The sequence below is a fragment of the Anabrus simplex genome, chromosome 2, assembly GCF_040414725.1.
Source record: "Anabrus simplex isolate iqAnaSimp1 chromosome 2, ASM4041472v1, whole genome shotgun sequence".
Taxonomy (NCBI): Eukaryota; Metazoa; Arthropoda; class Insecta; order Orthoptera; family Tettigoniidae; genus Anabrus; species Anabrus simplex.
In genome coordinates this window covers 820,667,982-820,952,430 of record NC_090266.1, presented here as the reverse complement: position 1 = coordinate 820,952,430, position 284,449 = coordinate 820,667,982, and the positions used below count along the sequence as shown (strand labels likewise).

Here is a 284,449-nt window from a genome sequence, read left to right as displayed (position 1 = left end):
TTTCTTCAGTCAATGTACACTAGAACGCTTTTTCTCGGCTTCTAAGTTAATTTTGAGTGATAAACGACATTTTCAGTGGATAACCTAGAAATAAGGACTGTAAGACGAACTGCGGGAACAGTGATGAATAGTGTGGCGTATTTGTCAATGTGGGGTGCTAATAAATATTATGTTCATACAAATGGCTAAAAGGACGAAAATCTTAGTATAGATAATGATAGGATGGTCGACCCACAACATCAAAAATCGTCAAACGGTAATCATTAGAACACCATAACGTTGGAAGCAAGCAAATGTTATTTCACTGGTGGTGACTTGTCGGACCACGGAAAGGCATGCGCTTGATGCCTCGTTGGGTCAAACCTAGTATATCAGACTTATTATTCATCAATCAGCAGAGTCAGTGGACGCCACGGCGGGCTAACCGAGAGGGCTGTCCGTGGTAAGTACAATGTTCAAAAAAAAAAAGGGGGAGGAAAAGGTAAAGAGTGAGAGAGAACGTACAACGAACCAACTGTAAGAAAGGTGAATTGATTTAAAACAAATTGTATTTAAACTTCAAATGACTAGAATAGGCAGTGTATAACAAACAAAGAATGGGAATTACAAACATTTAGCAAGGGCTCAGCCCGTTTGACAACCAAAATACAATCAATATGAATAATAATTAAGAATTCTTGGGAATAACGATTATGATTTTCAAGAAAAGCCCAAGACCAGAGTTCGACAGAAAAAACCAGAATTAGCACCTATTTAAATTTACTACAACTTTTTTTTTTAACACATTGGTTAAGAATCACATTAGTATATTTGATAATAATGATTTAAGGCCACCCTTACAATCTTCATTTGAAACCCAAAAGAGGGCAAGAGAGTTAAAGCACGTCGGGAGGCAAAATTTTTACAACTCAATACCGGAAAAGAAAAAAGGGAAAGAAAAAGAAACAGAGTGAGAAGGGAAGAAAAGAGGAAAAGGAGGGGGGGGGGGAATCCTTCCAGGCTGCTTAAACGCTATCACGTTGGCAATGTAAGCGACCACTCGGGCCTGTAGAAAAAGTCCAGGATGTGGCAACACTTCTATCACTTGTCCAAGCACAGTTTATTTTGGTGTATGAGATTGATAAAGGGATCAGTCTGAAGGACTCAGTTAGAATGGAGACCATGAAGCCACCAAATAATTTAACATTCAAAGTTCAAATCTTGATATAAACTACGAAAGATATAAAAAGTTGTAACATTTTGCTCACCCAGTCTGTTGATAAACAATGCAGCTATTCACAAATTAAAAGTAGGTAAAACGTCGCAACTGGCCAGCCGCTAGCGAACAGTTCCGCTCTCTCCACTCGTATTGTTTTCCAACTCAATGTCTGACCGGGGAAACTAAGGAATAGCTTGCTTATATACGTGGTGAAGAGATTCGAGAAGTTACTCGATGAAAAATACGTAGGTGTGACGTCACAACGAGGGAGCAGCAACAGTGCCGGAGAACAGGCCAGTCAGTGAACAGCTGGGCGAGCAAGCAGATGGACGGTAGAATGCGACAGAAGGCAGAAGGTAAGATGTAGTAGAGCGGTCGTAACAATAAGGTGCGGATTTTTATGTTTAAAAAGGGAAAAATATTTATTTTTATGTGCTATAGGCCTAATCCTAAAAGTATTTGATAAAAAATTATAATGTTGATACTTGTTGTTTAAAGGGGCCTAACATCTAGGTTATCGGTCCGTAATGGTACGAAATGAGACGAAATGGAATGACAATTTAAAATTCCAAAATTCCTTCACTGACCAGAATTCAAAACTTGATGATGAAGAATGAATGGATGAATATGAATGTAAAATAATCAGCGGATCCAACTCACAATATTCAAAGATAAAATTAAATCTAAAATCAATCCACTGGCTACAATTCAAAAAGACGACGATGAGCAATGATTATGAACTTAACACAATCAGTGGATCCGACCCTGCAATGCCCCACCTTCCCAGAAACTAACTTAAAACAATGGTATATACTGTCCAAGGGACTGCTTTCGAAAGCACGATCCTAAATCAGTTATGCTTGTCCAAAATCCAGGTCAGTGGACCCTCATAATGGTACTTATCACTAGTAAAGTGGAACCATGGTGTTTCCCATGTAGCGGTACTAATCACAAATAACGTAGACCGACAGTGTTCCTCAAATTGATGTACTACTCACAGGTAATGTACTACGTACTGGTAACGCAGACCTATGGTGTTTCTTACATAATGGTGGCGCCACTCATAGGCAGCGCAAACCCATGGTGTTCCTCACATAGTGTTAGAAATCAAAGGGCCCCGTACTGTCCCGTGGTGTTCCTCACATAGTGGGTACGATTCACAGGCAACGCAGACGCCCGGCGTCGCTCATAAAGTGGTACTAATCATAGGCAACGCCCAGACCCGCGGTGTTCCTCGAACCGCAGATCCATGATGTCCACAACCAGATAATGGAACACCCCAGCGAGTGAAGCCTCTTTTTTCTCCTTGGGGTGTTTGAACCGAACCTGGACAGAGGGCAGATATTATACATGGGTACGGTAAACCCATAGAGATCCACCCACAGACCCAGGGTATTCCTCGCATAGTGGTACTAATCACAAGAAAAGTCGACTCATGGTGTTTGGCACGTAAAGGTACTAATCACAAGTAGTATCATGGTTATAAATCATCAACCCTTGGTCGCCCCTTACAGTCGCCTCTTACGACAAGCAGGGGATGCCGTGGGTATATTCTTTGTCTGCGTCCCCCACCCACAGGGGGGTTTGATAGAAACTTAAAAATATCCTGCTTTAAATATCGCATAACCACCCACGTTCAAGAGTTATATAAGTATACAGTTTTGTATTAAAATAGGGTGCTACCAAACTTGCTCCTCAAGGCAAATGGATATCTGTGTATGGGAAAGTAAAGTATGGTATATTAATTTTGTATGTGCCCGAGTAGATATTACGGAATTTACAAAAACGATCATGTTTTGTTTAAATATAGCAAAAACAACCTCTCATCTTTGAAAAATATTGTACCAATTCGTACTCACCAATTACACGCTGGAATATTAGTTGCTAGAAGCAGTCTCAGGATTGCAGTGGACAACAAGGGTCATCTCCAAATTGTCCATCACGAACGCATGCCGATTATCTCTAAAGAACGCCTGGGTATGATGCGCAAAGGTATCACCGAGATATCACTATAAAATTTGTCACAAATGGAACATAACAATTGCTTTTACACATATCAAGTGAAAAATTCCTGGCACATTAAGAAATACCGTCGTTATTTGAGAAATATGAAAACATACTTAAGGCTTGTAGACAAGACTGGTTTATGTCGTATTCCGCTGCTGATGCCGTCTTTTGTTCTTTTCTTGAGGTCCAGGGCTAGCACCGAGGAATGCGAGTGCTATGTCTGTGGATTCTCATTATCTTTGTCCATTATGAGTAGAGCGGCTAGTTCAAAAAGCAAAATGGAGGTGAACAGTATTCATTTTTCGATGAGGCAAATGAACAGGTTATTGTTAAATTACAAGACCTTAAGCTATTGCCGAAGTAGCATGATCCCTGGACCAATAAATAACTTAATGAATCAGTTAGGGCACAAGTCCACAACTCGTCGTGATCAAAGAACTTCAGCGAACAAAGACATTACACACGAAATTGTTCAACGTGTGAGACAAAAGACATACGTGTGTCACTGTGAGCGTAACACCAAATATACTTGTAAAGTGGTAAAGTACGCATACATAATATACTCCAAAAATGAAATATTTCTTAATGTGCCAGGAATTTTTCACTTGATATGTGTAAAAGCAATTGCTATGTTCCATTTGTGACAAATTTTATAGTGATATCTCGGTGATACCTTTGCGCATCGTACCCGAACGCCTTATAGGCCTACTGAGAAAACGATCGCATCACATCACAGGACGTCAGACGTGCACAGTTAAAGAGAGGAATGTCACCAACACTAACGCTTTCAATTTTACCAACATGAGCATCCTCCAATACTTTAGTACCTTCGCGCCTTTTTTTAAAACCCTCTGCTTTTACAGAATAAATTTTGATATTTGACCTTTAACAGCCCTGTACCTGCCAAGTCAAGAGTGAATCTAATTTATTTTCAACAGCGCGCACTTCCTTCACTGTTTCGGACAACAGGTTAGTGGAATTTTCAAGTATGTTTATGGATTTACACAATAAGCTTAGATTGGCATAAGCGCAAAATCATTTTTAAAAGAGCTGTCTTTCAGTAATTCTTGAAGAATCTCAACTGACAATGCGTCGTTTTTATCTAGTGCATTCACAACGGATGCGAAAGTTTCGAATTTATATTTGTAGTATACCACTGCGCTAGCCAGGTACCCCAACGCGTGACAATAGGCAGAGGAGGAAGTGCAAGACCTGGGTTTTTCTCTTTAAGAGATCGATGCTTGAGGGTGCTTTTACAGAGACTTTTTTCGCCATTAGACACTAATTTATCCGCGTTAGGATACTGAGCCCTTACAGTTTGACATAACCTGTGTAGAGCATGAACTACTCAAGTCATGTGTATCATTTTCGGAAAGCTTACAGAAAGGACTTCGGCTGCTTATTTCATGTAAGCTGCACTATCGGTATGTAGAAGCAATACACTGTCGTATTTTACACCTTTGGCCAAAGTAACTGCATGTCTTCATTAAAAAACATAGCTGCAGTCACATGGTTTGCAGCAGGCATTTCTTTACATACTAGCAAATAAGAATGTTCATAAGCAGTTTTTTCATTCTTTAACACACCAACTACAACATTTCCTACTTTTCTGCCACTTGAATAAGTGGTTTCGTCAATGCGTTCTTTTGCTGTCACATACTGCCCGATTTTTTTGCAACGTTTATAAAAATGTTATTGTTTTAACGTCCCACTAAGTACATTTTGACGGTTTTCAGAGACGCCGAGGTGCCGGAATTTGGCCCGCAGGAGTGCCCAGAAACCAACCGATACGAGTCTGAGGTATCTGAGCACCTTCAAATACCACCGGCTTGAGAGAGGATCGAACCTGCCAAGTTGGGATCAGAAAGCCAGCGCCTCAATCGTCTGAGCCACTCAGCCCGGCTCTTGGGAGATAGGTTTTCCTTAATATGTATTTGTCGGGAGGCTCAAAATTAATGTATTTTGTTAGGAAATTTTTCAGACCCGAATGACTTATTTTGCCAGGAGGAATGTCGGCGCAAACAAATGCTCTATATCAGTGACGTATACTGAGGGCTACCAAGGCTATCAGTGAAGCCCTAACCTCAAATGAGAACAATGGAAATCTAAAGCACATTATAATGTAAGCATCTGGCACATTGTTCCATTTACAAAACTTTAATGCAATGAGGTCCGCCTCTATGGTGTAGTGGTTAGTGTGATTAGCTGCCACCCCCGGAGGCCCGGGTTCGATTCCCGGCTCTGCCACGAAATTTGAAAAGTGGTACGAGGGCTGGAACGGGGTTCACTCAGCCTCGGGAGGTCAACTGAGTAGAAATGGGTTCGATTCCCTCCTCAGCCATCCTGGAAGTGGTTTTCCATGGTTTCCCACTTCTCCTCCAGGCAAATGCCGGGATGGTACCTAACTTAAGCCATGGCCGCTTCCTTCCCTCTTCTTTGTCTATCCCTTCCAGTCTTCCCATCCCCACCAGGGTCCCTGTTCAGCATAGCAGGTGAGGCCGCCTGGGCGAGGAACTGGTCATCCTCCCCAGTTGTATCCCCCGACAAAATGTCTCACACTCCAGGACACTGTCCTTGAGGCGGTATAGGTGGGATCCCTCGCTGAGTCCGGGGGAAAAGCCAACCCTGGAGGGTAAGCAGATTAAGAAAGATTTTTTTTTTTTTTTTTTTTTTTTTTTTTTTGCTAGTTGTTTTACGTCGCACCGACACGGATAGGTCTTATGGCGACGATGGGACAGGGAAGAGCTAGGAGTTGGAAGGAAGCGGCCGTGGCCTTAATTAAGGTACAGCCCCAGCATTTGCTTGGTGTGAAAATGGGAAACCACGGAAAACCATCTTCAGGGCTGCCGACAGTGGGGTTCGAACCTACTGTCTCCCGAATACTGGATACTGGCCGCACTTAAGCGACTGCAGCTATCGAGCTCGGTGATTAAGAAAGAAAGAAAGAGAGAAAGAAAGAAAGAACGCAATGAGATAAAACGTCGCTGGTATTTCTGAATGCAAGGATTCGAAGAAAGATCTTGCAGCCCAGGTACTGCGTACTTCTCCTATCGTCTCGCCCCGCACGGCTTGCTGAGAAATGTCCGATAGCTACGGGGACCGGGGAGAAGGTGTAGCTAGGCTTCGGTCCGTCAGATCGCCACTGCTAATAAAGGAGAGATAGCTCCAAAACATGAAGTTTTCCGGAAGTTTCCGAATTGACACATGCGTTCCTCATCGTATATACTCCCTCGCCTCATACTTCTAACTTAATTTTTTTTGCTAGTGGTTTTACGACGCACCAACTCAGATAGGTCTTATGGCGACGATGCCTGCTGCATCATGAATTAAAATTTCTGGCATAGGTGTTCTCGCCAAACTAATGTTAAGCATCTAGTATTGGTGCTGTGGGAGCGAAGCAAACATGTGGTCGTAAGTCCACCTATCCAGTAGGTGACCACGCCCGATGTTGCTTAACTGTATATAGGGAATACCGTAAATTGGGGACTGGGAAGATATACCCAGTGGGATTGTGTCACTCCAAAGACATTTTCTGAAAGATTTTGTCTGAATTTCTAAGAGGAAATAATTCCTACAGTGTCTGCTGATATTCCGTGGTGTAGGGGTAGCGTGGCTGCCTCTTACCTGGAAGCCCCGGGTTCGATTCCCGGCCAGGTCAGGGATTTTTACCTGGACCTGAGGGCTGGTTCGAGGTCCACTCAGCCTACGTGATTAGAATTGAGGAGCTATCTGAAGGTGCGTTTTCCAAGGTGCGATTGTAACCGCAACGGCGATTGTAGCCGCATGGCGACAGCAATCTCCATCTCCGAGCATGCGCAGTTTGAATTTTGTCTGCGACACGCGGCGATTGCGGCTTGAGCCGCCACACTGGTGCAGTGAGCAGTGCTGGCGGCCGCAGTCGCTGCGACGGAAGTGACTATTGCTCAGCACCTCCTCCGCAAGCATTCTCGTCTGTCAATCAAGGGCCGATAAAAGCCGAACCGTGCACAGATGTAAACAGTCATGATATCTTGTCAAGATTACTGGGTATTATAGGAATGAATATACAGTGTAACATGTACTTTTAAATAATATGTAAATCCCACTCTGCGTTATCATTTTTATGCGTGTTTATTGATTCCTTCATTCCCTAGATTGAGTAGTAGTACGCTAGACAATTTTGCAACTACATAAATTATATCCGCTTCCACGAAATTATACCGATGGAATGGCATGTCTAAGTATGTAAATAATTAATATATTGGTGCAATTAATGTTGTATCACTCAATTAAGTTGCGGGTTTGTTAAACTTGAAGTTTACCGGGCGAGTTGACCGTGCTGTTAGGGGCGCGCAGCTGTGAGCTTGCATCCGCGAGATAGTGGGATCGAATCCCACTATCGGCAGTCCTGAAGATAGTTTCCCGCGGTGTTCCATTTTTACACCAGGCAAATGCTGGGGCTGTACCTTAATGAGGCCACGGCCGCTTCCATCTAACTCCTAGGCCTTTCCTATGCTATCGTCGCCATAAGACCTATCTGTGTGCTGCGACATAAAGCCACTAGCAAGAAAAACTAGAAGTCTATTACGACCACAGATTTACTGATCGTTATGCCTTACTGTAAAAACATGTATTCAGCTGAGCTAAACACTGTTAAAATAAGATTAAAATGTCCGTACCTGAGAGTGAGTGCAAGTTTTTCAGCTGGGCTGATGGGCTTCATGTACCGATTGCACGGGGTTTTCAAAATTTCACTTTTCGAGAAAATAACTACTCTAAAGGGCCCCATAGACGGTCCGTCTTACTGTCCGTCTTGCCTGCGCAGTTCTAAGATGACAGGTAAGACGGAACACGGAAGAGGACACAGACGCTCCGTTTTGCTGTCAGACTTGCGATCAGTTTTCGCTAGTCGTGCACGGATAACATGCTAGAGGAACTTCTAATTTACACCGCTCTAGCATTAGCTTTGAGATAACAAGCTAAAAAGAAAAGGGCTTGATCAAAATGGACAAAAGTTTGGTTACTTAAACGAGATACACTGTCGCATATAAATTTAATGAAAGATTTAACTCTTGAACCAGGTGACTGGTGCAATTATATGAGGACGGACAGTGAAACTTATTTATACCTTCTTCACTTGGTAGCGCCCCATATCAGAAAGAGTGACAGTGCAATGAGACGGGCAACAACACCGCATGAACGACTCAACGTCACACTTCGTTTCCTAGCAACCGGAAGAAGTTACGAAGATCTGAAATTTTCCGCTGCAATTTCAGTCCAGTCTTTGGGAGTAATAATTCCTGAGACTTGCGCTGCAATATATAAGGTGCGCAAGAATCAGTATCTCAAAGTAAGTAAAATTTATTTATAAGTTTCTTGTACAAGGTAAAAGGAAATGTATGTCATGTTAATTTAATATAAAACAAGGTATAATGTATGCTTAGAGTACAATAAGAAAGAATTATATAACGGAGTGTGAAAATTAACAGTCTTCGTCCAACCAACCTAAAAACAAAAAAATATAATTAATTACATTGGGTTAAATTATATTTTAGTTGCATGATTTAATAATAATAACAATAATAATAATTCTATTTTGTTTCAGTTTCCAACAAAAGAAGATGAATGGATATGTATTGGACAGCAGTTTGAAAGAAAATGGAATTTTCCAAATTGTCTGGGTGCGGTTGATGGCAAACATGTAAAAATAACCCTGTACCGTGTACTCTTTACTTTTGATTTTCCACAAGCACGGATTACAACGGTATAGCTGTATGAATTCCATTAGAAACGCTCGAGGCATGATTCTTAAATCCGACATTATGTCCTACGAGCGAACTGCACTGTAGGAGCAATTGGTTAAAACTGACGCTAAGTCTGAAGATCCCACACACGCTCCAACTTGCTCGCCGACTTACCTGTATACGCACAGAAAAATCAGGCGCTGCCAGATTCACTTCGAGCCAAGCCTAAGACGGAACAGGGATGAAAATTCTACCACACACGATCCGTCTTACCTGTCTTACCTAACGGCCGAGAGGATTCGTCGTGCTGACCACACGACACCTCGTAATTTGCAGACCTTCGGGCTGAGCAGCGGTCGCTTGGTAGGCCAAGGCCCTTCAAGGGTTGTAGTGCCATAGGGGGGGGGGGTTCTGCTGATATTCTTTTTGTATTGGAACAGTGAATCACCGTAAATGCATGCGTAACCTGTAAAACAGTACCGACAGTGAAGTCGAGTATGAGATCGCGTCTTCAACAATACGTAGAGGAATTTGAAAACATTTCCACTACCGATGGAAAAGTATTGTTTTGCCAACCATGCGGTAAAACAGTAAGTGGAGATCAACGTTCTCATCATTTGTCTGGAAATAAGCATGTTGCGGCTGCTACGCCTGGCGTTGGCGACACTTAGATGAACTAGTTACTCAAATGTAGGCCCATCCAAATACTCGCAGTGTTATTTACATTCATGTAGAGCAGTGGCGTATGCTGGGAACAAGACGTGGGCTACCACAAGACATAGGTTACCGCTTTTCGATAGTTCGTTTAGTGAATGTCAAGCTCTAAGTGTTCTGAGCTGCAGCCAGTAGCCAACGGAGTAGCCTGCTGTGTTGTTAAGGCTGTTTCACAAGCTACCACCCTGGCCTCTGCTACTGTCAATAATCACCACCTGATCACACCAGGCAAATGCTAGGGCTGTACCTTAATTAAGGCCACGGCCGCTTCCTTCCAACTCCTGGGCCTTTCCTATCCCATCGTCGCCATAAGAGCTATCTGTGTCGGTGCGACGTAAAACAAACAGCAAATAATAATAATAATAATAATAATAATAATAATAATAATAATAATAATAATAATAATACCGGGCAAGTTGGCCGTGCGGTTAGGAGCGCGCAGCTGTGAGCTCGCATCCGGGTGATAGTGGGTTCGAACCCCACTGTCGGCAGCCCTGAAGATGGTTTTCCGTGGTTTCCCATTTTCACACCAGGCAAATGCTGGGGCTGTACCATAATTAAGGCCACGGCTGCTTCCTTCCCATTCCTAGGCCTTTCCTGCCCCATCGTCGCCATAAGATCTATCTGTGTCGGTGCGAAGTAAAGCAAATGGCAAATAATAATAATAATAATAATAATAATAATAATAATAATAATAATAATAATAATAATAATAATAATAATAATGGTGCATGGCATCTATATAGGTTTGGTGGTGATCTAATGAGAATGAAATGAATGACGAAGACGTCATAAACACCCAGTCCCCAAGCGAAGGGAATTAACGGTATGAGGGCGTTGATTCTGATAATTGATCCGGGGCCATCGAACCAAAGGCAAGCATTCTATCCATTTAGCCACAACGCCGGACTTAAATTTGCAAAACCTTAGGTTACCATTTCCACTGGTCAGGTGTTGTGTACTGACAGTAGCAGAGGCCAGGGCAGTAGCTTGTGAAGCAGCGTTGAAAACACCGCCGGCTATTCCGTTGACTATTGGCTGCAGCTCTGAACGCGTAGGGCTTGACATTCACTAAACCAACAATCGAAAAGGGGTAACTAATTCTAGTGGTAGCCCACGTCCTGGACTCAGGATACGCCACTGTATGACATCATTTTGATGAGTCGCAGTTTGAACAGAAGAGAGTAGGTGGACGGAAACACTCAAGTGGAATTCCATCCCAAAAATGATCCTAATCCACCCAAGGTCTTTAAAATGTTCTAGCCGGGCTGAGTGACTCAGACGGTTGAACCGCTGGTCTTCTGACCCCAACTTGGCAGGTTCGATCCTGGCTCAGTTCGGTGGGATTTGAAGGTGCTCAAATACGTCAGCCTCGTGTCAGTAGTTTTACTGACACGTAAAAGAACTCCTGCGGGACTAAATTCCGACACCTCGGCGTCTCCGAAAACCGTAAAAGTAGTTAGTGGAACGAAAAGCCAATAACATTATTATTTAAATGTTCTAGGAAACCTCCCGAACAACGATATTTTTAAAAGAAGCAACAAATGTAATATGGACTGTATAATAATATTATTGGTGTTTCGTTTTTCGAGTTAACTACCCAAGGGAGATCGTTTAGGAACAATTAAAGTAAAGAACCTGGCACAAGCAAGTGGAAGCAATGCCAAGACTCAGCTAAGGGCCCCGCAGTCGCCAACCCGCGCTTCCATGTTGAGAGTCCTTGGGGCCCATTTTAGTCGCCTCGTACGACAGGCAGGGGATTATTCTACCGCCCCCACCCACAGGGGATAAAGATCATGAAAGATAAACAAGTTCACATGTCATTCAAATGATAAATGTAGCCCAATATTCACATAATGCCTAAGTATTCTTCTTATTATTATTATGACGATGATGAGTCCGACTCGTTGGCTGAATGGTCAGCATACTGGCCTTCGGTTCAGAGGGTCCGGGGTTCGATTCCCGGCCGGCTCGGGGATTTTAATCGCTTCTGATTAATTCTTCTGGCTCGGGGACTGGGCATATGTGTCCGTCCTACCACTCTCCTCTTCATATTCAGACAACATACCACACTACCAACCACCACAGAAACACGCAATAGTGATTACACCCCTCCGTATAGGGTTGGCGTCAGGAAGGGCATCCGGCCGTAAAACAGGGCCAAACCCACATGCGCGACGCCGTTCGCTCCCGCGACCCCACAGGTGTGGGAAAAAGCGGTAGGAAAAGAAAGAAAGAAAGAAAGAAAGAAAGAAAGAAAGAAAGATGATGATGACCTTGAATTTTGTTCTTGCCAAAAGCTAACTGATGACTGTAGGCCTACAAATTATGAACACCGAGCTCGATAGCTGCGGTCGCTTAAGTGCGGCTAGTATCCAGTAATCGGGAGATAGTGGGTTCGAGCCCCACTGTCGGCAGACCTGAAGATGGTTTTGCGTGGTTTCTCATTTTCACACCAGGCAAATGCCGGGGCTGTACCTTAATTAAGGCCACGGCCGATTCCTTCCAGTTCCTAGGCCTTTAATCTCCCATAACTAGCAAAAAAAAAATTACAGTGGAGAAATTAACGGACATCATACATGAAATCTGGAACACCGAAAGGCTTCCAAGTGACTGGACATCTGCCCTAATTGATCCATTTCATAAGAAAGGCGACAAGTCGGATGATAACAACTATCGCGGCATCTCCCTCCTCATTATAGCAAAGCAAAGCAAAGTCACCTCCGTACAGGCCATGAAGGCCCTTGGAGGAGTGGAAGGTAAAGGCTTCCACCATTGTTAACCTTGGCATCTGATGGGGTAGAGTGGTTAGCTCTACGCCCGGCCACCTTTGCCCCCAGGAATTAACCTGGTACTCATTTTTGGTGTAGGCTGAGTGAACCTCAGGGCCATATCCACGTTCGGAAGTGGAAATCTCGTTTCTTAAATTTTACGTCTTCTTGACGGGGATTCGAACCCACGTCCTTCCGGGCGAACCGAGCACGGCTTTACCGCCTCGGCCAGGCAGCCCCTCCCTCCTACTTATCATCATCATCATCTGTTTACCCTCCAGGTTCGGTTTTTCCCTCGGACTGAGCGAGGGATCCCACCTCTACCGCCTCAAGGGCAGTGTCCTGGAGCTTCAGACTCTTGGTCGGGGGATACAACTGGGGAGTATGACCAGTACCTCGCCCAGGCGGCCTCACCTGCTATGCTGAACAGGGGCCTTGTGGAGGGATGGGAAGATTGGAAGGGATAGGCAAGGAAGAGGGAAGGAAGCGGCCGTGGCCTTAAGTTAGGTACCATCCCGGCATTCGCCTGGAGGAGAAGTGGGAAACCACGGAAAACCACTTCCAGGATGGCTGAGGTGGGAATCGAACCCACCTCTACTCAGTTGACCTCCCGAGGCTGAGTGGACCCCGTTCCAGCCCTCGTACCACTTTTCAAATTTCGTGGCAGAGCCGGGAATCGAACCCGGACCTCCGGGGGTGGCAGCTAATCACGCTAACCACTACACCACAGAGGCGGACCCTCCTACTTATAACGTACAAAATTCTCTCGAAAACTCTTCAGATCAGGGCAGAAGCTGGGTGACTGCCAAGGAGGTTTCAGGAAAGGACAGTCATGTGTAGAGCAAAGTATGAATCTGAAATCTGTCCTTTCATATCTTAAACTAAGGAACAAGCCTTTCTTAGTAACGTTCATCTACTTTAAGAAGGTCTATGATTCAATTGACAGAACTACGTTAATTCAGAACTTAAAGGAATTTGGCTTGGACGGTAAAGCAAGAGCGATCATCCAACAGACTCTCATCAACAACATCTCAAAAGTGAAGTTCAGAGGAGAGACTTCAGATGCCTTTGATATACGTTACGGACAGAAGTTAGACAGGGAGATGGTCTCTCACCCCTGTAGTTCAACTGCGTTCTTGAGAATGTGATCCATGAATGGCGCAGAGAAATTACTTATGATGGAGTCGAAAGCGGAGTCAGACTAGGCCACAAGAACAAGAACCTTTCAATTGACTGTGTAGCATTTGCAGACGATCTTGCGGTTTTCGCCGATTCCTTGGATGTGGCCTCCAAATCTCCTTTGAGAAAACGAAATTCATTACAAACATCAAGCTGGCGCCAAGTGAGCTAGAAGGGACTCACGGAAAAGTCAAGCGGGTTGAAAATTTAAGTATCTTGGTGAATTGATAGAACCTGACATGTCCGAAAAAGAAGTCTTTGCTTCACGCATGAATAAAATTGAAATGGCTTACCATCTGACTAAAATGTCTATAACAAAATATCTATATCTCTGAATACAAAAATCAAACACTACTGCAATGTCATCCAGCCAGAGGCTCTATATACAGCGGAATGTCTCGCCATGAACAAAAAAGGCATGATGGAGAAATTGGGGGCCAAGGAAAGGAAGATTTTGAGGAAAATCTTAGATCCACTCAAAGACAACGGAGAAAATAACCGACGTGATGCGAAAAAGGACGATTACTTTTTATGGACACATGGCCCGATTAAGTCAACAAGGTTAACCAACCGCGTTTTCACTTTCCTCACAGAGATAATAATAATAATGTTATTTGCTTTACATCCACATCCTACTTTTACTGTTTTCGGAGACGCCGGGATGCCGGAATTTAGTCCCGCAGGAGTTCTTTTTCGTGCCAGTAAATCTACCGACACGAGGCTGACGTATTTGAGCACCTTCAAATACCACCGGACTGAGGCAGGATCGAACCTGCCAAGTTGGGGTCAGAAAGCCAGCGCCTCAACCGTCTGAGCCACTCAGCCCGGCTCTTCCAAGAGAAAAAGTCAAAAGGGCCATGGTTCAGTGAGGTACAAAAATATCTGCAGGAGATTGGGATCTCATTTGAAGATATCCAGGAGCGTGACCCACTTAAGCAAAAACTCCAAGAACATCAGAGTTTCCAACCAAAGCCGAAGCTGAAAACTGGAAAGGCATGGACGAAAGTGCGAAAGGAGCAACACCGTATACGAATGAAGGAATACTGGACCAACATTAAACGTCAAAGGAAAAAATGACGTGGTCCTTAGTTGGCCGAAACGAAACAAGTAGATTGTTTCTTGTCGGCAGCATATGATTTAATTTGGGCACAAATTAACTCATTTGGATTGTAATGGCAGTAGTAATGGGGAAGGCGAACTACTTTATGACCATGTTATTCGGCAATGCTATTTCAAAAACCACAAAACCTAAAAAACCTAAAAAACGCAAATATAAGTTCAACAGGCATCCTAGAAAGAGTTAGACACAAAGTAAACAACTGGAAAGTTACATCAGAGCAACTACAACAAAAACAGCACAGACCAAAGTGGTCGGCAGAACGTAAACAAGCCTTCTCGGAAAGAATGAAAACCTATTGGAAAAAAACAAGAAGAACCCAAAGAAGAAATGATTGAGTTAGCCTATTTGCTTGACGTCTTCCAATATTGGGAGAATTCGCTACTACTACTACTACTACTACTACTAATAATAATAATAATAATAATAATAATAATAATATTGTTATTGGCTTTACGTCCTACTAACTACTTTAACGGTCTTCGGAGAAGCCAAGACGCCGGAATTTAGTCTCGCAGGAGTTCTTTTTGTGCTAGTACTGTAAATCTATAGGCACGAGGCTGACGTATTTCAGCACCTTCAAATACCACCGGACTGAGCCAGGATTGAACCTGCCAAGTTGGGGTCAGAAGGCCAGCGCTTCAACCGTCTGAGCCACTCAGAAAGGAAATCAGTCAACTGAACGCTGTTAGTGAAAGTACACAGTTCGTACGACCATGGTGATGGGTTGATGATATGCATGAAAATAAAATAAAAACAAGAATAGCTCAAGAACTTGCCTGTAGACAGAATCCGTTCGCCTCTCCCATAGAGTATGAGTGTCCTCTCCTGCTCTGCGAAGTAGCTGATGACACGCTGGTGAAGTCAGGGACAGCCAACAGCTGTCTCTCGATGGAACACATAGCAAGTGACGGAATACATTTCCTAGTGAACGTATACTTGTTGTTATAACCCTTCTGTTCTTGTGAAATATTTAAAATCGGTCGAGGCGGCAGCAACTTCTTTAATTCTAGCCGACGTTCAAAACTCTACTATTTACGGCATTCGTATTCCTTGTCTGCTTAAATCAAGACTAGCAACTCCCGTATGCAGATAAACATTAAACCGGGGGCGCAGTCAAATGGGGGTTACTGGGAGGTTAGGAACCCCCCACTTCATCGAGTTTTTACAAAATAAAATAAACATAAAATGACAATAAACAAGTGACAATCGACTCAGTGGGTTGGCTCGTCTGAACATTCACGGAGACAGAATTGTAAAAGCAACATATCTCTTGAATTTATTTTCTAAGAAGGCCCGAAAGTTGGGTTTTAGATTGTAATCTGAACATACCATTCGCTGTAAAACTGTTGACCTTGATCATATTGTTCTTGTTTTGTATTTTTATGTAAGATTTTGTAGTGTACCGGCATTGCAATCTGAAAATCAACATATTTCACTTGTATCAGTGTCACACGCAAAAGCACCTTCATCATATCATCATTTTGTAATTATATCCCTGCCCCCATAGGTCGATCCTGGCTTTGCTACAGCATTAAGCACAATAATGAAGAAATGAACACGAAACTTAACACTGCTATTGAAACTAGTATGGAATTTTATCTACTGATCACTTGCACTACTACAGTAATAAATTATTACAATGGCACACCGGTACAGTATATTTACCACATGAGAACGCAGCCGGGTAGGCGGTTTGGAATGTGTTGTGCAATGTGCAGCGGCATTCGCGCGCTTTGTAGTACGATGTTACTTCCTATGAGCCAGTAACAGGCACTTGTTTGTGCGGTCGCGAGTGGATGTTTCTAATTATATTTGTAAATACAGTATTTTCCGCCTCTGTGGTGTAGTGGTTAGCGTGATTAGCTGCCACCCCCGGAGGTCCGGGTTCGATTCCCGGCTCTGCCACGAAATTTGAAAAGTGGTACGAGGGCTGGAACGGGGTCCACTCAGCCTCGGGAGGTCAACTGTGTAGAGGTGGGTTCGATTCCCACCTCAGCCATCCTGGAAGTGGTTTTCCGTGGTTTCCCACTTCTCCTCCAGGCAAATGCCGGGATGGTACCTAACTTAAGGCCACGACCGCTTCCTTCCCTCTTCCTTGTCTATCCCTTCCAATCTTCCCCATCCCCCGCAAGGCCCCTGTTCAGCATAGCAGGTGAGGCCGCCTGGGCGAGGTACTGGTCATTCTCCCCAGTTGTGTACCCCGACCAAGAGTCTGAAGCTCCAGGAAACTGCCCTTGAGGCAATAGAGGTGGAATCCCTCGCTGAGTCCGAGGGAAAAACCGAACCTGGAGGGTAAACAGATGATGATGATGAAATACAGTATTACGATCAACGAATTTAGGGAATTATTTGCGTGCGTATGCTAAAGAAATATGGTACTATTTAGAGTTTATTAGTTTGTATTTTGCAAGCATGTAGCAACGGGGAGTTGGTGAAGGTGAGAAACGCAATGTTGCCACGTCCCGAAAGTAGACAGCACTTGCGTGTGGTATCGGTCTGCGGACAGTGCAGAGAATAACAGTTTAGTTATAGAAATAAAAATAATGCAGTATACAGAACGGCCGGGAAAGACCCTAAGAGGAAGAAGTCAGTGACAGACCTGCATGATTTCATTAAAAATGTACTGCGTACTAGAATACTTTGATATATATAAAAAAAGGCGAATATCCTACTGTATTGAAACTGGTCCGGAAAATGAAGGAAGCAGTGGGATTTGATGGCAGTAGAGATTGGATATGGTGAATTCCGAAAAAATTGGTTTCTTGCTTTTTAACGCAATGAGGGGGGAACATATTCCTTACGGTTACGGAAAGGGTTGACGTTGTTACAGCTAGAATAACGTTCTTGAGAATAATTTTTTGCTATTTGCTTTACGTCGCACCGACACAGATAGGTCTTACGACGACGATGGGATAGGGAAGGCCCAGGAATGGGAAGGAAGCGGCCGTGGCTTTAATTAAGGTACAGCCCCAGCATTTACCTGGTGCGAAAATGGGACACCACGGAAAACCATCTTCAGGGCTGCCGACAGTGGGGTTCGAACCCACTATCTCCCAATTACTGGATACTGGCCGCACTTAAGCGACTGTGGCTATCGAGCTCAGTTTGAGAATAATTAATGAAATAACAGAAGCAGGAAAATCTCGAATATCCTATCTAGACGTAGGTAATACAGTAATGTCCTTGGTTTCACGTCCCACTAACTACTTTTACGGTTTTCGGTGACACCGAGTTACCTTAATTTAGTCCCTCAGGAGTTCTTTTACGTGTCAGTAAATCTACCGGCACCGGGCTGACGTATTTATGCACCTCCAAATACCACCGGACTGACTCAGAATCGAACCTGCTAAGTTGGGGTCAGAAAGCCAGTGCCTCAACCTCAACCATCTGAGCCACTCAGCCCGGCCTATCTAGACGAGACGTGAGCGAATCAGAATCATACCAGAAGTGCCTGTTGGAAAAATGAGGATTGCGGGTACCAATTATTGATAAGGGGGAACGCCTTATTGTGAGTCATGTCGGTTCATCAGCTACTGGTTTCATGCTGCAGTGCTAATTAATATTCCGCTCCTAATCTAAGACGTCAAATTCAGACTACCATAAAGATATGAACTATCTACTTTTTAAAGTAAAGCGTTTGTTGAAAAACTATTGCCTAACTTACCACCCAATTCTACAATACCCGGAAAGCTTACAGCCTATGTTATCTTGGCTTTCGAGGCATAATATTCCTCACACTTCTTCCCAAACGCCGGACTGAGTGGCTCAGACGGTTAAGGCGCTAGCCTTCTGACCCCAACTTAGCAGGTTCGATCCTGGCTCAGTCCGGTGGTATTTGAAGGTGCTCAAATACGTCAGCCTCGTGTCGGCAGATTTACTGGCACGTAAAAGAACTCCTGCGGGACTAAATTCCGGCACCTCGGCGTCTCCGAAAACCGTAAAAGAGTAGTTAGTGGGACGTAAAGCAAATAACATTAAATTAAATTAATTATTCTTCCCAAATAAGGGAAGAATTATTCACTTTGATAACGTTATTTTAATCAAAGACAGTATCCTATGAAATAGACAACATTGCCGAACAATATGATCATCAAGTAGTTCGCCTTCCCCATTACCACTGCCATTACAATCCAATTAAGTTAATTTGTGTCAACCGGGCGAGTTGGCCGTGCGCGTAGAGGCGCGCGGCTGTGAGCTTGCATCCGGGAGATAGTAGGTTCGAATCCCACTATCGGCAGCCCTGAAGATCGTTTTCCGTGGTTTCCCATTTTCACACCAGGCAAATGCTGGGGCTGTACCTTAATTAAGGCCACGGCCGCTTCCTTCCAACTCTTAGGCCATTCCTATCCCATCGTCGCCATAAGACCTATCTGTGTCGGTGCGACGTAAAGCAACTAGCAAAAAAAAAAAAACTGTCTCAAATTAAATCATATGTTGCCGACAAGAAACAACACTTTTAAAACCGCCTCAAGGGCAGTGTCCTGGAGCGTGAGACATTGGGTCGGGGAATACAACAGGGATAATGACCAGTACCTCGCCCAGGCGGCCTCACCTGCTATGCTGAACAGGGGCCTTGTTGGGGGATGGGAAGATTGGAAACGATAGGCAAGGAAGAGGGAAGGAAGCGGCCGTGGCCGGCATTTGCCTAGAGGAGAAGTGGGAAACCACGTAAAACCACTTCCAGGATGGCTGAGGTGGGAATCGAGCCCATCTCTACTCAGTTGACCTCCCGAGGCTGAGTGGACCCCGTTCCAGCCCTCATACCACTTTTCACATTTCGTGGCAGAGCCAGGAATCGAACCCGGCCTCCGGGGGTGGCAGCTAATTACACTAACCACTACACCACAGAGGCGGACCGGCGATATCTCTGATTCTAATTAATGTCCAGGTAATTTTCTCTTTATTAATTTGTTTTGTTATAGTTTTAATTTTGTTGTTTTATTATTTACTGGTTTCATTCTGTGTCTATTGTTCGCTTTTGGTTATATTATAAAAAAAATCAGGACTTAACAATTTCTCAGTCTCACTGCGGTATACTGTAGACAGAGGTGTGTAGTTCACGCAAGTGTAATTAGTACATTCTTTTCTTAATTGCACATTCCTTAATTTCTACACGGCTTGCGAACTTACACTGCTTTGGTTCTGAGCCCCAAATTTGAACATCCCCAACTCGACCTGCTCGGGATTTTAGGAAATTTTCGATATTTTAGGGATCGTGGGTGTATCATTTCTCCGGTACCAAGTTTTAAGTTTCTAGGGTGTTTGGAAGTGTGTCTATATATCGCTGCACTTCGCCTTCCATTTCTCTTCCTTAACTTCCATTTGTCCTCCTTAATATCTCAAAAACTTCCCTCAACACTTTTTCGGGATTTGATGTTAAAATTAATTTGGACTTTCTGATAACTTTAAAGCCAGTAGCGTAGCCAGGATTGGCCGATGGGGTGGAGGGTGGGGCTACAGTTACAAAATGATAAAAATGAAATGGCGTATGGCTTTTAGCGCCGGGATGTGTCCGAGGACTTCGGCTCGCCAGGTGCAGGTCTTTTGACCTGACTCCCGTAGGCGACCTGCACGTCGTGATGAGGATGACATGGTGAAGAAGACTACACCTACATCCAGTCCCCGTGCCAGGGGAATTAACCAATTATGGTAAAAATTCCCGACCCTGCCGGGAATCGAATCCGAGATCCCAGTGACCAAAGGCCAGCACTATAACCATTTAGCCATGGAACCGGACATTAAAAAATAATGATAGAACACAATGAAGGTTCTTGTGTGTGTGTGTGTGTGTGCGTGTATTTTTGTGTGTGTGTGCGTGTGCATTCAAGACTTGTCATTAGGCTTCGATCACATTGGAGGCACGCTTGTGCAAGTAATTTGGTGGCGCAAGCGTGCGCAAGCGTGCACATATAAACAAAATCTGCTGGGGAGCGATAGAAACAATTGGTGACTTGTCCATCGCCGCTCACACTGCCCGCCACAAGCAAGTGCACGCTTGCGCAAGCTCGATCCGACCCAACTTAGAAACAAAAATATTTGTTTTGTAGTTGCAAGCGTGGGTGATCTCAGTTGATTTCTGACCATCGAAGCAGTGACAGTGTAGTGTTTTGGAGCTCTTCACTTTCGGAAGTTAGATTGCCTCCTTATTCAAGGTGTGATTTTGTCCAGTATATAGTAGAAAGTGTCTGGTATCATTCTGAAGTATTCAAAGAACTTATCAGACTGTCTAAGCAAATCGTTGAATATTCGTGCATACTCTCCATCTTCCTCTCTGTCCAAAAAATACTCGTCCACCCACTCTTCCCTGATTTCCTGCTCATCCAAAAATAAAAACTTTAAAACACCATTTTCCAAAACAATGTCCTTATCGTCTGACATCTCCATTTCGACTGACCTGTTTATAATAATTAACTTACACCTGCCTGCATTTAGTGTGAGCACATTGCTCTTCACGCCAGCTTGCGCACGCGCGCGCCACCAAATTACTTCCACAAGCGTGCTTCCAATGTGATCGAAGCCTTATAAGGACACTGATAAAAGTGAATTATGTTGTTATTCGGACTGCAGTATACTACAAAATCTTACATTAAAATACAGAACAAGAACAATATGATCAAGGTCAACAGTTTTACAGCGAATGGTATGTTCAGATTACAATCTAAAATCCAACTTTCAAGGTTTCGTAGAAAATAGGTTCAACAGATCTGTTTACTCTAAAATTATGTATCTGAATCTTTATTCAGTTTAATGTCAGTTTCTTTTTATATTCTTTTTGTAAAATTTCCAGGAGTGAGGGGGTTCCTAAAGCCCAGTAACACCCTACCCCTCGCTACGCCTCTGTTTTCAGCCCCCGAAAAATATGGGTCATCGGTTTGAAATTGAGGACGAAAGATGGAAAGGTGTCCACTTCTGTGGTGTAGTGGTTAGCGTGATTAGCTGCCACCCCCGGAGGCCCGAGTTCGATTCCCGGCTCTGCCACGAAATTTGAAAAGTGGTACGAGGGCTGGAACGGGGTCCACTCAGCCTCGGGAGGTCAACTGAGTAGAGGTGGGTTCAATTCCCACCTCAGCCATCCTGGAAGTGGTTTTCCGTGGTTTCCCACTTCTTCTCCAGGCAAATGCCGGGATGGTACCTAACTTAAGGCCACCGAGCTCGATAGCTGCAGTCGCTTAAGTGCGGCCAGTATCCAGTATTCGGGAGATAGTAGGTTCGAACCCCACTGTCAGCAGCCTTGAAAATTGTTTTCCGTGGTTTCCCATTTTCACACCAGGCAAGTGCTGGGGCTGTGCCTTAATTAAGGCCACGGCTGCTTCTTTCCTACACCTAGCCCTTTCCTGTCCCATCGTCGCCATAAGACCTATCTGTGTCGGTGCGACGTAAACCAACTAGCAAAAAAAAAAAAAACTTAGGGCCACGGCCGCTTCCTTCCTTATTCCTTGCCTGTCCCATCCAATCTTCCCATCCCTCCACTAGGCCACTGTTCAGCAGGTGAGGCCGCCTGGGCGAGGTACTGGTCATTCTCCCCAGTTGTATCCCCGACCCAAAGTCTGAAGCTCGAAGACACTGCCCTTCAGGCGGTAGAGGTGGGATCCCCTCGCTGAGTCCGAGGGATAAACCGACCCTGGAGGGTAAACAGATTAATAAAAAGAAGAAGCAGAAGAACATGGAAATGGGTGAAAGTGCTGAAATCTGAAAAAGTGTGTTTTTTGTTGTTGTAATAACTGAATATATTAGCCATGCCGCATATGGTGGTAACTTGTCCATGTGCCTGAGGTCATTAGTTCTGTCGGTAGGAAGTTCAACAGTTCAATGTGCCCAGTTGAGTTCGGTGGGGAAAGGTGAATGTGCCAGTGTCTCGCGCTGCAGTTCTTCTGTGCTGTCCATTGTGTCAGTGTGCGATTCGCTCATGTATTTTCTAATTTCTGAGCCACTTCATTAAAAGAATGAAATTTATAGAAGCTAAATACTTTTATGTAATTACTAGCAATTGACCGCTGCTTCGCTCGCGTGGATTTCGTAATTTTATAAAAGTAATTGTTCCTCGGCATTGTACTAAGACATTATCTGAAAATACCTAAGGTATAAAAACTCACCCAAAAACTGGGTTTCATTTACCCCAGAAATTCTTTGTAAACCATGTTTGTGGTATTACCTTTTCGGACTAAGACGACCATGCGACATAGAACCATACATGTGTGAAACAGTTTTCTCTCGAGTCCAAAAAGAAATACATGTTTCTATATTTTTAAAGGAGATTCCAAATACCTATTTTCACGTCTGTAACATTTTCAGTTTTAAAGATATAAGTATCCTCATAAAAAATAATTCAAGCCGGGCTGAGTGGCTCAGACGGTTGAGGCGCTGGCCATCTAACCCCACCTTGGCAGGTTCGATCCTGGCTCAGTCCGATGGTATTTGAAGGTGCTCAAATACGACAGCCTCGTGTCGTTAGATTTACTGGCACGTAAAAGAACTCCTGCGGGACTAAATTCCGGCACCTCGGCTCTCCGAAGACCTTAAAAGTAGTTAGTGGGACGTAAAGCAAATAGCATTTAAAAAAAAATATTAAAAATAATTCAACTATTTTTCACTTCTTTTCATCCCCTGTTAAGTACCTTCTTCGAAAACAAAAAGGTACAGTTGCATGTATTTTTAAAGGGCATTCCAAATACCAAGTTTCTTGTCTCTAACATGTTATTTTTTTTTACATATAATGTAGATATACCGGTACTCATTTTAAAAATTCACCCGCATTTCCAATTCTTTTCAGCCCTTTAACTGGATTTTCCGAAAACAAAAAATACGTGTTTCATTATTTTTAAAGGAGATTCCAAATACCAGCTTTCATGCCTGTACGTCTGTAACACCTTCAGTTTTTGAGATAAATGTATACGGGTAATTCAACCTCTTCTTTTTCACTTATTTCCACCCCTCTTCCGCCTTAAGTGGACTTTCCGAAAACAAAAAGTACGTGTTCCTTTATTTTGAAAGGAAATTCAAAATACCAACTTTCATGTCTGTAACAGCTTCAGTTTTTAATATAAAGTATCCTCATAAACGTATTTCAACTCCTTATATATTTATTTTCAACCCCACGCCGCTTACGTCGATTTTCCGAAAAAACAACAAATGCGTGTTTCTTCATTTTTAAAGGAGATTCCAAATACTAATTTTCACGTCTGTAACATCTTCAGTTTTTGAGATATACGTTTTTTTCTTGCTATTTATTCGCGGCGTCGACCTAGAAAGAACTCTTGCCCCTGCTTGCACCACATGTGAGGAATCTGCGTTTATAATGTAAATGTCGGAAGTATAACGTGTTGAATGTGAGGAAAGGAACATTTAGGACGACAAAAACACCCAGTCCCCAGGCCAGGGATATCAATCATTTGCAATTAAAAACCCCTACCCGGCCGGGAATCGAATCCGGGGCCGCCGGTTGACAGGCGGACGCGTTGCCCCCTATACCGCGCGGCCGGACTCATGAAGGTAATTCAGCTCCTTTTTCACCCCTCCTCCTACCCGTTAAGTTGATTCCCCCCTCTCCAAAAATGCGTGTATATTTTTAAAGAAGATTCCAAATACCAATTTTCACATCTTTAACATTTTTAATTTTTGAGATATAAGTATCCTCACACAAAGAATTCAACTAACTTTTCAATTCATTCACCCTCCTTAAGTGGACTTTCCGAACACAAAAGAATACGTGTATCTTTACTCTGAAAGAAGATTCCAAATATAAATGTTTATGCCTCTAACATCTTCAGTTTTTGAGATATAAGTATCCTCATAAAAATAATTCAACTCCTTTTACACCCCAGCCCGTTAGGTTGATTCCCCCCTCCAAAAATGCGTGTTTCTTTATTTTTTAAGGTGATTCCCAATACAAATTTTCAGGTGGGTAACCTTCAATTTTTGAGATGTGATAGTACATATATCACACCCCCGAATTATATGTAGAAGTTAGAGATATTATTGTCAGTATTCGATTTATTATTATTATTATTATTATTATTATTATTATCATTATTATTATCAGTATTTCATTTGTATATTTTGTCATTTATATTGGTAAGCTGGAAGATATCCACATATGTAGGTATGAGTAATTTGTTTTGCATGAGTGGGAAAACATTGCTTTAATAACTCTGGTAATTTGGTTGAGTCATATGGCTACCCCAGTGTTTGTTGTGATGTACTTGTGTCGGGAAATTCATGAGTCATGTATATATCCCAGCCTGATGAGATGAGCTTGTTGTTGTATTAGGAAGGTTTGATGACTCATGGAATATACCCCAGAGTTTGTTATTGTCTTGGGAGGAAGAAGTAGTTCAGGGCTTGGTCTTGACTAGAGATCACTCATGATTGGTGGGCAAGCACCAATCCAGACGTATCATCTGAGAGGAGGGGGATGTTGATGTCTATAAAGGTGGATCATACGGCGGCAACCGGGGTGATTGTAAAGGTGATTGTAAAGGAACGAGAAGGAAGATAACTACAACCAGTGACACTGTATAAGAGAACTACAACTGACGCACTGTACGGGAAGGAAGTGGTGCTGATACACGGTACTGGAGTGACACGGCTGCAATGTACTGGACTTCAAACGTTCGTGGAGCGTAGTCTTGTTATGTTCGTGGAAAGTGGCTGATTGTGGAGAGTGCTTGCGCATTAAGTATTGTAGCACTTGTGGCGGCCTAGCATTATATGTTGGTGAAAGCTATCTCAGACTTTCCATAATATATGTTGAGGATCAACAGACGTGTGTATATATCTTTACAACAAGTGTTAAAATATGTGAACACAGTAGTACAAGGTACAGTATCTGTGTGATGTGATAACTGCCGATTATGAGAATCGGTAAGTCGAATTGATATAGAGACAGTGAAGGGTATTTATCTTCATACATGTACATTGTTCATCGGACTATCTACAAATGGTAGCTTAGTTCTCGCTTTCGTTTTCCCACGATTTTCATTATTATTGTTGTTGTAAATATGGAGTCTTCCAGCAATATTGTATGTGTGTATCATATGTATAATGTTGTATGTTGATGAGGTGCTCATGCACGGAATTTGTTAAGAATATAGTTAGCTATTTTAGAATCAGTGTTATTGATGAACCTAGGTGCAGATCCTACCTAATTAGTCGTTTTCAGTAGGTTAGGTAAGGCCTGCAGCAGATGTACCAGTACGCAGCATTATGTACACGCCCTGGGATATACAGTTTATCATGCTCTTATCTAAATTCGAGGGATCGATTCTGGTGAACTCTGGCGCCCATACTACGGACATTTCGGTTAATTATGCTTATTAATTTTATTAAGTTTTTGAATAATTTTATTTATATATTTTTATTCATGATTTTATTTATTATTATCATCAAAAAGTTACAGAGATATAAATTTCTCCATAAAAAGAATTACATTTCTCACTTCCTTTCACCCTCCGCTCTTAAATGGTTTTTTCGAAAATCAAAAAACTTGTTTATTTATAAAGGAGCTCTCAAATTCCAATTATCACGACTGTAACATTACAGTTTTGAGATATATGTATCCTCATAAAAAGGAATTAAGCTACTTCTTCACCGCCTCTGCCCCCAAGTTGCCCCCCCCCCAAATGTGTGTTTCTTTATTTTTAAAGGTGATTCCAAATACTAATTTTCACGCCTGTAAGATGTTTAGTTTTTGAGACATAAGTATCCTCATACAAAGAATTCAACTAATTTTTCAATTAATTCACCCCACTTAAGTGGATTTTCCAAAGACAAAAGATTACGTGTTTCTTTACTTTGAAAGAAAATTCCAAATACAAATTTTTATGTCTGTAACATCTTCAGTTTTTGATATATAAGTATCCTCATAAAAGTAATTGAACTCCTTTTTCACCCCCCACCTTCCTACCCGTTAAGTTGATCCCCCCTCCCCAGAAGTGCGTGTCTCTTTATTTTTAAAAGAGAATCCAAATACCAATTTCCACATCTTTAACCTCCAGTTTTGACATATACTGTGACCGTTCATCACCATGCCATACTCATATTAGGAGGTCTAGTCAATCATATATGCCGTTTTGCGCAACATTCTATGACATATAATGTAGTAATTAGCAGTCTACATGCCGAACCGGGGTGTGATTTGCGATACCCCAGCCAGAAGGGAGCAGTTTTCTGCGCTGTAACAAGAAAGGGATAGCGCATTACCGCTGGAACTTGAAATCGCGCTCTCTTTTCTTGTGAGCGAGAAGGAAAGATGACGCTACGCGTAGAAATGCAGGTTGTCGGAGAGTGGGCTTAATTAAGGTGTGTTAACTCTTGAGAAATATATGTCCTTTACTAATTCAACACCGCATTCATTGGTACCACTTCACCATAATTTACAAAAAAGAGGAAGAAGAACACCTTCACTTGAAATAATTTTTGGAAATTTATGAGTCAGGTCTCATTCGAACCGATGTGAAAAAAAATGAAAAACTACAACCTGTTTTCCAGTCATTGACCGGGTCAGGGATGTAATGAATGAATCATATATAGGCTGTTAGTGCGATAGGGTCGCCACTCCCAAAGTGATATATTAATGACTGATAGATGCTATGAAATGAGAATGGAGAGTGTTGCTGGAATGAAAGATGACAGGGAAAACCGGAGTACCCGGAGAAAAACCTGTCCCGCCTCCGCTTTGTCCAGCACAAATCTCACATGGAGTGACCGGGATTTGAACCACGGTATCCAGCGGTGAGAAGCCGACGCGCTGCCGTCTGAGCCACGGAGGCTCCTCGAACCGATGTATTTAATGCTAATTGTTGATGCATATAAATGCAATACTTTAATAGTGGATCGGTAAAGACGACTGTCATACAGTGGTACGCAGATTAAAGATGACTGCTGAAATCTGACAACGTGTGGAAGAAAGTGGGAGGTCTTGCATGATGAACCATGACGCGTGAATTTCTAAAAGGACGCTTTTGAGATTGTGAATGACCCACTGATCGCTTTGGTTTTATATATGATCAGTAGAAAGTAGGGATTGCAAGCTGTAATTTGATTGTTTTCACGTCGCTGAAAGATTCCGATTACCGGACCTTCATTTTGAGCAGGAGCGTGATTTACTCCCCCCCTGACCATTTTGTCCGGATGCTATAAGTAGAACCGGGACCTAGAAACAGGATCCCATTGTCATTTGTGTAGCCGCAGTACTCCCACGTTAGGAGTGAACTTGGATATCAGTGTATGAAGTGTTGTGTCATAGAAGAAAAACACATCAGTGCGATGTAAAATATCGCGAAATAAGTCGTGTGGTACAAGATAATACATAGTATTGATGAATAGAAGTCTTATCTCAACATTTTATATTTTAAATAACAACGACAGTCAGTTGCGGCTCATGATGCAATCATCAGTGAAAGGGCAAACGCATCAGGTTGTTTAGAGGTGGTGAGACAGCTAATTACGTTCAGTAATTAACAGTGACCGATCTAAAGCATTTCACGAGTGAGTGACGTTCAGTAAAATTAAAGAATTATTCCTGATAAAATTAGCGTTTGCATACTCCATGGACACTCGTGGTGATAGACTGTGTGATTAATGGGGAAATGAGCAGTGATTTCTACAAACTTGCCACTATTTGCATTAATCTATTTAAAGTTATTAGTGGATCTTATCATCAGTAGATTCCTTTGAAAGTACATAAACAATGTTTACTAACTGGTTTCCCATTTTGCCTGTATGTTCGTGAGTGGTCGTCGAACCAGGAGATCTGGAGCCTACAAGAATCGCGCGTAAGTGCCTGCAGTCATTTCTACAGGGAACGTCCAGAGACTCAACTAAGAAGACCACAGTTCGAGACATCGATCATGGTAGGATGAAGAGGAACCCAGGACTATCAGAGAGAAGAACACTCATCATGACGGAGTAAAAATTTAAGGAATACCTCGAGATGACGGCAAAGCATACCATACCCAGCATTTGATAAGTACATATTTGAATACATTAAACCACGAGATTTGCATGCCAGTAGCAATTTTTATTTTGTAAATATTATAATGTTAAAATTAATCATATTAAATGTAGGGAACACTATACGCGTATGACTGGGAAAAGATTATTTATTATTTTAATTAGGGTTTTCAAGCGATTTAAGAATAATCATTGATATTTAGCAGGCTTATTTCTATGAATTATTATATAGATCCCATAAATTCTTAGTGTATATGAAGCACATATTTTGAGAATAGCGATTTAGCTAAACTTATAACTTCTTCGTAATGTTACTATCTGGTAAAGATTTCATAGTAGTTTGAATATAACCAAATGTTTGCTTCAAGGTGATTCAGGTATTTATAAATCCCGTATGATAATAGATGATCATTGTAGATGTTCAAACCGAGGTATTATGTGAATTATATAGATATGCCAGAAGAATTAAAGAACCTGTAAGAATGGAGTCTTCTCTGTAAATTAATAGAACGGATTTGAGATGCGGTGGTATGATAAGGAAGGCTGTAGCTTGTGACATGTTTGAGATGTTGGAATGATAAAAGATTATAATAATTATGACTGTTGTGATATATTGAATTAGGCTGAATATATAGCCAGATAATGAATAATATGTAATGGCTCTCAAATGAATGCGTACTTGAAAACGAGCCGGGATGATATAAAGGAAGAAAGAAAGAAAGAAAGAAAGAAAGAAAGAAAGAAAGAAAGAAAGAAAGAAAGAAAGAAAGAAATGAGAAGTACAATGTGTTTGTAACCGCAGAGCTGGACACACAGCTATTGTCACTGTTGACAGATTTACGATGTGAGGACTTGTAGGGTCTCCAAGGCAGATTGTGTCGTTCTCAACAAGCTTAGAGTTTCACTGCGAGATCCCTTTCATTTTGCCGACGCAGTCTCAATTCCATTCTAATGATACGTTATGAATAACGCGGATAGTTTCCTGATTTTGCGACGGATAAACCCCTTCCCATTTTTACGCATTAAATTAGCTCGTGATAGGAGTTTTAAATTTATACCTCGGAAGCTGGAGTACCTGAGTTCGACCATGTTGGAACGAAGAATTAAACCTGATACTATGGCTTGATTAAGCCATATCTTCAAGATGTATTGTATGAAATATGTTTGATATTTTTTATGTAATGTGTTTACGTGTTTTATCATTCCCCAAAGTGTTCTATGGTGATGGGTTCGATTCCAGCGTTGGCTGATTTTTTAAATATAATTTGTTAGGTAAACCCAGGAAACACGTATGTGTTCAGTGTAATATATAATTGTCATGGTCAAATAGACCATGTGTTTGATATGCGGCGATGCAATCTCGTGTGTAAAGTAGATGTACTTGTGATAATTTCCACAACCATGATAATTAAAGACATGATAATTAAATACATGACTAATGATGTTAATTAAATCCGTAATTAATTAATTAACAGGATGGATGCTATTTAATATCCATTTTTCTATCGGCTTATTAAAATAATAGATGCCATCTAGTATCACTGTTATAGATAAATAAATCCACGTATCAGTGTGTATTAATCAAATGATTTGAGGTATGCCAAGGAGCAGCTACAACTGTGACTATACTAAAAGGAAGTTAAGGCATACTATATACATAATTTGCATTAGTGTTGATTGTTTCTTTGTTTATATGTTGTAGTATGGCACCATCTCGTATGATTTTATCAGTATAATAAAATTTTAGCAAATAATATTTCAACGAAGATTCTTCTCATTTAATAATATTAGTGTATTCCTCTCACATTATAGAGAATCCTACTTTCGTTATATTTTATGTAGTGCCTATTTTCTTTTTCGAAATTTCCATTGCCCGTATGCTTTATGAGTTCAGCCGGTGACGCAATGAATGTAGGGAGGACGAGACTTCAAGCCTGGTGAGTGACTTCTGGAGGTTCTCATCCAACAATTCCATCTATGCATCTGTTTGTGAAACCGAATTATGTAACAGTTTCTCTAAATTACCCAGTATGGGTACACTAAGTTTCTCCAGAAAAATAATTCAATTTTTTTACTTCCTTTTACACTCCCCACTCCAGTAAATTTTCCAAAAACAAACAGTACTCCTTTCTTTAAAAGAGCTTGCAAATACCAGTTATCACGACTGCAAGATATTCAGTTTTTGAGATATATACACTGACTGACAGAGCAAATGCAACACCAAGAAGGAGTGGTTCGAAAGGGATGAAAGTTGGGGAAAAAACAGAGACGGCACGGACAAATAATTGATGTTTATTTCAAACCGATATGCAGGTTACACAATGCGCACGGCATCGACTCAGTAGGATGTAGGACCACCGCGAGCGGCGATGCACGCAGAAACACGTCGAGGTACAGAGTCAATAAGAGTGCGGATGGTGTCCTGAGGGATGGTTCTCCATTCTCTGTCAACCATTTGCCACAATTGGTCGTCCGTACGAGGCTGGGGCAGATTTTGCAAACGGCGTCCAATGAGATCCCACACGTGTTCGATTGGTGAGAGATCCGGAGAGTACGCTGGCCACGGAAGCATCTGTACACCTCGTAGAGCCTGTTGGGAGATGCGAGCAGTGTGTGGGCGGGCATTATCCTGCTGAAACAGAGCATTGGGCAGCCCCTGAAGGTACGGGAGTGCCACCGGCCGCAGCACATGCTGCACGTAGCGGTGGGCATTTAACGTGCCTTGAATACGCACTAGAGGTGACGTGGAATCATACGCAATAGCGCCCCAAACCATGATGCCGCGTTGTCTAGCGGTAGGGCGCTCCACAGTTACTGCCGGATTTGACCTTTCTCCACGCCGACGCCACACTCGTCTGCGGTGACTATCACTGACAGAACAGAAGCGTGACTCATCGGAGAACACGACGTTCCGCCATTCCCTCATCCAAGTCGCTCTAGCCCGGCACCATGCCAGGCGTGCACGTCTATGCTGTGGAGTCAATGGTAGTCTTCTGAGCGGACGCCGGGAGTGCAGGCCTCCTTCAACCAATCGACGGGAAATTGTTCTGGTCGATATTGGAACAGCCAGGGTGCTTTGCACATGCTGAAGAATGGCGGTTGACGTGGCGTGCGGGGCTGCCACCGCTTGGCGGCGGATGCGCCGATCCTCGCGTGCTGACGTCACTCGGGCTGCGCCTGGACACCTCGCACGTGCCACATGTCCCTGCGCCAACCATCTTCGCCACAGGCGCTGCACCGTGGACACATCCCTATGGGTATCGGCTGCGATTTGACGAAGCGACCAACCTGCCCTTCTCAGCCAGATCACCATACCCCTCGTAAAGTCGTCTGTCTGCTGGAAATACCTCCGTTGACGGCGGCCTGGCATTCTTAGCTATACACGTGTCCTGTGGCACACGACAACACGTTCTACAATGACTGTCGGCTGAGAAATCACGGTACGAAGTGGGCCATTCGCCAACGCCGTGTCCCATTTATCGTTCGCTACGTGCGCAGCACAGCAGCGCATTTCACATCATGAGCATACCTCAGTGACGTCAGTCTACCCTGCAATTGGCATAAAGTTCTGACCACTCCTTCTTGGTGTTGCATTTGCTCTGTCAGTCAGTGAATATATCCCCGTAAAAGGAATTCATCTCCTTTTTTCCACCCTCCCCCACCTACCAAGTTGATTCCCCCAACAAATGTGTGTTTGTTTATTTTTGAAGGAGATTCCAAACACCAGATTTTACGTTTGTAACATCTTTAGTTTTTTGATATATATATATATACATTCTCATACAAATAATTCAACTAATTTTTCAATTATTTCACCACCCTCCCCCTCGTTAAGGGCATTTCCCGAAAACCAAAGAATACGTGTTTCCTTATTTTTAAAGGAGATTTCAAATACCAATGTTCACGTCTGCAACATGTTAAGTATTTGAGATATACCGTACTATAGATATTCTCATTTTAAAAATTCACCCCCCCCCCTTTCTCAGTTCCTCTTTAAGTGGATTATCCGAAAAAACATATTTACGTTTCTTTACTTTTACAAAAATTCCAAATACAAGTTTTCAAATCTGTAATATGTTACGTGTCTGAGATAATTTGCAGATATAGCCTTTTTTTAAATTCACCCAGTTTGTCACTCCTGTTCACCCCCTATACATCGGATTATCCAAAAACACAAGAATACGTGTTTCTTTATATCCAAAGGAGATTACAAGTTTCAATTTTCATGTCTGTAACATTTTCAGTTTTTGAGATATAATTCTCCTCATAAAAGGTGTTCAAGCAATTTTCCACCTTTTTTCACCCCTCTTAATGGGATTTTCCGAAAACAAAAAATACGTGTTTCCTGATTTTTAAAGGAGATTCCAAATACCAATGTTTACGTCTGTAAACTTTTAGGTTTTTGAGATATAGACATCCTCATTTTAAAAATTCACCCCGCTTTTTACCCCGTTAGCGACGGAATATACAAGAATCCTCCCTTAGCGAGCACCTTCCTGTTAATGTGAACGTATCCCCATAACTTCGTTTCTTTCTCTCCAGTAGTTTTGGCTCGGCGATGATGAGTCAGTCAGTCAGTCAGGACAAGTTATTTTACATATATAGACTAGCAAGATACCCGTGCTTCGCTACGGTATTACACTGAAATTTATAATTGAATGCTTATTGTTTTAGATATATAATCCGCCGAAATTCGCGATCTGACTCGTTTTCTGCGTGAATCCGCCAAAATTCGCTATCTGACTCGTTTTCTAAGTGATTACGGCAAGTTTCCTCCCATTTTTCAATCTTTCTTTCCAGCAATCGATTTCGTACTTCCTGGGCTAGGTCCAGGTATTCCACCCGGTCAGTTGGGTCCCTAAATCTTTGCCATATTTTCCTATAAGCATTTTTTAACATGGATCAAATCCTTGAGGAGATCCGGGTGGGGATGTCGTTTTGGGTGCCTTGGCGGTACTGAACCCGCGGCCGGACTGCATTCTTAGTCATTACCCGTCCAGGACCCGTTTCCAGCGCGGTCCGCACATTTGACGACGGTCCAGAACATTATTATTATTATTATTATTATTATTATTATTATTATTATTATTATTATTATTACTACTACTACTACTACTACTATTATAGATGTTCTGGACTCACAGCAAGATGCAAGACCTCTACTTGGCGGTAAATTACATCTGCTGCCATTGTCATTGTTGACAATGTGACCAGCACCATTGTCGCGCGTAGGCAAGTGTGCGGGATTTCTGGCGGTACGAAAGAAAAACTTCCGTGCATTATTGACCTTATTATAGAGGTGAACAATTTGACGGACAATCTCCTTCCTATCGTTTATTTTAAATGTGTTTAAATTTTTATTTATATGCCAGGAGAATCTACTGTAATCTAAGAACGTTCTCCAAAGGAAAAGATTGCTATTGAAAACGAACCCAGGAAAGATTAAAAATGATCGGTTTATGATCAGAATAACTACATAGAAAATCTACAGCCTGTTTCCAATCATTCGACAGGGTCAGGAATGGAATGAATAAAGCCCCATCTAGCGGCGACAATAGGAATTGTGCCGGCTGCCGAAACCTGTCGCACTCCTCTGGGGCAATGATCGATGAATGACAAATGAAGTGAAATATTGGAGGGTGTTGCTGGAATGAATGATCACAGGGAGAACCGGAGTATCAGGAGAAAAACCTGTCCCGCCTCCGCTTTGTCCAGCACGAATGTCACATGGAGTGACCGGGATTTGAACCACGGAACCCAGCTGTGAGAGGCCGGCGCGCTGCCGCAGAAAGAAACAGAGGGACAAGGAAACAGAGGTACGAGAAACAGTGCGCATAGTACGCACACAACCAAACACAGTGACAGGTGAAAACAGAACTTGTTATCGTTGCGGCCGAAAAGGTCACATACAGGTGAACTGTCGACAAGGTGCACGCACACAAGGTGCACAAACTCAAGGTGCACACACACAAGGTTCACGCACACAAGGTGCACACACTCCGGTGATGCGAACGGATAGCCGTAGGTGCTACTCGTGTGGCCAACAGGGCCACATTCAGAGAAATTGTCGAAAAGCCCAAGGCAAGTCCACGGGCAACAGGGCCATGAAAGGCCAAACTCAGAGTGATCGCATAGGGGGCAAGGCCGTAAGATACCGAGCCCAATGCGAACATTGTGATAGGTGGTCACATCGAACCCAAGACTGTTGGTTCAAAAAGAAGGGCGGCAATACGCAAGCCACGAAAACCTCCGTGGCTCAGGCGGCAAACTAGAACGGGCCCGTAGCAAGGGGACAGTTACGGAGGCCCGCACACCAGAAGGTCCGAAGAATTCTGACGTAGAAGGCACGGTGCTGATTCAGGTCGCAAACCAAGGAAGACCGTTGAGATTCTTGATAGATACTGGGTCCGATGTCAGCCTAGTTAAGAGGCAATCGGTACCCAAGGAATGCATGATTGACGGGAGCAAATCAATTGAATTAGCAGGTGTAAGTAAGGGAATAATTTACACCCAGGGTACTGTACGTTTTGCCATTGGAAACACAAGTCACACATTTCATGTGGTAGGGAGTGATTTCCAATTAACACAGGATGGTATAGTTGGGCGAGACCTCCTGACAGATAGCGTGATTGACTATAGGGAAGGTCATGTCACCATAAGAGGACGACAATACCCTATGGGGGCAGGAGAGACGAAGGTGATCCGTCTCGAACCAAGGACCCAGAAGGTCGTTGTTATAGAAGTAGATCGAAATCTACCTTTAGAAATTATTGAGAAGGAAGAGGTGATACCAGGGGTGTACCTCGCAGGGTGCCTAACCAAATCAGAGCGCCACGAAGCAGTGGTTAGCATGATGAATACCACTGAAAAAGCAGTGACTTTACACAGTCCACGAGTGCACATACAGGAGGTAGATAAGACCTGCCTAGCACAAGTGCGAAAGGTAGAGCAGAACAGTAGAGTGGCAAACGGAGAACCGGCCACCCAGAAGCCCCAATCACAGCGGGTGATAGACTGTTTGCGAGTTGATCACCTCACGCAGGTAGATAAGGAAGGGATATACGCCATCTGTGCTGAGTACAATGATATCTTCCATCTTGAGGGAGACAAACTAACTCACACTGATGTACTACAGCATGAGATCCCTACACCCCAAGATCAACCTCCAATTAATGTACGACCATATAGACTTCCCGAAGCACAGAAGGGGGAGATACAAGCTCAGATAGATAAAATGCTGAATGATGAAATTATCACACCTAGCACATCAGCCTGGAATGCGCCATTACTATTAATTCCAAAGAAATTAGACGCCTCAGGGAAACAAAAATGGAGGGTCGTGATCGACTTTCGAAAATTGAACGAGATAACGATAGGAACCAGTTATCCCTTGCCATTAATTTCAGAACTGTTAGACGCCCTTGGCAAGGCGAGATACTTTTCGACCTTAGATCTCGCGAGTGGCTATCACCAGGTGTTGTTGAAGCCTGAAGACAGGCCAAAGACAGCATTCTCTGCGCTAGGACGCAAGTACGAATTTAGGAAAATGCCCATGGGTTTGATGGCCGCGCCAGCCACGTTTACGAGGCTGATGAACAATGTGCTCACAGGGCTAACGGGTATAAAATGTCTGTGTTACCTGGATGACGTCATTGTGTACGGGAGTTCAATCCAGGAGCACAATGCGAAGCTAAGAGACGTATTTCAAAGGCTGAGAGAGAACACGCTGAAACTCCAGCCAGATAAGTGTGAATTCCTAAGAACGGAAGTAGCGTTCCTAGGGCATGTAATCACTGACGAAGGTGTCTTACCAGACCCACGTAAAGTACAGGCCGTTAAGGACTTTCCGAGGCCGACCACTAGCCGCCAGATCAAGCAGTTCTGCGGACTGAGTGGGTACTATAGGAAGTTCATACCTAACTACAGCAAAATCGCGAAACCGCTGTATCAGTTAGTGAAGAAGGACGTTCCCTTTGTATGGGGAGACGATCAGGAACAAGCGTTCCAGACATTAAAGCAAAAGCTAATTGAAGAACCTATACTGCAGTATCCGGACTTTGAAAAACCATTCGTTGTTACCACTGATGCGAGCAACGAAGCGGTTGGGGCAATATTGTCACAAGGACCTATCGGGAAAGACCTTCCAACAGCCTACGCAAGTAGAACGCTTAACAAAGCAGAAATGAATTACAGCGTAACAGAGAAAGAATTGTTGGCAATAGTGTGGGCAGTAAAGTATTTCAGACCATATTTGTTTGGTAGAAAATTCACTGTTGTGACAGACCATAAGCCGTTGAAGTGGGTCTTCAAGGTGCAAGATCCGTCTTCACGCCTGCTAAAGTTCAGGCTGAAGCTAGCGGAATACGACTTCGACGTCGTGTATAAGCAGGGCAAACAGAATTGCAATGCAGATGCCCTGAGTAGGAATCCCACTGAACCCAAGTGCCAAGCGCGAGTGGTTAACTCGGCTCAGCACAGGTCTCACTCAGAGACAACAGTAGAAACTCAGGCCTCAGACGAGAATAGAGAGGAGGTACTGTCTTCAAAACCCGAGGATGCTACGACAGAGGGAATTGAAGCGGACGGTAGCGAGGTTTCCGAGGACGCTAACGCAGAGGAGATTTCGCCCGAAGGTAGCTTATCTGAGGAAGAGAACGAACTAGGCGAAGCTGAAAAGCTAGCCATTTTGAAAGAATGTCATGATTCTTTGGTGGGAGGCCACCAAGGAATAGCGCGCACGTACGCCAGGGTACGTGAACGAATTCAGTGGAAGGGCATGAAAGGGGACATTGAGCGCTATGTACGCACATGTCCCTCCTGACAAAAGAATAAAGGGACCAGACCAGACGTCAGGGCTTCCATGAGAATTACGGATACCCCGAACACGGTCTTTGAAAAAATATCCCTAGACGTAGTTGGACCTCTTCCGTTGACAGAGGCAGGAAACAGGTACATACTGACATGCCAAGATCAGCTGTCAAAGTACCTAGTAGCGAGTGCCATGCCTAATCAGGAGGTAGAAACCGTGGCACGGACGCTAATCAATAACGTAATAAGTATCTACGGGATACCAGAGCAGATTCTCACTGACCAGGGTAGTAATTTCATGAGTGATGTGTTTAAGACGCTGTGTAAAACGCTGCGCATTCGGAAAACACACACTACGGCTTTCAGGCCACAATCGAACGGTAGCATAGAAAGATCCCATAAGGTGCTCACGGAGTACCTAAGGCATTATGTCTGCTCAGGGGAGCAGAATGACTGGGACAAATATTTGCCTACAGCTAGCTTTGTGTATAATACCACAAAGAGCACAAGTACAGGGTTCACACCCTACGAATTAATTTTTGGAAGGAAGGCAAATATCCCAGGTGTGCTGCAAAAGCCACCTGAAATGAGTTACAACGAACACCAGAACGTGGTGGAGGAACTGACGGCACAGCTTAGGCGAAATCACGAGGCCGCCAGAAAGACCTTAACAGAGCGAAAGGAATTAGAGAAAGAACACTACGACAAAAAGCAAAATGAGGTCACCTTTCAGGTAGGTGATAAAGTTCTCTTGCGCAATGACGCATTGCGAAGAGGAAAATCCAGAAAGCTAAGCCCACCCTTCGAAGGTCCGTACGAAATAGTAGATGTTTCAGGGGTGAACTGCACCCTACAGATGAACAAGAAAGGAAAACGGGTTAAAGTACATAAGAACCGTTTGAAATTGTACTTGTAGAAACGAGAACTGGGAAGCAAATGGTAACACACATCCTGTCTTTACCTTGCAGGTAGACAGCAGATATGGCGCGAATGCTAGGATTGTTGTCCATCGTAGTAGCAGTGATAGTCGTGACGTCACATCGCTACAGAATAGCCGGAGAAATACTGGATGTCAAGGTGACACCATATGAGAGTACTCCAGGGGCATACTTCGACAATCAGGGTGAGATACAGTTATACCATACGGAATGGACATTAGTTACCTATGTAAACCTGAATAAATTAAGTGATGTATTTTCAAATGTCAAGAGACACATACACTGGACTCAATTAATATGTACACAGTTAGAAAGAAGTACTAACCTAACATGTCAACAGGATGTTAAAATGCTAAGTGCACAATTAGATAGAATTAGGGAATCGAAGGAATTAATTACGAGGATTACTAAACCAATAGGGGAAACGGATAACACTAGGCGAAAACGAGGCCTAATTAACGCAGTAGGTTCCATCGCAAAGGCATTATTTGGAACATTAAGTCAAGATGATGCCGATAAATATGGGTCAAAAATTAGTGAGTTAGAGCAGGAACAGCTTTCAATTATGAAAATTGCAAAAGACCAGATGATAGTAGTAAAATCAACATTGCAATCTATGAACAGCACCATTTACGATGTCACAGCCAATGAGCAGAGATTAACTCAAAACATTGCAGAAATTAGATCTTATCTTGCCAATAGCACGCTTCAGATTACAGAAGCACTTAAGCAAGTAGAATTAGAAAACTCAGTGAATAGGCATTTAATTGAGATTGAAGGCCTTCTCATACAACTGTATGAGCATTACAGTGTTGTATTATCAGGTATAATGAATGCTCAGGTAGGAGTCATTCAAGTGCAAATAATTTCACCAGATGATATTATCAAAGGTTATAAGAAAGCTCAGGGAGATTTCCCTAAAGGATTGTCCTTGCCATTTGATTTAAAATCAGCTTACGGCTACTTGATTTACAAGGTAGCCACAGTGGAAGTGTTCGCTAACAAACGTTATCTAGTGTACGTCATCAAGACACCCCTTACAGATAGGGTAACTTATACATTGTATCACATGATTCCATTCCCCACCTATATGAAGAGTAATCCACACCATTTTGTTTATATTCAAGAGACCAAGGACTATATCCTTATGGACAAGGAGAAACAAACTTATGTTCAATTAGACAAAGATCAGGTAAATCAATGTAAGGTAGTAACACCCAGTTGGAGACTATGTCATGTTAAATTCCCTATTAATACAGTGTACACTCAAAAGAGTTGCGCGATCCAGTTAATTATTGGAGTTAGTCAAATCCCAGATAATTGTGATAAAAGAGTGCTTCCCGTTCAACAGCTCATATGGATACCTATCAGAGCTAACAGATATATATATATGTATCCCCAGAAGAAGTTAAGGTAACATGTATGTGTAAGGATACCACCAGTGATATCAGGTTAACAGGCACTGGTATTCTTGTTTTAAGTGCAGGTTGCACAGTATATGGGCCACATAGTAAAATACAAGGTGTAGGTGAAGTGAACACTACACAAAGTAAAGACTTTGTACCAGAAGTCACACTTGATTATGACTGTTGTGAACAAATAGGTAGTGAAATCAAGTTAGAACAGATACCCGAAGTGAATAAGTTGTCATTAAGTAATTTGCTAAATCACATTAACGATTTACAATGGGCTACCCATAAGACACAAGAAGTGGAAGATAAGGTGAGACAAAAAGAAGAAGAACTGCAAAGACAAATGGTCTATCAGCATATTAATGTGTACAGATATATTGTGTGGATAGTTGTTGGTATCACAAGTTTAATTTTAATTTGTTATTGTTGTAATTGTTGCTGTCCGAAACTAGGGTTTCCAGCAAAGAGATGGTTCGATGATGCACGGGCTCATTGCCCTAATATATGTATAAAACAAACGGTAATCACGAAGGGAGATAAGGTTAAGACTTCAGATGAGGATTTAACTATATTCCAACGTCCCAGGCGGATCCGGGGACGCCCGGAGATGTCTGAGGAGATCATGGAATTACACTCCAGGCCTGCTGGGGGACGCCCTAGTACGCCTGTGAGATATATAGAAGCAATAGAAATAGACGCAAGTGATAATCAGAGTAGAGAACAACCTTCCCCTTCACCACAGGGTCGCCGATCCTTACGTACCGGCAACATCAGAGTATAAATAGTGTAGGACAGAAATGGACGCAACGTATGGTTGCATCCATTTCTTCCCTAAGGGGGGAGATGTCGTGTACCGACCTCCCACGGACTCGAACCGGCGGACTGCCAGGTGGAAGGCAGCCGGGATTCGCAGCCGAATCTAGAGCTCAAGGTGTCAGAGGAGATTAATTAGTGTCAGAATAATGATAGTCATCGACATGAGACACCTTGTAGTACTTGAGTAACTGTATAATAAATATAATAATTATAGTTAGATTTAATAATTGGAAAGCAGAAGGAAGCTTTCAGTTAAGTATTGGAGAGCGGTTTGTGAAACGCGCTAGCTTACGAAAGCTGTTGACTACAATAAGATATTTACTGTGTGTCAACAAACAAAGTTGGTAGGCGGGCCAGGCGGACCGCCTAGCGCCCGACAAAGAGACAAAGCTGAGTACACGGCCAGTCAAGGCCATTACAGATGCGCTTTAGGAAAACAAGGAAAGATGAGGACAAAGTAAGACAGAAGACAGTAGTGCCTAGGTAGCAGCACTTACTGTGACAACTATTGAGAATAGCCACTTGAAGGCGCTAGTGACTGGATGAACAGTTTGGTAATGCCGTAAGACCCAACCCCTTAGTAGGAGGTAGGGATAGAACTTTGAGTTCAGGAGCGGAGATATAACCCCTGGCCAAGATGGCGCGGGGCCTTCTTCCAGCTAGTAGTTCGTACTTGTCAGAACGAGATTCTGTTCGAGCATAGCCCAAGTGCCGTAGGGCAAGATTCAGATAGACGCGTAGTAGGACAGTAGGCGCGTGGAACAAGCTCGCTCTCTCTATAGATCATTACATTCAGACTTGTAAATATACTGTACATAGTAGTTTTAGTGTCCTCAGAAATAAAGGACAGGGAAATAACTTCTTTTATTTCGGGAGTTGCGGGACGAGTCATACCTACAAATTACCTCCCTACATTCCGCTCGGCAGGACAGGTAATACTTCAACATCCAAGTGCCTGGTGACCAACCTACGAGATCGTCTCACAGGACAGGTAGGTCACGACACTTTGACTAATAACTTTCATATTAAAGCCGTAGCGAAGCGCAGGTATCTTGCTAGTAGTATATAAAACAACTTGAAACGTGTCCATATATGAATGAGGCAGGCTGCAACTTGCTGTTTCAGTGAAGCAATTGCTGAGTTTAAAATTCGAGCATTGTCTTCCGCACTTGTCACTGAAATGCCTGGTACATTATAGCATGGTGTATCCTGCTCCTTTCATGAATATTTCTTCCTTTTTTGGACTGCATGGTTTCCGAGCTATGGGAATTTCCTTCTTTTCGGAGGCCCTCGGTTTGAGAAAATTGTGGGAAGAGCATTATTTTTAAGAATGGTTTTTCCATCCTCTCATACTTCCTTCCACATACAATCACAGTAAAAAGTATTCGGACACTTAATACTGAAACAAAAATTCTTTACTTAGTGCACTTATTGTCATGTACGTTGTATAACATCAATAGGTTAGCTTTCTGTACACTATGTAAAGATATATGCACCATAAAACATAAAATTGATAGATGTAAGTAAGTAAGTAAGTAAGTAAGTAAGTAAGTAAGTAAGTAAGTAAGTAAGTAAGTAAGTAAGTAAGTAAGTAAGTAAGTAAGTAAGTAAGTAAGTAAGTAAGTAAGTAATATGTTTTATTTATCCTGGCAAAGTTAGGGATGTACTCGCTTTCTTACACTTAACCAGTCTTAACCTAGAACACTTAATAATAACTACTGATGACAATAATATGATAATATGGACAATAGTAACAGTAATACCATTAACAAAAGTAACCACACTTAAAAAAAGATCATATCATCTATATAATATAAATCGTACGTAAAGTGCAGAATATAATTATGAATAATGAGTACTAAGAATATAATTATGAATAATAAGTACTAAGAATATAACTATGAATAATGAGTACTAAGAATATAATTATGAATAATGAGTACTAAGAATATCATTATGAATAATGAGTACTGTAACAACTACTTAAGAAAAAGTTTAGAAAATATATACATTTCTACAGTACACCGAAATATCGCCTTCAGTTGAGAGGTGAGAAGAAGGATTAGTAAGAAGTATAAGAAGTGGAAGAAGAAGAATATCTGTGAAAGGAAGAGAGAAATGATGATGAAGAGGCGGTAGGAGTAGGTGTTTTCAGGTCATAATTTGATGATTCATGCATGTTTACCTAGTATTTCGACACAGGCATGTTTAAAAGCTAAGCTGCTGGACATGCTTCTGACGTCCACTGGTAAGAGATTCCATTGTCGGGCTGCGGTAACGGTGAATGATTTAGTGTAGATTGCTGTTCTGTGTACAGGAAGGGATAAACACATGGTGCTGCAGGATCGGGTATTTTTGTTATGGTCTGTGGAGAGGAGCTTCATTCGATCACGGAGATAGGCTGGTTGAGAACTTTTAAGAATAGTATGCAAGAAGCAAAGAGTATGAAGTGTGCGTCGTTCTTGCAGGCGAAGCCACCTGAGTCTCTGTCATTAATACATAAATGAAAATACCATGATTTCATGTTCATAAAAATTATTCGTACAGTCCGATTTTACTTTTCATTTCCCACTGATTTTAGTGCACATTACTGTAGTCACGTCCTAGATCGTGAACCATGGGCAACGGCTGAGTGGCCTAGTAAGTGGTCCTGAGAATCGGCATACCAGTTGCTATGGATTGGGAGTGGGCATCTCGGACATATTCTGAGTCATGGCCTCCCTTGTTCTCAGGCGGCACAACGCTGTCGCCAACAAATGATTAATTTAAATCACGCATTGATCGAAAGGCGACCGAAATGGGCCAGAGGACATGGCACAGTGATTTTGTTACACGGCAATGCGCCGTCTTACACAGCTAAACCAGTGAAAGACACCTTGAAAAAGCTTGAATGGGACATTCTTCCGCACCCGCCGTACTGCCCCGACCTGGCGCCATCCATGACCTCTTCGCATCAATGGGGCACGCGCTCGCAGAGCAGCACTTTCAGCAATTTCGAGAAAGTTGGAAAATGACTCGACGAATGGTTTGTCGTAAAAGACAGCAGTTTTCTAGCATGCTATTCACAACTTACCTGAAATATGGGTGAAGTGTGTAGAAGCAGATTGAAAAAAAAAAAAAAATCTGTTGAAAATTACGTATTTGTTTTACCACAAAACCGGCAAAAACTTATGCCTTCAGCTGGTATATGATTATCCCAATGAAGATCATTCCTTATGTTAACACGTAGCTAGCTACTTACTGCGAGGAAATGTCGCCTCCATCAAGTCAGTAATTAAAACTGAGAGGGCTTTTCCTATTAGTGAAACTCACAACATGACTTTTAACCCCATTGATCATCATACCATTGCCTGCTGTCGAGGTCTTTTTGCAGTTGCTCACAATCTTGCAAATTTTTTATTACTCCATGATGAAGAACATCATCTGCAAAAAGCCTTATTTCTGATTCCAGGTCTTTGTTCATATAATTAAACATTTAATAACAATTGTGACTAGTAACATTTTTACTTAGTCATAAAGAATAATATCATTAGTTTTGTCCCGTCATATTGTGCTTGGCGATAAGCGAGGCTCCTTCCGGTCTTCTTTTCGAGCAGTTGTCACGTGACGGATGAGGGGAAGGGACCAGAAACCCGTAGCTCCATAATTTGATAACATTAACATGGTTCGAATTCTGCTAGGTTGTGTATGTATTTGAATGTATATTTCGGGTATGGTCAGCATATGAATGCAATAGAAAAGCAATATATGTCATTTTTCTACTTTTGTGTAAATTGAATGACAAAGTTTGAAACCGTGCTGTATTAAGGTTTACTGGCTCATGTATTCTTCTATTTTACAGTAGTAAATGGTACTTAGTCCGCCTCTGTGGTTTAGTGGTTGGTGTGATAAGCTGCCACCCCCGGAGGCCCGGGTTCGATTCCCGGCTCTACCACGAAATTTGAAAAGTGGTACGAGGGCTGGAACAGGGTCTACTCAGCCTCGGGAGGCCAACTGAGCAGAGATGGATTCGATTCCCACCTCAGCCATCCTGGAAGTGGTTTTCCGTGGTTTCCCACTTCTCCTCCAGGCAAATGTCGTGATAATACCTAACTTAAGGCCACGGCCGTTTCCTTCCCTCTTCCTTGTCTATCCCTTCCAATCTTCCCATCCCCCACCAAGGCCCCTGTTCAGCATAGCAGGTGAGGCCGCCTGGGCGACGTACTGACCATCCTCACCAGTTGTATCCCCCGACCCAATGTCTCACGCTTCAGGACGCTGCCCTCGCTGAGTCCGAAAGAAAAGCCAACCCTGGAGAGTAAACAGATAAAAAAAGAAAGAAAGAAGGAAAGAAAGAAAGAAAGAAAGAAAGAAAGAAAGAAAGAAAGAAAGAAAGAAAGAAAGAAATGGTACTTAAATATTACAAGCAGTCAATGTAATAGGTGGGCTATATCTCATTATAGGGTATTATTTAATGTTTTATCCACTGTAACACCGGATCGAAAGGATGAAAAAAAATGAATGTCAACTCCAACACAATAATAAAATGATTCATAATGCTTTGGAAATGAGCATTGGAACTGCATCTTCAGTCATATTGCACTTGTCCACAATGAGGTAATGATTAAAAAAAGCCGGGCCGAGTGGCTCAGACAGTTGAGGCGCTGCCCTTCTGACTCCAACTTGGCAGGTTCAATCCTGGCTCAGTCCGGTGGTTTTGAAGGTACTCAAATAGGCCAGCCTCGTGTTTATAGATTTACTGACACGTAAAAGAACTCCTGCGGGACTAAATTCCGGTATCTCGGCGTCTCCGAAAATCGTAAAATTAGTGAGTGGAACCTAAAGCAAATAGCATTATTATTTATTATTGATTCAGAAAAAGCTTGTCCGACTCGTTGGCTGAATGGTCAGCGTACTGGCCTTCGGTTCAGACGGCCCCAGGTTCGATTCCCGGCCTGATCGGGGATTTTAATCGCTTCTAATTAATTCTTCTGGCTCGGGGACTGGGTGTATGTGTCCGTCCTAACACTCTCCTCATGATATTCGGACAGCATACCACACTACCAACCACCACATAAACACGTAATAGTGATTAAATCCCTTCATATAGGGTTAGCGTCAGGAAGGGCATCCGGCCGTAAACAGGGCCAAATCCACATGTGGTACGCAGTTAGCCCCCGCGACCCCACAGGTGTGGGATAAGCGGTAGTAAAAGAAGAAGAAAGATTGATTTTTTTAAAAAAAGCTTCAGCATCAATGCCACAGAAGTTTTTCAACACCATAAGGTCCTTATACTTGGCATTACTAAAGGGTAAGAGTTCATCATACAGAGGATCTGGCAGCCTGAATTCTAAAGGATGAAGACACAGAGATTTAGGCGTTTCTTTCCTTGAAGCAATTGCTGCAGTCAGACGTGCATCAGTTGGTACTGCACATGGTGTGGACGTTCCTGTTCTCTGAACAAACGTCGTATTGGGAATGGGCAGTTGTGTTGTGTACAATGTTGTCAGAAATTTAGTTCATGACAAAAAAATATGTTTTGGCTTTCACAAGAAAAGCTGTAAATGGTTGCGGTTACGTACATACTTTCAAAAACTTGTCATTTTCAACATGATGCGGTCTCAGTGATAGCCTTCTGGTTTTTCCTGTCACATTCCGTGCTGCCAACTGTTGCATTATTATATAATGAAGAAAGAAAATTTCACTGCAACATGATGGCATTCATGGTTCATCCCCTGCACAATGATGCTTTCATCGTCATTTTTGGGACGACCATCATGGATTTAGCTCTGTTCACCATACCAACATAACATTTCTTTCCTTTATTCATATGTGGCTTACTCAATGTTTTGACATTCTTGTTTTCCTCTGTACCCTTCATATATGTGCCAAGAAAACATTAGGGACCAAGACAATTACATGTGTTGCAATCAATCAATCAATCAATCAATCAATCAATCAATCAATCAATCAATCAATCAATCAATCAATCAATCAATCAATCAATCAATCAATCAATCAATCAATCAATCAATACTGATCTGCATTTAGGGCAGTCGCCCAGGTGGCAGATTCCCCATCTGTTGCTTTCCTAGCCTTTTCCTAAATGATTTCAAAGAAATTGGAAATTTATTGAACATCTCCCTTGGTAAGTTATTCCAATCCCTAACTCCCCTTCCTATAAATGAATATTTGCCCCAGTTTGTCCTCTTGAATTCCAACTTTATCTTCATATTGTGATCTTTCCTACTTTTATAAACGCCATTCAAACTTATTCGTCTACTAATGGCATTCCACGCCATCTCTCCGCTGACATCTCGGAACATACAACTTAGTCGAGCAGCTCTTCTTCTTTCTCTCAATTCTTCCCAACCCAAACATTGCAACATTTTTGTAACGCTACTCTTTTGTCGGAAATCACCCAGAACAAATCGAGCTGCTTTTCTTTGGATTTTTTCCAGTTCTTGAATCAGGTAATCCTGGTGAGGGTCCCATACACTGTAACCATATTCTAGTTGGGGTCTTACCAGAGACTTATATGCCCTCTCCTTTACATCCTTACTACAACCCCTAAACACCCCCATAACCATGTGCAGAGATCTGTACCCTTTATTTACAATCCCATTTATGTGATTACCCCAATGAAGATCTTTCCTTATATTAACACCTAGATACTTACAATGATCCCCAAAAGGAACTTTCACCCCATCAACGCAGTAATTAAAACTGAAGTCATTCATCCTCAAAACCCTCCCTAAACTGCCTTAAACTTAAGGCGGACAGGGTATTCCTAGTAGACAAACATGTTGTAACTAGTTTTAAGCTTATTAGAAACACTGAAGTACCGAAATTTTGTTCTTCAGGAGTTCTTTCACGTGTCAGTAAATGCATTGATGTACAGTATTTCACTGAATCTATGATGTCACTAAATTCCTATATATGATGGAACGTATTTATCTCAGATTGCACTGTGACAAACTAAATATACACGAACAGGTGGCAATAGGTATTACACACTCTACATTAAGTGTAAAAGAAATGGGATCAGCCTTAGGCTGACGAAAGTACATTGTCTATAATTTTTGGAGGCAGCACTGATCCAGTTAAGAAGTGCATATGTTATATGTTTATAATCAATACTTTCTTCCAAACCAGTGCATTTCGAAGTTAACACACAATACTCTCATATTTAATCAAAATATAATTTTATTAAGCATTATCACAGAAAAAACATACAAAATGTAGCAGCGTAGTACAGATCTTGATCTGCAGTCATACTTCTGAGGTGTTGATTTTTCAAATTCATTAAAATATCTAGGTAATTATGTGTACGATTTCTATTTTATTTACAACGAACTGTTTTCTTACGTATTGTAATGTACTTGATACAAAACCTTTAAAAGTAAAAATAAAAATATTTAACATTTCCAGTCTTCTTCATACAAACACTGACACAAAGTCTGAAGTAGGGATTAGAACTAATTTTAAGTTCATCAGGCCGCCTGAGAAACATAGAAGGGTAGGTCGTAAAACGTGGATTGAGAGAATTAAAATATTACGTTATTGTTAAAGCAGCATACTTCTGGAATAATAATAATAATAATAATAATAATAATAATAATAATAATAATAATAATAATAATAATAATAATAATAATAATAATAATAATATGATGTTATAAATAAGGAAGACCGAAGAAAGAAAATATTTACAATATACTGCTGAGGCATAACACTAACGCTTCAACTGTTTATTGCATCAGTTATTGATTTGTCAATACTAGAACTATAGATTATTGCTTCATCTATACAGCTCGAGAGAGCATGATGACTAGGGATGAGAATTTGCCTATTTGCCTACTTTATTCCTGTGCTCAGAAACGTAGGCTTTTGAGATATAAATCCGTTTTAGTGTCTTTTTACCAAAATTTCGTTGGTTTTATTGTGCCTATAAATGCCTATTTCATGGGTTTGTGTTTATTTGGAGTATGATGGCCTGTTTCATGCCTTTTGACTATATTCCAAAGAAGCCGATTTCCTTCCAGTGCATTATATTGTAGCTGGTGTGATTGACAGAATTATCTTCTCATTTCTAAATATCTGTTTACCCTGCAAAAATGAGAATTCTCAGAAGTCACCAGAAATAGTTCTTGGGAAATTTCCATCAGGAGAAACAAGGAACAATTTGATCTCGAAGCCTTCAACCTCTCCATCCTCCTAAGAGATATGCGAGCAGTGGCGGTTCGTGACATTTTACTCTGGCAGGGCTATGCCGTCATTTCGCCCCCCCCCCCCCCCACGCCTTCCAACGGCCCAGTTTTCACTGTCCAGCACCACGATAATTGTAGATGAAATATAATAATAATAATAATAATAATAATAATAATAATAATAATAATAATAATAATACGATGACACTGGCTAAATACTGTATGTATCTTCTTCCGAGGCAGAACGATCACGTAGCGAAAATCAGATTTCTGTACATAAAAACCGTACTTACACATCGTGCCTTGAAGTTCCACCTTCTGGTGGCATTTCTTGGGATGCGCCTTTTTACCACTTCGTCCAAAACAGCAGTTCTAAATTACTAAAAAAAGATCCTGACCTGCTTATTCTGAGTAGCGCATCGCTCAACAATTAAATTTAATTGATGCGCGTAGCAGTGCACAAAATGAGCGTTTTTGTAAACGACCTTGACCCTTGCTTGAACGCCAGTCTGCCTTCCACTCATTACTGAATGGCCGTCGTACGTCTGCGCAATGACTTTCTCCGGAGTTTGGTCCAGCTTAAGTTTTTTCAACGCCTGGAATACTGCAGAATACTTCTGCTGAGTGATTATCAGGCAACACAAAACTTATGAATTTTTCATTTATTTTGCTACCCAGCTCGTACCGTACAACAGAAACAAGTTAAGATAAGGTGGAACAATCGGTGGTTTCATCGACTTGAATTGCCACAAAATTTGTCTGAGAGATTTCTTCCGAAATCATTTGATGGCACACGGCATAGATTGAATTCAGAAGCTCGTTCTGTATGGTATTAGATAACCCAACAAATACTCTGTTATTTGCTCTTTCGATATGTTCTTTCAGTGTGCTGTCTAGCTCTGACATTAAATTGACTAAACCTCCAAAAATGCCTGGTTTATCAGACAGACGTGGTCCCTGAGCGCTAGTTCAAACTTCCCACAGAACTTAATAGCATCAATTAATTTACTAAGAACGTATCGATTCTTCGAAACCTGTTCATTTGATTGTTTAATTTTAAGTCTAATTCGCATCGAATATCTACTCTACCAAGCATAGCAAATTCAATACCAGCGTTTATATGTTTCTCGCTCATTTTATGCTTTTTCACTTTTTTACCTAGGTGTTTTATGTCTGATACCCCGAATGATGTCCATGGAGCGTCAACGACATTCATTGCTAAACAAGAGTAACAGAAGAACGCATTCTTTATCTCACATCCGCACAGCCAGTCAGCCTGCTTATAAAGTGACGGACTGAATTTCCTAGTATATGCATTTTTGTTCTTGTGCAATATTTAAATTCGGCCGAGGAGACCCTAATTTCTTCAATTCTATCCTATGTTCAAAACTTAAATTCCCGTCACTACTTAAAATACTATTTTCAGAATTCATCTTCCTTGTCTTCCTAAATTAAGACTGTAACATTTAGTTTTCAAATGGGCAGGTGAGTACTAAACACACGAATGAAGATATTAAAACGACACTTAAAACTGAAGGTAGAATTTACAATGGTATTTAAACTATTATGGTACCGTAGTTTTATCTACTGGACACTTGCACAGCAACACTACACTACAATGGCATTTAAACACACACACATTAGCCGGCTAACAGCTACTGCAATCACGGCTACTCCTGTTTCACTGATCACAAACGACAATGACATTCACGAGAACAAATAAACAATGCACGCCAGAATTCCTTTCGGCTTCCTCATATCTCAAAGAAATGTGACCAACGTACAAATAGTGCCGTCACCTTATGATTAGATTTTAAATATTTATTTTAGCTTATTTTTAGAACTGAATTGTTTAAATAGTCAGTCTAATGGAATCCATTGTTTTGTAAACAGTTTTGGAATTAACCTCTAACAACAGTTAACGTAAGACGTGTGGGAAAAGGCCTAGGTACATTGTAAAGTGGTTGGCGACATTGCTACGGGCTCTGCCGGACAGCCCATATAACCTTCAAGTATTAAATGCTCTAAGCATACACCCCGCCTGCACTCTTCCTTCCCCTGACAACCCTAAATCGTCTTCCAAGGCTCCTCCCGCACCCCTCACTCTTGTTAAACTCTAGGAGCTTACTGGGGGCTCTCCTGCCAGCACCCGACCGCCTAATGTCTAAAGAGAAAACATTGTGCTGGACCAAAGAGAAAACATCGTGCTTGCTGAACGGATGCCACGGTCAGACAGCCTTTGCCTTGTCTTTGAAAATAAAAAAAAAATGAAACGTTTACAGCCAAAACAATAAAGATAACATTGAATAACTGAATAACACAGTACCATAAGTTAGACTTTGTTACATTGTCCATCTCTTTATATAATCAGCTACGGAGTGAAATTATGTTACGTGTTTTAGTAAAGGCGGCGGGGCGGCGCCCGAAAGCCCTTCATGCACGAACCGCCACTGTATGCGAGAACCAATCAATGTCGAACTATGTTGCACAACCCATACACCGTATACCTCCCTCTCAATGCGAACTGTTGAACGCGTACGCTTTATCTTCAGAACGTGTTGTGATTTATTGTGAAGAATAAGAAGAAGAAGAAGAAGTGAGTATGTGGCAATGTCCAAAGAAAAATCGTCGAAGTCCTACTGGATGAAGCAGTGGATCACAGGAGATCCCAATTTCACTACGAATGGAAGGGTAGTCTTCTGCCAAGCTTGCTGTAAGGAGGTAAGTTCATATGTTCCTTTTATCTTTTTGTGATTGAAAACTACAATCGCATCCATTTATAAGAATATTAATTTATGTATTGTGACAAGTTGTTTGGTTACAATGCTGTTTTCGTCGAGAGCTATCCATAATTTATATTGCTAAAATGTAAATAATCATTTAATTACTGAACGTGGAGTGTGAACGCCAGTGGTCTCTTCTCACAGAGTGGATAAAAATTAAAAATCGTTATTTTGAACTGTGATTCATTTCCTGTGAAAATAGAGACTTACAAGTGAAATGTAATTTTAAAAAAATAATAACTTTCACCAGCGCGATGTGTAGGCTCTAGTGAATTCTATTACGCTTCCGCTAATCCTTCGCGAAACATAGGTTGTAGATCCAATGTGGCGCGGCTAGGACGATGTCACAGAGGCTAGTCGTCCAACATGGCACGGCTCGGACGATGTCGCAGCGTGTTTTACAAGGCTGCCAAGACTATCTTTACAAGACCAGGCCAGTGAAAAGACCGTTGATCTGAATTGGCGAGGTCCGGTTAGTATCCGTTGTATTGGGGGGAGGGGGGCGAGCAAAGAGAGTCTGGGGGGCGTAAGCTCCCAGGTTAGGGTCGCGAAGCGGCCAACAAGCCTCTAGCATCCAATTTAGGATCTTGCTAAATTGTGACAAAAAGTAAGGTTAGGGCGCATGCCATGACAATTTCGGATTACGCGGTTTTCTAATTTTCAAAGAGAGTGGCATTCTTGTGGGCACACATGATGCAGGATCTATTGCAGGCAAGAGAAGATAGTCTTCATGTCAGCTGACCCCGATAACCAAAGCCAGCGAATACCAACAAATAAAATGTTCACAAATCTGAAATTTATACTGCCTCCGTTTTAATTCTTCTATATAAGTAAAAATAATGCTACGGGCAGCTTGGTGGGTCCCTGGCAAGCATAAAAGAAGGATCACTCCTCTACGCTATTCAGGTATCACTTCACGTAAGTTTTGTTATTTTTTCACCCGGTGAACTCGACACGATATTGCTAAATTATAACTAAAAAATCTTTGAGGACATATTTCCATGTAAATTACGAATTCCCTTGTTCTTACTTTAACGTTTTTTACTTCTGGAAACATCATCTCTGATTGTCTTTTTTTATGAAACAAATGCGTGGTATATATTAAGCATTATTGCCAATTAGCCCAACTGTAGAAATTTAAGATATAGGAACATTGTAATTTAAGTCAATTTTATTATTTTCATATCAAATGTGAAAAATACCATATAGATCAACATAAAAATACTGCGATACATCTGACATGCATACAGAAAGCTGTATCAACGCAGCCTTTCTACCAGTCCACTATGAACAGCGACCAACAACAATTTTCTTCAGACCTATGAAGTGCAATGGTGGGAGCAAATCTCCTCCTGCATAAACTGGAGCATATTCAAATTTCAAAACGCTGCCGGAGCAATCACTGAGTTGGAAAAGAGTGGCGTGCATCTGGTGGAGTCATTTAGGATTGTGGAAGAAGTGAGGGGAAGTTTTGACCGAACCGCTGGGAAGATAGCCGCTGTCAGCGACAAGTTCAATAGGATCCTGCAGCGGAATCCAGCAGCGTACTACAAGGCGAGGTAAATGAAACAACTGAACTAAAACCAGATGAAGCGGTTTTATTGAAGTTTTGTCCAATCACTTCATGTGATGTTGAGAGATCTTTCTCTCAGTACAAAAACATTCTGCTTTACAGGAGAACAAGATTGTTATCAGAAAACACTGACAAGTTGCTTGTTGTAAACTCCCCGTATAGTAATTGAGTGCCTATTAAATTCGAAGTAATTTTCATGCCTATTTTGTTGCCTATTTTACACGTTAGTGCCTATTTACATGCCTATTTTGGCTAATTTAAGAGCCTATATGTCTGCCTATTTTAACCGTTTTTAATGCCTATAATTATCATCTCTAGTGATGATTCATATTAGTCAAATAGTGGCAGTGGCGTGCTGTGAACATGCTCGATAGCCAAGCTGCAAAAAATAATTAATCACAGTCCCCACCACATTACCATTTCCAAATTGGTATTTAGGGCACCATCATAACAGAAGCTACAGCAGGTTTTACACAATGTACTTAGTTTCAACCGGTGACGCTTCGTAAACGTACAGTCATGGTTTTCACAGAAATGTACTGGTACTGTACTTACTTTGCTGTTTCCTATCTTGAAATCCTAACCTAAACTGAATGAGCAAAAAAGTTAGCAGGCATTTTACTGTAGTTGAAGTTTTACAGTTTCACCCGCTTACTGAATGTAGTACAGCGACGACAGACGTGAGGAAAGCATTTCCCATTACGAATAAAACTGTTATATTCACGAAGAATGCCACAGAACTCGTAAAAACTTCACCTTTAATGCAAGAATGAAAATTCTCAGTCCCTACCACCATTACAGGCAAACCCACGCATCCACATCCTGGGCAACCCTGAGTGTATTGAAAAACCCCTCTACACGTGCCATCAATTATCCCAAATACTTAATTTATGCCGAAATCCAAAAATAAAGTAAATACTTTTATTACAGTTGATTTAATAAAATAGGTATCTATTTTCGTTAGAAGGATGATATGCAAGTGATTATACTGTTAACATATTGTTCTTCGCCTTGTAGCCTCTACAGTGACTCTATACATCATTTAGTTTTGCACAGGCAACGTTTACGGAGATGTGACATTTCTGAAGTTCCACATACCATTGTAACTACAGACAAACGCATTAAGTATACCACTGTCAGATTCATGCCGGACCTGTTAAAGCAAGTGCTAGGTACATTTATTTATTTAATTTATTTATTTATTTATTTTATTTATTTATTTATTTATTTATTTATTTATTTATTTCGACTTTCCCCAACTGGACATTGCCCCTGAGGGCTAAGTATACAAAAAGACAATATGAATATTAAAAGTAATTGTGAGTTGGTTAGCACATTTGACATGTGTTGTATTAAAAGTTTGGGAGATATGGTTCTTCAGGATTGGGACGGAATATTTCAAGGCAGTCACTGCTTTTCTTTTATTAACGCCTGATTGAGGTTAAATGATTTGCAGGAGAGGACGAAAAAGAGAGAATGGTTCCTCTAGCTCCAACCATTAATCCTATGACTTCGATATCATCCAAAATAGAATGGTTGGTTCATGTGTTGTTTCCTTTTCCTCATGTACTTCATTTGCTTGTATTTGGTATGTCTCGAATCTGATCTTCGGATATTTTATAAAGCCCTTTCGGTGGTCTTTGAAGGCTACCATGTCAATTCGACGGATGCTGCCTGTCCTCGAAGACTGTAAAGCCTGAGTCCCTCAACGCTTGAGCAATGGCAGATCATATTTTCTGGTGCCTAAGTATTTCGTAGGAGGATCCGTCGTGCTGACCACAGGACACCTCGTAATCTGTAGGCCTTCGGGCTGAGCAGCGGTCGCTTGGTAGGTCATGGTCCTTTGGGGCTGTTGCGCCATGGAGTTTGGTTTGGTTTTTTTAGTATTTCGTAGAGTATCTGCATGCGAGCAGTAACCGAGGCGTGAGCGGGAGTTTGTACCTCGTGGCGGGGCCGACAACGGTTAGTGACCATGGTCCTGCCAGCCGCTAAGTTGCCTGTCATTTTCAAGGCATCACGCCATTCGCTACAAGGCGACTAACCCACTGATTGGCAGAAGGATGTTGACGAAAAAGGATAACTCCTTTCCCTTTCTGCGGGAGTTCGCACCACTTACCAAATTCAACTTCTTTCAACCTGGTTCTTATTTTCCGGGGGTCTAAAACAAACCATCCTATTTATTCAATACACTGTCATCTGCTGTTAGGCGAATCCTTTTCAAATAGTTGAGGATTTCTTCTTTTGGTTCCCTGTTAGCAGCCGTCCTCGGGGGTACGGGTTCAATTCCCGGAAGTGCCAGAGATTTAAGAATCGTAGGAGGGCTTGTATGTGGCTAAAATGGTACATGCAGCTCACCTCCATTGGGGGTGTCTCTGGAAAGAGCTGCACCACCTCAGGACGAGGACACGAGTTTACTTCACCTTTTACCGCTATCAGGGCCTAAGAAAGGCATGATTCAACACATTGGGTGGTTGCAGCAAGGCAAATCTATCTACACATTTTATTTTACTTTTGCTATTGGCTTAATGTCGCACTTACGTATCGAAGATTTTCGGCGACACAAGGATGTGAAAGGGCTAAGACAGTGTCTATAGTTTTTGAACGGTTAACCGCTATGTGTAATGTGAAGGGTATGATATTACTCCACGACGATATAAGACGTAATGCATGGGAAGCATGATGCTTATACCAAGAACAATTTTCTGGACGAAGATTACCGGCTTCAGATACGTTTCGAAGGATTCAAAGACGGCTACGTGAAAAGATGCCGTTTGGAGAGGACCTGTTTAGTGTACTCCTGTGACGGCGAAGAAGCTCTGAATAAAGCAATCGAGAACAGCCCGCACACCAGCTCATGAGCAGGTTCAATCTTGGCTCAGTCCGGTAGTATTTGAAGATGCTCAAATACGTCAGCGTAGTGTCGGTAGATTTACTGGCACGTAAAATAACTCCTGCGGGACAAAATTCCGGCACCTCGGTGTCTCCGAAAACCGTCAAAAGTAGTTATAGGACGTAAAAACAATAACATTATTATTGTTAGCTCATGAGCCATAGCACACGATCTGAAATTCAGTCAGCGTCTGTACTGCGCATATTGTATCGCAATAAATTGGATTGTGGTATGTGATCGTCATTACATAATTATTGCAGCTCATGTAGCATCGAAATAAATACATAAAGATATTCTACTAGCATTGGCTTCGAAACTCCCAACACATCATACATCATTTGCCCGTTAACGCCTTCTGCCACGGGGAAGTCTGTTACAGCTATTTTTATACTAGAACATTTCCGTGTCAACGCAGTTTCTGATTAACACGGTCTTTGAATTTGTTCATTATGCCTCTATATTACTGGTATGTCGTCCGACTCGTTGGCTGAACGCTCAACGTACTGGCCTTCGGTTCAGAGGGTCCCGGTTTCGATTCCCGGCCGGGTCGGGGATTTTAACCTTAATTGGTTAATTCCAATGGCACGGGGGCTGGGTGTATGTGTTGTCTTCATCATCATTTCAGCCTCATCATGACGCGCATGTCGCCTACGGGTGTCAAATAGAATGACCTGCACCTGGCGAGCCGAACCCGTTCTGGGATATCCCGGCACTAAAAGCCATACGACATTACATTTCATTTTACTGGTATGTCAGCAACGAATGTACGTATTTCAAGCCATGTACCTACACAAGAACTTATTATCGGAGGAAAGGGGAAAGTTTTCATGTTAGATTATAAACTGTGGGTTGCACTGGGCGGGTGACTCATTGGCTGAATGGTCAGCGTACTGGCCCTCGGTTCAGAGGGTCCCAGGTTCGATTCCCGGCCGGGTCGGGGATTTTAACCTTCATTGGTTAATTCCATTGGCCCGGGGACTGGGTGTTTGTGCTGTCCCCGAACATCCCTGCAACTCGCACACCACACGTAACACTATTCTCCACCACAATAACACGCAGTTACCTACACATGGAAGATGCCGCCCACCCTCATCGGAGGGTCTGCCTTACAAGGGCTGCACTCGGCTAGAAATAGCCACACAAAATTATTCTTATACTGGGTGGGTAATTCACTTGAGGACATTTTCGGTAGCAGTTACATTATAATTTTGATAGTCACGACTATTTAAATACAGACTTCAATAAAATACGGTACGTAAGACCATTTCGATGGCTGAGAACGAAAGAGTTACAACTGAAAATAATGAATTTTTGAGATTTGACCTCTTAAATCTCCAAAAGTGTTTCAATAAAAATCTCATGTATTCATGCCAGGAAGCACTTCTAACTGTTTTCAATGTTCTGGTATTAGTCGCTTTGCTTAATTCGAAAGAGCCATTTTGAGCTGTAAGTCTTTTCCAGATTTTAATGAATTATGTATGAACTGTGTATGCGCCAATTTTCATAAAAATATGTAACAAGTGTAATTTTGAGAGGCAATGATTAAACTGCAAAAACTGTAAATTCTTCTCCTGAAAAATCATGGATTTTGAATTGTAACGCTTTCATTCTCGGCCATCGATTTGTTTTATCTGAAAGGGAATTATCTCTTGAAGGAAATCAATATTTCTTCAAAATATGAAATAATTTAGCTTTATAATTTACTCTGATAATGAAAGGTTCAACGATTGGCTTATTAATGAATTTCACACTAGGCCTACTTCCTTATTACCCACTATCACTGTTTGAATATTCCTTCTTGGAGCTTCATCTTCTGACCCAACGCTTAATTAGAATCACGTTGAATAAATAGATTTCAGTAGATATGAACTGTTAGTAACATTGTTTGTCGTACTGATTTTATTAATAAAATCACTTTGAGATTAACCATTCCACTAAGTCCTTAACTGGACCATTCGCAGAAATGAAGCACAAATTGGCGGACTTCTGTGTCTGAGTTCAGAAAGAATTCATGCCATTGGTCATCGTTGACCGTTTTGAAGACTGAATAATTTGTAATACATTCCACGTTTTGCAATAAGTTCACTGTGTTTTCCCAATTCTGCTATTTTTCCATGATTTACCACACATATCACATCTGCATTCTGAATGGTAGACAGACGATGTGCGATGGTTATGCACGTGCGCCCTTCCTTTGCTTTGTCCAATGCCTCCTGCACTACCTGTAAATGAAATAATACATACAATCATTACATGGAAATATTACATTTGAGAGTATCTGGTTACAGTTATAGTAGATTTAGGGAAACTCGGATGTCAGAAAATGGTCAACGTAGTAATTTTTCAATATTGTACCACCATTGAACAAGAATATATTATAGTTTATGAGAATTTGGATAGCTTTGTGGGAAGTTAACTGATAATGAGTGAATAAATGTCACAAATTTCCTTGTTGTATTCCTGCAAAAGTGATATTTTGCAAAGTAAGGTAGGCCTCCATTTATCTCCTAAATTATTCTTGGTGAAGTAATACAGTGCAATTTACCAAGAAGTAAAGTTTTGTCATTTCCTATTTCCTGTAATCATCATCATCATCATCATCATCAATATCTAAAGGCAAAGCTTTGCTCATGAAACAATTGTTCTCTATCCTCAGCACCTCGTTTCATTTCATAGAAGGAACCATAATAAAGATTCTGTGCCAAGTCCTAAAGGATTTCTTTCCTCGGTTGTCCTCGGCCTTTATCCCCCGTGATTTTCCCTTCCAGCAGATTGGTAGAAAGGTATTATGTCGCAGAATATGGCCAGTGAATTTATCTCTTCTCTGTTTCGTAAGCATCCGTTATATCTTCCCTTGAATTTCTTGCAGAACGCTTTTGTTTGTTCTCTTTTTAATCCATTTAATACGAAGCATTCGTCTCTAGACCCACATCTCAAACACTTCCAATCGTTTCCAATCCTGGTCTCTGATTGTCCAAGATTCACAGCCATATATCAGCACACTCCACACAAAAGAAGTAACAAATATCTTCCTAATTCCAAAAGCTAAATTTTCACTGATCAAAAGAGTTCTCATTACTAAACGCTTGTTTTACCGGGCGAGTTGGCCGTGCGCGTAGAGGCGCGCGGCTGTGAGCTTGCATCCGGGAGATAGTAGGTTCGAATCCCACTATCGGCAGCCCTGAAAATGGTTTTCCGTGGTTTCCCATTTTCACACCGGGCAAATGCTGGGGCTGTACCTTAATTAAGGCCACGGCCGCTTCCTTCCAACTCCTAGGCCTTTCCTATCCAATCGTCGCCATAAGACCTATCTGTGTCGGTGCGACGTAAAGCTCCTAGCAAAAAAAAAAAACAAAAAAAAAACGCTTGTTTGGCACGCGCTATTGGCCTTTTGATCTCTTTGCTGTAGCTGTTGTCATTAGTGTTCAGACTTCCTAGATAAAGCTGTAAGCTTGATGTTGGTGTTAATTCGTTCAGGATGTTTAGTTGTTTGCTCACAACTAACACCTTGGTTTTCTTAACATTAATGTTTAATCGTGAATCTGACAATGCTGATGACAATACATTCAGCATCTTGGATAGCTCCTTCTTGGAATCTGCTACACAACTGGTATGTTTTCTGAAATCGATCTGTTTCCTGTACAAAAGTTTATATATTTATTTATTCAATTATGTTGTAATTATTTAATAAAATTGCAGAATATATAACGTCTTAATTATGTGTTCCTTTATTTAGGGTTCAAAGTAAATAATAGTGGCAGAATTATATTATGAGTATATGATAGCATAAATCTATAAAATATGGTACTGCTTCATAAAATGTTTTCTGAAAAATATTTAGGGCACCTAAAATGCTCTCTTTAAAGTACGTCAACATTTCTGATTACTGTAGATCAATGATACTGTACTTAAAGCAGTATTTGTAAACAAATGTTTTATTGCCAGGTGTATGCATGTCTTTTCCGGTTTCACTAAGAGATGGCGCCAGCGAACGGTACAATGCGTATGAATTTGACGCATACTCAGTCTGATCATCTGACATTAACCTACCAACACACAGAGTGTGAGTCCGCCAAACACTAGCGTCTGTGTTGTATCGTTCAGTGATCTTGTCGACGTTTGTGCCTGAAAAAGAACATTTGCGGCACGCATTGGTTTTCTTATTTAATCACAAGGCTGTGGAAAGTGCTCGTTTGCTGGTAGAAACATATGGTGAGCACGCTCTAGTCCGCCTCTGTGGTGCAGTGGTTAGTGTGATTAGCTGCCACCCCCGGAGGCCCGGGTTCGATTCCTGGCTCTGCCACGAAATTTGAAAAGTAGTACGAGGGGTGGAACGGGGTCCACTCAGCCTCGGGAGGTCAACTGAGTAGAGGTGGGTTCGTTTCCCACTTCTCCTCCATGCAAATGCCGGGATGGTACCTAACTTAAGGCCACGGCCGCTTCCTTCCCTCTTCCTTGTCTATCCTTTCTAATCATCCCACCCCCCCGCAAGGCCCCTGCTCAGCGTAGCAGGTGAGGCTGCCTGGGCGAGGTACTGGTCATTCTCCCCAGTTGGATCCCTCGACCCAATGTCTCACGCTCCAGGACACTGCCCTTGAGACGGTAGAGGTGGGATCCCTCGCTGAGTCCGAGGGAAAAACCGACCCTGGAGGGTAAGCAGATTAAGAAAGAAAGAAGAACACGCTCTATCGATTAGAACATATGAGATATGTTTCGAATTTTTTTTTCTATTTGCTTTACGTCGCACCGACATAGGTAGGTCTTATGGCGACGATGGGATATGAAAGGCTTAGGAATGGGAAGGAAGCGGCCGAGGCCTTAATTACGGTACAGCTCCAGCATTTGCCTGTTTTGAAAATGGGAAACCACGGAAAACCACCTTCAGGGCTGCCGACAGTGGGGTTCGAACTCACTATCTCCCGATTACTAGATACTGGCCGCACTTAAGCGACTGCAGCTATTGAGCTCGGTTTCAACAATTTCAACGTGGTGATTTCCATGTGAAAGACAGTGCGCGCTCTGGACTCAAACTCAACAGCAATTGGCACAAGCATTAAATGTGTCACAAGGAACAATCAGCAGACGTTTACGAACAATGGGGAAGATCAATAAACTCGGTAAATGGGTTCCACACGATTTGAATGAACGGCAAATGGAAAATCGCAAAGTCACGTGTGAAATGCTGCTTCATCGCCACGAAAGGAAACCATTTCTGTACCGAATTGTGACGGGTGACGAAAAATGGACTTATTTTGAAAAACCCGAAGCGGAGAGAATCGTGGCTGTCACCTGGCGAAGCCGGTCCTTCAACACCAAGGCTAAATCGCTTCGGCAAGAAGACCATGCTTTTTGTCTGGTGGGACAAGAGCGGTATTGTGTATTATGGACTCTTGAAAACCGGGGAAACCGTTGATGCAGAACGCTGTCGCCAACAAATGATTAGTTTAAATCACGCATTGATCGAAAGACGACCTAATGGGGCAGAAGACATGGCAAAGTGATTCCGTTACACGACAATGCACCGTCTCGCACAGCTAAACCATTGAAAGACACCTTGAAATAGCTTGGATGGGACATGCTTCGCACCCGCCGTACTGCCCCGACCTGGCGCCATATAACTATCACCTCTTCGCATCAACGAGTCACGCGCTCGCGGAGCAGCACTACAGCAATTTCGAGGAAGTTGGAAAATGGCGCTATGAATGGTTTGCCGCAAAAGACAAGCAGTTTTTCTAGCATGGTTTTCATAACTTACCTGAAAGATGGGCGAAGTGTGTAGAAGCCGATGGCCAATATTTTGAATAAACAAAACATGAATTTCCCTTGAAAATTACGCGTTTTCTTTACCACAAAACCGGCAAAAACTTATGCATACACCTGGTAAGTGTGTCACATTTCGTGGCAATCATGTAAAATGTGTTTGAGAAAATCAGTTTCAAAATTATTCAGTTTTGTGTTATAGATTCTTACGCTCAGTTCCCCTTAACGGAAATGATCAAGTAATCACACAGCAACTAATGATATTTGCAGTCATCCTTGGAAATAGACTACAAGATATAAAATTACTCCAAATAGGTTTTTGGATGTTAGATTGTATTGAGTATGTAATATGTACAGTACTCGTACTAAGTTGCAGTATATGTCAAAGAGATGTTAAGTAAATAGCAGAAATGACCTACTGGATACCCGTGACCAGAGACGAGTTTTCTATACAGTATGTAGCCTACTCCATACGACCTAATGGCTGAAAGCTTATCTGAAGTGTAATGGGGCCGTGAGTGTTAAATACAAGTTCAGTCGAACTTCCACAAAACGAAGATCGATATAACGATAACACCTCCAAACCCAAACCCCATCGCACTACAGCACTTGAAGGGCCTTGGCCTACCAAGCGACCGGAGCTCAGCCCGAAGGCCTGCAGATTACGAGGTGTCATGTGGTCAGCACGACGAATCCCCTCGGCCGTTATTCTTGGCTTTCTAGACCGGGGCCGCTATTTCACTGTCAGATAGCTCCTCAGTTCTAATCACGTAGTCTGAGTGGACCTCGAACCAGCCCTCAGGTCCAGGTAAAAATCCCTAACCTGGCCGGGAATTGAACCCGGGGCCTCCGGGTAAGAGGCAGGCACGCTACCCCTACACCACGAGGCCGGCCGATAACACCTCCACTCAACGATATTTTTGTACAATTCCAGCACATTTCCTGCCGAAATAACGTCAATTACTATTAACTACTGCGATGAAGCTATTTAAGGAACACCCTGTTGTAACGATATTTATCTTGATTTTAAACGGTTCTTGGATATCGATAAGCTGTTCCCAGTTGATGGTAGCAGTTACGGCTAATGGCTCTGGGAAATGATTCTCTTGTGAATCGATGAAAGCGTGGAGTGCAAAACCTTTAAAATATGCCAGTTTACCCAGTTATTTTCTAGTGTGAGGATGCAACGTAAATATGGCCTCTTTTCAATATACACTAAGTCAATAACTTTGGAAACATATTAGCAGAGTTTAACAATTTGGATGAAGGAGCGAAACAGACAGCAGTTGCAAAGGGAATACTGATTTTCACAATCTACGTTCGCAACATTTAGAATTGCTGAGATAAATAGAACAAATTCAGTGTGCTAAAAATTCCCATTAGTGTGTTACAAAGGAACAGTTAATTACTTTTTAATATTTAAGGCCAGTAAGGCCCATTTAGTCCGCCTCTGTGGTGTAGTGGTTAGCGTGATTAGCTGCCACCCCCGGAGGTCCGGGTTCGATTCCCGGCTCTGCCACGAAAATTTGACAAGTGGTACGAGGGCTGGAACGGGGTCCACTCAGCCTCGGGAGTTCAACTGAGTAGAGGTGGGTTCGATTCCCACCCCAGCCATCCTCGAAGTGGTTTTCCGTGGTTTTCCACTTCTCCTCCAGGCGAATGCCGGGATGGTACCTAACATAAGGCCACGGCCGCTTCCTTCCCTCTTCTTTGTCTATCCCTTCCAATCTTCCCATCCCTCCCATCCCTGTTCAGCATAGCAGGTGACGCCACCTGGGCGAGGTACTGGTCATTCTCCCCAGTTGTATCTCCCGGCCAAGAGTCTGAAGCTCCAGGACACAGCCCTTGAGGCGGTAAAGGTGGGATCCCTCGCTGAGTCCGAGGGAAAAACCGAACCTGGAGGGTAAACAGATGATGATGATGATGATGATGATGATGAAGGCGCATTTACATGATCCTTGCCGTCTGCTGTTAATCGCACGGTCCGACGTGCACAAAGCCTCCCTTCAATATTATTCTTTATATATTCGGTACCACAGTGTAGGCTACAGTCACAATGGTTGTAGTTTCTGATAACCATGACTGAGTACTTAAAACCAAGGCCAAGTTTCTTGCTAAAAGTTTATCCTGGGCTGAGAAAGAGTTGCTTTAGAAAACAGATAAGAACTTTTTTCGGGGTGATTGAAAAACATTGTAACTTGAGTATTGCGCTAAAAATACATGTGGTTGTAACATATAAACATTTAATTACCATCAGGCAAGTAGTTTTCCCTGTATATATTCCTAAGTGGGTGCTTCCTAGGGAAGAAGCCAAAAATCTGGACAATATTTACTACAACCGCAAGTAAAAAATATTTTGTGAACTTCACAAACAATGTGTCTTATATTCCCTAATGCAGAATTAAAGAAGGAAAATATCGGTATAACTCACATTGCAATAAAGCTATTGGTTCGTTTGTAAATAAAGCCTAAACTCGAGTGTCCATAATAAAAATTCCGACAGTAGGTTCTGTTCTCGGCCAGGCCAGGGACTTTTTTTAAAACCAGGATCTGAGGGCTGGTTCGAGGTCCATTCAGCCCATGAGATTATTACTGAGGAGCTATCTGACTGTGAGATAGCGGCCTCTGTCTAGAAAGCCAAGGATAACGGCCGAGATGATTCGTTGTGCGGACCATACGTCACATCGTAATCTGGAGGCCTTCGGGCTGAACAGCAATCGCTTGGTAGGCCAAGGCCCTTCGGGGCTGTTGCGCCGTGGGGTTTGGTTTGGTTTCATACTGTGTAAAGAATTACATTTTTATAATGCAATTAAACTAGATAAGCGCTATATATATAGTCCGTTTTCAAGTTACCTTGAATTAACCTGTACAGTAGGACAAGCAGTATTCTGCTCGAGACTTCCTACGAAATATGACAATAACACTGATATAACATTACGATCTTCTTCGGCCAGAATATATTGTTATGCGGAGGTTCTACTGTATTCAATACGAAATGAGTTTACGTAATAGGGCCTAGGCCTAATAATAATAATTAACACCACTTCATGCTTGACTTTATCATTCAAATTATTTTGCAAATAGTTACTTTCTAAATATGATTAAATGATCATTTTTTATATAATTTTACTTTTTTGATAAACTAAGCCTAAGATTCTTGCCATGGAATGTGCCCAGCAAACGTTACACTATATAGTGAAATGTAAAGTCATCAACTGTAGATGTATTAACATTCAGCACCTTCTTTCACATTTACCTTAGTACATTTCTGGTAAAGGTAATTTCTTAAGAGATACAACTATACGTTGGTTAACAAGGAATCGTACCTTTTCACTCTCTGTATCAAGAGCTGAAGTAGCTTCATCTAAGAGTAGAACTCGAGGATTCCGCACCAGTGCTCTTGCAATGGCTACACGTTGCTTTTGGCCTCCAGATAGCTGTGCACCTTTCTCACCCATGCGAGTGTCATATCCCTGCAATGAAATAGTCTTTATTAACAGCATATATTTAAATTTCACGTACATAAACATATTTATAAAGAAATGGATGTCGAGCCATGACTAGGCTATCAAGAATCCTAAGTTGTATCGTGCATAGTTAGGACTACTTCCTCGCAAAAAATTACCCAACAATTGAAGGCAGATGTCAGTACCGAAATGACTGTGGCTACACCCGGTAAAAATGGATATAGTTACTGATTAATATACACTGGCCGTTTTACACACTGGGGGCAAGCATATTTTGAATAAGGTACCACTATCACTACTACTGTAATTGAGAAGCTTATTTCCAAAAGGAACCAAATCCAATAGTAAAATTTTACACGAGAGAGGAAAAACGCTCAGAGTGGAAAATTTCAACTGAAAATTCATTTTATAACTTTAATTATGTTCATAAAGAACAAGTGCATTATTAGTCTATACAAAGCATTTCTGTTAATGGCACATGTCTGTGAACACCTCAGTAAAGTAGTGGACAATCACTATATTTACATTCATAATTTGGACAGAAATACTTATTCTAGGTGGAAGAATTATCATGTGCAATGAACGAACATTTCATGGTTAATTTTTTATGACAGTTTATTCCTTGGAATGTTCTTTTACTCAAAGCTGTCGGAAGGGTAAACTCGGAAACTACTCATGTGACAAACTCTTCCACGTCTGCAAACGTCATTTCCCCGTGCATAATCCAAAACCGTCGATACAATCGATTGCCGATTAAACGAGATCTTTCAGAAATCAAAGCGCTCACAGCTGGTAGTACAAAACCATGTTCTCGGAATACATGTGAGAAAACATTCATGGCGTCAGCGAGTTCTTGTTTGCTTTCTTCGCTCGTATTTTCACCGATACCTTCAACATCTTCAACGTTTCGAACTTCACATTCCGCTGACGAACGTGTCGCCATTTTGATAGTTCACTTACACACACATGTAGACAGTGACATGTAGACAGCAGTCTGATCAAGTTATATTCACTAGCCAAAGAGCTCTCGAAGTGGACTCTCTGAATTCGTGAAAAAAACTGACTGATTAATGGGATAGCAGAGGGTATGGTCTACGAATATATAAGCTGCGGTTTGTCACGTAACCTGAAAAGGAACAAAGGGGAGGACATTTAATTATTGCTTCACATGTTAGTGTTTTCAACCTCATGGAATACAGGTATACGATATTTCTGATATATTAATACCCATGAGACAGGGGTTGTTTAATTTCGATTAAAACTTCGTGAAGGTTTTCAGAAGAGGCATATCGCAAAAATATTGAACATTACATGAAGACTGTTAATCACACCTTACAATGTTTAACTTCAAGAAAAGGGAAAGAAAACTATTACGATTATCAGTATATTACCAGATTCACAAAAAAAGAATGAAAAACAAAATGCCACGTCCAATAATCGAACACGGACCAGCGGTTTGGTAATCTGACACCGACCTCGCTCTGCTACAGCATGAAAACACAAAAACGTTAATAACTCTAATTTATTAGCTTTGGACCTCATATTATATGAATAAAACATGTTTTAGACGATCTTTCGATGTATAGCGATGTATACAATTTCCGCCATCAACTTTGAACTCGATTTCTTTAAAGCTAGGAAATGTCTAACAAAACGCCGACATATGTGTGTCTTTTTTTTTCAATAGAGAATTTCGTGCAAAATGTTATCAAAATCGGTGAGGCACATGCCAGACCTTCCCCTTGTAAGAGACACATAATTCGTGGCAGGTTGCATATGTCCAAGAAAAAAATAGGCGCAGCTGATTCAGCCGCCTTCTTTAGGTATAAGAACAGATCTACTAAAGTTACGGGACAGAACCATAGGACATTCTTGTTAAACTGTGAAATGTGAAAAATGAATTTCTGAAGTAGTCTTGGAAAGAGTCGGGACCTGCCAAATTTCTGAGTTCGTAGTTTTCATATAATATATAAACTGATTTGTCAATACTGCTCATAATAGATCAAAGGGGCACCTGATGTACTTACGGCAGGAAGAGAAGCAATGAAGTTGTGGATATTGGCATTACGTGCTGCTGCCATGATTTCTGACAAAGGTACTTCTCGACTGTTGTCTCCATATGCAATATTCTCGGCTATTGTGCGGTCAAATAAAACAGGTTCCTGGGATACAATGCCCAACTGGGAGCGCAGTGATGCCATGAGTACAGTTGAGACGTCTCGCTCATCCAATGACTGCAAACCACAAGTTTATCAATGAATGCCAAAGGAATGTAATACACAACCCTGTAATATTTCCAGAAAATAGCATGAAATAACAATTCACACAGTTTTTACAAATTTATCAGATTAAAGAGACGTAGAACTTATCTATGTTTTATTAAAATAAGGAATAATAAAAACACAAACAACGTGTGACTAATCGAAACAACAACATCAACTAACACAATGTTTAATAGTAGGTTAGTAGATGATGCACTTCGCTTTGATGTAACTGGGAAGCAGAAACAAGCTCCATAAAGGCTGAAAGGAAACTTGGAATTATTATGCGTAGGGAAAGGAGTTTTAGACATTAATAGTTTACGCCTTTTCGTCCTGTTCACGTAGTTCTGCAAGAGTTGTGGGCTGACGAGTCGCACGTGTCAGTTGTCATCCCATCATATCGCACACCTGCTCGATGAGAGACAGTCCGGAGATCGTGCTGGCCAGGGAAGTTGCTGCACTGCTTGCAGAGCACGTTGAGTCTCACGCGCAGTGTGTGGGCGAGCATTATCCTGTTGGAACAACACATCACCTTCCTATTGCAAGAGTGGCAAAAGAACCGGTCTTACAACATTCTGCACGTACCAAGCGCTGGTCAGCGTTCCCGCAACAAACACCAAAGGTGAACGAGAGTTGTAGCTTATCGCACCCCAGACCATAAGGCCTGGGGTTGGGCCAGTGTGTCCTGGGCTAATGCACCCTACGAGACAGCGCACGCCAGGTCCCATGTCGTACGCGCAAACGACCATCACATGCGTGCAGGCAAAATCTGCTTTCATCGCTGAAGACCACGGTCCGCCATTCCATTTTCCAAGTGATCCATTGACGCCACCAGTCGAGCTGTGCACGTCGATGCTGTGGCGTGAGTGAAAGACGGCCTAGAGGTGTGCGTGCCCGTAGTCCCACTGCTAGTAACCGTTTGGAAACATTTCCTGTTGACACTTCAGGGCTCACAAATCTTATCTGTGGTGTGGTAGGTGAACGATCTACCACTGCTGCCCTTACAATACGACGCTCTTGGTGGGCATCTGTGCTACGTGGACGTCCAGAACCACGTCCACGGGTGTGAAAATGTTCACGATGAACCATATAAATATATGCTTCATTTTGTTTATAAGAACACTGTAGCATAATTTTATTTAGCTACATAGTCGCGGGGAGTGAAGGAAGGAACCCTGGATGGCCGTGCCATAGGCCGTGCGAACTCCGTATTGCTCCGGAAGGAACGAATTCCTCCAGTTGGAATTGAGTCGCAAGCATTGATTTCACTCATGTAAACTCCTACTATACCGCCAAGTCCAAGCGCTACAATCTGGAGGGGGGGGGGGTGAGATTTAAACGAAGTGATGTACAGAGCAACTGTCACAGGTTGATAAACTTCTCTTTCCCAGGGCTGAAATCATCTGAATTTCAATCAATTAATCCGCCACTATGCTAAATTCCACAGATCTGGCACTACACATAATTTAGATCAGAATTATCGAGTGCCAGGAGTCGATAATATTATTTACTTGTGCTGGATTGAGAGAGGTGCGTATTTACAGCAGCGGCCGTTGACATCTGGATGGCTGTTGCAAAGGGAAACGGTTTGTTAGGCGAGGAGTTCCCTCGCGGCTAGTGTCCTTTAGGCTATAAAGGCTGCCGGCAGAAAGGAAGCGCTCTCAGTTGTTTCTCATTCGAAGACTCACTTGTACCTCACATGCATTTCGTTAACTTGATTGCTCATTTGTATCTAAGTCAGTCGCGCACTCAATATGTCATTGTATTATTAACCCGCTGTTTTGAAACGCCAAGTGGGGCGTGGCATAATAGACACCTTTATTTGCAAAACTGATCGCCGTGAGTTAGCTTATAAGAGCTAGTGACGATATAAGATATTACAAGTATTTCTTTAACGCGTACGCGGATTGTGTTAACAACGTGTGCGAGTCGTGTAAGAACCACTATCAAGGACTGATTACAACCGGGCTGGTTCCCGTTGATTAGTACCGCAGAGACGGAACTCATCTTTGCGCGGATGATATAGTCAGTAGTAGCCGAACACTAAGGTTGTAGTCGTATGTACGGTCATGCTAAGCGGTGAAGTAGATGTTCTGACGTAACTCCACAATTCAAGACATGACCAGGATCAAGCAGATGATGTATCCAGGAGTCGAGCTGAGGACCTTCATCTCTGTGCTGTGTGCCGTCATCATGGGCTAGGCACGCATGACATAGCGGTCGTGAGATTCGTTGCTGATAGAGAGAAGGCCACTAAGTTAAGTCCTTTTGTTCTATAAGCATGTGAAGTAATGTTTGATGCACTAGTCTAGGTCAATCTTAAACAAGTAAATTAATTGTTAAATGTAAGCCAGTTCGGCATTTGCTTTGCTCATTTTAAGTATAAATACGTTCAGGACTGTATGCATGTTAAAGCCTTGAGCTAAGTGTTGTATATAAATTACATGGGAACAAGGTACAGAATACGTTAGATATAGGTGTATGCATTAGTTATTAGTAGTCTATTCCTGTATGAGTTGATATTTGATAGAGTTTTTGGGCAGATTCTTCATAATACTTAATGGGCTGTACGCCTTCAGCGTCGCGATATTAAACGGATTAGAGTAGAGACAGCATAATGTTAGGATGTATCTATGCATGGCGCATGAATTTTCAGCTGCGAGGAGAGGTAACGGGAGTGATTTCAACGTCGAAAATAGAATAGGGTCTTCAAATGTGGTGGCAGGCATTTTCATGAGTGTAACGGCTAGAATTGCCATTAGATGTTTACGGGTCTGAAATGATAAGAGAAAGGCTATGAAAGCCGTGGTGCATTCTTAGGAGCCCTGATTTATATGTATAGAAAAGCCAGCCTGTTTGTATGAGAGAGAATGTGTAGGCTGTGAGCTATATTTGTCAGTGAGAATTTTGTGCCATTATGCAGCACCAAGTATGTCGACCAAGTCCCGACGAGATAGCTACTTCCCAAGTAGGAAGAAACCCCCGATGCAGCTGTAGGCTGAGGGCTGATTCCGTGAAATGCCAACCACAAATCCAAATTATTTAAATGGTTTTTGCTAACCAGCTGCTCTCCCCTGTCGTGACGAGTCAGGCTGAAATGTTCTGTCTTTGTGAGATATGCAATCTTCGGAACCCGAATATGAGGGGATCGAACCCCGGCGCCTCTATCAACTTCAGTGCATATTCAGTGTTTTTTATTTTGCAGGTGTGATATATATATATATCTTGTGTTGTTTATTGTTTTGCCCAGTACATTTTTTGTGTGTGGTAAATTTGTCCTTTGTTGATTAACGGGGAGTCTTGGCCCGATGACTAATTTTGGGGAAGTAAGGTTCTGTCCTTATGCTTTGCTCATGGGTACGGACACATGTGATTAGAATCTGTGTTGTTTGGGATGGGTAATTTAGACGCAGTCCTGGACAAGTGTTTTATATATATTTGTGTACGAGTGATCGGAATGTACATATGTAAATTAGGCCAATTACTAGTGTATCGGATATTACTAGCGCACCTCATGAACGGTTTTAGATCGAGCCTTCGGGCAAGGAACTAGGGACTTAACGATGCAGTCAGCATAATGAAATAACGTAACCCACTCATATTCCAGGTAACAAGATATCCTATTTCCTCGGGTTCGTTACCCGTTTCTAATTTGTAAACGTTTGTTAAAAATATCAATTCATGTATATGTGCGTATCACTTTCTTTGACCAATATATGGTCGGTTCTTCGTTTGTTTGATAGATTGTTATTTAATTAGTATAATTTTGATTCATCTCTTTAGTTAAACAAATATATTATACCCGATAATCTGCGTTCTCATTCCCTAGTTTTATATGTACGTACTTCCTGTCCATATATTGTACTTTAGTATATTTTAGTAATTAGAGATCTTATTGCCCACATCCGAACGTACCACGCGCTTCTACACTGAGCTAGGCCGAATTTAAACAGGATGTGGTACAATGTGACCATTGCAACCAGCATCGTTGCACAACTGACGCAGCACGTCCAACTCGTGTGGCATTTCTCCGAAAGGACCATCCCGCCACTCGGAAGACCACAATTTGACCCCTGTCAAACTCAACGCGCTCAGTTGGCTGTAGGAAGCACGAGTTCGTCTCCGTGGCACGGCGCCTGTTTGCTTCACACGTTTAAATCACACTGAGCCTTATGGCTGTAAACATTCCCTATTAAAGGGTACACGCAGATGGCGCTCTGGCAGCTATGTCACTACGTTATCTGTTGGCGGACGACGTTGAAGCCATTATCAGTACATCTACTACCCTCCAGGTGGCATCTGACGTCATCGGATCAAAATCGATGTCGTCTTTTCAGGTGTACGATGTTTTTCTTCCGGCAGTGTATATTGCAAAGATGTGCAGAAATAAAAGACTGTGTAATTACTAGTCCTCTGTTTTTTAACATTGATGTAGGTTCCATATGAGCCTCCACGGCTCAGGCGGCAGTGCGCTGGCCTCTCACCGTTGGGTTCCGTGATTCAAATCCCGGTCATTCCATGTGAGATTTCTGCTAGACAAAGCGGAGGTGGGACAGGTTTTTCTCCGGGTGATCCGGTTTTCTCTGTCATATTTCATTCCAGTAACACTCTCCTATATCATTTCATTTCATCTGTCGGTCATTAATCATTCCTCCAGAGGTGTTCGACAGGCTTCGGCAGCCGGCAAAATTCCTATCCTCGCCGGTTTATGGGGACTTCATTCATTACATTCCTGATCCGGTCGAATGACTGGAATCAGGCTGTAGATTTTCATTTTTCATAGGTTTATATTTTTACCAGGTGGTCCTCCAGTCCCATACTTCCTACTTATAAGTGACCCGCATGCACTACTGATGTATGGGATGCCTAATCACTGGTTTACAAAGGAGCTCTGCAACGTGTTGTATTTCGGATGTGAAACAAATAACAGTCATTTTAATACACACTTTCTGTAACAGGGTTCATTTGTAAACATGCCAACGATGCAGAAAATAAAGATTAATTACTCATTCATTTATACACGTACAGACATCCCACTTTACCAAAATGTTGCTTGTATGCGCCTTGAACGATCCATTGGCTTTTAATTGCAACTCTGTTCGGCGAAATACGTGCAATAGAAGGCAGGCGACTATTTGGAAACTCTTGAGCGAATCATCTGCGAGCTTCGGCTGCATTCCGGTCAGGTTCTCCATATATTAAAGTTATGTTTGTATATTCGTCGTTGCTGAACACCCCAGCAACTGTCGATATGTTGACAGCAACTGTAGTGCTGCTATACCAAATACCAGCCTACTACTGAGCGTTCGAAAATGAAGCTTACTAACGCCAGGGGGCGCATTAGACGGGTAGCGCTGAGGAACATGCAGCGAGCGGTAGTCAGGCTATCCCTTCATATTCTGACGTAACCTGACTGCAGGCAGTATTACCCCTGTGAAAATCATTGATTATGTATTTCATTCATTGTTAGTGCATGCAGGTTAGTTGTAAGTATGCATATATAATACATGACAGAAATAAATACACACTTTGCTAGTAAAATGCTGCCTTTTACTGTCTAATTATTTATTCATCATCTCTGGCTAATAAAAACTTTACTCCATCAAGACCAAAGGTTAACTTTCGTTCTGTTTGCATAAATCTGTTTCCCTGAGATACTTCCGTTGCTGAGCCAGAATAACAGACAAAATACTTGGATTTCCCAACAAAAGTTGACTTACGTTTTGGGAAAAGTTTCCACAGGATTCTTTCATATACATCTGCAGCTCAGGGCATAATTCACCAAATTTATAGACAGCATCATCATATTCTAAAGGCTAAGCCTTGTCGCCGCAGCCATGGGTGTCTATCTTGAGCCAGTCTTTTCAACTCGTCGAAAGTCTTGCAGTTCATTTTAAGAATAAGGTTCTTGAAATAAGCCACTCTGGGTCGTCCTCTTCCTCTTTTCCCAGCAGTTCTTCGTTCAGTGATGTTACCGAGGAACTCCTCATGCCGTAGAATGTGACAAATAAATTGTATTTTCCGTTTTTCAGTTTCAGTTACCAGACAAGGACTTCGGTATTGCTCTTCATTTAAGTCCAACTTATCCTCTGCATTCTCCTCCAGATCCAAATTTCAATTGCCTCTAGTCTTTTCAGTTTCTGCTCTCCTAATGTCCAGCTTTCGCAGCCGTACAGAAGCACGCGCCAAGCAAAGGTTTTAGCAAAGGCCTGCCGAGTTCAAGTATCTGTATGTTTGTTGGCCAGCAGATGCTTTTTTTGTCTGGAAGGATCTCTTATCCATTGCTATCCTTTTCGTGACTTTTGATATGCCCCTATTGCCACTCGTGATTACAGTTCCCAGCTAGCAAAACCGTTTCACTTGTTCAATGTTATCACGGTCAATTTTAATGTGTGTTATGATGTTTTCTTGGATTTACTTACTGTCATAGTGTCTGGCTCCATGACTGAATGGTTAGCGTGTTGGCCTTTGGTCACAGGGGTCCCGGGTTCGATTCCCGACAGGGGAATCGTCTTCGTCCCATTTCATTCTCATCACGACGCGCAGGTCGCCTACGGGTGTCAAATCAAAAGACCTGCACCTGGCGAGCCGAACATGTCCTCGGACACTCCCGGCACTAAAAGCCATACGCCATTTCATTTCACTGTCATAGTTTTATTTTCCTTGCATTAATATTGAGGTTCAGTTTGCCTGATGTTTCTGCTAGTATGTTGATCATTCTCTGCATACTTTCGCCTGTTTCTGCTGATAAGGTAATATCATCAGCAAATCTTATAGAATGTACTTGTTTACAATTAATTTTGATCCCAGCTGTTTTCTCTTTCACGACTGTGATGGCTTCTTCGATGAACATATTGAAGAGGTTAGGAGGGAGTGGACATCCTTGCCTAACTCCTCTTCTTATTGTGGCATTTCTATTTGTCCCATTGATTTCAAAATCATTGTTCTGCATTCTGTATAAATTTAGTAGAACCCCACGGCACTTAACGCCCTTGGAAGGACTTTAGCCTGTCCAGCGACCGCTGCTCAGCCCGAAGGCCTGCAGATTACGAGGGGCCGTTTGGTCAGCACGACGCATCCTCTCGGCCGTTATTCTGGGCTTTCGAGACCGGGGCCGCCATTTCACCGTCAGATAGCTCCTAAATTCTAATCACGTAGGCTGAGTGGACCTCGAACCAGCTCTCAGGTCGAGAGAAAACTCCCTGACCTGGCCGGGAATCGAACCCGGGGCCTCCGGGTGCGAGGCAGGCACGCTACCCCTACACCACGGAGCCGGCCATAAATTTAGTAGACATCTCCCTAATAATGAATCTGTTGCTGTTACTTTAGATGTGGAATTCCAGCGATATGTTTCATGTGATACTACACATTTAATAGTTAACTTAGTGAACCCTTGAACTTGGCTCCTAGATCACTTGAACCCTTGCATACTTAAACTAATTAGAAATCAATGCCCTACACTGATTTTAATGTTGAAACTTGCTGATTATCTCTACCAAGTCGAATTAACCTATTAAGTCAATAAGAGAGAGACAAAAGGATGATTTGGCTGAAGGATGCAAACTTGCAAACTTCATAGCAGAGTACCAGTACAAGAGTCTAGATTCAAGACAGTTAATTTTTTACCCTAGATATTTATAGTTTTGGAGTTAACTGTGCAAACTTACAAATTTAAATATTGTTCTCTGAATGAAAATATTAACATCTTTCGGTAATGTATAAATAAGTTGTTTAATATAGATTGAAGATATTAATAATGCCATTACTTACCACTGATCCCTGTATGGGATCATAAAACCGCTCTAATAGTTGAATACAGGTGGATTTACCACAGCCGCTGGGTCCTACCAATGCTACGGTATGCCCTTGAAGAACTGAAAGATCCAACCCACTGAGAACTTTGATTCCAGACCTAGTAGGATAGCAGAAATGTACTCTGGAATACTGTACTCTCCCATCAGCCACCTAGAAAATATTTGTTTTTTTAATAGAGATCTTGTATTGTACCACACAGCATTACTTTAATAATAATAATAATAATAATAATAATAATAATAATAATAATAATAATAATAATAATAATAATAAGAAGAAGAAGAAGAAGAAGAAGAAGAATCTTTAACACTTGTTCTAACTATAAATGACCTTAACAGATAATTAAGTGACAGATTTTGTCCCACAGGAGTTCTTCAATATTCCAGAAGCCAGCAACACATATTTGTCTCATTCAAGAACCACAAATGCCACCGACCTGAGGTGGGTATCGAGACTTATGTGTTTGGATCAGAAGGCCAATTGACCAACAGTAAACACAGTACCAGATTACAAAAAATGCAGAATGGGCAGAATGGGCCCCACGCATTTTAGAGGTCCCGCAACAACGGAACAAAATAATATTGACTTATTCTTGGTAGAAAACTATATTCAAGCTTTCTCAAATTGTTTCCAAGAATACAGAAGAAATGAAACGACTCGAAGAAATTAAAAATTCACACGAAAATCTCTATACAGAAAATACTCTATTCATGAAATATTCCTGTCAACAATTTTTGAATTAGTTTAACGGTAGACATCCAGTTCATGTTACACTCGTTTCTTAGAAGCTCATGTTCCGTCAGCTGTTAGCTTGGGAAATATTTCGGTGCAGCCTTTAGGCTTGACAAGTTTGAATTTGTTATAAAAAGGACAAAAGTAAATTAAAAGAAATATCCAACACAGTATTAGGGTAGGAGCTCTATACTAGGACAGTTTTCACGTTTGGACATCCTACAACGTATCAGTAGTTTACATTTGAACTAAGCCCTGAAAGTGTTTTCTCGGTATTTTACTAGAAGGCAACATGCTCCAGTTGTAAATTTTGAGTGATGGGTGATAGACTTCAAAGATATCCTGCTAGATTTCAGCGCAATTATTGTTTAGGAAAATTGATGTTTAATGTCTTGTTTGTTTATTAAAATTCATATTTTATATTTTTGTTTAATATTTTTCTGCAATTTTGTTTAATAGGCCTAATGTTCAATACATTTTTTACATAACGTATGATCATTTTTACATTTCAATATTATTTACAATGTTTGTGTTTGTAATGAAATTGATTGATTAAAATTGTTGGTTGGTAAAAGTACAGAAATTAAAGGTGGTAACTTGCAGGGTGGGGGTGGGGTTGGGTGTGGGGGTGGGGTGGGGGGAGATTTCTATTGCCAAGAGGTATCCACACGGCTTTTGTTAAATTTTGTTAAAATGTTGTCGTGTTTGAATATAAGGAGTTTATGGTACCCTTAGTTTGCATATTTATTAGTCCACATAGCATGAGGAATTTCTGGAATAAAATATCTTTGAACAGATTTGAACTAATATCCTGACTGCCGTATAAGGAGAGGAGAGATTGAAGAGTGGACTAGTAATAGGAAAGAACAAATTATCCCGTTTTAAAACTTCAATGCTCTCCAGAGTGTAATGTAACTTGTTGCAGTGAAGATCTTGAGACTGAGAGAAATATGTGAAAATTAAGAGTTTCTTAATATCAGTAACTGAACCTATTTAATTAATGTAGACTGAGAGGCATAGAAATACAGTACATAAAATACGAGCTAAAATGAATGTCTTATTTCACATCTGCTATGGTACTGTATAATAGTAAGTGTCTTTACGTACCCACTTGTCATCAGCATATGATGCTTTGTCATAAATTTTGGGCTGTCGATTTAATAAATGAAATATTTTAGCAGCAGATGTCATGCCTTTCTGGAAGTTCGGAGCAAAGGCCATGGCATTTGCAATAGAAACTGTTCCCATGATCAAGGCTTGAGATACCCTGAAAGAAAGAAAAGATGGTGACATATTTATGACTTCTTACTTTCACGAACTGGATGTATCTGTGGCATTCGGGTAAAGGTGCAAAAGTCCAGTTTACTCATTTTAGGTAAATATGACAAGTAATAGCATTCGTTTTACTCTACCACTTATAGAAACTTCGTAACTTCTGGCACAATTCTTTGGAAGGTATCACCAAGTAGTACAAACCCATCATTTTGACTGAGTAAAACAACACATGCCAATTTATGTTACTTGCCGTGGTCACAATTCACAGTAATTAGTTTGTATACTAGTAAAAACAGCCTGTTGCCATTTCTTGATGGCTGCAGTATTTTTGAATCCGTCTCTTGGCACAGACCATAGCAAAGTGTAGCTTCCACCGAAGTCCCATTCTCATCCATGGCTGTAACAATATGGAGGCTGCTGGGGTATGAGTGGTGCTGAGTAATGAGATTTGGAGCACAAATAGTGTCCGAGTGTTATGAAAGGTGTTGCTCATAGGATCAGTCGTGCTGCAGTAGCACCTTCTGGTCCAGTGAGGAAAGTAATGGCAAGCTACCTCACTCCTTATGTTGCCTAATACGCCTCATTTGGGCTCTGCCATTGGTTTTTGCGGTTTCCCTATAACTGCATAGCCTTTGGTGGTGCTATTTGAGGATCTAATCAGCCTCTGGGCTGATGACCTAACAGACAGACACTAGTAAAAACACTTTACATATGTTGTTTTACTCAGTGTCTGAAACTATCTAGAACATTTTGTTGTCAGCAAACATTTTCAAGTCGATTTCTATTTATTCTCAAACGAAATTATCTATATTATCTTAATTTTTCATTGGGAAAATCTACACAAGTTCACTAATACTGAATGTCTAATTTTTTATTAATCTATTTTACATTGATAATTGTAAAGGTTTGACTTAATTTCCCTGTTGAAATTTAGTTTAGTTTAGTTTTATAGCTGACTAGCGAATGTACCCGTGCTTCGCTACGGTATTCTAAATTGTATTCGAATATCGAAGTAAATAGTGTACATGCAGTAAATAAGATTGTTTTAAAATTGCATGTCTCTTAGCGTTATCCGAGAAAGAGCATGGGGAGGTCCCCGTACGTTGTTTCCAATGTAAAGTGTTTGTTACGGATTTGTGATATAACGGCAGGCTCACTTGCCTACTGCCATTCACAATCGAGTTGGGAAGTTTACATTATAATTGCAGGCCCTATTGCCTACTACGCGCACAGAATCGATTTGGGGAGTTGTCGTTAAAATGGCAGCCCCCCTTTCCTACTTCCGGACAGATTACAGTTGAGGAGTTTCTATTATAATGGTAGGCAATTACCCCACAATCACTCGAAATTGAGTTGTGCAGTTATCATTATAATGCCAGGCCCATTTTCCTACTGCCAGCCAGCTTACTGCCAGTCACACCAAGCTGGCGAGTTTCCATCAAAATAGCAGGCCACTATGCCTAATGCCAGTCACATATTAGATGAGGACATTTCTTTATAATGGCGGCACCCTTGCCTACTGCCAAACACAATCGGGTAGGGGAGTTTTAAACAAATCTGCATGCTCACTTGCCTTCTGCAAGTCAAATCGAGAAGGGAACTATTCATTACAATTGTAGGCCTTCCTTACTAATGGCAGTTACACAGGAGTTGGAGAAGGAACCCTTTCCTACTGCTAGTCAAAGTCGGTGTGGGGAGTACTGATTACAATATCAGACCCACCCTTTCTCGATCGCTAAAAATCGACATCAGTGAATATATATAGATCGACATACGAAAGTATATGCGTGTTTACAATATTGAAGACCTTCATTTACAGATTAACTGCTACTAAACGTACGTCATATCGACAAAGGATTATACCATAAGAGACGCCGGATTTAGTGGCTTAAATGGCTGGTCCTATGATATGTCATCTATTCTTGGGTCAGATTGAGTTAGAAACGTGGAACAGGGTAAATGTTTTGTAAGATTATCTCACATTACATTATTTTCGGATTATTATGTGACAGTTACATACATAGCATTTGGCTCATATATGGCTACTGGGTGGGCCAATTTTCGTGAAGAGTATGATGATTCTGTATTTCATATAAGTAATTGAAAGTATGAATTATGCATGTGAAAATTCCAAATTGACTTAACATCCATTAATAGAGAAAAATCAAACGTAAAAGGGATACAGATACGGCAAAAAGTCATAAGACCAAGGTTGTAGATCATTCCAAATTGAACGGAGATTGTGCAATCCGTTATGTGACAGGAATTTCTGAAAGTCTGCACCATCATTAAAATTGCCTGCATATTTCGATATTCTTCGCGGATAAAAAGTGAAAAATTTAATGATCTAGGATGTTTTCCGTTCGTTACAGGCTAAAACGTATAATTTTGTAAAATTTCAATTATCTTATTTTTCTTCTGGCAGATTATGCCGCAATCTGGATTTTGGGCGAGGCGGGTAAAAATTAGGACTTTCAGGAAACTAAACCAAAAATGATAGAGATGGTCATTATTACCCCTTAAACGGCAAGCTGTACGAAAATTTCGCCAAAATAGTCAGTGTAGAGGCACACAGTCGTTACGATTTGATTTATATAGATAAGGAATCTGCTCCATGTAAAACACATTTTGGGCTATGTCCGCTGGACTTAACCTGCAAAACTGACCATTCATGATATCTGCCTTATTAATCCTCCTGACGAAAAAATGCACATAAAAAAGGTTTAGAGGTGGAATTCCATCACGTTTGGTCGATTTCCAGTCAGGTTGGTCTTGTTCTGTATATATTGTGGAAGAGTAAAATCACCATTTCGGTTCCCTGTAAACCGCCAGTCCATTCCGGAACATGAAATGTTATTTACGTTTAAAACCTACCTTTGGACAGGTGGATGCTAAATATAAATTTTGGTTCGAATGTCTTCAGTAGTTTTCAAGTTGTAAGGAATACGCTTTACACGCACCCGCTCGTGAGTTAAGTCCCATGGGACTTGTACAGAAAAACGGTCCGTTAATGATATCTCCCTTATTAATCCTCGTATCGAAATGATGCACATGAGAAAAAAGGTTTAGAAATTAATTTCTACCAACTTAGGTAGATTTCCATTAAGTTTGGTTGTGAATATTTTGTGGAAGTGCAAAATCACTGTTTCGGTTTCGTATAAACCCCCAGTCAGTTCAGGGATTTAGAAACAATATTTGCCCTAAAACCTATCAAGGACAGGTGTATTCTAAATATGAGTCTTGGTGAAAATACATCCAGTAGTTTGTAGCACTCGCGTACATACGGCGTAATTAAGGAAGAAAATTATACAGTTAAGAAAGTTGAAAGTAATAGAAAATGGATTATAACTGAGGACAGCCGGATGACGACAAATATGTAAATGCCAAGTTAATGTATTGGAAAATCAAATGCCCCTCAATAAATTATGCTAGTGTGAGTTATGGATATAATAAAGCGGTAACAGAGGAGAAATTTAGGTCCAGTGATTCCTAGGTAAACAAATAATAAGAAGATGACTAATGGTGTCATTATTTAATCTATTCGAGGGCGGTTATAATATCCAACGATATTCCGCCAATATCCCGCAGATAGGCCGATTGACGCCTCCCTTGCCTTCTACCCACGGAACAACCACGAATTTAAAAGCATGATGAGGAAAATGGCAATACGTTACTTCCCTGCTGGCATGCAATCAGAGACGTTGCCATGGTAACCTGTAGGTGCGTTGTCGGTCTGTCGGTCACTCAATGCAGAGCATGATACCAGCGGAAAATTGTAAATTTCTCCGTCATGTGAAGAGTAAGGTAAATTATGAACATAACGAAAGTTGTTTATAATGAAGAGACGTTTCACGTACGGTAAACGAAGTTTACAGAAAATCAATAGTATAAGAGAAAATGGAGGAAAACCATTCTGGTTTTCCTATAAACCCCCGTCTGTTCAAGGATTTTAAAATGATATGCATATCCAAACCGTCCCCGGGATGAGTATACTCTAAATATGAAGTTTGGTTGAGATCTATCCAGCCGTTTCGGAATGATGGTGGAAAAACCATTCTGGTTTTTGTATAAACAACCGGTCTATTCAAAGGTTTTAAAATAATATGCATATCGAAACCTTCCCCGGGATGAGTATACTCTAAATATGAAGTTTGGTTGAGATCTATCCAGCCGTTTCGACGTGAGGGTGGAAAAACCATTCCGGTTTTCCTATAAACCCCCCGTCGTTTCAAAGATTTGAAAATGATATGCATGTCGAAAGCTTCCCCGGAATGAGTGTACTCTAAATATGAAGTTTGGTTGAGATCTATTCAGCCGTTTCGACGTGATAGTGGAAAAACCCTTCTGGTTTTCCTATAAACTCCCCGTGTATTCAAAGATTTTAAATTGATTTGCATATCGGAACCTTCCCCGGGATGAGTATACTCTAAATATGAAGTTTGGTTGAGATCTATCCAGCCGTTTCGACGTGATGGAACAGACAAACAGACAGACAAACAGACAAAGAGACACGAAACGTAAAAACCACCGATTCGGTCTTGAGTTGACCTAAAACGGATAAATATCTGAAAAATTGGCAAAACAAAAGAAACTACAGACAGCGGACCCCCTACAATTTTATTTATATAGATAATTTTCTGTCAGTCCTGTGTATCTATATAAATAAAATTGTAGGGGGTCCGCTGTCTGTAATTTCTTTTGTTTTGCCAATTTTTCAGATATTTATCCGTTTTAGGCCAACTCAAGACCGAATCGGTGGTTTTTACGTTTCGTGTCTGTTTGTCTGTTTGTCTGTCTGTCTGTTCCACCATCACGTCGAAACGGCTGGACAGATCTCAACCAAACTTCATATTTACAGTATACTCATCCCGGGGATGGTTTCTATATGCATATCATTTTAAAATCTTTGAATAGACGGGCGGTTTATAGGAAAACCAGAATGGTTTTTCCACCATCACGTCGAAACGGCTGGATAGATCTCAGCCAAACTTCATATTTAGAGTATACTCATCCCGGGGAAGGTTTCGATATGCATATCATTTTAAAATCTTTGAATAGACGGAGGTTTATAGGAAAACCAGAATGGTTTTTCCACCATCACGTCGAAACGGCTGTATAGATCTCAATCAAACTTCATATTTAGAGTATACTCATACCGGGGAAGGTTTCAATATACATATCATTTTAAAATCTTTGAATAGACGGGGGTTTATAGGAAAACCAGAATGGTACCAGAATGGTACCAGAATGGTTTTCCTCCATTTTCTCTTATACTATTGATTTTCTGTAAACTTAGTTTACCGTACGTGAAACGTCTCTTCATTATAAACAACTTTCGTAATGTCCATAATTTACCTTACTCTTCACATGACGGAGAAATTTACAATTTTCCGCTGGTATCATCCTCTGCATTGAGTGACCGACAGACCGACAACGAACCTACAGGTTACCATGGCAACGTCTCTGACTGCATGCCAGCAGGGAAGTAACGTATTGCCATTTTCCTCATCATGCTGTTAAATTCGTGGTTGTTCCTTGGGTAGAAGGCAAGAGAGGCGTCAATCGGCCTATCTGCGGGATATTGGCGGAATATCGTTGGATGTTATAACCGCCCTCGAATAGATTAAGTAATAACACCATTAGTCATCTTCTTATTATTTGTTTACCTATGAATCACTGGACCTAAATTTCTCCTCTGTTACCGCTTTATTATATCCATAACTCACACTAGCATAATTTATTGAGGGGCATTTGATTTTCCAATACATTAACTTGGCATTTACATATTTGTCGTTATCCGGCTGTCCTCAGTTATAATCCGTATTCTATTACTTTCAACTTTCTTAACTGTATAATTTTCTTCCTTAATTACGCCGTATGTACGCGAGTGCTACGAACTACTGGATGTATTTCCACCAAGACTCATATTTAGAATACACCTGTCCTTGATAGGTTTTAGGGCAAATATTGTTTCTAAATCCCTGAACTGACTGGGGGTTTATACGAAACCGAAACAGTGATTTTGCACTTCCACAAAATATACACAACCAGCGTTAATTTAAATCTACCTGCCTTGGTAGAAATTAATTTCTAAACCTTTTTTCTCGTGTGCATAATTTCGATACGAGGATTAATAAGGGAGATATCATTAACGGACCGTTTTTCTGTACAACTCCCATCGATCATAACTCGCGAGCGGGTGCGTGTAAAGCGTATTCCTTACAACTTGAAAACTACTGAAGACATTCGAACCAAAATTTATATTTAGCATCCACCTGTCCAAAGGTAGGTTTTAAACGTAAATAACATTTCATGTTCCGGAATGGACTGGCGGTTTATAGGGAACCGAAATGGTGATTTTACTCTTCCACAATATATACAGAACAAGACCACCCTGACTGGAAATCGAACAAACATGATGGAATTCCACCTCTAAACCTTTTTTCATGTGCATTTTTTCGTCAGGAGGATTAATAAGGCAGATATCATGAATGGTCAGTTTTGCAGGTTAAGTCCAGCGGACATAGCCCAAAATGTGTTTTACATGGAGCAGATTCCTTATCTATATAAATCAAATCGTAACGACTGTGTGCCTCTACACTGACTATTTTGGCGAAATTTTCGTACAGCTTTCCGTTTAAGGGGTAATAATGACCATCTCCATAATTTTTGGTTTAGTTTCCTGAAAGTCCTAACTTTTACCCGCCTCGCCCAAAATCCAGATTGCGGCATAATCTGCCAGAAGAAAAAGAAGGTAATTGAAATTTGACAAAATTATACGTTTTAGCCTGTAACGAATGGAAAACATCCTAGATCATTAAATTTTTCACATTTTATCCCCGAAGAATATCGAAATATGCAGGCAATTTTAATGATGGTGCAGACCTTCGGAAATTCCTATCACATTACAGATTGCACAATCTCCGTTCAATTTGGAATGATCTACAATCTTGGTCTTATGACTTTTTGCCGTATCTTTATCCCTTTTACGTTTGATTTTTCTCTATTAATCGATGTTAAGTCAATTTGGAATTTTCACATGCATAATTCATAATTTCGATTACTTATATGAAATACAGAATCATCAAAATCTTCACGAAAATTGGCCCACCCAGTAGCCATATGTGAGCCAAATGCTATGTTCACTGACTGACAGAGCAAATGCAACACCAAGAAGGAGTTGTCAGAACTTTATGCCAATTGCAGGGTAGACTGACGTCACTGAGGTGTGCTCATGATGTGAAATGCGCCGCTGTGCTGCGCACGTAGCGTACGATAAATGGGACACGGCGTTGGCGAATGGCCCACTTCGTACCGTGATTTCTCAGCCGACAGCCATTGTAGAACGTGTTGTCGTGTGCCAGAGGACACGTATATAGCTAAGAATGCCAGGCCGCCGTCAACGGAGGCATTTCCAGCAGACAGACGAGTTTACGAGGGGTATGGTGATCGGGCTGAGAAGGGCAGGTTGGTCGCTTCGTCAAATCGCAGCCGATACCCATAGGGACGTGTCCACGGTGCAGCGCCTGTGGCGAAGATGGTTGGCGCAGGGACATGTGGCACGTGCGAGGGGTCCAGGCGCAGCCCGAGTGACGTCAGCACGCGAGGATCGGCGCATCCGCCGCCAAGCGGTGGCAGCCCCGCACGCCACGTCAACCGCCATTCTTCAGCATGTGCAAGACACCCTGGCTGTTCCAATATCAACCAGAACAATTTCCCGTCGATTGGTTGAAGGAGGCCTGCACTCCCGGCGTCCGCTCAGAAGACTACCATTGACTCCACAGCATAGACGTGCACACCTGGCATGGTGCCGGGCTAGAGCGACTTGGATGAGGGAATGGCGGAACGTCGTGTTCTCCGATGAGTCACGCTTCTGTTCTGTCAATGATAGTCACCGCAGACGAGTGTGGCGTCGGCGTGGAGAAAGGTCAAATCCGGCAGTAACTGTGGAGCGCCCTACCGCTAGACAACGCGGCATCATGGTTTGGGGCGCTATTGCGTATGATTCCACGTCACCTCTAGTGCGTATTCAAGGCACGTTAAATGCCCACCGCTACGTGCAGCATGTGCTGCGGCCGGTGGCACTCCCGTACCTTCAGGGGCTGCCCAATGCTCTGTTTCAGCAGGATAATGCCCGCCCACACACTGCTCGCATCTCCCAATAGGCTCTACGAGGTGTACAGATGCTTCCGTGGCCAGCGTACTCTCCGGATCTCTCACCAATCGAACACGTGTGAGATCTCATTGGACGCCGTTTGCAAACTCTGCCCCAGCCTCGTACGGACGACCAACTGTGGCAAATGGTTGACAGAGAATGGAGAACCATCCCTCAGGACACCATCCGCACTCTTATTGACTCTGTACCTCGACGTGTTTCTGCGTGCATCGCCGCTCGCGGTGGTCCTACATCCTACTGAGTCGATGCCGTGCGCATTGTGTAACCTGCATATCGGTTTGAAATAAACATCAATTATTCGTCTGTGCTGTCTCTGTTTTTTCCCCAACTTTCATCCCTTTCGAACCACTCCTTCTTGGTGTTGCATTTGCTCTGTCAGTCAGTGTATTTAGCTGTCACATAATTATCCGAAAAGTAATGTAATGTGAGATAATCTTACAAAAACGTTACCCTGTTCCACGTTTCTAACTCAATCTGACCCAAGAATAGATGACATATCATAGGACCAGCCATTTAGGCCACTAAATCCGGCGTGTCTTATGGTATAATCCTTTGTCGATATGACGTACGTTTAGTAGCAGTTAATCTGTAAATGAAGGTCTTCAATATTGTAAACACGCATATACTTTCGTATGTCGATCTATATATATTCACTGATGTCGATTTGTAGCGATCGAGAAAGGGTGGGTCTGCTATTGTAATCAGTACTCCCCACACCGACTCTGACTGGCAGTATGAAAGGGTTCCTTCTCCAACTCCTGTGTAACTGTCATTAGTAAGGAAGGCCTACAATTGTAATGAATAGTTCACTTCTCGATTTGACTTGCAGAAGGCAAGTGAGCATGCAGTTTTGTTTAAAACTCCCCTACCCGATTGTGTTTGGCAGTAGGCAAGGGTGCCCGCCATTATAAAGAAATGTCCTCATCTAAAATGTGACTGGCATTAGGCATAGTGGCCTGCTATTTTGAGGGAAACTCACCAACTTGGTGTGACTGGCAGTAAGCTGGCTGGAAGTAGGAAAATGGGCCTGGGATTATAATGATAACTGCACAACTCAATTTCGAGTGATAGTAGGGTAATTGCCTGCCATTATAATAAAAACTCCTCAACTGTAATCTGTCTGGAAGTAGGAACGGGGGCTGCCATTTTAACGAAAACTCCCTAAATCTATTCTGTCCACGTAGTAGGCAATGGGGCCTGCAATTATAATGTAAACTTCCCAACTCGATTGTGAATGGCAGTAGGCAAGTGAGCCTGCCGTTACATCACAAATCCATAACAAACACTTTACATTGGAAACAACGTACGGGGACCTCCCCATGCTCTTTCTCGGATAACGCTAAGAGACATGCAATTTTAAAACAATCTTATTTACTGCATGTACACTATTTACTTCGATATTCGAGTACAATGTAGAATACCGTAGCGAAGCACGGGTACATTCGCTAGTTAATATTATAGACAGAGTAAAACTAATGTCTCAGGGTGGAGAGACTTATGTGGATGTCCAGGGAGGAAGACAGATTTCCCAGAACATAATGTGACTTAAGATAAGGAAGCACATTCTCACCTCTACTAATGATTATAGTCAAGGTTCTTTAGCGACGAAGTGGCAGGAATAAAATACTTATATGTAATAAAATGAAATATATTTTCTGTTGACTTGGTATAGGAATAAGTAAAAAAAAATGTATTCCTAGTATGACCTTGGTTGAGAATACACACAACCCAGTATTATTACGTGATCCTTTATTGTTAGAGACCGAGCGCTTAGGGGCGCGTAGCTGTGAACTTGTATTTGGGAGGTAGTGGGTTCGAATCACACTTTCGTCAGCCCTGAAGAGGGTTTTCCGTGGTTTCCAATTTTCACACCAAGAAAATGCTAGGTCTGTACCTTAATTAAGGCCACGGTCGGTTCTTTCCTTCCCCATCGTCGCCATAAGACCTATCTGTGTCGGTGCGACGTAGTGCCAATTGTAAAATTGTACTGTTAGAGAAGAGAAATGATTGAGAAAGAATCACCTAAACATACCGATAAATTGTTTTTCCCATGTCATTTATCTAACATTATCGGTATGATATGCATGAGTGTTACAGATCTGGAAGAAACTTACTTGAAAACATCTTCGTATGGAAGATGTTCATCTACTATAAGCTGACCTCCGTAATACATGCAGGTAGCATAAGCAAAGAACATGATGCTACGGGCCAATCCAAATATCACAGCACGGATGTGTGTGTTGCGTAGAGCAAGTTTGTGAGCTGGCAATAGCTCAGCCATGTACTGACTGTGGAAAAGTCGTTCTCTTCCAAGACCTGCTACTGTTCGAATGTTGCTCACAGCTTCCACTGCTTGCTGAAAGGGAAATATAGACAAAATACTTCATGTGAGCATAAAGAACATATTTTCATATTATTTAATCAGGGAACTTAAATAATCAAAACAGTTTCCTTTTGAATTTGTTAAAGATAAGAATGGAATTTTACCTGTTTATACTCTTACATGTTATGTTTAAATTGTATATTGACTAGTTCCTTTTATATAGCAGCTTCTTGGGGAAAAATGTACCTTCATTCAAAAAATAATTAAAATTATTATTGATTAATTCCTTGTTGAATGGAGAACAAGAACTTTATAACTTTACAACGTGGAAAAGAAATAACGTACTTCGCCAGTCACAATTTTATTGGCTTATATGTCTGATGTAAAACTTTTGTCTTTGAAATGTTTGTTGTACGCAAAGACTTTACGTTGTAAGAGTCATTAATGTAATTTTCTAAAGCTCAAAAGGCCAATATAAGTATGCAAAGTTTCCTTCTTTTCTTCTGAGTTTTTCCTTTGTTTCTAATCTTTTACCATCCCGCTCAGACAGTTTTTCAGACTTGACGGGTGAGGTATGGATAGGTGGTCCATGACGACCTCTGAGAAAGACATGTGTGTGTGCCACTGGTGGACCATGACCACTTCTGAGAACAATGTATGTACCACTGGTGATCAATGACGACCTCTGAGAGACATACGTGTACAATTACGAGCTCACAAAAAACGTGTCTGTACCACTGTTGGTTTTGATGACCTTTGAGGAAGACAAATTTACATCGTATGATCACGTAGGTACCCTACTTGTTCTGAACTTCCTGCCCTCAGTTTCAACTTTAGCAGCTGCTGGGGATCAGAAGTAGTGTGCCCAACTCCTTATCCACAGAATTCAGACAAAGCATTTTATTTCTGATGGGTAGAAAGAAAACTTGGCCTCCTGGATCATGCTTGTCAGCATATATAAGACCTCTGGTGCCACACATAGCATTCTGGCAATTGAGATCCACATTTGATATTAGACGGCGGCACAGTCAGAACAGAACATCTCAGTGGCACGATTTCAGGTCTATTTCCCCACAGATAAAGCCATGTTATTATTATTATTATTATTATTATTATTATTATTATTATTATTATTATTATTATTATTATTATTATTATTATTATTGGATTGGTATCCCACTAATTTCTTTGCGGTTTTCGGAGACGCCGAGGTGCCGGAATTTTGTCCCGTGGGATTTGTTTTACGTGCCGGTATATATAACGACACGAGGCTAACGAATTTGAGCCCCTTCAAATACCACCGGACTGAGCCAGGATCAAATCCGCTAACATGAGCTCAGAAGACGAGCGCTCTACCGTCTGAGCTACTCATCCCGGCGATTATTATTATTATTATTATTATCATTATTATTATTATTATTATTATTATTATTATTATTATTATTATTATTATTATTATTGCTTCAATCCTTATATAATATAGCGTCCTATTCCAATTTCAGATCCTATAAGCTCTGATCTGCTGACCACCTGGGACTACTTGACCCACATATTCTTAACTACTTAGTACATACCTCACTAATCCCGAAATCCTTAAGTATGTCTAGACAAGTAATTGTACATAAATTCTTAGAAATCAATCCTAATACCATGAATATAATTACTTATGAGAGCTCTACCACCATCAGAATTGACTATCATGGTTTTGTTGGTGAAAAACTCAACAGTACAAACTACGAAATTAACATCATAACCTGAAAGATAACAGCTAAATCTCAAAATGTCGCTCTTCATCCAAGTTCTGACTAACGGATATCTAATATTTATCTCATGTGGTATAAGAAAATTATAGGTCACTCATACTATACATGCTTAGAGCACTCTACTGAGGAAAATGCCTTGATTACCTGGGTACTTTTCTCCATCGCTGACTGTGTGCTGAGAGTCTCTCCGGCCATAATATTGTGAAACAAATAATTTGCTACCAGAATAACTGGTGTAAAGGAGAGAGTTACCAATCCCAATCGCCACTCATAATACATAGCCAATCCCACACCAAGAACGAGAGTAGCTAGCGATTGAATTACTGTCCCAATACGTTGACCAGTAGCCTGAAAAAGAAATATTTAAAATTAAGCTTTTAAATTAATTTGCCATAATTAACAATAGGCCTATATGAATTTTCCAATAAAGGGTTTTTTATTGGGCACATCTGAAAATTCATCCAATTTTCAACCTTAGCAGTGAATTAAATTGTACACAAATCCTCAAATATCTTCATATTACTTACGCCTTGAACACTTGCAGCCTCCCCTGATAATCGAGAACAGAGAGCACCAGTGTTATTGGTCTTATCATCAAACCAGGCAATCTCTTGTCGAAGCATAGCACTAAATGCCATGCCCCTAAGCCTCATGGTGAGTTGCTCTCCAGCCACTCCAAAGGTATATATCTGCAAGTTGAAAATAAATTTAGCATGTTTGGATTTTGTTATCAGTTCTTACAAATGCTAATTTTCAGTGTTTTATAGCTTGTTGTCTACACTGAGTGGCCAAAAGTCATGGGAAGACACTGAATGTGATGTTAATAACGAGTGGCTCCCCCGCGAGCAACAATACGGCGTGGCAGCGACTCTACAAGGTGTTGGAATCGTTTTGGGAGGATCTGACCCACGCATCTTGCACTGCTACCCACAATTTCGTCTTGTGTAGTTGGTGCGTGGTTCATGCAGCGTACACAAACATCGACAGCATTCCATTAATGCTCGATTGGATTAAGATCGGGGGATTTGGAGGGCCAATCCATGGTCGTAACTTTACTGGAGTGAACCTCCAACCACCTGTGTGCCACCACAGAGCGTTGACATGGGGCACTGTCCTGTTGAATCATGGCATCTCCATCAGGTACTCTAGGACTAGAAAGGGATGCAGATGGTCAGAAAGAATGTCCACATAACGTGCACCTGTCAGTGCTCCCTGCATCCAGACAATTGGGCCTAATTGTGACCTTAGAACGCCGCCCAGACCAGAACTGTGCCACCTCCCATCTGGACACAACCTTGTTGACACGCAGGATCCATAGTTTCATGGGGCATACGCCACACTCTCACGCGCCCATCAGAGCGATACAACTGGAACCGGAATTCATCGGACCACACCACACTCCACTGATCCATGGCCCATTGCCGATTTTCGCGGGCCCATGCACATCGTTGAGCTGTGTGTCTAGTTGTCAGCAAAGGGGTACGAGTTGGTCGTCGGCTGGTGAAGCCTATGCGGTACAGTTGCCTCCTTACTGTGCTGGTAGAAATGGGTTCCTGACTACCAACATTCAGCTGGGCGGTGATCGGACTCACAGTAGCCCGCCAAGCGCCCAGTATGGTTCTGCGGAGGCGACGTGATGTCCGTTCGTTAAACACCTGTGGTCTCCCCGTACGGTGGTTTACGCGGGTGGTGACATTTTCTCTGCGATATTAAAGATCCACCCTCGACACTGTTAACCTCGGAAACCCAAATTCGCGTGTAATCTCCGCAATGCCCTGACCCGTGCGCCGTGCGCCGATGGTCATCCCACATTCAAAGTCGGTTAACTCGCGACGTGTTGCCATCTACACGACACTAGTGTCTGTGACAGACTGCTCAGCTACGACGCAGCTAGCCGCAACGCTTAGGGGTCATACACGGCACATTTCTAATGGGTCACCCCTTCCCGTGACTTTTGGCCACTCAATGTATGAAGTATTCAGGCGTCACGTGTTAATTTACTTAACACGTTCTTTATGATGCAGAAAATTGTATGAAGAAATTATGCATATTTGGGTGGTCTTATGCTAAGCTGAAGCAAGTCACACTCTTTTAAAAGCGGAGTTAAATACACCGAAGGAAAGCTTAAAGCGCTCTCCTTCGTATATCATATAAAATCGTACTGTGCATGTACACTAGCTTTAGTTAAATACATGTTTCGTTGTGTCATAAGTTTGGTAGTACCATGCATTACATTACAAAGTAAAATACCTAACAAAATAAAATGGCTTCTTTTGTTTTTCTGTGCCTACGTTGTATTCAATGAAATGTTGTATGGATCCAGAAAAGGTGAAGGATCTCAAAAGGCTACTAAACTTCATCCCACGAGTTCATCACTCCTACGAGGGACTGATAGTAACATCAGAAGGAAATTAATTAAAACAGAACGTGATGAATGCGCTTATAAATATTAACCTAAGGTTCAGCGACGGAAGAAATTTTAATGTTGTACAATTAATATTACAATATTACGTGAGAAGTTACTAAATTTCAAGATCCCAGCGCTAATTATACAATAAAATTCTTTTCTTATTACTTTATTAGTGAAGTGATCCATAAGTTCAGTTGTATGTAAAAGGTAACTAAACCCTTCTTCTAAAACTATACCCATTCACACTGTATGTACAATGTACAGTATATGAGTTGTCGAATAGTTCAAATGTTTCTCAGTTTTTCTCGAATTCATGTTCGTATCACTTGGTTGTTTTTAACGTAAGACCATCCACTTAGACCGGCTGTACGAGTTTTGGTAAATGTTTCTCTAAATTACATTTACTGCATATATATTACTCGAGTAGTTTTAAATTTCACAATTTTTTCCATAGATTTCGACAGAACGGATTTCTTTCTCATAATAGGCAAAAGCGATTGCTTTATGATTATTTAACAAATCTTCACTATAAACGTTATACGCTTTGCATTATTTCCCTCTCCAGAAGTGATGAACCTGATTGTGACATTTTGCGACAATGGTAACACATTTAAAACCTGTTTTTTGCTTTCGCTTTAAGGTCGCAATAACATACTAAAAGTTTTTGGCGATGCAATGATGGAAAAGAACTAAGACTGGGAAGGAAGCTGCTGTGGCCTTAATTGATTTACAGTCCCAGCACTTGTTTGGTGTGAAAAAGGGAAACCACAGAAAACCAGCTAAAACATTACATTGTTCTTAGGACTATAAATGTTACTTCAGTTTTAAGAGTGTTGCCTAACTACACGACCATGCGTCGTTGATAAACTAGGTGTCGACCTGTGTGGTGCAGTCGGTTAATCAGTGTCCTTTCGTTCCCAAAATACTACGTTTAGGCCTGGAACCGTACACCTATATTTCAGTGACACTAACCGTACACCGGGACACTGAGTAACCCACAAAACAAACACGTCTTTTACACATTTAGACTTACTATTTATTTTAAAATCTCATGAAAACCATGAAATGGATTATTTTCAATCAGTAAACCTATATTTGAAAATTAGAGCAGCACTGCAATCGCAGGTAATGAAATAAAATAAAAAGGTCATATTTTTATTTTTAAAATCTACCTTTGTTTTTTGGTACTACTATAAAGTTCATTTTACAGGATTTTGGCACAACTTAAGCATGTGCTTTGCATGCAAATGTCTTTCGTTCACTGCAATTCGTTCACCGTGATTTTAGACTGTGGACAGTCGTTACATATTTAAGACCTAAGATTGACTGGTGTTGGCTGACCGGATAACCTAAATACCATCCTTGACGCTATATAAATGCGGATACCTCTGACTGGATATCTTAAATACCATTTTTACGCTATATAAAGGCGGATTCCTCTGCTCACTGATGGGATATCCAGCCTCATACCCAGAATCTCATTAATTCTTCTGCCAACGTGAAAATAAGTCCATCTGAAGCACGAAGAGAAAATATATACCATCATATCATCTTCTTCAACAACGTTTATTTCCATCGTTATGACCGAGGGCATCTATTATTGTTCTAAATTGTTTTAATAATGCACTTTTTTAATATCACTGTGTTAACAAAAATAATTACTGGTAGGCTATACGAGTTAATGTCTAGTGCACAATAACTGAAACAAAATTAGTTTTCCACTGATAATAGGCATTAAAACAGAAAGAAACAACATATCGTATACTACGTTGTTATTGTTGTTTTTGTTGTTGTTGTTGTTGTTGTTGTTATTGTTGTTGGTGGTGGTGGTGGTACGATTCTACAGCAAACAAAGGAATTACCTGAAGGGATAGATTTGACAGACAGAAGCAGACTCAGATCTTTCATACTCCTTTCTAGTATACAATACTGCTGCACAGAAGCGGTTGTTGGTTTGCCGATTTTGCCTGGCGTTACACTATTTCATTGAAACCATGGTCGTCATACTCGATCACGCAGGAAATTAGTTTACCCATGTCAGGGAGTGTGGCAATCCTTTCTCAGTAGAAAAACAAGTCACGCCTCCAAACTGCATATTCTCTGTCATGCCCAATCTCCTGTGATCTCCATTCCCTAGGTTTGCAGCTTGCCTGCAAACGTGAAGACTCTTACAGACGTACAAAATAAGACGCCACCTACAGTCGTGAACGTAGACTGAAATAATAGTCAGTAACAGAATTAAGAATTCAGGAATATAACTGGTGTTTGAACAATCATTAAATCCCCTTTAGGAGCACCCCTGTCAGACTACCTCATTATAATCTCCAAAAAATAAAAACACTAGAGGAGCTCGATTGGGAACTGGGATTTCTTCTGCATCCATCCAAAATATTTTACCGATTTTCATCTATTTTGGTCAATCGTCAACAGTTCTCGAAAATTTTCGTTGAGTACCGATGTAGAGCTGAAATCGTGGCTCGATGAATTCTCCGCGCATCAAGATCCTGCTCTTTCTACCTTCTAGTCTTTGACAGGCTAGGGAAACGTTGTCGGGCAGTCATGAATAACGAAGGAATCTATATCAGTGACGATTAACGTGGTTAGATCAACCGGAAGTACTTATTTGACAACTAATTATTATGGCACGACGCAGCCTATTGTATTATTCATTGAGTAATGGCCTAATAAAGTGATATTGATAATAAGAACAAATATGGCAACACTTTTGGTGTAACAGCAAAACGTATCTTCCTCTAGCGAGAAAGAAAGAAACTCTTTCTTTAACAGAGTGTGTATTAAGGAGAAGAAGAAGAAGGAAGTGAAATTTCTTTCCAGTCATTATAATTCACCAATTTTCTTCATTCTCTTATAGAGATGGATAATATAAATTAATTATTTAAGAAATGCACATAGATTTATGTTATAATAAGGAGCTTACTAACTTGAAGAAAAGTTGCTATGCCAACAGCAACTCCAGCAAGAACAAAGTAGAGGCAGTATATATTAGTTTCGCTTCGAACTTCATCAGGATCTGGAAGAGACAGTACCTGAAACATGTCAAGAAAGAAGAACCATGGTGAGGATCTCAAATACACATTTTCTACAATTGTTCGGATTTTAAGGTGGTGTTCTTTTTTTTTTGCTAGGGGCTTTACGTCGCACCGACACAGATAGGCCTTATGGCGACGATGGGTTAGGAAAGGTCTAGGAGTTGGAAGGAAGCGGCCGTGGCCTTAATTAAGGTACAGCCCCAGCATTTGCCTGGTGTGAAAATGGGAAACCACGGAAAACCATTTTCAGGTGTTGTTCTTAGGTACCATACCATTATAATTCCTCAGCCATTTTATACAAGAGTATCCTATATTAACCATAGTAAGGAATGAATTAAAATATACCGGTATTGATCCTGACAGAGGTTGGTAGTTTTTTAGGATATTGGAACGGGGCAAAGCCTTCTCTTTGGCTTCCGGCGCTATAAAGAACGCTTTAGATAAATTCTGATATGTTGACATTTCTTAAAACCTGTAGCAATTGACAAGGCGTTAAATAAATAATATCGTCATTAATTCGGAACCTGTAGTTCACATGTTTCACATATTTATCAATCATTCACTACTGATCTGCATTTAGGGCAGTTGTCCAGGTGGCATATTCCCTATCTGTTGTTTTCCTAGAATTTTCTTAAATGATCGCAAATAAATTGGAAAATTATTGAACATATCCCTTGGTAATTTATTCCAATCCCTAACTCCCCTTTCTATAAGGGAATATTTGTCCCAATTTGTCATCTTGAATTCCAACTTTATCTTCATATTGTGATCTTTTCTACTTTTAAAGACACCACTCAAACTTATTCGTCTACTGATGTCCTCCCACGCCATCTCTCCTCTGACAGCTCGGAACATACCATTTAATCGAGCAGCTCGTCTCCTTTCTCCCAAATCCTCCCAGCCCAAACTTTGCAACATTTTTGTAACGCTACTCCTTTGTCGGAAATCACCCAGAACAAATCGAGCTGCTTTTCTTTGGATTTTTTCCAGTTCATGAATCAAGTTATCCTGGTGAGGGTCCCATACACTGGAACCATACTCTAGTTGGGGTCTTACCAGAGACTTATATTCCCTCTCCTTTACATTCCTACTACAACCCCTAAATACCCTCATAACCATGTGCAGAGATCTGTACCCCTTATTAACAATCATAATTATGTGATTACCGCAATGAAGGTATTTTCTTACATTAACACCTAGGTACTTACAATGATCACCAAAGGAAAATTTCACCCCATCAACGCAGAAATTAAAACTGAGAGGACTTTTCCTATTTGTGAAACTCACAACCTGACTTTTAACCCCGTTTATCATCATACCATTGTACACCGTCCATCTCACAACACTATCGAGGTCACCCTACAGCCGCTCACAATCTTGTAACTTATTTATTACTCTGTACTGAATAACATCATCTGCAAACAGCCTTATCTCTGATTCCACTTCTTTACACATATCAATGATATATATAAGAAAACATAAAGGTCCAATAATACTGCCTTGAGGATTTCCCCTCTTAATTATTACAGGGTCAGATAAAGCTTCGCCTATTCTAATTCTCTGAGTTTTATTTTCTAGAAATATAGTCACCCATTCAGTCACTCCTTTTTCTAGTCCAATTACACTCATTTTTGCCAGTAGTCTTCCATGATCTACCCTATCAAATGCTTTAGATAGGTCAATCGCAATACAGTCCATTTGGCCTCCTGGATCCAGGATATCTGCTATATCTTGCTGAAATCCTACAAGCTGAGCTTCAGTCGAGTAACCTTTCCTAAACCCAAACTGCCTTCTGTCAAACCAGTTATTAATTTCGCAAACATGTCTAATATCATCAGAAATAATGCTTTCCCAAATACAATGCATGTCAAACTGAGTGGCCTGTAATTTTCTGCTTCATGTCTATCACCCTTTCATTTATACACAGGGGCTACTATAGCAACTATCCATTCATTTGGTATAGCTCCTTCAACCAAATAATAATCAAATAAGTATTTCAGATATGGTACTATATCCCAACCCATTGCCTTTAGTATATCCCCAGAAATCTTATCAATTCCAGCTGCTTTTCTAGTTTTCAACTTTTGTATCTTACTGTAAATGTCATTGTTATTATAGGTAAATTATAATACTTCTTTGGTGTTACTCAGATCCCCTATCTGGACATTATCCTTGTAACCAACAATCCTTACATACTGCTGACTGAATACTTCTGCCTTTTGAAGATTCTCGCATACACACTCCCCTTGTTCATTAATGATTCCTGGAATGTCCTTCTTTGAACCTGTTTCTGCTTTAAAGTACCTATACATACTCTTCCATTTTTCACTAAAATTTGTATGACCACCAATTATGCTTGCCATCATGTTATTCTTAGCTGACTTCTTTGCTAGATTCAATTTCCTAGTAAGTTCCTTCAATTTCTCCTTACTTCCATAACCATTTCTAACTCTATTTCTTTCTAGTCTGCACCTCCTTCTTAATCTCTTTACTTCTCTGTTATAATATAGTGGATCCTTACCATTCCTTACCAGCTTTAAAGGAACAAACCTATTTCACATTCCTCAACAATTGCTTTAAATCCATCCCAGAGTCTGTTTACATTTTTATTTACCATTTTCCAGCGATCATAGTTACTTTTTGAAAACTCCCTCATGCCTGTTTTATCAGCCATATGGTACTGCCTAATAGTCCTAATTTTAATACCTTCCTCTCTTTCACATTTATATTTAACTACGACAAAAACAGCTTCGTGATCTCTAATACCATCTATTACTTCGGTTTCTCTATAGAACTCATCTGGTTTTATCAGTACCACATCCAAAATATTCTTCCTTCTAGTTGGTTCCATCACTTTCTGAATCAGTTGCCCTTCCCATATTAACTTATTTGCCATTTGTTGGTCATGCTTCCTGTTGTTCGCATTACCTTCCCAATGGACATTTGGTAAATTGAGATCACCTGCTACTATCACATTCCTTTCCATATCATTTCCAACATAGCTGATTATCTTATCAAATACTTCTGAATCAGCGTCAGCGCTACCCTTTCCCGGTCTGTACACTCCAAAGACATCAAGTTGCCTATTATCTTTAGAGAAGAGACTTACACCCAGAATTTCATGTTTTTCATCCTTAACTTTTTCGTTGCTTACAAATTCTTCTTTCACCAGAATTAATACTCCCCTCCTACCATTCCTATCCTATCTCTACGATACACACTCCAGTTCCGTGAGAATATCTCTGCATCCATTATATCATTTCTCAGCCATGATTCAACTCCTATTACAATATCTGGTAAGCATATGTCTATTAAATTACTTAATTCGATTCCTATTTTTACAATGCTTCTACGGTTTAAGTGAACGCCATCTGGGCGCAGATCCCTGTCTCCTACCAACCCATTAGGATCTAGAAATCTCACTACCAGTTTCCCACATACCCACTCCACAGTCTCATTTAAATCCCCAATCACCTTCCAGTCAGTATCCCTCCTACAGGGTATTCCACTGATAACAATCTCCACTTCCTTAAACTTCATCCGTGTGGCATTTACCAGATCCCACTCATCCCCAACTATGTTGGTACTTATACCTGCTTGCCTTATGTTGTTAGTACAACGTGAAACACTACCACCTTCTCCTTTCCCTCTTCCTTCTCTTCTACTTTCCTCAACATCTGTCTCAACCTAATTCCTGGATAACACTCTACCCTGGTTCCCTTTCATCCACACACTTCCCCACATGTCTAACGATGGAATCCCCCATGACCAGAGCCTCAACCCTACCCACCTCATTTGATCCCCTCCCCTCCTGGTCAGCCCTATCTTCTCTCACTGCTGCAGAAGCTACTTCCTCCTCCATTTTCTCCCTCCCATGGCCCTGTTCCACCTGTCTTTTCCTTTCAACTACACTACATTTCCCTTTCCTACCTTTTCCCTTCCTCCTACTTCCATACATCTCAGCAACAGTTCCCTGTTCCTCATCTTCCCTCGGCTGTTCTACCTGCAGTGACTCGTACCGATTTCTAACAGACACCTGTCCTGAATTCTGATCCTGAACAGAGCCCTTAGCCTGCAATCTCCTTCCCCTTAAAACATTCGACCACCTGTCTTCTACAATTCCCCCATTTCCTTCCCATCCCTCCTTTACAACTACTGTATCCTGTACATTATTTGAGGGAGGCCTACTTTCCTTCCTGTCCTCTGAGAGAATCCTAATTATCTCCCTCAGACTCTCCAACTCCTCCCTCATACTCCTTAATGCCTGGCCACACCCACAGTTCCTACAGTTGCACTGCTTATTCATTATTTACGGAATAATGGGAAGTAAGGGAAAAATTTATTCTGTGCAAATAAAAATGAAAGAAAAGAAATATTGCCTATAAAAATGAATGGAAAGAAATTATATTGCCTATAAAAATGAAAAGAAAAAATATTGTCTAGGATAGTTCACAAAAATCACACAACAACAAGGTAATTAATATAAGCTGCTGCTACTACTACTACTACTACTACTACTACTACTACTACTACTACACTACAATACTACCGGTACTTAGTTGTACGAAGTTTTTTCTACAACACCCTAACAGAATGAAAATTGCTGTTAATTACTGAAAACCGAAAGTAATACACAAGAATTAGGTCTACAAAATTCTAAACTGCAGTTAAGACTGCCCTAATTACTGGATGGTCTTATTCGAATCTGAACAAAGTGATTGTTTACATGGAGTGGATGTTTACAAACTTTCAAGGATAATGGAGGACGGTAAATGGATCATTTGAGGTAAGGAACCGGACTAGGGAAATGTTTCAGTCTACTACTGAGTCTGGAATCTGAAGCAGTTCCGATTACGTTTTACCTAGATTCTTCGGTGAACAAGACTAATGATGAAAATGAAGAGAGAAACAAACGAACACAGCATGCTAAGAGGTGTTATTATGCCCTGATGAAGTATTTCAAAATATAACTCTTTCACAGGTAACCTAAGGTTAAATTATGTAAAACCCGTTTTGATATGAGGCAATCAGCGCACTTGTGGTCTAACTAACGTTTTTGGATGAAGTGGGAGATCTACCTATAATAGCCTTTTATGGTCTAAACTCCGTGTCCAGAGCGACCGAATCTGTCTGCCGCCAACATTCACGATGAGGTAGAACAACATGTTTGTGCACCGGATTCCGGTGGCATAAAAGGCCGATATCACACTTCACCTAAATATGTTGCTTAGGCCACTTTTACACTGATAGACTCATATGTAGATGCGAGACTTGAGTTCTGACACATCTGGCTCATTCAAAAGAAAAATATATGACCCTTCAAAGAAGTAGAAGAATGGAGAATAGGATATAGTGAAAAGTTCTAGCAACAATACAGGTCTCCTGACACTGCGACATCAATTAAAATAACTAGACTACGACTGGTAAGGAGTGTGCAGAGAATGAACTATGAGATACTAATTTTAAAAATATAAAATATAATCGGATGGAAAAAGATGAAGTGGAATATCTAAATTCTGATTGACTGAGGGAGTCCTAGCGGATGTGAAGTGACTTCGCGTGATGATGACGATGATGATGTGATATCCAGTTTAAAAGATCATGTCAGCTAATATACCGTACTACATTTAGCTCAAAGGTTAATTAGTTCGCTTGGTTGTCTAGTAGGTTGTTAATTGATTTCATTCCACTTTTTATTTTTTCTCGGAGCGCTTCTATCTATCTATCTATCTATCTATCTATCTATCTTAATCCGTTTACCCTCCAGGGTTGGCTTTTCCCTCGGACTCGGCGAGGGATCCCCCCTCTACCGCCTCAAGGGTAGTGTCCTGGAGTTTCAGACTTTGGGTCGGGGATACAACTGGGGAGAATGACCAGTACGTCGCCCAGGCTGCCTCACCTGCTATGCTATGCTGAACAGGGGCCTTGTGGAGGGATGGGAAGATTGGAAGGGATAGACAAGGAAGAGGGAAGGAAGCGGCCGTGGCCTGAAGTGAGGTACCATCCCGGCATTTGCCTGGAGGAGAAGTGGGAAACCACGGAAAACCACTTCCAGGATGGCTGAGTTGGGAATCGAACCCACCTCTACTCAGTTGACCTTCCGAGGCTGAGGGGACCCCGTTCCAGCCCTCGTACCACTTTTCAAATTTCGTGGCGGAGCCGGGAATCGAACTCGGACCTCCGGGGATGGCAGCTAATCACGCTAACCACTACACCACAGAGGCGGACGGAGCGCTTCTAACAAACTAATAATTACATTTGGATGGTCTTATTCGAATCTGAACAAAGTGACTGTTTACACGGAGTGGATGTTTACAAACTTCCAACGGCAAATGGATCAATTTGAGGTAAGGAACCGGACTCGGAAAACGTTTGAGTCAAACATTATTGATAACAGACGTCGAGGTGTCGAAATATCTTCTTGTGGAACGCCTTGTGTATGACGCATCTGTCGAGACCGAAGAGGATCTCCTGGCAAGAATTCTCGCTGCCTGTAACGACACCGGGGATGTTCGAACGAATGCGATAGAACTTTGTGTGACAATGCCATGCCTGCATTGGCGCAGGGGGCGCCATTTCGAACATTTGTTGTAAATGGAGCAACTTGTGAAACTTGTGCAGGTAAACGGACTTAAAGGAGTAGAATTTTGCTTAACTTTTGACTCGATCGTTTCCGCAATATCGTTCCTTATCTCAAATTTACCCATTCGCCATCCTCCATCATCCCTGAGAGTTAGTAACATCATGGACACACCCTGTAAATGAGCTAATGACACCGAACTAAGGCTTAAAGCAAGCTCTTTCTTATGCTAGAGACAACCATACGATATTTTTACTCCAGAAGAAGAAAGTGCGCCTCTGCGGTGTAGTGGTTAGCGTGATTAGCTGCCACCCCCGGAGGCCCGGGTTCGATTCCCGGCTCTGCCACGAAATTTGAAAAGTGGTATGAGGGCTGGAACGGGGTCCACTCACCCTCGGGAGGTCAAGTGAGTAGAAGTGGGTTCGGTTCCCACCTCAGCCATCCTGGAAGTGGTTTTCCGTGGTTTCCCACTTCTCCTCCAGGCGAATGCCGGGATGGTACCTAACATAAGGCCACGGCCGCTTCCTTCCCTCTTCCTTACCTATCCCTTCCAATCTTCCCATCCCTCCACAAGGCCCCTGTTCAGCATAGCAGGTGAGGCCGCCTGGGCGAGGTACTGGTCATTCTCCCCAGTTGTATCCCCGACCGAGAGTCTGAAGCTCCAGGACACTGCCCTTGAGACGGTAGAGGTGGGATCCCTCGCTGTGTCCGAGGGAAAAGCCGACCCTGGAGGGTAAACAGATACAGATGATGATGATGATGAAGAAAGTGAATTACAGACAGCAGATGATGACTACGCTAATGCGGATTAACCTAAGCTTCACTGATGGAAGAAAATTTATTTTACAGTGTTTAGTGACATTAGGAACATAATTCAGTAATGCTAAGAATTATTTCGAGGGGCTGCCTGGCCGAGGCGGTAAAGGCGTGCTCGGTTCACCCGGAAGGACGTGGGTTCGAATCCCCGTCAGGAAGTCGTAAAATTTAAGAAATGAGATATTCACTTCCGGAGGTTCACATGGCCCTGAGGTTCACTCAGCCTACACCAAAAATGAGTACCAGGTTAATTCCTGGGGGCAAAGACGGCCGGGCGTAGAGCTAACCACTCTACCCCATCAAGTACCGAGGTTATGGATAGTGGAAGCCTTTACCTTCCACCCCTCCAAGGGCCCTGTACGGAGATGACTTTGCTTTGCTTAACAATTATTTCATTTTTATCAAAAATTAAGTTCCCAGGAAAAAAACCATCATTTGTTTTCATCGACTGAAAATATTGAAAACGTTTAAGCTCTTTAAGTGTTTTCAATCGTGAAATTGCCAGCGTTTCACCCCAGTGTAGCAGCTGGCTTGCAGCGGTGTCTCAATGGCGCACTAGCCGCCAGCGTCTTGGAAAAATGTAGCAAGCCAACTGATGAGCCCACAGTTATTTCATTCCAGCAACACTCTCCAGTATCATTTCATTTGTTAGTCATGAATCATTGCCCCAGAGAAGTACGAAAGGCTTCGGCAGCCGGCACAATTCATATCCTCGCCGCTAGGTCGGGCTTCATTAATTCCATACCTGACCTGGTCAAATGACTGAAAACAGGTGTGTATTTTCATTAGGTTGAAATGATGCAGCATTATATTTAAGCGGCTTAATCCCAGTGAAAATCAGACACAGAAATAAGCATTTCGCACAACATGGAAGTGATACGCTTTCAACCCACTTTCTAGCAAATCATTACGCATATAACTAAATGGAGATATACGACTAATTATGAAATATGGTTAAGGATTCTAGCCTAACGAATTGTTATAACGTGATCGTTTTGCTATCTTGGCCTCGTTAGACTCTGCAACTCGTTTCCAACGAATGCGAACAAAGGGTAAGGATAGGCTGCTAATCTACACAAGGGAATTGCTAGAATCATGTGTGGCACTGGACAGGGCAGAGGTGTTGTAACATTCCATTGTCAACATAAACAATTATTTCTTATATAAACGAGGATTACATGCACTCGACTATACATCCAATAAGCGGAAAACAATTAATGTCGTTCGAAAGAAAATCTAAGCGCTATCACCATAAATTCAAAAGTACTCCCATACAACACCAGGGTGGGTCGCTAGTTCAGTATATTAAACATAAATACATCATAAATTCAGTACAACCAATTCATGTTTTATTTATTGGGGAACACGACCTGTGATAAAGCCATTGATGAACGGATGAAAGCATGGAATCAGTGGAATGGACATCAAACAACTAAGAGATGGGAGACCTTCCTAAAAGTTCAGAAAATCTCCTCAAAAATAATCCGCAGGGAGAAACGAGCCTATGACAAAAATAGACTCATGGAAATCGAACAAGATTTCCTTAGAAACAACTCCAGGAATTTCTACAAGACCTTCCGTGAGAATTTATCTAGCTATCAACCACCATCTTTATGTTTCCGTCGAGCAAATGGAACATTAGAAACGAACACCAAAGAGAACTGCACTATTCTAGCTGACTACTTCCGAGACCTCCTCAATTGTGATCCTCCAAAGGAAAGACTGAACTTTGAAAAGCCCATGCCCAACCCCGATTCACAGCCACCGACAATACAGGAAACAGCAGAGATTATACGATCGCTTAAAAATAATAAAGCTCCTGGAGAGGACGGCATCACTGCGGAGATGTGTAAACTTGGAGATGATCTTGTAAGCAAAATTCATGCAATCCTAGTAGAAATATGGGAAACGGAAATGATTCCACAGGATTGGGAGTGTGCATTAATACACCCATTGCACAAGAAAGGTGACAAGGCAGATCCAAACAACTATAGAGGCATATCTCTACTGCCAATCGCATACAAAATCCTTTCCAAAGCTCTCTTGAACCGGTTAGAAGAACAGACAGATCATCTGATTGGCGAGTACCAAGCGGGTTTCAGGAAAGGTCGATCATGTGCAGAACAAATATGGAACTTGAAGACGATATTAAGGATTCGCCGAAGTGCCAGCACGATCGTCACCTTTGTGGATTTTAAGAAGGCGTATGACTCTGTGGACAGACAGACAGTATTTGATACCCTAGAAGAACTCAGAGTGGACAAGAAGACCAGAGCACTTATCCAGCAGACCCTCACAAGTACGACCTCTAAAGTGAAATTCCTTGGAGAAATCTCTGAGCCTTTTGAAATATGTACGGGCGTTCGTCAAGGTGACAGCATCTCCCCTATTCTGTTTAACTTAGTTCTAGACAAAGTTATTAGAGAGTGGGAAAAGGATATCAAGGGTGTGAACATCGGAAATTTGGGAAGCAAGGTCAATGTGAAATGTTTAGCATTTGCTGATGATCTCGCAATCATTACTAAGACCAAGGATGAAACAAGGTATGCCATACAGAGACTACACAATATAGCATCAAAGGCAGGCCTCCAGATATCCTACGAGAAAACCAAGTACATGGAAAATCTACGTCAAAATAGCAAACGAACTCCGCTAGAGATGGAAAACGGCACAATTTCACAGGTGCCCTCCTTCAAATACCTTGGAGAAATTATACTACCATCAGGATTAGACAGTAGTGCCAATGTAGAAAGAAACACCAAACTACATAAGGCATACAGACTGACGTGGAATTACTACAACAAAAGAGTCATATCGCGTAATGCAAAATTACGACACTACAAGACAGTTGTATTGCCCGAAGCTTTATATGCCTCAGAAACCATATGCTTAGGTGGTCACTCTAAAATTACAGAAATTGAAAAGCAGGAGCGGAAAATTCTCAGGAAAATTTATGGTCCTACGAGAGAAAATGGAATGTGGATTAAGAGGAAAACAGCGGACCTCTACTCCTTCACCGACAGGTTTACTGATGCTGTACGGAAAAGGCGCCTTAATTTCTATGGCCATATCTACAGAATGAACAGCGACAGACTAACTAAAAGATTATTCAAAGTAATCAACTCAAAGAAGGTCAAAATAAAATGGCTAGAAGAAACTAAGGCGGACCTCCAAGAAATAAATATTACAGACGACATCATGGAAAATCGTGGAGCTTTTAGAACCAAAGTAGCTAATCATAAATTTAGGGAGAAACCAAAAAAGACAACTGGTAGGAAGTGGTCGACAGAACGCAAGATGCAACACAGTGCATTCATGAAGAGATTTTGGGAGGATAAGAAGGCACAAACCATCAAACCAACTATTAAGTTCAAACGCGCTCTATGAATGGGCATAACGAAGGAATAATAATAATAATAATAATAATAATAATAATAATAATAATAATAATAATAATAATAATAATGTTATTTGCTTTACGTCCCACTAACTACTTTTACGGTCTTCGGAGACGCCGAGGTGCCGAAATTTAGTCCCTCAGGAGTTCTTTTACGTGCCAGTAAATCTACGGACACGAGGCTGTCGTATTTGAGCACCTTCAAATACCACCGGACTGAGCCAGGATCGAACCTGCCAAGTTGGGGTTAGAAGGCCAGCGCCTTAGCCGTCTGAGCCACTCAGCCCGCTGGAAGGGATTGAGTCTTGTATAGAACTACGTATAGCGAACATTTTTTAATTAGTGATGGATAGGTGAAAACTCACTGTAATTATTAAATGAAATGCTTAACACTTACACCCAAAATTTCGCCAAAAAGGACAGCAAAAATAGGCATTGCACATCCCATAACAACTGACGACAGAGTCCCAATGAGGATGTAGACCCATTCAGGACTATTAGTCTTCAAAATGGAATACATTGATACTGGTGTAGGTTTGTCATCGTAGTCAGCTGTATTGTACTGGGGGATCTCATCTTCATCGTCAGCCACAGTTGATGTCTCGCTGACCACACTCACCATCCTTCTCAGGGCCTGTTTCTCTGAAAATTTAAAATAGGTATTAAGAGAAGTCACAATAGGGATGTACCGAAACACTACCGATAGATGTCTCACGTGTAGTACCCGGTATGCGCTTGTCGATCGTCATTTGTTTGTATGTGTTTTTAATGGATGTTACCTAGTTAAATGTTAAAGTTAAAGATTTAATATATCGTTACGACAACAAAGACGACGAGAAAATTGTGATGCCTGACAATTGCTGTGTCCCAATGTCCCAAAATCAAGGTCGACCGTATTCATGCCATCAATTTCCTAAGCAAGATGCTTTCCGTAAAAAGTGGTTGCATGCGATTCGTAGGCAAGACCTACGAAATAAAAATATGACTCCTAATATCAAAGTCTGCTCGAAACATTTTACAGTTGAAGATTATGTCATTACTGAAACTGGTAAGTAAGCTAATTAGTACTAATTGAGAAATAATTTTATAATAAGGTAGTACATTCTTAAAGGTTAATATGACCTATTTCAATAATTTTAGGCGAAAGACGAAGACTTAAGGGGAACGCTGTACCTTCGATATTTTCATGGTGTGGCACCAGTACCTTGGAAATAACTCCGAGAGCAAGGAGATATAGAAGTAGGAAAACAGCCATAACACCGTGTGCGGTACGGTACACTGAATCACACAGTGATCTATAATTTGACACTGGAGCACCATCAATTTCAGACTTCCTGAACAGAAAATAACTCATTACTTCCAAATTTGAAATTTTTATACCGGCATTTGTCTTATGGTCCGAAACAAGATCCTGAAACTCGTGCGCTACACGGAAATGAAGTTCAGTCGTACTGGATGTAGCCCCAGGCACTGCTGTCACACCAATGTCGTGCCTTATGTACGCCTATAACCGGCAAAGAAAAGAACAAATGCCGTATTAGGAATGTTTTCAAAATGCTATTTGTACTTTAAAAATTCAATCTAAAAAAACGCTAAAAGAAGGAGTTGCTGCATTTATTCCTTACTGGTACCTCTCAATCAACTCTTGCATTTTCCGGATACTTTTTCGCCCCTTTTCTTTAATTCTGCTTCCAAATCCGCATTCGCCATTGCACCTATACCATTTCCCGTCTTGTAGAAAACATTAGCAGAATATGGTAACTCCATTTTAGTGCATTTAAAGCAAAAGTTTCGTTTCGATGATCGCAAATGTAGGAATACTCCATATAAGTCTCATGTAAAACAATCGAGCAGCGGAAAGCGCATACCGGGTATTACCATTACGCTGCCTAGCGGACAAGTTTTGCGTGATACATCCCCATTATCGAATAAGAAACAATTACTCCATAAGGACCCTACTTGTTTTGATGTGAATGTCAAGTGCATCACATTGTCAGTCGTACAGTAGAAGTAATTAAATGGAGTAATGTGAAATACATTGTGATTTTCTCCATGAGAAGTGATATATATATTTCTTCAACATGGAGAACCTATGATTAAGCCCATACCGTCCTTGTTCACAAAGGCTGTCCTGCTCATAGGTAATAAATACATTTCTCTTCTAGCTGTGAATTCTCTGGAACAGTCCTTGTTTGAAAAAAAAAAAAACAACTCTTCACTCAGATTAAAAGTTAATTAACATTATATCTGCACAGACGAAGTACTAAAATGTTTTATGATATTTCTTATTGAAAACAATGACTTCTCCATCTGCCAGTATGAATTTATAGCCATCTGAGGAGCTCACATGACAGTCCATCAAGTTTTAAGTGACGTAGCAAACACAAGATAGCTTTTGACTTAGTCCAATCAGGTGTTACACAGAAATTGTTCGAGGACTGTCTCACCATATAAAACATTAATTGATAAATTAAAGGTTCATAATGAGTTAATTATAGAAGTGCCACAGGATTCCATCTTTCCCCTGTCTTTACTCTGGTCTATTTCATGATTATTATTTTATTATTATTTGGGATCATAAAATATCAGGCAAATTCAGATACCGTAATTGAACATCAATCACTGTTGAGTACAGGAAGGTTTCGGGTTTCAAAATTTACAGGTATAACCAGATAATCCAAAACCAAACCAAACGTCATGTCACTACAGCCCTGCCTTGGCCTACAAAGCGACCGCTGCTCAGCCCGAAGGCCTGCCGATTATGAGGTTACGCATGGTCAGTGCGACGAATCCTCTCGGTCGTCATTCTTGGTTTTATAGACCGAACCAGGTAAGGTAAGACTGTGAAAATTTCACTCCTGTACATCTCTAACAAACAAATACTTTTTACTGTATTTTTCGGACCAAACGACGCTCTTTTTGTTACAAAAAGTACTACCTGAAATAAGGCTGTGTCTTATGGCCCGAAGGTCTATCATACTTAGACATTGAGTATACGTGATTTGCTACACCAATGCTCAAAATATTCTTTCACATCTGGGCGACTGGAGTGGGACATTGATGATGATGATGACTCTCAGCAGTTGACCCCCCTTTTGTTAGTGCAGTTAAGAAACAGGGGCTATGGTAGGCCTATACCTGCATTTGTCTGACAGGAATGTGAGTTGCCAGGGAATTCGTATCAAGACTCGCAACTCCTTACCCGACCGCCTCCTTAAACTCTGCTTGGCGATCCATGACAGCACGGTACCAACACGGTAGGGACACAGTCCTACATGTGAAAATACTCAACTGCTGTTCAATGCAAATGGAATGGTTTATACTGTTTGGCGATTGCGGACGACACAGTACGGTCGAAGCATAGTCGCAGCACAGTCCTACATGTGAAAACAGGCCTTTATCGTACCAGGCAAACCCAAAGAGCTGCGACCTTAACTACTGGTATAGGTAACCTTCAAGGTAAATCTTCCACTTTGTAATCAGCAGCAAGTTCCAGTAGTTACAAGTTCCGGTAGTGATAATTTTACCGTGCACAATGTTTGTACAGAAGAGGTTTCTTTACGACTTGGCATTCAAATTAAAAGTTATGAAATACAAAAAATTACATGGTAATAGGGCAACAGGAAAACAGTACCTACTTGTGATTTGTAAGAGTGGCAGTATTGCACTATCTGCCGGTAATTTGTGTTTGTACACAAATACAGAGAAATTATATTTTTTACTAAAATTTTCATCATAATATCAGTGTGCGTCTTATGGTACGAAAAATACGGTAGTTTATATAATCTTTTCAAGTGTTTTAGAGGAAAAGTATAAATTAGGTAAGCATTTTGCTCATGAACAAATTTCAGTACTTACCTTTCTTTTCTGCTTCATTATCATCAGTAGGCTCAGTAGGGGAAATCTGAGCTGTCACTAGAGCATGGTAGTGTCCACGCAGTTCCATTAATTTCTCATGAGTTCCTTCTTCTACAACTTTTCCCTCTGACAGAACCACAATTTTGTCTGCCCCACGTATGGTAGAGAGTCGATGGGCTACAATTATGGTTGTCCTCCCACGGCTTGCTTGGTCTAGCGCTTTCTGGACCTTTGCTTCACTACCTGTATCAAGAGCTGATGTGGCTTCATCCAACAACAGAATTGTTGGTTTTCGAACTAGTGCACGAGCGATGGCAATCCGTTGCTTCTGTCCACCTGATATCTGAGCGCCTCTCTCACCAACCAGTGTATCGTATCCCTGCAAATCAAACAAAACAATCAACTAGTTTATCATATTTACTATCAGATCGATAGAATGCGTGACTTGCACTGTATAAAATTAATGTATACAACCCTTTCCACACCTGCAGAAATGCCAACTACTACGGATATTCACTAGTTTCTACGAATTCCTCACACATACTATGGCAAAACGGAAGTGCTACTGATTATTGCGGATTTTATGAATTTAAAATATTCTCCATTTCTACAGCGAACACGAAAAAAATAATTTTGTACGTTGGAGACTCGCTGTTAGAAAATTGTTTGTGAAAAACTTATGAGATGGTGACGTTTGTTTACAACCTTTGACGACGACCGTATAACATTTGACGAATGCAAGTTCATAGTAGATGAGCTCGATTGTATATACTGTATTACTTCTGATTTAGTAATGAGTTACCTGTAGTTCCGTTGCCTGCTTTGGTCGCAAAGTGGTATAGTGTGGGGTAGTGCCAGTATCTATATCGGAAGGCCGGCGGTTCCAAGGTAGTCTTCGGAGTACACGTGGCACGGCTGGTCCGTGTTCCGAAAAGCTCTGCACTCCGACCGACCAACCGAGCAGAGGACGGCTCTACCGTGGCTCTACACCTCTCTATACGAGATACAGAGAGGTGCAGGTTCCCACAGCCAGCTGTCCTAAGAATGGTTCTCTATGATTTTCCATTCTCCTGCTCTAAGGCAAATGCCAGGACAGTTCGTAGTATAGGCCGCGGCTGCCAACTCTCACACCTCCTCCGCACATCTCCACCACCACCACCACCACCACAGATCTCCTGGCCGGAGAGACGGCGTCACCATCTAAGTGGCCCGCCTCCCACTTGAGGGGAAGAATGAAAATAATTTAGTAGTATTATACAGGAGAAGTGAAGTACATTAAATTAAATATCACGAAGACTTTATACCCGATACAAGAACAAGGACAGAAAGTTTGTTGGTGTATTCCTGGAGGAAAATAGAAAAATGTCCTCTTTCTCTGGCCTTTGCTATCATAAGCAGTTTACTGAGAATGACCTCCACCGTGAGAGAAAGAAACAACTGAAAATGCTACAAGGGGAGTAGTTACAGTATATATATTCTTATATTTTTTAACTCGAGGGAATTAAAAAATCGTGTCCTACCCCCAGGTGGTGCAGGTCTTTTCAGGTACACCCGGAATGGAGGTGAGCAGCATGTGCCATTCTGATCACACATCAACCTTGCTGCCATTCTTAAATATCTGACAGTACCGGGAATCGAATCTGGGCCATCGAGGATGGCAGCTAATAGCGCTGACCGTTACGCTACAGAGGCAACACCTGTTCTCATATTCTCACTACTGACAGCCACCTTCCAAGATTGACATCGCTGCAGCTGTGCCACACTCGATGACAAATTCTACAGAATACTGAGGTGTGGAATGATGGAAGCTGGCGTGACTTGTGGTACATCTTTACGAACTTGTATCCTTAACGTCTAATTTAATGATAAGAGCATTAATTTGATAGAGCATTTTATTTGTCGGGAGACAACTGTTACATTACTTATCTCTGGAGGCAAAAATAAATGTACTTTGAGTATCTTCAGAAGAAAATCTATGGGCATAGTTGAGAGATATGTGGGTAAGTGACGTAAATATTTTTACCTGAGGAAGTTTGCTAATGAAGTCATGAGCATTGGCTTCCTTAGCAGCAGCGATTATCTCTTCCTTTGTGACAGAATCTCGACCGTAACGTATGTTCTCTGCTATAGTAGTCTGGAAGAGTACAGGTTCTTGGCCAACAACACCTATCTGACTGCGTAACCAGGCCACATTCAAATTTTTCAGATCCATACCATCCAATTCAACCTAATAAAAATCACAATGTTTAAAGTTTAATTAAAAGCAGGTACTAATTATATATTTATAATATAGTATGGGTAATAGTTTCATACTGAGTGTTATGAAGTTCATAAAAGCAAAATCACCTCCGTACAGGCCATGAAGGCCCTTAGAGGAGTGGAAGGTAAAGGCTTCCACCATTGTTAACCTCGGCACGCGATGGGGTAGAGTGGTTAGCTCTCCGTCCGGCCGCCTTTGCCACCAAGAATTAACCTGGTACTCATTTTCGATGCAGGCTGAGTGAACCTCAGGGCCATATGCACCTCCCGAAGTGGAAATCTCGTTTCTTAAATTTTACGACTTCCTGACGGGGATTCCAACACACGTCCTTCCGGGCGAACCGAGCACGCCTTTACCGCCTCGGCCAGGTAGCCCCTGTTATGAAGTTCATAATCGCTAAAAATTCCTGACTGTTAATATTAATTGTAAGATTTTATCTTTGAAATTTTCTCACTAGTATACTTATTTCATTAAAGGAAATTTCCCTTGAACATAGCTGGTATATTGACAGGTGGATGCAACATTTTAGGTTATTTTATACAAAGCTTGATATTTTTCCTTTGAACAATTTTTCAAAATATGCCTCAGATATTAAAAGTCAAACTACCTTGCACAGGTAAATCACTATTCCTCTCTATTAATTTGCCTTATCTTTCTTGATTTATTGTTAGTATTCTGCCCTTGTTTAGTGACAATTTTGATACTTTCCATTAAACGGAACATAAACTGAGGTGAAAAGGCTGACAGCAAAATTAAGTAAATCATAGTGACCTAAAGGGGGAAGGTTGGAGAGTGTTAGAGCACTCAAACACAGCTCAGAATCTGCTTTATCAATCCATATACCTAATATAAATGGGTGGTGAATACGAAGACAACGACGCAAACAGAGAAGTCCTGCAAAAACATCATTTTAATACCAGTGTTGGAAATAAATACAAAACTTCAAGACTTCATGTCCTCGGTTGCTGATGACAGCAAATTAGAGCTCTCTAATGAGGTAATTGATTTTACCTTAATAATAAAGACCTAAGCCTCCGTGGCTCAGACGGCAGCGCGTCGGCCTCTCGCCGCTGGATACCGTGGTTCAAATTCCGGTCATTCCATGGGAGATTTGTGCTGGACAAAGCGAAGGCGGGACAGGTTTTTCTCCGGGTACTCCGGTTTTCCCTGTCATCTTTCATTCCAGCAAGACTCTCTATTCTCATTTCATAGCATCAATCATTCACTAATATATCACTTTGGGAGTGGCGACCCCATCATAATAATAGCCTATATATGATTCATTCATTACATCCCTGACCCGGTCACTGCTGGAAAACAGGTTGTAGGTTTTCATTTTCATTTTCAATAAAGACCTAATAATTGAATACATATCCTTAGTGTTTTTATGTATCGTAATGAACAGCAGTGTTCAAGAATTTAATATGACAATCTTGAAAGTACAATTTTGTCATCCATTTAACTTAACAAACCTGTTATTAATGATACACTAAATATGAGAATGACCGTATCATTCTAACCCCTTAAATGATGTACAATTAATCCCTTTCCTCGCCTATTTATTTGTAATATTATCCAATGTTTAGCTAACTACAGAAATGATCATTGCTTATTGCGTAAGAAGAGACTTTATTAAACAATAATTACTGCACTTTTCCTTTACTAATTCCTTATGTAAGGAACATATAGCATATGTTCTTCTATAATTTACTACATTTTTGTAAAGCTTAGGTAGTTACTGAACCCTTTAAGGGAAGGTAATGTATTCAATATTCTGGGACAGAACACGGGCAATTTTTAGAGGACTAGAGAATTTCTCTCATTTGCTCCTTCCATTAATTCAAATCATGAATCAAAGTAAACACCTTGCCACTTTTGTACCGGTATTTTCTTTCCTGGCCGTATACATGCTCGCGGTGTAGGAAGGTCTTCTGAGTATCACTCAGGGTCCACTTTCTGATCCATACAGAGTCTGGGCCATTGGAAGTTGGCTTTAGCTGCCCGCCACAATGTTGTTCTTGGGCACCCTCAGCCTCTCCTTGGCTCCGCAATGGCAAGAGCTTTATGTACATGATGATGATCATCACGCCGTTTGAGTGCTCGTACCAGCGGAGTTGTTTCTCCTCTAGTTACTAACTGATAACAGTGACTCTGCAGGTTGACGTGATCATTACGCACTCGGTCGGTCAAAGTAATGCTCGCAGGCCACTACTGTATACGCATCTCTGTGGCGTGCATTTGATGATCGTGCTTCTTATGCCTTGCCCAGAATTCGAAGCCATAATTCAGAGCAGGTCACACGATCATCCTTTAAACTTTCCGTTTAAGTTCAATTGTTATCCGTCTGTCGCACAGGACATCTATCAGCAATCACCATTCCATTCAGCCAACATTGATGTGGTGCTTGACATCGTCGTCGATTTTGGTATAGGTACCCGAGCCTTTTGAGTCATCATCAGTAGCTCGTCGGCTAGGAAGGGAGTATTATGCGGACCAAGCAACTCTGACTCGGCGAAGATCCAGAACAATACCCCAGGGCACTGATTCTCAAATTGTGGTACGCGTTACTGGGGTATGCGAGCAGCCTTCTGGGGAAAATAAAGAAAAATTGAAATATGGAAATAAATAAGAAGAAAGTTAAATATGTATATAGGGAGCCACGCTTCGCTTGAAGATTCACCTGGACTACGACACATCACAAAACTGTGTCACGCCATGCAGGCCCATACATACCATTGAAATGCTGATGGTTCGCAATGTCTGAATTCCAGAATTAAGATCGAAAACTGCTCATCCTTATGTATGAATTTGATATTGAGGCTAAAATCTAGCATTTTGTGAAAACTTTATACAAACACGGTATTCGGTGTTACTTTATTATCATTGTATTATACTTGATACAGACCCAAACTCTTATATGTCTTGTGATGTGTTGTAAAAATGTATTTAATTTCACAATCTCGTCTTATTTACGATGTGTATGTAAAATAATGGTTTATACTCAACTAAAAATGCCTCAAAATTAGTCGGCTACTCATATTTTTAAACCTTTCATTTCGTGGGGATACAACGAACTTTTAGCCATAAGTGAAGGGTACAATCTTACAATAGGTTGAGAACCTCTGACCTAGTGTATTGCGTAATATTCATTGTATATTTTCCAACATGCAGAGTGATACCGATGACAGACGCTCTGGTAAATGGCACTTGCCAATATTAAATTATTGCGAAACAGTGTCACATTGCTTAGTGTTAGCCTCAGTTATTAAGAGTCTGAAATTGATTTTACCGCAGGATTACAAATAATTATACAATGGAGCATGTATGACAGATGGTAGGAAGGCAGCAGGCAAGGATATGCCTCCCTAAATATAGACACACAGAAGTCTGACAGCATGAAAGATTTCTTGCATAGATAATCTTAACATACTGGTTCTTGATGACTCTGATTATATCATTGAGATTTTTCCAGTGTTATTTTTGCATCATATCCTGGGACAATTTATCCAGACAGCTGAAGTTGAGTATCAGCTGACCTGAGCATTCATTCTTGTTAATAATTTAAGAGATCAAAGCCAGTAATTCTTATAAAAATAAAAACAACAAGCCTGTGCAATAAAATCTGTATGTAATGTTAAGTACAGGCAGGGGTTACCTAATGAGAAATTTTGATATTTGTAAACGAGGTCAGTGAGTATGTTGTTATCTACTGAAAAACATATTGTTGATAGAAAAAGACCGTTAGAATATTAACAATTCAGAATAATCATGTAGTTCAACTGTACGTTCGTCACTCACCGTGCCCTGAATCGGATCATAGAACCGTTGAATCAGCTGAATGCACGTAGATTTGCCACAACCAGAACTTCCAACCAGTGCCACTGTTTCACCTCGATTTATGGTCAGGTTAAGCCCTTTCAGAATCTGTTGATAGAAATCTTTTTTTAATTTTTTGGGGAAAGATTTAACGTTGACTTGGCATACAAGAAAAATATTTGAATATAGGTTTACACATGCTTGGTGGCATTTTACTTCCTACCATATGAATATTTTATTTCAGAAACAAATAAGTCGGTGAACAGTAACCTAACTTTTCAGTAATTACAAAAAAGCCTTCTTGCGAGAATATTATTACCATAAACATATAATGCCAGTTTATTACGAGCTCTATATCATTTTACAGAGATGTTTGCCATTTTTGTTTAGTAAAAAAAATATTCTAAATCATTCCTTTCTATTAATAAAACCATTCACTTATTTCTGAAATAATCACATGGTAGGCTAAAACATAATAATTTTTTTAATATTTTGAATAAATATAAACATAGAAAAGCTTCAAATTAGTACCTTATGTTAAGAATATAATACATAAAAATATAAAGGGATATATCATTATGCGCAAGTTTGCTTCTTCTAGTCCCTGGAAACATTGCGAAAACTGGCCAGCTGCGTAATAGTTTCGTATAGAATGTTCTAGTCTCCTCCTGAGGGATATGTCCATCAGTTTGAAAATATCTTCAACTGTCTTCGTCTTTATTGGTAAACACCATTCAGGATGTGCTGAAGTGGCATGAAAACTCAGTTGTTAAACACTTGTTGTGTGGAATATTATGACACCGCAGGCCATCAATAAAGTTCCGTACAATAATTACACTGTCATTACTGACAAGGTGGCTAAAATGAACATACCATACTGGCTGATTTTGAATTGATCTTTCTATAGCCTTGGAACTTCTCTCTCTGATGTCTCAAGAGACGTAAGATTTTTCTTGTAATATCTTCGCCACCGGTGCCACTAGTGTTTTATAAACAATCTGGGATCGCTACTTGAAAACTATTCTTCTAGCTGGATATTACAATCAGTTCAATGTAATCCTTCAATGTGTAAATTCGATCACACTGATTCAGTTTCTTTTCAAAGCAGGGAAAGTTATGCTATACGGAAGAAATGAATGCTCCCGACGGGAAAATACCATACTGTGCAGTTCCTTTTTATTTACCTTTTGCAACTTCCTCCATGTATGGGCTTTTAAGTGCAAAAAGAATGTAAGTCACTGACTTACGTGTATCAACATTAAATGCCACTTTCCATGGCTATCTAAAACTCTCAGTAGTAACTGCCATGTTTTCTTCTGTTTGAAATTATGAATGTACATATATAGAAGGTAACCTTACTGTTAAATCAACATGACCTAAATAGTGACTTCTTGTTTCTGAAATTAACTATTCATATCTCAGTGTAGGATGTGGATCACAACTTCTCAAGTTTCTTCTGTACAGTATAGGTCAGAAACAATGCTTATCTGATATTGCTACTAGCTTAAGATGAAATTCTGTATAAAAAATTAATACGTTTAGAACACTCTGTAGATTCATCATAATACAATACAGTACCTTCACATCCTTTCTTGATGGATATTCAAAATGCACATTGGAGAATTTGATTGATCCATTGATATTGCTAGGCTGTTCACCTTCTGAAGACCAGCTGTTGATGGGTGATACTCTGTCAATTATAGCAAATACCTTTGCTCCTGCACCTTTTGAAATACCAAATGTCTCGATTAATGGTGACGCCATACCAAAATTCATTGACCCCATCATTACACCAAAGAATACCTGTTAACAGAAAGTTTATAATTAATAGATCATTTAGACATTTAAGAATAATATTTCTTAACTTTAAAATGAGATACCTAGTATACATGAAAGTGGAATTTAGCGCGAATCTCCTCATTGTTATTATTCTCTTCTCGTAACGCGTTAAATTTGGTTGTCCTGTGCCTTAATCTACATTAGAAGTAATATCAAGTTCTCAGTTATTCAGTTTATCAATGAATAGCATAAAGTAACAAGTTTTGATGCTTTTTAGACTAGAAATATATTTTTCAGTAATAAGCATAGTATTCGTAATTTGTTTGTCAAATCATGTACAGTAATTATAATTTCAACGTCTACTAGCATTTCAAGAGTGAAAATTAATTGCTAAATCTTGATTTAGGTTATATACTGCACCCATCTGGTCGAGTCTGATTGGAATAAAATATTAATTTCAATAAATAGTATATGTGCTTTTTGCCAGTAGGGGCCTACAGCAAATTTCAGTTCCAATACAGCGGAAAATCTTCAAAGACCTCCGGAGTAGCGTACTAAGCCACTCGAGTCACAAAATTTCATGCTCTGTTTTGATCAAAAAACATTATATCTGAAGAGATAGCTTGCATATCCGGTGCAGATGTTCGAGAAAGTTTGGGGAACAACGAACGAACGAACGAACGAGGGAACTTTCTATTGAATAGCAGACAAAGAAACTGCAGTTAGACAGAGAAGGAAGATCCAAACCATCTACCCGAAACTCCTTATTTGCCTTGGAATCATCCAGACAGAAGAACATTGAAGACACCTCAGCCAATAAAAATTCGCCATTTCTACAATTTTAAAAGTAACGGTCAAGATTATTCAGTCAATCCGTGGTATGTGATATGAGTTAAATAAGATTTTGTGTGAATAGAACACTAGATAAAAATAAGAAAATTTAGAAGTAAGTGAAAATGTTAATTGTGGATCAGGAAATTAATAATGAGAAAGTGCCTATTAGCGAAGCAGATGTTAGAGGCTACCGCCATATCTTGACTACGTCATCAAATCTGCGAAGCAAAATATCACTACCCCAGCCTTCAAAGTTATTTAAAAACGAACGATCGATTCTTGAGTCATGGCATCTCAATTGAAACGCAGTGATTTTGTGAGTTCCGCAAGACGGATAGTGAATTGATACGACTTTTAGTGTAGAAAAGTGATGTTATTAATAGCTAAGATCCTCGATCATTGTAGTGATATCCTTCCGCCAGAACTTGAAGGAAGGTAGGAGATGAGCAGCTCTTGTCAAATCGGTCGTACTGTGGACTGTCAGCCGGTAAAGACGTGAGTTGTGATCGCTGTACTCTAAGTAAATAGTTGCATGACACTTAGAAAATATTCTATAGTAGTAACCACGGGAAGATGTCCAATAGTTTTATCTTTGAGATGGCACTGCCGATTTCAAACTAATGACTTAAGAAATTAAGGTAGATTTCGAGGAGCAGTAACAGAATTGTGATAAAATGGAGAATTTATAAGAGGAATTGACACTTCAAATAGTGTTTCAGTTTTCTGAGGTTTCTTAATCTCAAATCATAAACAGTTTCACAGGCAAACGGACGCATGTTTAAACGTTGACCAGCCGGCAGTTGTAAAGTTCTTTCGATTTCCTTCATTTGTAGAAGGCGCGAGCCGAGGTTTGTAAAAGAAACAATAGTACAACTGTTTCTGACGTGGTCAGTAGAATGTGAGTGTGCAAGCAGGGCGGAATTTCCAGAATAGGCTAATGACCGCACACAATAAAGTCTTCACGAGTTGACCTTGCTCGAAGCAGGTAAAGGAAACTCAGAATAGCAGTATCTGCTACAAAGTTACGGGAGTACAGCTGACCAAAACACGTAGCGCGGAAGGAACACAATCGTGTTAACCACATTAGAATCGCTAAAATTGATAAGTGTTAAATTAAACAAGTTATAACATAAATGTGTTAATATTGTATGTTGTAGGATGTGTGTTAGATTTAAGGCTTCAAGATTGTGTAACGTGTGTAGAATTAAGTTAAGCAAGACCATGTGTGGGTACGGCAAGAATATGAAAATGTCCATTATTGAGATCAACATGTTTTAATTCACCAAGGACGGACGCCAGCGCGGACCATGGGGTAAACGAGATTGCATCTAAGTGAGTACGTCATAATTAATAAAATCTATGATGTATTTTACAATAAATGTATATTATTATTCCGCGAGTTGTCAGCACTATTATTAATCAGTGTTTTGTTTAGTGTCGTAGTTAGGAGCACAGTCAATATCTTTGCATATATTTTTCTTTATTCACGCACAGTTATTGTAATTATTTTTATTAATATCGAAAACATTTAGACGTTAATGTAAAGGCCTGCATTCAAGTCTAAATTAGGTGCCGCAAGTGTTTATTTGACGAAAGTGTAGAGAGTAATAACGTTTGATTTTATGTTCATGGTCATTTTGATATTGAAAGTAACCAGGCGAGTCGCGCCGTCGAAGACAATAGTAATATTTATAAGTGTGAATTAGTAACCTTTTTGTCTTTCTTTGATTGTATTTTCAAAGAGATCATTTTAGTGATGTAGACAGGCACATGTAGCTAAATGTTGGTTATGAGAAATTTGGACCACAGGTAACAGTTATGATCACACAACGATTACATATTTCAGTATGATAATGTTGATGGTTATTCCGATGCGTTTGTATTTTAAGAAAATATCCTGGAAAATCAACTGGGAATTAATTAATGTTGTAAAAGGAGTTATTTAATCTATTTGAAGATGCGATGTTGAGTGACGATGTTTATTGAATATGGAAGAGGTCCAGATCAGTGCATTTATAGAGTGTTATAATATAGTCTTCTCATTGGAAATAAATAAAGAGGAATTTATATGCCAGTGCATGAGCTGATGAGAATTAAATGCCAGCGGATGAGATGATGAAAATTAAATGCCAGCACATGAGCTGAGGCGAATTTAAAGTCCGTGGATGAGCTGATGGAAATAGTAAAATTATATGAGCGGACAAATTAATTCGTATGCCAGCTGATAAGCTGAGGAAAATAATATGAAGTAAATGCTCACAGATAAATATAAGAATCGTAGGACAGATTAAGAAAACCAATGTGACGCAACATCGCAATTTAGTGTGATTACGCACCTAATCCGTTAGAGATTTACAATCACGGCAATATTGTCGAGTTAACCCGAACACCCAATTGAGTTTGCCAATATATTGGATATAGGATATTTTTATTATGGTAATGCTTTTGAATTTGTTATAATGTAGTTTTTGTTGACATCGCCTGTTTACATATTTTCTTGTATCGTTAGTAAATTTATTTCATTTTTGAATGACAAATCAATCTAAGTTCACTATTGCTAACCGTAAAAATAGCCATGAAACAACACACATGGTCATGGCAAGCGCTAATTTAACTGATTTGAACTCCATGGACATTGAAATGAACAAACCTCGTAGAATCAGACATTTAAGCAATTCGGTGCTAGAGTGTTCATTTGTAGTTATGTGCGTTGAATAATCTGCGTGTAGATAAATTAGAGTAGTGTTAGAAATAGGATGTCTTTCATTTCAGCTGTGCTTTATTATTTTGAGTTGGCTAATGTAGATGGTATTTGACTGTAACTCCCAGTGTAATATAGTTGACATTTTATTCTTTCTTTTTTTGAATGGGAGAGTTACCCACAGTGATTTATTTAATGTTAGGGAGGTAGACTGCTCGCGTAATAATTCTGTAAATACTTCTTAGATTTATTGATGTTACTCAAGCGACAATGTCCGCCACCGTAGAGTAACAGTTAGCACTATTAGCTGCCTCCTCAGTGGCCCGGGTTCGCTTCCCAGTACTGCTAGAAATGTAAGAATGGCAGGAGGGCTGGAATGTAGTTGAAATGCTACATGCAGCTCACCTCCAATGGGGGTGTGCCTGATAAGAGCTACACCACCTCGGGATGAGGACACGAGTTTACTTTAAGCGAAAATCACAAGTATTTATGTTACTGAACAGAAAAATTGTAAAATAAATTATCTAAGATAATAGAACCAATCTTACGTCAATTAAGAATTATCAGTTACAGCCGTTCAGATAACTATGGTTAAAATTAAGATATAGACTGTGATTTTCACATAATGGATTTTTACACAATGATTTCAAGGTTTATTTGAAAATGATATTTTAATCATTTATAAGGTAATGTAATGACTCCGTTATTTGTGAATGTTCTGGGGTATTAAAACTTTAGCACGCACATTGTACCAGGTTATGGTATATTTCAGTGGCTAGTTTCCTGAAATTTTCAGTGACACATGTTTTTTATTGTATCCACATTCCTAACTTTGCTTGTTTGTAAAACATGTTTAGATAATAGTAATCGTCGAGTTAATGTACAATCAGTGTACGAGAATCCATGATTTGTACGTTAATTAATTAGTGTAATTAATAATTTTTGTTAATGAGTTTTCATGTAACCTTTGGGAAATATAAATGTTTGAACAAATTAAGTTACATTTTCATTATTTGATTACTTAGCTACACTTTTACTAATAATAGCCACTTTTATCTTTCTTATTTGGTTTATGGGTGAGGGATTGTTTAATTTTATTAATACATTTTTATATTTTAAACTATCAGTCTGTGTCGGAGTATTATTATTTATTTAGTAATATAGTTTAGCCTTCACTTTGGTAATCCGTATCATTGCACTCAAAGACAACCTTGAACTGATCACCCCTGCAGAGGGAATCTTCACTAGCGGTAAGTATTTCATTTCAAGCCGAGGCAAGAACCACTACTAAACACCGCAGCTCTACCGGTAAAGGGTGCAATACCAAGTCATGCAATCTACAAATAGGGTGCTGAAAATGTCCTCCAAGAAATTGTCCCTTTCATCTTCCACCCTCCCTTTGAAGAAGTATAACTTATAATGATTTTATGTCATTATGTAGGTACCGTTACTAATACCAAACTCCCAAACATGTGTTATCATATTCTTCTTCTTATTTACGAAATATATAATACCAAAGTCATACCTTATTTGCCTTCTTACCTAAATTTCAGTCCCTGATTTTGAATGCTTTCCTTTTCTTCCCCTTCAATTTCTTACTAATTTGTGTCTGATAGGAGTGTGCCAAAATTAGTAAACACCCACATAATTTTTGCAACGACTAGTAAATAGGATGATTTAACTCACTGAAACTTTCCACAATAAATTTGTTTCTCTTTCTAACCGTATAGGAGACCCAATTTCGCTTGATATTTACCTATGCGTACCGTTTAATTTAAAATGAAATTCATCAGACAATCGTGTGATGAACACACTTCATTTTACTTTCTACAAAATTCATCTTACATCATCTCCAACTGTAAATGACACTTCAAAATGGTGTTACAATATTTGACCAACAGACATGCTGACGCCATTTTGTTCGACCCTCCTGACCATCACAAGATGGCATAGTGACTGTAACCCTCTTTAGAGAAATCATAATGCTAGACTTTACCACCACAATTCGATTCAGATTTTTTAAAATTTCATAAATAACTGATACATAAACATGTATACATTTTTGGACCCTTCTGTATATAGGTTAAAGTTCCAATTCTTGCAAAAATACTGAAGTTTAAATGATAAGCAGTGGTCTTTGAACTAAAGGATTAGTTCTAAAATTTAAGATTATCTGATAATAGTAATATTATTTTAACTTACTGTAACCATGACTGCAGGTGTGTAAGTCGAATCATCCTTATCTATGACAAGACCTACACCATACCAGAAGGCAAGCGCATAGCTTGCATAAATGAAAAACCACAGTAGCCCAAATCCAAGTCCATTGAAGAAACCTCGTTTCACATTGATATTTCGAGCATAGACGAGATTCTTTGAATATCTGTAAAACATCAAAAACAGATCTTCCAGTTCTCAAAAAGCACTAGGATTTTGCCAGATAATACTGGAAGGAATGCTATCCCAAGTATATTTATAATTAATGTACTGAAGCATTTGTGGGGTTAATGGCACAATACAGAGATATACCAGTAATGAAGTACTTTTTAATAAACTGTTTTCAGTAAACACGAACTTTTCCATCTAGTTTCTTATTATGTTGTGAAATTAGAAGAAAAACACTAAATAATACAAATAGGTCATCAAGTACAAGTTATTTACACACACAATGCACAGTCAGTGACCTAACACCAAGTGCTCAAGTAAGTAGTTAATCCTATTACCATAAACCAGTTCAATACTCGTTCTGTTTTGCCATTGCCATAGTGATGAAATAACGAAGGAGTTGATTAACGTACCTTTCTGCTTCCTTTTCTTGTCCTCCAAAAGCAATGACGGTCCGCATCGAACTTAACACTTCCTCTGCAATGGATCCAGCTTTTCCATAAGCTTCCAGTTCCTGCTTGGCAAGCTTAGATGATACCTACAAGATGTGCATAACTTAGTTTAAACCTACCATAAATTAAACAGTATGTTAATGTCCCAGAGCATGCATGGATTTGACTTTGTAATTATTTCATATAAGAGACTTGGGAGGTCAAATTTATTTCCGAAATTCCTGGGGTTTTCTGGAACATTGCAGTCATCAGGATACACGCACACACTGTACAATACACATACAGTTCACTTAACTACACTTCCTTCATCAAAACTGATGAACTGTCAAGATAATAGATATTTTCCACCCGACTGATAAGGCTGGGAAGCAAAAACAAACATGTTGCGAAGAACTGTAGTTGATGAGGGAAGAAAAAACTACATGAATACGGTGGTGCATGAAGATGTGAAGATTGTCCTTTTCCTTGTCTTCTTGTGTTTTCATCTTTGTCAATGTCTCTTCTATCGCTCTCTCTCCCCACACTGACCTGTCATTGTGTTCATCCTTATTATGTGCTCGCATTCATTTTCTTATCCTCCGATTTTTATCTCTTCGTTCCTTACCGAACAATAAGCAAAGGTGCTCTTTTCATGAAGAAAATGATCTTCGAGCTGGGTTTGTTAACTTCGTAACGCCAAACAAGTAGATTTCTTCCGGCATGGATTGAAAAACTGGCCCAGCATTGGCAGAAGGTTATTGATAATGCAGGACATTATATTACAGATGAAGATGATGATGATGGTGATGATATTAATTATTATTATTATTATTATTATTATTATTATTATTATTATTATTATTATTGGCAAAAGTGTGTAGTTTACAAAGTCTTTGTATCCCAATATCCCGAGTGTGCAATAATTGAATGTGCATATTAACACCTCTTGTCACAGTTAAAACGCTTCGGACTAATGCATCAACCAAATAAAATAAATAAATAAATAAATAAATAAATAAATAAATAAATAATAAAGGAAATACTTTTGTAACGAAATTTTTATAAGCTAGTATAATTGTCACTGGTACTTCTTAGTTTATGGATCTACCATCAGCTACAGAAAACAAGAAAATAATATATCCAGTGGCTTGCCGCGCATGGACTAGTAGGACTAGGCTAGTCCCTTAATCCTGACGATAAAATATATGTTGTTATTTTGATCAAACATGTGACTTTGCAGTATTTAGCGCGCCAATAGCCATGTATACTCCCACACGTTGACTTTTACTACACTCTACTAAAGTTAACTTCTAGTCGTACATGTGGGTGCCATCTCTTTCTGCACAGCGCGTTGTCTCGGACAAGCAAGCCTCATAGCCGTCTTTCTCGTGACAGTACTAGCTCGAAACACCAATATGATTTTTGGTTGTAGATGTGTTCAGTCGTATGAAAGTTAAATAATCTCTTGTACCTTACAGGCGATATTATAGGAGCTGTATTTGATGTATTTTTATTCATGTGCTTACAGTCGTTCATAACATGTAAGATCGAATGCTGAAATAGTTTTATTCTTCAGCAGCGCAAAGTTTCGTAAATGCCCCATATACGATCAAGCAATTTGCGCAACAAAGGGTTTTGCACAAACATTTTGAGTGCATGGCACGGTTAGACATGTTTTTACAATTTTGTTTTATGTCGCACCGACACAGATAGGTCTTTTGGCGACGATGGGAGAGGGACGGCCTAGGAGTGGGAAGGAAGCGGCCGTGGCCTTATAAGGTACAGCCCCAGCATTTTCCTGGTGTGAAAATGGGAAACCACGGAAAACCATCTTCGGGGCTACCGACAGTGAGGCTCGAACCCAGTATCTGCGCGCCCCTAACCGCACAGCCAACTCGCCCGGTACGGATTGACTAGTTGCACAATTGTTTGAAACAAATCGGGAGAGACCGAAATAATTTGCGCAACACTCTCTGCCTGACAAGTGGTTTGAAAGTCTATGGCAGTGTTTGACAACAGTCGGCCATGTGAAGACGCTTTCCTGTATCTACCTGAGTCCTGTTTAGTATGGCGCCAACAAGAAACGTTAATAAATAATTCTGGCAGGAGTTAATCTCAGTTTATCACGAGTTGCCTGAACTGTGGAAAGTGAAATGTGAGGCATTATAAAAATAGGAAGGTACGGTATCTCAAAGTGGCTAATAATCTCTGTTCTGCCGATATTGGTTCCCTCGTGACTGTACTTATTTTTCCATTGAACGGTGTGATCATTTCTAGCAGCTCACCGAACGCATCTGCGTACATTCGAAGATAGTTTTTGTAGTCTACAGCAGAACTTATTTTTAGCTCTGCTACTAAAGGGTCATGACTACAGTCACTCCTCTTCAACCATTCCTTCATCCATATTCTCTGCTTTCTTTTTAGCTTTTTTGTTTTCTTTTCCGTCAAACAAGCAATAACTATCGTGGTGCAAGCAGCTTCTGTGTTGGACATCCTCTCCTGTTCAAAAATGAACTGAAGTTTGCACAAACCATTACAACGTGTATGTGCTAAAGTTTGAGCAAACAGGTCTTTGCAAAATCCTTTTGTTGACGGGACAAAATTTTGTACTTTCGGTCGTTTAAATATTATATTACTTGGTGCATTAAGTTAAAAAAACAGGGGATTATATCAAAATGCGGGACTACCCTAGATATCTGTATATTAGCGGTTTCTGTGGCGTAAGTCATCTTAGAAAATCTAACATTTATCATGAAAAATCACATTCATATTTGTCTGCAATTACAAAATAATGAACATCTAGGAAGACTAGGATTGACTTTCAGTTAAATGAACAACACAGAAGTCGATTCAAACAGGTAAATCATGAAACGGTTGTTTGTTGGTTAGAGAGGAACTGCTACTAAATGTTTTCATTCTTCCCCTGAAGGGGGAGGCGGGCCTCTTAGACGGTGACGCCTTCTCTCAGGCCAGGAGATTTGTATCGGAGAAGGGTTAGCGGCCATGGCCTATACTAGGAACTGTACCGTCATTCGCCTTAGTGCAGGAGAATCAAAAATCGCGGAAAACCATTCACAGGACAGCGGGCGGTGGGGACCAGCCACTCTCCGTCTCCCAATACAGAGGCGTAGAGTCGTGGCTACCCCTCCTCTGCTCGGTTGGCCGGTCAGAGTGCAGAGCTGTCGGAGCACGGACCAATTGTGGGCCGAGACCCACTCTGCATCCGCCGACTTAAACAGGAACTCTCCGTCAGAGGACATAACGAAAGCGAGGATTCACTTAATGGAGGTAACTATCAATTCAAAGTACGATAGTAAGCTGGATACTTATCTAATGAGCTCCTCCGTATTCACGGGCACACCAAAAAAAATTCAAAATAACATATAGAAAGTGAGAGCATTGCAGATGTAATTCCTGACTGAATCGGGAGAGGCAAGCTGCGTCATTTATTACCATAGTGCTGGCCAAAACTACTGAGATTTAAAACCTGTCCCAGCTTTCCACTGTTACGATACGTGATAAAAAGCAAAGTTCGGGAAACACTTGTTGGGTCTACAGATGTTAGATTTCGGTATAGACCGCTCTATGAGTGATTGGAGTGAGTGAGTATGTTTTAAAATGCTTGAGGAATTCCACTATGAACACAAACTTGTAGCTCAATGATACGCCAGAGCCGAAACCTTTTTCCGGTCATTTCTTTACAGTCGGTTGTCAAATGAAAAATGCCCCAATGAGGTTCTCATTCATTGCTATCTGGGACCTTCTTCAAAGAATGTTAAATATTTTTTTCACATTCCATAAAACGCACAAATGAACCTCATTGAATCAGAAGTCAGGAAATGATTTCTGACTGCTGCTGGCATAAGGTGGGATTGTGAATATAGTACATGAAAACAATGCAGAGCTCTCATTAGTTCTGTTTAACAATATTGTCAATGACTCAGATAACTGAGACACAGAAGCTTTTGTGGCAGCTAAAGGTTACGCATCATCAATGAAGGACTTTTCTGTTGGAGGTTTTCAGTCATATGTCTGCGCTGATGGACGCCTTGTTCAGTATTCTTCTGACTAAGGCTTTAGACGTCAAGTATGGCATGGACACATTTAAAGACCAAGTTCTTCGTCTTAATGTTAGAGAAGGAAGGAATTATTTTGACCAATTGTACAGCAAGCTTAACGACAGTGAGACTGCTGAATCCCCTAAAAATTAATGTAAGGAAGGTAGTTAAGAAAACATCAGAATTAAATATTTGCGACTGTATAATGAAGGTCTTGATACAATAATAGGTCAAATCGTACTGAAATTTCAAGATCTCAAAAACTGCAATTTCTTGAAATATTGGACTCAAAATACTTTAAGAGATCCGAAATTGCATTTTCTGGGAACCTCTTTACAACACTTAAATCAAATTACCACAGTGTTTTTAATTTTTAATAATTGAGAATTAAACTACTGGCCGTACAATACTATCAGATTGTTGAAGTAAACCAGACACTGAAACGAGGAAGATTTTAAAGGAGTCCGATTTAGCAGTGACAGCAATTCTTGAAAGGTAAACGTTATGTTGCCTGATCTCAACGATACCAGTGCGCATGTCTACGGTGGGTTGTACCTTCTCTTGCCAAAAGCGAATAAAAACATGTCTATGGAACACTCAGCGCTAAGGCAGGCTACCTGCAATTTTAGTGATGTCCTTTGAAAAGAGTGTTCATGATGATTTTTATGATACCGTCATCGAGAAATTTCTTCAGAAAGGTTATACTTTAGGAGGATTGCACCTTCATACAAGCGAAGTTAACTTTCTTGCGTGAAAATAGGGTAAACAGCCTTTTGGGCGCCGAAAATTGGTCTTATGATTTTCTTTACACTTCTGCTCATTACGAACTGTTATTAGCATTCGTCTGTTTATTCAGGATATCTAGCCCCCGTTGGTTAAGACCACGGCAAGCCACAGAAAACATCATACAATATTTAGACCTCCAGTAGACAATAAGACATCATACTTACAATGGCAACAATTCCCATTGAGATCATGGTAACAGGGAAAGAAATAAGACATACTAATGCCAGTTCCCAGCCCTTCATGAATGCCAACACAAGACTTCCAATGAATGCCACTTGAAAATGAATGAACATGGAAATCTTCTCACCAATACCTTCTTCCAGCTTAGTAAGGTCCCTGTAAATTATAAAAGGAGTAATGAATAACAATACCAGTAACCGTTATAGTACTGACAGTAGTTACAAACGACACTTACGATAAGTTATGAAGATTAATGGAATCATAAGTACTGTACACAAAACCTCACAATACTTGCGTGTTATATGGGTGATGGTTGTAAAAGTTAGAACTTAATTTGTTGTCAAATAAGAGAAAATGCAAGAACAGTTATACGGCAACAACCAACCTTGTCTGGAACTGAATATTTAAATTGGACGCAGAGGCTAGAAATGAGACGGTTACGTGCGGTACCATTCCAACTCATAAGGATGCGTGACAAATATTTTATTTCTAACATCCAGCTACATTGCATGAGGATGAACAATCAAAATCTTTCTATCTATCTTGATAATACAGGTACATAGGCTACTAATGAATATATCTTGAAACTGACAGAAAATTTCAATCCGGCAGGCCTAAATGGCTGTCATTTTGAAATTAGCATAAAGTATTGCTTGTTATTATATAGCTTTAAAACGAAACAATTATAAGAGAATCGAAGTAAATAGTAGATAACTTGATTTACCTCAACTTAATTTTGACTTAAAGTGTTAGTTCTTAGATCAACAAAATTAGCATATGTTTATTTATGTTGCTACCTAGAGAAGAATTTAATTCTTCAAAAACTCTTGACATATTTTAGATAACTTCAGAAACATCTAATGAAGTACCAGAAAATGTGTCTACTGTATGGTCATAAGAGCTCGAGTCCTAGAAGCCAAACATTTCATATCATCCAAGTCGTGGAAAATAAACACAGTGAATTGTTGAGAATGGTGTATAAAAATCGACTTCACGTTTAGAAATGTGCTATACAGCGAGGAGCTAGCAATAATGCATACGAAGGGAACGAACAAGAAATTATTTAGAATATGAAGGAAGGTTTGATCACGATAGGAAACGGTACCGCTAAGTTCTTGTTGTTCATAAATATTCAAAACATATTACAGCCAGAGAACGGAGTTTAACAAAGAAGCAAGAAACCCAGTGAGTACTAATTAAAATAATACTATTAAATCCTTCGTTGTAAGTTGGCAGAAAATATAAATGATAATTAGAATGGCAATCATCTATGAAATAGTACTTTGTCCGCCACTTTTTCCACATAATACCACTTTACGATCATTTCATCTATTAAAAGTCCTTTCCAGATCGACCTATCGAGACTACACAATACTGTTTATCGAGTTTCGGGTGTGATTTGGCACAAATTAAGATATTTTCCTTTAATCTATTACTAGAAAAATTGCAGAAGTGACTATCACAGCTGTGGCTTCTACTTACTCTGACATTCTGCTAGCTAAATCTCCAGACTGGTGCAGGTCATACCAGCCGATGTCCTGTTGTAAGGCAGACTTCAGGAACAGATCTCGAATACGGTATATCTGTAAAAGGACCAGCAATTTATTTTCAGTTTCTTTCCATATCCACGTGCTAAGAAGCCAGCTATATTTTCCAATGTCGACTTAGTTAATGTAACTCGAAAAACACACTATTAAACAAAGAATGTCATGTTCCGTTCTACAAGAACATCCTCAGATTCCAACAAATCACTTTAGATCATGTGCATGAAATGAAAGTATTAACTCAATTTTCTCCCGAAAGCTAATTTTCCTTGAGTTCAGTGTTTTCCACTCCTGTGTAAAACTGTTATCATTTCTTATCTCCCCTATGATTGTGTTTGTCTTTCTTTCTTTCTTTCTTTCTTTCTTCTTATCCTACATGTCCCGTAGTAGGATTGAAGGTCTGTCAAGAATGGCTCCCTTCAGTATGGATGATGAAGCTGGGAAAGAGTAACAAACTTGTCGTGGGAGGTGAAGAAATGAGTGTAGAAAAATGTGGATTAATGAGCTGAGAGATCATTTTATATAAATGAGAAGAATAGAGTAGGGCCGATGACCTGGATGTTAGGCCCCTTTAAACAACAAGCATCATCATCACCATAAATAGAGTATGAAGTTTGTGGACTGAATTTCCACGTTTGTCCTTGTTTCTCAATTCCATTGCCGTCTTGCCACTCTGCCCTGTCACTGCGTACGTCCCTGAATATGTTTCTGTCCTTGTTCCTATATTTCTGTCTTTGGTATGATAATCTCCTACCCTTACTTTCCAAGGATTAACATGATTAGCTGATGTATTTTTTAAAAAAAGGAAGGAAATTGTACATCAATGCAGATAAGTAGGCTGAAGAGTAAACTTTTTAGAAGTTTTTATCAAAAGCTATATTTTAGTGGGAGAGTGAAGGAAAGATTTGATTACTATAATAAATGTTTTGGTTTCAACATTTAAGTTACGTTATCCAATTTCGTTAATGTTGGTTTGTAAATCATGTAAATTAATGAGTTGTTCAAATACTAAGCAAATCAAAAATGAATAGTAAATCACTACGCAATGCACGGACTAATAAAATAAGGGTGTGTCACTCATCTCATAAACTTACTGCATTGTTGTCGTCTAGAGGAGTGTGAGGCAAGGGTCTCTACTATTACTAACCACAGAAGTGAGACACGCATGAGTACCATTGCCACCATGAATTTATCTGGTGCTGATTTCTATTGTAGGCTGATTGAACCCTAGGGCCAATAAAAGTAGTCATATTTCTAAGTTTCTCAACTTTCTCTCAGGGAACTGAATCCTTGTCCTTCTAGTTGAACCAATTATGTCTTGGCTAGACAGTCATCCAACTATATGCACTAGAAGTTCCTACATAAGCCCAGAGAGATCACTGCTAGTGCACCTAACGGGACTTCCGTGTCCCTACTGTATGCAATTAAGCTTATATGTGCCTGTTGATATTAAATGAGATTCTAATGCTTAAGTGGATGTATTATACTGTAGAATGTGTAAAACTGAAGGAAATGAATTTGTAGATGTGGTGATGATCATTACGTCACCAACACCGGAGTAAAAGAAACACCGGGCGAGTTGGCCGTGCGTATAGAGGCGCGCGGCTGTGAGCTTGTATCCGGGAGATAGTAGGTTCGAATCCCACTATCGGCAGCCCTGAAAATGGTTTTCCGTGGTTTCCCATTTTCACACCAGGCAAATGCTGGGGCTGTACCTTAATTAAGGCCATGGCCGCTTCCTTCCAACTCCTAGGCCTTTCCTATTCCATCGTCGCCATAAGACCTATCTGATTCGGTGCGACGTAAGGCCCCTAGCAAAAAGAAAGTAAAAGAAACAAAACATTTTTGATATTAAACTTTCCAGTTGTTAGCCTATTTGAGTAGTAGTGTCGGGAGTGTCAACATGAAATTAACGAATATGCATGAGATGGCCTGGGGCAGCTATAAATTCATTATTTGTACATGAAATCCATAACATACAATTATCAGCATAATGTTCATTTATTATATAAATTGTTATGAAATAAAAAGTGGTAATTTATTTAGGCAGTGGTACTGTAATGCAAAGAGTTTTCTCCCTCCGGCTTGCACCTCCCCATACACATTTAAGTTGTAATTCACTAAATACCGGTACATACTGAAGAGTGTGAGGAAGTAATAACACTAACAATATAAAACAGGCATACTCACTTGTCTTTGTGCCACGTAGTTGAATATCATAATGGATAAATAGCTGCACACTAACATTATAATCCCAATGTAGGTGTTATTCAGAGCAAAGTCATTTATTCCATCCATAAAGCCATCAGAAGAATTCGTTAGCATAGGATTATTACTAATCATTGTGTCAGTGAGATCACCAAATATAAGAATGTTGGCAGGAGAGCACAGTCCTGTAGTAATAGCACCCAGTGAGGCAAGAAACAATAAGATGGCTTCTCCCGTCGTGGTAAATCGGAACTGAAATTAAAAAAAAGTCAGTTAAAATATTTTTTTTTCAAGTGGAGAATGAATTATTATTACTTCTAGAAGCTCCACTTAATACACTCTGAGAATATTTCCTATTTCTGACAAGCCCATTTACACGAGTTTTACCTAAGAAAGGTAAACGTTTAGTTATTAAGAAAGAGTAGCCTATGCAAAATAAATGTTTAAATTTAAAATTACAAACAGACGTGAGTATAAAGGTTACAATGTCATAATTGATTTGCTCACCAATTTGAAGAACGATATTGGTGGTACTGACTCTTCTTCTGGTTTAATTGAGGGACCAGTAAATTCCCTGAAAATTTATGAAAACATGAGATATTAGTAGATAGATAGATAGATAAAAGCCTTTATTTTCTGTGGCGAAGTTAGGGCTCTTGGCCCTTTCTTACACTTAACCACACAGATATTACTTTTTTTGTTAATACAATGACACTGATTAACTTAAAATACTAAGAACTACAAATAACACTAATTTTAAGATAAATGTTTAAGACAAAAATGTGAATATATACAAGCAAAGAAGAAAGAAAGAAAGAAAGAAAGAAAGAAAGAAAGAAAGAAAAAGGAACTGACTAGATAAAACATATTTGAAAAAAAATACTCATTTCAGTACACAACGAAAGAAATACTAACGTAAAAATACTAGTAAGCTTAATAAAAATATTAAATGAAATTTAACTAATTGTATCCTGAATGCAAGTATGAAGAATGAGATTTCCACCTAATCAATACTTTATTACAAAATGTTTGAAGTTACCTACATTGAAACAGTACCGGTTTCGACCTGTAAAAAGGTCATCATCAGCTGTTGGTGAACCTGCTTAATAGCGATAGTACGTAAAACATTACTAAAACTAATTTAACAAGAATGCCTTATTCTAATATAATATTACTTAAGATATATACATATGGTACAATATGGGGCTTAGACTCATTGGAGTTCCATTCAAAAATCTGTGCTGTTGCCAACATTATGTCAAACAATATACATATGTACATATGGTGCAATAAAGGGCTTGGCTTGCTGGAGTCCCTTGAATGCCACACACTCCAAAAATTGTATAACAGAGGTTGAAAATACAGTTCCTATAGAATAGAGGATCACTGAGGTTTCGGTGTTAAGTTGAAACGTCTTTGCAGCATGTCGGCACTGAGACCAACCGTTGTGAATACACAATCAAGGTGCTTTGTTGGGCCGCAATTTTGCGGGGAGCGTAATCGACTGAGGTTCTGTGGTTGTTCATTCTTATTGTATGATGTTGCTGATAAATACTAATTTCTAGGTTCCTTAAGTAATATTATATTAGAATAAGGCATTCTTGTTAAATTAGTTTTAGTAATGTTTTACGTACTATCGCTATAAAGCAGGTTCACCAACAGCTGATGATGACCTTTTTACAGGTCGAAACCGGTACTGTTTCAATGTAGATAACTTCAAACATTTTATAATAAAGTATTGATTAGGTGGAAATCTCATTCTTCATACTTGCATTCTTAATTCATCAATACGGACAATGAAGCTGATAGATTATAGATTATAGTAATTGTATCCTTACAATACTAGATCTGAGTTAAGTTATATATTAATACATGAGCATAATATAATCCTTACATGCACAGATATGAACGTCAATCTTTGTATGTATGTATGTATGTATGTATGTATGTATGTATGTATGTATGTATGTATGTATGTATGTATGTATGTATGTATTGTAACCGCCCAGGCTTCTCCAGTCCTACTAATTTAATATAATATCATTTTACGCGATATCATTTGATATCAAGTTTATCCGCCATCGGCAATTATTTGTAATAACATATTTATTCAACGTCAATCATTTGTAATCAAGGCTTTTTAGAATCACATTGTATATATAATAACATCGTTTTAGTATTTAAATTATTATATTATGTGGGATAAGAATTCATTATGTTGTAAATACGGTCAATATGTTGAGACATAGTTGTTTTCATTTCATCTCATGTTTGTGTATACGGAGGGTTATTCTTGAAGCTTGGGATTTTGCGTTAGTCATGGGTTTATTTTATGACCAAGGCTAGTAAACAGCGACCCGTGCGCGAGGCTTGCAAGAGAGTCAGCAATATCATCGCCACGGCTTCTGGACTTGTCGAGATGAAGAGAAGGGGAGTTGATGCTTCGATCTATCGAATCAGATACTTCGTTGTATATGAGTTTTGAGATTGAACTGTTACCAAGAGTGGGGGTGAGCCCGGATATATACTGATTCTCAACACGAGAACGGGACCTTACAGCGAGATACTTAGGGATACTCCATCACTAGTACTTCTACTGTGAACATCTACTTTGAACGACGTGATGTGATTTTTGAAACAGTGTGTGGTCGCTCCGCGACATAGTTATTTTTGTACAATATGTTATCACTTCGATACAGTACTTACTTTCGGTTATGTTATCGGATCTACGAGAAACGAAACAAGCTTATGGCTTGTGTGATATTCAGTAAATATTGTGGACGAAGAACTATGTTTAGTTCAAGTCTACGGAATTTTGGTACAAGTCTGTACCGTATAAATAGTATAGCTCAGTTGGATTGAGATTTCTACTAATATGGAAAAATTTATATCTCTGAATTTTCTCCTCTTACGATCAACGCTGATCAGTTTTTACAAGTATAGGGCCAATGTCTAATTTAAAGACTAGGCAAGCAGGGAGCAAATTCTACATCGAGAAGGAGAGAACGAGTAACCACGGAAACCAGATAACTTCAACGGAAGCTGCAATTGGTGAGCTTTAATTAGATAAAGCAAGCAATAGTAAATCCAGTAAATTATAAATTCCTCCACGCTTTAAGGAAACTTTTCCTATTCATCTCATTTTTTGTATAATAAATTCATTTGTATTTTATATTGTGTTAATTTTCTTTCTTAAGCGATACTTAATGGTTAATTATTTAAAATCCTACCCCTGTGATTTAAGTGTAAGTCTCTATGCTAGTAAATATAAATTTTGGTTTACAGTTTTGTTTAAAACTGTAACCATGGCGCCCAAACATTACATAGAGAAATGGGGAACCATGGAATGTTAATTGTTTCTATTTGCGTGGCAATTTGCGGGCAAGCCACAAATAGTTTATTTAATATTCATGTGTCCCAAGATTATAACTTTCATCTCCCCAAGTGTTTTGACGAGGTGGAACAGTTACAGTATGTATGTATGTATGTATGTATGTATGTATGTATGTATGTATGTATGTATGTATGTATGTATGTATGTATGTATGTATGTATGTATGTTGATTACTCAACCCGAAGGCTGGTTAGATTCTCAACTGATGTCACAGATGGGCTAGGCGTCACGAAAGGGGCGAACAAGGGTTATGAGGAGTGAGGTAGTTTTCGGTTGCTTTCCTCACCAAGCCAGAGATTGCTATTACATAATCTGCCAATCCCACTGGAATGTTCGCACCACCAAATCCTATGAGCGACATTTTCACACCATTCATAACAGGAACTGGCTGCATGAGGAATGGCATTACCAGCATCGCTCATACCTTAGTCATTTCCACACTGTCAAATCCAAGGATATGAGACTGAGACAGGTCAATGAAAGTAACACGTTTGTTGTAGCACATAAAGAAGTTGAGCGCATCATTCTACAACGGAATGACAAGAAAACACCAGGCTGGGATGACATATCGGCCAACATAATAAAAAATATTCACTTCTGACTTCCATCCTTGCTTGTTACACTCTTCAAGTGCCTATCTTTGAACCACTGAACCATTTTCCTACCTCGTAGACAATTACAGTGGTGAAGGTAATTCCTAGAGAAAGCACCTTAACGAAGTATTTCAGACCTATCTGCCTCTTGTCACTTCTAGGGAAGATTCTGGAGAAGCTAATAATCGACAGAATTATGTACCACAAGCATCGTCACGGCCTGTATTTCCAACTTAAGAATGGCTTTACCCCACAAAAATCTACTGAATATGTCGTTCTCTATGCAACTAAATGAATTCGGGACAATTTCTGAGGGCGAAAAATAGGCATATTAATCTCTTTGGACATAACTAGTGCCTTTGATAACGCCTGGTGGCGAAAATTTTGTGTCAACTAAAGGAAAAGCAATGCCCACGTAATCTGTTCAATATCACTCAAGCGTACTTCAGCAGCATAACAGTGAAACTTCAAGTCGAAATAGCAACTTCAACTAAATACATCAATAAAGGATGTTCCCAGGGATCTACCTGCAGCCCAGAATTTTGGATTATCTTTTATGACAATGTCCTCAAAGTACCTCTCCCCACGAATTGCAAGATTGTTGCTTATGCTGACGACGAGCTTTTATTAACTGAACCTGATAATGAGGCTGTTTTAAGCACTCGAGCGAACACAGTGTTACATATTCTATTCGACGGTGGCTGCAAAAACAAGCTACAAAAAATCCTTTGAAAATGAAGGCTATAATTGTCACGAGAAGATGAATTCTGATAAACCCACAACTCACGATGAACGGACAGGAAATCTCACTTAGAATATCAACGTTTATATCTGGGAGTTCTGCTGGACAAACACTTAACTTTTAGGCTACGTTTAAATAAATTAAAGCTTAAATCAGATAAATTTCTTCAGGGCATTGCTATTGAATGCAGATCGTCATGTGGTCTAAACTCAGAAGTACTCCGCATTATACCGCTATACTACAAAGCATTTGTTCCACTAATACTGTATTGTGATTCATCATTTCGTTCCACACTCGCAAAGCAATGGGCCTAGGAAGAACTTCTGCAGATTCATAGAGGAATCGTCCTTCGAATTTCTTGTGCCTATCGCGCAATATCTACACAAGTAGCATTTGCCACCGCTGGAATAGAGACCCTGTTCTTATCTGCCATCAGAACAGCCGAACTCGCGTTAATGAAGGAAGACAGATCATATCATGTACCAATCTCGAAACCACTATGAAAAAACCGTCACTTCCTGGAATTGGGTCACCCAAAACACAGACTGCTCTCGCACACCTGATATCGCTATGCACGTACTGTACGTTGTGAACGAGAACAACGCGAAGTGTTTTCAGCCCAGTTTAAATTGTCATCCAGCTACTCAGTATTTCAAGCCGAGCTATAAAGTCTGCTGTGGAGTGATGTGAAAACAACAGTAGTACTCGGATACTAAGTGACTCGCAGGCCACATTAAACACAATGTCAACCCTATAGCTGCTACTATAGGATCTACAACACAGTAGTGCCCTTGCGTCTGTCTTTCCTGGATCCGAGGACACACCGGTTCTCCTGGAACAGCCTCCTCGTCCAATATATAAATTACCTAAAAGAAATCACCCCGAGTTACGCAAAAGCCCAAATAAAATCTAATAAGTCAGTTGAACAACCCCTGGACATCAAGTACAAAGAGGTCTGTCACAAGAGAATTATTTTCCCCCCGATATATGGCCGACTCCAACGCAAAACATTAGTGCCCGAATTCATTCTCACCCAGTTTCTCTCCTGCCATAGAAAGTTTAAGTGCAAATTTGTACGCTTTATAATTGATGTTTCAGACGAATAATTGTGCTTTTTGGGATGTTCTCAAACAGTGGATAAATTACTGTTTCGACTGTGCTATGTTAGGAAGGACAAGATTCGATTTTGATTGTCACCTAAACAATTTTAATGTGGAAGTCTCAAAGCCATTATACTACCTGTTTAGAAAATCCTGCTGCTACAAACAGTTCCTTAAGTTCATTCACCACATCTTCAATAATTTAGTTTTCCTAATTCAGTGTCACGGACCAATAATTAATTAACGGATCAAAACTATAACTCTAATATAGCCATATAAAATAGGGTTCAAAATATTAGGATATTCAATTTTAAAAATAAACATTACGTCTCACCAGCAAAGGCTTAACTTAGGATAAGAGATATGATAAATGTTACATTGGTCTACACTTCTGTATGGTGGTGAGCCGTAGAGTTGCGTGGGAATTTTTGGGGTGTTGCCGGTTCGAAGCTGATACAGTCGAGGAGAAAATGAAGTTCTTACCAGCGTTCTTCTAACGTATTACGGGAGAAATTGTTTTCCACTCACAATATCCAATGTATACAATTATGCGAAGAATAATAGAGTTGCAGGTATAGTAATAATCTTTTGGGAAGATGTAACCAAAATAAACGCAAAGTCACGGTAATTCTGTATACTATAGGACATTAAAAGATCTTTCCAAAACCTCCATGTAATTTAGTTTTCAAATCTTTTAATTCAGGGATTGGTCTGCCATTCGAAATAACATTACTTTTCTCACTAAATGTATGTGATCATAACGAACTGTTTAAAAGGGTCTCTGAATCACAGTCAAGTTCATAGGAGAGTACTTCACAGTCAGTTTAAAAGCCATGCTTTAGTGTAGAGGAAGGAAGAAAAACACCGTTTGCCTTTGTGTCTAACCGGCAAATAATGCTCGACACACTCTCACCAGAGCACCGAAGGTCAATGACACCCAGCCTGGGGAGGTTGCCGTTGATGAACTGCAGGCAACAAGTAACGTAGATCAGAAACATCGAAGACGTTTTGTTCTATGTATCAGTTCAATTCTTCGACGCTAGATGACAGTCATATGTTTTCTGACATTTATTACGGGAGTCTGGTGGATTTAGATCGCCGATAGAAAATTCAAAACATTTAATAAGGAATATAGCTCATTTCTGTTGTGTTTCGACTCGTTGTCTAAATGGTCAGCGTACTGGCCTTCGGTTCAGAAAGTCCCGGGTTCGATTTCCGGCCAGCTCGGAGATTTTAATCGCTTCTGATCAATTCTTCTGGTCCGGGGAGTGGGTGTTTGTGTCCGTCCCAACACTCTCCTCTTCATATTCAAACAACATACCAACCACCAGAGAAAAACGTAATAGTGATTACATCCCTCCATATGGGGTTGGCGTCAGGAAGGCTATCCGGCCGTAAAACCGGGGCCAATTCCACATGTGCGATTCAGTTCGCACCCGCGACCTCCCAGGTGTGGGGAAAAAGCGGTAGGAAAAGAAGAAAATAGCTCATTTCTATTGTTCGGTATGTTGCCAGCTGCAACACATGGCAACATATTGTAGATGCCATGTCCCTGGTTGTGAGGAATGGACACTAAAAATGGCTACAAAGAGGAAGATCGAGGCCTCTGAAATGTGGACGTACTGCAGGATGTTTAAAATACCATGAACGGCGAGAGTAACAAGTGAAGAAGTATTGAAAGGTATGAATAGAGGTGGAGAACATCTAGTTACAGTGAGAAAGACTGCATGCCTGGGATATATCTTGCGGAATACCAAATATTACCTTCTTCAGTTGATTATAAAAGCGAAGGTCGAAAGCAAAGGAGGAAAGGGACGAAGAAGAATGCCATGGCTACACAAAACAGGACAATGGCCAGGGCTACTCACTTTTCACGGTCTGCTACTCACAGTAAACAATCTGGCAGAAATGCAACATGTAGTTGCCAAAATCCATTAATGGATATGCAGAAGAAGGTCACAATATGTTACAGTACCTAAATGTATGAAATCATGAATAGACTTAGATTTGGCTATGTTTATGCTGCATACCTTGGATAGATGTATGCATGGGAAATAGACTCAGATCTTCGTTTAAACTGCAATAAATGAATGAGGTGCGATTAGTAGCTCCAGAGTCTCAGTACCGTATTTAAGTACTTCTTCTTCTTAATCTGTTTATCCTCCAGGGTTGGCTTTTTCCCTCGGACTCAGCGAGGGATCCCACCTCTACCGTCTCAAGGACAGTGTCCTGGAGAGTGAGACATTGGGTCGGGGGATACAACTGGGGAGGATGACCAGTGCCTCGCCCAGGCGGCCTCACCTGCTAAACTGAACAGGGCCCTTGGTGGGGGATGGGAGGGGATAGAGAAGGAAGAGGGAAGGAAGCGGCCGTGGCCTTAAGTTTGCCTGGAGGAGAAGTGGGAAACCACGGAAAACCACTTCGAGGATGGCTGAGGTGGGAATCGAACCCACATCTACTCAGTTGACCTCCCGAGGCTGAGTGGACCCAGTTCCAGCCCTCGTACCACTTTTCAAATTTCGTGGCAGAGCCGAGAATCGAACCCGGACCTCCGGGGGTGGCAGCTAATCACACTAACCACTTCACCACAGAGGCGGACATTTAAGTGCTACGTAATTTAATTTAATTTCCAACTAATCTCTAATAAATCTTTTCATTTCTCCGACAGAGTGGCAGGAAAGGAGGATAGTAAAAAGAAAAATTTAGGGGGAAAAGAAGAAGCAAAGGTAACAACAATAACAGCAAAGTATTAAACTGCATTACCTACATTAAGGTGGATAAAACATTTGCTACGTTACTGTTATACTATCGTAGAATTACCCACACACAATTTCAGGATTATGTATTTCCTAACGATTTCGGTACCGAGCAAGTGGCTGCGTAGTTTGGGTCACGTAGCTATCAGCTTGCATTCGGGAGATAGTGGGTTCGAACCCCGCTGCTGGCAGCCCTGAAGATGATTTTCCGCGGTTTCCCGTGTTTACACCAGGCATGTCCGGCTCCATGGCTAAATGGTTAGCTTGCTGGTCTTTGGTCACAGGAGTTGCGGGTTCGATTCCCGACCGGGTCGGAGATTTTAAACTTAAATGGTTAATTCCCTTGGCTCGGGGACTGGGTATTTGTGATGTCCCCAACATCCCTGCAACTCACACACCACACATAACACTATCCTCCACCACAATAACACGCAGTTACCTACACATGGCAGATGCCCACCCGGCTAGAAATAGCCACACGAAATTATTATACACCAGGCAAATGCTGGTGCTGTACCTTAATTAAGATCACGGTCGCTTCCTTCGCACTTCCAGACCTTTCCAATCCCATCGTCGTCATAGGATATATCTATGTCGGTACGACGTAAAACAAATTGTAAACAAAAACAAGTTTGGTTTTCTGAACAAATGTTTTTATGAATAGCATGAATAATTGTGTTTAATCACAGTCTGTGGGAGAATAAGAGGGGCTGCCTGGCCGAGGTGGGAAAGGCGTGTTCGGTTCACCTGGAAGGACGTGGGTTCGATTTCCCGTCAGAAAGTCGAAAAATTTAAGAAACGAGATTTCCACTTCCGGAGGTGCACACGGCCTTGAGGTTCACTCAGTCAACAGCAAACATAAGTACCAGGTTAATTCCTGAGGGTAAAGGCGACCGGGTGTAGAGCTAACCACTCTACCCCAACAGGTGCCGAGGTTACGGGTAGTGGAAGCTTTTACCTTCCACCCCTCCAAGGGTATTCATGGCCTGTGAGGAGACGACTTTGCTTTTATGGTATAATTACAGTTCGTAAAATTCCTACAATTCAGCTGCAGACAGGTGGTTCAGTTTGATTTAATTCAGCCATAATAATTTGAGGCATGTCAACTAGTTAGTCTTCGTAAATAATAATAATAATAATAATAATAATAATAATAATAATAATAATAATAATAATAATAATAATAATAGAAGCATGCCCAACTTTGAATACGGTATTACTTAATTGTATTCATTTTGTGTGTTTCAGCATTTTTTCTGATATTTGTATAAGTTTCATAATTGTGATGACTCAAACATTGTAAATTTCATCACATGCGGGAACTTGCTTATAATGTACATATATGTGATGTCTCAGGTATTGTGTGTTTCATCACATTTCAGTACTTGTAGCCTGAGTGGAGATGTATGTTGTAAGCAAATCATGTTTGATCCTATGTAAATAAACGTTACAGTTAGGGCAGCAATTTAAGTCAAAGACTTTTAAATACAATGATCAAATGAGAAAGAAAGTAAGAGGTAGTACATCATATAGCCAGAGATATTGTGGTTTGTCAAAAACCTCCTCTCACAGCCCAAAATGGAAATACAGAAGCTCATCTCACAGTGAATGTTGCAATCAAGTTTTATTTCTCCTTTCACGCCTTTCTTTTCCACATTGCAATTCTCAAGTCTTGTTGAAGATCAGTTATCGGACTTATGAATATACTAAGGATGCTGAAATTGGACTAAAGAGAAAATTAGTTTCTTCTGTTTAATTTATAGAAAATCATACAGTTTCTGACATAAGGAACATTAAATCGCCAGTAAGCGAATCCAGCCAACAAATAATATTATGTTTATCCATATAGAGCACTTACTTTTAACTTTGGTATATTATATATATTTTCTAAATTCAGTTTCATTGAGGACTTTTCATAAGTTTGAGCCATCGTGAGACACATATATTTTAAATAAAATTATCCAAATTCATGTATTAAAAGTTTATTTTATATGACATGATATTTAAGTACCGAACCCCACAATGAATATTGAAATGAATCATTACTTTTATTTGTTTGGGTATTTGAAACTCTGTTAACGTTTTCCTACGGTACAGTACAAAAGACCACAAAGTTGAAGGCTGTTTTCAGAATGTGTACACCATCGTTGAAAAATGAAGAGTCAAGCAGTATGAAATTCGTGGAAAAATGTTTTTTGATTTCATAGGACATAAGGTGAATCAATGTAAATTATTACTTTTGGTTAAAATAAAGTCACTCTGACAACAATTAGCACAATTAGGAGGCAAGCATTGCGTCAGTTATGTATATCTCTAGACGTACCTGATTTTAGGTGTAATCTGAAACAAGCACGAAGATAAATACATTGCCAAATATTATCTTTCTCTGTAGATCAGTGGCAGAGTGTCAGCCTCTGGATCTCAAAATTGTGGGCTCGAAAAGTGGAACAAAATCCTTCGACCCTCCATATCAAATGATGTATATGATCTCTGATAATATATTTTGTTTCCACCCGAGAAAATGAATTAAAACTCAGCCGTAGATTGCCCAAGGATGATTAATAAACAAACTTATTAAGTTACAAAGTTCGAAAATGTAACATACAAAAAAGTTTACGCCAAGAGCTTTCAAAATATGAATGCTCAATTACCGGTTCGCAAAAAATTATTAACTGTATGAGAATCGCTATAGAAATCATGGCACGCACACAGAAATGGGAGCAACAAGGCATATGGTTCCAAACGAATTAAATAAAGACATTTTTAAAAATCCTCTATTTATTGGAAGGAATAATCTACTACTTTTTGCTAGTGGCGTTACGTAGCACCGACACAGATAGGTCTAATGGCGACGATGGGATAGGAAAGGTCTAGGAGTTGGAAGGAAGCGGCCGTGGTCTTAATTAATGTACAGCCAATGTTGCCTGTGTGAAAATGGGAAACCACGGAAAACCATTTCCAGGACTGCCGACAGTGGGATTTGAACCCACTATCTCCCGGATGCAAGCTCACAGCCGCGCACCTCTAACCGCACGGCCAACTCGCCCGGCAATCTAGTAATTCAAGGGCTGTCAATGGTAAAAGTGAAAGTCCACTCATGTTCATGGAGAAACTAGCAAAAATATATCTGTTGGAGTGAATTCCCTAGATGCAGACGCTTACCATGATCAAATCAGAGATTTTACTTCCTCGGCCGAGTTAAAGCGGAATGATACCAGTAATTGTCCCAGCAACTTCACGCACTGTATGGCCTTGGGCACGCCCAAACATGATTGCCCCTTTTTGCCACTTTGTCACATCCTTACATCTACCCATGATGACATGTCCGCTTAAAACATCAATGTCTCACTGATCGCTACTGTCTTAGAGGCAGTGCGCGTGTGGTTGAGCACGGGACTCGTTCACTGCGCCATCTGTGCGTGCACATTTCTTGTCCGGTGACCTTATGTTTCTGTGTATCTATCTTTTTTGTAAATCTTGTGTGCTAAATTGCTTTAAAACGTTACCATGTAATAAAAATTTGTTTTTCCTGTCTTTCTCTGATTTTACATTTTAGCACTTCGACCCTTTTTAAATTATAGTATTCAACTTTACACATAGAGTTCATCCCACAAGGAGCAACTGTAAATAAGAACAGCTACTGTATAAGAAGAGCCAAGTTGCTAACGCGACTCAGTTCGTCCAAATACAGTAGAGACAATACACGACACTTACGGATTTCGCCGTGCTAAAATGGGAGACAATTCGACGGTGGCGCTCCTAGTGACTTGACCTGAACAAATCGCGCAAAATTCAAATATCAATGGAAATGTATATACGGAAATGGATAAATAAATTACGTCTAGAAAGAAACTGGTATTGAGATATTAACTTCGAAGTTGCTAAAGCAATTCTGGATAAATGAATGAAGAATTATTTAAAAGGTTATTATTCAAAGACTGAAATTAGACATATAAACAAGGTGTGAAATGGACTGCTGTGAAATGGCTTGATCTTTCATTTATGTATTACTTTTTTAGCTTTAGCATACCTGCCTGAAATCTTACGGTTGGATTTGTCTTTTATCCTCATTTAAAAACAATGTATCATCACATTAAGACATTTGTCAATAAAAATATCGGCACATTCCTTACACATATGATGCAATGAATTAACATTTAATAGCTGGACAATTTTCCTCTTAACATGAGGCCTACTAACAGAAAGAAAATCTATAAAATCCCGGCTTTAATCTGAGAAGAGGGATAAAAGAAAGAAAAGTTTGAAAATGTTGTCGATAGTGATGCTTTGAGGAATATTTACGTACAATTAGAGTAAAAATGTAACATACCCTTGGCTGTATAGTCGAGGATTTTTAAAGTCGCTGGCCTGGAAATGATCTGAACAGATCTTATAATTCTTATACAAGCGTAACGTCCCTTCTTTCTTGTACACTTTATCCAAATCGCTTCTGTGACATTTCAAAACCCACAGATCACACCTACAACAACACATCGGTATTGAAGGTTAACTGCTGCACTATACAATAAAATATGCGTATTATATTTTAAGCCCGTTAAAACATGGGTCGAGCAGGTCAGAAGATTATGAAGTAGGCCCTACTATAAAAATCTGTCACTGGAAGAATATATATATGCAAACACAATATTACTTACATGTTCTTGTCACGAGGGAACCTGAAGAACGAGCGCGCATTTTTCTCTACTTCGTAATTACTGCAGCCAAACACAGCACATATCTTTCCCCTCATGTTGAGAGGAGATATCAAGGAATGACACACGCTACTATTTAATTATGTCAACTCACTGAAAACGCATAAATAACACCAAAAACTTCACACAAAAATACACGTGCTCTTATGACAGAATCAGTACCGTTCAGGTCTATCCGCTAGAGTGAGCTTCAATAGCTGTCCCTCGATATCTCGCTCAGTGTCGTGTATTGTCTCTACTGTATTTGGTTCGTCCTAAGCTAAGCTGTGGCTGCTGCTATATGGCAGTGCTCCCACACTCGGCTATCTGCTTGTCCAAGAGGAACAGGCAAGGTTACAGGTTCTTTTCCTTATCCTTTATGCCTCTTATGCGATTTCATTCTATTTCCCCGCTTGAAAGCAAAACTACGTGGGCGAAGATTTGATTTCACGGAGGAGATCACCATTGCCACAACAGCAGCCGTTCAGGATCTTCCTGTCAATATTCTCCAGCAGTGTTTCCAACAGCTACACAAACGTTGGCAGACGTACATAGCGGCGAATATTTACGGAACTTTGTAGAGTTGTGTAAGTGTGCTCCATTGCCCACATTCTAGACACTTTCTACTCATATTTCAGTCACTTTCATATCGTTCAAGCCAGGGATTACAATATGAAAGTGACTGAGGTAGTAGTGATGCCAGTAATGCCATTATGCAGTTAGCCCTCTTGGTGTATGGGGTAAAGTGTTGCTTATAGGGTCGGCTGGCGTAGGCCTATGCCTTTCAGTGCTTGGCAGGCAGATAAGTAACAGCATCTTCTTGCTCAGTGGGGAAAGCAACAGGAAACTACCTCGCTCTTCTTTTCCCTAGTAGGCCTACGCCTCCTCAGTCACACCTAGGCTATTTTTCACGGTGAAGCTGAAGGAGACCTAACCAACTTTCGGTCTGAAGGCTCACCATACAAATGAAAATGAAAATCCACAGCCTGTTTTCCAGTCATTTGACCGGGTCAGGAATGGAATGAATGAAGCCCCATCTAGCGGCGAGGATAGGAATTGTGCCGGCTACCGAAGCCTTTCGCACTCCTCTGGGGCAGTGATTAATGACTGACAGATGAAATGATATTGGAGAGTGTCGCTAGAATGAAAGATGACAGGGAAAACCGGAGTACCCGGAGAAAAACCTGTCCGCCTCCGCTTTGTTCAGCACAAATCTCACATGGAGTAACCGGGATTTGAACCACGGAACCCAGCTATGAGAGGACGGCGCGCTGCCGCCTGAGCCACGGAGGCTATCATACAAATAATAATAATAAGAATAATAATAATAATAATAATAATAATAATAATAATAATAATAATAATAATAATAATAATATCCGCCTCTGTGGTGTAGTGGTTAGCGTGATTAGCTGCCACTCCCGGAGGCCCGGGTTAGATTCCCGGCTCTACCACGAAAATTTGAAAAATAGTACGAGGGCTCGAACGGGGTCCACTCAGCATCGGGAGGTCAACTGAGTAGAGGTGAGTTCGATTCCCACCTCAGCCATCGTAGAAGTGGTTTTCCGTCGTTTCCTACTTCTCCTCCAGGCAAATGCCGGGATGGTACCTAACTTAAGGCCACGGCCGCTTCCTTCCCTCTTCCTTGTCTATCCCTTGCAAACTTCCCATCCCTCCGCGAGGCCCCTGTTCAGCATAGCAGGCGAGGCCGCCTGGGCGAGGGACTGGTCCTCCTCCCCAGTTGTATTCCCCTACCCAAAGTCTCACACTCCACGACACTGCCCCTGAGTTTAGAGGTGGGATCGCTCGTTGAGTCCGAGGTATAAACCAATCCTGAAGGGTAAACAGGATTACGAAAGAAAGATAATAATAATAGTAATCCTAGGGCCTAAGATAACCTGTGGAGGAATTGAATTCAAAAGGTTGCCTGCGTCTTAATTTCGACACTCAGTTTTACTCTAGGCCTTCTAGATGGCAGATTAAAGCGAATCTCTCTTGGGCATCTATCGCTGAGTTTTAATGAATTTTGTCGGGCAGACACCAAATGTGTCACCAGAAATAATTTACATGCTAACTTCGTACGATAGGCCCTATGGACTGCCTTATTTCCGATCTTCAAAAATGCGATTACCTCTACCGGGCCTGAACCAGCGATCTTGGGATCCAGGGGTCATTTTTCAATAGAACTGAGCTTATCCTTCCTTCGTTGCTGTAAAAAATACAATCCATGGTATACGTACGCATGCAAAGGATCCTTCTTGTACCCAGCGTCTACATCTTCGTCTAAGGGCTTTACCTTCACCACCATCACAGCATCTGGTGAAGAACTTTTCTCCTTTACTTTCATACTGGAACTTCCTGGTAAAACAACTGACTTATCTGGAAAAATAAACAATAACATTTCACTTTCCTGCATGACTACTTGAAATTATAACTTTTTAAACAAAATATTAGTAAATAAACACGAGGTAACTGCTTCAAAAGTTACCCTGTTAGGATTGAAATTGTTATGCTTCTGGAATAATTGTATGCAGAAAACACATCTTGGAGAATGAAAACTCTTGGAACGTAGGCCCACTTAAACCGATTGTTGATCAAGCAGTGCCTACATACAAGTTCATAATGTTCTCTATTTGGATCGTAACAAATAATTTACAGACATTTGGGATAATCGTAATATCTAACAATATCTAACAATATATCTAACAATAACAAGAAAAGTAATATCAACAGGAATAATAATAATAATAATAATAATAATAATAATAATAATAATAATAATAATAATAATTTATGTATTTATTTATTTATGTATTTATTTATTTATGTATTTATTTATTTATTTATTTATTTATTTATTTATTTATTTATTTATTTATTTATTTGCTAGTGGTTTAACGTCGCACTAACACGTTGAAGGGATGGGGAAGGGAAGGAAGCGGCCATGGCCTTAATTAAGGTAGAACCCACGCATTTGACTGGTATGATAATGGGAAACCACAGAAAACCATCTTCAGGGCTGCCGACGGTGGGCTTCGAAACCACCATCTCCCGAATGCAAGCTCACAGCCGCGCGACCCTGACCCCACGGCCAACTCGGTGGGTAACAGGAAGAATAAAGGGAGTGGCCAAATATCAAGACATCCGATATACCTCTCTGCTCAAGGAACTGGTGATACTGTTATAACTCCTCAACAATATAATGAAGTGAAGTCTGAATTTTCACTAGTCTTGCCTTGTCATAGTTCCACCACACTCTCATCCTGTAAACGAAGGTTTGCGTTTCTAATCCTTATTGTGGAATCCAGACAAAAATTTTGAAACTCATGACGCGTAGAAAATATTTTGAAAATAATAATAATAATAATAATAATAATAATAGAAAGAAATGACTCCGCGGTTTGGGTCGCGTATCTATCAGATTGCACTCGGAGGATAGTGGGTTCGAACTGCACTGTCTACAGTCTTGGAGATGGTTTTCTGCGGATTCCCATTCTCACACCAGGCAAATGATGGGGCTGAACATTAAATCAATCTTCCTTCCCTGTTTTAGACCTTCCTATCCCATCATTGCCATAAGACCTGCTTGTGTCAGTGCGACGAATGAATAAATAATAATAATAATAATAATAATAATAATAATAATAATAATAATAATAATAATAATAATAATAATAATAATTGTTTAACGTCCTGTAAATTGCTATCCACTTTTGAAGATTTCGGTGTGTTCTAATGTTGTCATGCAGAAATTCTTTATTGTACCAGAAGGCAATGGCATGGATTTGTTGAATTTAAAAACCTCAAATAACTGAGCGGGTGGCTGCATGGTTTGAGTCACGTAGCTGTCAGATTGCATTCCGGAGATAGTGGGTTCGAACTCCACTGTCGGCATCCCTGAAGATGGTTGTACCTTAATTAAGGCCACGGTCGCTTCCTTTCACCGAGCTCGATAGCTGCAGTCGCTTAAGTGCGGCCAGTATCCAGCATTCGGGAGATAGTGGGTTCGAACCCCACTGTCGGCACCCCTGAAGACGGTTGTTCGTGGTTTCCCATTTTCACGCCAGGCTATTGCCGGGGCTGTACCTTAATTAAGGGCACGGCCGCTTCCTTTCCACTCCTAGCACTTTCCTGTCCCATCGTCGCCATAAGACCTACTTTTATCGATGTGACTTTAAGCAAATTGTAAACAAACCCTCAAATATCTTCAACCCCAGCTGGGATCGACCTCTTTGGAACGAAACGAAAACTGATAATATTTTCGTGTTGGTATTGCTAGCCTGATGCAGCCCTTGTATGGTAGACCCTCCGACTAGGGTGGACGGCATCTGCAGTGTGCAAGAAACTGCGTGCAATTGTGGTGACGGATTGTGTAATGTATGGTGTATGAGGTACAAGGATGTTGAGTACAGTACAAACATCCAGGCTCTGAGCCAAGTCTAGTAGGTTATCATCAACCAAGTACTAAGTAGTTAGCTGTATGTTCGACCGCTATTGCAGGCTGAGTGAGCCATTACAGTACTACGTTACTTAACTTAATGAATTTGGAGGAAAATTGCAAATTAGAGGGCTCGTTCCTATTCCCAGTTTATTTGTCCTCATCTCTTTATCACTCCGCTGTATATTTCCTACACCGGTATGTTTGCTTGTAATATTACACTACTGAGGTTCTCAAAATTTATTTGTACAATGGATCCCCTTTAAGTCATGAGTAGATTAGGTTTTGAGGTTAGAGTGAGTTATACTATATTTAATAAAATCCAGTCAAAGCAAAGTCACATCCGTACAGGCCATGAAGGCCCTTGGAGGGTTGGAAGGTAAAGGCTTCCACTACCCGTAACCTTGGCACTTGATGGAGTAGAGTGGTCAGCTCTACGCCCGGCCGTCTTTGCCCCCAGGAATTAACCTGGTACTTATTTTTTGTGTAGGCTGAGTGAACCTCTGGGCCATGTGCACCTCCGGAAATGGAAATATTGTTTCTTAAATTTTAAGACTTCCTGGCGGGGATTTGTACCCATGTCCTTCCAGGCGAACCGAGCACGCCTTTACCGCCACGGCCAGGCAGCCCCCTAATGAAATCCAATCAACTAAGCAAAACGTAAATAATGACACTTCATGCGAAGCAAGGGATGCTTTCTCACCACTGCTTCGCGATGAATTTTTTTATCTATTTCTTATTTGTTAAATTTCTCAGGCTTTAATTAAAAAATCGATTAATCTACCAGATTGATCCGGATCTCTTTCTTTTTCAAGATACCGGTACTTACGAAGTTTGGTTGGTTTCATACATTCATTCAGGAGAATATCGAAGTATAGAACACACTGAATTTGCTGTTGTTATTTTGTTGAAAGCACTAATCCGTACTGCGGATAGCATCATCACAATATTTCCTGGATTTTTTTACTGGAACATCTTTAGATGCAACTGAACTAGAAGATACACTTCCCAACACTTTGTCCATGTCACCAATTTGATCTTGAATAAGTTTTATTATGGCATCATGTTTAAACCACTGACCACTAAAATCAAAACTAATAAAATGTTCACCGGGCGAGTTGGCCGTGCGCGTAGAGGCGCGCGGCTGTGAGCTTGCATCCGGGAGATAGTAGGTTCGAATCCCACTATCGGCAGCCCTGAAGATGGTTTTCCGTGGTTTCCCATTTTCACACCAGGCAAATGCTGGGGCTGTACCTTAATTAAGGCCACGGCCGCTTCCTTCCAACTCCTAGCCCTTTCCTATCCCATCGTCGCCATAAGACCTATCTGTGTCGGTGCGACGTAAAGCCCCTAGCAAAAAAAAAATGTTCCTGATTATTGTGTTTTAAGCTTACAGTCATACACTGTTTAAAAACTGATGAAGTCTGTCGATAGTACCAAACGAATTTTTGAGTTGTCCCAATAACAATTAAACTAATGCACTTCTAACATCATTTCCACATTTTACAAATCCTGAGTGAAAGATTAGAATTTCCCTATCTACAATAGTCGTTCATGGACTCCCTGAAAGAGCTTCGGGGACCCCTGAGGGTCCGCGGACCACAGTTTGAAAACCACTGGTCTATGAGAAAGAATTTTCCTCGTCATACCATTCACACTTCAAAGCGTACATTATCTGTAACATCCACGTCAATTGGGGTAGAGTGGTTAGCTCTATGTCTGGCTTCCTACCCCCCCCCCCCCCAACACACACTACAAATTATCTACGAGGACTACTTCCACAGTAGAAACGGCGATGGGAGCGTTGTGTTAATAGAGTATGGGAGTGCTTCGAAGGAGACAAAGCTAACTAGGCTGCAAGTAAGTCCCATAAAGAGTTATTTTGAGAGTTTGATTATTTCTTGAGCAGACCTCGTACAGTAGAAGACAGCATTCTACCTCTACTCATTTTAAAAGTAGCCTTTTACTATACCTACGTTGAATCATTAAATAACAGATCCTAACAGGCCCTCTGTTGGAGCAGTAAATAGATACTTAACGTATATTATCTTATCATTGGACCGTATGATCCTTAATACAATGATAACTTAAAATGCTATCAAGTTCAAAGTTTGTCTGGCACATTATAGACTATCAATGGCATTTAAAACACAGTGCTAGAAAAAATATTAACGAACTTTATCGAAAAACAATTATGGAATTCGTATTGTTGTCGATGCTTGTTTTAGGAGATATGTTGAAAGTCGTTACAAATCTCGCGCACCGATCTCGATAGCTGCAGTCGCTTAAGTGCGGCCATTATCCAGTATTCGGGAGATAGTAGGTTCGAATCCCACTGTCAGCAGCCCTGAAAATGGTTTTCCGTGGTTTCCCATTTTCACACCAGGAAAATGCTGGGGCTATACCTTAATTAAGGCCACGGACGCTTCCTTCCCACTCCTAGCCCTTCCCTCTCCCATCGTCGCCGTAAGACCTATCTGCGACGTAAAGCAACTAGCAAAAAAAAAAAAAAAAAATCTCGTGCACTTCATGAACTAATATTTTGATAATCTGCGTTATTATGGTGTCTCTACTAAAATGTTGCAAAGGAATTATTATGTAAGTAGGTTTGAGGAAAGAGCTGAATACCTATAAATTAGGTAATATCCCCTTTATTTTCCTCAACTGAATGTGGAAATAAATGGGATGAGAGGGTAACTTTTGACACTACTGGGTTTTAAACCCGGCAACTCCAATTGATACCCCACTCTACCTTCTTCAAACCTGGGTACGGCAATGATGTATTCTTTATGTGACCGGATGAAGATAAAAGGCATTATGTGCAATTATTATTTTCCTGATTCATGGCTGAGTCATCAGCGTCTTGGTTATCTATACTTGGGGTATCGGGATCGATTCCTGGTCGGATCAAGGGACTGTTATCGCAAACTGATAATTCCCTTTGCTTGGAGACTGGAAATTTGTGTTGTTCTTCACATTCCCAACATTACTACAACTCATACACAACACTATGATCCACCACAATAATAAACAGTTTCCTACATACAACAGACGCCTCCCACCCTTGCGGAGGGATGGGTGTTGGAGGTTGTCTACCTTACAAGGGCTACACTATGATGGAAATAGCCGCACGAAGTTATTATTATTGCTATTATTATTATAGTGAATTTATAGGGAAATCCGAGTCCGGCTCCTTGGCTAAATGGTCAGCGTACTGGTCTTCGGTTCAGAGTGCCCCAGATTCGATTCCTTGCCATTCCAGGGTTTTAATTCTGGGCTGATGGCTGGACGGGATTCATTCAGCCTCGTGCTACCAACTGAGAGACTGTCTGATATGAGAAGACCAAGCACTACGAATGAGGATGTCATCACGCTGGCCATGGGAAACTCCAATAACTGCAGGCCATCTGGCTTAGGCAGTCGTCCTAGCGAACCGGACCTAAAAGCGGGCTGTAAGTGCCACGGTTAGCAGTGTTATCATCGGCCGGTATATTGAAGTAAATGCTAAAAACAGTGTAAATTAATTACTTCTTTAATTTATAACATTTGTATATACAATTTTACCAATGAAAGATTCAGAAAGTGGCAAAAACTGACAATGAAGCATCCGAAATGAGGAAGTAACTAATACAAAGTGTTCCCATGTGTAGCCTATATGGCGCTTAGCTTCTCGTACAAAGTTGGCAAGTCTCCAACTCGTACAGGAGTTGCTCGTCCTCTGCGTTCACCGATTCAGTGAACCGCTTATAAAATTAACATTATAAATTTATTTTGAGGTCAATATGATTGCCCAAATGAAGTAAGATTTAGAACTTCCTCCCCAACTTAAAATATTTCGGATGGAAAGCTCTAATTGTGGGCCTAATCTTTTTCTTTGGTGTGTTACAACTCTACACTGAACACAGGCAAGCGGCGAGCTGCGGGCGAGTTGCGGAAGCGGCCGAAGCCGATTTTTACGATTTTCACGGCGCTGGTCAGCTGTGTCTGTCTCATACCTGGATCGTCAGCACAGCGAAGGAAACGTAAGGGCGGGGGGGGGGGGGGGGGTTCACAGTCACGTTCCACGTACGAGATTGCATCCTATCGCGTCGTGAAAATCCACGGCCTGTTTCCAGTCATTCGGCCGGGTCAGGAATGTAATGAATGAAGCCCCAATCTAGCGGTGAGGACGGGAATAATTGTGCCGGCTGCCGAAGCCTGTCGCATTCCTATGGGGAAATAATTAATGACTGACAGATGAAATGATATTGGAGAGTGTTTCTGGAATGAAAGATGACAGGGAAAACCGGAGTACCCGGAGAGAAACCTGTTCCGCCTGGCCGGGATTTGAGCCAAGGAACCCAGAGATGAGAGGCCGGCACGCTGCCGCCTGAGCCACGGAGGCTCACAGTTGAGTGAATATAATTTTACTGAAATATTTTTTGAAATGTACTTATGCGTTTTGTGTTTCTGGTAAGTGACTTACTTAACTTTATAAAACAAAATGAACAGTGCGAATTTTCTTCTGGAGACTGACTACTGAACTTTCACTGGAGGAATGGTGCAAAGCAAAACAGTTAGGCTGTCCAAAACCCCTTTGTTCCTACCGCGGAAGTAGTCTATTAATGGGAAAGAGTAAGTATACGCGAACATTCAGAAGTAGTATAGCCAAGCATGGATTGCGGCGTGTAGCATGAGGAATAGACTGTATTGCTTTCCATATTTGATTTTCGTCAAGGGTAAAGATAGAACAGCAACTGGAACAGCAAATTTGGGACAACTGTCCCAAAATATTGAGAGAAATGATGGATCTTATTGAACCTCTAATCTCAAAACTGTCGAGCCGCCACTGAACTCGTAGGGCATATGTTCATTGGAGGGACATGTGCTGTTTTGGGGTGTACTGTCCGCCCCCAGATTACTTTCCGCATGTTTGAGAACACTCTGTATATTCAGAGATATTTCGAATCTACGTCATGATTCCTCGTACGGTAAAGCCGCATGAAACATAAAAGATCGAAAATTTTATTTTATACAATTCTTAGGCCTATTGTTAGCAAGAAACCAGCGCGGTGAGGTGCGAGTGATGAGACATGCGTAGTGGATCTGGGCATGGTGTTGATGGCCGTGAGGGAATTTGTTGAATTCTTTGCTCGCTTCTGTGTGGCTAGGTGTGGGGGGGGAGGGGTTCTCGAGCTAAAAAGTGTCATTTCTCAGCTCCTACTTAACGGATAGAGATAAAATCAAGTTCAGAGAAATTCTGGATATCTCTTATATTAGCCTGTTTCATTAAAATAAACAACAATAATAATGTTATTGTTTTTTTTTACGCCCCCTAACTACTTTAGACAGTTTTCGGAGACGCCGAGGTGCCGGAAGTTTGTTCCACAGGAGTTCTTTTACGTGCCTGTAAATCTACCGACACCGGGCGAGTTGGCCGTGCGCGTAGAGGCGCGCGGCTGTGAGCTTGCATCCGGGAGATAGTAGGTTCGAATCCCACTATCGGCAGCCCTGAAGATGGTTTTCCGTGGTTTCCCATTTTTACACCAGGCAAATGCTGGGGCTGTACCTTAATTAAGGCCACGGCCGCTTCCTTCCAACTCCTGGGCCTTTCCCAGCCCATCGTCGCCATAAGACCTATCTGTGTCGGTGCGACGTAAAGCCCCTAGCAAAAAAACAAAAAAAAAATCTACCGACACGAGGCTGGCGTATTTGAGTACCTTCAAATACCACCGGAATGAGGCAGGATCGAACCTGTCAAGTTGGGTTTAGAAGGCCAGCGTGCCTCAACCATCTGAGCCACTCAGCCCAGCTTAAAATAAACTTATTAGAAGTTTTTGCATTAATTGATTTCAAAGAGAGGGAACGGCAGACATAGATGACAGGTATCGCCTTCGCATCGTGTACAGTATTAACTCTTTCGACATTGTGACATAATAAAAACGAATGTACGGACTGACGCTGCATTCTTACGATATTAGTAAGATAGTGTTAGAGCGAGTGAAAAACGATTCTTCACATTATTGTTGACAGTTTGACGATGAAAAGGATGGTTTCCAACAAATCAAATTAACTAGAGATATTACGCAGTCGGTTCCCAATGTTCCCATTGTCTTTCTATGAGGTAAAGTTGTGAGTTAATAAATTATAAGGGGGTCCTTTTTATAGCGTAGAATATAAAACGTCCGCCTCTGTGGTGTAGTGGTTAGTGAGATTAGCTACCACCCCCGGAGATCCGGGTTCGATTCCCGGCTCTGCCAAGAAATTTGAAAAGTGGTACGAGGGCTGGAACGGGGTCCACTCAGCCTCGGGAGGTCAACTGACTAGAGGAGGTTCGATTCCCACCTCAGCCATCCTCGAAGTGATTTACCGTGGTTTCCCACTCCTCCTCCAGGCAAGTGTCGGGATGGTACCTAACTTAAGGCCACGGCCATTTCCTTCCCTCTTCATTGTTTATCCCTTCCAATCTTCCCATCCCCTCCACAAGACCCCTGTTCAGTATATAGCTGAGACGGTCAACCCGTACCCGGCTGCATTCAAACAGTTCGGCAAACGTTTGATCCTCCTGGCCACTCACTGTCCTAGTAGGGGGTAATTTATGACGGCAGTGGGCTTTAAAACGGAAGTTCGCATTCCCCTTCAGAAATCTTCACAGCTCTGTTGCCAATGCACCTCTTGTTAAATAGTCGTCAGTCTCTTTTTTCAGCTACGACAATTTACACTTGCTTTGTTCGCTGTTTGAAAGTTTTTGGATTATTTCTTTGCTTCGTTAATTAATATTCGTGAAGTGTGTTGCTTTTCACTTCGTTTCATGCAGTAATGTAGAGGCCGTGGGAATCACACCTGGAAATTATCGCATCAGAAAATCCTGAATTAAATCTGCCAGTGCACGCAAACGATCTTCAACCGAGCACCAGTAACAGTGATATTCGACCGAGTAGTACTGGTTCCGTGTCCGCGAGTGATACTCAGCCGGGTAGCAGTGGTTCCGCGCCCGCGAGTGATATTCAGCCGGGTAGCAGTGGTTCCGTATCCGCGATTGATATTCAGCCGAACAGCAGTGGTTCCGCGCCCGCGAGTGATATTCAGCCGGGTAGTAGTCGTTCCGCGGAGAAAAGAAAGGCGACTAAACTTTAAGTAAGCAAAGTCAACGGCTGGTATGTAACGCATACGAATACGTTATGAAGAACAACGTTCGCAAGGGTTATATTTCTGAGACAGCTAAAATGTTGAAACTTAACAGGAAAACTATAAGTAAAATAGTAAAGAGGGGACCTACAACTCCAAAAAAGTATGATAATAATAGGGTTATCTTTAATAAAATTGATGATTTTTGCTGTGATTTGGTGAGACGCGAGGTATATGCATTCTTTAGTAAAGGTAAGTCACCAACCGTACAGGAACTGTTAAAACATTTGAAAAATGTGTGTGGCTTTCCTTATGAAAAAACTACGCTACGACAGCTGTTTATAAAACTTGGGTTTTGTTTCCGTATTCTGAGGAAAAAACAGATTGTAATCGAATCTGCTAGAATAGTAGCTTGGCGATATAAATTAATAGACCGTCTTCGGAAGTTGCATTCCGAGGGGTGCAGAGTTGTCTATCTAGATGAAACTTGGTACGATACTCATGACATTGTGAAGAAAGGGTGGGATGATGGAACTTGTAATTGCATACTGAAAGCACCAACATCGCGAGGCAAGCGTATTATGGTATTGCATGCTGGAGGCAGTGAGGGCTGGGTTGAGAATTGCCTTTATTTATCGGCTAAAAACATTGGAGACTGCAAAGCTGATATCCATGACGAAATGACAGCTCAAGTTTTCGAAAACTGGTTTAGGTCTCACCTACAGAACCTACCACGTGACCGAAAATGTGTAATCGTGATGGACAATGCAAGCTATTAAGGACATTATTAAGTTTATGGAGTACAATAACATTCCCGTGCCAAAACCTGTACCCATCAAGGCAGTTATGTTGCAGGAAATCAAATCAGCCAATATCAGTAAAAGGTGCGCTGTAGAGGAGATCGCAGCCTCATATGGACACGAAGTTTTGCAACTCCCTCCATATCACTATACTTTAAACCCCATAGAAATAATCTGGTCTCAGCTGAAGGCGTATGTTAGGAAAAATAATGTTACGCCAACTTTGAGTGCTAGTGTGTGTCAACTTCTGCGTGAAGGAGCTGGAACGATCGGTCCTGAGAGGTGATCTGCTTGTGTTCGCAGCACCATTAAGGCAGAAGAGAAATACATGAAACACGACACGGATAGCAACCAAGATAGATTTGTAATTCACCTAGCAGACAATGACGAGGACGACGAATAGAGGTAAGGTTAATACGGCATTTGTTTTAAAAGTAGCTTTGCTGGCTAATTTTTGTCCGAACTACATACTCCGATATTATTATTATTATTATTATTATTATTATTATTATTATTATTATTATTATTATTATTATTATTAATCTGCTTACCCTCCAGGGTTGGTTTTCCCCCCTGACTCAGCGAGGGATCCTACCTCTACCGTCTCAAGGGCAGTGACCTGGAGCGTGAGACATTGGGTCGGGGGATACAACTGGGGAGAATGACAAGTACCTCGCCCAGGCGGCCTCACATGCTACGCGGAACAGGGGCCTTGGTGGGGGATGGGAAGATTGGAAAGGATAGGCAAGGAAGAGGGAAGGAAGCGGCTGTGGCCTTAAGTTAGGTACCATCCCGGCATTTGCCTGGAGGAGAAGAAGGAAAACACGGAAAACCACTACCAGGATGGCTGAGGTGGGAATCGAACCCACCTCTACTCAGTTGACCTCCCGAGGCTGAGTGGACCCCGTTCCAGCCCTCGTACCACATTTCAAATTTCGTGGCAGAGCCGGGAATCGAACCCGGGCCTCCGGGGGTGGCAGCTAATCACACTAACCACTACACCACAGAGGCAGACAATTATTATTATTATTATTATTATTATTATTATTATTATTATTATTATTCAAGTCCCTAGTTCGTGATTTTACTTTTCCTTTGCCGGGTGAGTTGGCCGTGCGGTTAGGGGCGCGCAGCTGTGAGCTTGCATCGGTGAGATAATGGGTTCAAGCCCCACTGTCGGCAGCTCTGAAGATGGATCTCCGTGGTTTCCCATTCTCACACCAGGCAAATGCTGGGGAAGTACCTTAATTAAGGCTACGGGCAATTCCTTCCCGTCCGACTCGTTGGCTGAACGGTCAGCGTACTGGCCTTCGGTTCAGAGGGTCCCGGGTTCGATTCCCGGCCGGGTTGGGGATTTTAACCTTAATTGGTTAATTCCAATGGCACGGGGGCTGGGTGTATGTGTTGTCTTCATCATCGTTTCATCCTCATCACGACGCGCAGGTCACCTGCGGGTATCAAATAGAAAGACCTGCACCTGGCGAGCCGAACCCATTCTGGGATATCCCGGCACTAAAAGCCATACGACATTTCAGTTCCTTCCCACTCCTAGGCTTTTCCTAGCCCATCGTCGCCATAACACCTATCTGTGTCGGTGCGAGGTAAAACAAATTGTAAAAAATTGTTGTACTTTTCCTTTCTTTACTGAAAGCAAGACACTGATATTAGCAGCATAAAGTTAATTTTTTAATAGGCCTACTTTGGTACCAATTTTAATCTTTGTCGAGTTTATTTGTCAATGCCTTCTTCCTGTTTTTTCTTTCTTTCTTTCTTTCTTTCTTTCAACATCTACGACCACCGCACGGGTTAAGCACGAAACAAATTATTCTGCGATATTGGTTTGTGCTGTGATTTATGAACAGGTTTTTATATTTATATTTTGACTTTAGAATAAATTAAATGTTAACATGTTTAAATAATCGACGCAAAATATGACAACCTTGCTTTGACAGCGCTCACTTGCCTTTTAAACGACACGTGCCCCTTGTGTCCAGAGGAAAGGAGCCGACTGTCAATCCTCATTATCACTAGAGCGGGCAGACTGACAACCCTCATTATTACCAGGGTGGGCCAAGTTTTGAGATCAGAAGACACCGCGTGGGTATGGGTTGAGCGTCAGGACTATAGCAGCTGAGGCCATCTGGGTGAGTCACTGGTCCTCTTTCCCAGTTATATCCCCGACCCAGTTTCACGCTCCAGGACACTGCCCTTGAGACGGTAGAAATGGGATCCCTCGCTCAGTCCGAGGGAAACACTAACCCTGGAGGGTAGACAGATTAAGAAAGGAAGAAGAGTATAAAACAATTATTATTCCAACGGCGTTACTGTGTGAAAATACCACATCTTGTGGGATAGATGTACCAATAAGTGTGGTCAATACGACGTAGTCTCAGTCGATGAAGAAAGCAGCCAGTCATCGAAAAGAGCGGTTTAGAATGCTCTTGTGTTGTTCGGACAATGACCATGTCTTTTAATGCCAAGGGACTGCAGCAAGCATTAAGGTTAAAATGGTAAACATGGATAACTATCGCGAATATCTTCAGTGATATGAGCCAGTTATTAAAGAATTAAGCGTAATATTATCCCCGTGCGGAGCCTCCGTGGCTCAGACGGCAGCGCGTCGGCCTCTCACCGCTGGATACCGTGGTTCAAATCCCGGTCACTCCAAGTGAGATTTGTGCTGGACAAAGCGGAGGCGGGACAGGTTTTTCTCCGGGTACTCCGGTTTTCCCTGTCATCTTTCATTCCAGCAACACTCTCCATTATCATTTCATATCATTTATCACTCATTAATAAATCACCTTGGGAGTGGCGACCCCATTGTAATAACAGCCTATATACGTTTCATTCATTACATCCCTGACCCGGTCAATGACTGGAAAACAGGTTGTAGGTTTTCATTTTCATTATCCCCGTAATCTCCTACCGGGGTCTTAAAGACTTACCTTTGTTACGATTTTATATCTTTAGCATAGATCAGTTCTAAAACACGTTTTCTCAAAAAAAAAAAAAAAAAAGGAGAGGAGAGTCTCCCTCAATCATATGACAGAGCAAAATGTGCACGGCTCAGGCCAAGCAGAGCAACTGGAAGCGTGCACGAGGCAGTGCGCAGTTAGTCACGCAGAACACAAATCAAGGCCTTTCCCCAGAGGTATTCCGTAGTAGGAGCATAGGAATAAAAAGGGGACACCAAACAAACAATAAGCCCAAGGGATCAGGTTTTAAGAATCATGACATATATTGTAACAACATCAAAAGAAAGCTTATAAACTCGATACATAGCAATTAAAACTCATAATCTGTGGTACTGGAATAGTAGACATGTTAGGAGATTAAGTTAAGAAAATAAGGCGTATGTACAAGTGCTTAGTGAGAAGTATAAACAGATGACAAGATTCAAATAGTTACAATGGTATCAATATCGTAGCAAGGACGGACCCTGAATATACTTTTAAAAAATATATTACTAGTGGAATGACACATTCTGTAAACATTGGGATAGCAATGCGAAGAAACCACCACATCGAGGTTTCGCAATATGTATTCCCCCGAAAACGAATTTCATTTAACTAGAAGAACAAGTTGACATTAATTTTAAAACCATTAAACAGAAGAACAGTTATGAAAATTCGCAGACCATTACTAATCTTTTAGTGCATTATTAATTTCTCACAGAAGAAGGATAGGAAGCAAAAAGGGCATACACCGGTAGAAGGAGAGGTAGGGAAAATGGAAAAAGAAAAAACAAAACACAGGTAAGGGCATTAAGGGAACAGGCAGGGATCAGGCTGCAAAACCCCGTTGAAGGTTCATTTCAACACACGATGTAAGGTTCGAGCTCGCTTATTGGTCCGCCAAAGAAAACTCCCCAATCACAGTTGTCAATGTTCACAGAATGGAAGGAAGTGGTCCATAGTGTAAGTAAAGTCCAAAAGGGACCGAAATTTTCAAAGCTTGATATTTGTAACAAAATCTGTGAGGAGCTGGAAAGAATATCCACATGAGTATGTGAAATAAAACATGAGTCTGCTCACCCAGCGAGACGTAGAAGGTTCCGACACAGGTTAAATAAGTCAGCACGGACCACTCGCGGACGATATAAAACTCCCACTGCTTACAATAGGATAATGCACACACCTGATCGCCGATTAGGGCGAAACGGCAAGTTTATATAGGCCGGGGAGCCAGGCGTGGAATGTGCGGGAACAATAATGACGTCAGGGGGTGGCGAGGAGAGGAAAGCAAGCAGACAAGGCAACAGATGTCCCAAGCGAAGCCCAATAAATAACCAAGACAAGACAAGACAAGGCAAAAGATGCATGGTAAACGTAGCAGTCCAATGTCACTACCGATGAATATGCACGAGGTAAGAAAACATATATATCGGGAGCACGTTACACCTTGAACCCACCGCTTCTAATGTAACCAATGTATTAATGAAAATGGCTATTTTACAGCTTAACATAACCTGTACAATACTATTGTTCATAATCTGATATCTGAAACTGACTAGTCCGTTTTATAAGGTAAGAAAGGAGGAATTATAAGTGTATATCTCTTTACCTCCTCCATCGTTATTCTACGAATTGGGTCCACGTAGGAAATATGTTCTAATCTTTCGTTCCCTTAATTAATGTGTAAGTAAAATATAATACGTACCTATCTGTGACCGTGTAGCTTTGTCCAGGATATTTCACTAACCACAGCTTTTACTGGCAGTGCTTGTCAGATAAGAAATGATCGATAAATTTGGTTATCTGGATATCACCTGAAGAGTTACCTTGGTAATATCATAATAGCATAGTGCGTAGTCGTGGAGAAATCTCGTGGTGATAAGAAATTGTTAGTTCCCAGATCTGATGATGAGGCTCATACACAGTAAGTTGCATTAGGTCACAAAATACCAAGCATTCAAGGTCACTGCCTAGGTTCGCTTACTGCTGGAGCAATAGTCTAGTTCATGGCAAAAAAGACATAGCACCATTGACCAGCAAAGTAAGGATTTAGCCCGTCCATCACCACGTGCCTAATTAAATGTATTAACACTGAACTCAGTGTTGTATGACGTCAACCTGCTGCGCTCTCGAACTCGCCAGCTCTTGTAAAACGCACAGATCCCAAATGCCAGAGACCCACGTTAGTAAATGTACTGGTAGTTATAATAATCTATTTTCGGAAAAACTCCAGGGGTTCTTAAAAATTATCAGCAGTTGAGGATATTACCGTAGCTTGTAGTTTTACGTGACCCGTGATATTGTGACCATAGCCAGAAATTACTATTATTATTATTATTATTATTATTATTATTATTATTATTATTATTATTATTATTATTATTATTATTATTATTACACAAGCCTCCGTGGCTCAGGCGGCAGCGCACCGCCCTCTCACCGCTGGGTTCTGCGGTTCAAAATCCCGGTCACTCCATGCGAGATCTGTGCTGGACAATGCGGTTGTTGGACAGATTTTTCTCCGGGTACTACGGATTTCCCTGTCATCTTTCATTACAGAAACAATCTCCAATATCATTTCATTTCCTCTGTCAGTCATTAATCATTGTCCCAAAGGAATGTGAGAGGCTTCGGCAGCTGGCACAACTCCTGTCCGCGCCGCTAGATGCGGGCTTCATTCATTCCATTTTCTGACCCGATAAAATGATAGAAAACAGGCTGAGAATTTTCATCATTGTTACATTTATGTCCTAAAATTAAGATGGACTACACCATACGTAACGGTAATAAAACAGTAGCAAGCTATGTTCTCAATCTGTTTCTAGCTGGAGGGAGGGTCTTCGTGGTCCGCAATGCGACCACGTAAACACGCTCAGAAGTGGATAGTGGTTAACGCATCGTAATCATTAGGAAGCAAGGATCATTTAGTATGTGTGCTGTACATTCCCCACTATGTTTCACAGCACATACATCGAAGATGTTATGCAGGAAGAAACGCTCGGCAACATGATGACGGCCACACTCAGATGGGCAGTCCCATGCTTTGCAAGTTCCCCATGTTCATTTCATGATCTAGCAGGATGGAAATGTCAGTTGATCCATCAGCACAGCGAACGTCTATGATAATTAACCTAGAACAATGACCCTGCTATCCTAAGACGAGCTCTGCTGCAACACGCCAATCGACGTTAGCTTGCTGTTATTCACTCTCTCCTCAAGTGTCTGGGTGATAGTTGTGTGCCAACTATAATAGGACGTTTTTCTTTATTTATTCTGAGTTACTTGTGCATTTGGGCCACATACGATCCCACTGTGTGGTTTATGTAACAGTAAATGAAATGTCGCATGGCTTTTAGTGCTGGGAGATCCCAGGACGGGTTCGGCTCGCCAGGTGCAGGTCTTTCTATTTGACTCCCGTAGGCGACCTGCGCGTCGTGAAAAGGATGAAATGATGATGAAGACAACACATACACCCAGCCCCGTGCCATTGGAATCAACCAATTAAGGTTAAAATCCCCGACCCGGCCGGGAAACGAACCTGGGACCCTCTGAACCGAAGGCCAGTACGCTGACCGTTCAGCCAACGAGTCGGACTGTGTAACAGTGATTTGTTGATATGAGAGTTCTTCTTTACTCATCACATAAATGCCATATTTAATTGAATAACTCTTTAATAATAATAATAATAATAATAATAATAATAATAATAATAATAATAATAATAATGTTAATTGCTTTACGTCCCACTAACTACTCTTTTACGGTTTTCGGAGACGCCGAGTAACCGGAATTTAGTCCCGCGGGAGTTCTTTTTACATGCCAGTAAATCTACCGACACGAGGCTGTCGTATTTGAGCAGCTTCAAATACCACCGGACTGAGCAAGGTTAGGGTCAGAAGGCCAGCGCCTCAACCGTCTGAGCCACTCAGCCCGGCCAAGAATAACTCTTTAAAGTAGAAGCAAAAAACAAGTACATCTCCGTACATGCCATGGAGGCCCTTGGAGTAGCAGAAGGCAACGGCTTCCGCTATCCGTAACCTTGGCATTTGGTGGGTTGAGTTGTTAGTTCTACTCCCGGCCTCCTTTGCCCCCAGAAATTAACCTGGTACTCATTTTTGGTGTAGGCCGAGTGAACCTCAAGATCATGTGCACCTTCGGGAGTGAAAATCTCGTTCCTTTAATTCTTCGACTTCCTGACGGGGAATCGAACCCACGTCCTTCTTGGTGAACCGAGGACGCTTTTACCGCCTCTTTAAAGTAAAACGATATATTATTTGAACGTAATTGGCGATACAGAACTGAAATGAATGTGAATATGTAACAGCTGAAGATGTAACAGCTGAAGATATCGAGGATAAATCTGAGGGAGAATCTATTGATGACGAAAATCCGGTTTCTTGGGAGTAGGCCTAGTCTGCGGTAAGAATGGTCACAAGTGGTTTATTAATTCTTTCCATTCGAGATACAAGAAAAAATATATATACCACTATCGAGGAGCCAATAAACAACGATACACTATATTTTATGATATTCATCTGTAAGAAAATAATTTGAAAATCATTTATTCAGCAAATAGTTCTAATGTGTGTCAGGGTAATTATGAAACCTATTTTACGATTACGATTAAGTTAATTAAGCCTAACAAAATGTATTGTACAAAGTGATATTTAATAGGAAAAAATTATTGCTATACTCTGCATCGATTAAAAGAGAAGTAACATAAAATGTCAACAGAAAATTTTAATTAGTTGCGTGGGTCATCTGCTACCCCAGAGTGTGGTTTGCGTCCTGAAATTGACAGGGTCTGGTTCTAAGGTTAAAACCACGAGAGGAAGTTTATTTCGTCCCAACCGCCCGATGAATCAGTTGGAGTGGAGAAGACGACCTTACTAGCAGGGGCGAAGCGTCAGGGGAGACAGGGTAGACAGCGTGTACCCTTAACATTTTGTGAACGAAATACTGTCTAGTTAATTCAGTTATTTTTAGAACATTAGTTATATTCACATTCATGACATTTTCGTATTCCCCGCTTTACTTATTTTCGTTTAACTTCGGCAATGTTAGGGCTCGCGTCAGTTACACGAAGCACGTTGGCGAAAGTAGACGCTGTCCATTCTGTGTATGATCCCTTTGATTTCAGATAGAGCAACACTAACTCTATCTGTAGGTGCTGACTGTGGAACTATGACTTTCCTATAGCGAGATTTCTCCGCCCAGTAGACAGACTTGCCAGCGTCTCTTCTTGCTCTCATTGGCTAGTATTTGGACCCCGGGTATAAAGGTGCTCTTATTGGTTATCATCTCAGACATGCTTTTAATGTAGTTAATTTGAATTTATTTTATTATAAGACAGACTAAAAATAAAATAATCATATTCAAATACGAAATATAGCAAACTTACACTTAATAAATGAATGACAGCATGAAAACCCTTCAAGTACATGCATTTCCTTGCCCGCCATTATTAGTTAAGGTATTATAACCCCCACAACTACTGGCTTACATTCTGAATAATGAACTCCAGAGTGTGCATACGGAAACAACAAAATTGCTTAACTAGACGCCGTATATTCCGTTAACGTCAGTTTCTAGTGAACGCGCTATTAATGCCTTGAAACGAATTAAAACCTATTTAAGGAATTCAGTGACCAACCATAGACTTCAAGGCGAGGGTAATAGATAGATATATTTGCTGAAATGAAGGACAAGCGGATTGAATTCATTTAAAAGAATGTTGTTTAAGGTGACTTGTACGAAAATCTACTTATTTCTTATTTCTCTTATTAAATGTACATAGCAATATTTGACAACTTCTATTGCCCATTTAGTCTATATTTAAAAATAAAACGAGTGCATGTAGGATTATAGGTTGTTATAGGATTTGTCTTAGTTTCAGTCATTAACATAATATTGAATGTAGATCTGTATGCGTCGAAAACAAAATTCCATATATACACTAATGTGATTAAAATAGTTTAAATTTTTTTAAAAAATCTCTGTCTCCCCCCTTACTTAGTTCACGCTTCGCCGCTGCTTACTAGAGACCTGAGAATAACCACAAGGATGAGTATTTCCGGGTAAACTTTATACCTATCATTGTATGTCCAGAGGTCAGCAAGATATATGCCAGTGACCTTTGCCCACATGACTGCAGAGCAAAAGACATGGAACGTGCGACCTCGGAACAGAGTGTTATGTACTGTACACAGACAAGATCACCTTCATTTTCCTGGTGTGTGTTAAACGTGTAGGCTATTGTCCAGGGGACAGTTATGGAGCTGACGGCGTCTTTGTTTGGGGCAACTAGGCTCTTGTAAAAGTGTATCATCCTCCAACAACATAACCGGCTTTATAGGGGTGCAGTGGGCGCACAGTTGCTTTTTATGGAAACAGTTTCCATCTTTCGGGCTAAATCGATAAAGAAATTAGTGGGTAGTGAGGATATAAACCATTTAGAATGGCCAGGTCTGCCTCTTCCCCCCACCCCCACGCATCTCTGCCGGGTGAGAGCAATTCTTACCGTCTTACATATCTTACATTTACTACTGATCTGTATTTAGGGCTGTCAAGGTGGCAGATTCCTTATCAATTGTGTACCTAGTATTTTCTTTTAGAGTAGTTGGAAGTTTATCGGACATTTCCCAGGGTAAATTATTAATTCCTTTTCCCATAAACGAATATTCGTTTCCTTGAATTCCAACCTTTCCGTAACCATCTCCATGCTCATGCGATACGCCTCCTCACTGAGCCCAGCGGTAGTGTTTTGTTGGGTACCATCATAAGCATGTAGTTTGTGTACACATAAGGTTAGGTTGTTCGGCCCTCGAGTAGTTGGCCTACTCCTCAAAATGTTGTGCTAGGTAGTGCCATTTCGGGGATAAAAGTAAACTCCAATGGTATGTAACGTGGCTAGTATACTATAGTCAAAGAACTTCTAAAATAATTCCTTTTGAAGACGTAGTCCTTGTTTAAAAGATATTTGATGAACCCGACATAGGCTGATCTTGTAATTAATGCATCATCCGCCTTCCAGTTCTTGTAAATTATTTCGACAATGGAGTTTGGGATTAGCCTTTGTTTAACAGCGTATCTGAAAAGCCCATTAAGTTTGTAATTAAATTATCTTCATCGTGTATTATCTTCGTAAATGTTTATTTGATCCCATTGAAATAATAGGTTTAGATTATCCCTTGAATAAAAGGGATAAGTACTATCTGAAACCCGTTTTTGGTATCCTAGGTCTATTACCGAACTTCGTTAGACCAGCCGAATAGCTCTCTGATATGAGACGTAGTAGAATCGGGCTGAAATCCTAGCAATACGATTGAGAATATTAATACGCTGATAACGTGACCTATAGGCAATCTTGCTGGACAGCAGTCGTCTTGGCAAGCTGAGACCCTGGGTTGTTTTCTGAATGTCTGCCTGGCCGAGGCGGTAAAGGCGTGCTCGGTTCACCCGGAAAGACGTGCGTTCGATTCCCCGTCAGGAAGAAACGAAGTATTTCTACTTCCAGAGGTGCACATGGCCTTGAGGTTCACTCAGACTGCACCAAAATGAGTACCATGTTAATTCCTGGAGGGCAAAGGCGGCCAGGCATACAGCTAACCACGTTAACCCACCAAGTGATGCGGTTACTGATAGTGGAAGCCTTTACTTTCCAAAAATCCAGCGGCCTGCAAGACCTGTACGGAGATGACTTTGCTTTGTTTTTGTTTTGAATGTCTCCTTGTAACGATCCTGTAGCTTGAGCTCGAATATAAGCCGTCATTACTTATACAGCCTTTAAACGGACCGAGGTCTACCAGAGAGATTGCTAATGCTCCCCAGTTAGAGTGTCTTTAGATTATGGGATGGCTAATGGTCAACTTGATCACTTTCTCAAACGCATTTCTCTGATTTTCTTGAAGCTCTTATAAACAGAAAAGAGCGGTACAAAATCTGAATGATTGTATTTCAGGTAGTATTAAACAGTCTTGAACGTTATGTTAGAAACTTTCTGCAGTTATACCGTAAGCTTAAACATTTTACGGAACATTTCTAAAGAAACCGTAGTGTGCTAAGTGACAGTGAAAATATCAGAGTTTTCAGGGTGGAGGGAGAAATAATAAATTCGCAATTGTATGGTTCGGAAGTTTCTACTTAACATCGAATACAAAATTACGGAGTATTGCTTTATGCAGGATCCCCATGTTGGCTGTCCCGAATAGACAGATACCTCCTGAGTAATGGCCATTCTGATGTTCGGATGTAAATTCTACGGATTACTCTGCCTTGAGTCAACTCGAAGATTGATCTATTAGAACACTATTACCCCAAGTGAAATCAAACTGGAGGATGTCTATCAGAACATTACTATTCGAGATGGAAATTACTATCTGTGGAGTCAACTTGAACAATGATCTGTCATGTCATGACACTACTATCCGAGATAGGAATCGCTGGTGTAGGAGAATTATGGCATGAAGCAGTAATTACAGTAAATGAATTATCTCCAAAGTGGTTGCTTTTTCCAGCGGTAGAGAACGCACTATAAATTAGAAATTAGTTGTGACGATGTGTTTAATAGTTAATTAGACCCTAATATGCACTTCCAATCATGCATTTTTTTAAATGCTATTATCATCCTTATCACCGTAAACCATATTTACTTCACTACTTAAGGAAATTCGGAATACTTTTTTGTTTCCATATGGCCCACGATATACATTAGGAATTCTGAACAATACATCGTATGTTAAAATTACGACCCGAAATAAATCTAATATTTCCAAATTTTGCAGTTTATTGTCAACGTAAAACAACATATCTGAAACAAAGTGCAGCTGCGAGATTGAATCCAGGAGATAGTGGGTTCGAAACCCACAGTTGGAAACCCTGAAGATGATTTCCGTGGTTTCCCATTTTACACCAGGTAAATGTTGGGGATGTTCCTCAATTAAGGCCACGGACGCTTCCTACCCACTTCTAGGCCTTTCCTATCCCATCATCACCATAAGACCTATATGTGTCGGAGCGACGTAAAGCAATTGTAATAAAAGCATTGATGCCTCTTAATGTTCGATTTGAAAGGGAACAGAAGGGTCTCAAGTAAATATACTCAAATATCTCAAATGTACATCCTACGACACGTTAGAATATTTGTTTCACTTGCCCAAGATTTCACGAAACAAACCACGATAAAGGACATTGCTGAGAGGGCTGCCTATTCCAGAAGCTAAAGGCGTGCTCCATTCTTCTGGAAGGACATGAAGTATATTCCCTCTTAAGAAATCAAGAACTTCAGAAACGAGACTCCATTTCTGGAGAAGTGCATGGCCCTGAGGTTCACTCATCCCTCAGAAGAAATGAATACGGGGTTAATTTGTGGAGACAAAGGCAACCATTAAGAGCTACCCACTTACAAGAGAAGTATGTCCATATAGTGTGGGTGTCAGAAAAGTTTACTTCAGTTTGTGTGGTCAAAATCTCAATTTCAATACCATATAAACAGAGTTGGGAAATAACTGAGTATAAGTAGTCGAATTACTTGTAACGATTACATTCTTAGTAATATTTACTTGTAATCGTTAGTTTTAACAAAAATTAATATTTCATTGTAATTTACTTCCTGAAATAAAATTGTAATCGTTATATTCCAGTATATGATATACATCGCACGGAAGCAGAAATGTGAAAGAAATGATGAAGGTAACTTTTCAGTTAGTAACTTCACCAGTGCTGGATGAAGTACTTTCTATCCTCCCCAGTACTTTCAGAGGCCCTGTGCGTCGAGGATTAGCGATGAGAATTTTAAGAACCAATTAGTTTATTTGCAAAGCAACTGGAAAATCATTTCAAACGCTACAAGTCATGAACTAAAATAAAAATGGACAAATATAATTTCGAAAATTCCAAGGTATCATGTTTAGTCTCACCTAGTGATGATAGCCACTTAATGCCTATATGCTAAAAAATCCACACAAAATGAAGTAATACATTCCTTTTCCTTGCAAGCTTTTGTGTTATTCCAGCCCCAAGCAAAAAGTCACTGATTTCCTTACGATTAACATTCTGTGAAGTAATTGTACCGATTACTTGTTGAAAAAGTTATTTGTAATCGTAACTGAGTAAAATATTTCTCAAGTAACTGTAATAGAGTCCAATTAATTTTTCCTTGCACTCTTCCCTTCACTGCATGTAACGTATTCTAAGTAATTTTAAAATGAAGTATTGGTGTAGATTTCTAAAGGACACACGCAAGGTCATCAGGTAAGTACTCCGAGCTGCCCAGCAACTTTTCAGCAAATTGATTATAATACTACTGTTGATTTTTCGGGGAAATGATTTTCACAATTAAAGATATGTTAACTTATCAAGTTTCAATGAACATTTCCAAACAGTAAGTATTCGAACTTCAGTCCATTTTTATGATTTCCACCATTAAAGATATGTTAACTAATGAAGTTTCATTGAACAGTTCCAAACAGTAAGTATTCCAGCTTCAGTCTATGTCTGTAACAGTAAATTTCACTTCCAATCATACATATTTATTCTAGGCTAGAATCACTGTAAACCACATTAATACGTACTTCAGTACTTAAGGAGACAGCACATGTCAACCCATTCCAGACCAACGTTACATTACACTTATATAAATCATACCTTGAAAGACGCACACGGCCAAGTTATGAACAAACTCACACAGTTACGTTGAAATGGTTTCAAATCGACTATCAACTCTTTATAAGATGGCCAAGATATCAACAGTTTGATACCACTATCATGATTGAATTCCAGTTTATTTTGTGATGTCACTGTGTTATCTTCGAACAAAGACACCTGATGAAGATAAAGAGCACGTTAATTGTGTAGGTGGTTATACAACTTAAGGTGGTTAAGATAAAGTTTATTTTACATCAGAAATGTTTATATAATAATTTACCCAGTGTAGTGTTTGCTCCTCGTAATGAACTATTGCAGTAGCACCTCACTGATCAGGACCCCATTAGTTTGGACTTCGCTTATTCCGGACAACCGTTTAATAATAATACATATATTCAATTACAGCATAAAGCTGAGTTACGAGCGCATTGTTGTAAATTACGCAGAGGAGGAGATCGTTGAAAGAGTGATCATTGCAGAAAGCTCTGAAACGGATGAATATGACCAGGATGATTAACACTAAGCTCAAACTTAGTGAAATTAAAGACCATCTAAACATTGTCATTAAATACGTTGAAGAATACAACGATGAAAACATATCTGCATATTGCGGACATTCGAGGCATCTGCGTGAGTTGAGTATTAAAGAAATTAATGCCAAAGTAAGACAACAAAAGATCAGCAGTTTCTTCAAACCAGTAAGCGTGTCGAGTGTGGTCAATGAAGTTGTGCCTTGATTGCCATGTTCTAATTCCGCACTGCACTAGTGATTCTGTATTTTGAAGGACCAAATACTGTATTGTATTATATATTTAATGCTAAATAACCTTTGCATTTCTTAATTTTAAAATACTATACTGTACACGTTACTTTTACTGAAGGTAAGGCAAGGGTGTATTCTACCCGAAGGCAGGTCCGAACCTCCGCAGAGGTGTGCCTGAGCCGGAGTTTACGTACGGTAGAGTGGCCAGTTCCTTTCCGCTCCTCCATTCCCTTACCCCCACCAACAGCGCGTGGTAACCCATCCAAATCTTGACCACGCCCAGTGTTGCTTAACTTGGGAGATCTCACGAAATCCGGTGTTTCAACAAGGCTACGGCCATTGGATTTTTTACTGAACAGAGTGTATAAATACGAATATGTACCTTGGCTCAAGTCATAAGTTATTTTGTTTAATCCGGACTTTCATTAATTTGGACGATTTAGAGCTCCAATTAGTCCGGGTTAATGAGGTTCTACTGTATATCTATCCCTGGAAAAATTAGTTACACAATATCCAACTTTCGCCTTTACCATGCTCTATCCCGACCATCAGCTGCCAGTCGCGTGTCCAACGGACATTTTGAAAGATTCAATCAATATATGACAATTTATAAGGTAATTGTTAAATATCTATACAAAAATAGTGTTCGTGTAATTGAAAGCTAAGTAGGCCTACGCCATTTTCTTCTGGGCCTTTTTAGTCACCCGGAATGCCAATGACATGTTCTTCATGACTGTACTTTTGTTATCTGGCAGGTGAATTAACATTGCTTATTGCATCAATAGCCTTATCTCACAATCGAAGTTCACTTTTCTCCTGCAACTTGTGAAAAATGTAGGCAACCTCGCCACTAATTGGGATGGAGTGTTGGCTCTGTATGTGTAAGTATAAGTCATAAGAAATTTCAGTATATATTCTGACAGATGGTAGAGCACTGGCCTTCAGCGTTCAGTTTGATGGGTTTGATCTGTTCGGAAAAAATTTAGGTAAGACCAAATAGATTTTGAGGAAACTTGGCGAAATTATGAACTAACGCATCCCAAATTGAATTCTAATAATCACTTTACCGTAGAATCAACTTAATCTTTATAATTAATTGTTCAAAAATAGCTGGGCGACTCGAAATAGCTGATAATGACGAAGAATGACCTTGTGTACACACTGAAAAAAAATACCGATAGCTCTGCCTTAAAGTTACATGAAATATTTTATACCAAACATGATATCTGGACCACACGAACAATATTTCACACCTTACAAACCTATTTTACTAACAAGTCGAGTACATGAATATATTTGAATACTCCTACATTAAGTTCGTCGGTTGGCGCCTACAACGTAGGCAATACGTCGTACTCTAATGTACTACAGTCAATAACTTCTTGAACTGACGCCTACAGTTTAGGCAACACAGTGTACACCTGTATGTTCGTGGACTGGCGCTAAGGCCGGCCGCAAAATGAGACGCAGGTCCGTGAGGTGACGCAGGATGACTCACGGTGAGTTTCTGCGGACCACAGAACTGACTGGACCCGCGCATGTTACGGCGCAGGGTGACGTGACGCAGTTGCTGCGCGTGGTGACCCTGCGGACCGCAGTCTCTCTTCCGCAGTTTCCTGCAAGACTCACGGTGATTTTGGTTGTTCATAGTGTTGATAAACCATTTTTATGACTCAGGAATTATTTTTGAAATATCATATTAAATGTATTTTTTTTTTTTTTGTCTAAACCACCATAAACTATATACTGTGTTTTGAGGAAGAATTAATGTACAATATATAGCAACAGAATACCAATTTATTGCAGTTAAATGTTTTATCTATTGATGAATGCAAAAACAATTGTTCTGAAATGAGAAATTCCAAAAATAAACTCATGTGACAAATACAAGTTATTTGTAATGGCTAAACTGAGATACACAAATTGAAAACAACTTATTTCCATACACAAAAAAGTGTGTTTTAGTGAGAAAAGTAACAAATAATGTGACGGTCATGACGAGGGGGTATGAGAGAGGGAAGTAATTATGAGTATTTTTTTTCTTCTTACAATTTGTCTTACATCGCACCGACACAGATAGGTCATAAACTGCGTACTGAAACTGCGATCCAACTTGCGACGATTGTCGCCGTGACTCACTCTGCCGTGAGGAATTCGACGTGAGTCACCCTACGTCACCTCACGGACCTGCGTCTCATTTTGCGGCCGGCCTTACAGTTCAAGGATCACATTGTCTTTTGACTTGCCTGTTCGTGTCTGTTTCCCATCCTGGTGATCTGGGCGATTTCGACTTGATCATCTCAAACGTTTCGCTAGCGGATATGCCTAATTTTTGGCACACTTGAAATTTTCCCGTTGCTTAAACTAGGGCATTCTTAAGTTTCGCTGCTGACATTCAACTACCTTTGGCAACGGAGACCATAGTTCTGCTTATACAGTAAGCAAGGAATTGGCTCTTGCTGTGACTAGCGAAGAACTGTCATGCTAACATCCTGTGGTGCAAACTCACGGCTGTAATGAAATATTGGCGTCTATATACCGGGTGTCTCACCTACGAGTCTCAAGCGCATTTTCTGCAGTGTTTCGAAAGATATTTGCCAGTTCGCATTTGTAATGTGTAAACAGAGACAGCCCAGACAAAGCATGCTCATCGACTACGTCATGCGACGTCCAGTGAGAACGGGAGACGGGAGTTTGGTTCTCACTGCAAGCGAAATGGTGTTACAAGTGTAATTACGTGCCAAGATTATAGAGCGGTTTACAATTAATCAAGTGCGTTATTCCGTTCAAAGATATTTATTGACAGTGACAGTACGAGAGGCTGAGAGTCTGCTGTACGACAGTGGACCAGGAAAGTCAAGCGATGATGACGTTATGAAAAAGTGCGGGAGAGGAGAAAGGCAATTTGGTATGGATCCTTCGCTGCATCTGTTGTTTTCGCACTTGCCATACCGGTACATGTTTTATTTACGTCATCGTCTGACATTCCTGGTCTCGCTGCCATGCGGCGTGCCGTGCAGTCTCCACGCTACTGTCATACAGCAGCCTCACTTGGTCGCTACTGGAAATACTTACTATTTCTCATGCTGTATTTTCACTGCCAATACACGTAGGGTGTTCAAAAAGAAACCGCTCCGAAAACCGTAGTAGTAGTTAGTGGAACGCTAAACAAATAACATTAAAAGAAACCGAACGTACGCTATAACATCTTTATTGCTTACTGTACAACATTTTAAGCACTGTTCCCCTCAAAGTAGTCCCTCTACTGGCAATGCACCGTTACCATAATTTCTTCCATTTTTGGAAAGCCTCCTGGAACCCATTTTCTGTGATGGCGCGGAGGTCTCTTTTTGCATTATACAGAACCTCCTCTACAGTTTGGTTTCAATATCACAGCCATAAACCCATGTATCATCGCCTGTTATGATGTTCTTGAGGAAGTTTTCATTGACATTGGCAGTGGCAAACAGTTCCTGGTCTGTTTCTGATCGTCAATCAGCAAATGTGGCACGAATTTTGCACTGACAAGACGCATCTCAAGTTTGTCACTCAAAATTTGATTGACATGTATCTGTGAAACTTTTGCCAAGTTTGTAGCAAATGCCAAAGTAAAGGGTTTAGAGGAAGAGTTAAGATATGTAAAGAGGCAAGAAAATATGGTCAACCAGGAAGCCAGGAGGAAAAATAATTTTATTTACGGTGTACCCGAGAGTGAAAATGAACATTTAAATGACAAAGTGACTAGAGTGTCGGAGGTAAAAAAAAACGTATGAAGAAGGTAAAGTGCGGTGAAGCGGACAAAGTTGAAGTGCAGAGAGTGAAGAGAAAGAGACAGATAAAGAGAGCAAAAATAAAGGGAGTAAGTGGTTTGGCTATTATAGAAACAGTGGATAGAAATACACAGAACATCGAATATAAACTTCAGAAAAATGTACTTAAATCAGTAGTTAAAAAGAATTTGTATGGAGCAGAAATTTCGGGAGTAGATGATGGAATTCCAGCATTAGATGCAACAGTGAGTAAATCTACCAGACTATAAATGGTATTGACAAGGTGTACTTCAAACAGTAGAGCGAGAATAATACGCGACGTATACGGGCAGATATTGTTAAACGAATAGTTAAATATTACCTAGGAGGTGAAATTCTAAGGATAGCATGCCAGCACCAAATGAAACGTCAAAATAAGGGATACTGGGTGTGTGGGGTGAAAAAACTACTAGATAACCTAGGACTGGGGTACCACTGGGAGTGACATTTGTCAAGGGATGATATGGGGTTTTTGTAACAAGGTGGTCCAAAGAGTGAAAGGCATAGAGAGACAAACAAGAAGGAAAGAATGTAGCAGCAAGAGAACACTTGTAGAATTTTGCAAAATAAGTAAAAATATGGCAGTAAGGATTGAAATGTTAACAAAAAGGAAAGGAAATGGGAGGGATAATTTGGTGGCTGACGGGGGCATATGCAGTAAGAATAAAGCCGTAAGATAATAAATGGGAAAAACGATGCGTTGTATGCAGTAAAAGTAAGGAGGTGGTACACCTACTAAGAGACTGTAAAGAAACAAGAAGAATCGGAGAAAAATGTATAGATGGGAAGGATAGAGTTAAAATCGAAAATGAACCTGAACTTCACGCTCTTGTTAAGTTATTAAACAGAGAATGGAAGAGGGCCGATGACCTAGATGTTAGGCCCCTTTAAACACCAAGCATCAGAGAATGGAAAACACCAGAGAGAACAGTAAAGCTATGCAATATTATAAGAGGAATGTGAGAAAAGAAATCTAAAGAAGGTAAAAATAGAGAAGATGCATGTTGACTCTATGACTTACCTCAAAAACTAAGTTTATCTAAACATCAATTAATGATACGTCCGAATACAATAGTATTTATGGGATATACTGTACATTAGTATGTAATTATAAAATACTTAAATGATCTGTAGGGATTTGGCACCGCGATGCGAGCCATGTGACTGTTGGCTTTGCATTCAGGAGATGGTGGGTTTGAATCCCGCTATCGGCAGCCCGTAAATACTAACCCAGTCATCTCAGATTTAAGCACACACGTATCTCAAACGACATATAACAAATATAATAAATTCGAACTCTAGAGGATAACGCCTACATAGCTTCACAAATAAACCATAATAACATGAATGTAGTTCAGGAAGCGATGTGTAATATGCAGCTGGACTAAAACTTTTGACGGTTATGTCAGTCACATGAGTGATACACTCTTTGCCCATATGTATAATGAACAAAATGATCTTAGATTTCATTATATAAAAGCTAAAATTGCGCAATTAATCACAGTGCTCTTCATCAATACCGCAGCTACTTGAAGGCCGCCGTATGACGTCATAATAGACTCAAGTAGCGGCATGCGCTGTCAACGAACTGAAATATTTTGTTATCGTGTTTTCGATTATTCACTTTGGATGTTGGAAGATATTTAACCTTTAGTTTCGTGGAACTGTGAGGATTTGTCATCTATTGTGGTTGCTATAGTACTGTGTACATGATTATTTTGAGCTCAATCTGATACAAGTAGTCAAGATCAGAAATTTACCCTCCTAATATTTGATTTGAGTGTGGAATTAGTGTGAGAAAAGCAACGATCAGCTAAAGTCGACTTATTAAGGGAATAAACCACTTAGCTTTGGCAGCAATTCAAGAACAGTGCATATGGGCTTTTGACGGTTGAAAGTTGTTTAGCCTGTCAATATAATATACACTGACTGACAGAGCAAATGCAACACCAAGAAGGAGTGGTCAGAACTTTATGCCAATTGCAGGGTAGACTGACGTCACTGAGGTATGCTCATGATGTGAAATGCGCCGCTGTGCTGCGCACGTAACGAACGATAAATGGGACACGGCGTTGGCGAATGGCCCACTTCATACCGTGATTTCTCAGCCGACAGTCATTGTAGAACGTGTTGTCGTGTGCCACAGGACACGTGTATAGCTAAGAATGCCAGGCCGCCGTCAACGGAGGCATTTCCAGCAGACAGACGACTTTACGAGGGGTATGGTGATCGGGCTGAGAAGGGCAGGTTGGTCGCTTCGTCAAATCGCAGCCGATACCCATAGGGATGTGTCCACGGTGCAGCGCCTGTGGCGAAGATGGTTGGCGCAGGGACATGTGGCACGTGCGAGGGGTCCAGGCGCAGCCCGAGTGACGTCAGCACGCGAGGATCGGCGCATCCGCCGCCAAGCGGTGGCAGCCCCGCACGCCACGTCAACCGCCATTCTTCAGCATGTGCAAGACACCCTGGCTGTTCCAATATCGACCAGAACAATTTCCCGTCGATTGGTTGAAGGAGGCCTGCACTCCCGGCGTCCGCTCAGAAGACTACCATTGACTCCACAGCATAGACGTGCACGCCTGGCATGCTGCCGGGCTAGAGCGACTTGGATGAGGGAATGGCGGAACGTCGTGTTCTCCGATGAGTCACGCTTCTGTTCTGTCAGTGATAGTCACCGCAGACGAGTGTGGCGTCGGCGTGGAGAAAGGTCAAATCCGGCAGTAACTGTGGAGCGCCCTACCGCTAGACAACGCGGCATCATGGTTTGGGGCGCTATTGCGTATGATTCCACGTCACCTCTAGTGCGTATTCAAGGCACGTTAAATGCCCACCGCTACGTGCAGCATGGTGCTGCGGCCGGTGGCACTCCCGTACCTTCAGGGGCTGCCCAATGCTCTGTTTCAGCAGGATAATGCCCGCCCACACACTGCTCGCATCTCCCAACAGGCTCTACGAGGTGTACAGATGCTTCCGTGGCCAGCGTACTCTCCGGATCTCTCACCAATCGAACACGTGTGGGATCTCATTGGACGGCGTTTGCAAACTCTGCCCCAGCCTCGTACGGACGCCCAACTGTGGCAAATGGTTGACAGAGAATGGAGAACCATCCCTCAGGACACCATCCGCACTCTTATTGACTCTGTACCTCGACGTGTTTCTGCGTGCATCGCCGCTCGCGGTGGTCCTACATCCTACTGAGTCGATGCCGTGCGCATTGTGTAACCTGCATATCGGTTTGAAATAAACATCAATTATTCGTCCGTGCCGTCTCTGTTTTTTCCCCAACTTTCATCCCTTTCGAACCACTCCTCCTTGGTGTTGCATTTGCTCTGTCAGTCAGTGTATATAGCCACGTATCCACCGTTCGTGAAGAACATTACCTTTCATTACGCACGGTGAAGTGATAACAGTAGGTCTAGGTCAGAGGTGCTCACGCTGGGCCCAACACTGTAAGCGGCCGGGCTGGCAGGCGATGAGCGTATACTATTGGCTGCGTCACAGACCGTGCAGTTTGGGCGAAGATCTCCCAGTCACTCTCGATCACTGCGGCGATACACGAGTTTGAAGTGGAGGCAGAAAATAATGGAAGAAAGAGTGCAGAAATCCACGTCATTTTCCATTTACGTTCTAGGAAGTAAGTTAGTTATGTTCATTGCAGTTTAGTATTTTGACCGGATACAGTAAGGAGTTAAGCCCACAACCTCAAATATTTTTTATAATGTACGTAATGAATTACACTATTACATTTTAAGACAAAGGATTCCAACTGAGGTGCTCCCACGGCAGCAGCCCCGGTGCTGTGCTGTAGCACCGGTGACGTGGTGGGGGAAGAAGGGAAGTGGCAGAGGCAGAATCACAGGTCATCAAGTCAGCGCGCAGCTTACGAAAACAGTATTATTTATGACAATTCTGTGAACACGTAAACAATTTTTTTCTGTACATACATTGCGTTTGCCTTAATGTACATTTAGCGTTTAAGTCTATTGTTGACATCGTTTTGCGGCAACTTATTTACCGATATTGGGTACAATCGATTTGGTAGTAGAAATTCTAAGTACAACCTCTAGGACAACATCAGACAAGTCCTAGTTCTACATTTATTTAAATTTAGAATAGAAAGCATCTGTTCGCATACATAAGTTGTACCGAACACCGAAGTAAATTTTAAGGCAAGTGCATGAAGTCTGAGAAATTCTTGTAGATGAACACCTTTGTAAAAGGAAATTAAATCACCGTAGTAGTGGTAGTACCTGTCCTTTAGGATTGGATTGCACTGTAGTTTTATTGGCTCGGTTTGGAAATATGATGGTGGTTTTTCAGGACGCGCTGAAAATGGGGTCATAAATATTTCAATTTGAGGTGCCATACAATTCATTTCTTTCGGGCATTGAATTCATCATGCAAAGTCTGTAACGACGTCTGCTAGTCTCCAAAATTTCCGTAAGTAGACAAATGCAATGATTTTAATGAAGTTAAATTGTAAAAATTTCCGGCCTCAAGCTGACTTTCCAATAACAAACTCTGCATTTTGAATGCCTTAATTCTATCACACGTGGTGCTAATCAATGTGTTTCTCCCTCGCAGTGAACTATTTAAAGCATTCAAATAAATCGTTATGTCAGCCAGGGAAGCGAGGTCAGCTACCCATTGTTTATCCCGCAAAGTTGGTTGTGGAGAAACTTTCATTTCCATGAAAAGAGCAATTTCTTCAATTATTGCAAAGAAGGTTGCTAGCACTTCCGCGCAACTTAACGAGCGCACAATACAATAAAAGGGAATGTCGCTACATTCTGCCACGAGATCTGAACTGCCGATGGATCAAACCTTGCTTTCTGCAGAAATTTACACATTTTGACACAGTATCCATAACAGATTTAAATTTGCGAAAGTTTCTTGCACATAATTGTTCTTGATGTAAAACACAATGTACAGCGTGGACTATGTGGGGAAGGAGGGGAACGGTGCTGCTGAGTGCAGCGCTGGTGCGCCCCAGAACTATGTGCTCGAGTTTGAAAGGCCTGTTTTAAGAGGTGCTTTAGAAACAGTTCTAATATAATACGGAGTTAAGGTGGATAAGCTGTGGCTTGTGGTTGTTTGGGTTTAAATTATCTGATAAACTCAAAAACAGTCCAAAAATGTTAGTGAGGTTATTTATTTTAATGCATACTGTAGATCTATCTCATTCATTCATTCATCATCTGTTTACCCTCCAGGTTCGGTTTTTCCCTTGGACTCAGCGAGGGATACCACCTCTACCGCCTCAAGGGCAGTGTCCTGGAGTTTCAGACTCTCGGTCGGGGATACAACTGGGGAGAATGACCAGTACCTCGCCCAGGCGGCCTCACCTGCTATGCTGAACAGAGGCCTTGTGGAGGGATGGGAAGATCGGATGGGACAGGCAAGGAAGAGGGAAGGAAGCGGCCGTGGCCTTAAGTTAGGTACCATCCCGGCATTCGCCTGGAGGAGAAGTGGGAAACCACGGAAAACCACTTCGAGGATGGCTGAGGTGGGAATCGAACCCACCTCTACTCAGTTGACCTCCCGAGGCAGAGTGGACCCCGTTCCAGCCCTCGTACCACTTTTCAAATTTCGTGGCAGAGCCGGGAATCGAACCCGGACCTCCGGGGGTGGCAGCTAATCACGCTAACCACTACACCACAGAGGCGGACTGTAGATCTATCTGCTAGATATATTTACATTGTTGTTGTACTTTAATCTTGGATAGTAAATATATATGTTCTCACTCGTGATGGGGCTCCCACTTCAGTGGCGGCTGGTGCAGAAAATCAGTTGTGTGCTGTAACCCATCCCCCCTCCAAAAAAGAAAAATATATTTAGAAACATACCGGTATGCAGGACATGTTCGGGTCGCCAGATGCAGGTCTTTCGATTTGACTCCCGTAGGCGACCTACGCGTCGTGATGAGGATGAAATGATGATGAAGACGACACATACACCCAGCCCCCGTGCCAGCGAAATTAACCAATTAAGGTTAAAATTCCCGACCCTGCCGGGAATCGAACCCGGGACTCCTGTGACCAAAACCCGGCACGCTAACCATTTAGCCATGGAGCCGGACTCTCGGTGACTATATCGTTATAACGGAGAGTTGACAACGCTGTGTCTCGAGTTGGGGAAATTCTGGCATTCCTCGGACAAGGAATGTAAATACAGCCGGCCAACTAGACTTCCTTTTTTAAATTTGCTTTACGTCGCACCGACACATATAGGCCTTATGACAAGAATGGATAGGAAAGGACTAGGAGTGAGAAGGAAGCGACCGTGGCCTTAATTAAGGTACAGCCACGGCATTTGTCTGGTGTGAAAATGTGAAACCACTGAAAACGATCTTCAAGGCTGCCAAGAGTGACGTTCGAACCCACTGCCTCCCGAGTGGAAGCTGAGAGCTACGTGACCCAAATCGCGGAGCCACTTGCTCGGTACTACCTAGACTTCAAAAGCACGCCGGTCGTTAACAAGAAAAGTGCAAGAACTATACTACTGTATATATAGGATTGTCTATGGTTTACAACAGACTACGAAATTGTGCTTACAGGTAGGACCGGAACACTCTCCCCCGCTCGGTCAGCTCTCAGATAGGTTGCTATACCTGGCCGGACTCCAAACTTCACAGCATGCTTTAGTGAACTATTATTAGAATTCTCCTTCGTTTATGTGCTTACACGGGGGGGGAGAGGAATTGCACACCACTTGCCACGCGCATGTCCCAAGTGAAAATTGTTTCCATCACATTTATCATTCTGAATTTAGATTTGTCATAAATATACGTAATTGTTTTTAAAAGTACTCCCTTCGTATACTCTAAAAATTTATCTTCAGAATTCAGATTTATCCTGTTTAAAAAGCCATCAAAACCAGAGGTTCTTTCCAAGGTTTCTCTTGAAAATTCACCATAAGACGTAAATAATTTATATTGATATCGCAGATGATATGTAAGTACCAGAAGAGAAGTAGAGACAGCTGGTAACAATTCAACTGGTAGTGACAATAATAACACTTCTTCTTCTTCTTCTTCTTACGTTTTTCCCAGTTACTTTGAGTCAGCACTAGATGCGGATTTGGCCCAGCATTTACGGCCGAATGCCGTTCCTAACGCAAACTGTATGTGTAGTGATTTATCACTTTTGCGTATTTCTGTGGTAATTAATAGTGTGATGTGTGTTGTTTGTAAATGAAGGGGTGTGTATTAGGAAGAACACAAACAACCAATTTCCGAGCGAGAGGAGTTAACCTAACGCGACTTAAATTCCCAACCTGTCCGGGAATTGAACTCAGAAGACTCTGAACTGAAGGTTGCAATGCAGACTACTCAGCAAAGGACCTGGACGATAGTAATAATAACAATAATAATAATAATAATAATAATAATAATAATAATAATAATAATAATAATAATAATAATAATAATAAACCAAACCCCGTGGCGCAATAGCTCTAAAGAGTCATGGCCTTACAAGCGACCGCTTCTCATCCCGAAGGCCTGCAGATTACAAGTGTTGTGCGGTCAGCACAATGAATCCTGTTGGCCGTTTCTCTTGGCGTTCTACACCGGGGATAGCTCTTCAACTGCAATCGCATAGTCTGAGTAGACCACCAACCAGCCCTCAGATCCAGGTAAAAAAACCCTGATCTGGCCGAGAATCGAACGCGGGGCTTCCGGGTAAGCGGCAGATACACTAACCCTACACCGTGGGACCGGAAATAATGTAAATGAAAATCCACAGCCTATTTCCAGTCATTCAACAGGGTCAGGAATGAAATGAATGAAGCCCCCATCTAGTTGCGAGGGTAAGAATTGTGCTGGCCACCGAAGCCTGTCGCACTCCTCTAGAGCAAAGATTAATGACTGACAGATAAAATGAAATGATACTGGAGAATTTTGCTGAAATGAAAGATGGCAGGGAAAACCGGAGTACCGGGAGAAGAACCTGTACCGCCTCCGCATTTCCTAGCGCAAATCTCAAATGGAGTGACTGGGATTTGAACCACAGGACCCAGTGGTAAGAGGCCGACGCCTTGCCACCTGATCCAGGGAAGTTTTGCGCCGGAAATAATAATAATAATAATAATAATAATAATAATAATAATAATAATAATAATAATAATAATAATAATAGGATCACGTAGCTATCAGCTTGCGTTCGGAAGATAGTGGGTTCAAACCCTACTGTCAGCAGCCCTGAAGATGATTTTCGGTTTTTTTCTCATTTTCGCACTAGTTAAATGCTGGGGCTGTAGCCTAATTAAGGCCACGTTAACTTCCATCCCACTCCTAACCCTTTCCTATCACTTCGTCGACATAAGACTTATTTGTTTCGGTGCGATGTAAAGCATATTTTAAAATAATAATAATAATAATAATAATAATAATAATAATAATAATAATAATAATAATAATAATAATAATCATCATCATCATCATCTATCACCTCAGCTACGGTCTGCAGTCATTTAAATTTGACGCCATGTAGCCTGCCTGCGTGTCAATATCGACGTTGTGTTTTACTGCACTAGATGGCTGAATAACCTGAATATCTCTTGGTCGATCTATGCATGATTCTTAATTAAATTCGTCGTGTAAACACGAAACAAAGATAATTTACATGCTGATATCGTACAACATGGCGTGTCGAATGGACTTTCTTCCGCCTTCAAAAATCCGACCACCACTGCTGGGTATGAATCCAAGATCCTGGGATCCGGAGGCCGACATTCCATCACTGATCCACAGAAGCAGGTATAATAATAATAATAATAATAATAATAATAATAATAATAATAATAATAATAATAATAATAATGGCCTATTTTGAAATCTCAAGTAATTCAATAGCTGGATGTGAAGAATATTTATAAATCGAATAAAACAAAATTCTCTCCATCCCTCCCCCCGCGCTTTCCCACAGCAAAAATAAAAGTATAAATTGAATTTCCTGCAGTTTGATTGCCAAAATCATGTGTTAGGTAATCACAGTTTCGTACTTCGTATCACGATTGGTTCCCAATAACATCCGCAGTCCTCACCAGAACATTCATTCACAATTGGGGCATTCCATCTGTGGAAGTTGTACGAGATTTGAAACGAATTTCTGTTCACTTATACAGAGTGTGACAATGAAGTACGACCAAACTTTCAGGACACATTCCTCACACGTAGAAGAAGAAACTATGTTTTATGAACATGGATCCGGGAACGCTGTATTTCCATGTTAGAGCTCATTTTGAACATTTCATGTAAGAAAGAGTTTCATGTGGTGTGCTGGTATGTTCTGTTCCTGTGTGTTTTCCATGATTAATATTCTATGTAGAGTTGCAGAAAATGAGTTCATATATGGAAATGCATCGTTTCCAGACGCATGTCTATAAACATATTTTCTTCTTCTACATGTGAGGAATGTGTCCTCAAAGTTTGGCCTACCTTATTTTTACACCGTATATAGTACATTTTTACACCGTATACAGTACTGTAATTGGGCCGTCACAGGCCGATACGCCATACGTGCGGTTAATGTACTGGCAAAATTATAGCATTGAAAACCCCCTCCCATCTTTATTAAAATAGAAGTTATGTTTAGCTGTTTAAAACCTTCGTGAATATGCTAGAGTTGTTATAACTAACGGTTTGATTTTGATGATGATGTTTGTTGTTTAAAGGGGCCTAACAGCTAGGTCATCGGCCCAAGGCTTGATTTTATGACATTGCATTTTTTAATCTTTCTTAAGACACCTGTTCATTGTTTTCTTTCCTTGAAAACTTCGTGCAGCTGTTTCAGAAGTCGCTGTGATGTGATCAGTTATTTCAAAATGAGTGGCCTACCCCCAAATTGTTTAGTTCACATCAAACTTATGGCCTGGTTCCACAAGAATTCTGCTGTTGTGATTCGTATTGTGAAACTCTGTCTTATGTCTATCAACTATTGACATTTCGTAAGATCTAGAAGCATATTTCCATATAAACCACCTTCCACTGCATTTCCAGATTCTGGAAACATGGAATAGGCATTTGGAAACATCCATCGAAGAACCGACGGTCACTGAAGTAAGAAACCTATACTAATACATGGCAAGTGTATGCGAGATATTTTTGTCCTGAAATCATTATCCTAGAGCCTAACTTTTACATTGTCGTAAATTTCGTCGCCCGGAAAGGATCACAACATAAACTAAATCACTAATTTATGATAAATATCAGGATCTAGTTCATATACAGTATTTTATTGCTTAAATAGTACAAGAGACACTGCTCCCACAATTATTAAATAATATTGCAGTTAATTCCAAAATTATGTGGCTTGGCCTAGAATTGGCCAGTTTGTAAACTACAGGAGATATTAGAAGTTATATCAAGTGGCGACAATACTGACTTGCAAAATATGCATCGGAAACTGCTACAGAGGTCCGTTCGGTATCTCTGGGGACGATGTTTGAAGGGTAATTAGCTTATGAAAAGCCATGTCTCCACCAATGATCATGCTCAGTTGGAAAGCCAACATTTCTAGCTATAGCCCGACTACGTAATTTCCATTGAAGCAGACTTTTTCGCACAGCTGGCATGTCTATCTTATCCCACTCCTCCTGATGGGCTATCCAGAGGCCATTGGTAACGTGTGGACGTCTGTTTCCTAAGGCCCTTTTAAGGAGTCCAAACACACATAAGTCCACGGATGACCCATCGGGTGCCTTCACAGGAATGCCAGTAAAAGGAAATGTACGGATTCCAGTTTCCATCTCCATTCTCGCTAAGAACAGACGAGTCTAACGGGAGGTGTGGCTGAAAGATTTATCTTGATGTACCCATACGTGATTTTTCGCCCTCCCATACAGTGCTGGAGTATCTGTGTTGTAAATGGGTGTTTAAACCTCTTGATGATAGTAGTCAGAGTTCACCTTCACATTATTAGCGACACGGCGAATGATTAACATGCCAGCATCCTGCGATCATCATGAAACCCCTTGGAAAACTTTCCTGGCATTCTTTATGCAATATTTTCGTGTGTGACTATGGCGGTAGTAAATCGAGCGAGATTTGTAATAGTCACTGATGTACAATTATGATTCGTCTAATGTCACGACATTTTTCCATTTGATACTTGCCGGACATTCCTCAGAAAGCTTTCTTGCGTTATTCTGAAATGTGACGAGGCAACAGCTTGTGAACTCGACGCTTATGCCGCTTTTTTAATTGCAGATCCTTGTTGATTACGGTGTTAACTTTTCAAACGGACATCCCCAACATACCTGCGATAGTTCTTTGCGGTACAGGGTTACCATCTGAGACAATGGCTTTCACTTTCCTCACTATTTCCGATGTACGGCTGGTGGCTGGTCGCGGATTTGCCTGTTTTTGCCTCTCTGGAATTAAGCCCAGTCGGCTCTTGACATTTTTTATTCAATACGGAACTGATCCCGTGCTTTGATATCAAGAAATCACGCTTCTTGCACATTCCTTGGATTACAGAAAAATAACTATATCTAGCATTGGAAAGGGCTGTTATGTAGCTCTCCCAGTAAGGGCCAATCCGCTTCGGCATCGTTACAGCTAATGTCACGAAACTCTACACACACGTACTCAGTATTGACATCAATTATCACTCCCCATTTTGACGTTTTCAAGTTGATAACAGCGCCACCAGCGACCTTCAAACTCGTCACCAGAGATCCCGAACGTCCTTCTGTAATGTGTACTGTTTGCGGAACTACTGCACATACCTGGCACCCAGTGCCACCTACACGTTATAAACTTCTGATCCGTGGAGCCACAGAATATTTCCCATGCTATGTTTCCTATTGGACAACTGTCAAAAGAATCTGGTGAAGCTAAATAGGCATCTTAGGGTACATAGGAAACGGTTTTCAAGAAACGTTACAATTTAAGCTTGTAATGGAAATTATTTAATCAAGTTTTTTCTTAGCTCTGACCCAATTATTCCTAGTATACAAGCTAGGCTACAGAATAAAATCAAGCTGTCTTCCAGAGAAACATTACAACTTCTTCTCCCAGAAAAGCTGATATCGGCACCCGAGTAGGACACGTCTGAGGAAGACGCGGAGGAAGAAGTTTTAGATAACTAAATGAATAATAATCCATTTTATGACTCACAATGCGTATTGTCCTTTTCATTCATTTGTAATCATATTTTACTTTACATCATTTGTGTATATTACAACCATACCACCCACGCCATTGCCCCATAGAACCACATGACAGCATCATTGTGCCCATAATTTCGGGCTACCGCCATATAGCACCATACGCCAAGGCGTTCGATGGTATAAGACTTTTATAGTCTAGAGTCAAATGCCACCTCATCTAGAAAAACGAAGAAAAATAAACTTCAAAGTGATGGGTGAGCAAAAGATCTTTCGACCGTGCAAGGATCAACTGCACTCCTCCGTTCCAAAGAATCAAACCAACGGCCTCCCAGGTCCATAGTGCGTTCGCGACAAAAGATCAAAATTTAACACTTAACTAACTTAAAGGCATAAATGAACGGACGGACATCTAGGATGCAATGTTTTTCCGACAAAATGACAAGCAAAGAAAAGTTTTAAAAAACCTATTTATTATTTCTTGATAAAATCAAGATTAATTGAAATTAACCCTGAATAATTCTAATATAATGAAAATAAAATATACATTGTCCGATGGACTAAACACAAATTTGGAGATGCCAATCCTTTCATTGATATATTATAATAATTCATATTTTGTTAATATTTATCGATTAAATATCGAAGTTGTTTGTTCCATTCCGTTTTTGATATGACAATAAGTATTAGGCCTACATTAAATAATCGGTACAAAATTCTTTTTAAAAACAGAAATATCCTTATAAATGCGACGGTTCTCATTCAAGCCTTCTTCACTATTAGAAGAAACAATTATCTATGCGAAAAATTGGAGACAACTTGGAGTGGTCGCCTAACTAATTTATTATACTACTAAATATATAATCAAAAGAATAAGTGAACACCAGTGGATAAAATCATAATCATCAAAATAAAATTTGACTGATGTCGGGTCCAGAAATCGAACCCACATCACAATGAATCCGATGACAAATAACGAGACAGAACCCGTTTTAGAATCCAGACAAAAAAAAATTAAACTCAACTCAAGGAGCATATTAAAAAATATGTACACATATTTTAAAACAAACTATAAACAAATAAACGCATGCAACTGGCTGTATAACGTAAAAGAAATATTGTGTGACAAAGAAAATCCATGGTCCGCCTTGGAGTTCGAACCAATGATCACCAAGATGCCATCGACAAACGGGTCTCTAAAAACTCGCTATCTCAATTATTCATAAGGTCAACAAATCAATAATAATCCTGGCGTTCCAGTTATTTAATTTCTTTATAGGAATAAACATGAACGAGTTAAAAGAAGCCTTTAAGTGTAATCGGGTTTATGCAAAACCCTGAATATTCAGTCTTAGTGGACAGGCTTGAACAATACACTTGACAGTTTCCTTCCTAACAAGGGATTGTTAGCGCTCCCTCTTTTTAAAATCATAAATCGTACAACGCAGAACCGCACGTAATAATGGGTGGCCGCAGATCACTTCTTCTCAACAAACTCAAGGCGAGACAAACCGTCTCCCTTGTGATAGTACATATATCACACCCCAGAATTATATGTAGAAGTTAGAGATATTATTGTCAGTATTCGATTTATTATTATTATTATTATTATTATTATTATTATTATTATTATTATTATTATTATTATTATTATTATTATTATTATTGGTATTTCATTTGTATATTGCCATTTACATTGGTAAGCTGGAAGATATCCACATATGTAGGTATGAGTAATTTGTTTTGCACGAGTGGGAAAACATTGCTTTAATAACTCTGGTAATTTGAATGAGTCATCTGGCTACCCCAGTGTTTGTTGATGTACTTGTGTCGGGAAATTCATGAGTCATGTATATATCCCAGCCTGATGAGATGAGCTTGTTGTTGTATTAGGAAAGTTTGGTGATTCATGTAAAACTCCCGAGTGTTTGTTTATCTCTTGGGAGAAAGGAGAAGTTCAGGGCATGTCTTGACAAGAGGTTCACTCATGATTGGCTGGCAAGCACCAATCCAGACGTATCATCTGAGAGGAGGGGGATGTTGATGTCTATAAAGGTTGATCATCCGGCGGCAACCAAGGAGTTTATGAAAAAGATTGTAAGGAACATTGTAAGGGTGATTGTAGAGGTGATTGTAAAGGAACGAGAAGGAAGACAACTACAACTACAACTGACGCACTGTACGGGAAGGAAGTGGTGCTGATACACGGTACTGGAGTGACACGGCTGCAATGGACTGGACTTCAAACGTTCGTGGAGCGTAGTCTTGTTATGTTTGTGGAAAGTGGATGATTGTGGAGAGTGCTTGCGCATTAAGTATTGTAGCACTTGTGGCGGCCTAGCATTATATGTTGGTGAAAGCTTCAGACTTTCCATAAATTTATATGTTGAGGATCGACAGACGTGTGTATATATCTTTACAACAAGTGTTAAAATATGTGAACACAGTAGTACAAGGTACAGTATCTGTGTGATGTGATAACTGCCGATTATGAGAATCGGTAAGTCGAATTGATATAGAGACAGTGAAGGGTATTTATCTTCATACATGTACATTGTTCATCGGACCATCTACAAATGGTAGCTTAGTTCTCGCTTTCGTTTTCCCACGATTTTCATTATTGTTGTTGTTGTAAATATGGAGTCTTCCAGCAATATTTTTTGTGTGTATTATATGTATAATGTTGTATGTTGATGAGGTGCTCATGCACGGAATTTGTTAAGAATATAGTTAGAAATTTTAGAATCAGTGTTATTGATGAACCTAGGTGCAGTTCCTACCTAATTAGTCGTTTTCAGGAGGTTAGGTAAGGCCTGCAGCAGATGTACCAGTACGCAGCATTATGTACACGCCCTGGGATATAAAGTTTATCATGCTCTTATCTAAATTCGAGGGATCCATTCTGGTGAACTCTGGCGCCCATACTACGGACATTTCGGTTAATTATCTTATTAATTTTATTAAGTTTTTGAGTAATTTTATTAATATATTTTTATTCATGATTTTATTTATTATTATCATCAAAAAGTTACAATTGGCTTCCCAACGTGTGGCTGAATGATTGGTACATCTGTTAGGCTTATAAGCGTAGGTGCACTTGTCAGGTGTGGATGGAATTCTACAAACTATGTCAGTGAAGTGTTTTATATGTACGTGATATGTATGTTGGAGTATGAAGAAATGTTGTAGTGAGTCGAGTATTATAAAACTGAGAAGTAGAGAGGTTGTTAAAGTTGTGGGTACTATGAATCAGGATAAGAGAAGGCAAAAGAATTCCACCACATCGAGTTTATCTAATTTAAGTGAGAATAGCGAAATGGCTGATAGTAGGAAAGATCAATCGGCAACGATAGGTGAGGAACCGAGTAACCTGTCTCAAACTCAGAATGTGGGGGATCAAGGCGAGGCTTCAATGTTCAATATCCTTAAATCACTACTTAATGAGTTGAAGGGTGAATTAAATGCTGTTAACAGTAAAATCGATAATCAGAGTGTTGTTTCTAATAGTAAAAGTGATGAATTGTCGAGTAAAATCGATAATCAGAGTGTTGAATTAAATTCAGTGAGTGTTGAACTGTCCAGTAAGATTGATAGTCAGAGTAAAGAGTTGAAGAGTGAATTGAGTTTTTTAAGTAATGAAATATACAGTATCAATAGTGAATTAAATTCAGTTAGTACGGAACTGTCCAGTAAGATTGAGAGTCAAAGTAAGGAGTTAAATTCAGTGAGTGCTGAAATGTCTAGTAAAATTGATAGTTTAAGCAGTGCTGTGAATGGCAGAATAGATAAATTAAACCAGAAGTTTGACCATCAAAGCAGGGAAATTCAGGAAGTCAATAATAAGGTAGAAGCTCAATGCTTGGAATTGACTGAGAAAATTGAATGTCGATTTAATGTAGTTAGGAAGGAATTTGTGGAAAACAGCAGGGAATGTGATAAGAGAATAAAAATAGTGGAAGATAAAGTCGACGAAATAGATAGAATTAAATCCAATCAGTACGTTTTAGCGAAGCGTATAGATGAAAAGAATGAGAAATTGGAGAAAGACCTTAAGTCGGTAAAAGATGACCTCAAGTCAATAGAAGGAAATGCCAGAATGGTAGTGGAAGAAGGAATTAAATCATGTCATGTGAAATTAAGGCAGGAGATCAGTCAAATCCAAGTAGGTAGCAGCATATGTAATAGGTACGTATCTTGTACGAAGGACTCTGAATTACCCAAGTTTAATGGTCGGCAGTTTAATCCGATGGAATTCTTGAAAACGGTGGAGAAACGGTTTTCCAAGAATCTGACGATGGTTTGATTGAGTGGAGTATGGTTGATGAGCTGTTGGATGTTGCATTTGTTGGAGAAGCGAGATCTTGGTTTCAAGTTTATAGACAAGGTATTTCGAGTTTGGAGGAATTTAGGGAGAAATTTAGTTCTAAATTTTGGAGTGATGCTATTCAGGGAAGGGAAAGAGATCGCGTGCTATTTGGCAAGTATAAACCTCAGGAAGGTGTATCTATGACGGAGTATTTCTTGGCACATGTTCTGATCAGCCAGAATATTGAAGGTCTAGCATCGGAGAGAGATACAGTCCGCCAGATGTTGAGGCATTTTCCTGAGAAGGTCGGATTAGCTGCATGTATGCAGAATATTGTTACGATTAAAGAATTAGAGCAGCTGTTAGAGAGGTTTGATGCTTTGGAAGGGCAGGGGAGGACTAGGCAAAGTGAAGGTAGAAATTACGGGGATAATGGGAGACAAGGTAATCAGCTAGGGGGAGATAGGAATAATCAGAATTTCAGTCATTCTAGGCAAGGGAATCAGGGTGGTAATTCCGGAAGGGGAAACAGACACTCTAATCAAGGAGGTAATCACCAGGAATATTATGGCAGAAGACCTAATCAAGGGGAATCAGAAAGTAGGGGGCGTACGGATCAAAGACCTCCAGATCAAGTGCTGAGAAATGATAACAGTGAACAGTCCACGTCAAGTAATTTAAACCGGAATCGGACTTCTTAGTTGGGTCAGATAGGCAGTCCGATACCGAAATTCCTATTCACGCGATGAAACAGGTAAGTTACGAGGTAGACGTGAAAGAGGAATTATTGTATGACCATGTGTTTTGTGATTTTGTGTATAGGGGGCGTGATGAAGGTAAGAATGATGTGTCGGATGTCTTACTTTGTGCTAGTGGTGATGGTAATAGCGGTGTTGCGATCGATAATCTTGTGGAAGTTTCTGAAATTGAAAGTGAAGTTTTTGTGAAGTTGATGAAGGTTGTTTTGTGAGTGAAGAGTGTTTACGGAGTATACATCATGAGGATGATTTTGTTGATTTAAGTGTACGTGAGGAGAGTAAAGTTAGGTCCATTATGTGTGAAAATGGTGACTTTAAGATTAATGAAACTTCTGATAAGGGAGTCGAAAGTAGCAGTGTTGTTGGCATGAAAGTGGTGCAAGTAGTAGCTGATATGGAAGGTGGTGAAGATGGATTAATTGTTGGGTCATTAAGTAGTAATGACAGGAAGTTCAATGTGTATTATGGTAAGAATTTCTGTGATAGAGTGAGCGTGTGTGAGAATGGAAATGTGCGTGAGATGAAGGAAAGTCTATCCAAGCGTATGTGTAATGTTTTATTTAATGCTGAGACTTGTGTGAATGATTTGAATGACGTGCTGAGTGATAGCGATGTGGAATGTGTGAAAAAGTATGTGATCTGTTTACTTGCATTAATTATGAGTTTGTGGAAGAGTAAATATTGTGAGATTCCCGCGCATTTCAGAAATAGGGATTTCTTTGTTATGAATGTTCTGAATGAAAGTTTGTATAATTCTTGTGTGACCGAATGGGATGAATGTTTGTGTGTGAGATAGAGTGGATTAGAGACGTAGTTAGATTTTGTTGCGGTACGCATTCCTCGTCTATCGATGCCAATGTTAAGTTTATGTATAGTTTTTTCATTAATATCAGGGTCCGTATACTGTGGACAGTAGAATAGGCAAGTGTGCTTATCAGCTTCTAACTTCTGACGACTAGGTTCTTGGGACATTTAATATCTATAGCCTTCGCAGATATAAGAGATAGGATCTGCACCTTGGATGTATATATTATCAATTATGAGTTATGTGTACAGTAGCAAGAAGGGATTGTGTTCAATGGTATATAAAACAATCGGAGTTGTGTGTATATAGCCATATTATTATTATTATTATTATTGTTTGGACAAATTGTATTTCGTGTGTGCGAATACAATGCAGTAGACGTAATGTATATATCATTATTACAGTAAATTATGTGTTCAGTTATGCCATTACAAGGTTATGTATGAAGTTCTGTTTTATGGTGAATCATAATATGTGATATCATCGATTCACCAAGGGGGCGTTATGTGGTAGTACATATATCACACCCCAGAATTATATGTAGAAGTTAGAGATATTATTGTCAGTATTCGATTTATTATTATTATTATTATTATTATTATTATTATTATTATTATTATTATTATTATTAGTATTGGTATTTCATTTGTATATTGCCATTTACATTGGTAAGCTGGAAGATATCCACATATGTAGGTATGAGTAATTTGTTTTGCACGAGTGGGAAAACATTGCTTTAATAACTCTGGTAATTTGAATGAGTCATATGGCTACCCCAGTGTCTTATGAGATGTATTTGTTGTGGTCGTCGGGAAATTCATGAGTCATGTATATATCCCAGCCTGATGAGATGAGCTTGTTGTTGTACCAGGGAAAGTTTGGCGATTCATGGAATATACCCCAGAGTTTGTTATTGTCTTGGGAGGAAGAAGTAGTTCAGGGATTGGGCTTGAGAAGAGGACCACCCATGATTGGCTGGCAAGCACCAATCCAGGCGTATCATCTGAGAGGAGGGGGATGTTGATGTCTATAAAGGTTGATGATACGGCGGCAACCAGGGACATTGTAAAGAGACATTGTAAGGAACATTGTAAGGGTGATTGTAGAGGTGATTGTAAAGGAACGAGAAGGAAGATAACTACAACTACAACTACAACTACAACTACAACTGAGGCACTGTACGGGAAGGAAGTGGTGCTGATACACGGTACTGGAGTGACACGGCTGCAATGGACTGGACTTCAAACGTTCGTGGAGCGTAGTCTTGTTATGTTTGTGGAAAGTGGATGATTGTGGAGAGTGCTTGCGCATTAAGTATTGTAGCACTTGTGGCGGCCTAGCATTATATGTTGGTGAAAGCTATCTCAGACTTTCCATAAATTTATATGTTGAGGATCGACAGACGTGTGTATATATCTTTACAACAAGTGTTAAAATATGTGAACACAGTAGTACAAGGTACGGTATCTGTGTGATGTGATAACTGCCGATTATGAGAATCGGTAAATCGAATTGATATAGAGACAGTGAAGGGTGTTTATCTTCATACATGTACATTGTTCATCGGACCATCTACAAATGGTAGCTTAGTTCTCGCTTTCGTTTTCCCACGGTTTTCATTATTGTTGTTGTTGTAAATATGGAGTCTTCCAGCAATATTTTATGTGTGTATTATATGCATGCCGTTATGCATCAGTAGACTAAGCGCCATTTGACGAAAATTGAGATTTTAGCGCCATCTTGTAGAGGAAGACTTGAACTATTTATTAAAAAAATCCCCATTGCATTACAAGAGGCCGTTAATTGTTACTAAACAGAAAACCTAAGCGACAAAGCGGGAATCAGTAAAAATGTAAATCGCATCAGTAGACTAAGCGACTTTCCAGTTTGCATCATTACACCAAGCGCCACATTCCTCACATTGCGCGCGGATGGCAGCGAGGGAGCCCGCCATTTTTACGCGGTGATACATTGAGTGGTTTATCAAGTGACGAAGTTCAGCGATGTATCAAGTACTTCCAAAAGTAAGGAGAAGGACAATGCTACTGATGCAGCTTGCTAAGAAAGTTGCATCTGAGAATCATTCTCTAGAATTCGATGGTGAATCTCAGGAAGTAAATCTAAATAAGTCAAGGCAGGGACGACCACGGGAAAGTAGAGTTCCCTTTCACCAGGCATTAATACCTCTGTGGCCAAAGAGAAAACCTATCTCTGAAGCCAAACTAAGAGACTTTGGTTCGCTGATGCACTTAATACCTGCAGACGCCAAACAATTTTACTAGAATCTTCAAGCAGATTCTGACAATGTGGATGACGTGGATGGATTTAATGGAGATCCTGATTTCGAGATTGAATGAACTGAGAGCAACAATCTTATTACCTGTCCAGTGATTTGTGTGTATTTATGGGATAAAATATCTATAATCACATTTTCTGTCTCAAGCAGAACAAAACTTACCCATAGGCTTAAAAATATCACGTCAATACTGTACTCTCAGAATATAATAGGCCTATCGTGAAGGAAAATCCATTCAGAAATTGTACAGACTACAATGGCTCGTGTCTTACCATTTGTATTTGACTCAAATAAGTTGAAATTCCTCAAATCAGTAAGTCGTTATAGCAACGACTTTAGAGAATAGCTTCCCTTCTAGAATTTCTCCATCTAAAACTTAAATAATGTACCGGAGTTGTGGCGCGGCTCGTGGTGGATCAAGCACTTAGCGGGCCTTTTCAGACAGTAGGAGATTCAGTTTTTAATCATGGCTGCCGCCACGTTATATTTTTTGAAGTTTTACTCAGTAGATACTCAACAGTTGGGGGTTATTGGTGTAGCATCGTGATACATTATTCGCGCTTGAGAAAAACCTTAAATTGCATCAGTAGACTAAGCGCCATTTCTTCAAGAAAATCTATGTAGTGCGAGTATAAAAATGTTGAAATTTGGTGAGAAGGTACAATCTATTATCCTACAACACCAGCAATACCATATTTAGCAAAATTATGTTCGCTCGAATTTACACAGAGAACCAAATTTAAACGCGATTATCTCGCAACCAACTTTTGGCGCTTGGTCTAGTGATGCATAACGGCATCCATATGTATAATGTTGTATGTTGATGAGGTGCTCATGCACGGAATTTGTTCAGAATATAGTTAGCTATTTTAGAATCAGTGTTATTGATGAACCTAGGTGCAGTTCCTACCCAATTAGTCGTTTTCAGGAGGTTAGGTAAGGCCTGCAGCAGATGTACCAGTACGCAGCATTATGTACACGCCCTGGGATATAAAGTTTATCATGCTCTTATCTAAATTCGACGGATCCATTCTGGTGAACTCTGGCGCCCATACTACGGACATTTCGGTTAATTATGCTTATTAATTTTATTAAGTTTTTGAGTAATTTTATTAATATATTTTTATTCATGATTTTATTTATTATTATCATCAAATAGTTACACCCTGAAAATACATCTTGGTAAATAATAGCATTTCAACTGATATCCTCATATCATATTCCAAAGCTCTACTGGCTTATTAATTCACTGCCCTGTTACAATTCTTTAATTCAATATCACTGTTCATCTTTTCAATTTCACATCCACGGACTTAGAATGTCCCGGTTCACATCCATCCGACTACATAGAATATCTCAGCCTATGTTTTCCTACAGTTTGAACTCAGACAAAAAATCAAATATGGATTTAAACGTATCCATAATGTTATTCTCATATTACAGAAAAGCAAATACTTGACATAAAAGGAAAACATTTAGCTAAAATGGGAGGGCGTTTGTTTGTTGTCCAGGCTTGTCACAAGTTGCGCATATAATTAATACAGCCATCTACATATTCTTATCATGCAAAATTACATTAAAACAAGAGTGTCTTTCTATCTTCATGATTATTATGCCGATAGTGCATTTTGAAGACATTGTCACCATGCATCACCAAAATAGGCTTGAATATTCCCTAAAATAGAATATACATATCACGGTTTGAAATCATCAATAATCCAAATCTAGATTTTCCCACCTAGTCTAAAGCATTCTCAGACTTACTGATATTTTCCATTAAATCACGTACTTGCATTACATTCAAATTATATTTTTCAGGCCCGAAATTTTAGCCCACATAATAGAATTTCAATTCCCATCTACATGAATATATAAACAATATGAAGACCACTCACAAGATCTCTCTCTCTAATTCAAGAATACATGCAATTTACATTACTAACCTAATTTATGTGATCTACATATTACATAACCATGCATTTATTTAGATAAAAATGTATATTTTCTGTACTTATCATCATGTCATGAAATCCATGGTTCGGGCCCAAGGAAAGGCCCTTATCGTCGCTTGGCCTCTCATGGCGCTGACGTGGATCACAGGTTCGAATCCACTTCTATTCCTTCTGAGCACGTTCATAATCCCAGGGTCCTCTTCTTCACTCTAACAACTCTAATGACGTAATAAGTTGCGTCACTCAAAACACAATTTTTCAAAACTGTAACACAGTTTCGCGGTCACGTTGCTTAAATACGTTCAATACTATCACTTGGACAAGGTTTCTCACACAGCGTACTTGGAAAATTTATATTATCACTCCCAAAATACAGGTAAGGTCAGAACACCAGCGGACCGCGAATCTTTCGCGTCAAATGGATATTGTGTCATCGTGGCTGCCCCTTTTATAACATTACCCCTACACACACAATAGACGGTGGTCAGTCCCCACCACATTTTTTTAAATTAGTGGTTCTACGTGTTGTATGACATCGGTAATGCGCTCAAATGTGTGACTCAGACTCTTAAGTACTCTTGTTATGTGCGGAACACGCATCGATCGGCGGCTTATTTAAAATGTATTATCAAAATGATGCCCTTACGGGGATCCCCCGTGAGGAGTCTGCGTACTTAGTTAGCCTGGGTACGCTACTAGTGGTTATATAATCAGATGGTAGCGTATTTTTCCACATGTTAACATTTTATAAACAACTCGAATTTTGGCAGCGGTCTATTATGAAAACATATGACATGCCGAGGTTTCCCTTACTAATTGTTATGCAAATCTCGAAATCTTACCATACAAATCAAGCTCACACGTTGGCATTTCTGTGTTTCGGCCATTTTTAGTGGGCGGAGTTATTAGTATTGATTTTCTTTCCTTGTCATTTTTCATAGCTCTCTCTCTATCTGGGGATTCCTCCAGCTATGACGGACTCGTGTTTACCAAGTTAGAGGCGTTGTGCAAACAGATGCAACCTAATGCAACGTTCTGAAATATGTACAAGGGAGCTTAACAAAAGTTTTTACCGCCTAAAATGATTATTAAATAAATATGTACATGACCGATACGGTCACAATATGATACTTCTGTAAAACAAATTTAATTATTTCGTCCTAAATATTAGATCAAATACTTCACTGTGCATCGATCAGATCAATATAATAACCAAAGCTAAATGTTAATACACCAAATACACTTGCCTCGTCCGCGGTGACAATGTTATCAGTGCCAGAGAGCCAGTTTTAAATAAAGGGACTGAAACGGAAGCAGGTAGTCCTACTTAATGTAATGGCAAGTAGAGTAGAGTTCTTATACCAACAGCGTTGACGTTATAACATTTGGAAGGGCTATTCGAAAAAAGTGGAGGGTGATTTTCGGACGCCCTGAAGTATATGTGTGTGCTTGTGTGTGATATTGTTCTAGAGGATGGTTTTTCGAACTTTTAGTGCCGTGGCTCCCCTTAGCTTCCAAAATCTGCACGTGAATTCCCTGCCGAAAAGTGAAACATTCCAATAAATATATATACCAGGAGGCTCGCGAGCGCCGTACTTTCTGCATACAATTGTCCCGCATGCACTACTGATGCATGGGATGCCTAATCACATGTTTTCGAAGGAGCGCTATGACGTGCTATATTGTGAACCAAATAGCAGTCATTTTACTGCATACGTTCCATAACAGGGTGCATTTGTAAATACGTCATAGCTGCAGAAAAAATTAATAACATTTTACTTTATACACGTGTAGACATTCCACTCTTTAAAAGAGTTGTTTTTATGAAACAAAAACTAATACTGTTCGGCGAAATACGTGTGTAGAAGGAAGACGTCTGTTTTGAGCTTCGGCTGCATTCTCATAAGATTCTCCACAGAGTAAAATGATGTCTGTGTATTCGTCGTTGCCGAACACACTAGCCATTGCCGATATGCAAACAGCAAATGTAGTGCTGCTGTATACTAGTACACACACCAGCCTAATACTATGCGGTCGTAAACGTGGTTTAGTAATCCAATTGGTTGCATTAGAGGGTAGCGCTGAGGAACATGCTGCAAGCGACCGCCCGGTTCTTATCTCTTCATATTCTGACGTAACCTGCCCCTGTGAAAATAAGATAGTAGACATCCCATTCATCATTTGTGCATGCGGGACATTTACAAGTATAAACTACGACGCTCGCGAGGCGCTTGGTATACGTGATCCTGAAAGGAAAGATCACCATAAAATCTGTTTCCTGTAATATATTTACAATTGAACTTTTATTGATACATGCACAAGTATTTGGAAATATAGTGTGTGATTTACACTGGCAGTATACAGCATGCTTCAGATACATATAGCTCAGTAACTTAGGTGGCCTAAATTAATAGGTGCGTCGTCCTACTTTCAATGTACCAGCAACTCCTCTGCTCTATCTGTGCAGCGGGACAATCTACTCCTCCCAAAAGATCATCCCTGGGTCCCTGGATTAATGGAATGAAGAAAACGTTAACAAACAATGCAATTTCATTACTGAGCAGTCCCAGTGTATTTACGAAAGATGTTCAAAGTACACACCCTCTTATTCAGCACGAAGCACTATACGCCCCATTACGCTTTATTAAACCTTCGACGGCATGAGGGGTGTGGCACTGTCACATGCTGCTTTAATTCTCCCTAAAAATCATCCCTGTTATCAGGTAATGTTCTGTAAATTATGTCACAAATGTAATTGCGCAAAAAAGAAGAAGTCTATTTCCTCAACAAAAAATAAGTCTATTTCCTCAACTTTCTCTATACACTAACAGCATATCGAAAAACTCGTCTTCACACTAACGCCTCTCTTCCATTCAATAACAAACAACCTGCAACCGGAACGTTTACTAACGCGCTATTGTGAGTGAAGTCATAACGTCAACAAATCCTCCCTCGTGCACAATGCTTTAACCTCAGCCTAGTGCTTCTGATAGGAACCTCCACAATTCACCTTTAGAAAGAGTACACCGTTCCATGGTACAAGCAAAGTAGAGAGGTTAGAGTCTTGGCTGAAGATTTACTTCTCTGAAGCACCTGTTACTTACGTTCACCGAACTTACTGATCTGTATGTATTTAAAGCGTACGGGACATATTTAAATTTAATGCTATAAGTGACGTTAATTGAATCTATGATACGATATTCATGTGATGTGAAACGTGTTTATTATCTCTGAACAGAACCGAGCGTGTTGGCGGTGCGGTTAGAGTCGCGCAGCTGCGAGCTTGCATTCGGAAGACAGTGAGTTCGAACCTCACTGTCGGCAGCCATGGATATGGTTTTCTGTGGTTTCCCAATTTTACACCGGGAAAATTCTAGGGTTGTGCCTTATTTATGGCTACGGCCGCTTCATTCGCACTCCTAGCCCTTTCTTAACCTATAGTCGCCACAAGACCCATATGTGTCGGTGCGACGTAAAGCAAATTGTAAAAAAAAAAAATTCTATGAAGCTCGCCGCAGCACAGCTACTTAATTCAATGGAAGATAATATCACAACTCCCGTCTTACTGTGTGTCCCGTTCTCACCGAATTCGTACGAACCAAGATGTTCATTGCTTAGCGAAACGTAAATAGTTCATTTTGTAAGTAAACTTGTTTATTTGTTTGCTAATATAGCATTTTACGTGTGCCAGCTTTATAAATTGCCTTCGTTAGCTGTCAATGTCGTTTATGTTTTCTTTCTTAACTAGTATGAGATCGTCATGCCTCCCTTGCAAATGTTCGGCGTCTCCCGAAGGAAGAGACCTCGAAGGATTCGACTCGATGTCGTTCGTGTCGATGTCTGCGTATTCAATGTCCTGTGTCCAGTGAGGGTAGAAAGATGCACACTATTTTTAATACCTGAATACCTTCACGTTTCCTGTGTTACACTAATATAATAAAACGCTCGTATACCGGTACAAAAACATGTAGGAATGTTCAGAAGATTTGAATGCAAGGTATCGTTCAGAATAATGAACAGAACTCTTAACAGTATTCCGTTCTGAAACAAGATCCATTTCACCGTCATGCATAACTTACCAGGTGTTAATAAACTCAAAAACAAATTCTACATTGGACAGGCTGGTTATAATCTTAAAATGAAGTACACGGAACACTTCCGAGTAGAAGCTGGTTTTTGGAGTATTGTATTTATTACTTTAATTTCGTGTAGGGCGTTGCAATTCAACGGGTGGTTGAAAACGTGAAGAACAGAATGGTACAAGTATTTCTCTGGATAGCATCACACTGGTAGAATAAGTACTGGATTTTCCTTCGCCCAGCACTCACAGAATTATGCATGTTGATAAAACCTTTGGGCTTAAAAGCGGTTTCATCCCACCAAGCAATAATATGTGGAAAAATCTTGCTTTCTTGTGCTCATGTGAATAAACTATTCACAAAATTAAAGTTGACTCCGGTGTACCTCCCTCGGATGACAAAACTATCGTGCTGAGACCTCGATACGATGTACCTTTATCAATACTATCGTACGTTTTAAAAACAAAGCATCTTTAATGAAGAAAGTATTTCATTAATCATCGTCAGGATGATAAAGAAGATACGCAGGGGGCACGGCATCGGCATTTAGCCAGTAGAACTATGCGAGGCGCCAGGGCAAGATGGTAGCTGCCTGAATATGCATTAGAAGGGGGAATTCCCTAATACAAGATTCACGAGACGCTACAGATAATACCTCCAAGGATTCGACTCGATTCTCCGGGAAACTTTGGTATGCTTAATTCATAAACTGGCGTACGGACAAGCGAAAATCGCACAATGAAGCGCATGTCATCAAGAGTTTTCAAAATTAGCGTATGTTCCATCAAGTATGGTACAACCTAATGTCATGAATCGTACCAATCTCAAAATTGGAGTACAAGTCAGCACACCCCGAGTTCCCTATTTACGTCGTCCTCATCCATCGCAATGAATGGTTACCAATTTACACGCCGTAAAATTTGATTGATACATTATTTAGAAATGGACTGAGAGTATATTATTGTCTGTAACTGAGTCGTACTACCTGTTGCGTCTATAGACTCCTAGACAGTCACGTATTCACATCTAGAAGTGTTCCTTGACTCTCATTCTAGTCACATCATCTTCTATTCGTTACCTCTCATATGGTTACGAATAACCGTGCGATTATGCCACACGATTCATGTTACATGACTGGGATCTTACATTCCGGAGATGGTGGGTTCGAATCTCACCATCGACAGTCCTGAAGAAAATTTTCTGTGTTTTTCCCATATTATAACAGGAAAGTGCTCCAGCTATATCATAATTAAGGCCACGGCTGCTTCCCTTTCAGTACTAGCCCTTTCCCATTCTTGTGTCATCGAAAATATTCGATGTGTTAGTGTGACATTCTACTACTAGCATAATAATAATAATAATAATAATAATAATAATAATAATAATAATAATAATAATAATAATAATAATAATAATAATAATAATAATAATAATAATAATAATAATACGGTTACGAATATCATACCGACTTCAAAACCCAATAGATATTTCGGTTACATAATACTTATACACCATATTTGCTTAAATAATATTTTCTGTTTGTTTTCCTCTATGCTTTCCCATTTATCAGGAAATACCGTATTTTAAGATTTAAAAATGTCCGTCTCTGTGGGTAGTGGTTAGTGAGATTAGCTGCCACCCCAGAGGCCCGGGTTCGATTCCGGGCTCTGCCACGAAATTTGAAAAGTGGTACGAGAGCTGGATCAGCCTCGGGTGGTCAACTGAGTAGAGGCGGGTTAGATACCCACCTCAGCCATCCTGGAAGTCGTTTTCCGTGGTTCCCGCTTCTCCTCCAGGCAAATTCCGGGATGCTACCTAATTCAGGACCACGGCCGCTTCCTTCCCTCTTCCTTGTCTATCCCTTCCAATCTTCCCATCTCCCTGCAAGGCTCCTGTTCAGCATAGCAGGTGAGGCCGTCTGGGCGAGGTACTGGTCATCCTCCCCAGTTGTATCCCCCGACCCAGAGCCTGAAGCTCCAGGACACTGTCCTTGAGGCGGTAGAGGTGGGATCCCTCGTCGAGTCTGAGCGAAAAGCCGACCCTGGAGGATAACCACATTCAGATGAAGAAAAAGAATATTTAAAAATATATAAACCTAAACCAATAAGAAGTACCGATTTTTTGTAAACTAAAAAAAGAATAGTTAGAATAGTATGCCATTATCTGTAAGACTCAGGCGTGAAAGTAATCAATAAATGACACCATCATAATGTTTCCTTCATTTAGTTGTTATATAAGTAGAAACTCCCGTTTACGACACTGATTAGTGAATCGAAAGCAGAACTTCGTGTTATGACAAAATACTTTACCGTTTAACTAATTCCTTGCCTGTCACAAATCGGCGAAAACCAGTCTTCGTTCTTATTCTCAGATATTAAAAGGATCACGTCACCTTCGCTTATGATAGTGACGTATAGACGATAAACTTTGCTGATTCACAGCATATCGACACAACCTTAATCAAACTGAATCAAGCGATAACATGGATAAGAAAGGGAAGATTTCCCATCAGTGTAAAAAGAAACAAATTGGATGAAGTTCGGGTGGTCGCTACTAAATCAGGTATGTGGCTAAATAAGAGGATTAAATCTATATCAATGTTATGATGGTGGTAATAATAGCATGCGTCTCTATTTCGATGCTCCGTTTTACTCTACCGAGCCGGCCCCGCGGTGTAACGGTAGTGTGGCTGCCTCTAACCCAGAGGCCCCCGGTTCGATTCGCGGCCAGGTCAGGGATTTCTTTCCTTCATCTGAGGGCTGGTTCGAGGCCCACTCAGCCTACGTGATTACAATTGAGGAGCTATCTGACGGTGAGGTGGCGGACCCGGTCTAGAAAGCCAAGAATAACGGCTGAGAGGATCCGTCGTGCTGACCACACGACACGTCGTAATCTGCAGGCCTACAAGCTGAACAGCGGTCGATTGGTAGGCCATGGCCCTTCGAGGCTGTTGCACCATGGGGTTTGGTTCGGTTTTTTTACTCTACCAAGTGGTACGGAAAGGAAATTCTCTATGGAGACCAATGCTGATCTTTAATTAATTTTGGGAGTTAAACATAGATATGGCATCAGCAGGCCCCGGATTTGTGTGCATTTGCATATTCTTTCCCTTGACTTAAATATACATGCTTGAGCATTATCTATACGAATGATGACGTTCTGAGTTTCTTAAAAATTGTTCTAGTTGCATATAATTGCATATTATACACACTTGTTTATAAATTGAATCATATTTTGAATACTTTAGTGCCTTATACGGCATTTTTACAAAGTTTTCGAAGTTTGTTTTCTCTTTTCTATGTTAATTATTCACCCATACCATTTTATAAAGAATAAAATAGAAAAGCTATTTCGGAAAGGAATTACAACTGCATGGCATCATGAATCACCTTATTTGATTCCAACGCTCGAATGCCCACGCCACAGCGTCGAGTGGTGCAATCGTAGCGATAAAATGCAAAGGTATTGGATAAGCCGCGGCTCCCCTGCTTTGAGGAGAAAATGCTGATATGCTGTCTTGGCAACAATGGCCACTGTGCATGCAACGAATCGAAGCTGAAGCTTGCCGAGGAATCCCACGTTTCACAGAGCTCAGTCCAATGCTCCAACCTCTTGAGTCGGTATATCAGTAGTTATCACCACGAGAGTTTTTACGAGCTGTGATTACGGTTAGCGTATTGTTAAGTTTCTTTGCCTTATTTTTATCGAGCCAAAATTGAAACTGAGCGAAACATCGAAGTTACAACTGTATCAGCAGGAGTTTTTGCTGCAGATTTGATAACAACAGATGGACGAATTCTTTACTGACAAGCTTATGAAAAGAAACAGTTGGTGGTGAGAAACGTTTCCTAGGACTTCAGAATTTGAATACTGCTAAACACAAAGAAAACCGACATTAAGTGGTCTCGTTCAAAAATTGCTTGGTAACTTTTCCGGTACCGGTAATAGTTTTTCACAGTTTTAATCTGATTTATGTGAAGGTTCGTTTAGTGACAGACACCCCGTCATGGAAACGCGCCAACCAAACTCTATGAAAATTGATTGAGTTGTATACGCAGTTCAAATTGCCTGATGAGTCTACTTTACGTAAAAATTACGTCAAGTGGTGTTATGATACGCTGGTGCACGTGGTTGTGTGGGTCACTATTTCATTCCGAACACTTCAACATATTTAGGATTGTTGAGATTAATTTTGATAAAATTGATGCAATACCAATGCAAATTGCACAAGAAGTACTAAATAACTGAGAATTCTTTTTTGCTAGGGGCTTTACGTCGCACCGACACAGATAGGTCTTATGGCGACGATGGGATAGGAAAGGCCTAGGAGTTGGAAGGAAGTGGCCGTGGCCTTAATTAAGGTACAGCCCCAGCATTTGCCTGGCGTGAAAATGGGAAACCACGGAAAACCATCTTCAGGGCTGCCGATAGTGGGATTCGAACCTACTATCTCCCGGATGCAAGCTCACAGCCGCGCGCCTCTACACGCACGGCCAACTCGCCCGGTAAACTGAGAATTAGAAGACAACCTTGCATATAGAGGGTGAACAAAAAATGCCGCAAGTGGAGGTCGGTATGTGATTCCTCGTCGGAATTCACGACAAAATGTCCCACCAATAGGTTTAATAGAAATGCGAGTTAAGGAACGAGGCTCTAGCAACGCTGTAACGGCGTGCAGTGTGGCCAAGCACATGTCGCATGAACTCGGCACTCTGCCGGAGCTTTCTCATCAGCTCAGTGAGACGAGGTCTAATGCCATAAACGCCGGTTGTGCGGACGCGCCGATTTTCGAGTAGCTTTCACGCTAATTTTTTTCAGCTAATGCATCACATTGTATCCACTGTACACCTCCACTATGCAATACACTATGTTCTGTTTTACCGTTACAGTTACCTTTATTTAAACATTCAAACTTAACATAAACTTATTACAGACGTAAACGACAACTTTGTTTCGTCCATGGTACAAATAAAGCCAATGCGTAGAATATAATAGTCAAAGCGCGCCTGAAAGCCACGATCACGGGTGACATGTGGGTTGTGGTCAGACCAATAATGGCTGTTGTAATGGTTGAAAATACCTTCCCGAATGAAGGTACATTCGTCACTCCATATCACATTGTTTATAAAATGTTCGTTATATTCAACTTGTTGCAAAAGCCATTCACAGAACTGTACTTGTTGAATGCGGTCTTCTGGCTGCTGGTGTTGAGTTAACGTGTAATGATATGGATGCAGTTTTTCATCGTGCAACAACCAGTGTTGAGATACCTGGAACTGCCTTGCAATATCACGGGTATTTCGCCAAGGTGATTGGTGAAAGGCTTCAAGAATGTCGTCCTCTGTTCTTGGAGTACATCCAGTCCACTACTTTTGGACGAAGATTACCGGTTTCCCGCAGGCGTTGCTCAAGGCGACGAAAAACCATTCTTATCGGGATGGCGCTTTTGAAGGTACCGTGCTGCACACTCACGACCAGGGCCCTGTTTCATAAAACATATTTCACTAATATTATTAGTAAAAACCAATAATATTAACTAATAATATTAGTATTGTGTTTCATAAAATTATTAGTTAATAATATTAGTTATTAGTTTATGAGTCTAAATTATTAGTAGATGTTCCTAATAATATTAGTAAATTGTTTCATAGACAACATAACTAATAAAATTTACTCATATTATTGGGATTATTTCTATTGGTGTATTTTGACTCATATTTCGTATTATTAGTGAAACCAAAGTGTGTGGTATATTGATATATTGGCATAAAATTGTGAAGATCAGTGAAATGGTTGACTCTGATTCAAATAGTGATGAGGAGAGAGTTTATATTCGCCGTCCAAGAACTTTTAGACCAAGAACAGCCTATACTGATATGGAACAATCATATGAATACAATGAGAGATTTAGGTTAGATTACAGAACATTTGAATATGTGCTTGATAGGATTGGTAATATCTTAGAATCTCCCACTGCAAGGAATGAAGCACTAACCTCAAAACAGCAGCTTCAGATTGCACTACACTGGTTAGGTAGTGGTGCACAGTATCATTGTATTTCTGATATGCATGGTGTTTCAAAAGCAACAGTCTGCAGAGTTGTGCACCGAGTTGTGACTGCGATAAATAACACTCTTCTTCAGGATGTTGTACGTTGGCCAGCTGACTGTGGTGAAGTAGTTGCCAGATTCACTGAACTTGGTGGTATTCCTTTAATTTGTGGAGTACTTGATGGAACACTTATCAAAATTGATGCACCAAGTGCATATGAACCGGCATTTGTTGATCGACATGGGAAACATTCCTTGAATGTTCTGCTAGTATGTGGGCCAAATTTAGAATTCTACTATGTATGTGCAAACTGGCCTGGCAGTGTCAGCGATGCTAGGGTTCTAAGATTAAGTGGCTTGAACAATAGGATGGCTAATGGCTGGAGACCTTTCCCTGGTGCAGTTCTGCTTGGAGACTCCATCTATCCTTTAAAATCTTGGCTCATACCACCAGTAATCCGAGATTTTGCTAGTCAGTCTCAACAAAGATTTTTAAGAGCACATAAAATAACAAGGAGGGTTATAGAGTGTGCAATAGGACTCCTTAAAGAAAAATTTCCTGTCCTTAGCATTGGTATGCGATTAAATCCCACCTTTGCTTGTAAAGTTATCAATGCTTGTGTAGTACTTTGTAACCTGTCAAGACGTCTAGATAACTACATGGCTCCTGAAATGGAAGAGGATCATTTGGAGCAAGAGGATATTCAGGAGGGTGAGGAGGTTCCAGTCCAGGCTCAAGAAAAACTGCAATTCCTTTACGACCACTTCGTGTGAACAGACATTGTGATGCATAAAAGACAAATCATATGAACACCCAACACAGTAATTTTGTGCTTTTTATGATTTTTATTTACACTTTTTACATCTGAGGCTGAACTACAACAAAGTTACCATCATTGTTTTCTACAATTAAATATTCGTTTGGTACAGAAAGTTCCTTTTTCCCACGTTCCTGAACACCACTTGTGAGGGGTGAATGCTCAATATTGAGTAAATTTTCCTTCTCCCACACCTCCAGCTCCAGCTTCCGGACTTCAAGTTGAAGCTTCCGTTTTTTGAGGGACTCTATTTCTTTAGTTTCCTCGGGATGCTGGACGAGTACCCTCTTCTTGACAGTACCTATAAAAAAAGGAGAAAATTAGGTGAAAGTTAAGACTTACAGTTAAGCTAATTTGTATTGGCTAATGTTTAATAATTTATTCCCACTATTGATCTCAGGGTACCCATTTTATGGACAAATTTAATCTTTCAATTTAAGACTGTACCCCAGATGCAATGATCGAGAGAGATTGATATTAGATGCGACGTGAGTCATACGCAGCGAGTAGTAGTTTGAGAGAGAGAGAGAGAGAGAGAGAGAGAGATGGAGACAGATAGAGTGCGCACGTGTGGTAGCGAAAGACATTTAATGAAAAAGACATACCGGTACTTGTGGTAACCGCTTAAAGGAGGCAGTGCAAGAGACGTGTGATGTATCTAGTATTACATGTGGTGTAGCTTAAAATTCACTCTTAATGAAACGTAATTCCAGACCTTGATAGAAAAATTAAATGTTCATAGATAATAACTTTTTCCCATTGATTTGTGATTGCCTCGGGGGAGCCCGCCAACCTTCAGAGGCTGCATCCCCAAATAAATACGGAGGGCCCCAGCCAGGGTTATGAGTGAAGTCCACAATGGTAGCTACGGTGGAGAAGCTGGTACAGTGTGTCACGCTCCCAGAGGAGCTGGTAATCGACATACACACTCCGGGCGGTGTATTCATAATCTCGTGGTGACTCACTGCATTGCCATGAGGAGGTCAGTTACTATATGCAAACCTTTTCTTGAGCCCTGAGCTCCCTAGTGCTGAATCGGTAGACCTCGGTTATCTTCGATATCCATATTGGCAATCTCTGAAACACAAACTATGCATTGCTGTGCGACATCTGGCGTACACTTTACGAACTAGTACTGATGTTGTTTACACAGCAAAGCCAAACTATATAATAATTCATGCTAGGAACAAGATTTGCATCGAGAAATGTTGTATAATGTTAAATAATGTATGTGTAACAGAGTTGTTGGCGTAAGATAATAAATGTTTAGAAAATTCATATCGATCGATCATATTATCGATTCAATTCAGATTTCATTTCCATCCAGTTGGCAGTATAACCAGAACCGTCAACGCTCCCTCCTTACCCCTCACCCCGTAAAAATCGGGCTCAAGAAAAAGTTCGCGTATAGTACTCGAGTTTGTGTGTCGTGGGAAGCCGTGAAGCGATACATTTGTTACAAGACCGTGTGGGGCTGAATTACAGTAGAATTAATTAGATTAATTACATTACTACAATGTTGAAATGCCAGTTAAATTCATACCAGAACAAAGAATTCTTATGTATGACACATATGTAAAAACCGACTCATAAAGAGGTGAGTAGGCAATTTCAGAAGAGATTTCCCGGGGTTCCTCTTCCAGGTAAAGAAACAGATATCTCGTGAATAAATTAACAGGATCACTTAATGTTGTGATTCCTAAACTGAAACGAGGGATTCTATTAGAAAAAAATATCGACATTAACACATCATTCGTACGATCTCCCACTACATCTGTACAATGTGTTGCACAAGAAGTCGGTATCTCAAAATCCTCCGTACATAGTGAAATTAAAGAGGTTAGTACTCATGATGAAGGCTATTGGGTGCATGAGTAAGCAATAAATGTAGTAATAGTGGACACAGAATACGCAGAAGGTTATGAATATACCGCTCAGAACATGCATGTAGTCTCCCGGCCATGCTGGGAGTGGGACACACTGTATTTGGAACAATACGGCTGATGGAACATTTGAGCGGTTCGTGCAAGTATGTCTCTCTTTTTCATTCACTCTTCTTCATTACCGCATGTGTTCACTATCTGTCTCTATCTCTCTCTCAAAATACTACTCACTGCGTTCGGCTCGTGTCGCGCCTAATATCAGTCTCACTCGATCATTACGTTTGGGTACAGTATTACACTGAAAGATTAATTTTGATGTGACAAGTCATTTCCCTGTGTTTTCCATGCTTTCCCTATTTTTCCAGAAAATGGGTACCCTAAGACTAATGACAGGAATAAATTGTTAAACACCAGCCTTTATAAATAATCTGTAATAGACACATATTCGGCTATTATGTTTTAGTCTCTATTAGAGACATCTTCAGCTATTTTTTGTCCTAATTATTATCAATACCGTGTGTAATGTGTTAGTCCTAAACATATAAAGGCCTACAATAAAATAGGTATTGGAAGGTGGAACACACTCCATTACAGGTGAGCAAAAGTCAATGCGGGTATATATAATGAAGTTAATAAATTGTATAATATGGAAATGGCATCACACTTGTATCATGTCAAAAACGACACCATTCACTAGCAAATGAGCATTGCACCCATCACTGAGAAAGCACAGGAAAAGCATCTCGAATGGTATGGTCATGTCCTGTGTGCCGCATCTGGAACAGTTTGTTCCTCTTTTGTTTTGTTTTTTTGCTAGCGGCTTTATGTCGCACCAACACAGATAGGTCTTAAGGCGACGATGGGATAGGAAAGGGTTAGGAGTTGGAAGAAAGCGGTCGTAGCCTTAATTAACGTACAGCCCCAGCATTTGCCTGATGTGAAAATGGGAAATCACAGAAAACCACCTTCAGGGCTTTTGCAGTGGGATTCGAAACTACTATCTCCCGGATGCAACCTCACAGCCGCGCGCCCCTAACCGCATGGCCAACTCGCCCGGAGCCAATTTAACTCACTCCTTTGAAATTAATGGGCAACGTCCACACGAACGTCCAGAGCAAAGCTGGCATGACACAGTAAATGATACGAAGACTCTCATGTTAAGACCACACGATGCCCAAGATCGTGCAAAATGGCGGACCTTGCACCAACGGGTAAATGCTAGGAATAATAATATAAATTTGTAGGCCTAATTTCCTTGTAATCGTTGAACCAAAATTTAAATTATAATATTACAGATTAAAAAGACAATAACTCTTATCTTCTTAATGTTTTTTTTTCAAACGCCCAATGTTTTAAAATCTGCCCATATAATTTACATACTGTAGAGGTGCTCAAGTATTGTCAATCAATCAATCACTACTGATCTGCACTTAGGGCAGTCGCCCAGGTGGCAGATTCCCTATCTGTTATTTTCCTAGCCTTTTCTTAAATGATTGCAAAGAAATTGGAAATTTATTGAACATCTCCCTTGGTAAGTTATTCCAATCCCTAACTCCCCTTCCTATAAACAAATATTTGTTCCAGATTTTCCCTTGCTATTAAGGAGAAAATATTATAGAAAAAGGAAATTATCACAGAAAAGAATTCTACAAATAAAGTACTGTGTCAGTGGTGTTTCTTTTGTACATACTAGTTGACCAGCTTACATATTTAACGACACTTCCATTTGCGACAAGAACTGGGAACGTACCCAAGTTTCTGAACAATAATCCACACGTTTCTGTTATGAGCATGTTTAAAACTGGCATGCTCACTCATGCCAATTTCAAGAAAGGGTCCCTGATGAGCACAGGCATTAGAGGAATGACTGATGGCTTGCTGTGAGCAATGTAGTCAATTTTTGTTGGTTGTAGTGGCTGTGTACAATGGGATTGCCGATGATCCACTTCACAGATTTATATTTTATGATGAAGTGTAGCTTTTTTGACATATGATACATTTATTTCAACTTCTTCATGCCATTAGTGTTCATGCAAAATATGTTTCAAGATGACTATACCAGAGTATGATAAACATGCTCAAGCATCACATTATTATGTACAGTGTTCCACTAAATGTAATCCAGGGAAAACAGATCTTGGTTACTAGCGGGCAGCCTGAGCCTGTAAGTTTAAAGTCACACAAAGAAGTCGCAGTCAAGAGGTGGAATTAGATACCATAATACAGTCTTAAGTTAAATCATTTCCAGCTTACCTCTAGCCTTAGGTGTCTCCTGCTGATGCTGGAGCTCTCCATTTTGCCAGTTTCCATCAATTTCAGTGGCAGATATAGGCCTACTTTCTTCCAACGCCACTATATAGTCACTGGTTGAAGCGGAAGTTGGTCCCATTGTAGGAAGAACGATTTCTCCAAGAGAATCTTCTGTTCCGAATCCCTGTAAAACAGGAGATTCTCTTCCTATAATGTCAAGAACCAGGTGGTCTATGACATCTAATTTTTTGCTACTTCCTCCCCCGCTTCCTGTCTGATAAGCATTATCAACTTTTGCCTGTAAATAAAAGAAACCATGTAAGTCTAGAAGAAGGACATCCTGTTGTAACTGTCTATACTAAAGTATTACCTACATCTATTGTATACAATAATTTTTGTATGCTTTTTTGCATATTATAACAAAGATTTATAAATATCACTGGAATTCATTTCAGGTTATGTTCTGCTCAGTCACAGTCATAAAAACACAAAGGATGGCTGTATGATGCATAATGTTAAATGACTATGGGTAGTATACAGCACAGTAAACTATACTGCGGAGCTAATAGTCTCCTTATTTCCCCCTCTCCCCCTTTAAAAAATATCAACACCCAGTTGAGAAAAGGGTGGCTTGAAGTTAGTAAATAAACACTAACATAACCTCCAACTAAGAGAAAAACAACAGCTAAAACTTACCACTGTTCTGCTCCTCATGTTAGGCCAAGTAGCATCCCGCACATAAGTGTGATCTTTGTCGGCTGTGACCAGCCCAATAGCCACAGCATAATCCCGCAGTTCCATCCATGCTTGCCTCTTCGAGTCCTTTGTCACGGTTAGTGAAAAGGCTCCGAACAACTGCCCCTTCAACTCCAGCACTTTTCTAAGGAAACTTTCTTTCCTGACATTATTGTCGTTTCTTTTACCCATTGTAGCCTATATAAACTGACAAGAATCTGAAACTTCACTGAATAGCCGGTTCCGGTTGTAGTCAAACACAAAAAGCACAGAGTATGAGTGGGTCAAGCGCTAGCCTACTGCAAGGAACGAAAACAAACTACTGTAAGAACATGCAACAAATCGATTCTAACCTCAAACTGTATCAGCTGACTAATGAACTAATATTATTAGTGAAGCCATTTTATTAGTCAGGCATACATCTTTATGAAACAGAATTTTGACAACTAATAATTTGTTTTATGAGTTCTAATATTATTGGCTAATATTATTAGTTAGTTTTATGAAACAGGCCCCAGCAGCCGAAGCTTGGTTATCGGATGTACCCAATTTGAAAGCACATTGATGTATTCGTCGTTTGTGTACTCCATCAGGAAGCCGCCCTACATGCACTTGACAGGACCAGTTATGGTTGTGCACTGCGTGGTCAGTCGACTCATGCATTCAGTTGAATGGATCACACTGTCATGTGTTCGACTATTGTCATGTGACAACAGGATGTTATGCTTACAAACGCAGTTAAACAACGGGAACTAGGGACCTGACGACACACACACACACAGAAAAAAAAAGAACCTGACGTAGATTCGAGCCGTAGCTCCATATTGCATGGAGGTTTGAAAACCCAGCAGTCTATTCAGCGAACCGCGACGACGGGTGCGGCAGAGCGGGATGATACACGTTTCTCTATTACATTCCGATGCACTGCAGGATGTGACAGTGTTGCCAGCTTCTCGTTTTCGACTTGTTTTCCAACAGCACCAGATCCGATTTGGCTATAGAAACTTTTGTCTTGCAATGGGGTGAAGAATCGCATGCCGACCTCCAAGCGCGGCATTTTTTGTTCACCCTGCATATGTGTACATTTTTCAATCTTATATTTGCTATTTCCTCACTGGATGGAAATAATACTCTGTGATTAGTTAATTTCACTCAAAACCACCGGTAATAAATTGATATTCTTCTTCTTCTTCTTCCTTTTCTACCGCTTATCCCACACCTGTGGGGTCGCGGGTGCGGACTGTGTCGCACATGTGGATTTGGCCCTGTTTTACGGCCGGATGCCCTTCCTGACGCCAACCCTATATGAAGGGAGGTAAGCACTATTGCGTGTTTCTGTGGTGGTTGGTAGTGTAGTGTGTTGTGTGAATACGAAGAGGAAAGTGTTGGGACAAACACAAACACCCAGTCCCTGGGCTAGAAGAATTAATCAGAGACGATTAAAATCCCCGACCCGGCCGGGAATCGAACCCGGGACCCTCTGAACCGAAGGCCAGTACGCTGACCGTTCAGCCAACGAGTCGGACAATAAATTGATATTAGTTCCGCGAAATCTAATGTTACGGGACAAAATTACAAAATATAACAATTTTCTTTTTTCCATTTCTTCCTTCCCAAACTGTAGTCCACCGGAGGAGTTCGCCGTGCGGTTAGGGACGCGCAGCTGGGAGTTTACATCCTGGAGATAGTGGGTTCGAACCCCCACTGTCGGCAGCCCTGAAGATGGTTTTCTGTGGTTTCCTATTTTTACACCAGGAAAATGCTGGGGCTGTACCTTAGTGAAGGGCATGGCCGCTTCCTTCCCATTCCTAGGCCTTTCCTATCCCTTCGTCGCCATAAGACCTATCTGTGTCGGTGCGACATAAAGCAAACAGAAAAAATACTGTAGTCAAATGACCAGTGATAATGAATTTCAACCCTGGTAAATGAAATGGCGTATGGCTTTTAGTACCGGGAATGTCCCAGGCCAAAGATGCAGGTCTTTTGATTTGAATCCCGTAGGCGACCTGCGAGTCGTGATGAGGATGAAATGACGATAATAATAATAATAATGTCGTATGGCTTTTAGTGCCGGGATATCCCAGGACGGGTTCGGCTCGCCAGGTGCAGGTCTTTCTATTTGACACCCGTAGGTGTCCTGCGCGTCGTGATGAGGATGAAATGATGATGAAGACAACACATACACCCAGCCCCCGTGCCATTGGAATTAACCAATTAAGGTTAAAATCCCCGACCCGGCCGGGAATCGAACCCGGGACCCTCTGAACCGAAGGCCAGTACGCTGACCGTTCAGCCAACGAGTCGGACGAAATGACGATGAAGACGACACACACACGCAGCCTCCATGCCAGCGGAATTAACCAATTATGGTTACAATTCCCGACCCTGCCGGGAAGCGAACCCGGGACCCCTGTGACCAAAGACCAGCACGCTAACCATTTAGCTATGGAGCCGGACTTGACCATGGCGACGACATGTAAACAGATATGGCTAGAAATAACGCTCTTGAACTCCCCCTTTCTGGTAGGGGCTGTCTGGCTTACTGCTAGTTGTGTTTTAGCAGCGAAATTCGCCAGTCGCTAACACAGTATCAGTGAACAATAGTGAATATCTGAAGTATGGAAAAGAAAGCTAAAAGTATGCAACTTCATATGAATTTAATTGAAGCATAGGAATTTTCATAACTTTTTCATTCCAAGTACTTGCATTATACAACGTGAATAGGGCGTGAAATGCTAACTTTACAATAGTTACACTGAGTTATGGAAATGTATCCGAATATTTCTGCCTGCATTTTGATACCATAATACAGGGTTATTCACCTAACATGTTACACGCAAATAACTTCTAAACGATTAAAGATATCGGCATTCTGTTTTCATATTCGTAAATGGTACCCAGGGTCATGTAACATAACGTGCTACTTAGTCTCATGAGATGATTAACAACAGAGATATTGATACTAACTCCATATTTTTTAAATGGAATGGCACAAATTCATACAGCTGGCCTAAAGTTCAACTACGTACAAGTTCAAATATGTAAGTATTTTTAAAATCGGACAGTTACTTTTCGAGATATCAATAAAAACGCATTTGGGCTTTTGCGTGCCTCATCAGACGGCGTGCAGTCGGCCAAGAACGTATTGGTACGCAAGCTGCTTCCTGGCATTGATTCCAGCCACAGAACGGATACCGTCCGACTCGTTGGCTGAACGGTCAGCGTACTGGCCTTCGGTTCAGAGGGTCCCGGGTTCGATTCCCGGCAGGGTTCACGATTTTAACCTTAATTGGTCAATTCCAATGGCACGGGGGCTGGGTGTATGTGTTCTCTTCATCATCACTTCATCTTCATCACGACGCGCAGGTCGCCTACGGGTGTCAAATAGAAAGACCTGCACCTGGCCAGCCGAACCCGTCCTGGAATATTCCGGCACTAAAAGCCATACGACATTTCATTTTACGGATACCAGGCATGTACTGGAAACATAATGTGATGTACGTAACGTACCCTGGGTGTGCAACGTTATTGTATGACTGGCAAACACACAACGGGGAAGGGAGTTTAAAGTTGTTTTGTTTTGTTTTGATATCCATGTGTAATAGGTTGCGCTCAGTTTAGAGCGTTTCCCACGAATGGGAATGGGAAGGATTTGGAAAGGACGGCGGCCGTGGCCTATCCCAAAGGTACCTATCCGGCATTTGCCTGGTGTTGAACATGGGACACTATGAAAATCACTTTCAGGTTGGGCGAGGTAGGACTCGAACCTGCGCTCTCCCGAATGCACGCTACTACAGTCGCGCTTGAGCTCCGCGGAGATTAATGCATGTAAAATAAATAAATGATAGTGTTGCTGCCATCACACCACGATCAGCTCTGAACATCCCACATAATAAGTCGAGCTGCTTGTCTCCTATTGTCTAACCTATCCCAACCCAAATAATCCAGCATTGGTAACACTGCTCCTTCACCTGAAATAACCTAGCACAAAACGAGCTGCGCTTTGTAGGTAGTACACAACACACCCAAGCAAACGGGGCTACATGACCACGCTGTCAAATCCCCGGAAATGAAATAACAACAAACAGCCAGTCTTCTCCGCAACCTGTCGAGTTTCTTAAATCACGTGTAGCGGCTAGCATTCGTAGCTGTCGCCGCGGTGGTCCGGGTTCATTTTTGCGGCTCTGATAAGCAATATTTAATTCTGGTTGGAGGGCTGCATGGGGTACACTCAGCCTCGTGAGGCAAATCGGAGAAGAGATTAACTCATTAACTCACTAAAGCAATGAAATTCGTTGAATAAGAAAGGATGGTTACAATAACACATGGATAACTTCGGCTGATCTATCATTTCAGAACTCAGTAACACGTGGTCAGGAATCTGAAACAAGTACACGATTTAAACTGCAAGTCCTATCTGACATATTATTGAACACTTACTGAAATATCATGAAAAATGAATCATCTACAGGACTACAAGACCACACCAAAAGAATGAAATAGAACTAAAGTGCTACAAAGAACAGATATAAATAAGACGTAGTCGACTTAACTTATACTGTAGTCTTCATGTTGAGCTCCTGGCGTCCTCAATCGAACATTCTAGCGTTGAAATCCTAGCATCTCCCCACTGTTGGCGACGGTCCGTTGACTTAGTAATTCATGATGGAAAATGTGTAGAATCCGGCACGAACTCCCATCTTTTTGCGATGAATGCTGTTGAGGTCCTCTTCCACTTTACACTTCCCGATGATTTTGCTGAAACTTGTAGAGAATAAATTAGAAAAAAGTCTTAAGCACAATCCTGCAAGTAGTTATAGAAAAACACGTACTTTAATTACTTATCTGTATCTTTTCGACGTCTGTTGGTTGAACACTAATTGTAGTCGTATAGGCTGGCACAATTTAAGTAGAGGCTTAACGCTGGGAATGCGTCCACTATCCTTGGTGATGGCTGTATCTCCACTGACGTTCACGTAGATCGGTGTCCCAAGTGTAGTCGAAGAATAACTGCAATGAAGTGAGAGTGGGCGTGTGTATGACTCGCTTTAAGTAAGGCAATGCTCCACTGATCTTAGGAAGTACGAGTCAGTTCAAGTATTAAATTCCAGTCATTTCTATTAATTAAATTCAGATTACTTTCTGCCAGTATACCATTCAAATTAAATATAAATTCAGTTCATCATCATCATCATCATCATCTGTTTACCCTCCAGGTTCGGCTTTTCCCTCGGACTCAGCGAGGGATCCTACCTCTACCGCCAAGGGCAGTGTCCTGGAGCTTCAGACTCTTGGTCGGGGGATACAACTGGGGAGTATGACCAGTACCTCGCCCAGGCGGCCTCACCTGCTATGGTGAACAGGGGCCTTGTAGGGGGATGGGAAGATTGGAAGGGATAGGCAAGGATGAGGGAAGGAAGCGGCCGTGGCCTTAAGTTAGGTACCATCCCGGCATTCGCCTGGAGGTGAAGTGGGAAACCACGGAAAACCACTTCGAGGATGGCTGAGGTGGGAATCGAACCCACCTCTACTCAGTTGACCTCCCGAGGCTGAGTGGACCCCGTTCCAGCCCTCGTACCACTTTTCAAATTTCGTGGCAGAGCCGGGAATCGAACCCGGACCTCCGGGGGTGGCAGCTAATCACGCTAACCACTACACCACAGAGGCGGCATATAAATTCAGTTACTAATTATTATAGTTCACACGTGATATCCTTAACGCTGTTTAGTTTAATTTCACTTTTATACATCTTCATAAATACACATATCACGCCGTCGAAGTTATTAATAATCATTTCATTACTTTTAATCCAGTACAACTGCACGCGAACATATTCCAGCTATTCTCTTCTCTCTTCATTTTTTATTTCTATTTTTATTATCTGAACCAGCTAGAGCTCCCCCTTCAGGTTGGAAACTGCTCGCCGCCTTGCCCAAGGACACGCGCACGCAATGCCGACAAAGAACTAGACTCATGACACACTGCCCCACATTCGACCAGCTGACGCAAAGCATACGGTCACAATAGATATTCATGAATATTACGGCTAATGTCCGACTCGTTGGCTGAATGGTTCGCGTACTGGCCTTCGGTTCAGAGGGTCTCGGGTTCGATTCCCGGCCGGGGGCGGAGATTTTAACCTTCATTGGTTAATTCCAATGGTCCGGGGGCTGGGTGTTTGTGCTGTCCCCAACATCCCTGCAACTCACACACCACGCATAACACTATCCTCCACCACAATAACACGCAGTTACCTACAAATGGCAGATGCCGCCCACCCTCATCGGAGGGCCTGCCTTAAAAGGGCTGCACTATGCTAGAAATAGTCACACGATATTATTATATTGTTACGGCTAATTTATCAGTACGTGCATTTTCTTGCACTCTTGGTAGAAAAATATATATTTGCAGTGGCGCGTTCTTCACCGCTGTGTGAAGTGTTGTGAACATTAAATATATTGGAAACGAGCTAGTGGATTATGTATTATCGAAGATGAACATTCAGGGCTCCCCTCCAGATGTTTTACAGTACTCTAAACTGGCAGTGAGTGTTTTCAAATGCAAATTTCAGAAACTATGGAAACGAAGTTATAGGGTGAAAGGCAGGTTTTTCAGAAAAAAATCCAATTGGCTGGCAATGGATTTACATATTTCTGAAGACGTGCATAAAACCGCACTGTCTAATCGTCAAACGAATATTTCAGTTCCAAACATCATCCATCTTCAGAGTTGGAAAGCCAAGAAAACTCCTCGAAGATAGAGGATTGAGAACTAAATGGAGAAGGTTAAGTACTTTAATATATCATAATTTAATTATGACCAAGGAAGGTGGCTTTTTCGCCGGTTTGCAACACATGCAGGAATGCCATTAATGTAGCGGACTGCTGTAGCATTGACACTATAAATTATTCTTTTGGACTTTGTCCTTCGCGTGCCTGGATCCGATTGTCTGAGTGCATTTCACATATTGTATACATCTTCGGAAGGAAAACTGAAGGAAAAGCAATGTTTGGAGAGAAAAAACGCATAATTCAACAGAGGTTTCGATCCGAAATGGGACGGATAACTTATGAACGAAGAGCAGGAGACAGTGACACATCAGCCGACAGAAACACACCTCGCCATTTCTGTTTTTGTTTTTTGAGAACTATGCGTTATAGGCAGAAATTACGGGTATCAGTGAAGAACTTCTTCTTCTTCTTCTTTATCTGTTTACCCACTAGGGCAGATTTTTTCCTCGGAATCAGCGAGGGATCCAACCTCTACCGCCTCAAGGGCAGTGTCCTGGAGCTTCAGACTCTGGGTCGGGATAGAACTGGGGAGGACGACCAATACCTCGCCCAAGCGGGCACACCTGCTATGCTGAACAGGGGCCTTACGGGGGGATGGGAAGATGGGAAGGGATAGACAAGGAAGAGGGAAGGAAGCGGCCATGGCCTTAAGTTTGGTACCATCCCGGCATTTGCCTGGAGGAGAAGTGGGAAACCACGGAAAACTACTTCCAGGATGACTGAGGTAAGAATCGAAACCTTCTCTACTCAGTTGACTTCCCGAGGTTGAGTTGACCCTATTCCAGCCTTCGTACCACTTTCCAAATTTCGTGGCAGAGCCGGGAATCGAATCCGGGCCTCCGGGAGTGGCAGCTAATCACACTAACCACTACACCACAGAGGCGGACATTATTATTATTATCAGAAGGGGCTGCCTGGCCGAGGCGGTAAAGGCGTGCTCGGTTCACCTGGAAGGACGTGGGTTCGAATCCCCATCAGGAAGTCGTAAAATTTAAGAAACGAGATTTCCACTTACGGAGGTGCACATGGCCCTGAGGTTCACTCAGCCTACACCAAAAATGATTACCAGGTTAATTTCTGGGGGCAAAGGCGGCCGGGCGTAGAGCTAACCACTCTACCCCATCACGTGCCGAGGTTAACAATGGTGGAAGCCTTTACCTTCCACTCCCCCAAGGGCCTTCATGGCCTGTACGGAGGTGACTTTGCTTTACTATTATTATTAGAACTGGTGTCTGACTCCTTGGCTGAATTGTCAACATATGGGCCTTCAGTATAGAGAGTCCCGGCTTCGATTTCCGTCTGGCTGCGGGATTTTAATCAAGTCTGGTTAATTCCTGCGACTCAGGGACTGTGTGTATGTGTTCGTCCCAAAACTCTCCTCTTCATAGTCACATAACATACTGCACTACCAATCACCACAGGAGCTCGTGATAGTGATACGGTTGGCGTCAGGGTGGGCACCCGGCCGTATAACTGGGGACAATCCACATGTTCTACACAGTAAGCACCCGCGACCCTACCAGGGTGTGGGAAATGCTGTAGAAGAAGACTATTATTAGTAATAATAATGATGATAATTATCATTATTATTGGTCTTACGTCATGGAGTCTCCGTTGCTCAGGCGGCAGCGCGCCGGCCTTTCACCACTGGATACCGTGGTTCAAATCCCGGTCACTCCATGTGAGATTTGAGCTGGACAAAGTGGAGGCGGGACAGGCTTTTCTCCGGGTACTCCGGTTTTCCCTGTCATCTTTCATTCCAGCAACACTCTCCACTATCATTTCATTTCATCTGCCGGTCAGTAATCCTTGCCTCAGAGGAGTGCGACAGGCCTCGGCAGCCGGCACAATTCCTATCCTCAGCGCAAGTTTGGGGCTTCATTCATCCCATCCCTGACCCGGTCATTGACTGGAAAACAAATTGTAGGTTTTCATTGGCCTTACGTCCCACCAAATATTATTATGGTTTTCGGAAACGCCGATGTGCCGGAATGTAGTCCCGCAGGAGTTCCTTTACGTGTCAGTAAATCTACCGTCACGAGGCTGACGTATTTGAGCACCTTCAAATACCACCGGACTGAGCCAGGATCGAACTTGCCAAGTTGGTGTCAGAAGGCAGCACCTCAACCGTCTGAGCCAATCAGCACGGCGATAATTATTAGAAATGGTAAACTACTTCAAGAAATGGACACTACTTCTCTCTTTGTTGCCAGTCTACATGGCTGTCATGCGTAAGTAAAGCAAAAATATCTCTTGTCTACTATTTTAACGTCGCACTAACTCAGATAGATGTTCGGCGATGATAGGATAAGAAGGCAAGAAGCTCAGTTGCCTTAATAAATATAATGCCCCAGAATTTGTCTGATATGAAAATATGAAACCACGGAACAAGGTGCAGGAACCCACCCTCTCTCAATGCACACCCATACCACACAGTCAATTCGCTCGGTGGAAAGGGAATTCCTATGTTAATTGACAAGACATCTATTGCCCAGCCGGATGGTATGCGGATATTGGAGTGGCGCATGGTCAGCGTGAAGAGTTGCCTCAGCTGACGTAATGAGGTTCCACGCCATAGTACCTTTAAAGCAAGAGGTCGAACCTGAGTTTTACCAGCAAGAAGTAGACACGTTAGCTATATACCACGGGACTGGCTACGAAATGGATGATGAAATTGTTTCGAGAAGAGAGAAAGAGAGAGCACATGTTGCACAATATCGTTCAGTAGAAATTGCAGGAGTGTATCGATTGACTCATCCTATAATTTGGCTTCACTCTTAGATTATTAGAAAGACAATGCCTCTCTGGACCGGCGAGACGACTTCGTTCAGGATTTTCTCTAAAACAGAACGTTCTATCTCTCCAGTGCCATCCACACGCTATAAAATATAGAATTTTTTTTAATGATGAAAATCCAAGACATGACACACTACGTTGAGTTTATCTACAAAGATAATCTCCATTCACATTCCACTGATAGTGATAAAGCTCTCCGTAAGAACAATGGCATGTTAAATCTCTGAAGATATTTCAATAATAACCGTTAAAAGATATTATATAATAATCCTCGTCGTTCTATTATCTTCAAAACTAATTCACCAGACACTCACTTTAGATAGCTTAGCGTTGCATTATTGAATATAAGGAATAATAGAAAATACCCGTGCTTTGAACTGAACATGGTTCCTTAACCTACCTAAGAGGCATGGCGTCGAGCAATGGCCGCAGAGCAGCAAGAATTGCTAACGTAATGAGAATACTCCCCGCTCGACACGAGGGCATCTCAGGGCGGAAAGTAAACATCCCTACTTACATAATTCCCAACGAAGAAAGGAAGGAAGGAAGGATGAACGAAAGAAAGAAAGAAAGAAAGAAAGAAAGAAAGAAAGAAAACATGCAGTTCATGTATTCTTTATGATGTTTTCCTACCAATGTTTAATGTTGCATTCAGTTCTAAGTTTTCTTTTTCTTGAAACAAAAATAATATCATCTTACAAGGCTAACAAAATTAGAGGTTAACTCATAACGAGCAAAGAGTATGGCATCTGTTGAGCAAGTTATTTTTAGCAGTTTTAATGAGTTCACTTTGTAAAAGAAGACATGTTCGCAAATATAGGCATACTTAAATATACGCAGCTCCGGCTCGGACAGCAAATTTCCTGATATGGTGGCGATGAGATAGGAGAAGTCTCTTTTTTTTTTGCTATTTGCTTTACGTTGCACCGACACAGATGGGACGGTGACGATGGGACAGAAGGGGCTAGGAGTGGCCTTAATTAAGGTACAGCCCCAGCATTTGCCTGGTGTGAAAATGGGAAACCACAGAAAATCATCTTCAGGGCTGCCGACAATGGGGCTCGAACCCACTATCTCCCGAATACTGGAAGTGACCGCACTTAAGTGACTGCAGCTATCGAGCTCGGTAGGAAAGGTCTAGGAGCGTGAAGGAAGTGACCGTGTCCTTAGTTAAGGTACAGACCCAACATTTGCCTGGTGTAAAAACGGGAAACCACGGAAATCCATTTTCAGGACCACCGACCGTCGGTTTGGAACCCGCTATCACCCGAATGCAAGTTGACAGCTACGTGACTCAAACCACGAAGCCACTCGCTGGGTCGTCTTAGTTCATGAACCACGGGCAATGACCGGCGACATAAACTTGTCATTCCTTCAGTTCCATCAAATGATCCGGATTCCATCGTGATTAATTCTTTCTCATGCCCAGGCGGTCCGTCAGGATATGAAGCACAGTCTCCTGCGTTATTCCTGTATCTCGGACTAATTCACACATCGCCGTCGCTAGTAACGTGCCGACAATCTGCAGATCCTCTTCACTGTCACCAGAGTGAACCGGCTTATACCCATCGCACTAACGTTACGTAAGGCAATGCTGATTCCCCGATACATCACGAAGGCCTTGACGACATTGTCACGCTGTACAGCAGCGGGCGCATTCAATATCTCTCCACGAGAACAACGTGCCTACTTACCTTTAGGAGCCAACTCACAGAAGACGATCTTCTTCGCAGCTCGACACATGCGCAGTACACCGAAATGGAAAATGAGGTTCCGTGGCGTAACTAAGAAAGAACGCAAAGTACTATTTTGGGCCCCCTTCCACAAATACTGACATTAAATGATGTTTCCTCATTTAATCATACATACTAGTGTTACATTATAATTAACTGAAACTCACCAGAAGTGGCATCCATCATAATTTTCCGAAATGTCGTTATTTCGTTGACAGAAACTCGTTAACCATGTTTTCCACATTAATACTCCTGGTTTCATCACTCTCAACGGAGGGTAAAGCCAATGAACTTAACCTCCTCTGTGACATGGTACTACGGAGGTATGCTTTTATACATTTTAGTTTGCTGAACAATAGTTCGGCGGATGCTGTTGTGGCCGGTCGGTAAGTGGGATATAATTTCGTGTGGTTATTTCTATTTCTAGCCGAGTGCAGCCCTTGTAAGGCAGACCCTCCGATGAGGGTGGGCGGCATCTGCCATGTGTAGGTAACTGCGTGTTATTGTGGTGGAGGATAGTGTTATGTGTGGTGTGTGAGTTGCAGGGATGTTGGGGACAGCACATTGGAATTAACCAATGAAGGTTAAAATCCCCGACCCGGCCGGGAATCGAACCCGGGACCCTCTGAACCGAAGGCTAGTACGCTGACCATTCAGCCAACGAGTCGGACGGTAAGTGGGATAAAGTTGCAGCACTGTACATAAATCATGGACACTACTAGCAATGACCGACTTTTTGACTATCAGAATTTCGGCGAGTTATTTTACAGCTGATTTATTTCCAAATATCTAGCTCACAACTGTACCGCCACGATCAGTTTCTGTTTTAATCTCCGCATTATCAGTTTCAAAACCACTCTGTTGTGCTAAAATGTCACTAACTTAAATATTTTCAGGTCACTCGGGTGAAATATCACTAACGCAAGTATAGCATTCCTCCGACTTTTGTGCTGCATTCTCACTTAAATTTTTAATCGACACGCCGGATTCGCATTTATCACAAAACGTAACACTGTTGCTACGGGAACCTGTTAAAGAATTTTCACCTACACTTTTAAAGAAACAATTTTTTGCAACTTTATAACAGATTCTACCTTTTCACGTTCTCACTTGCGGTTTTGGAAACCGCTTAAATGCACTCAAGTTCATAGAAAGACAGAACACCTTGAAGGACTAGGGATAGGAAGTTCATATTTACAGGACATGTTCATTAGTATGTTCTGCAGAAACGTTTAACATTTCAGTCACCTAGGTTCAGCATGTGTCCTGTTGCCTAGTAGCACTGGGTCATCCATGGGCACTGATAACTTGTCCCATTCGTGATGGCATCGACGCGTAAAAGGCGCGAATGGCGTCCTGGACTATAGCCTTCCATACTGCATTCACCTGGTTCCACAGTTCACCTTTAGTGGTTGGCATTGGGTCACAGCGCCGCACCCGTCGTTTCACCATACCCCACCCATTTTCGACTGGCGACAAGTCCGGTGATCGGGAGGGTCAGGGCAACAGTCTGACATCCTGTGACAACAAGAAGGCACGTGTTCGTGTAGCAACATGTGGTCGCGCATTGTCCTGCTGAAGTATGGCGTCTGGGTTTTCGTGCAGAAAGGGTATGGTTACGGGTCGCAGGATGTCATTCCCGTAGGTCAAACGGGTCACAGTACCCTGGACACGCACCAACTGTGATTTGTGGTTGTACCCAATAGCACCCCATACCATAAGGCCTTGAGTTGGCGCTGTATGTCTTGTGCGAATGCAGTCATTGTGATGCCTCTCCCCCTGTCTGCGGTGAACCAAAATGCGGCCATCATTTTCAAACAAACAGAACCTGGATTCATCCGAAAACAGTAGCTGCTGCCATTCCTGTCGCCAGTGACATCGTCCCATACACCATTGCAGTCTAGCATGTTTCTGCACATTAGTCAAAGGTAGGCGGAGAAGAGGACGACGCGCCGGTAACCTAGACCGTAATAAACGGCGACGGACTGTCGCTCCTGACAGTGTACGATGTGTTACACTGTCCCACTGTTGCGCCAGAGCCGAGGAGGATGCAGATATGTCCCACAATGCCATTCGGATGAGGTGTCGATCTTCTCGGGGGGTGGTCTGGTTGGTGTGACCAGACCCATCTCGTCGTGTTCTACGGCTTTCTGTGAACCATTCTGTACACACCCGTTGAACTGCCGACACACTTCGTCCCACACGAGCAGCAATTTCCCGGATGGATGTATCACGTTCTCTCATGCCAATGATGCGCCCTCTTTCAAACTCATTTGACGGTATGGTTCTCGCGTATGTCTGCGAGGCATTCTGCACTTCTGCTCAAGCTACACTGATCCATTACCTTCGGTTTATAGTGACAACGAGAGCCGCAGGCACATTTTACCAGTCGATGTGGACCTTGAACCTGAGGGCTGACATGGTTCAAATTCTAATCATTTCTTCAGAACATTCTAATGCACATGTCTTGTGAATATGAACTTCCTATATCTAGTCTTTCAAGGTGTTCTGGTTTTTATGAACGTGAGTGTACTTATATTTACCGGTACTTGAACTCATAATATAAACCTGTGCACGCGTCACCAAGTCTAAAACTGAAATGACCACAACTGACTTTGAATTACCATCCTGATCTAATTTTAATTGTGGGTCTGGGATTTCCCTTCGAATGAATGCATTGCAATCAAGTGTAAGTTTCGTGTTCAACAGAAAAGAAGAGATTACCTAATCGGAGCCTACAAGCTACACTGTTTGCGGGTATTACCCCGGGGGACCTGGCAACACTGACTGAAAGTCAAGTTCACTGTGTTGATATTTTGGTGCCTGTGCGTGCATGTCCCATCCCAGCCCAGCCCAGGTGCCAGTTAATACACAGATCGGAGTTTCACCAAATTGCATACAGCCTGTGTCACGTCAGTATACTCAACGTTCTAAATGAGAGTTGCGTTATCTTATGCAAGATATTTTGTTGCATGGATTTACTACGGTTGTACAGTGAAAATATATTGTCATTCTCACTTTAATGGATTGAATTTCCTAGTCATTTGAGAGTAGTTTATACCACCACCATACAATTGCAGAGGAATCGGGGGCATTCTGTAAGCGCACAGACGCCGTGCCTTCGCTGCTCAGTTAAGCCCTTCGTACGTGAGCACACGAACCATTCTTGTGCCGCAAAGTGGTATCACGTTCCGTGTCATTCTATTCGCTGAGTGTAGTAGGTAGTACAATAATTTCGTGTGGCTATTTCTAGCCGGGTGCAGCCCTTGTAAGGCAGATCCTCCGATGAGGGTGGACGGCATCTGCCATGTGTAGGTAACTGCGTCTTATTGTGGTGGAGGATAGTGTTATGTGTGGTGTGTGACTTGCAGGGATGTTTGGACATCACAAACGCCCAGCCCCCGAGCCATTGGAATTAACCAATGCAGGTTAAACTCCCCGACCCGGCCGGGAATCGAACCCGGGACCCTCTGAACCGAAGGCCAGTACCTGACCATTCAGCCAACGAGTCGGATAGTGTAGTAGGTGTACACGCGTGACAGTGGCGCGCGACATCTTATGACATCGTTAAAAACGTTGTAAAACTTTGAACTGTCCATCCTTAGTTCGTTAATTAGGGTAATGAACTGTCACCTTGTCAAATGAACTGCCGTTATTGGTGCATCAAAAACTATCCTCGCCATATGTGGCAATGATGGTGCAATAGGATGAGAGCAAGAAGAGTTTCTTTTTCTGAATCCATTGTAATATAATTAAAACATCTGCCCTACTCTTGGGCGCTAATTGTAATATACCACTAACTATTGCCCCACTGTTGGGTGACGATTGTAATTTAATACCATAAAATATCTATATATATAAAATAGCTTGTCCTGACTGACTGACTGATTCATCATCGCCGAGCCAAAACTACTGCACATAAAGAAATGAAATTTTGAGGATATAATCATATTGAGATGTAGGTGCTCGCTAAGAGAGGGTTTTTGGATATTCCGTCGCTAAGGGGGTGAAAAGGGGGTTTAAATTTTAAAATGAGTGTATCTATATCTCAAAACTTTAAAAGTTTACAGATGTAAAAATTGGCATTTAGAATCTTCATTAAAAATAAGGAAACACGTATTTTCTTGTTTTCAGAAAATCTCAACAGGAGGGGTGAAAAAGGGTGAAAAATTGGTTGAATGCCTTTGATCAGGATTCCGATTCTTATATCTCAGAAACTGAAGATATTACAGACCTGAAAATTGGTAATTTTGATCTCTTATAAAAATAAAGGAACACGTATTTTTTGGTTTTTGGAAAATCGCAATAGGAGGGGTGAAAGGGGGTGAAAAAGTGGTTGAATGCCTTTAATGAGGCTACTTATATCTCAGAAACTAAAGATATTACAGATTTGAAAATTGGCGTTTGGGATCTCCTTTAAAAATAAAGAAACACGTATTTTTTTGTTTCTGGAAAATCCAATTAAGGGGCGGGTGAAAAGGGGGTAATATTTTAAAACGGGTGTATCTATATCTCAAAACTTTTAAAGGTTATAGATGTGAAAATTGGTATTTAGAATCTCCTTTAAAAATAAAGAAACACTTATATTTTGTTTTCGGAATATCCCAATAGGAAGGGGTGTAAAAGGGTGAAAAATGTGTTGAATGCCTTTAATGAGGCTACTTATATTTCAGAACCTGAAGATATTACAGACTTGGAAATTGGTATTTGGTATCTACTTTAAAAGTAAAGAAACACGTATTTTTTCGTTTTTCGATAATCCAAATATTGGGGGGTGAAAAGGGGGGGTGAATTTTTTAAAATGAGTGTGTCTACATCTTAGACTTTAAAATTTACAGATGTTAAAATTGGTAGTTAGAATCTCCTCTGTAAATAAAGGACACACGTATTTTTTGTTTCCCGTAAATCCCAATAGGGGGGTGTAAAAGGGTGAAAAATGGGTTGAATGCCTTTAATGAGGATATATATATCTCAGAAACGAAAGATATTACAGAACTGAAAATTTGTATATGGGATCTCCTTTAAAAATAAAGAAACACGTGTTTTTTAGTTTTTGGAAAATCCAATTAATGGCGGTTAAACAGGAGTGACAAATTGGGGTGAATTTTTTGAAAGACTATATCTACAGAATATCTTGGAAACGGAAAATGTTACAGACGTAAAAAGTGGGTGTTTGGAATCTCCTGTAAATGTAAAGAAACATAGGTGATTTGTTTTTGGAAACTCCACTTAAGGGGAACTCAAAAGGGGTGAAATTTTAAAATGAGTATTTTGCAGTATATCTAAAAAACTTAACATGTTACAGAAGTGAAAAATGGTATTTTTTTATCTCTATTAAACATAATGAAACATGTATTTTTAGTTTTCGGAAATATCACTTGGGTGGAGGGGGGGTGAAAATGACTGAAAATGGTGTTGAATTCTTTTAATTAGGCTACTGATATCTCAAAAATGAAGATGTTACAGACGTGAAATTTCATATTTGCAATCTTCTTTAAAAGTAAAGAAACACGTATTCTCGGAAAATCCAATGAAGTGGGGGGGAGGTGAAAGAATTGAAAAATTAATTGACTTAATTGTATGAGAATACATACATCTAATAAAAATCTTAAGTTGTTACAGACGTGAAAATTGGTATTTGTATCTCCTTTAAAAACAAAGAAAAACATGTTTTGGTGGGGGGGAAACACCTTGGGGGGCGGGAGTGTAAAGGAGCTGAATTCCTTTCATGAAGACACATAAATCAAAAACTGAAGATGTTAGAGTTGTGATAATTGGTATTTATAAGATCCTTAACTATTAAAGAAAGAAGCATTTTTTGCGGGAAATTTCACTTGGGGGGTGGGAGTAGTGTGAAATGAAGTGAAAAAGGTAAATTATTTTTATGGGGATACTTATATCTCAAAACTGAAGGTAATAGACGTGAACATTGGTGTTTGGAATCTCCTTTAAACATAAAGAAACACGCCTTCTTTTAATTTTTTTTTTTGGGGGGGGGAATTGGCGGTAAATAAACTTAACGGCGGTAGGGTGTAAAAGGAGGTGAGACCAATTGATTTTACTGTTCTTAATGTACTTATACGGATCCTCCGTTGCTCAGGGGGCAGCGCGCCGGCCTCTCACAGCTGGGTTCCGTGGTTCAAATCCCGGTCACTCCATGTGACATTCGTGCTGGACAAAACGGAGGCGGGACAGGTTTTTCTCCGGATACTCCGGTTTTGCCTGGCATCATTCATTCCAGCAACACATAATAGTAATAATAATAGTAATAATAATAATAGTAATAATAATAATAATGTTCCGGACCTTCGTCAAATGTGCGGACCGCGCTGGAAACGGCTCCTGGACGGGTAATGTCTAAGAATGCAGTCCGGCCGCGGGTTCAGTGCCGCCAAGGCACCCAATATGACACCACGCCGGATCTCCTGTGAAAGATTTTATCCATACTAAAAATGGTTATAGGGAAAGATTGCAAGGATTTACGGACCCAACTGACCGGGAGGAATACCTGAGCCTAGCTCGGGAAGTACGAAATCGATTGCTGGAAAGGAAGATTGAAAAATGGGAGGAAACGTGCCGTAATCTAATAGAAAACGAGTCAGATCGGGACTTTTGGTGGAATTTCGCAGAAAACGAGTCAGATCGCGAATTTCGGAGGATTATATATCCATAACAATAAGCATTCAATTATAAATTTCAGTATAATACCGTAGCGAAGCACGGGTAACTTGCTAGTTAATAAATAAAATAATTAATCGGCTCACACTTCGGCGTTAATTGTAATATTAGAATATTTCATTGATCAAAATATTAATTTTTGTACCATAATTGAATGTAATTATCAATTGGCGATTTCCTATGAAATAAAATTCAACATAAGTGAATAACCGATTTTCCCTGTCATATTTCATTCCAGCAACACTCTCCATTATCATTTCATAGCATTTATCAGTCATTAATAATCACCTTGGGAGTGGCGACCCCATTGTAATAATAGCCTATAAATGGTTCATTCATTTCATCCCTGACCCGGTCAAAGACTGGAAAACAGGTTGTAGGTTTTCCTTCAAAAGTAAATAAATAAATGAAGGTAATAATAATAATAATAATAATAATAATAATAATAATAATAATAATAATAATAATATAATCATCATCATCATCATCATCATCTTACTAATAATAATACACAATAACCTCGTTTATCCAGATTAAGTGGGACCGGAACTCATCAGGGTTATCGAAAATCCGGTAATCCGAGAAACTAAAAACCAATACAGTACATGTTATATAACAGGGGTGGCTACTAACCTTACTTCTGGGAGCCGCAAATTTAGGAGACCAAAAATTGGGAGCATGTTTAGAAAATGGTTTATAAAATGAAGACACGTTTTTCATTTTATAACAAATGAAGGGACATTTATTTTCTACACTACATGGAAATTATTTTTCAGGTACACATCAAGGAATGGGATTTTATTTTTGAGAAGTGCTTTTTTTGAGTGTTCATTTTTGCTGTTAGTTTTTTGAAATTTGGCTGATAATTGGTAAGCGCAGTTCGCACAAGTTCACTTAAATGTTCATCAGTTCGTTCAGATCGATATTGTGCCCTACTGGACTCTAAAGTTCCGGCCAGGCGAAAGCCGGTCACGAACCCAGAGTACAGTAGTGAAAGAACTCTCACAGACGTGAGCTGGTGCACATAGTCTTACCTGAACACATTCCTCTTCACTCAGCCGGATAAGCGCTCTTCTCAGGGATAACATGGGGATAACGGGGCAACATAAAGATAAAACACTAGGATATGTGCCTACTCAGGTAAGAATTCGCTAAATTAAAATAAAATAAAGTATCTAACAGAAAACATCGCTGCATTCAAAGTTTAACAAAAGGGATTTTATTACATAAAATTGAATTATTTACAGATCTAATAGCTTTCAAAATGCTTGGTCAAGATAATGCTGAGCCGATGACAACCAGTTCACTGCCTTCACGAAAACAGCTGTGCTGCAACAAGCATGTTACAATAGTGTAAGTAACGAAGTCTAGAAAGATGGATATCTGCTGAAATACACATCACACAGTGATTCCCATAAAATTTACTATGCCTCGCGCCGTCGAACCCCGGTGTTAACAAATATCAACACAGAATGTACAGTGACCTGACTCGGTCACGAACCCTAGTCCCATGAAGAGTAAGGCGTATAAGAATCATATGCAAACAATATAAAAAAGGACACAACCCACATATCCACGGGTGTCAATATCAAACGGGCCAGTGTTAAAAATTAACGTAGAACAAATAGGACAAAAAAAAGATCTCTTCCTGCTTTCAAAACATCAAGGTCCTCCTCCCCTTCGCACACTTGACAAGCTGCATACGACAATAACCAATTCTCAAGACTGTGACGTCCGGCGCAACACCCTCACCCCTGCAACCACTTCACAAGCGACAGTCCACATAATTGATGAGCTCAGCTGACTGCCAGAAAAACATCTCGCCTCTCAAAATACCTCACGTAACCTGGCTGCTAAAAAGTACTCTTTTAAATACACCTGGGCGATCTGCCCTCATCTCAATATCACCAGCGATATAACTCATCTTATTTCCGCCTCCCATGGGCTCAACCTTGATACGACAAAGACACAAATCAATATGCGATAAACACATGGCCCTAATCAGGCATCTCTCATGCAGCCAATACACTCTCAAACTGTGCCGGGCTTTCTCATCTCAAATACATACAGTCAGCTATCTGCATAATGCTCATATCTCTCAAATATTCGGACTCGCTCGCCCTGTCAGTGAAGCTGGGTGAATTACGGGTTCCATGCTGGTCTCAACTATACGTATCTACGTCTGCAGAAACAAATGCCTAACTGCGATATAATAAAAAGTGCCTGTCTGTAAGACTCACCTACCATGACCAAAGGGGTTCGATCCGATCCATAAAAAACACACGTACGTAAAATAATACAATCGAAATGAAATATAAACACGCTAACAAGGAATCTACAAAATCATCTACCCTACTGTACGGGGTTCGAGCTTGAGGCCTAGCTCTTAATTACAAGGAAAATTCTCCTACCATAACTAATCTGTCGACTGACGGCCCCCCATATTCCTATCTAAATTTAAAGGACATGCTTGGAACAGAATTGGAAAGCTCTGACCTTATATTATCGATGACATGACGGAGCGGCCCTCCCTGTGGACCACTGAATTTACCACATCATGATAGACTGTGGCGCTGGCATCAGATACTGTTGACCACTTGGAGACATTCTTTCTTGCGTGGCTCCTTCGTACAGCTCCCTAGGTAGTTGGAAGATATCCCCTTCGGCGTCGCGCTGATCAGGTGCTCCCAACGTTCCTGGATCGATGCCCGTTGTCGTGTTGGCTTCAGCTCCTGGTTGTAGCTTCCTCGCAATGATGATGTCAAACACTCGTTCTGACTTGATGCTGGGGTAACTGAAAACAAATTCATTCATTACAGACTGTCCAAACTCGATGCCTGTTTCCCCTACTATCGTGTTTCACACGTTACATGGACCAAGTCTCGTTCAGAGTTTTAAACCTGGTACACAGTTTCTTCACTCCTCTCAGTCACTGTTATTTCACCCTTTCACTCGGACAACTTGTCGTTTCTGAATTCCAATCCTGAGCCAATATTAATTCTAGCCTTTCGTCAGTAATACCTTGACCTCACAGAAATATGAAGCTACTAGTTCATTAGTTTCTTACAGGCAGCACCTCATCTCCCCATAGCATATCCTCACAGGTAAAATCTTAAATTCAGCTGAATATACAAGTTGATTACTTACTTCCTCGCAGATACAGCAGTACTAGTAGTATGTGCAGCTCGAAGACAACGCGTTGTTCTCAGTACCAACACGCAGTATGACGACTCGTTCAAGCGGTCTTCTTGTCCAAGAATGAGACTGATATGCCAGGCGGCCTTATTTTTATAATCCAGTTTTAGCGTCATCACGCCGCTTGGTCGCGTGCAATATACGCGCGCCCGCGAAGTTTTTCTCGCACACAGTACATCATGAGCTCTAATTAACGAATGCATTTATGAATGCAGCCCTAATGCATATCAAAATTAAGCAGAAATTATGCATGTTGCAATTCTTGTCTCAAATCCAATGCAACTCTTCCGTAACCAAAGATATTAATTTAATTCTTTCTTCCCTCCTAATATAAGTTTTGCCGGGATCTGGGAAGCGTCCCCAATCTTCATCAAGAGGCTTGGCTTGGGACATAACTCCTTTTAATGAGGTTCTGGAGATTTCTCATAATGACGCTCTAGCTCACTTCACACAAGAACGCGTCTTCTGGACTCCTTTATGAAATATACTGTAAGACAATGGCTTCGTGGGTGGCCTTGTGTGATACTAATATCCAATACTAAAATTAATACAATTGTCCCATGAACCGTATGGTTCATAGCCCCCCGTGAACGACAAAATAAAATTTTGTCAATAATTTTATTTTCCTAAATGTCGAGATCATCTTCTCATTGCAATCATATATGCTGTCAATATTCAAAACTTTCTGGCACGGGAATATCTTCAGCTACAGACATGATAGCCTCCCTATCCTTCCTAACTTGGTAATAGGCATCCAGCAGAGCTAGAAATCTCCGGTGGTTACTCTCGCAGCCTTGACATTCCGCTTCTTCTCGCTGCTCCGATAGCTGTTTATGATGGTTTCTTGAAGAAATCATATTTACTTCTTCTTCTTCTTCTTCTTCTTCTCCTTCACCACTGGGTCGCTCTGGTTGTTCTTCTTCGCCGTCATGTTCATCTTCTTCCGGAATGACAACCTCCTCTCCGGCAATATCTTCGGTGTCTTCTTCCCCAAGTTCTTCTTCCTCTTCTTCGCCTTCTTCGCCTTCTTCTTCTTCTTCTTCTTCTTCCTGATTGTCTAATTGGTATTGGCCCGGTCTGAAAAAGGGCTTAAGATTTGCCGAGTTAAAGACCTTAGTCACCGTAGCGTCCAAGCTTTGTACCTTGTATGAGTTATTTTCATAACTATGAATTATTCTATACGGTCCAGTATATAGCTCAGCGAACTTATGGTAGTATCTCTCCGTAGGGTTAGAGACAGTGGGTGTCTTAACTAACACCAACTCGCCCACTTGTAGGGGTCTATGATACCTCTTGTTCCTTGTTCTTCGCAGCCGTTTCTCAGCCTGTGCTTTTAAGTGTTCCGCCACATTACTAACACATATCTCTCGAGCTAGTTGAGGATCCCTAGGGCAAGGAATTACATTTTCCCAAGGACGTTTAGGCAGCTCATTATTGTGAATCCATGCCGGAACCATACCGGTCGATTCGTGTCTGGTTGTGTTAATACACTCTGTAATAATGGGCACTACAGTGTTCCACTTATAATGTTCTCTCGGGCAGTATATCCTACAATACTTGGATATCTCCCTCATGACACGTTCACTCGGGTTAGCTTGCGGATGTCTGATACTGGATAAGACATGCTTAATTCATAGTCTTTCTAGTTCACGCTTAAACCCTGCAGCAGTGAATTGGCTCCCATGATCACTTAAGATGCTCTCCGGCTTACCCATAATGGGTATTATCTTCTTTTTGATCTGCGATAGCGTCGAACGAGTATTCGCCTTCTGAATAGGGCATAATGTAACAAATTTACTGAAGACGTCCATACAGACAAGGATGTACTTTAAGCCCCTAGTAGCAGAGGGTAAGGGACCGAAGAAGTCTATTGCATATAATTTACGTGGTCCCGTAGGTATCAGTGGTCGTGGCGGTTGCTTCAGAAGGTACGGATTTGGTTTCACCCTCTGACAGATGTCACAGGTACGCAGGATTTTCTGTACCATCGTCCTCATTTTAGGCCACACGAAAGTTTCCTGCAGTATTGCTACTACTTTATCAATTCCTGAATGTCCTGTAGAGTGATGAGCTATCCACACCAAGTCAATCTGTAATCGAGGAGGCACAACAATTCTAAATTTCGTGTGATTCTCATCCACAAATTTATGTAAAATATTATTAAAGTAGTGATAATTTGCCGCTTTGCGCTCCGCTTCAGCGTACTGTGGAGTCCCGGGTTGGAGTTCTTTCCGAAAGTACTGGATCAGCCGTCCGGTCTCTGGGTAATTTTCCTGTTCCTCATGAATATTCCGAAGTCTCTCCAGTATATTCTGATCCTCTTGGTCTAACATAGTTAAGTGTATTGTAAGCTCCTCCGGATTAGGATTTCTGCTCAACGCGTCAGCGAGTACGTTCAATTTCCCTGGGCAATGTTCTACCGTAAGGTCGAACTGCTGGACGTAAAGTGCCCATCTACTGACCCGTGCATTAGCCATGTCCGTCTTAAGTATGAAGGTAAGTGCTTTGTGATCTGTTCTAATCACTACTGGGAATCCGTATACATACTTTCTCCAGTGTTCTAAGGCAGTAACTATGGCTAACATCTCCAACTCGGTGGTAGTGTATTTCAACTCGTGTCCTCGTAATTTTCTACTCATGAAAGCCAAATATGATATTTTATGCTCCTTCTCGGGTGTTTCCTGGTAAAGCACTGCTCCGACTCCTACTTCAGAAGCGTCCGTCTGTATTATGAACTTCCTATCGAAGCTAGGGTACCCCAATTTTACGGAATTTTCTAAAAGTACTTTAGTGTTTACGAAAGCTTTTTCTTGCTCTTCTCCCCATTTCCATCTGTTATTGGTCTTCAACATGTCTTGAAGTGGCGCCACGGTATCCGTGTAACCGGGACAATGATTGGAGAAAAAGTTCGTTAGGTCCAAGAACTGCCTAACGTGTTTAATCTTGATTGGCCTAGGAAAACTCTGAATCGCTGCAATTTTAGCTGGGTTAGGCCGAATGCCTTGACCGTCGACCACATGTCCCAGGAACAATACCCTGCGCTGACAGAAGTGTGATTTCTCAAAATTAACCTTGAAATTGCATCGCTCGAGGTCCTGAAAGAGTAAATTCAATTTTTCCAGGTGTTCTTCTAGGGTTTTGGTGCAAATTAGTATATCGTCGATGTACCGAATCGTAAACTCTTTTACCTCGGGACTGAGGTTCGATTCCAGTGCCCGTATCAAAGCGGCACAACTTGAGGCCAGGCCAAATGGAAGACGTAGGAAAATATACGTCTGATTATCAAATAAAAATCCGGTTAGCATATTTGTACTTGGATCCAAGACGATATGGTGAAAGCTTGAGGTCATATCTACCGTGCTGAAGAATTCCATATCTCCGAACTTCTTAAGAATGTCTTTCAGGTTTGGAGGTCTCTCATACTCGGGGACTAGGCGTTGGTTCAAAGATCGTGCGTCTAGGCACACGCGCACAGTTCCATTTGCTTTGGGCACTGCACACAAGGGGTTTAAAAACGGACTCGGGGACTTGGCGATTACCCCGTTCCTCTCCATGTCTTCGATTACCTCCCTGACCTGGGGTAGCATTTTCTCTGGAATCGGATATGGTCTCTGTTTGAAAGGCTCCCAGTTATTTACACATAATTTGTATTGGTAATTCGGGATCTTTCCAGGCCTCGAACCAAAGACCGTCTCATGCCTCATCAATAACTCCTGCAGCCGCCCCTTGTCTTCCGGACTAATCTTCGCTTCTTCGACTTTACTCGGCAACAGTTCCAAAAAATTTCTTTCTCTCGTTGTTCTTCCAATCCGGATACCATAATTTCGAACTCCGGAATTATTTCTTCGTGACCCTGTAGCCACCCTTCTGAATCAAGTTCTTCCGTCTGCATGTCCATTGTCCAAATACGTTCACCGGGTTGGTAATCCTGGTTCTTGTTTAATTCTATTCGTTCCTGGTTACCATTTAATTTTAACAGGATAGAATTTGTACCCATGTCAATAACAGCTTCGTATTCTCTTAAGAAATCGGCTCCTAATATAAGATTGTATTCCATTTTAGGAAGCACAATACATGGATGGGTCACCAGTAAGTCTCCAATCTGGATGTCAAGTAATACCTGCTCCTTACAGGACGTTACTTTGTCTGGTATAATACCCTTAATTTTAACTTTTGAAATTGGTATGGACGGGATACGAACTCTGCTTTGAATTTCCGAAACTAAGGCTTGTGATACCACACTGACCGTGGCTCCTGTATCAGCCAGAGAGCGTACGTTTAAACCGTGAATTCTCGTATAAATTACTGGTAATTCTTTAGGTCGGGGCAAGTTACTTTTATTAGGATCCTCTAGTAGATCATCTGGAGTGATAACCCAATTATGAATAGCTATAGTCATCCAACCGGCATCCTCGCGAAATATTCTATCTCCTCGCACTAAATTTCTCGTTTTTTTTATCCTCCCTCTCGATCTCAGTGAAACTGGGTGCATTTGGGTTGAGACTCTTCTGCCTGGCTCCGTTGTGAAATTCTTGGTAAGCCAAGCTCGTAGCTCCAGGAGAGTTGGCAGCACTGTGAGTTCGTATTGCTTCCTGCCATGTGTCACGTGTTGATACATCCCCCGATTCTCTCACTCTTGAGTGGTAGGCGCCCTCTTGTCTATCACCATGTCTCGGGCGCAGTGAACTCTCCCTAGGCCTGTCATATCTCGCTCGGTTCCCATTCCACCGCTGGCTGTTACTTCTGGGGTTGTAACGATCACCGTCTCGTCTCCAGTACGGCCGGTCATTCCGCCGCTGTTCAAATGAATTCCTTCGGCGTTCTTGCCCTCTCCGTCGGTCCGGTTCCTCCTGCCATGTGCTCCATCTTCGAGGTCGCCAGTTCGTATCTCCTCTGGGTTTAGGATTTTCTTCATCTCGTTCCCTCAGGGTAGGCGTTTGAGTGCCGGAATTTTGACACTCCTTGGGGCTTCTTTCTCCCATCTGCTCTTCCGCCTGGACATCTACATTACGGACAGTCTCTATGGCCCGTATACGTGGCTGATGCAGTGCAGACGTCTGGTCCCATAGCCTAAGCATTTCTTCCGCAGCCACCGCCGTCGTAACATTTGCCGCGATTAGAGCTCTCTGTACCTCTACAGGCAGCTGTCTGATAATGGTCGTGACGATTTCCAATTCTTCGGGCTGATGATCTAGCTCTTGCAAACGTAAATATTGGGAAATAAAGAACTCGCTTAGTCTTGTGGGAGTACTATTCGCATACCTACGAGCGTAGAGCTCCATTCTAAGCGCCAGCTGATGGCCCTGATTCCAGAATTTATTCAGGAATGCCCGTTTAAACTCATCATAATTCTTAAATGATTGCCCAAACGCCTTGAACCAGGCTCCAGCAATCCCTCCAAGATACTTTTCTGCCGTGCGTAGTCTGCGCTCTGGTGGTATCTGGCCTTCGTCCATGTATGTCTCTAACTCTTTAAGGAATGAACGGGGCGTGACCTCTCCATTTCCCTCGAATTTCTTAGGTTTCTCCTCGGGTGCCCTAATCCAATGATAACCCGGGAAAACACTGTTCTGACTGAATAGGGTTGAATTTCCTATTCTTGGCTTAGCCCTAAATGATTCTCCTAGTATCTCATGTCCCTCATCCTGACTTTCATTCAGGCTGTCATCTCCACACTGGCGTTCTATCGGGCTGTGGGTCCTACTCAGCTTCCGCTTCTTTACTCCGTTTTCTTCCTCAATTTTTAATTGGTCCAACTTATCACGCATATTCTCCATTTCATGTTCTAACCCTTGTATTCACTTCTCAGTTGTCTGTTGTTCCTGCTCTCGGCACTTCTTCAAACCCTGGACCTCTGCGCTGACTTCCTTCCTAGTCTGTTGTAAACCCAGTTCTAGTCCAGCAATTTTAGCCTTATTTTTCTCGGTCGTCCTTTCATATTTGTCTACCACTTCTTGAGTCCTAGCCTCTAGTTTTTCTTCTATTCTTACTAGTTCTTCTTGAGTATGGTCCATACGGACTACTACTGCCACCAGGTTTTCTCTAAATGTACCTAGTTCGGACTGGGTCTCCTTATCTTTTTCTTCCATACGCTGTTCTATTCCCTCGATACTGTTCTTTACGTCCCGAATTTGCTTCTCTACCGTTCTGTGCGATTCTTCAACCTGTTGACTCAACTTCTCGGTCGTGGTAACACAGCACAGCCGTACATTCTCTATTTTCGTATCTAATTCTGCTATGGTTTCCCTAGTCGCTTCATTTTCAGAGGCCAATTGCTCCAAACGAATGCTAGTGTGTTCCTTTAGCTCAGTTATTTGGTTAGCTACCCGCGTTTCGGTGAGTACTAATTGTTCGGTCACCTTTTCTTTGCACTCCGCGAATTTTTCCGTAAGTTGCTCGGTTAAGTGTACTTTAAGTTCTTTTATCTGATCCGAGTTCCTAATTTCCTGTTCTTTAAATTGTGCACTGACTTGGTCGTTCAAACGCTCACCGTTCTGAACCAATAGCCCACTATTCCTAGTCACTTGTTAGTTCAAACGTTCACCTATATCCTCCCTAAGTTCCTCTTTAAGCGCCACAAACTGTACCTTTATCTGATCGCTCAGGTGCCTCAGCACCTCATCCATGTCTACCGACATTCAACTCACTCGTTATAAGGTCCGGCGGAAAAAACCGCTCCGTATGTCATCGATTAAATTTCAAGTACTATCAATTTCCTACAATTTCTAATTTATCAAAATGTTCCTAACTGCTAAACTCTCGAACTCTCAAAGCCTCAGTAGGCTACCTCAATATAACATCATGTCATTCAAACATAGGGTAACCGTCAGCACAACACTATGATCCAAAATATATACAACATAAACACAAAAATTCTCCAACAAAATGTCTTAAAAACAGCAAAAACTACAACATGCAAAATCAAAGCTATACGATTATACACCTTTGAAACACAACACCCTGTAGGTCAAAAACCCCACACGAATCTCATCACTCCACAGTAACCACCAAATCAGCACATCCTCGCTAATCAACATCAACAGCAATATCCATATTCTAATGGTACGACCAAGGGACATAAAATCACAAAATACCTCTCTGAACTGGCAGTCATATAAACATCACAAGTCTCAACAAGATACTCCTACTACATCACTAAGCTAACAGTACAGATCAAAGGCCAAACTTGGTATATCTGCACTACACATAATTGAATGCAGCTGCCATAACATATGCCTGAAATCAAGCCTTGCATGACCTTTATTTACCGAAATATCAGGTCCTGCCTTTATAGACATAAGTTACGACCTATAGCCCTATTTTACGGGGAAAATCAGCAAAATACACCTTGGCTGTGTGAGCTCGTTTACACAAATATCAAGCATCACCTGACGGCATAATAAAACAAGCTGTATGACCCTCATTACTGCAATATCGGGTCCTCAGTTAGCCACACCAAGTTCACAATGTTGACAAAGGCGCAATGGTCCCTTTTACTGAAATATCGGGCCATTCGTTATTCGGCGTCATTAATACCATGGCGCTATGGTTAGCCCTCATTTACAGAAATCTCGAGCCCCACAGTTGCTTAGGCGATAAAAATACTATATCGCTATGGTTAGCCCTTTACGGAATTTCGGCCAACACGTTGCTCGGCGCCATAAATACTATGTGCCCTACTGGACTCTAAAGTTCCGGCCAGGCGAAAGCCGGTCACGAACCCAGAGTACAGTAGTAAAAGAACTCTCACAGACGTGAGCTGGTACACATAGTCTTACCTGAACACATTCCTCTTCACTCAGCCGGATAAGCGCTCTTCTCAGGGATAACATGGGGATAACGGGGCAACATAAAGATAAAACACTAGGATATGTGCCTACTCAGGTAAGAATTCGCTAAATTAAAATAAAATAGAGTATCTAACAGAAAACATCGCTGCATTCAAAGTTTAACAAAAGGGATTTTATTACATAAAATTGAATTATTTACAGATCTAATAGCTTTCAAAATGCTTGGTCAAGATAATGCTGAGCCGATGACAACCAGTTCACTGCCTTCACGAAAACAGCTGTGCTGCAACAAGCATGTTACAATAGTGTAAGTAACGAAGTCTAGAAAGATGGATATCTGCTGAAATACACATCACACAGTGATTCCCATAAAATTTACTATGCCTCGCGCCGTCGAACCGCGGTGTTAACAAATATCAACACAGAATGTACAGTGACCTGACTCGGTCACGAACCCTAGTCCCATGAAGAGTAAGGCGTATAAGAATCATATGCAAACAATATAAAAAGGACACAACCCACATATCCACGGGTGTCAATATCAAACGGGCCAGTGTTAAAAATTAACGTAGAACAAATAGGACATAAAAAAGATCTCTTCCTGCTTTCAAAACATCAAGGTCCTCCTCCCCTTCGCACACTTGACAAGCTGCATACGACAATAACCAATTCTCAAGACTGTGACGTCCGGCGCAGCACCCTCACCCCTGCAACCACTTCACCAGCGACAGTCCACATAATTGATGAGCTCAGCTGACTGCCAGAAAAAACATCTCGCCTCTCAAAATACCTCACGTAACCTGGCTGCTAAAAAGTACTCTTTTAAATACACCTGGGCGATCTGCCCTCATCTCAATATCACCAGCGATATAACTCATCTTACTTCCGCCTCCCATGGGCTCAACCTTGATACGACAAAGACACAAATCAATATGCGATAAACACATGGCCCTAATCAGGCATCTCTCATGCAGCCAATACACTCTCAAACTGTGCCGGGCTTTCTCATCTCAAATACATACAGTCAGCTATCTGCATAATGCTCATATCTCTCAAATATTCGGACTCGCTCGCCCTGTCAGTGAAGCTGGGTGAATTACGGGTTCCATGCTGGTCTCAACTATACGTATCTACGTCTGCAGAAACAAATGCCTAACTGCGATATAATAAAAAGTGCCTGTCTGTAAGACTCACCTACCATGACCAAAGGGGTTCGATCCGATCCATAAAAAACACACGTACGTAAAATAATACAATCGAAATGAAATATAAACACGCTAACAAGGAATCTACAAAATCATCTACCCTACTGTACGGGGTTCGAGCTTGAGGCCTAGCTCTTAATTACAAGGGAAATTCTCCTACCATAACTAATCTGTCGACTGACGGCCCCCCATATTCCTATCTAAATTTAAAGGACATGCTTGGAACAGAATTGGAAAGCTCTGACCTTATATTATCGATGACATGACGGAGCGGCCCTCCCTGTGGACCACTGAATTTACCACATCATGATAGACTGTGGCGCTGGCATCAGATACTGTTGACCACTTGGAGACATTCTTTCTTGTGTGGCTCCTTCGTACAGCTCCCTAGGTAGTTGGAAGATATCCCCTTCGGCGTCGCGCTGATCAGGTGCTCCCAACGTTCCTGGATCGATGCCCGTTGTCGTGTTGGCTTCAGCTCCTGGTTGTAGCTTCCTCGCAATGATGATGTCAAACACTCGTTCTGACTTGATGCTGGGGTAACTGAAAACAAATTCATTCATTACAGACTATCCAAACTCGATGCCTGTTTCCCCTACTATCGTTTTTCACACGTTACATGGACCAATTCTCGTTCAGGGTTTTAAACCTGGTACACAGTTTCTTCACTCCTCTCAGTCACTGTTATTTCACCCTTTCACTCGGACAACTTGTCGTTTCTGAATTCCAATCCTGAGCCAATATTAATTCTAGCCTTTCGTCAGTAATACCTTGATCTCACAGAAATATGAAGCTACTAGTTCATTAGTTTCTTACAGGCAGCACCTCATCTCCCCATAGCATATCCTCACAGGTAAAATCTTAAATTCAGCTGAATATACAAGTTGATTACTTACTTCCTCGCAGATACAGCAGTACTAGTAGTATGTGCAGCTCGAAGACAACGCGTTGTTCTCAGTACCAACACGCAGTATGACGACTCGTTCAAGCGGTCTTCTTGTCCAAGAATGAGACTGATATGCCAGGCGGCCTTATTTTTATAATCCAGTTTTAGCGTCATCACGCCGCTTGGTCGCGTGCAATATACGCGCGCCCGCGAAGTTTTTCTCGCACACAGTACATCATGAGCTCTAATTAACGAATGCATTTATGAATGCAGCCCTAATGCATATCAAAATTAAGCAGAAATTATGCATGTTGCAATTCTTGTCTCAAATCCAATGCAACTCTTCCGTAACCAAAGATATTAATTTAATTCTTTCTTCCCTCCTAATATAAGTTTTGCCGGGATCTGGGAAGCGTCCCCAATCTTCATCAAGAGGCTTGGCTTGGGACATAACTCCTTTTAATGAGGTTCTGGAGATTTCTCATAATGACGCTCTAGCTCACTTCACACAAGAACGCGTCTTCTGGACTCCTTTATGAAATATACTGTAAGACAATGGCTTCGTGGGTGGCCTTGTGTGATACTAATATCCAATACTAAAATTAATACAATTGTCCCATGAACCGTATGGTTCAATATGTAGATTTAATGAATTTAATTATTGAGTACAGTGATTCACACACATAAGTAGTCCCAAAGATTGAGATTAGTCTCTTGGCACACTGTTTTGTTAGTGTATTTTTCTTCTGGAAGATTCTTCAAAAACTCTATGGTAGAAATGCCACTTCGTTTGAGTCCTTTTAGTCTTCGTCCTCTTGCAGTTCTTGTAGCTCCAACTCTACAGCTGCTGTATCCTTTGTTATTCGTGATGAAACAGGACTGCCATCGCCCACAACATCAACAGAAAAAGGATTTTCCAGGGATGAAAATGAAGGTTTAAGTGATCTGAAATCATTAAATCTGCCATTGATTTCTTCAGCAAGCCAGATATTTTACTCATGGAATCTCAGTTTCGACCTGATTGTCTGGAAGGCTTTCAGTAATTTTCTTCAAACATTTGAAGTGAGAAAATGTTTTAGTCTGAAGGTCTTTCCCAAAAAGCTTCAACTTGCTATGAAAGCTAAATACAGTCTGGGCCAATTCAGAAATATCTTTACAAGGAAGATATTGCTTTGAGCGGGAGAGTGTGTCAGTGAGCCAGTGTCGCGAGGTGAAGCCAGTCGCGTTCACGTATAGGCAGTAGCGAGTGTCGCTTCACCTCACGATACACTCTCCCGCTCAAAGCACTATCAAATGGAAGGCGCCGGAACTATCTTCACCTTCCATGTCTTACCACTGACCTACAGCGCTAATAACGTTAAGTCGCACATCACTGCTACTGACTGCCGCCAGATGTCGTTAGATTCCATTAATTACATCATGTAATTTTACTCTAAGGTGGGTGTCAGGAGCCGCACAAGACTGACTCAAGAGCCGCATGCGGCTCGCGAGCCTCGTTGTGGCCAGCCCTGTTATATAATATATTAACATAAGTTCTATAGTATTACCTTTATTCAATTGAGCAAAAAATATAAGAACACATTTCTCTGTTTTATGTACTAAAATAATGTGTGAGCATTTTATATTTTACACTTGTATAGCGTTTGCGGCAGCGCGATCACAAAGACGTTTTACTAACATCAGTTCTGAAGGTGTGATTTCAGTCTGGGATTCTAAATAGGCCATCAGTTTGTCCAGCTGTATTGTTGCATCTCCATGAGTCATTGTTTCTTCTGATGGAGAGCCGATTTCATTTTCGAATTCACCTTCACTCTCGTCATTATGCCGTAGCCTGAACTACAGTCATTTTTCAACCAGTCATTTACGTCGTTCTCATCCACGTCCGAGCATCTGGGAATGTTTGCAAATGTGTCAAGGAACTCAGAAGAGTCCATGGTTTCTCATTCTCAATTCCAGGCGAACGCCGGGATGGTACCTCTGATAGACCGCGGTCAACTTACTTCCAATTCCTGTCCTTAACTACCCTTGGCGGAAAAGACATTCAAGAAGAATTGATTCCGTAAAAGAAATACTGTAAAAGTAAAAATACATTTTTATTTTTTTCGATCTGGATAAACCGGAGATCCGGATTAATGAAGGCGGGATAAACGAGGTTCTTGTGTAACAATTAAAAATGATAGAGCATAAAAGATTCCACTTAGACCGTGCTCATAGAGCTGTAAAACTGGTACTGTACTGATTGGGCCTTACCTAACCCTCTGAAAACGAAAAAAAACACGTAGGAAATGCATCTAGGCTCTCCAGTAACTTCTCCACTAATTAAAAATAAAATATCTATTTTCTGACCTACCCATAATCTGTACATTAGCATTTCATCAACCCACAATACATATAAGATAGCAACACACTCGATAAATATTTACAACTGCTGGAAGACCTTCAATAATCCTAGAATAAAGACAGTAGGAAATGACAGCGAGGACTGCACTACCATTTTTCATGAGCCCGATGATTATTACAATGCATATACAGTATAAGTTATACTGCCCTTCACTGTGTTCGTGTATCAACACACATTACCGGTTCTGACCATCAACACATGGTATATCACTCTGATGCCGTACCTCAATTTTCGCTGACACCAACACTTGGTTTTAGAGGCACTTTCGCTTACACAAATACACGCTGTTAATCTATGCCTTGAAACCGGGCCATGGATTACCGAAAGTTGCCATGAGATATAGATGACGAAGATCAGTACCTTAGCACAAGAGTTGTATAAGTATTAACAAGCAAACAACAACACTACTCCGTTCGTCCATAATCAAACGCGCACTCTTGATAGTACGCGCACCTTTTAGCGATAGATTTTTGTCCGGGGGGGGTTAGGAGTAAGGAGGGAGCTCTCCCGGTTCCGGTATTACTGCCAACTGAAAGGAAATGAAATCTGCATTGAATCGATAATATTATCGATCGATAAGAATTTTCTAAACCTTTATTATCTTAAGCCAACAACTGTGTCACACACATATTATATAACGTTATATAACATTTCTCGATGCGAATCTTGCTCTTAGCATGAATTATATAGTTTGGCTTTGCTGTGTAAACAACAACAGTACTAGTATGTAAAGTGTACGCCAGATGTCGCACAGTGATACATAAGCGATTCATAGTTTGTTTTTCAAAGGTTGCCAATACGAATCTCGAAGATAACCGAGGTCGACCGATTCAGCACTAGGGTGTGCATGTATCACTTCTTATACTGTTCGCAGACATGTTCAAGAGTCATCGTAATATTAGCTGGATCGCGTTCTTCCGCAAAGTATCTGTAGACTTCTCCTCTCTACTCCTCGTTGTACTTCAATTTGTATTGGCCTGTATGTCCAATCGTGAGCGAGAGATATCCACGCTATGGCAACACATGGCCACATCCCTAACACGCCTGCCAAGGCCTGGACTCTCCGTGTTAATCACTAAAATTTCCCTCGGATGTATTGCCAAACCTGGAAATCAGTGGCGGCTCGTGGATATCAGCAGTGGGGGGCGCGCCTTAGTTTGATAATTCCACAAATATCTCAAGTTCTTCAAACTATTTTATCAAGATACACACTTCGAACACTATACGGTGCAATGCATATGCAATTATGATGATTATGATGATGTTGATTATTATTATTATTATTATTATTATTATTATTGTATGTATGTATGTATGTATGTATGTACGTATGTTCAGTCTTCAGCCCTAAGGATGGTTGGATCCTCAACAGCTCCGCAATCAGCTGTCACAGATATCCTAGGCATCACTGAAGAGGCGTACTAGGGAAATGAGGAGTGAGGTAGTTTCCCCGTTGCTTTCCTCACCGAGCCAGAAGTTGCTATTACATATCAGTCTGCCAAGCCCACTGAAATGTATGCACCAACCGACCCTATGAGCAACATTTTCACACCATTCATAGCAGGGACTGGCTGCAGAAGGAATGGCATTACTAGCATCGCTCATACCTCAGTCACTTTCATATTGTCAAATCCAAGGACAAGACAGACACAGATCAATGAAAGTAACAAAATTACTCTAGCCCATACCAGAACACATAGTGCACTGTAAACACTAGGTCCTGCTGGCAAAGGCAATATTATTATTATTATTATTATTATTATTATTATTATTATTATTATTATTATTATTATTATTATTATTAATGCAATTTAGTACAACATAGTGCATACCTTCATCCTCTGATCACGTTCTGGTCCAGCGGTTACCGTTTTTGGTTGCTCTACAGGAGGTCCCGGGTTTGATGCCCAACTCAGCCAGAGAAATATGAAGCATTGATAGCATTTGGTTCCTGCTACCCCATCCTCGACATAAGAAGTAGAAAATCACCTAATGCTGTGGGTGGAAGAGCGTAGAAGAACTGACCACCCTGCCGCAAATAAAGTCCTGCACAGGCTGCCTGTTCTCTGCATGTCTCTTGTTCCGATTCCTGGCGCTCAGTATGAAGATACTTGCTGAGAAATTTCCAACGTCTCGCGAAGAGGTTATTTCTATTTCACAATTTCACAATAAAATCACGACACTTGTTCCTAACATAATTAACGTGAACAGATGGTTTGATATTTAATTAAATTATTTACACAGACCTAATTAACTAACCCTAATTTCTATTTCCATTCGCCGCTCTTTCAATTTCACAAATTTGTCCAACACTTTCTTGTCAAAGTCTGGAGTTGATTGTATCATATCTTTGCTTATAGACATCATTGCCAAAGCGTTCAACCTAGGCGTTCCTAAGAAACGATTTTATGCGTTTCAACGTGGAGAAACATCTTTCTGATTCAGCCGTTGTCATGGGGCTGGTAATGATAATTTTGAGAAGTTTATGAACTTCACTAAAAACAATTGACAATCTATTTTTCCTCAGAAAATTAAACATTTTTTTTTTTTGCTAGGGGCTTTACGTCGCACCGACACAGATAGGTCTTATGGCGACGATGGGACAGGAAAGGCCTAGGAGTTGGAAGGAAGCGGCCGTGGCCTTAATTAAGGTACAGCCCCAGCATTTGCCTGGTGTGAAAATGGGAAACCACGGAAAACCATCTTCAGGGCTGCCGATAGTGGGATTCGAACCTACTATCTCCCGGATGCAAGCTCACAGCCGCGCGCCTCTACGCGCACGGCCAACTCGCCCGGTAAATTAAACAAATTAATTGCTCCTCTAATACTCCGGAAATCTTCTCTTCGGTACATAACTTGAAGTTCTGTTTTGAGTTTTTCTCTTTCAAGCATGGGATAAAATGAACAGACGTGGTTAAAAGATTCCTGTGGGAACTCGGTAGAATGTGCCTCGAAGTGAACATCATTCAATAAAACAGAAACTTCCAAATGGCCTGTAAATGAAAATCTCTCTCTTACTTGCATAGAAACCACGTCGCATATTTCTTTGGCCGACACTATTCGTCTACTATGTGGAGAAATATCATCCTTTTTTCCTCTTTCGATCCGGTTCTGGAAAGTTTTGTTCAATTTCCCTGTGAATTACATCAACTTGTGCTCTTTCTCTCATTACGTGTTTTTCGAAAGAATCAATGTAATTTCTTATTTGAACACTGTCTTTGTTTCGGGACTGAATTTGATTATATAGAAGATCAACGTGAGGAAATAGACTATGGAACACATATAGCCAGAAAACAAATTCAGGATCACAAAGAATTCGTCTTAAGCCACTTGCTTCATTTAATGTGATCTTGTTTGTACATTTCTCTTCAATTTCTTCAAGGCAATCTATTAGATTTTCTCTGTTTCCGTACACCACGTTCACAGTTCTTACGTTATAATTCCAGCGCGTGGGTACAACTTTCGGCATTTTCTTCTTAACGATATTTTCGAGGAAATACGATCTCTGAGACGAATTCGAAAAGAATGCAGGTATCGCTGATAAATTTGAAAAGAAAATCCTCACTTTAGGAATATGATTTGTTGATTGTTCCATGATAAGATTAAGCTTATGGGCATAGCAATGCACATAATATGGGTACGGATAGTGCTCACGAACCTTTGCCTGAACTCCACCAAGAGAGCCGCTAAAAACATGAGCTCCATCATAGCTCTGTGCAATCAACTTATCGCGAGAATGGCCTACCAGGGTATTAATCTGTTCCAGTAAGGTTTCTGTTATTCCATTCGCCGATTTGTCAGAAGGATAAAAGAATCCCCAGAATCTTTCATGTACCGAGCCGTCGTGAAGGTATCTTAAAACAATGACCAACTGACAATGGTTCGAGATGTCGGTTGTTTCATCACACTGTATACCAAGAAATTCAGCCTCTTTAATCTGTTGAGATATTTCCTCCCTACACACTGCCAGCATGCAACTTAAAATGCCATTTTGAATTATCTTTGACGTTCCTTTAAATACACTAGCTGTTTCTAAGTGTTGCTTCATTACGCTATCCAGATCAGCCGTGAAGTTAACTAATCCCTTAAATACACCTGGATTTAAAGAATTATCTTCTTCATTGTGGCCTCGGAGCGGCAATTCAAATTCCGCACAAAAACGTACGCAAGTGATGAGTCTCTTTAATATTTGCCTGTTCTTGTCCACGATCGAATTATGTTTACGAATAGTTTCACTGTAGTGATCACTTAAACAAGACACGACATTGACTTTACCAAGCATTTCAAAGTCCATAGTACTAGTGATATGTTCTTGGGATCTTTCATGCTTTTTAATTTTCTCATTAATATGCTTGATATCACTTACCCCTGTGGTGATCCATTTATCTCCTTTCCTAGAGCGGGAGAATAGCAGGCAAGGAAACCAGTAAAAGGTTTCTGAGATATCACTTCCACATATCCACGGGTTCTTGTTATATACGTCAGTAGAATTAATTTGTCTTTGGAAAGCCCTATTTTCATTTTTCTTGGTCTCCGATTTTTTCAACGAGAAGTCTGGTGTCGGCCTACCACACTCCTTCAGTTCGACTTTCTTCTCGATAGAAAGAGAAGAAAACGTAAGTTCTTTAATATGTTCGACGGGAATCATACTGTACGAAGTGCAAACATAACACTACGCCTACATATAAATAACAACCTTTCTCCTAATTTCACCTCGTCACAGTCACCTCACGAGATCATTCGTCAACACAAAGCTAAACATCGCGCTCTCCAGTGAGTATGGCCAACATGAGTCAAGTGCGAAGAGACAGTAGTTACAGTCATTACTCGTTTCGTTAGTTAATAATCCTAAACATTACAAGACTATTTTAAATATTTACCGGCATATTTAACTCAGATAAGTGCTTCAGTAAAATAGTTCCTAGTTTTAGGAGAGAAATGACACAAATTGACCCCTGTTAAATAGAAATCAAATCACCAATGTTTCGGGTAGGTTGGCTGCAACGATGGCCGCGGCAGAAACGCGCCGGATTCTCCGTTAGAACACCACATCTCTACCGTGCCTCTGATTGGCTCCCTCAAGGCCAGTCAAGCGAGACTCGGAGCTTTTGGTCCGCTATGAGAGAGCGCCCTCATGCGCAGGGCCAGCATGAGCCTTGGCTAGCAGCGTATCGGGCCGCAGTACAGTTCAACTCGCGCTCTTGATAATAATCTTATAGTAAAATATTTCCCTTGTTAACATTTAAGATTAAAATTCCCCATTTTAATGGAACCCCGTGGGGGGCGCGCGCCTTAGCGCCTCCCAGACGAGCCGCCACTGCTGGAAATAGCTGTGTGTTTCCCAACTGCCCGTACAAAACAAATTACTAACATCTAAACTGGAGACGTTCCAGCTTCAAATATTCATACCTTAATACACCAGTAATAATGAAAATAGTAGTAATAATAATATACTGTAGTAAATCCAGCGTGGGGATGTGATGTGTACTATTACATCCAGTGGCGGCGCGTGACTTTCGTCAATGGGGGTTCAACAGAAGGAAAAATCCCCCCTCAATATCTCCCCTCCCCCCTGTCACCTGTGCCATGACTAAGTTCAGAGAATGGCATAACGGTACACATAACGTGCATTCCTAAAATATTCCCTGATGAGAAATTGCACCCTGAATGGTGACCACTCATTACATTTGCTCCATCGTAACCTTGTGAAATCAACTTATCTCTATTATCCACAACTTCGCTCAAAGAAAATTTTAAACACTCTGCTATTGTCTTAGCATCATGACTAGTGGGTAGAGGAAACCCCAGAATCTTTCAACTGGCTTACCGTTGGGAAGAACGATAACAAATTGTGCTGTAGTTGATATATCGGTGGTCTCATCTGCGATAACCGAAATGAAGTGCGCTGTGGTGATTTCTTTTTTTTTTTCTCACGACAGATTTTATACATGCACGAAAGCAAATCATTCTGAATGTCTTTCGAGGTGCCTTTGAAAACAGTACATTTGGACAAATGGTCTCTTAATGCAACGTCAATTTCAGAACTAAAATTGACGAGGTCTCGAAATATGCCAGGATTCGATGATTCACTTGTTTCGTCATGCCCACACAATGCCACCTCAAACGCGCCACAGATCTTTACACAGCACATAACGAATTTTCCGTACTTGGTCGTTGTCTCTTTCCGCAGACCGCCTGTAAGCACAGTCAAATTACTGACGGTTATCGTGTCTTCCCAGGAGATCGAATTGTAACTGGGCAAGCATAAGAAATTTAGAACTTCTGTGTATCTTTATTATTATTTTTTGGACAAAAAATATCCTATATCTATCACTCCGACTTTGGTCCAAGTCCCTTCGCTTTCATCACTCATGAATCATAAAAAAGGAAAACAAATCAACATGTTAGTAATTTCGCACCCACAGATCCACTCGAATCTTTTATACGGTATAAATCCATTCTGAATTTACGCAAGATTTCATTACTTTTACTTTTAGGATGCCTCGTTATATCAAGATCAGGCATTGGGCTTCCGGCATCCTTAATCTTAATCTTAAGTTTACGCTCAAGAGAAAGAGAGAGAGAGAGAGAGAGAGAGAGAGAGAGAGAAGAAAAGTTTGTCTTCTTAAGTATCATATCACTGTTCAAACTCATTATGTAGCTCCTTACCTTTCCCGGGAACAAAAATTATGGACGCAACTACAGTGCACAAAAATACACACACGGAGAAAATATTGAACTTCTTTATGTCCTAAAAATTAAGTTTCTGAACGGCACAACAGTGCAGAAAAACACTCACACGCTTGCACAGCGTACAATAATATTACGAATTATGATAACTATTGTAAACTGTTGTAAACACTAAGATCACACTTGAAAAACAGAGTAAACTTTAGGGATGTATGTTCGCAATGTTGGTAACTTAATTTTAAGAACTCCTGTGGCTAGGCAATTAGCGTTTTCTTTGGTATTACTTTCCCGCTACTCTTTGCCTCGGTGATTTTTAAGTTAATTTTCTCTCAAAAAAGTAATTATTCCAAAGAAGGCAAATGAACAGATGTTTAGTTAATATTGATGTATTTGGGAAAAGACATCAATTGGAATTTGGAAGTTTAATGTGACTGCTGGCAGTAATGATGCTCTTCAACACTAGCGCTAATTATGTGCACTATTTTCTGCTACGTATTTGAATTCCTGTAAGGGCAACAGATGGCAGGCACATACTTACCCCAATACAAGGTCAGTTTAGACAGACCTTGCCCCAACACACCCCCGACAACACGACTAAGAGTGGCATATTGCGCATGCGTAAACAACGGATATCTGTTTCTGCTATATCCTGGTCTTGTCTACGTGCCGGCTGATGTCCCCCCGCACCTCGCCCACTCCCTTCGCCCAGGTACGGGCGGAGAGATTTCCTTCCAAGGGGGTTCATTCCAGACAAGTATCCAGCCACGGAACGTGCGCAGTTCACATGAATTGAAAGCCAGTACGAGTATATTACGGATAGATGGCTAAGCAAGAGCTTCGAGGTTGACAAGGGAGTTATGAATATTAAATAGTTGAATAACATTTGATATAAACTGGAGGTTCATTGCTCCATTGCCACTGATTACATCATAAAAGAACTGAGGGTTACACCATTTTCGTTTCACTTCATTGTGGCGCGTCTCTGTGCTGCATTCCGTTTTACACACGCAAAAGTGCATTCCAACTGAGTTGCCGGTACACACTACTGACTAGCAGCACAGAGTCGTTCGTCTGTTCCTGTTCTTACTATCCACGCAACGCCGTGGTCAGTATAAGACAGTAGACAGGGCACGGTCGAAACATAGCTATGCGTATAGACTTTGCCAGGAAGGGTGGTAGAAAAGGTAAGGTGACGGACAGGAATGTGCATTCAGCCTGCACGGAAACTTTCCTTCTTAACAGCCCGCTTTCCTTGACGGTCAGCATATAGAGTTATGCCGTGGTGGGGAAAAAATGCCTTCCACACTCGGCGCGTTTTTGGACCATGTCTTGATTGCTAAGCTATACGCCGAGATAGAGAAGCGATCCAGCCAGGGAAAGAGACTAATGCATGTCGTCAGAAGGAATTTGTCTTCATATTTTAATCACGGATGTATTTTCCACATGGCAGTGCATTTGTAAAACTGACGATAATTATTGAATCATCCGAAGTTATCGATATCTCGAAGGCGGGCAATATAGACAATTGAAGTGCGCCTGCGTGAAGATTCAAGAATCTATTTGTGAAACGGATGGTTGTGTTATGACATATTATGCTGCTGGTCGTTCCCCCCTCCGTTCCTTCCTCTTCCCTCCTCAAATGTGGGCCGGCTGATGATTCCCATTTGCTACTCTGAATTAGATAGCTGATTTGCTTGGTTATGGGAACCATGTTAACCTATGGCTGCTGGACCGCGAGCACTGGTTTGTAAGTCACTTTTGGAGCGTATGTCGTATGAAAGCTTGGTGCTTATGACAGTGGAAGGCAGTATGAACGGATTAAGTATCTCTATACTTTGTGTTTGTGTGAAGTGAATATGACTCGTGGCCAAGTATGCTCCTATTGCGAATATGTTCTACCAGAACATTGGTCTTTATTAGTGTATTATCGGGTCAGTATGCTAATTTTCCTGGAATGTTACCTCAGTTGTAATCGTGCAAGCGAAGAGGAAGGTTGTTGAGTGAGTGAGTGCTGATATGGGAATTTCAATAGAATTGTACCGGGCGACGATAGGTCGTTGGCACGGTAGAGGCAGGCCCACAAGTCGCAACATGGGTTGCAGAGCCGGACAGCAGGTGAGTTTGATTTCAATTTTGATGGCTGCATCAGTGATGGCAGCGTTGTTGGTCATTGGAGGGGTCGAAATGAACCCCGGACCTGATCATGATAATGCGGTTGGATGGGAAGAGATGGAGAAGATAAGGGAAATCGGTAAGGCTCAAGCTCAAGCTCAAGCTGAACAAATGAGAGAGTTACTACGAGAGCAATCAAGTGAACTACGAGAAATAATGAAAGAGGAGATAGGCAAGGTGACGGAAATGGTGGTCCAAAATAAGAAAGAAATATCAAGTTTGAGGGATAAGGTGAGAAGAATGGAGGAAGAGATAAAAGAATTGAGATGGCAGGAGAAGAAGCGACAGCAGGAAACCCGAAAGAAAAATATTTTTATATATGGGCTACCCGAGGACACTAAAGAAGATCTGGTATCCAAAATTTTGGAGCTAATTAACGAGAGGTTGAAGATTAGCTGCAGGGAGGCCGATATAGACGAGGTACAGAGAATGGGGAAAGCAAAAGGCAAGAGACCAGTGAGAGTGAGGTTCGTATCAACCCTGCTAGTGAAGAATATTTTGTATAATACAAGCCGATTGAAGGGTGAAAAATTATGGATTAAACAGGAGCTGGAGAAAGAAGCCTTCAGGAACCAGAAAATGCTACAGTTCCACCTAGGAAAAGCTAGGCGTGCAGGATTAATTGCCTACATAAGGCGCAACAAATTAGTGGTGGGTGACGGGAAGTGGACCAGAGCGTGGGGGGTAGAGCAGTTGAAAAATACATACAACACAGCGAGTACATTGGCCGAGGAGGAAGGTGAACGCACGAGGCAGCTGAGATCAGCAGAAGGCAGAGCAGCGAGTGACGATCAGGTAGTGGAGCGACAAGGACAGAAAGAGGAGGAAGCAGACGCAGAGACAACTACTGGTGAGGGCTGTCCTGGTGACCTTCAGCGACAGCTGAGTGCTGACTCTATGAGAGAAGCAACACCGAAACGCAGACGTGTGAGTCTCAAGGACTTCCGGCACAGGAAAGGTAATTTAAACGAGGGTGGCCTCGATAGGGAATGTGTTAATACTCTAGATGAGAATTCTGATGAACTGGGTGTTACTAGGATTACGAGGTCTAAGAAGAACAGCCAGAGTGAGGGGCAGGGGAGAAAGAAATAACTAGAAATAATAGTAGGTTGCATCAATATTGAAGGCCTTAAAAAAGTAAGTTACAGAATGAATCTTTTAAAGAGTTGTTAAGTAGCTTCCATATCCTCGCATATGTGGAAACCTGGATTCCACCGAAAAGTAATGTAGAAATAGAAGAGTTCACCGTCTATTATAAGGCAAAAGAAATACGAACCGGCAGGGGGTAGATATCCGGGTGGGATAATGGTTATGGTTAGGGAGGTTTTGCAAGCTAGAATAGTCCAAATTGAATCAGAAATGGAGGAGATGATGTGGGTCAAAATAAAGATGTACGATGAGAATGAGCCAGATTTATGTATTGGTTTTGTCTACAACCCTCCTGAAGCCTCGCCATTTGCGAAAAGGGATTTCTTTGATGAGTTGGCATTGGAAATTAATAGAATTCAAAACATTTTTGAGGATGCACGCATTCTAATAATGGGGGACTTCAATGCGAGGGTTGCAGATCAGAAGCCGGTGTACGACAAGGAGGCAGAAGAAGTTTATATACAAAAGAGAGTGAGCCAAGATAAGGGTTGTAATGAAAATGGAGAAAAGTTGCTAGAGCTATGTGGTACGGTAGAACTATATATTTTGAATGGATGGTGGCATGGTGACGAATTAGGGAACCTGACATAAATAACAGAAACAGGGGGTAGTAGCATAGACTTGGCGCTATGCTCTAGGAATGCATTGCCTGTGATTAAATGCATGAAGTTTAAGGAATGGGGTGAGTCACATCATCTACCAATTATTGTCAGAGTAAAAGGTAGAAAGGGTCGGGCATTAACAAGCAATACGATAAAATTCAAAGAAACGGTAGTCACTAAATACAGGTGGAGAGAGAGGAGCTAAAGAAGGAATTAATGGATTATTATATGGGAGAAATAGGCCAGATAGTGAAAGCTGGAATAGACTCAATGATCGAGATGAACCAAACGAGTACAGCAGTTAAAATAATAGAAAACACTATAAAGATGGCAGGGGAGAAGATGAGGATAAAAGAAGGGCAGAACATAATAGGAAAATGTTGGTACAATGATAAATGCAGGCATAAAAAGTATGAAGTACTGAAAGCATTGAAGGCATTTAGGAAGCATGAGGGAGAAAACCATAGGATGGAATTTTGTAACTTGAGAAGAGAATATAGGGAATTACTGTATACAACTAAGTCCGAATGGCAGGAGCTGAGAGTTGTTGAATTAAATAGCAATGCAAAGCAGAATGATAGTAGGAAAGTATGGAATACAATTAGGAGGATTTGTGGAATGCGGAAGCTCCCGAGACAGACTGAAGTAAGTCAGGCTATCTGGGTGGAGCACTATAAAAAACTATTAGAGGTTGAAGATAGGTGGAGACCGAGAATAAATGAAAACGGAATATCGGTAGGGCTGGAGTGTACTGTGCCTGCATTAGACAAGGGAATATCGGTAGAAGAAATAAGAGAGGTCTTAGGGAAGCCAAGAAAGGCAAATCAGGAGCGATTTCGGGCATCACTAACGAATTTTGGAAGCAGGTGGCACAGAATAAGGATATTCTAGAAAGTATGGTTAAACAATTTAACAGAATATTTGAAGGAGGGGAGTTTCCGAAATCTTGGCAAAGGGGGGGGGGGTGATCTGCCCAATCTACAAGAAGAAAGGAGATAAATCTAACCCAAATAATTACAGGGGTATAACGTTGCTGGATACATTAAGTAAAATATATACAGGTGTGTTAGCAAAACGGTTAATGAAGTGGGCAGAGGGGGGATCGATTCTGGAGAGATTTCAGTCAGGCTTTAGAGAAAGGGTGAGGGCAACAGATAATATTTTTGTAGTGAAAACAATAATTAATAAGTATATAAAAAAGAAAGGTGGAAAATTGTATATTACTGCCATTGACTTGGAAAAAGCATTTGATTCAGTGAGCAGAGGGGCGGTCATGGCCAAGATGAGAAGGATCGGGGTGTCTCAGAAGATGATATGAGCGGTAGAAAACGTATATTTAGAAGTGAAGTGCTCAATTAAAACTAAGGAGGGAGCAGTATTTGGGGAAATATTCTTTAATGTAGGGCTGAAACAGGGTTGCAAGTTGTCAGCAGTACTGTTCCTACTGTTTATAAATGATATCTTCCAATCGGAAGGTTTTGAGGCAGGGGTTTACCCATGTCTTGAGAACCAGGATATTCCGGGTCTCATTTTTGCTGACGACATCCTTCTGCTCACTTTGACACCCAATAGTATGCAGGGTAGTATAAATGTAGTGGTAAATTACTGTAAAGAGTGGAATTTAAAAATTAATGCTCAGAAAACCAAGGTAATGGTGTGTAAAAAAGGATATAAATTGTCAAAGAATGAAAAATGGTGGATGGGCGAGACGAAGTTAGAAGTTGTCAAGAAAGTGTAATACTTGGGTTTGATATTAAGTGGAAATGGGAAATGGACAGAGCAAATAAAAAGATCGAAACTAAAAGGTATGAGTGCACTGTCAGCCATTAACATACTGGAGAAAAAGATGCCCAATACAGACTATAGAGTGTATAAAAATGTTTTCAACACATTAGTTAAATCTAGAGTGTTGTACGGAGCGGAAATTTGGGGAGTTGAAGGGAGGGTTGATTCACTGGATACAATTACGAGTAGATTTGGTAAGATAATTATGGGTCTACCCAGTTGTACAGCTAACTGTGGAGTGAGAATGATGTGCAAAGATATAAGTCTGCAAGTGGATATTATTAAAAGGATAATAAGGTATTGGCTGAGAATGAAGCTGCGAGAAGGGGGCGAAGTATTTCAGATAGCTTATCAACACCAGATGAAACATCAGAACCAAGCATACTGGGTGGATGGAGTACGGAACATTTTGGAAACGATAGGAATTGGATATTACTGGAAAAGAGACTGTATAGAGAAGTTGAGAATATGTAAAAAAATATTTTTAAGAATTAAGGATATTGAAAAGCAATGTATTGATGCACAATGTGGAAGTAAGAGGTCATTAGAATAATTTTGTGATGTAAGTAGGAGAATGAGGATAAATGTAGAGATTATAACAAAAAAGGGAATGAGGGATATAATATGGTGGTTAATGGGGATACATAAAAATAAAGCATACAGACAAAACAGAGATGAAAATAAATGTTTACTATGTTCTGAAGAAATGGGATGGGCACACCTGATAAAAGACTGTTCAATGACAAAGCAAATACGAGAGAAATTAATAGATGAGGAGGATGTAATGAAAATTGAGAACGAAAATCAGTTGTGTACAATTGTAAAGTTATTGAACAGAGAATGGATGCACCCGGGGAGAATCGCAAAATTATTTAACATTACTAGGGGGATGTGGAGCAGGAAACTGAGGGAAGGAAAGGATGTGATACATGTCAGCCAGGAACTGAATAGTACCTAAGGTATCCTAGACAATATAACTCCGATGAAGTCTAGAGCCATTAGGTGCATAGGCTTAAGGTATAGTATGGAACTACCTTGTTGCAGTAGTTCTATTAGTCTGCCGTATTGTCGAATACTTTTCAAAATGCCATCTATCAACGTAACTCCAACATTCAGTTTACATTATTCTTTCTCTGTTCAATCTCTAACCATCTGTTTTATATTAATAATCATTGAATGTACCAGTTATCAACACAATTTTCAATACTTATCTCAAGTTACTCCTCCTAATTTTGTGTACTGCATGTATCACAAATTATGAAACGGTTACAATAAATAATACCCTCTCCCTAATCTATGGTTTTCGAGATTAAGGGAGACGGGTATCTTTGACTTTGGAATGTTACCTGAGAACTTTGTGTTACTATGTTTTCTGTTCTGATTATCTTTACTTTTCAACACTAAGGATGGATAGTTGTTACTCCCTTTAGGTTTCCTACTTCTTAAACTCAGTAATGAGCACATAATTTTGCATCATTTATGTTTTTACCAATGTTCCAGTAGGTAAATAAACATAGACGTGATGCAATCTTTACGACAAATACCAGCACAAACATAAGTACAAACTCCTGAATAACGTAAGTACTGAAATTAGAGATGGGAAATAGTTTTATGATTGTTCCTCCCTTTATTGATCCTCATCTATCTATCTATCTATCTACCTTTTCTCACCTTTTCAGTACTCATCAGGAGTAATTTGTCTTAGTACTTTTCAATACTACTTTCTTTTCAGGAAGATGACGTTGAATAACATTTATCTCAGGCCGGGAAGGGAACCGCATGTGAACTCCAGGATTCTCATGTTACAAAAATCCGGAGCTTCCAGCGCTGCTGCTCTATTATAGTCCGGATCATGACGTCAAGCATGAGAGGAACCTGGGTACCGACTACATGCGCCACCCTATCGGTGGTGTGAGGAGAATGTTATTGAGCAAGGACGCAAGGTGTTCCCTATTAGGAGGTCTGATCATTCGGCCTCAGGATCCGAGAGCTCTTTGACACCTTCAAGGTAGAGTTATCCAGGCGCCGGCAGCTAGTTAGTCTACTAGGCGTGAACTTACACCAGGGACGCCGGCTTACACCATCAAGAAGATGAGCTCCATCACCGCCACGCTGACCACCAGGAGAGACAGGAGACTGAGACACAAGTGGGTTGGGTACCGACTAGTAATCCATGGCTTCCAAGCAGGTCGCCGACGTGAGCACCGGAGTAGACGGGAACACACACTCGCGTCGTGTCGGCACCACTCAGGTCTTGTATGGTTTCAGTGTATGGGACCCTCACCACGACTAATTGATACGAGAACTAAAAAAATTCAAAGGAAAGCATCGCGATTTGTTTGGGTGATTTGTGACAATGGGGTAGCGTTACGAAAATGTTGCAAACTTTGGGCTGGGAAGACTTGGGGGTAAGGAGACGAGATGCTAGACTATGTGGTATGCTTCGAACTGTCAGTGGAGAGTTGGCGTCTAATGACATAAGTAGACGAATATGCTTGAGCGGATCTTTCAAAAGTAGGGAAAATCATAATATGAAGATAAAGTTGAAATTTAAGACAAAGAATTGGAGAAAATATTCATTTATAGGACGAGGAGTAAGGGATTGGAATATATTATCGAGGGAAATGTTCGATAAATATTCAAGTTCTTTGAAAATGTTTAAAAAGAAGCTAGATAAACAATTGATAGGGAATCTGCCACTTGGACGAGAGCCCTAAATGCAGTTCATTGATCACTGATTGATCAAATGATTGATAGTTTCACCGTATGGACGCAGACAGTAGTGTAGCCAGGATCTACTAGCTGCTTTACGTCACACCGACACAGATAGGTCTTATGGCGACGATGGGACAGGAAAGGCCTAGGAATGGGAAGGAAGCAGCCGTGGCCTTAATTAAGGTACAGCCCCAGCATTTTTCTGGTGTGAAAATGGGAAACCACGGAAAACCATCTTCAGGGCTGCCGACAGTGGGGTTCGAACCCACTATCTCCCGGATGCGAGTTCACAGCTGCGCGCTCCTAACCGCACGGGCAACTCGCCCGGTGTAGCCAGGATCGACCGATTGGGGAGGGGGGGGGGGGGTTATACTTAAAAAGTAATGATAGAACATAATGAAGGTGCTTGTGCGTTTGTGGTGCGCGCATACATGCGTGTCATTATTAGGACGCTGATACAAGTAATTTATGTCGATATTTAGATTGCAGTACCGCTACTGTACAAAATGTTGCATTAAAATATAGAACAAGTCCAATATGAAATGAAATGTCTTATGGCTTTTAGTGCCGGGATGTGTCCGAGGGCTTCGGCTCGCCACGTGCAGGTCTTTCTATTTGACTCCCGTAGGCGACCTGCGCGTCGTGATGAGGATGAAATGATGACGAAGACGACAAATAACCCACTCCCCGTACCAGGTGAATTAACCAATTATGGTTAAAATTCCCGACCCTGCCGGGAATCGGACCCGAGACTCTGTGCTAACCATTTAGCCATGGAGCTGGACAAGAAAAATATGATCAAGGTCAACAGTTTTACAGAGAATGGTATGTACAGATTACAATCTAAACTCCATCTTTCGAGGCTTTTCAGAAAATAGATTGAATAGATCTGTTGGTTTTCACAATTATGTCACTGTGAATGCGCGAAAGAGCCAACCCATTAAATCGACTTTCACTTGTTTATTGTCAGTTTCTGTTTATTTTCTTTTTAAAAACTCCATGCGGGTGGGGGAGGGGGGATTATAACCCCTAGTAACCCTCCTTGGTACGCCCCTGGACGCAGACGACTGAGGTAGTATACCTGGAGGGTCTACAACCAGCACGAACCAACCAGAAGGAGTCTACCACCCCGACGCAAGCAAGAACGACGCCGAGAACACCAGACAGCAGCACGGAGGTAGAGGACGCCTCTTGCCGTTCAGAAGCCGTCGTGTTCAGTCCGCATCAATAGCCAGAGTCACTAACAACAATACCTTGGCTCAGTAGGAAGCCCGAAACACCGTTTCTCTACTAGTTATATTTCATTACAAGACAGTAGTAAGTGATGCCTTCCTGCATATTTTTGTATTTCTACAGAAGGGATGGTAGGCGCATTGGCTACTTTGTAGCTTGTTCGATGGGCAGCTCTCCCAACGGAATCTACCATCTATCCAGTTTTGGGTCGAACCGATGTCATTGACAAAACGGTTTCAAAACTTTATAACAGGACTATCGACTTTGTAGTCCATAATGTACTTGATGCGGATCATAAACCCATGATTTTTAATCTCAGTTGGGTTACGTTACATGAGACATCTTTTTCAGTAATAGGCCTATATCTAAAGCTTGATTACCACAAATTTACGTGGCATGTCACTAAGAATTAAAAACCCTTTGAAATTAACAGTAGGAATCAGTAGCGTAGCCAGGATTTCAGTTTGGGGGGGACCATTCATCCAGAATTTTATTTTGATACGTGTCCAAACTTCCATAGTTTAGGTGGTGTAGAATACCGAAAAAGGAAATGAGTGTCCTTGGATCCAAGGAAGAGTGGTGGATTCGTGCGGATTCCGGAAGCTAATAGTAATTTTCTTCTTCTTCTCCTACTTCTTCCCCCGCTTTTCCCACATCTGTGGGTTCACGGGTGCGAACTGTGTCGCACATGTGGATTTGGCCCTGTTTTACGGCCGGATGTCCTTCCCGACGCCAACCCTATATAGAGGGATGTAATCAGTGTTGTGTGTTTCTTTGGTGGTTGGTAGTGTAGTATGTTGTCTGAATATGAATATGTTGGGACAAACGCCCAGTCCCCATCCAGAAGAATTAATCAGCCGGGAATCGAACCCGGGGCCGTCTGAACCGATGGCCTCAACACTGATCATTCAGCCAATGAGTCGGACTCCGGAAGCCAATATTAATGTACATTATGTATAAAATGCTCAATAAAAGGACATTCGTTAAAACTCCTGGGGCAAATACTGGGGCTGTACCTTAATTAAGGCCACGGCCGCTTCCTTCCAACTCCTAGGCCTTTCCTATCCCATCGTCGCCATAAGACCTATCTGTGTCGGTGCGACGTAAAGCCCCTAGCAAAAAAAAATCTCCTGGGGTGTCTGGACTCCTTGGACGACAACTGCCCCGTTCCCCGGCTACCTCTGTTACTCGTATCCCAACATAACTGCAGCATTTCATATATTCCGAGTACAAGTGAAATGAATGCAAGAATAAACAGTTTGAGTAAGGATGAAATATTCTGGTTTAGAATAAATACGGTAATGTTATTATAATAATGGTCATGTGATAAGCAATAAAGAAGTGACATTTAATACAAATAATGCGGCAAAGAAATACACACAGACACACACACAGACACGTCGAATATAGGTTTCTCGCCCTTCTTGTCCATGGCTAGATGATGAAGCCAAGAGAATGATGGCCCATCGTGACTCGTTATTTCGACATTATAAACAAACCCTAGATGACACAGACTTCGAATATTACCGCATCTTAAAACATCGCACAAAGAAGTTAATCAGAAATAAAAGATGTATATATTTCCGGAATTTAGCTAACAACTTAAATTCTAATCGCGCATGGGACCAACTTAGAGCTCTGGGAATAAGAAAACATCAACAGAGACAGACAACTCCTGACATTCCACTTGACGAACTGAACGATTACTTTAGCAGAATAAATATTCAACCTACCCAAATAAACTCACCGTCCTCCTCTCCAGCCAATCCACCATTCGCATTTCGCAGTGTCACAGAAAATCAGGTTAAAAGACTTTGTACTCGATTAAATCAAAGACTACAGGTGTAGATGATATTCCTATTACTTTTATACATAACATTATGGGTGCTATCTCGCCTATACTGACGCACATACTGAACTACTGTTTACTAAACGGAACTTTCCCTACTGTCTGGAAAACAGCCAATATTATATCGGTACCTAAGAGTTTAGACCCACAATCACCCTCTGACTATCGTCCTATGTCCGTACTCACTGCGCTTTCTAAAGACTTTGACCGCTTAGTATACGGGGAAGTTCTGGAATACCTAAATAAAAATTCTCGTTTGGACCCTTTGCAATCTGGATTTGAGAAGGTTCACAGTACCGCGACAGCACTTTTGAAGGTTACTGAAGACATTAGAAACGCTATGAACAAACGACTGCTCACTATACGTATCCTTCTGGACTTCAGTAGTGCCTTTGACACTATAGTAATTCCGACTATGATAAAGAAAATGGAACTGCTAAATTTCGACCTGGCTGCGCTTAAGGTTTTTAGTTCTTATTTGAGTAACCGTAAACGGCAAGGCCTCTAAATGGAAAATAAAACTTAGTGTTGCCCGACAGGGCAGTATTCTACGGCCCCTAATTTTCTGTATTTATTTTAATGACATACCATCTGTGACAGGAAATAACACACATGACCTCTGTGCTCACGATCTTCAAATATATCGACACTGCAAAACAAGATATTAACAGGGACCTCCGACGACTCAGTGAATATGCACAACGAAGCTCTCTTATACTAAAATTTTAAAAAAATCAGACAATTATAATTGGATCACGAAAAGTACTGAGCTGCTCAAACAATGTCGCAATCTCGCCTATCCTACTGAATGGCAAGATTATTCCCTACAGTAAAACGGTTAAAAATCACGGCGTAATGATGAATGAAACAGTTGTTTGGTCTGATCACACGAAAAAATACGTAAAAAGATTTTTGGAGTTCTTCACCCTCTTAATCGGCAGAGGGATGTATTTCCATTTGAGCTACAGGCCAAACTAATACAGACACTCATTCTTCCTATTCTTGACTATTGTGACGTTGTTTTAGTTGACATGACGAGAGAAGAAACACTTAAACTTCAACGAGCACTGAGTTCCTGCCTGCGATTTATTTACAATATCAGGTACGATGTTCATATCACCCCATACTATCAGGCTGTCTCATGGCTGATGTCTGATAAACGTCGGCAGCTACATACTTTAACTATGGTGATCAGAGTGGTAGCTGAAAGTCAGCCAATGTATATTTCTTCTAAATTCATAATTTTATCATCATTTCACAACTTAAATACACGTTCTAGTTTCATTCTTTCTATTCCACTGCACCGCACAAATAAAATTAATAGATCATTTGTGGTGACTGTCGCCAGATTACGGAATTCCCTGCCAGTTCAGGCCAGAGAAACAAGCTTTTTTAAATCACGATTTAAGGTCACCTGCCGAGACTACCTGCTGAGGACAGCTGACTGAATGGTTGAAGTATGAATGTGTGCGTTCCTGAGGATTAGCCATTGTTAATATTAATTAGTTCTAATCAGGGGCGTATTCTCCTTGAATGCAAGGCATTCACTGCATGCGTTATGATAACACAAAGAACTGTCTGATGTACGATTTTAGGTTGTTTTAAGTCAAATATTAACGATTTCATCTCTCAGAAGTTCAAAAGGTCCGCGCAACTGTACTAGTTCCGTTGCTTGACTACGTGTGGTGCTGGTGTAGTCTCGCCGTCTACTCCTCTCTAGGAAGAAAGAGACAGCGAATGGACGAGTTCAGGAAGAAAGGCATTCAATCTTAAAATTGCATTCGGTGGCAGACGTAGTTCTGAAACCCTCCGAACGATGTCGCTGCAATTGAAACTTGGTCAGAATTTGTCACCCCATACCCGTGCTACCCTCTGCCATCTGTTAGCAACTTGGAGAAAGTCGACATGTTTACAGCGAACGGGACCCACAAATTATCCCCCAGCGAGAACCCAACGTGACGAAACTGACCAATGCCACTGAGGTGACTTTCCTCCAGTGCTTCAGTTGTGGCTAACTAGTGAGTTAATTCATTGTGTGTTTTGCTGATTAGTGAGTTCATTCTGTGTGTGCTGTTCCTGTGCTATTCCTCGTTTTCGGTCTTTTATTATATTTTGCGCTTATTGTGGTATTAACGATGGATGAGTCTAAAACGCATATAATTGTAAATCAGTTTACTGGCCGTTCGTTTGTTGAAAAGATTCAAATAGTTCAAGCCGGGAGACCTCTACCTTCCCTCGTATATTTCTTCTTTACCGGGCGAGTTGGCCGTGCGTGTAGAGGCGCGCGGCTGTGAGCTTGCATCCGGGAGATAGTAGGTTCGAATCCCACTATCGGCAGCCCTGAAGATGGTTTTCCGTGGTTTCCCATTTTCACACCAGGCAAATGCTGGGGCTGTACCTTAATTAAGGCCACGGCCGCTTCCTTGCAACTCCTAGGCCTTTCCTATCCCATCGTCGCCATAAGACCTATCTGTGTCGGTGCGACGTAAAGCCCGTAGCAAAAAAAATTCTACTTCTCCTTCTTCCTAATCTGCTTACCCTCCAGGGTTGGCTTTTCCCTCGGCTTTTCGGACTCAGCGAGGGATCCCACCTGTATCGCCTCAAGGGCAGTGTCCTGGAGCTTCAGACTCTGCGTCGGGGACAAAACTGGGGAGGATGACCAGTACCTCGCCCAGGCGGCCTCACCTGCTATGCTGAACAGGGGCCTTGCGGGGGATGGGAATATTGGAAGGGATAGACAAGGAAGAGGGAAGGAAGCGGCCGTGGCCTGAAGTTAGGTATCATCCCGGCATTTGCCTGGAGAAGTGGGAAACCACGGAAAACCACTTCCAGAATGGCTGAGGTGGGAATCGAACCCACCTCTACTCAGTTGACCTCCCGAGGCTGAGTGAACCCCGTTCCAGCCCTCGTACCACTTTTCAAATTTCGTGGCGGAGCCGGGAATCGAACCCGGACCTCCGGGGGTGGCAGCTAATCACACTAACCACTACACCACAGAGGCGGACTCTCGTAAATTTAAAAATAGAAAACAAGAATTGTGTACGCACGTTCAATCCAGGAACTTACAGTAAAACTGTTTGGCTCGAGTTCACTTACATGTAATTAGGGTGAGTAGAATTGAAATATACTTAATACATTGTGTTAACTGCATGGTTACTAGTTGCATGCCTCAGTGGAGATTCCAGGATACGCCACTGGTTCTAATATTAATTTAGTAAGTAATTTATTTAAATTTATTTTCAATTCTCTTAATGTATGTAGTTTTAACTATCTTAAGTATCTCAGTATTTTATTTAAGATTCTGATTAGTACGTGGTTAAGTGTACGTGAGGGCCTGGAGCCCTAACTTCGCCACTGTACTGAAGGGACTAATAAATAAACAAACAAACAAACAAACAAACAAACAAATATACCGTACCGGTATATATAATGTAAAGCGTATGGGTATAGATATTTTGTTAGTCGGTAAAGAAAAATACACGTTACAACATATGCTATGTAGGGTTTACCTTGTCCTATTAGTTTCCAACGCGGTTAGGGCCACGGCAGCTGTGAGCTTGCATTCGGGAGGTAGTGGATTCGAACCCCACTGTCGGCAGCCCTGAAAATGTTTTCCCGTTGTTTCTCATTTTCACACCAAGCAAATGCTGGGGATGTACCTTATTAAGGCCACGGCCGCTTCCTTCCCACCCCTAAGCCTTTCCTATCCCACCGTCGCCATAAGACCTATCTGTGTCGGTGCGACGTAAAGTAAATTGTTAATTACTTTTCCACGCAAGCCTGGGATACAGAATATAGTAGTATAAAGTTAGAGTTTTGTGACGCTAATATTCGTATGTATAATTTTTATTAACGTGCCAGAAACCAACGACACTGAGCTGTTACCATTTCAACATCGTTTTAAGGGTTACCGATCCAAGCCGAGCTTTGAACCTGCGAACTCAGACTCAGAAGGACAGCGACTCAACCAACTGAGCCACATAAAAAGGAGGCGTTTGTGATTATTGTTATAAATAGATGCAGTTAGAATTTTTACAAAGGTTTTATGAGGAGCATTTATTAAGGCGTACGTTTTCTTACTGTCCTAAATGCACGAGGTCGGACAGAAGAACTAGCTGGAAGCTAAGGAGCATTGCAGGGGTGTCACTTCCTTCTCTGTTCACTTTTCCAAACCAAACCCCATGGCGTAAGAGCCCCGAAGGGCCATCGCCTACCAAGCGACCGCTCTTCAATACGAAGGCCTGCAGATTACGAGGTGTCGTGTGGTCAGCACGACGAATCCTCTCCGCCGTTATTCCTGGCTATCTAGACCGGGGCCGCCATCTCACCGTCAGCTAGCTCCTCAATTATAAACACGTGGGATGAGTGTACCTCGAAGTAGCCCTCAGATCCAGGTAAAAGTCCCTGACCTGGCCAGGAATCGAACCCGGGGTCTCCGGTAATAGGCAGGCACGTTACCCCTACACCGTGGGGCCGGCTGGTTACTTTTAGGTATCCTTATTTTCGAATTTGACTTAAGGAATCCTGCATTCAATTCCCGACACTGACAGAGTTAAGAAAGGCATGGGATGAGGAGGATACAGGCTTGTTCTTGGGTGCAGTAGAGTTTTCCTTGAGTCTTCCGTAATCTAAATATCTACGGCCTGGAAGGTGGTCACCTTCACGGGGTGTAGTACCAAAGTGGTTCCTTTTTTTTTAAGAAGACAAATTAAATGAAGATTCTACTTCCTCACAAACGAAGAACGATATTATCAATTTTACGAACAGATTCAATAATGCAGCAGGTTTATGTTAAGAGTACAGAAGCTATGATTGTACATGGTAACAATCAAAACCAACAAAATCTACTGAAGATCCGTCACCGCACTCGGTAGGACCGGCTTTCGTTTCATATCCACCGGGCGAGTTGACCGTGCGGTTAGGGGCGCACAGCTGTGTGCATGCATCCGGGAGATAGTGGGTTCAAACACCACTGTCGGCAGCCCTAGAGATGGTTTTCTGTGGTTTCGCATTTTCACACCAGGCAAATGCTGGGGCTGTACCTTAATTAAGGCCACGGCCGCTTCTTCCCACTCTCAGCCCTTTCCTTTCCCATCGTCGCCATGAGACCTACGGTGCGACGTAAAGGAAATTCTAAATAAAAAATAAAAAATCTTTTCACAAACCCTTCCAAGGAAAAGTTGTATCCACACTACTGGCCACTAAAATTATTTTGTAGGTACACCACTGCATTCAGTCACCATTTAAGGTACAAGGTAAGTCCTAATAATGGTTGGATACTCAAAATACACCACCATAAATGATGCGGTTCAGGCTCAAAAGTATAAGGAAAGGTAAGGGACGGGATCTACTGTTTTAAGTAGAATCCGTATCAATAGAACGTGACTTCCCATTTAAAAAATGTTTCATGCATCGACTGCGATTCAAGCCTGGGCCGTCCTGATGAGAAGATAGAACCATTGTAACTGAGTTATCACGCCCGCCAATTACAAAATAGTTACCCGCACTTTTGATGGTGCCATTTGAGGTTCCAATCAGTCCCTGGGCATTTGACAAAATATATAGGCCTACCTATCGAACTTAGGCACGCATCCGCGATTTTCTTGCTACTGTAAGAATAAAAAACCTTTTCATAACATAGTGTTGGCGTCTCAGTGACAAAACGGTCCCTCTTCAAAAAAAAAGTTACTTATATGGCACAAAATGAGGAACTAACTTGCAGCTCACAATCCTGTCACAGTCTTCCCAACGCTGCAACTTAAACACAGCACATCTCTCAACCACGGTACAACCCGAGGATCCCTAGGACATTGTTGTTTCCTGGAACCGATATGCAAAAGCTGACACGACGTTGTAAGCTTGCAACTGTTTCTGGCCGTCGCCCCCGTTATCTCGGTGGTCACGTTCCGGCCCCCTACTGAGTAATCCCTTGCAAATTGCCCCTTTCTTCATGTCTTGACAATTTTCAACACACGGTTACATTCTCAATAGTGAGACCTCTACAGGGAAATATCCCCGCGCATCACAATCCTATGTGTCTTCCTTTCATTCAGGCAGGACGAATATGGAGAACTATGTATGGACCTATTGAGCCCTGTTAGTAGATTCTTGTCGCTACGTTAAATTAACATTTCGACGTACGTTTTTAAATTGTTCGTACCGTACGTAAAACAACGGCTGATCCTCGCTCTAGTTTCAGGAAATATTTGGGGGGGGCCCACTGCCCCCCCCCCCTTGGCTACGCCAGTGGTAGGAATGATAATGATCGGGCTATTGTTCATCTTTATAATAAGGTAAACAGTGCTCGGAAATGTATTATTCATACTGCTAGAAATCGAGCGCATTTACTCACGCGTGACAATGGAAGTGGTATTATTGCAGAGGTAACTTCCAGGCAGATCGCGAGGTTACGTCTCGCTAACATGTTCAGATTAAATTAATAATAATAATAATAATAATAATAATAATAATAATAATAATAATAATAATTTTAATCTGGACAGTCGTCAAAATAGGCGGACTCCTCCGAAAACGGGTGCAGACTGAGACATAAATGCGAACGCTGCACGGTCTAGTGCAATGGCTCCCGAAACGACACCACGCCAGATCTCCTTAAGAATTTGATCCACATTGAAAAGGCATACAGGAAAAGATGGAGAAAATATCATGACCTAGCTGATCGGGCGGAATATCAGGAATTAGCTCGTGAAGTCCACAATCGCTTGCTGGAACGTAAGACTGAAAAATGGGAGGAATTACGCCGTTATCTCTCAGCACATGAGTCAGATTACGAATTTTGGCGGCTTGCTCGCAATCAGACCAGACCAACCCCCGCCTCCGGCGTGCAGTTCACAGCTGCAATGGACTAGTATTCTACCTTTAAGATAAAGCTGAGGCTTTCGCGGACTCAATTGAAAGTTAATGTGTAACTCACGGTATTTATGGCGATGACGATGACGAACATGAAATACGGACCCTTGATACCTACAGAAAGCCTCAAATTTCAAACAACAATAGACGCCAGGCAAGGACATACCAGACATAAAGCCTGCAGAGGTCAGCAGGGTCATTAAGGGCCTAAATGAAAGTCTCCTGGTGATGAAAAGGTATCGAAAAAGGAAATTAAGTCGCTGCTATACAGGTCGATAATATTTTTGGCTGCAACCGTTTCGGCACGTCTTAAGAGAGTATCACTTATTAAAGTAATATTCCTTATGTATTTTCAATGCAAGTAAAATATTTCTGTTGAATCTTCCTTCCTTCCTTCCTTCCTTCCTTCCTTCCTTCCTTTCTTTCTTTCTTTCTTTCTTTCTTTCTTTGTTTTCTAATCCGGTTACCTTCCAGGGTTGGTTTTCCCCTCGGTCTCAGTGAGGGATCCCACCTCTACCACCTGAAGGGCAGTGTCCTGGAGAGTGATACTTTCGGTCGGCGTGATACAACTGGGGTGGAGGACCAGTACCCCCGCCTAGGCAGCCTCACCTGCTATGCCTTGTGGAGGCTTGGGAAGGTCGGCGGATGCAGGGTGGGTCTCGGCCCACAAGGGGCCACGGCTAGTCCGTGGTGCGACAACTCTGTGCTTCGACCACCCAACCGACCAGAGGAGGGGTGACCATGGGTCTGCCGTATTTCTACGCCTCTGCATTCGGAAGACGGGTTTCCATTCTCCTGCACTATGGCGAATGACGGGACAGTTCCTAGTATAGGCCACAGCCGCCAACCATCTTACCTTCCCCGCACATCTCCTTCGATATAAAGCTTCTGGCCTGAGAGACGGTGTCTCGTCTAAGAGGCCCGTCTCCCTTTCAGGGGAGGAATGAAAACATTTAGTAGTAGTTTTGAGACCACTAGGCGAGTCGAGTATATGCGAGTATGTGTTTGGACAAGTTTGGAGAGATGAGTAACTATCCAACATCTGGCAGGGGGATTCTCTCTTTTCTTTTATTGTTCGAGTGGTTTAACATCGCGCTAACACATCGAAGGATTTCTGCGGCGCAAGGATAGGAAGGAAGCGGCCGTGGCCTTAATTATGGCTCAGCCCCAGCATTTGCCTGGTGTGAAAATGGGAAACCACCCTAAATCATCTTCAGGCCTGGCAACGGTGGGATTTGAACCCACCATCTTCCGAATGCAAGTTCACAACTATGCGGTAGTAACAGAACATTCAACTCGCTCGGTGTTCTTATCTCTAAAACTGGAACTCAGGCTACAAGGTCGAATACAATGGTGGCTTAAATACCAGTTAACTGAGCGAAGATGTGCGGAGTTATTTCACGTTGAACGTAATCCAGAGGAGAGGTTATCTTATCTGTTCATCAGATACCTGTGATCACTGTATAGGGAGAACAGTAAGAACATACACGTGACAAGCTCAAGAACAGAACCATTTCTGAAGTGCGCGGTAGTCGAGGGACATCCTCATTGACTTCTAAGCAAAGTGGCCTCGGTTTGAAACGCGTCCTACGTGCGAGGGAAATTGTAATGAAATGTTACCTCCCTGTGGTTAGGATTCCAATTTAAACCAAAGGTCCCGTGTCAATGGTAGTACGAATATTAACGTAAAATAACAAGCTTGTTTGCTCTCTTAGCACTCAGGAAGGCTTAATAAGGCTTTACTTGGTCGAAGCGGTAAAGGCGTATTCGATTCACCCTAAAGAACGTAGCTTCAGTTCTCCGTCAAGAAATCGAACAGTTCAGAAACGAGACCACTTCTGGAGAAGAACACGACTATGAGGTTCATTCACCAGAAATGAGTACCTACCAGTGTAATTTCAGGGGCAAAGGTGGCCAGACATGTAAATAATAATAATAATAATAATAATAATAATAATAATAATAATAATAATAATAATAATAATAATAATAATAATACATTGGTTTTGTCTGGCTGCTTGGCTGAATGGTCAGCGTACTGACCTTTAGTTCGGACGGCCCAGGGTTCGTAACCCGGCCGGGCCCGCGATGTAAACTGCGTCCTCTAGTTCGGGACTGAGTGTTTGTGTTCGTCTTAACACACATCTTCATGAAATATATTGCGCTACAGTCCGCCACAGAAACACACAACAGTGAATACGTCCCTCCACAAAAGTTCGTGCCAGGAAGGGCATCCGGTCGCAACATTGGGCTTAATCTAGACATAGTGCCGACCCTGAGAAATTGGCAAAAGTCCAGGTTGAAAGAGAATAAGAAGAATTATTCATTGGTTTTACGTCCCACAGACTCATTTTCCGGTTTTCGGAAACGACGAGTTGTCGGCATTTTGTCCCGCAAATGTTCTTTTAAGTGTCAGTAAATCTTCTGACATAAGGTATTTGATTACCTTCAGTTGCCACTGGAACGAGCCGGGATCGAACCTGCCAACTTGAGCTCAGAAAGCCAGCAGTCGCCTTCTGACTCTGCCAATCCTCGCGGAAGAATGTGGTTTAATTTGGGTGGGGCAAAGTGCGATACAAAATTCTAGAAAACAAATTAGTCGTAAGGCCTTACAAAATGGTTTCGATCACTAATATTGTTTGTGGGTCGAAGATTCTTCAAATGAGCTCTGATCGGTCTTTCTGCGACAACATTGGGAAATTTTAAAGCAAAATGTACCCCAAATTTTATTATTTATTTTTATTAGCATGATTCTATACTGTATTGTACAGCATATGAGATATGATGTATCTTATGATTCTCCACCATACTAATATTTTGAAGCCTGTATGCTTGCTAGGGGCTGCCTGGCCGAGGCAGTAAAAGCGTGCTCGGTTCACCGGAAAGAACGTCGTTGGATTCCCCGTCAGGAAGTAAAAAATGTCAAGAAATTAAATTTCAACTTGCGGAGGTGCACATGGTCCTGGGGTTCACTTAGCCTACACCAAAACTGAGTAGCGTCAAGCTAACAAATCTATCACACCAAGTGCCGAGGTTACAGTGTCTTCAGTGTCTTCATGACCGTAGTGCACGCGCCAGTGTTATGCAATCCTTCATTGTCGTAATAGAGTGTCGGGGAATGCAGAGTGGGTCTCGGCCCACAAGTCGCCACGGCTGGTATGTGGTCCGACAGCTCTGCACTCTGACCGGCCAACCGAGCAAAGGAGGGGTGGCCACAGCTCTACCGTGGCTCTACACCTCTGTATTTGGGAGACAGAGTGGGGCTGATCCCCACCGTCCGCTGTCTCGAGAATGGTTTTCCGCGATTTTCGATTCTCCTGCTCTAAGGCGAATGCCTTGACAATTCCTAGAATAGGCCACGGTCGCTAACACACTCATAATTCTCCGCACATCTCCTGGCTGAGAGACGACGTCACCGTCTAGGAGGCGCGCCTCCCCATTGAGAGGAGGAATAAAACATTTAGTATTAGTAATAGATTTGACATTCCCTTCACTGCGCCGGACGTTACACTGCGCTTTGTACACAGACGCTCATTAATAGTGAAACCGTATAGTGGCCTGTACACCTCATTGACTGCATCTGAATCTTGCTTTTCCATTAAAATCACTTCATAAATCGCGTTATTTGTAGCATGTTGGGCGAAAGGAACATCCCCGAGACTCGATCGGCGTGTGGTCAGAACCGGACCCGCGAAAGATAGCCCGCCAAACAATGGAAAGGTGTGGCTGAGACGAGCCCCGTGAAAAAGGCGCTCTCAAGTGTAAGACAGAGTTGGAGACAAGAAGCGATGCAACGACAGTCTAATACGCCCAGAGGTGCAGCCTATTTTACAGGGTTCAACAGTAACAGAAGAAACTTCCTGTTTTTTTCTGTATGTTTCACGGGTGCCAACGTCGAATTTCGGCGCGTAAAATTATGTGATATTTTGATCCAGACATAGGAAAAAATATGTGAGACACACCAATGAATAGAGTGGAATTTTCTCTGTATCCCAGACTGAAAATATGGAATACATTATTCACGGAGCGAACCGAGGTCACCAGATGTCCAGCTGTAATGCATTGCTAACACGTGTGAATGTATTGCGTCTCCCAAGCCGAGAATTGCTCCCAAAGTTAGCCCTCCCCCGAAAGGACGCGAGTGATCTCATTAATGTCGCGAGCTTGATTACTTAAGAACTGCCGATCGGATAGCGGTCACATTTGGCTCGAATGAAAGAGGAAATCGAGGTCTGCAATACGTACCCTTTAAATGTCTTGAACTCCAGTTATTAACGTAGCCTATTTCCTTAATTAAGCGTGAAGGAGTCTCCCACACCAAGGAGCAGCGGGTTGACAATATAAGGCCGACCCTGGCCCTCGCTGAGAACAGTCTATTGACCACTTACAAAGACGAATTGAGTGTCAGTCGCGACGCAAACTTTATAACCTTGTGAACTGTGTGTTGGGAGCTCGAACAATAGCCAGTCGAACCTAGGCAAGTGTTTCAGTGTTGTGCATAAATTAGGTAGGCCGCTAAAATACACTTTTATAAATGAATCGCGGGAGTCGGCTATGAACAATGCCGGCATAAATTGGTACGCGCTATCAGTAAATTAGTGGTATCCAATTCGTAGCAGTAACATTCGGCGGTAGAATAGCGTCGACAGGGACAATCCGCTATTCGGAGTCAGGGTTTCTAAGCCTTATGAGTCATCCTATTCACTGTGTTAATGCGTGCCGCCCGTGATTAGGGTGACTTGCCTACATAAGGGAAACTCCTGTGTAAATTCTGTGTATGTGTCGTTGTAGACAAAGGGAACGTGTGACGAGTACTGGAGTTGATACCAATTGGATTACTTCAAGTTTTGTAGCAGTTGAACGAGCCAACCAGGGCGATGGACTCTCGCAGACCAGGTTCGAAGGCTGATACTCTCGTTTACAGCGGCGAGAGGATGGACGAGTAGAACTCTACCATGGGTTTCCCGTGGAAGTAAAAACGACCACCATACAGATGAGTTGATGTCAGTTTATTTCTTAGCACGATAAAGCAAAACCGGAGTCATAGGATGTAGGACTTTCTTTTGTTAATACATAAATGCTGTAAATAATGCATGTCCTAATATGGAACTTGATTTTCTTTGGTCATGTTAACGTAAAACGAAGAGAACTAATTCTGCGGACAAACCATTTCTTTGTTTTTGATAAGTCTTTCATGAGGAGTAGTTTATTGCCAATAATTAATAATATCCTAGCAAGTATAAGAAACACGGATAGAATAGTATTTTGAGTTTCCCTAAGATGGGTTGGAAACAATAGTGAGTGATGAATGAGGGATACCATGTTCAAGAATTTGCTACTAATGTTCAATATGGTTGTCGTAGGGGATAGCCGGGGAGCTAACGGGTCATTAGACAATGCATGCTTTGTTTATACGTACTGTTAAAGCATGAACATCGAGATACAAACTGTGCTATTTAGGTAAATTATGTTAGGGACAATATGTAAATTTCCCTTAATTGTTGATTATTTTATCAGAATCTGCCTATAATGTTCTTTTTGTGCGTAACCAGTGTGAAGTGGTAACGGATGCTTGAAAGAGTGGTCAGAATTTTTACGGTGAGCGAAGAGAAATATGAAGGGTCGAGAAAGGAATAATGATAGCCCTATGCCCAAGGAATTAGGACACACGGTATGCAAGTACTGTGGTGTAGTGGTTAGTGTGATTAGCTGCCACCCCCGGAGGTCCGGGTTCGATTCCCGGCTCTGCCGCGAAATTTGAGAAGTGGTACGAGGGCTGGAACGGGGTCCACTCAGCCTCGGGAGGTCAACTGAGTAGAGGTGGGTTCGATTCCCACCTCAGCCATCCTGGAAGTGGTTTTCCGTGGTTTTCCACTTCTCCTCCAGGCAAATGCCGGGATGGTACCTAACTTAAGGCCACGGCCGCTTCCTTCCCTCTTCCTTGTCTATCCCTTCCAATCATCCCATCCCCACGCAAGGCCCCTGTACACCATAGCAGGTGAGGCCGCCTGGGCGAGGTCCTGGTCATCCTCCCCAGTTGTATCCCCTGACCCAATGTCTCACGCTCCAGGACACTGTCCTTGAGGCGGTAGAGGTGGGATTCCTCGCTGAGTCCGAGGGAAAAACCGACCCTGGATGATAAGCAGATTAAGAAAGAAAGAAAGAAAGAAAGAAAGAAAGAAAGAAAGAAAGAAAGAAAGTGTGAGAAGTAATGAGAGGGGCGAACGCCCAAATAGTCTACAATGAGATGTGAAATGAGGAATTCGAATGTTATATTGCCCCAAGATAATCAACGTGAAGCATGAGAGAATAGAGAATAAGTGAATAATATTCCTTGGGAAGTCTGCGGTAATATGAAATAAATGGAATAAACAAATAAATTGGGCGATAATAAGTGTATCCTAGGAAGTGAAATAGCGGCTGTAATTAGAAGGTTACTATCCGCCATGGCTCATGAATGGACAGAGCACCGAGCTCGATAGCTTCAGTCGCTTAAGTGCGACCAGTATCTAGTATTCGGGAGATAGTGGGTTCGAACCCCACTGTCGGCAGCCCTGAAGATGGTTTCCCGTGGTTTCCCAATTTTACACCAGGCAAATGCTGGGGCTGTACCTTAATTAAGGCCACGGCCACTTCCTTCCAACTCCTAGCACCTTCCTATCCCATCGTCGCCATAAGACCTATCTGTGTCGGTGCGACGTAAAGCAACTTGTAAAAAAAAGAAAGCACAGAGCGACGGATGACCACTCTCCAGGCGTGACAAAGGAATAGGCTTATTTTGTTCCGGTCCCACTTCGCGTAGACTGCTATGTATTGAAGTTAAAGGCTACGGACCATTGGATTTCACAGAGTTTTTTCAATGGTTTGGTTTAAGAACACTTGTGTTAAATGTTAGTATCACAATAAATCAGATGGCGGTTAATAAATAATTGTATATCCCTCAATTTACCGTAGTATGGAGCAACGGATACAAAGGGGTCTTCAGACATGTATCTGTCAGTCAGAAGATGCCCGGTTCGAACCCAGGTCAGAATGAGCCGGCATGCGCATGCTTGCATTAAGCTTTCGCCGGGGGCAGAAGAGAGTGATATCCATGTTTCTCTTACGGGAATGGCCCCATTTGTACATAAAGTGTGCATATGATTTGCTCAGTGTATTGTGTTATTGCTTTGAGTTCAAACAGAACCGATGTTCATCGTTGTCTGTCTTGGTGTCAGGCTATGAGAAGTCCGGGGAGTTTTTCTTAGTGTTGTGTTTTTTATGTATATATTTTTCTCATGTATTAACTGTGTAGCGTAGGGACCGGTTAATTTCGTGCTAAGAATAGAATGTATTATGTAGGGGACATCTTCTCAAATAACACGGTGGTGATCGACCGAAGCAATTAAATTAACAATATAAAGATAGATGATGTTAATCGCCAGACTTCGATTATACCTCATTGCTAAATGAAGCTTGTGCTGAGTGAGATCCGTGAACGCCCTTCAGGCGAGTCAATTTAATCTGCGTATTTCTTGTCTTCTTTCCTCCGTGTGCGGAGAGTTTGTTGTAATAGTGTTCTTTCTTTCCTATGTTACAATTCAGGAATAAATTGATATTCGTGACCCCATTACATGATTATTGTCATTTCTACCAGTCTAAGCAGTATCCAGTAAATAGTTGAAGCCAGAAATCCTACTTTCACACTAGATAAGACTCCATCTTAAGTACTTTTCTTAGTTATTTTTTTTCGAACGTTACCATTCCCAAGTGCTTGAGCTGCCGAGGCTAGCACAGAAAGTAGGAGGAGGGCGGTTCGAAGCCCGTGTTGGCAATTCGGGCCGCTTTTCGATACAGTCTCATCCGTGGTTGTTCGTCGGGTTACGCTGACGCCTTATTATGCGTGGGTCTCCCATCGAAGCCTGTAAGGGTGTATATATATAGTGATCCGGCAACGTGAGGAAGTGTGAAATAGCTAGTGGCCAGAAATATTCATTTCAGACTAGGAAATGAAGATGAATATGTCAATTCATTGAGTGTCAAATTCTTCTGTTTCGTTGTAATCATCGTATGCAAAAATATTAGCGGTCTCGACGTTGACTTTATTATTAATTGGCAACGTGTTTAACCATTTCAAGGAATAATGGCGCTTATTTTCATCAATATAGAACCTGTGAATTATAGGACCTTGGCATGTTGGGGAGGTTTGCGCGTCTCAATGACGCAGATTGCCGAACCGTAGGTGCAACCTTATCGGATGAATAAGCGCCGAGAGACGAGACTAACGAATGGTTCATGACTTTCGGAAGTTGCAAGGGCGGCAGTCTTGATGATTGAATGATACGGCCTTGCAATAATATTTAACATGGTTTACCTGTGTTGATAATGCTAAACAGCTGAAATTAATGGGAATCTACAGCCGTAACTAACACCCGAGAACTTGCAGCTCTCTCTGAATGAATGAATGAATGGTGTTGACTTCCTTCCGGGTAAAATATTCTGGAGGTAAATTAGTCCCCCATTCTGATCTCACGGGAGGGGGAAATCATCAGGAAGTTGAATACTGACATTCTGCGAGATGGGGCGTGGAATGTTAGAAGTTTGAATCGTTGTAGTAGGTTAGAGAATCAAAAATGGAAATGGATAGACTAAAATTGGATGTTTTTGGCATAAGTGAGGTACGTTGGCAGGAAGAGCAGCAATTTTTGTAAGGCGACTAAAGAATTATTAACACAAAATCAAACATGGAACATGCAGGGGTCGGTTTAACTATGAATAAGAAAATTGGGCCGCAGGTAAGCTACTACGACCAGCATGATGAACGAACTATTGTTCTCAAACAGATACCAGTCCAATGCCCACCACAATAGTACAGGTCTATAGCCTACTAGTTCAGCAGATCATGAAGAAATCGAAAGAATATATGAAGCGATAGAAGGTGTAATAAAATATGTAAAAGGAGACGAGTAGCTAATGTTAATGGGAGACTGGAATGCAGCGGTAGGCCAAGGAAGAGAAGGTAATGCCGTAGGAGAATTCGGACTGAGACGAAGGGATGAGAGAGGAATTTGAATAGTTTAGTCATACACTGATCATAATTTGCTTATACTTGTCTCAAGAAACACAAGCGACGGCTGTATACGTGGATGGGACCTGGAGACACAGCAGGGTATCAAATAGACTTCATTATGATTAGGAAGAGATTTAGAAACCAGGTGATGGATTGAAATACGTTCCCAGGAGCATAAGCGGACTCGGGCAACAACTTGATGGTCATGAAATGTCATGTGAAGTTGAAGAAATTTAAGAAAGGAAGGTTGTAAGAAGATGGGATGTAGATAAGTTGAAAGGAAATTGTATGAGGGATTGTTTCAAGGAACATGTTGCCCAAGGACTAAATGAAAGGGCTGAATGAAACACAATAGATGAAGAGTGGACAGTCGTGAAGAAATAGATCAGTAAGACTGATGAAGAAAGATTAGCTATAAACGTAAGATCAAGTAAGAATCAGTGGATATCTCAGGAGATACTAGATTTGATTGACGAACGGCGGAGATACAAGAACGCCAAGAAATGAGTAGAGCAGAAAAGAAGAATACATGTCATTAAAGAATGAAGTAGATAGAAAGTATAGGTCAACTAAGGAAGAATAGCTGAAAGGGAAGTGCAAGTGTGTTGAAGGTTGTATGGTTGTACGAATGGTAGGTGATGCGTACAGGAAAATCAAGGAAAGCTTTGGAGAAAAAAAACCAGCTATATAAATACACTGACTGACAGTTACAATGCAACACCAAGGAGGAGTGGTTCGAAAGGGATGAAAGTTGGGGAAAAAACAGAGACGGCACGGATGAATAATTGATGTTTATTTCAAACCGATATGCAGGTTACACAATGCGCACGGCATCGACTCAGTAGGATGTAGGACCACCGCGAGCGGCGATGCACGCAGAAACACGTCGAGGTACAGAGTCAATAAGAGTGCGGATGGTGTCCTGAGGGATGGTTCTCCATTCTCTGTCAATCATTTGCCGCAGTTGGTCGTCCGTACGAGGCTGGGGCAGAGTTTGCAAACGGCGTCCAATGAGATCCCACACATGTTCGATTGGTGAGAGATCCGGAGAGTACGCTGGCCACGGAAGCATCTGTACACCTCGTAGAGCCTGTTGGGAGATGCGAGCAGTGTGTGGGCGGGCATTATCCTGCTGAAACAGAGCATTGGGCAGCCCCTGAAGGTACGGGAGTGCCACCGGCCGCAGCACATGCTGCACGTAGCGGTGGGCATTTAACGTGCCTTGAATACGCACTAGAGGTGACGTGGAATCATACGCAATAGCGCCCCAAACCATGATGCCGCGTTGTCTAGCGGTAGGGCGCTCCACAGTTACTGCCGGATTTGACCTTTCTCCACGCCGACGCCACACTCGTCTGCGGTGACTATCACTGACAGAACAGAAGCGTGACTCATCGGAGAACACGACGTTCCGCCATTCCCTCATCCAAGTCGCTCTAGCCCGGCACCATGCCAGGCGTGCACGTCTATGCTGTGGAGTCAATGGTAGTCTTCTGAGCGGACGCCGGGAGTGCAGGCCTCCTTCAACCAATCGACGGGAAATTGTTCTGGTCGATATTGGAACAGCCAGGGTGTCTTGCACATGCTGAAGAATGGCGGTTGACGTGGCGTGCGGGGCTGCCACCGCTTGGCGGCGGATGCGCCGATCCTCGCGTGCTGACGTCACTCGGGCTGCGCCTGGACCCCTCGCACGTGCCACATGTCCCTGCGCCAACCATCTTCGCCACAGGCGCTGCACCGTGGACACATCCCTATGGGTATTGGCTGCGATTTGACGAAGCGACCAATCTGCCCTTTTCAGCCCGATCACCATACCCCTCGTAAAGTCGTCTGTCTGCTGGAAATGCCTCCGTTGACGGCGGCCTGGAATTCTTAGCTATACACGTGTCCTGTGGCACACGACAACACGTTCTACAATGACTGTCGGCTGAGAAATCACGGTACGAAGTGGGCCATTCGCCAACGCCGTGTCCCATTTATCGTTCGCTACGTGCGCAGCACTGCGGCGCATTTCACATCACGAGCATACCTCAGTGACGCCAGTCTACCCTGCAATTGGCATAAAGTTCTGACCACTCCTTCTTGGTGTTGCATTTGCTCTGTCAGTCAGTGTATTAAGAGCTCCAGTTGTAATCGAGCTAGCTAAGCGAGAGCTTGCATTGTTCAGTGAGTGCTGGGTGAGAAGTATGAATATTGCTATAGAGCAATATCGCGCGGCCATGGGTCGATGGCACGGGCGAGTGAAGTGTGTGTGTACGCCAAGTGATAAGGTGCAACTACGAAAATCTGG

The 284,449-nt window shown here is 41.2% G+C and overlaps 1 protein-coding gene across 3 annotated transcripts; it reads right to left on the bottom strand.

The window, feature by feature from the left end:
* Positions 1-57,830: 57,830 nt before the first annotated feature.
* Mdr50 (Multi drug resistance 50) lies at positions 57,831-172,010 on the bottom strand. Of its 3 annotated transcripts, none has more exons than XM_067141510.2 (22): positions 171,956-172,010; positions 148,253-148,391; positions 133,244-133,310; positions 132,719-132,988; positions 130,467-130,567; positions 128,969-129,140; positions 123,943-124,067; positions 123,347-123,527; positions 117,409-117,633; positions 115,813-115,938; positions 111,778-111,981; positions 109,755-110,133; positions 106,294-106,538; positions 94,996-95,100; positions 90,171-90,332; positions 89,788-89,991; positions 87,672-87,913; positions 77,214-77,373; positions 75,330-75,524; positions 67,326-67,532; positions 65,158-65,304; positions 57,831-58,293 (listed from the first exon to the last, which is right to left on the bottom strand). In XM_067141510.2, exons 2-22 carry the CDS (start codon positions 148,357-148,359, stop codon positions 58,093-58,095), a joined length of 3,825 nt encoding a protein of 1,274 aa, XP_066997611.2. In that variant the 5' UTR covers positions 148,360-148,391; positions 171,956-172,010; the 3' UTR covers positions 57,831-58,092. The 3 variants fall into 3 exon arrangements, with proteins under 3 accessions (XP_066997611.2, XP_068081963.1, XP_066997612.2); XM_068225862.1 differs by having other exon boundaries at positions 171,883-171,990; XM_067141511.2 differs by lacking the exon at positions 171,956-172,010 and adding an exon at positions 163,017-163,070.
* Positions 172,011-284,449: the final 112,439 nt, after the last annotated feature.

Excerpts from the sequence above, each read along its gene's own strand:
- Mdr50 (XM_067141510.2), bottom strand. The coding sequence starts at position 148,359 with ATGAAAGTAAAGGAGAAAAGTTCTTCACCAGATGCTGTGATGGTGGTG. Across the intron at positions 110,134-111,777 it reads TCATTAGCAAACTTCCTCAG|GGATACGATACACTGGTTGG; the intron begins GTAAAAATATTT and ends TTTGATTTGCAG. Across the intron at positions 75,525-77,213 it reads CATATGCTGATGACAAGTGG|GTGGCTGATGGGAGAGTACA; the intron begins GTACGTAAAGAC and ends AATATTTTCTAG.